The following is a 288,358-nucleotide window of genomic DNA, read 5'->3' as shown; positions in this document are numbered from 1 at the left end:
GAAGGCCACCAGAACAGACGTGAAACAGCCCAGGACAGCTGATTCTTTCCAGGATGCCCCGCGGTCTTGGAGTTATGGTAGGTTCGCAACAACCGAGTGCGCAACTCCTCAGGCACAAAACATCTGCCGTTGGGTCTCCCAGAGGGAGCACCAGATTGAGCCGCCAAAATCTGCTCACCCAGGGGAGAGGTCAGGCTGGTGCGAATGGCGGCCAGGATCTGATTCGGAGGTATGACCGAAGTCGGAATTGACTGCTCCCTGGACAGCTCGGAGTACTGCCGTGATAAGGCATCCGCCCTGATGTTCTTGGAACCGGGTAGGTAGGAGACCACGTAATTAAAACGTGACAAGAACAGAGCCCATCTGGCCTGACGTGGTGTCAATCTCTTGGCCTCAGAAAGGTAGGTCAGATTCTTGTGGCCCGTCAGGATGAGAACCGGAACCACCGAACCCTCGAGCAAGTGCCTCCATTCTTTAAGGGCCTGCACGATGGCCAATAACTCCCTGTCACCAATCTGATAGTTGCACTCCGCGGAAGACAGTTTCCGGGAGTAAAACCCACAAGGAAGCAGAGGACCCTCTGGTGTTCTACGCTGAGACAGAAGGGCGCCTACTCCCGTCTCAGACGCGTCCACCTCGAGGACAAAGGGCAACCCAGGGTTGGGATGCGACAGAATCGGAGCCGACACAAAGGCGGACTTTAGGGCCTCAAAAGCTCGGATGGCCTCGAGCGGCCAGACCTGGGAATTACTGCCCTTCCTGGTCAGATCCGTGAGAGGCTTGGCCAGCATGGAAAAGTCCCTGATGAACTTCCGATAATAATTGGCGAAGCCCAAAAAGCGCTGCAGGGAACGAAGACCACTGGGCTGGGGCCACTGTAAGACAGCCGAAACCTTCTCAGGATCCATGGAGAACCCCTCAGCGGAAATGATGTAACCTAAGAAGGTTACCTGGGATCGGTGAAATTCGCATTTCTCAAGCTTACCGAACAGCTTGTTCTCTCGTAACCGTTGCAACACTCGTCTGACATCCAGAATGTGGGCCTCCATGGATTCAGAATATACCAAGATGTCATCCAAATAGACTACCACACACTGCTGCAACAGGTCACGGAAAACATCGTTGATGAATTCCTGAAAGACTGCGGGCGCATTGCACAACCCAAACGGCATAACCAAGGATTCGTAATGACCGGTCCTGGTGTTAAACGCGGTCTTCCACTCATCGCCCGCCTTGATCCTTACCAGGTTATATGCCGCCCTCAGGTCGAGTTTGGTAAAGACCGTGGCCCCTTTAAGGCGATCGAACAGCTCGGAAATCAAGGGTATCGGGTAAGCGTTCTTGATCGTGATGCGATTGAGACCCCTGTAATCAATGCAAGGCCTCAACTCACCGCCCTTCTTTTTCACAAAGAAAAATCCAGCCCCTGCCGGGGACGAAGACTTGCGAATGTGTCCGCGTGAAAGCGCCTCCCTCACGTACTCCTCCATGGCCTCATTCTCCGCTACCGACAGTGGATAGACTTTGCCACGAGGAGAAACGGCACCAGATTGTAACTCTATGGCACAATCGTATGGGCGGTGCGGAGGTAGGGCAACCGCGCGCACCTTATCGAATACATCCCGGTACTCCTCGTATTCAGGAGGCAACAGAGAGTCCGAGGAAGTACACAGCAACTTGACAGACCCATGGATGCAACTAGCCCCACACTGCGGTGACCACGAGAGGATCTCGACCGATCTCCAATCGAAAGTCGGATTATGCTTCTGGAGCCAGGGGTACCCCAAGACCACCGAGTAGTGTGGAGACGAAATAACCTGGAGGCAAACCGACTCTCTGTGAACGGCACCAATGGCTATCCCCACTGGAAGGGTCTCATGAGTCACGTGTGGCGGCAGAAGGGGTCTGCCGTCTATCGCCTCAAGAGCCAGTGGGGAACCTCGAGCCTGCAGAGGAATGGAATTGGCGGCAGCGAACACACTATCAATGAACAAACCACCAGCACCAGAGTCCACCAACGCCTGGGTCGTCACCGAGCCCCCGACCCAGGAGAGGACAACAGTGATCAGTGGTTTGTCAACACGGGAAACCGGGGACGAGGAGACTCCACCCAAGATCTGCCCCCGACAGGATCTCAGGGTACGAGCGTTTCCCGGACGGTTCGGACATGCCAACCGAAAATGCCCACCGAGACCACAGTACATGCATCGGCCCTCGCGTCTCCGGAGTGCCCTCTCCCCCTCGGACAGGCGAGCAAACCCCAGCTGCATGGGTTCACCCCCAGACAAGTCATCCCCAGGAGGCGTGGGAGGAGAGGGAGGCACGGGTGGGACAGCAAACGTAGGCACCAATCTGTTAGAAGACCTCCGCAGGTTCTCCTTAAAGGAAGGTCTCTCCCTGAGTCTGGTGTCAATCAAAATCAGGAAAGAAATAAGAGACTCGAGCTCAACTGGTAGGTCCTTAGCTGCAACCTCATCCTTCAAGGCATCCGAGAGACCATGAGAGAAAGCAGCGACCAGAGCCTCATTATTCCAGCCCACCTCTGCTGCCAGGGTACGAAACTCAATGGCGTATTCAGCTACGGATCGTGAACCCTGTCTGATGGACATAAGGAGCTTCGCAGCAGAGGCAGCACGAGCCGGCACATCGAATACCTTCCGAAGAGAAGCAACAAAACCGGAAAACTCGGCAACCACCGGATTGTTGTTCTCCCATAAAGGGCTGGCCCAGGCCAAGGCCTTGTCCGAGAGCAGCGAGATCAAGAAGCCCACCTTTGATCTCTCAGTGGGAAAGGCATGTGGCAGCAACTCGAAATAAATGCCCACCTGGTTAAGGAAACCTCGGCACTGAGTTGGCTCTCCCCCAAAGCGCTGTGGAAGAGGGGCAGAACCGGTCATACCCCGAAACACCGCAGGCGCAACAACAGGTGTCGGGGTAGACTCTGGCGCAACAACCGGAGCGGCAGTAGGAGCGAGCCCAGGAGCGACAACCGACCCATCGGCAACGGGAGCGAAATGAGCCGTGCGTTCAAGCAGGGTTTGCAACGCCACAGCGAACCGACCCAACAGGTGATCCTGCTGATCAAGTCTGGCAACCAGCGTGGGTAGCGAGGATGGCCCTGTACCGTCAGAATTCATGGCTTGGTCCTAATGTCACGGAACCATGAACCAGACGTACAACAAGAGATAAGTGAAAATAAGAAGGCTTTATTGAAAATAAAGCTGTAAAGCAAAAGTCCAAACGGATGGTGAAACCGAGCAGAGTCTTTGCGAAGCCAGAGGTCAGGAACCAGAAGGGTAGTCAGACAAAGCCAGGATCAGGAACCAGCAGGGTAGTCAGACGAAGCCAGGATCAGGAACCAGCAGGGTAGTCAGACGAAGCCAGGATCAGGAACCAGCAGGGTAGTCAGACAAAGCCAGGATCAGGAACCAGAAGCAGCAGCAGTCTAGAAGCATGTGAACACAGGAGGACCAAGCAAGGAACTGAAGCCACAGACCTCCTATATATATGAGCTAGGCATCCAGCTCCTCCCAGGGGAAGGAGGAGCCGCAGGGTGGAAGGCTACAAGAAACCCAGAACCCAAGATGGCCGCCAGCACATGTCAAACGAAGGAGAGCAGCAAGCAGGTAAGACCATGACAGTGGGGCCTTTTTGGGTTAAGGATGGAGTCAAGCTCAACTCCCAGTCCTACTGCCAGTTTCTGGAAGACACCTTCTTCAAGCAGTGGTACAGGAAGAAGTCTGCATCCTTCAAGAAAAACATGATTTTCATGCAGGACAATGCTCCATCACACGCGTCCAAGTACTCTACAGCGTGGCTGGCAAGAAAGGGTATAAAAGAAGAAAATCTAATGACATGGCCTCCTTGTTCACCTGATCTGAACCCCATTGAGAACCTGTGGTCCATCATCAAATGTGAGATTTACAAGGAGGGAAAACAGTACACCTCTCTGAACAGTGTCTGGGAGGCTGTGGTTGCTGCTGCACGCAATGTTGATGGTGAACAGATCAAAACACTGACAGAATCCATGGATGGCAGGCTTTTGAGTGTCCTTGCAAAGAAAGGTGGCTATATTGGTCACTGATTTGTTTTTGTTTTGTTTTTGAATGTCAGAAATGTATATTTGTGAATGTTGAGATGTTATATTGGTTTCACTGGTAAAAATAAATAATTGAAATGGGTATATATTTGTTTTTTGTTAAGTTGCCTAATAATTATGCACAGTAATAGTCACCTGCACACACAGATATCCCCCTAAAATAGCTAAAACTAAAAACAAACTAAAAACTACTTCCAAAAATATTCAGCTTTGATATTAATGAGTTTTTTGGGTTCATTGAGAACATGGTTGTTGTTCAATAATAAAATTAATCCTCAAAAATACAACTTGCCTAATAATTCTGCACTCCCTGTACAGCGGCATAAAAAGCCTTTTTTTGTCAGATGAACGCCTAATTTTTGGGGCCTCTACTCCAGTGGCCTACAGTAACATTTTTATCCAGTGACCGCCTAATGTACCTCCAGACACATAATCACTAGTTCTTTTCTGTCAGGTGAATACCTAATTTTGGGGGCCTGTACTGACCTATGGTAAAACTGCTATTCAGTGAATGCCTAATGTACCTCTAGCCACATAATCACTTGTTCTTTTCAGTCCGGTGAATGCCTAATGTTTGGGGCCTATACTCCACTGGCCTACAGTAAAAGTGTTATCCACTGACCGTCTAATAGATGGCAGGTCTCCATAGGAATATAGTGTAAGTCACATAGACCCCAATGCTAATGCATTGGGGTCTATGTGAGAAGCAGTTTAATGAATGCCTATTTAAGTTCCCTAGGGGATCTATAAAAAAGTGTAAAAATAAATAAAAATAAACATTTTAAATCAATTTTTTTTCAAATATATAAAAATTCAAATTACCCCCCTTTCAAAAAAATAAAAATAGGTAAGCAAAAATATAAATAAACATGGGCATTGCCGAGTGTGAAAATGCCTGTGCTATTAAAATTAAAAAATACTTATCTCATACAGCAAACGGCAGATTCCTTCTTTTTTTCCTAAGAAGCTGCAACAAAACCCCATGTGCTATGGAAGATACTCAATGTAGTCTATCTGTTGATGACTTGTGTGAGAACAGTAAGCTTTTGGACTGCCATGAGGAGGAGCCTTGTGTTGTTCGTGGTTTTAGTAGTGGCGCTTGTAGCCACAGTGTTGACGGTAGGGGCAGTGGCAGCGACGGAGGCTATACAGAGCTCTGTGTGAGTGTCTCCCGTCTGTCAGTTTTTCTCCATAGTGCCAGAAGACAAAAGCATTACTATGTGTAGAATTAAAATAAGCCATGGACATTTAAACACAGTGGGAAAACAGAACTGGCTGCTATTTAGCGGTACAAGAGTGTCCTCCTTCTCCCGGTTTCTTTTGCGGCAGCCAGGCCGCATTTACATGCAGTGCAGTTCCCTTGTCAATATAATAAGTTACTGCGAGAGAAGCCACACAGCCAATCACTTGCCATAGTGCATCAAGCAGCATTCCACTGGCTGTCTTTTCCCAACTCCAACTGGGCAAGGGGATCAGCAACAACGGCAGGAACATCATGGCCACACTTCATTTGGCAGAAATAACACATGTTCCCTGCATGACGCACCTGATAAGTTTAGTTGTGCAATGCTTTTTGAAAAATTATTGTGGCTTGTAGAGGGTGCTTGCAATGTCCACAAAACTGTCCTGGCATTTCAGCCATTCTTATGTGGCAAGGAACGCTCTTCTGGACTTGCAGTGACAGAACGGTCTGCCATTGCAAACCTTGATCCATGACTTTTCAACTTGCTGGAATTCCACCTTGCATATGCTACAGTGTCTGTATGAGCAGTGTAAAGTGGTGACTGATTTTCTCATGCATAAGGCCACCTGAGCAGGGAGCATGTTTTGTCTCAAGTTCAGGTAGTGGCAGGTCTTCAAACCTGTGCATTGCGTACTCAGGCCCTTCCAAGAGGCCACCAGATTTGTCAGTAGGGACAACTACGGCATGAACAATGTCATCCCTCTGATAATTACCTTAGAGCAAATGTTCATGCTGATGCAACAAGGGAGGGCAAAAGAAGAACAGCTTCCGCATCTTGCTGGCCACTCTGTAGCTGTTGGGAACCCACATGGAGAAAGTCCCATGGAGGATGATGTGGAGGATGAGGAGTTACCTCTGAAAGAGTAGTCGCTTGTGCAGGACAAGGCTGATGATGATGAAAATGATGGCACTGGCAATAACTGGACCCTAGGGCACGCTGGGGAGCATGACAACCTATATGCTTACTTGCTTACTTACTGACAGGTGTATCATTCACATCAAGCAGTCTGATGATTACCGGATAGCCATGCTTCCAGAACTTCGCAAAGTCACCCACCTCCCGATATCTCCATGGCAACAAGCAGCAGAAGCCACAGTAGCAGCCAGTCCTATACATGATGGAACAGTTTTTCCATGTGCTATGCCAGGCTGAGGCAAATCACCAACCAGAGTCAAAATGCCCAGGTTCAGTCCTCAGTGGACTCTGACCTTTCCCCGGCGCATACCCTGTTCCATGAATCCATGGACTTCTGGGCATTCAGACTGGAACACTGGCCCAAACTGGCCCAAACACTACCTCAACACAGCTGCACACACATCTACTTACTGCCTTGTCTGTTCCATGGTCTGCTGATACTGCTAGCACTACTATTGCTGGCACTATTACCCCTACATACCTTACTCTCTCCACATCCACACTGTACTACTGATGCTCCTAAACAAAAGGCAACATTTTTCCAGGCTTGTTCAATGTCAGAACAACTCACTTCTGACAATTAACACTTGTGTTGTATAAATACAGGCAGGCATTCTGTCCCTGTTGACATACCATTTTTTAATTCTTATTTAGAACAAGCCGCTGTTTCTTATGCCAGTAAGGCTAAGGGTGGGTTCACACTAGCGTTAGGGATTCCGTTATGGCTTTCCGTTATAACTTGGTTATAACGGAAAATAACGGAATGCCCAGACAGAATGCAAAATGGAAGCCTTTAAAAGGATAAGTGCAAAATAATGCACCTGGGGCGTAAAAACCCAGGAGCAGAATATAAAATCAGTGATACAGTCCTATCCTCAGTATCTGAGGAAAGGGATTTAGGGGTCATTATTTCAGAAGACTTAAAGGTAGGCAGACAATGTCATAGAGCAGCAGGAAATGCTAGCAGAATGCTTGGGTGTATAGGGAGAGGCATTACCAGTAGAAAGAGGGAGGTGCTCATGCCGCTCTACAGAGCACTAGTGAGACCTCATTTGGAGTATTGTGCGCAGTACTGGAGACCATATCTCCAGAAGGATATTGATACTTTGGAGAGAGTTCAGAGAAGAGCTACTAAACTGGTACATGGATTGCAGGATAAAACTTACCAGGAAAGATTAAAGGACCTTAACATGTATAGCCTGGAAGAAAGACGAGACAGAGGGGATATGATAGAAACTTTTAAATACATAAAGGGAATCAACAAGGTAAAAGAGGAGAGAATATTTAAAAGAAGAAAAACTGCTACAAGAGGACATAGTTTTAAATTAGAGGGGCAAAGGTTTAAAAGTAATATCAGGAAGTATTACTTTACTGAGAGAGTAGTGGATGCATGGAATAGTCTTCCTGCAGAAGTGGTAGCTGCAAATACAGTGAAGGAGTTTAAGCATGCATGGGATAGGCATAAGGCCATCCTTCATATAAGATAGGGCCGGGGGCTATCCATAGTATTTAGTATATTGGGCAGACTAGATGGGCCAAATGTTTCTTATCTGCCGACACATTCTATGTTTCTATGTTTTCTTTCCGTCCTAATAGAAGTCTATGGGAAAGCATAACAGATCTGTCCGGGTCCCGTTATGCAAGACGGAAAACAAAGTCCTGTCAACAGGACTTTGCTTTCTGTCTTGCATAACAGGACCCAGACGGATCCTTTTGATTCCCATAGACTTTTATTAGGACTGAAATGCAAATGGGATGCATTTTAAAGGCTTCCATTTTACATTCCGTCATAATACAAGTCTATGGGCAGAAGAATGGATCCGTCCTTCCGTCTTATGGATTCCATTATTTTACGTTATAACCATGTTATAACGGAAAGCCATAACGGAATCCCTAACGCTAGTGTGAACCCACCTAAAGTTCACATTTCAGTTATTTGGTCAATTATTATCAGTTATTATGAGCCAAAACCAGGTGTAGGTCAAAAACACAGAACAAGTACAGACCTTTAACATTACACCTGTGTAGGCTTCACTACTATTCTTGGCTCACAATAATTGATGGAAATAACTGACAAACAACTGAAGTGTGAACTTGGCCTAACGTGTGTATGTGTGTTTGTGTGTGTGTGTGTGTGTATAAACATGGGCAGAGGTCTGCCCTTGTTAACGCATAGCTTTTGGACACTTGGTCCCAACAAGCCATACGCCATGTGTGTTTAAACGCCATCTGCCCTATTGGAACGTTTCTAATAATAAAAAGTGGGTTTTTAAACATGCTATTCATACTATCAATCATGCATTTATCCATAGCTACGGTATATGTCAGTGTCACTTTGAAATTATTTTCTATTGCCATCATAGCGTTAAAGAGCTTAAAGGTATGAGGGAAAGATAAAGCAAGAATTCATAAAAAATAAAAATAATATTCAGAAGGGGGTAATCCTAAAACATAACATTTATTAATAATGCAGATAAAATATATAATGTCCAAAATATAGTGTGCAAAGACAAACATTGGGATAGAGGGTAGTGGACCCCCAATTAGTACAATCATTAATATCCCAAATGAAAAAAATACAATAAATAAAGTGCACGGCGGCACTAGTAACCAGCAAGTCCTACCGGTACCAAGGGACGGTCACCAGATCCTTCACCAAAAGCTGAATTCGAATTGTACCCATCTAAAGATGATGTCCAGTCGACAAAAAGATGGCAGTGATACACAACTATGTAGGGTCCCTGTTCAAGCCCTATGGCTAGCTAGCCATTCAGCCCTGATACTAGATGATGAGTAGCAGCCTGACCACAGGGCACTCGTCCTAACAAGGACGACCCCGTCCGGAACCTGTCCCTTGGTCTAAAAATCTATATGTCCCTAAATATACATGAAACAGTGTTGCATGAAAATAAAAATAAATTAACAAAAAAAACTGAGTTTTAGGAGATCTCAGTGTCATATACCAATTTCCAGGCCAATTAGAGCATATTTGATTTGTGTAGGATTGATTTGGACATAAATTGAATTCTCTAAAAATGTGACGAATTAGACACAATTAGAGTTGAGCGAGTTCGGGTACCCGAACTTTTCACTGAAGTTTGGGTTTGGCCTCTTTCACACGACCGTTGTGTGCACCCGTGGCCGTTGTGCCGTTTTCCGTTTTTTTTCGCGGACCCCATGACTTTCAATGGGTCCGTGGAAAAAACGGAAAATGCACCGTTTTGCAGCCGCATCCGAGATCCGTGTTTCCTGGCCGTGAAAAAAATATGACCTGTCCTATTTTTTTCACGGCCAACGGTTCACGGACCCATTCAAGTCAATGGGTCCGTGAAAGAACAGGGATGCACACAAGATTGCATCCGTGTCCGTGATCCGTGGCCGTAGGTTACTTTTTATACAGACGGATCCGAAGATCCGTCTGCATAAAAGCTTTTTCATAGCTGAGTTTTCACTTCGTGAAAACTCAGAACCGACAGTATATTCTAACACAGAAGCGTTCCCATGGTGATGGGGACGCTTCTAGTTAGAATACACTACAAACTGTGTACAAGACTGCCCCCTGCTGCCTGGCAGCACCCGATCTCTTACAGGGGGCCGTGATCAGCACAATTAACCCCTTCAGGTGCGGCACCTGAATGGGTTAATTGTACTATCATATCCCCCTGTAAGAGATCAGGGCTGCCAGGCAGCAGGGGGCAGACCCTCCCCCCCTCCCCAGTTGGAATATCATTGGTGGCCAGTGCGGCCCCCCCCCCCTCTATTGTAATAATAGGTTGGTGGCCAGTGCGGCCCCCCCCCTCCCTCTATTGTAATTATTTGTTGGTGGCACAGTGTGCGCCCCCCATCGGCCCCCCCTCCCTCTATAGCATTAACAACATTGGTGGCCAGTGTGCGGCCTCCCATCTCCCCCCCCCCCCCATCATTGGTGGCAGCGGAGTTCCGATCGGAGTCCCAGTTTAGGACGCTACTACAGTCCTTGTTGCCATGGTTACTTAGCAATAGTACAATAGTAGAAGATTCATACTTACCTGCTGCTGGCTGCTGCTGCGATGTTCGTGTCCGGCCGGGAGCTCCACCTACTGGTAAGTGACAGGGTCTGTGCGGCGCATTGCTAAATGAACTGTCACTTACCAGTAGGAGGAGCTCCCGGCCGGACACGAACATCGCAGCTCCCAGGTAAGTATGAATCTTTTACTATTGTACTATTGCTAGTAACCCGCTGCCACCAATGATCGGGGGGGGGGGTTAGATGGGAGGCCGCACACTGGCCACCAATGTTGTTAATGCTATAGAGGGAGGGGGGGCCGATGGGGGGCGCACACTGTGCCACCAACGATTTATTACAATAGAGGGAGGAAGGGGGGGGGGCGCACACTGTGCCACCAACGAATTATTACAATAGAGGGAGGGGGGGGGGGGCCGCACTGGCCACCAATGATATTCAAACTGGGGAGGGGGGGGGGTCTGCCCCCTGCTGCCTGGCAGCCCTGATCTCTTACAGGGGGATATGATAGTACAATTAACCCCTTCAGGTGCGGCACCTGAGGGGTTAATTGTGCTCATCACGGCCCCCTGTAAGAGATCGGATGCTGCTAGGCAGCAGGGGGCAGTCATGTACACAGTTTGTAGTATATTCTAACTAGAAGCGTCCCCATCACCATGGGAACGCCTCTGTGTTAGAATATACTGTCGGAAATGAGGTTTCACGATCTAACTCATATCCGACAGTATATTCTAACATAGAGGCGTTCCCATGGTGATGGGGACGCTTCAAGTTAATATACCATCGGATTGGAGAAAACTCCGATCCCATGGTATAAAAGGGACTCCAGACTTTACATTGAAAGTCAATGGGGACGGATCCGTTTGAAATGGCACCATATTGTGTCAACGTCAAACGGATCCGTCCCCATTGACTTGCATTGTAATTCAGGACGGATCCGTTTGGCTCCGCACGGCCAGGCGGACACCAAAACGACTTTTTTTTCATGTCCGAGGATCCTCCAAAAATCAAGGAAGACCCACGGACGAAAAAACGGTCACGGATCACGGAAAAACGGGACCCTGTTTTGCGGACCGTGAAAATATACTGTCGTGTGCAATAAGCCTTTGGTGTTCAGGTGATTTTATCATTTTCCGCTATAACATGGTTATAACGGAAAGTAACAGCATTTTTAAAACGTGGTAAGTGCGGTGACGTCACCGCAGGTCCTTCTATCTTCATTCAGCAGGAGCTGCGGTGACGTCACTACAGGTCCTTTTGCAGGTCCTGAAAAAAAGATGTGAGTTTTTTTTTATTTTTAACCCCTCAGTAGACATTTTATTTAGCATTCTGTTTAAAGAATGCTATTACTTTCCGTTATAACATGGTTATATAATAACACGGAAAATAATAAAGTGAAGTTCGGGTCCCCATTGACTTAAATGAGGTCCAGGTTCGGGGTAAAGTTCGGGTGAAGTTCGGGTCCCGAACCCGAACTTTGACCTGAAGTTCGGCTGAATCCGGTGAACCCGAACTTCCGCGGGTTCGCTCAACCCTAGACACAATACGAATTTCAAGAAGTTTGCTAATCTCTAATTAGAATGTCTCTTGAAAACTGTACTTTCAGCATCACAAAAGTATCTCGAAACCTGGAGGCTGGAGCCATGAGTTGGACAGATAAATCATATATGTACAATCTAAAGCACATACAGTAAATAAATGACTACCTACAATGGTTAGCACTGTTGCCTTGCAGCGCTGCGGTCCTTGTTTCAAATATGACAAAAGATAACATATGCTTGAAGTATGAAGTTCTGGGTATTTGAATTTCATCCCTCACTACACAAAATACTGATAGGTTTAGTGTCTACCTGCGAAATTGACTCTAATTTTTGTTTGTATGAAATAAGGAATTTAGATTGTGAGCTCCTTTGGAAACAGGGGCTGATAAGAGTGCTGGCAATATCTGTGTGGCACTGCTGAATATGTTGATGCTATATGGGTGAGTATGGCTTCTTTTGTTATTTTACCACATTTACAAGGGCCGCCCCAGTTTCTTTCACATTTTATACAGTGCTATTTTCAATAGGGAGTTGGTGAGGCTAAACAGACAAGAATGTATTCTTTTTACACACCAAAATTAATGTTTTATGTTAGAATGTAGCTTTGTTAAAAACTTTAATTTTTTTACAATGCTTTCCCAAAGAGTGTACAAGATTGAGTTAACAAAAATGCATTAAAAAACACAATGGGGGGAATTTATCATGAGGGGCAGAGGTCGCAATAACGCCTGTACAAGCGTCATAGACACCTGTTCAGGCCATTTTACTCCCTGGAAAAAGTCTAAGGTGTACCATTTATAAGTGCCGTGAATGCTGTGAACGGCACGGGCAGCGTAGCGATGCTACTGCTGCTGCCTGAAACAACCAATCACAAAGCTCCTTACAGTAAGGAGCTTTGTGATTGGTCAGTTTGAGCCGCCGGCCGGAGCTTATGACACACCGCTCTGAAGGGAGGAAGGAGGCGAGCGATCCTCACTGGCCTTGCTGTGTAGTGAGGGTCTCGGACCTGAGCGCCTTGTTTTTCCCTATAATGATGAGTCTGAAGCGCTCAGCCGAGCGCTCTCTCTCCTCCCTGCTGAGTGCGGTAGTGAAGACGGCCTCAATAGAAGGTGAGAAAAAGTGGCTGAGCGCTTCAGACTCCTGCTTATAGAAGTCAGTGAGGCTTCATGCACAAGGGCGCGTTACGGCTCCATACAACCTCCATAACGGACAGACCTGTCACCCGTGGACCTCTACCTATGTCACTTGTCAGCTTTCCTATGAATCCATCAAGGATAATTCATTGCAGCATGTTCCATCAGACGCTGAACTAGACATATTGCGTGCTATAAGGATTTCTTCTGTAATATGGCGGCACATGGTGCTACAAGGACTGCATGTGGCCATTTACAGCCTCCAGGACATAGTCCCTCTGCCAAGTGCATGAAGTCTTCGCTGTAAGACTGTGTAATCCAATAACCACAGCGATGGTGGCAATTTTGTGGCATCATCTGGTGGCATGAGATAGGGCAACCTGGTCATGGAATACAAACTCCCCTTTATAGCAAGATCAAGCACAACGCAAAATGACAGCCTCTAGATCAGGGATCAGCAACCTCAGGCACTCCAGCTTTTCTGAAACTACAACTCCCAGTATCCTCCTTTTACTTCTTTAGGAGGTATACGAACAGCTGAGCAAGTGTGCATGCTGGGTGTTGTAGTTTCACAGCAGCTGGAGTGCCAAAGGTTGCTGCACCCTAGATCTACAGGCGAGCCTGGTGGTTATCACTGTGTGGTGACGTCATCCAGATCCACAACAAGTGACTGTGGCGGTGCGAGCACCTGGCACCAGAGGTATGTGCCTAGGTCTTTTGCTTGTGCCCTTGACACCAGCATGCACCACCATCCATTGTGCCTGTGTCCTGCTCTGCCAGTGCCTCAGGTCTCTTCAAAGTCTACCAACATCCGGAATGCCGGATCCTGCATTTTTTCCCATTGAAAAGCAATAATGCCGGATCCAGCCCCGAGTGTTCCGGCAAAACGGATCCGGCATTGCGGTCTGCGCATGCTCAGACCGCAAAAAATGTGAAAAAAAAATTAAAAATGCCGGATCCGTTTTTTCGGATGACACCGTCTGACAATTGCCATCAGTTTGCATACGTATTGACGGATCCGGCAGGCAGTTCCAGCGACGGAACTGCCTGCCGGAATCCTCTGCCGCAAGTGTGAAGGCACCCTAACACTTCTGTCTAGAGAAGCTACTCCAGTTTTCCTATTACACTTTTCTCCTGGAGTGCGACTTCCCAGTGATAAATCTGGAGTGAAACTCATTAACATCGCTAACCACACCCACTTTTCCACCCAAACTAGAATGAGAGGTGAAAAAAAAGCAAAAAGTCGCAAGATTTTGAGCAAGCGCTTAAATGTTGTGCAAGTGAGTGCAAAAAAGGTCACAAAATCCCTATTTTGCTACTTTTTGACATCTGAATTCTGGAGTGAAGGTATGATAAATCAGGGTCAACTTATGCAGCAACACTGTTAGCAAGGGTTAAAACTACAAATGTAACACAAAAATTGTATCATAGTCTAAAAATATAAAAGGAATTAAAACAGAAACTTATACTTCACCAAGTAAAGCCTTGTAACTAGATACCTCAGATGTTTTCAGATTGGGATGCTCGAGGGGATCGAGGGCAGAAAATATGAGATACACACACATTCGAGTGCATCCACAGAAAAATAAAAATGTGAATTTCTTTCCTGACTTTTTTTTTATACTCAATTCTTTTTTAATCTTCTGAAAAGTTCCAGACCTCTAGCAAGCCTATTGTGGTGTGTCCTGAGTCTTGACAGTCAATTTTCACTTTGCCTTAGCTATTGAATGGTTTTATAACCTAGGGTTCGCAGACAGGGATTATTTTACTGTAAATTTAATCACATAGATAGCAGTATTTAGAAACTTTTTGATTTGGATTTGCATATCCCATGCTATGGCTTCTTTTTAAATAGGAAAAACCAGAATAATAAAGATCCAAAAAGTTTATTTTTATTTTTTCATGGACACTTTTCTATTATCTGGAAACCCATAAAATGTAATTAAATAGAATATGTTTTATTAAATGAAATACACCTAAAGTATGGCAGTTATTTACATCTGAACTTTCAGGTATACAGCCTGCTTGATCTCTAAGCTAGGTCCACACCTGTGTTGGAGGCTCCGTAAGGCTCCTTTCACACGAGCGAGTTTTCCGCGCGGGTGCAATGGATGATGTGAACACATAGCACCCGGACTGAATCCTGACTCATTCAATTTAATGGGTCTGTGTATATGAGCATTTTTTTCACGCATCAGTTCTGCGTTGCGTGAAAAACGCAGCATGTTCTATATTCTGCGTTTTTCACGCAGCCCTGGCCCCATAGAAGTGAATGGGGCTTTATTGAAAAACACATTGCATCCGGAAGCAAGTGCGGGTGCGATGTGTTTTTCACTGATGGTTGCTAAGAGATGTTGTTTGTAAACCTTCAGTTTTTTATCACGTGTGTGAAAACGCATCAAAACACATTGCACTCACACGGAAAAAACTGAACAACTGAACGCAATTGCAGACAAAACTGACTGAACTTGCTTGCAAAATGGTGCGAGTTTCACTGAACGCATCCGGACCTAATCCGTCATGCTCGTGTGAAAGAGGCCTAAGGCCCCTTTCACACAGGCGAGTTTTCCGCGCGGGTGCAATGCGTGAGGTGAACACATTGCACCCGCACTGAATCCGGACCCATTCATTTCTATGGGGCTGTGCACATGAGTGGTGATTTTCACGCATCACTTGTGCAGTGCGTGAAAATCGCAGCATGCTCTATATTGTGCATTTTCCACTCAACGCAGGCCCCATAGAAGTGAATGGGGCTGCGTGAAAATCGCAAGCATCCGCAAGCAAGTGCGGATGCGGTATGATTTTCACGCATGGTTGCTAAGATGACAGTCTATTCACTGTATTATTTTCCCTTATAACATGGTTATAAGGAAAAATAATAGCATTCTTTAATACAGAATGCTTAGTAGAAGGTCAATTGAGAGTTAAAAAAAATAAAATAAACTATCCTCCTCCTCTTGATCGCGTAGCAGCTGGTCTCTTCTTACTTCTTTAATTATGAACTGCCGGCTAAAGGACCTGTGGTGACGTCACATCACATGGTCAATCACCGTGGTGAAGGACCATGTGATTGGACCATGTGATGAGCTCAGCGACATCACCACAGGTCCTTTGACAGGTCCTTAAGAAAGAACAGGAGACCGGCAGCTACGCGATCAATTGGAGGAGGTGAGTTAATTTTTATTTATTTTTTAACCCTCAATTGACCTTGTACTAAGCATTCTGTATTAAGAATGCTATTATTTTCCCTTATAACCATGTTATAAGGGAAAATAATTACATCTACACAACACCGAACCCAGTGAAGAAGTTCGGGTCTGGGTACCACATTCAGTTTTTTATCACGTGCGCGTGCAAAACGCATTGCACCCGCGCGATAAAAACTGAACAACGGAACGCAATCGCAGTCAAAACTGACTACAATTGCGAACCTACTCGCGCAGGTTTTCCGCAATGCAACTGGGACGCATCCGGACCTAATCCGGACAAGCTCGTCTGCAAGGGGCCTAAGGGTCATCTTTCACAGAGTCCATTAAAAAATCTGACAAAATAAAAATAAACTATCAATTGCAAACATGATGGGGTCCTATTTGTTTTGCATTATAATTTTGTGGGTGCTATCTTTCAGGTTGTAGTGCTTTCAAGAAAGTTGTCTGTGTGGCATTTTATGGGGGATTTGATAACTATTACAGCATTATATTTGAAGTATAATATATGGGGGCAATATAAAATGCAGCAGATACAATAATAGCGTAATAAGCACAGAAATTGGGGTAACAGTAGGATTTGGAGTTTCGGTAGAAGGTGGGTCAAGGTGGGGACTGTGCTGCAAAAAACTAGGAGTCAAAGATGTCTTTGTTCCAAATTCTGAATAGACGAGTAGTGGCTGGAAGAATTTGTCATGGTGGTTTAGGGCGAGTGGAAAAGACGGGAAAAGTGAATGACTCCAATCAGAGGTGTCAACTGTAAGACCCCTTTCACATGAGCGAGTTTTCCGTGCGGGTGAAATGCCTGATGCGAACGCATTGCGCCCACACTGAATCCAGACCTATTCATTTCAATGGGTCTGTTTACTTGAGCGTTGTTTTTCACGCATCACTTGTCCGTTGAATGAAAATCGCATCATGTTCTATATTCTGCGTTTTTCACACAACGCTGGCCCCAAAGAGGTGAATGGGGCTGCGTGAAAAACGCATTGAATCCGGATGCACTGTGTTGCGTTGTGTTTTAAACACAAGCAACTTAGCAACAGTGAAGGGATTTATAAGACAGTAAGTTCCGTTTCTCTATGTGTGGCTCCAGGCAGTGCATGGGAGAGGAGAGTTTCTGCCATTGCGGAGATATTTGCACAATGAGGAAGGCAACAAAAGCGATAGATGTGGAGAGGTTGATTGTTCTGGTGGAGGAGAGGCCATGTATTTGGGACAGCAGGTCAGGGGAGTACCACGACCGGTACAAAAAGGACGCCGCATGGCTAGAAATAGCCCAAGAGCTGTTTGGTCTAATATCGGAGAAAAGTCAAGGCCAGAGTCGCCAGAGGTTGGGTAAGTGGCCAATCTATACATGTTTGATCCTAGCTGTCCTGCCTAGCATAGCACATGTCATACGCTGTCCTGCCTAGCATAGCACATGTCATACGCTGTCCTCCCTAGCATAGCACATGTCATACGTTGTCCTCTGTAATATTGTCATGTTTGGTAAATGTTTGCTTGTTGTATTTTTATTTAAAGTGGATGAAGTGAAGAATCGGTGGCGGAGCTGCAGGGACCAGTTCCGCAAGGAAATCCACCAGCAAGGCCGCAGTGGGTCCGGGAGTACAAAAAAAAAAGGCCCTATCTGTTCCAGAACGAACTGATGTTCCTGCGCCCATTAATGGAGCTGCGTCCGTAAGTTAATTATAAACAATGACCACTACATGTTTATCAATGCACACTGTATGTTGACTATGTGGGTAATTTGTACCAATGTGTAACTTAGAAATGTCATAGTTGACTATAGCAACCAATTCGATTCCTCCTCGCATTTGCATAAGTAGTTGAACAACATTACAAGTGGAATAGGATTATTTGCTAATGGCAGCTATGCCGTTTCTAATTTTCCTAATGTTGCTACATGACCACATATGTAATATGTTGGTTAGTTCCACAGGACCTAGCACCGCTCCTGAGATGCCTGTTTGAATAGCTTCATACATTCCCCATGTAATAACAATTCAGGAGAATCTCTTCTTATGAATCTATGTAGTGGCCTCCCTTTATTATTCCTGCTAGAAGTTTTAATTGAATTGCTATTAGCCTTCAATAAAGGGTACAGAGGAGTGGTTTGGGTTGTGATACATAGTACATAAGGCCGAATAAAAGACATTTGAACATCCAATCCGGCCTGTGTACCTGCACAGACTCATTATATCTAATCAAGTAATTAATGAACACATGTCAGGAGTGGTTAACGGTCCTATTTAAACTAGTATTATGTTCAAACTGTATTTTGCTGATGATAGTAATTATTATTATTTTTTAAAATATTGGTGTGGTCATATATTAAGTTACATGTTATGTTTGTTTACATTTTGTAGAACGGAGGACAACCTTGAGGAGGAAGCTGAAGAGAGTGCGCTACAACACTCCAGCACCTGTGATAATGATCCTGCTGTGTCACAAGGTCCTCCAGAGAGTGCTGAAGGGCCCAGCACATCTGCCGCCTCTCGGCCCCCAGCCTTAGGAGTGGACACCCCCCCACTTTGTCCTTACCCGCCCGCCGCCGCAACCAATGCTTCCTGCCGAGGCTATGATAAATAGTCAGGTCCTGGACTATTTGTCTAGAGCCCGGCAGGAGGACTAGTTTGATCTGTATGCGCGCAGTCTGGCACCTTATTTGCGGAGTCTGCCTTGAGAACGAGTACTGAGAAACAAAGCGGCTCTTGGTATCGTTCTGGAGGCAGCCACTCCACCAAACAATCCCACAGACAATTTTCTGGCCCTGGAGAATTGGCGCTGCCATGGGCACATGTCTGGCCCCCGGCCATCGCCAATTCCCCAGGTTTGCCAAGGGCCACCACAATTCCCTCCCACAAGGGAACATTATGGGCAACAAAGTCGCTTATACAGTATGCCCCACATTACAACACGTCATATGGCCAGCCTGGCCCCTCCACATCCCAAGCTGCCCCATCTCACCACTCTGGCCCCCCTTCTCAACCCTCCTACCCTGGGGCTCAGTTTCAGGGTCCAACTGGGTCGCCTAGGCGTTTTCTTAATTTGTAAATTTAGCTTTAACATTGTTTATTTTATTTTTTTACTTAAAAAAAGGAAATATGAGGAATTGTTGAAATAAATAGAGTTTTATTTTCACACATTCCATTGTTTTCTGTCTTTATTATATACATGGAATTATTATATTTATGTAGCACAAACACATAGAATACATTAATAATTGTAAATGTTTATTATACATTTATATAACCTACATACACGTAACTATATAAACATGATTTGTAGATCATTCACACAAATAAATATTAATTTAGTTATAAACAATATCAACCAATTAAAAAACATGACACATGTAATGATAGTTATTAGTAATTGATAATGAGGCTAACTACAACTTTATTAATTATTATAGTGATACAGGCATACATTTAATAGTGCTTACATTTTATCTTTATAATAATGAGGTATTACAACATATTTCACATACCTATTTTAGGCTAGTTTCACACTAGCGGCAGGGACTCTGGCAGGCTGTTCCGGCGGGTGAACAGCCTGTCGGATCCACCCTGCCGCTAGTTCACGTGTGCCGCCGGACTGCCGCTCAGTCCCCATTGACTATAATTGACTATAATAGGGGTGGGGGTGGAGTTCCGGTGGGGGCACGGCAGCGCATGCCGAGAGGCGGCCGGACTAAAAGTGCTGCATGCAGTACTTTTAGTCCGGTTGCATGCAGTACTTTTAGTCCGCCTGACTCTTGGTGTGCGCTGTCGTACTGCCGCCGGAACTCCGCCCCTATTATATTCAATGGGGATGGAGTGGCAGTCCGGGGACACACGTGAACTAGCGGCAGGACGGATCCGACAGGCTGTTAACCCGCCAGAATGGCCTGCAGGAGTCCCCTGGCAGTAGTGTGAAAGTACCCTTAGGCTGGGTTCACACGAGCGTTGCGGGTGACGGGCGGGAAAAGATGCGGGTGCGTTGCGGAAAAATGCGCGATTTTGCCCCGCGAGTGCAAAGAGTTTTAATGCGTTTTGCATGCAGTACTTTTAGTCCGGTTGCATGCAGTACTTTTAGTCCGGCTGACTCTTGGCGTGCGCTGTTGTGCTGCTGCCGGAACTCCGCCCCCGCTCTCATTATATTCAATGGGGACGGAGTGGCAGTCCGGGGACACACGTGAACTAGCGGCAGGACGGATCCGACAGGCTGTTAACCCGCCAGAACACCCTGCCGGAGGACCCTGCCACTAGTGTGAAAGTACCCTTAGGCTGGGTTCACACGAGCGTTGCGGGTGACGTGCGGGAAAAGATGGTTATAAGGGAAAATAATAGCATTCTTAATACAGAATGCTTAGTAAGATAAGGATGGAGGGGTTAAAAAAAAAATAATAATAATTTAACTCACCTCATCCGACTTGTTCACCTCACGCATTGCACCCGCGTGGAAATCTCGCCCGTGTGAAAGAGGCCTTAGACACATAGAATGGTTCAGTTTTTTTGCATGCGCGTTAAAAACGCATGCAGTCTGCATGTCATTCGCACAGAAAAAATGCATCAATGCAATGCAATCGCATACAAAATGGACGCCACACCCAAGCAAAATCTTGCGATTATCACTGAACGCACCCGGAATGCATCCAGATCTAATCCGTCACGCTTGTGTGCAAGAGGCCTAAGTCACTGAATTTAATTGTATTGTAATCACTTAGGCCTCTTTCACACGAGCGTGAGGGATTGGCTCCGGATGCATTCAGGGTGCGTTCAGTGAAACTCGTACCATTTTTCAAGCAAGTTCAGACAGTTTTGTCTGTGATTGCGTTCAGTTGTTCAGTTTTTTCTGCGCAGGTGCAATGCGTTTTTCACGCGCGTGATAAAAACCTAAGGCCTCTTTCACACGGGCGTGTCTGGATTAGGTCCGGATGCGTCCCGATGCATTGCGGCAAACCCGCGCGAATAGGAACGCAATTGCAGTCAGTTTTGACTGCGATTGCGTTCCGATGTTCAGTTTTTATCGCGCGGGTGCAATGTGTTTTGCACGCGCGTGATAAAAAACCGACTGGGGTACCAGACGCGAACTTCTTTACAGAAGTTCAGGTTTGGGTTAGTTGTAGTGTAGATTGTATTATTTCCCCTTATAACATGGTTATAATGGAAAATACTAGCATTCTGAATACAGAATGCATAGTACAATAGGGCTGGAGGGGTTAAAAAATTTTTTTTAAACTCACCTTAATCCACTTGTTCACGCAGCCCGCATCTCTTCTGTCTTAATCTGGGAGCAATAGGACCTTTGATGACGTCACTGCGTTCATCACATCCCATCACATGATCCATCACCATGGTGATGGATCATGTGATGAGCGTAGTGACGTCATCAAAGGTCCTATTGCTCACAGATAAAGACAGAAGAGATGCCGGCTGTGCGAACAAGTGGATTAAGGTGAATTACATTTTTTTATTTATTTTTTAACCCCTCCAGCCCTATTGTACTATGCATTCTGTATTCAGAATGCTAATATTTTCCCTTATAACCATGTTATAAGGGGAAATAATAATGATGGGGTCCCCATCCCGATCGTCACCTAGCAACCGTGCGTGAAAATCGCACCGCATCCGCACTTGCTTGCGGATGCTTGCGATTTTCACGCAACCCCATTCATTTCTATGGGGCCTGCGTTACGTGAAAAACGCACAAAGAGGAGCATGCTGCGATTTTCACGCAATGCACAAGTGATGCGTTAAAATCACAGCTCGTGTGCACAGCCCCATAGAAATGAATTGGTCAGGATTCAGTGCGGGTGCAATGCGTTCAACTCACGCATCGCATCCGCGCGGAATACTCGCCCGTGTGAAAGGGGCCTAAAGGTTTACAAACAACATCTCTTAGCAACCATCAGTGAAAAACGCACTGCATCCGGATGCAATGCAATTTTCACTGGAGCCCCATTCACTTCTATCGGACAAGGGCTATGTGAAGAACGTAGAATATAGAACATGCTTCGTTTTTCACGCAACGCAGAACTGATGCGTGAAAAAAAAGCTCATGTACACAGACCCATTGAAATGAATAGGTCAGGATTCAGTGAGGGTGCTATGTGTTCACGTCACGCATTGCACCCTCGCGGAAAACTCGGTTCTGTGAAAGGGGCCTTATTGTAATCAAGGTTTGGAGAGTATAGATTTACCACTATATGGTCACAGTATGATGGTAATTAAAGATGAGCAATCGACTTCGGATGAAATATCCAAAGTCAATTCACATAAAACTTCGTTCCAATACTGTACGGTGCAGGAGCTCCGTACAGTATTAGAATGTATTCGCTCGAATGAGCCGAAGTTATTGCTTCGCGAAGTCTCGCGATACTTTGGGTAATAACTTCATAAATTAATTTGTACTGTAGAAAACCATTTCCCGAACTCAGGTTCGGTTACAAGTGGTACCTGTATGCCTTCATGTCCAACCGCATATAATCTTGTATCCAGGATAGAGGCAGTTTAACAAGGTACTGGACTCCTTTCAGTTTTCCCCAATAAACTTATTCTTTCACTCTAATATTGTAATCACTTAAAAATATCATTACATTCAAACATAGAAAGTTTCATTCAATTCCAACATCATCTTTTTGGTGCGTTTTTTTTTTTTTTTGTCAATGAGTGTATTTGTTGGTGGTATAGTAATATTATTAGTGATATTGGTTATTATATAGTGGTTTTTATTCAGTAACAGAATGGTGGTATTATTTAGTCACAATGCAGGGATAATGGTAGTGGTTATGGTGTGGTGGTATTTTTGGGGCTTTGTATAGTGGTATAATTGGTAATACTGTTATATAGTAAGCTTGGTTTAGGAACTGTATGGAAGTAATATTTAATCACTGTATAGTAATATTTTGCAGTGGTAAAATTTAACCCCTTCCCGACATATGACGTAATAGTACGTCATGGCGGCAAGTGACTTGCCGCATTTTGACGTACTATTACGTCATGGGGATCGGGCGGGCACCAGAGTGGTGTACCCGATCACTGCAAGGGCTGGCAGTCTCTGATAACCTGGCCCCTGTTGTATGCGCCGGCATCACTGTAAAAGCCAATGCCGGCTGATTAGCCCCTTCTATGCTGCGATCAGCAAAGACTGCGGCATAGAAGGTACATGCGGCGGGTGCCATGCACAGGCTGCCCAATGCCTTGCATGGCATTGGGACCTGCCTTCTACGGGGGCCAAGGAGATCCAGCCCCAGGCTGGGTCTCCTAGGCAACCTGTTAGGCCCCTTTCACACGAGCGTGGCGGATTAGGTCCGGATGCGTCAGGGTGCATTCAGTGAAACTCGCACCATTTTGCAAGAAAGTTCAGTCAGTTTTGTCTGCAATTGCATTCAGTTGTTCAGTTTTTTCTGCGCGAGTGCAATGCGTTTTGATGCGTTTTTCACGCAAAAAACTGAAGGTTTACAAACAACATCTCATAGTAACTATAAGTGCAAAACACATTGCATCCGAACTTGCTTCCGGATGCAATGCGTTTTTCACTGAAGCCCCATTCACTTCTATGGGGCCAGGGCTGCGTGAAAAACGCAGAATATAGAACATGCTGCGTTTTTCACGCAACGCAGAACTGATGCGTAAAAAAACGGGTCAGGATTCAGTGCGTGTGCTATGCATTCACGTCACACATTCAACCCACGCGGAAAACTCGCTCGTGAGAAATTACTCAGTGTAATACACTAAGGCCTCTTTCACACGGGCGTCACGTGTGAGGGCCGGATAGGATGTGGGTGCGTTGTGGGAAAATGCAGGATTTTACCACGTAAGTGCAAAGCGTTTTAATGCGTTTTGCACGCGTGTGAGAAAAATCTGCATGTTTGGTACCCAGACCCAAACCCGGACTTCTTCACAGAAGTTCGGGTTTGGGATCGGTGTTGTGTACATTTTTTTATTTTCCCTTATAACATGGTTATAAGGGAAAATAATAGCATTTTTAATACAGAATGCAAAGTAAGTTAGGGATGGAGGGGTTAAAAAAATAAATAAATGAATGCAACTCACCTCATCCACTTGTTCGCGCAGCCCGACTTCTCTTCTTTCTTCTTCTTTGAGGACCTGGGAGAAAAGACCTTTGGTGACGTCACTGCGCTCATCACATGTACCATCACATGGTCCATAACCATGATGTATTGTAATGCAATGCAGAAGGGATCAGACCCTCAAAAGTTGAAGTCCCAAAATGAGACAGAAATAACGTTCTTAAAAAAAGCAAAAAAAAGTGTTTTTAATAAAAAAATTAAGTTTCAAGTAAAAAAAATTAAAAAACGCCCCTTTCCCCTGATCCAAATGGAGTATGTCCCACAAAATAATACCAATAAAACAGTCACCTCATCCCGCAAAAAATGAGCCCCTACATTAAAACATCATATTTTTGTTTCAAATATGCTATTATTGTGTTAAAGTGAGATAAATAAACAAAAGTATACATATTAGATATCGCCGCGTCCGTAACAATCAGCTCTATAAAAATATCACATGACCTAACCCCTCAGCTGAACACCGTAACATCACAAAAATTGTAACACCAAGCGATCAAAAAGCCATATGCCCCCCAAAATAGTACCATTCAAACTGTCACCTCATCCCGCAAAACATGAGACCCTATCTAAGATAATCAGTCAAAAAAAAAAAAAAAACTATGAGTCTCACACAATAGAGACACTAAAAGGGTGCATCAGGGGGCTTAAAACGGGACATGGCATCTAAAAACTAGTCCAGCTAAATCTTTCTTCCAAAAACTATATGGCGCTTCTTTTCTGTAAACCGCAGAATCAGGGTAATAAAAATTTAGTTTTGTTTGGCTGTTAACCCTCGATGTGTTAAAGAAAAAAATTGATTAAAGTGGAAAATCTGCCAAAAAAGTGAAATTTTGACATTTTATCTCCATTTTCCTTTAATTCTTGTGGAACACCTAAAAGGTTAACAAACTTTGTAAAATCAGTTTTGAGTAACTCGAGGGGTGTAGTTTCTACAATGGGGTCATTTATGTGGGGTTTCCACTATGTAAACCCCACAAAGTGACTTCAGACCTGAACTGGTCCTTAAAAAGTGGGTTTTGGAAATTTTCTTAACAACCTTCTAACGTCCTAAAAGAATAAAATGACATTTACAAAATGATGCCAACATAAAGTAGACATATAGGGAATGTTAAGTAATAAATATTTTATGATGTATCACTTTCTGTTCCAGAAGCAGAGAAATAAAAATTTAGAAAATTGCGCATTTTTTTACATTTTGGGTCAATTTGGGATTTTTCATAAATAAAGGTCAAATATATTGACTCAAATTTATGACTATCATGAAGAACAATGTGTCACGAGAGAACAATCTCAGAATGGCTTAAATAAAGTTTCATTTTGACCTACCGTAAATTCTCTTTCCTTTAGTCCAAAGCAGCAGCCTGATCCTCCTTAAAGAAATGACAGGAGATGTCAATTAACTTGATTACACTTTGTCCTATAAGAACCTGTGGCGTAACCCTGCTCATTGTGTAATTAGAACCACTAATAAAGAATCACACTTCAAGGTCTGTTTCCAAGCAAAACTATTTTATTGGGAGGGAGATATGTGCTGCTGCTTTGGACTAAAGAAAAGAGAATTTAGGGTAGGTTAAAATGACACTTTCCTTGTAGTCCTACAGCAGCAGCAGCCCAAATGTGGATTTAGCCATTAATCCGCTCTGGGAGGGTACTTATTACGGACTGTATTACCACCCTGCCAAAGGTCGCCTCCCTGACGCATGTCAAGCCTATAGTGTTGCACAAACGTGTTTGAGTTCCAGGATGCCGTCCTGCAGATTTGGCCTATTGGGATGAAACTCTTTTCAGCTCATGATGTGGACATGGCCCGGGTTGAATGTGCCTTTATGGGGCTTGGTACCTCCAGACCCCTCTGCTCATAAGAGTAGGTAATCGCCTCTCTTATACATCTGGATAAAGAAGCTTTAGCTAACTTCTTCCTCTTGGCTCTACCAGAATACGACACAAACAGATGGTCTGTTTTCCTGAACTGCCTGGTGCGTTCGATATAAACTTTCAAGGCTCTACCGACATCCAAGGAATGGAGTTTCTTTTCATCCTCAGAGGATGAGTCTGGGTAGAAAACCGGTAGCTCAATCTGCTGATTTAAATTGGTGATTTAAATTGGTGAATGAAGGCACCTTGGGCTGAAAATAAGGTAATGTTCTAAGAACCACCTTGTCTTGTAGAAAAATAACGTAAGGTTCAACGCATGCTAGAGCTTGTATCTCGCTAATGCGTTTCGCTGAGGTAATAGCAACCAGGAAACAGACCTTGAGGGAAACATATTTAATGGCCACATCCTCTAATGGTTCGAAAGGGTTAATACATAGCTGGTCCAGTACAATCGAGAGGTCCTATTTCGGAACAGGGTCAATAACCTGTAGCCTGACTTTCTAAATTGCTTTCACAAATCTCTGTACCAGAGGCTCACGTGACCATCTAATACCCAGTATAGCAGCTAGGGCTGAAATCTGCACCTTAATTGTCCCAGGCTTTAGGCCCTTATCAAAGCCTTACTGCAGAAAATTCAAAATATTCTGAACCGAAGGGTGATCCGCAGATACATCATTAGGGTTACACCATGTGAAAAATACTTTTTTAACTCTAAAGGTACACCTTATTTGTTGTCTGTGCCCTGGATTGTAATAAAGTGTTCTTTACCGCTTCAGAAAGGCCTTCTTCATTTAGAATGGAGCGGTCAATCTCCAGGCTGTCAATTGTAACTGCCTCAGATGTGGGCAACATCTGCTACCCTGGGTCACCAGGTGTGGAATTTCCGGAGGTTTCCAGAATGTGTTGCGACTCATTAATAGCAGAGATGTGAACCATGCCCGTTTGGGCCAATATGGGCATACCAGAGTCGTCGAGACCTGGTCCAGTTTGATCTTCTGTAAGACCTTTGGGATCATGGGAATAGGCGGGAACACATAGGTCAGCTTGAAGTGCCTTGGAAATGATAGGGCATCCAGCGCCCAAGGATTGTCTTCTTTGAACAGGGAACAAAATCAGGCTACCTTGGCATTGGTCCTCGTAGCCATCAGGTCTATTTGGGGGGATCCCATAACCTGGTGAGGTGGATAAAGACTTCCTGGTCTAGAGACCATTCTCCTGGGAGGGGCAGATTGCCAGGATGTTGTCCTTCCCTTTGATATGTATCACTGTCATCTGTGGTACACTGTGTTCCGCCCATGCAAAAATCCATCCCACCTCTATGAGGAGAGTTAAGGATCTGGTGCCTCCCTGTCGATTTATGTACGAGACTGTGGTGACATTGTCCGACTTTATCCTCACTGCCCGTCCCAGTAGACAGGAGTGAAACTGCCGAAGCGCCTTGTATACAGCCCTCATCTCTCTGAGGTTGGAGGGTAAGGAGCGTTCCTCCAGTGATCACCTGCCTTCCGCCATCTGGCCCTGCATGTGGGCACCCCATCCTGACATTGAGGCGTCTGTCGTTATCTCAGCAAATGTCAAAAGGGTGAATGACCTGCCATTCTTCAATGTCAGCCACCACCTCAAGGAGTCCTTTGTCTCTTGAGATATTATTGTAGTCTCGTCCAGGGAGTTGAGGTCTCGATTCCATTTCTGCAGCATTTCCCACTGCAGAGTTCTCATATGCCACTTCGCCCATGGTACCGCTTGACTGGCGGCTGTCATGAGACCTAAAGTCTTCATCATCTCACGAAGTGAAACAGGCCTTGTTTGCCTCAAGACCTGTATGTTCTGCTACAATACTTCCACCCTCTGAGGAGGAAGAGATATAGACATGATCATTGTGTTTAGCACAAAACCTAGAAACTGTTTTTGTTAAGTTGGCTTTATGTTGGATTTTTGCCAATTTATAATCCATCCTAACGATTGCAGCCTCTGAAATACAATCTGTAAATGGAATGTGAGTTTCTCTTCAGTGTATGCCCTCAGTAGCCAGTCATCCAGATACGGTATTATGGATACATCCAGCTCTCTCAGCTACTGCTACGAACACCTTCGTCAACGTAAACGGGGCAGAAGAGATTCCGAAGGATAGTGATATAAATTGAAGATGATGGAGCTGCCATCCTATAAATACTGCTATCCGCAAGAATTTCCTGTGTTTCTCGTGTATAGGGATATGTAGATATGCATCTTTTAAGTCGATAGTGGCTAGGTAATCTCCAGGTTCTAATATGTTCAGCACGGACTGTACTGTCTCCATGCAGAACTTCTTTTTCCTTATGTATTTGTTTAGGAATCTCAGGTCTACAATGCTTCTCCACTGGAGTAAACACCTCGTTTTATTTATGAATAGGGAACCATCTCTAGGACTTTCATGTGAATGAATTCTTTTACTGCCCGTTCTAATAGGAGCTGTTTCTTTATAGCCAACCTGGATGTTATGATGTACCTGTCTGGGGGATGAGCAATCAGCTCTATACGATAACCACCTTTTATCAAGTCCAACACCCACAGATCTTTTACTACTTTTTCCCATTGTGGGTAGAAAAACCGTAGTCTTCCCCCTACAGGTATACCTCTGGCGTCAGAACTCTAGTCTACGACTGTTGGCTGGATTCCTTCTTCTGCGCCCTCTTCTCTGCTGGGTTGGCCTTCTTGGCAGCGCTCCACCTCTTGGTGTAGATGGTTCACCTCTATCTGATCTCCTCCGCTCCGATCTGTAAGATGAACGAAAGGAAGAGGACCATTTTCTCCTTTTAGGATAAGGGAGACATTTGCCCTTCTTGTCTGATAGGTTCTCCATCAGGGAATCTGATTCAGGACCAAACAGCCTGTTAGGGCGTAATTCCATCGAATTTTTGGAGTGGGCATCAGCCCCCCATGGTTTAATCCATAATGAACTTCTGCCTGCTGTAGATAGAGACATGGATCTCAATGCAAATCTGGCCTGTTGAACAGACGTATCACATAGAAAATCCGAGGCTAGTGCGATCTTCTTAAATGAACAGAGAATGTCATCTCTAGGTACTCCTCTCCAGTAAGGTAACACACAGATTGCAGCAACGCTCTAACTGCAAGTGCATTACATCCTTAACAACAATCACTAGAAGAGTACCGGATACCACAGCAATCTCTTACCGTAAGAGAGGGGCAGTAGCATGTGGCAGAGAGGCGCCACACAAGGGCGCTGCCATGTTTATATAGCACCTCCCTTCCCCCTGCATAGCTGCGCATGCTCAGAAGATCACGCGCACCCTAGGCTCGCAGGGAGAAGGTGGAAACCTCCAGAGGTAACAGGTAGACTACAGAAAGGACAAACCTTCGCCCCAAACCACACAAACTCCCCTATATATATATCTATAAAGTAACTTCCCAGCATCTCCTGTGGTCTTTTTGATCCAGGGAGACCTTCTTCCAAAGGACAGGAAAAAAAAAACACAATGAGCAGGGTTACGCTGCAGGTTCTTATAGGACAAAGTGTAATCGAGTTAATTGACATCTCCTGTCATTTCTTTCAGGAGGATCAGGAATACCCATTTGTGCTGCTGCTGCTGTAGGACGACAAGGAAATAAAAGTGTTCCAAAGCTATTACCACAAAAAGTGACACATGTCAGATTTGGAAAAAATGGCATGGGCAGAAGGGCAAAAACTGACCCGCGGTAGAAGGGGTTAATAACAATATATGCAAATGAAAAAAGATACTGGGCACTCTCTGGAATAAAAGGAACCTCACAATTTATTATCAATAGGACATATAAACATATAGACAATTCATTTAATACCATTAAAACACCATAACATAAAATCCGGATAAATATAATAAAATATGAAATATAAAACTAAATTCCTATTAATCTAAAAAATATTTAGGAATAAGACCGCCTCTGATTATTCGGGGATAAAAAGTCTTTTAAATAAATGTTCCTCCAACTTTGAGTTTGGGTATACTGTAGAAATATTCTTTAGGGTATTGATAGCCCAAATATAACTTCTCCTCCGCAAATGAAATTAAATCTCAGATTTTCAATACAGTGATTTAGTTATGCGGCGTCCCGCTTTACTCACTGTTCAGTTGAAATGCTTTATTCCGCTGCTGTGCCGGTACTTTGAGTTCAGGGATATCACATATGAGTTTCGTTCCCCTCTCTGTCTCGTAGGCGCCGCTCTATCAGTAGAAGAGCCGGCGCTCGATGGTTAATGCAGGCTCCTTTTTTCTGCGCTGGACTTGATTTGTAGATGAGGGTGTGATACTCCTCAGAGAAATCCTTTTGGAGTGCGCATAAGGTCTGCAGTGAGACACAGTAGATCCGGGTATCTATGATACTTTAGCACGGAAAGTCAATGTCCATCAGGGGGGATCCTAGCACCACTCAGTGACCTTATGCGCACTCCAAAAGGATTTCTCTGAGGAGTATCACACCCTCATCTACAAATCAAGTCCAGCGCAGAAAAAAGGAGCCTGCATTAACCATCGAGCGCCGGCTCTTCTACTGATAGAGCGGCGCCTACGAGACAGAGAGGGGAACGAAACTCATATGTGATATCCCTGAACTCAAAGTACCGGCCACTGAGTGGTGCTAGGATCCCCCCTGATGGACATTGACTTTCCGTGCTAAAGTATCATAGATACCCGGATCTACTGTGTCTCACTGCAGACCTTATGCGCACTCCAAAAGGATTTCTCTGAGGAGTATCACACTCTCATCTACAAATCAAGTCCAGCGCAGAAAAAAGGAGCCTGCATTAACCATCCACCGCCGACTCTTCTACTGATAGAGCGGCGCCTACGAGACAGAGAGGGGAACAAAACTCATATGTGATATCCCTGAACTCAAAGTACCGGCACAGCAGCGGAATAAAGCATTTCAACTGAACAGTGAGTAAAGCGGGACGCCGCATAACTAAATCACTGTATTGAAAATCTGAGATTTCATTTCATTTGCGGAGGAGAAGTTATATTTGGGCTATCAATACCCTAAAGAATATTTCTACAGTATACCCAAACTCAAAGTTGGAGGAACATTTATTTAAAAGACTTTTTATCCCCGAATAATCAGAGGCGGTCTTATTCCTAAATATTTTTTAGATTAATAGGAATTTAGTTTTATATTTCATATTTTATTATATTTATCCGGATTTTATGTTATGGTGTTTTAATGGTATTAAATGAATTGTCTATATGTTTATATGTCCTATTGATAATAAATTGTGAGGTTCCTTTTATTCCAGAGAGTGCCCAGTATCTTTTTTCATTTGCACATTTTATCAAAGGAAGGGTGATTCCTTTTTACTGAGAGCACCTCTACCATAATCTGCTTTGAATCCAGTGCGTCACCTCTCTTTATCTCTAATAACAATATATGTATATACATTTTTTTTGTGTGCGCTCAGGTAGGGAAGCTGTTCTTAAAAAATCTAATCCCAGCCATGCCAGCGGGGACCAGGTAAGCATCAGAATGGAAGTGGCAAGAGAGTGGGCAGTGAGTATTGATTCTATTATATTTTTAGCTTAAATGGGTTGTCTCACCTGAGCAAATGACAAATGCTATTATGTAGATAAAGTTAATACAAGCCACTTACGAATGTATTGTGATTGTCCATATTGCCTCCTTTGCTGGCTTGATTCATTTTTCCATCACATTATAAACTGCTTATATCCAGGAGTTACGGTCGACCACCCTGCAATCCTGTAGCGGTGACCATGCTTGCATACTACTTGCACACCAGCCTATGCACACTCACACGGTCTTGGCCACCAGAGAGGCCAGCGCTTTTTCCTCTAGTGTGCAAGCATGGTAACCTTGTCGTATTTGTATTGTTTTGCAGCCTGGGTTCAAATCTGACCAAGCTCAACATCTGCATGCAGTTTGTATGTTCTCCCTGGGTTTGCATGGGTTTCCTCAAGGTATTCTGGTTTCCTCCCACACTCCAAAGACATACTGTAAGCCCCACTGGGGACTGTAGGAGTGATAATATCTGTAAAGCACTGCAGGAGCAAGAGAAGTAAGTACTACAGGTTCAGTGCAAGTTCAGTGCAGCATTGTGTGCATATAACAACCCTGGATATGCTTTAGAAATATGGCTATCTGTCATGATATCTAAAATTTGATATCTAAAATTTGAGATTTGTGTTCTCTAAAAAGGAAAGTTTTTCCTACACCATTATTGCATTTCCTGATTGTATATAAATAAACAACTTAGGCTGGGTTCACATCATGTTTTTGCCATCTGTTTAAGGTACACAAAAAAAGTATACGTTAACAGATGCCATACAGTGGCATCCATTCACCATAGAGTTCCATTGTAAAAAAACGTATACCTTAAAGGGGTTATCCGAGTTATGGGAAAAAAAATAAAACCTAACAAAATTAATCAGGATATACATATACATTAGTCAAGCTTGATTTAAAAAAAAAAAAAAAAACGATCTTTACACCTTTTCTAGGTTCTGTTATTGCTGTGTTTACATGCAGCAGTAACAACAATGACTCATCTCTCCCTCATGAATATTTGTGGGAGGGGATCTGTGGATGGCACTGTTTAGGGGGGAGATCTGTGTGGATGGCACTGTTTAGGGGAGGGGGGATCTGAGGATGGCACTGTAGGGGGATCTGTGGATGGCACTGCCTGACATCCACAGACCACAGATCCCCCTACAGTGCCATCCACAGATCCCCCTCCCCGACGCTCACAGCAGCAGTACTAATCAGTCACTTCATTTCTCAATGCAGAGCTATTTTCTTATTATTTTGAAATCTCTGAGTCTCTGACTCTTACTTTGGCTGAGCTCTGGTAACAACAGCAGGCAGTGCAGGCAGCGTTCATTCACTGACGTCACGCGCCTGCTCCGCCTAGTGGGAGGAGCAGGCGCGTGACGTCAGTGACAGTGAGTGAGCGCCGCCCCCCGAACTGCCTGCTCTGCTATTACCGGAGTACAGAGCTAAGAATGCAAGTAAAGAGCTCACTACAGCGCCCTGTATATTCTAACCCCCAGGCAAGCGTCCCTGTCACCATGGGAACGCTTGGGGGTTAGAATATACCATCGGATTTGAGTTTTTTTACGATCTCACTGAGCTCGAAAAACTCAGATCCGATGGTATATTCTAACCAGGCAAGCGTCCCCGTCACCATGGGAACGCCTGGGGGATAGAATATTTTATACCATTGGATCTTCTGACTTTTACTCTGCTTGGCCAGCTCGGGGCCCCAACTAGTTCGGGGCCCCAAGCTATTGCTGGTTTTGCCTGGCCTGATGATCGCGCATATGCGATCACCTATTAGCCGCAGGGAGGAACTTTGAGGTAGCCGCGGCACAAGTGAGGATCGCGCATGCGCGATCAACTCACAGCCGCACGGACTGTAATCCAGAGAGGTGGGGGCGTGGCCAAGGCTGATGACGTTCCGTTTACATGGCTTAGTCACTCCGACAAGCAGAGAGCTCCATGTAAACGGAACGTCACAGCTGATGACGTGGGCAGTCACATGACTGTTTAGTGTAGCAGAGAAACGGCACAAGATAGGTACTGCAAGTTATTTAGGAAAACTAATGTATAGGGGAAATAAAGCCATAGAGAGAAATTAAGTTAACTCGGATAACCCCTTTAATATATATATTTTTTTTTACTGGACTCCGCAGGATAGAAAAGCATGGTGTGCTACGCTTTTGTGTCTTTTTTGTTCTCCAATGTATACTTTAAACGGATGGCTAAAATATGATATGAACCCACCTGAGACTTGTGTATGTGAAATTCATTAGACAATGAGACAAAATCTTTCATTTCTTCAACCCTGAAAAATTTACCAATCTTTTTAACCCCCTACTAATCCACCCCCTATAGTTTTTAAAAAAAATGTAATTCTGATAAAAAAAATTGTTTCCACATAACAGTGTACATTCCAAATATCCCTTTATCTCTGCACCATTTTTTTTTTACTCAATCCACACTTTATTCGTCAAATATGTCAACTTATTTTTACAGTGGTTATCAATTTCTACAAATTGAAAAATCTTCTAGTGAGCCATATCAGTCACATGAATTTTCAATACATACTTCAACAATTTATACATCATCCCTCTAGTGACGAGCTTGTGTCTGAAAGAGACGAACGTTCCTCCTTTACTGGTAATTGCAATACTTTTTATTTTATTCTAGATACCCCATTTCGCCAGATAAACCTGAATATAACTTTCCAGCTTATTAAAAGTTTTTTTTCTGGATTGATACGAGAATTTTGCAATATAAAAAGTATTTGTGGTACAATCGCCATGTTACTAGATTGATGCAACCAATCAATGATAAATGTAAGCCCTGCAATGCTTTCTCCCTATCTTTTATCCAGCCCAACAGTGGTCTTGCAGTAAACAATTTATAATCCTTAAATGGAATCTGTCACCCTAATTTTTGTGCGTATGCACGGCAGTCCAAACAATGCACTGAGTGCTGACAATAGGGGAAAGTGGTGCAGTAGTAAGAAAAAAAACTAGTCATCTTGACTGCATATCTGCAGTACTACTTATGTATAACTGTAGATAATGGTTCTAAATCGGGGTGACAGATTCCCTTTAATAGAGTGAGAATTACTAACCCCCAAATATCTTGGTGTCTAGAGCTATAGCTCAGTGGTAAGACACTTGCTTTGCATGTAGTATTCATGGGTTCAAAACCCCATATAGGCTATATAGATCAGAGACAAATTCAAGTGGTGAGTGATGTAAGTAGTCCTTTATAGATACTCTAGAGAGAGTTCAGAGAAGAGCTACTAAACTAGTACATGGATTGCAGGATAAAACTTACCAGGAAAGGTTAAAGGACCTTAATATGTATAGCTTGGAAGAAAGACGAGACAGAGGGGATATGATAGAAACTTTTAAATACATAAAGGGAATCAACTCGGTAAAGGAGGAGAGCATATTTAAAAGAAGAAAAACTACCACAAGAGGACACAGTTTTAAATTAGAGGGGCAAAGGTTTAAAAGTAATATAAGGAAGTATTACTTTACTGAGAGAGTAGTGGATGCATGGAATAGCCTTCCTGCAGAAGTGGTAGCTGCAAATACAGTGAAGGGGTTTAAGCATGCATGGGATAGGCATAAGGCTATCCTTCATATAAGATAGGGCCAGGGACTATTCATAGGATTCAGATATATTGGGCAGACTAGATGGGCCAAATGGTTCTTATCTGCCGACACATTCTATGTTTCTATGTTTCTATGTTTCTATATCTTATTTTTATGTATACAATATAATAATTAATATAATATTACTTTATACAAATATAATATAATTAATATTTAGGTCCAGCTCTAATGATAACATTTGGGTTTTTTCTAAATTAATTTTTAACCCCTTCCAGCAAAAGCCAGTTTGGACCAAATGCCGAAGCCCCATTTATCAAATCTGACAATAATGATCCAAGCGATTCTAAGATTGTTTTCTTATGACACATTGTACTTCGTGTTAGTGGTGAATTATCCCAAATTTATAGAAAATTGGAAAACAGCAATTTAAAAAATTTGAATTTCTCTCATTTTAAGACAAATAGTGATTCCTTGCAAAATCATTAATTAACATTCCCCATATGTCTACTTTATGTTGGCATCATTTTGTAAATTTAATTTTATTTTTTTAGGATGTTAGAAGAGAAGGCTTAGACTTTTGGAAGCATTTTTTTAAATTTTCAAGAAAAAATTCAAAACCATGTTTTTAAGGACCAATTCAGTTCTGAGGTGACTTTAAGAGGCTTACATAATAGAAACTACAAAAAAATTACCGCATTTTAGAAACTACACCCCCAACTGAATTCAAATTAGATTTTTACAAACTTTGTTAACCCTATAGGTGCTCCAAAGGAATTAAAGCAAAATGGAGCTGCTTTTGTGCAGATTTTCATTCCATGTTTCCTGTAACACAGCAAGGGTTAACAGCAAAGCAAACATTAATATGTATTGACCTGATTCTGCAGTTTACAGAAACATCCCATATGTGGTCGCAAATCTCTTCATGGGCACACGGAAGGGCTCAGAAGAAAAGGAGTGCAATATTGTTTTTGGAGGGCCGATTTTGCTAGAATGGTTTTCGGGTGCCATGTCACATTTGAAGAGACCCTGACATAACCCTAGAAAGGAAACTCAACCCCTTAAGGAGTTGAGCAAGGGGTGCAGTAAGTTCTTTGACCAAACAAACGTTTCATAGAATTTAGAAACACTTGGCTGTGAAAATGAGGGGTTAAATGGCCATGAGCGGTGCCAGCACTGTTTTCGGCTGTTTATGTAGAGTATCAGCTGTATGTTTATAGCTGACTCTCGCTGCTGAAGGCAACGGCTCGGTTCCTGAGCTGCTGTCATTACAGCCGCATGGGGGCTAGGGGGGAGCCCCAAACATTGGACAGAAGATCTTGGACATATTTAGTAGCACAGGGCACATCAGGGGCACAGTGGGCATTGGGGGCACAAGGGAGGCCATGCCTGATTTCAGGCTCTGATCTCCAGAGTATCTCCAGGAAGTATTTTTACACTGCCGCTCTCCGATTGGTTAGTCTGTACAGACTAACCAATCAGAGCGATCGCTGGCAAGGGACCGCTCTGATTGGTCCCTTGCCAGCTTCTCCCATGTCTCTGCTCTTAAAAACTGAACTTCTTATCTTTCCTCCATCTACTTACCCAATTTTGGTCTGTGGTACTATCACAAATCCTGATCAGCACACCCACTGTGTTGGGGTTATGTTTGACTCAGATGTTTCTTTTGTTCCCCACATTCAATCACTTGCATGCTCTTGTCGTCTGCACCTCAAGAACATATCCAGATCTGCCCTTTTTTCATGGTGTAAACTGCCAAAGCTCTTGTTGCTTTGATTCATCCTGGCAGCCCTCTGGTATACACCCTTTAACCCCTGTACAGGGATCTGGACTTCGCTGCAGAGGACCAACCAAGTCACTACCTCCTGGAGTAGTCTCTGAGTGTTTAATTACTCACAGGAGTCAAAGACATCGGTGCAGGGCAGCGAGAGGTGAGGTAGAATCATAGTCAGGGACAGGACAAGGTCAGGGCTGGCAAAGTATGTGCAATACAGGAATAAGTCTGAGGTCAAGAAAGGAAATGTAGAAACAATACAGGTAAGAGGCACAGGTCAGGTCAGGCAGCAGAAAGTCATAGAACAGGTAGAACTGACAAAAGTTGGCACAACTACAGACAACAGGACAGCACACTTTGGCAGGGAAATTCCCTTCCTACTTGCATGGCCACCCTAGGCAGTGATACCACAATTGGACGACAGTCCCTATACTGCAACACGTGAAGGGGCAACACACGACAAACAAATGGACAAACACTAAAAGAGTAGTCATACGTAAAAAGGGTCAGTTGGACAATGAAGTACAAGATACGCCAGAGGCAAGCAAAAAAAACAAAGACGCCAAAAAAATCTGAACTAGGAGATCAATACAATATAAAATTGGCCTTTTAAACTGAAGAAAAGAAGCTCATGCCAGCGTGCCTGCATGACGGGTGAAGCTGCCAGCCATGCAACCTGACGCATGGGAGCCCCAGTGAACCTCCTCATTGGCCCGGGGCTCCGACGACACAGGGTGCACAGCAGCCTTGGTTTATCCGGCAACCAGACGCTGCTGCCACATAAAGGCAGCAGTACCTGGGGGAACTGTGACAGAACTTAGCAAGCTAAGGAACCTTATTGCTCAGGCACCTTACCACAGGGGAAGATGTCTTAAGTACTAGTAATAAGCGGCATAGGCAATATTAGTTTTTGCGATATTTCACAAATTTTTCGCATAATATTCGCAATAAATTCCCGAATTTCTAGAATTCACGATCTCCAGTCATTATTTTGGCGATTGCGCAAATCAGCACTAATGATGCACATTTTTTGCGCAATACATGCAACTTCACATTTTATCAGGTTTGAGTAGATATTACTGATTGGTGCACTAAGTATTGTTGTGACATCATAGCACTATGTCTGTACCATGTATGTATGGACAGCAGAGAAACAGTAATTCCTATCACACTAACTAACACCCGGAACTGGAACCTATCAGCTAGACTATATCACTATCTAACCTACACTATCTCCCACTAACTATCTGTATTATATATATGAGCTAACTATCTATCTAATGTAATTAATTAAGGATCCAGATGAGTCTGCAAAGCAGAGAACAGAGCAATGTCTCTCTCTCTCAGAACTGCAAAAAACAGCAGAAAATGGCTGCTGGGGAGGTTCTTATATAGTAAGGGGTAGGCAACTTTCCTATTGGTTGCTAGGGATGTTCCTAAGCTCTGACAAAGATATTGCAGCCTTCTCATTGGCCCACAAGCAAGAAGCAGTAGTACTGATGGAAAAAAAAACTAGAATATTCGCGATTACAAATATATAGCACTATATTCTAAATTTTCGCAAATTTTCGAAGTGCCGATATTCACGATAAAAATTTGTGATTAGAATTTAGTACCCCAGCCAGCCAATGGCTGGTGAAGATTAGGGAGCTCCCTACGGGCACAGGAGAAGGGCCCAAGCCAGCAAACAGACCACAGCCTGCAAGGAAGGACAAAGTGGATCCAGAAGCCGGTCCTTCCTAGAAAAGGATAGCAGGAGGAAGGCCAGGACAGCTGGGCAAGGTGAGTGGAGACAGGGTGGCTCACAACCACCACTGCAACACTAGATAACTTTGTTTCCTAGGTGAATTTGGTTAAATCAATAACTCTGTGAATACACATCACACACATTTATATTGGCATGGTGGTGGGGCCTATTGCTAGACAGCTGCTCAAACTCTATAACTATAAAGAACTAATAAAGAAATGCAGTGGAAGACTTCAGGTAAGGAATAACTCAATTCTGCAATATCAATTGACGTGACTAAAATCTGTGACTATTGGTATCCCGTCCATAATAAACATACTCCTTCACTACCCTTCACCACACACTTAAATACTCATACCATTTATTGATAGAGTTTATGGGAAAAATCTGGGTTACATTATAAAAATAGTATATTTTGTGGAAGCTTTGGCTTTTACCAATCTAGTGAGACAGAAATCAGACTGGAATGAAACTCAGTTCTATACAAAATCTTGATAAATTAAGACTAAACAATATTACATATCACAAACAACATCAGGGTAACCTCTAAGGATCTGCAGGCCTTTTGTACACTGGCTATCTGTATTCATGAGCCCTTCAAACACTCAACATGAATACTGTGAATGGGAGGATAGAAAGGAGAAAATAACCTTTTACTGGTCCAGAACGCTTACTGACCTTGCTAAAGAATCTCGTCTCTACTTGCCATCATAGTATCAAGGGTTAGGTGCTTTCAGTCCCAGAGATCTAAGCACCATCCACAGATGGCACAAACCTCACATGTGAATTATAATCAGTGCTCAATAAGTGTTCTCTATCCTTTAGACGAAGTGGCAATGACAAATTCATCAGGGATGTTTTCTCCTGCAACTGAGGCTGCAATAAAACTACTAGGGTGAATTCACATGCAAGAGAGATTGATCAGCAAGACTGAGTATGAATTTTTATTACCTAAATTCCCTGTTCTGGCTACACTCTACAGCTTGCCTAAGCTACATAAACAGGGTCTTCCTTTAAAGGGCAGACCCATTGTCTCGGGCATGGGCAGCCTCACTGCAAATATAAGTACGTATGTGGACACTATTCTGCGTTCATTTGTAGTGAGTCTGCCCTCGTATGCCCGCGACACTATGGACGTGCTACAGACACTGGATGGCATTTATTGTGATCAGGGCATATGGTTGGCCAGTTTGGATGTCGAAGCCCTTTACACCTCTATATTACATGATTTGGGGTGTAAAGCGGTAGAGACGTTCCTCCGACAGAGAGGGGATCAGTGTCGCCGCCATAATGCTTTCATTATGCAACTTCTGGACTTTATCTTGACACGCAACATCTTCCTCTTCGACCAACGTATCTACCACCAGCTCAGGGGGGTTGCGATGGGCAGTCCCTGTGCCCCTACCTTCGCAAACCTCTTCCTGGGCTGGTGGGAGAAGGAGGTGGTGTTTGCGGATTCTATGGACTAATACACATCCTGTATCCAGTTATGGATTAGATATCTGGATGATGTACTGATATTGTGAAATGGCACCAGGGATGGTTTTCTGGATTTCGTGGAGATCTTAAACACCAATGAAGTTGGCCTCTTTTTTACATCAGAGATACAGGAGAGCCAAATTACGTTTTTAGACCTTACCATCTCAATAGGCGTTGATAGGCGCATTACTACCAAGCTGTTTAGGAAACAAACTGCGACTAATAGTCTCCTACATTGGGAGAGTGGACATCCCCTGGCCCTGAGAAGGGGGATCCCTAAGGGACAGTATCTCAGGGCCAGGAGAAATTGTTCGGAGCTTGGGGAGTTTAAGGCCGCAGCCTTGGACTTGAAACATAGGTTTAAAAATAGAGGATACCCAGAATATACCCTTAAAAAGGCGTACCATCATGCCATGAGTACAAACCGCAGCCAACTATTGAGCCCAAGAAATAGGGACAATGCTGAATTGGCACCACGTATTCTGGCTAACTTTGACAAGGCGCACCGCCAAGTTCATCAAATTCTGCAGAACCATTGGCCCATTCTTCAATCGGACCCTGACATTGGATCCTCCCTATCTGATCGCCCATTGGTCACGTATAGACGTGGTTCTAATTTACGTGACCGACTGGTGCATAGCCTCTATACTCGGCCCACTCCTGAAACATGGCTTAAAAATTCAGCTAAAGGTAACTTCCCCTGTGGTTCGTGCAAATTCATCACTAAAGGAGATTCTTTCACTAGTTCCACTAGTAGTGGAATAAGATATAAGATTCGGTCCTTTATTAGATGTACCTCAGTGGGTTTGATATACCTTATTACCTGCAAATGTGGACTACAGTACGTGGGCAAGACCAAGCGAGAATTGAGGCGCAGGATAGGAGAACATCTATCAGACATCCGGAACTCAAGGGACACTACGGTGTCTCGTCATGTGCGTGAAGTACACGCCGGGAATCCGGATGTATTAAAAGTTCAGGGTATTGTCATGCTTAAAAGATCCATACGCGGTGGAGATATTGACACACCATTACTTCAAAAAGAGGCGATGTGGATCTTCAGATTGCAAACCATCCAGCCTAATGGGTTAAATGAAGCAATCTCGTACTCATGCTTCATTTGAGTCATAGGCATCCAATAATGTGGATGCTTCCTTTGTTCTTGCGTGCATATTTATGTGGATTGGAATGTGCATTTTATAAGCTATAACGCTTCTTGCAATTCTATGATTTTTCCTTTGGCATGAATTGTTTGGTAAACTGAAAAGGGCTATTTTAGGGTAACATTTTGTCCAATTTTTCTGAACTATGATTTTGCCCCTTTGCCCATGTCACTATATGTGCCACTGTTTGCTGTCTATGTTTCCCTTATGTACGGTTCTTATATGGATGCACACATTTACCGTTATGTCACCAACTTTGGATCCTTGCTTATGCTGACATCAGAGCGAGGCGTTTAGGTGGCATATTACAAGCCGCGATCTTCGATTCCCCCGTTCACACAAGCACTTGTTGTGCTATTATGGAGGCGTGTGCTATGACGAGAGAGCTGGGCGGATCAGGGTTGAACGTCAGATGACGTGGTTCCCTCTGATTGGGCCGAGTGCTAACACACGCCCCCACTGTAGGCGGGGTCAACCTGATATCTTTTCGGCGTTCAAGCGGCCGCGTACGGCCATCACAGCGCCGAATGCCTCGACACGCACAAGTAAGGCTGTTCTGCTTTACAGGAAAACAAGTTAAATAGAGATTCTCGCTCCTGATGAATTGTGGCTCATATGCCATAGCGAAACGCGTTATAGAGATTCTCGCTCCTGATGAATTGTGGCTCATATGCCATAGCGAAACGCGTGATCTTGTGTTTGGACACGGCTCTCCAGGCAGGGTGTTACTATATACTAAGCAGCGCAACAGCTGACTTGGTGGTTTACATATGGTCTGTGATCCTGGCCTATACCTAAAGGTTAAGGCAGGCTGATGGAGATAGCTGAGTGAGCATCCACATTTTGGCATCTGGTGGATGCTTTACCCTTATACAGGGATTTAATTTCACTCGCCAGCTACCTTACATTGCCCAGCCAGGCAGGTCCACATATGATGCACCTGTGTGTGGTTTAATTACATGAACCGTGTCCTGTTTCCCTTGCCAGCATATATTAGCAACTACATGCTAGCTGGATAGGGATCTAGTCCGGACTCTTAGGTTGTGGTGTGGATTTAATCCCACTCCTACACCACTTCACCTGAGTCTGGAAGCCTGATAGTCACAGATGTGATATTCAGTTTCCCGTTTTATTATATGAATCAATAAACTATTTATAATTTTCTCCCATACGTCTATTCAGGCAGATAGTTGGATTCACATGTGCCAGATTTATGACCTTTTTCTTGTTTGCAAAAATGCTGCTATTTTTCTAAACTGCTACTTTTTAGCCATGCTTTTGCAAAACACAGCAACAAAAGATAATTAAATCAGTAGTAAAAAATTGTAGAAAAATATCTTTATTATCTAAAGTTAAAGGTTTATTCCCATCTTATAAAGTGATGGCATATCACCATCACTTTTTGATTGTGGATATTTAACGCCTGGGAAACCCACCATCCCTGAGAATGAAGAGGCTGCAGCACTTATGTAGTGCAGTTTCCATTTTTAAGTTTTCTCACAGCTGCACCATGGTCCCATTCTTTTGCCACATACTATCAAATTGTTTCAATAATTTAAATTGTAAATAGCGATGTAGAAAATAATTTGTAATAAAAATTAGTATATAAAACAGCTTTGATAGTTTGTCTTTATGATGAAGTACTTATCTTTGAATTGTTTTTTTTTCCATTAACCAATAGTGTAAACAAACACAATAAACACCGTAATACATTTTGTTAAAGGGGTTGTCTAAGATAAATAAATATCCTCGATAAGCCTTGCTATGGCCTAAAATAAAAATTAATCTTACATACTCACCCCTTACTCCAGTGCTGTTCTCCGTGGCACTGGTCTGGTCCTCCTGTCACTACTTGTTTACATACAGCAGTGGTGACGGGCCGGTAAACATGTGACTGCTGTAGCCAATCCTCACTGTTGTAGTTTGTACATAAGCAGCAGCTGGAGGACCAGTCCAGCACTATTCAGTGAATGGAGCTGGAGAATGGGGTGAATATAAGATGATTTTTTTTTTTATTTTAGGCTTTTGCAAGAGTTCTCTGAGATTTTTAATTGTTTCGAACAACCCCTTTAAAGATTAATGCTTCTTTCTCCACTTATCAGAGGCAGCTTTCTCCCTATAATTGGCTATTGCACTGTAACTGTTCACAATCTTTGCACTTATTGAGAAACCATTGCAATAAATGCTGTTAGAGTGTTATGGCAGTGAGTATGGAACCACTATGTCAACTAACAGATTTTACTTACGACTAATCCTAAGGGAATTATCATGGCTGTCCCTGGTTTTCCCCCTTTAACCCTTGTGCAGGGATCTGGATGAAGGGAACAACCAGCTACCTCCTGGGGTAGTCTCTGTGCGATTAACAGCTAACCCCCCCGATGCAGTGTCACCGAAGAAGACAGAGAATGGTCAATATGGAGGTCAGGCACAGGTCAGGCAGGGAGTGTCAGAATACAGTAAACGGGCAGAAAGTTGGTAAACGTATAGAAAACTGAATAGACACCTTTGCAGGATACTGTCACACTAGAACACCTATTGTTCAGGCACCCTCTCACAGGAGAAGGTGCCTTATGAACCCCTAAGGTTGCCAACTATTGGCTGGTGAAGATTAGGTTGCGTGCTTGCCTTTAAAGAGCTGGAGGGGGCACGCATGGAGGAGAGGAGGAGAGTCCTTTCTGGCAAGCAGAAAGTAACCTGCAAGGAGGGGCAGATGCACCAAGAAGAAGACAGCTTTCTAGCTGTCTTGCATTACGACCGTTTTCTACGCCTAGAATAGGCATAGAAAACGGTAAATGAGACGGGCCTATTGGCCCATCCCCTTCCCTGCCCACTTTTTTACACCTGGCGTGAACGGGGAGAAGTTGCAGTTGACTGAAATACGCCTAATTTAGCCATATTTCAGCTTGATAAATGACCCCCATAATGTGTGTGACACTGTGTTCAGACATACTGTAAATACTCAACTACATACTTAACAGTTTATTCTGAAAAAAATTACATGGAACGATACATGCATTTTAATCCCTTACTGCCACAGCCAGTTTTGACATTTATATCATGACAAATTTCTTCATTTTCGTTCCCGCCTTCAAAGAGCGATAATTAATCTTTTTTTTTTCAACACCATTGCTGTATATAGGCTTTTTCCAGTGCAAATTGAATTTTGGGGTGTGTATACTGTATTGATAAAATATTATTAACTTTTTCTGGGAAGGAATGATTATGGTATTTAATGTAATGTATAAATGACTTTTGATAACTTTTATTCTGTTTTTGAGAGGTGAATAACAAAAAATAGCAATTTTGTCTTTGTATTTATAGTTTTATTTTCCATGTGAGTTAAATAAGGTTTTGAGCTTTTTATTTTTTTAACATTTTAACTTTTTAAAAACGTTTTCCCATTTTTATTTTAGTCCCACTTGACTTGAATTTCATTAACAATGCTCACTCATATGATACATTGCAATATTTCTGTATTGCAGTGTGTTATATACGGTATGTCAATTTTACGCTGACAGACTTTCTATCAGAAGGCTTCTGCCATTGGCAGACCACTGTTAGGTCTCCAGTTGTCAACAGGGAGGAGGCAATTGGCTGACGGAGGGAACCCTTTCATGTGTAAACCACTTAAGGGCTATAAAACTCAGTTCTATACAAAATCTTGATAAATTAAGACTAAACAATATTACATATCACAAACAACATCAGGGTAACCTCTAAGGATCTGCAGGCCTTTTGTACACTGGCTATCTGTATTCATGAGCCCTTCAAACACTCAACATGAATACTGTGAATGGGAGGATAGAAAGGAGAAAATAACCTTTTACTGGTCCAGAACGCTTACTGACCTTGCTAAAGAATCTCGTCTCTACTTGCCATCATAGTATCAAGGGTTAGGTGCTTGGCAGTCCCAGAGATCTAAGCACCATCCACAGATGGCACAAACCTCACATGTGAATTATAATCAGTGCTCAATAGGTGTTCTCTATCCTTTAGACGAAGTGGCAATGACAAATTCATCAGGGATGTTTTCTCCTGCAACAGAGGCTGCAATAAAACTACTAGGGTGAATTCACATGCAAGAGAGATTGATCAGCAAGACTGAGTATGAATTTTTATTACCTAAATTCCCTGTTCTGGCTACACTCTACAGCTTGCCTAAGCTACATAAACAGGGTCTTCCTTTAAAGGGCAGACCCATTGTCTCGGGCATGGGCAGCCTCACTGCAAATATAAGTACGTATGTGGACACTATTCTGCGTTCATTTGTAGTGAGTCTGCCCTCGTATGCCCGCGACACTATGGACGTGCTACAGACACTGGATGGCATTTATTGTGATCAGGGCATATGGTTGGCCAGTTTGGATGTTGAAGCCCTTTACACCTCTATATTACATGATTTGGGGTGTAAAGCGGTAGAGACGTTCCTCCGACAGAGAGGGGATCAGTGTCGCCGCCATAATGCTTTCATTATGCAACTTCTGGACTTTATCTTGACACGCAACATCTTCCTCTTTGACCAACGTATCTACCACCAGCTCAGGGGGGTTGCGATGGGCAGTCCCTGTGCCCCTACCTTCGCAAACCTCTTCCTGGGCTGGTGAGAGAAGGAGGTGGTGTTTGCGGATTCTATGGACTAATACACATCCTGTATCCAGTTATGGATTAGATATCTGGATGATGTACTGATATTGTGAAATGGCACCAGGGATGGTTTTCTGGATTTCGTGGAGATCTTAAACACCAATGAAGTTGGCCTCTTTTTTACATCAGAGATACAGGAGAGCCAAATTACGTTTTTAGACCTTACCATCTCAATAGGCGTTGATAGGCGCATTACTACCAAGCTGTTTAGGAAACAAACTGCGACTAATAGTCTCCTACATTGGGAGAGTGGACATCCCCTGGCCCTGAGAAGGGGGATCCCTAAGGGACAGTATCTCAGGGCCAGGAGAAATTGTTCGGAGCTTGGGGAGTTTAAGGCCGCAGCCTTGGACTTGAAACATAGGTTTAAAAATAGAGGATACCCAGAATATACCCTTAAAAAGGCGTACCATCATGCCATGAGTACAAACCGCAGCCAACTATTGAGCCCAAGAAATAGGGACAATGCTGAATTGGCACCACGTATTCTGGCTAACTTTGACAAGGCGCACCGCCAAGTTCATCAAATTCTGCAGAACCATTGGCCCATTCTTCAATCGGACCCTGACATTGGATCCTCCCTATCTGATCGCCCATTGGTCACGTATAGACGTGGTTCTAATTTACGTGACCGACTGGTGCATAGCCTCTATACTCGGCCCACTCCTGAAACATGGCTTAAAAATTCAGCTAAAGGTAACTTCCCCTGTGGTTCGTGCAAATTCATCACTAAAGGAGATTCTTTCACTAGTTCCACTAGTAGTGGAATAAGATATAAGATTCGGTCCTTTATTAGATGTACCTCAGTGGGTTTGATATACCTTATTACCTGCAAATGTGGACTACAGTACGTGGGCAAGACCAAGCGAGAATTGAGGCGCAGGATAGGAGAACATCTATCAGACATCCGGAACTCAAGGGACACTACGGTGTCTCGTCATGTGCGTGAAGTACACGCCGGGAATCCGGATGTATTAAAAGTTCAGGGTATTGTCATGCTTAAAAGATCCATACGCGGTGGAGATATTGACACACCATTACTTCAAAAAGAGGCGATGTGGATCTTCAGATTGCAAACCATCCAGCCTAATGGGTTAAATGAAGCAATCTCGTACTCATGCTTCATTTGAGTCATAGGCATCCAATAATGTGGATGCTTCCTTTGTTCTTGCGTGCATATTTATGTGGATTGGAATGGGCATTTTATAAGCTATAACGCTTCTTGCAATTCTATGATTTTTCCTTTGGCATGAATTGTTTGGTAAACTGAAAAGGGCTATTTTAGGGTAACATTTTGTCCAATTTTTCTGAACTATGATTTTGCCCCTTTGCCCATGTCACTATATGTGCCACTGTTTGCTGTCTATGTTTCCCTTATGTACGGTTCTTATATGGATGCACACATTTACCGTTATGTCACCAACTTTGGATCCTTGCTTATGCTGACATCAGAGCGAGGCGTTTAGGTGGCATATTACAAGCCGCGATCTTCGATTCCCCCGTTCACACAAGCACTTGTTGTGCTATTATGGAGGCGTGTGCTATGACGAGAGAGCTGGGCGGATCAGGGTTGAACGTCAGATGACGTGGTTCCCTCTGATTGGGCCGAGTGCTAACACACGCCCCCACTGTAGGCGGGGTCAACCTGATATCTTTTCGGCATTCAAGCGGCCGCGTACGGCCATCACAGCGCCGAATGCCTCGACACGCACAAGTAAGGCTGTTCTGCTTTACAGGAAAACAAGTTAAATAGAGATTCTCGCTCCTGATGAATTGTGGCTCATATGCCATAGCGAAACGCGTTATAGAGATTCTCGCTCCTGATGAATTGTGGCTCATATGCCATAGCGAAACGCGTGATCTTGTGTTTGGACACGGCTCTCCAGGCAGGGTGTTACTATATACTAAGCAGCGCAACAGCTGACTTGGTGGTTTACATATGGTCTGTGATCCTGGCCTATACCTAAAGGTTAAGGCAGGCTGATGGAGATGCTTTACCCTTACAGGGATTTAATTTCACTCGCCAGCTACCTTACATGGCCCAGCCAGGCAGGTCCACATATGATGCACCTGTGTGTGGTTTAATTACATGAACCGTGTCCTGTTCCCCTTGCCAGCATATATTAGCAACTACATGCTAGCTGGATAGGGATCTAGTCCGGACTCTTAGGTTGTGGTGTGGATTTAATCCCACTCCTACACCACTTCACCTGAGTCTGGAAGCCTGATAGTCACAGATGTGATATTCAGTTTCCCGTTTTATTATATGAATCAATAAACTATTTATAATTTTCTCCCATACGTCTATTCAGGCAGATAGTTGGATTCACATGTGCCAGATTTATGACCTTTTTCTTGTTTGCAAAAATGCTGCTATTTTTCTAAACTGCTACTTTTTAGCCATGCTTTTGCAAAACACAGCAACAAAAGATAATTAAATCAGTAGTAAAAAATTGTAGAAAAATATCTTTATTATCTAAAGTTAAAGGTTTATTCCCATCTTATAAAGTGATGGCATATCACCATCACTTTTTGATTGTGGATATTTAACGCCTGGGAAACCCACCATCCCTGAGAATGAAGAGGCTGCAGCACTTATGTAGTGCAGTTTCCATTTTTAAGTTTTCTCACAGCTGCACCATGGTCCCATTCTTTTGCAAAATACTATCAAATTGTTTCAATAATTTAAAATGTAAATAGCGATGTAGAAAATTAGTATATAAAATTAGTATATAAAACAGCTTTGATAGTTTGTCTTTATGATGAAGTACTTATCTTTGAATTGTTTTTTTTTTTCATTAACCAATAGTGTAAACAAACACAATAAACACCGTAATACATTTTGTTAAAGGGGTTGTCTAAGATAAATAAATATCCTCGATAAGCCTTGCTATGGCCTAAAATAAAAATTAATCTTACATACTCACCCCTTACTCCAGTGCTGTTCTCCGTGGCACTGGTCTGGTCCTCCTGTCACTACTTGTTTACAGACAGCAGTGGTGACGGGCCGGTAAACATGTGACTGCTGTAGCCAATCCTCACTGTTGTAGTTTGTACATAAGAAGCAGCTGGAGGACCAGTCCAGCACTATTCAGAGAATGGAGCTGGAGAATGGGGTGAATATAAGATGATTTTTTTTTATTTTAGGCTTTTGCAAAAGTTCTCTGAGATTTTTAATTGTTTCGAACAACCCCTTTAAAGATTAATGCTTCTTTCTCCACTTATCAGAGGCAGCTTTCTCCCTATAATTGGCTATTGCACTGTAACTGTTCACAATCTTTGCACTTATTGAGAAACCATTGCAATAAATGCTGTTAGAGTGTTATGGCAGTGAGTATGGAACCACTATGTCAACTAACAGATTTTACTTACGACTAATCCTAAGGGAATTATCATGGCTGTCCCTGGTTTTCCCCCTTTAACCCTTGTGCAGGGATCTGGATGAAGGGAACAACCAGCTACCTCCTGGGGTAGTCTCTGTGCGATTAACAGCTAACCCCCCCGATGCAGTGTCACCGAAGAAGACAGAGAATGGTCAATATGGAGGTCAGGCACAGGTCAGGCAGGGAGTGTCAGAATACAGTAAACGGGCAGAAAGTTGGTAAACGTATAGAAAACTGAATAGACACCTTTGCAGGATACTGTCACACTAGAACACCTATTGTTCAGGCACCCTCTCACAGGAGAAGGTGCCTTATGAACCCCTAAGGTTGCCAACTATTAGCTGGTGAAGATTAGGTTGCGTGCTTGCCTTTAAAGAGCTGGAGGGGGCACGCATGGAGGAGAGGAGGAGAGTCCTTGCTGGCAAGCAGAAAGTAACCTGCAAGGAGGGGCAGATCCACCAAGAAGAAGACAGCTTTCTAGCTGTCTTGCATTACGACCGTTTTCTACGCCTAGAATAGGCATAGAAAAAGGTAAATGAGACGGGCCTATTGGCCCATCCCCTTCCCTGCCCACTTTTTTACACCTGGCGTGAACGGGGAGAAGTTGCAGTTGACTGAAATACGCCTAATTTAGGCATATTTCAGCTTGATAAATGACCCCCATAATGTGTGTGACACTGTGTTCAGACATACTGTAAATACTCAACTACATACTTAACAGTTTATTCTGAAAAAAATTACATGGAACGATACATGCATTTTAATCCCTTACTGCCACAGCCAGTTTTGACATTTATATCATGACAAATTTCTTCATTTTCGTTCCCGCCTTCAAAGAGCGATAATTAATCTTTTTTTTTTCAACACCATTGCTGTATATAGGCTTTTTCCAGTGCAAATTGAATTTTGGGGTGTGTATACTGTATTGATAAAATATTATTAACTTTTTCTGGGAAGGAATGATTATGGTATTTAATGTAATGTATAAATGACTTTTGATAACTTTTATTCTGTTTTTGAGAGGTGAATAACAAAAAATAGCAATTTTGTCTTTGTATTTATAGTTTTATTTTCCATGTGAGTTAAATAAGGTTTTGAGCTTTTTATTTTTTTAACATTTTAACTTTTTAAAAACGTTTTCCCATTTTTATTTTAGTCCCACTTGACTTGAATTTCATTAACAATGCTCACTCATATGATACATTGCAATATTTCTGTATTGCAGTGTGTTATATACGGTATGTCAATTTTACGCTGACAGACTTTCTATCAGAAGGCTTCTGCCATTGGCAGACCACTGTTAGGTCTCCAGTTGTCAACAGGGAGGAGGCAATTGGCTGACGGAGGGAACCTTTTCATGTGTAAACCACTTAAGGGCTCTAGCACACAACCGTGATCAGCCTAGGAAACATGGTCCGTTGTATCTGATCGTAAAGCTATTACAGTGTACTTATATCATGTGAGTATACTGCAATAGCCCTGTGATCAAATAGAGACTGACTATATCATAAAAAACTATTATACAGTCAGTTTGACCTGGAAAATGCCATCAACACATGGACTGTGTTTCCTGGTCTGATCACGGTCATATGCATAAGATCTAAATGTCTTAGTCAGCATTGACCATGGCATTTAAGGAGTTGAATGACCAGGATCCGATCAGATTCCAGGCATTACAGCAGGAGCCAACTGACATACAGACCTGGGCTTCTGCCATGATTGCATGTGCACAGCTTATGTGACTGTGCAATCACCTTGATGTACACATATGATGTACAGTCATCATTTTCACATTGTTGTCTTCTGGGTATTTGGTACACTGAAATATTTAAAGGCTATGTACACCTTCAGATGCAATTTTTTTTAATGACTGCATTTTACTCATTTTAGGTTAAAAAATTTTTTTTATTGGTCTTTATTAAAAATATTGAGCTGTTCTGTTCAAAGGGTTAACTGTTTGTCTAGCTACGTGAATAGTCCATTTTACTTTCACTTTGCGCAGGCCATGTAACAACCCTTATCTCTAATTTACTAAGAGGTCATAAACACTTATTTAAGCCACATTATTATCAGTAAGATAAGAACTATAATGAGCTATAATGAGTGTTTATAATGTCAGAGAGCAGAGATAAGGAGCCCGTCAGGTGAGCTGGCTGAGGGAGTAGAGAGAAAATTCAGATCTCTCTATTAGAGCATCTCAGCCCTGTACTGTTATGGTGGGGAGTGGAGGGAAACTCCACACTGTACAATGTAGGTTGGCGGGATATTCCACTAGGCCTGGAAAGAGGAATAAAGGGAGCAGGTCACCTTCTAACACATCCCTAAATCCTAGTCCTGACCTCCTAACTGTATGAGCGAACCCTAATGGTGGGAGGGCTCATACCTTGAACCTCCTGCCCTAATAACCCTAGAGATCCTTGGCAATAATGTCAGGGCTAGGAGACGACCTGTTCATCCATGACACGGATGAACAGGAGTCTCCAGCAGGCCTAGCAGCAAGGAAAGGGACAGACAGTAGCATAAACCAGATTGGCAGGTAAGCACCCAGCCCAAACAACACACACTGGAACAACAGCACTTACCTGCCACAACAACTGGATGAAACAACAACTGCTACTGACTAGTGGTTCCCCCTCTGGGAAACCCTGGAGCCCACTTCTGCAGGCAGGTGGTCAATGCGGTTCCCCCTCCGAGTAACCCAGGAGCCCTCTCACCGGAGGCACAACACACAGGGAAATGCCTTGCGCACATGCTGTATGAACAACACCAAAAGACCAGACATGAAACAACAACAAAATGTACACCATACCCTGAACATAAACCCACACCAAACATCAAAACAGGTAAGGTAGGGAAAATGGAGGATACATAAGGGATGACAATCTATGTCCAACAAGGTGGCCTTCAAACTAGACAGATGGTAAGGTCCAGGATGGCAGCATAACTCCAGCTCCACAAGAAGCTTAAGTCCCACTAACCTCAGGCTCCAATCCCAAGTACTATAAGAGCACAGACCCAGCTCCACCTTGCTCACACTTTAACCCCATACCTACCAGAATGGGAAGGGACAACAACCTTAAAGGGGAAGTGTGTAAACATGCTAAAAACTACACATTGCCACCAGCAACAAGCATGCACGGCTAAAGTGTCACAGTCCACTACCACCAGACCATGACACAGCCGTGACATGTACAGTAAAAAGGTTCCATATTTGTAATAAAGACCCATTTAAAAAAAGATTTTACCTCAAAATGAGTACAATGGAAAAAATTGCCATCATAGTCTTTAAAGTGTATCTGTCACTTCAGTGGGGTGCTCAGACCGGTTTGACCACTGCATTAAAAGGGCAGAAGAGCTCATCTAAACATTGCCTTTCCAAGAAAGTAGATCAGAGCCGAAGGGCACAGAGTCAGTGTTGTACAGACTTATAGACCTTCTAAAATGTTCCCAGGAATCACCACAGTGCCAATTACAGCCAAAAAGACATGCTCATGATTGCTTTTACTGTGTCAGTTTCGGCATTTGGTGGTGTTCTCAGCACCTGATCGAAACTTCTGAATATTACTTCTCTGACGTGTCAAAGTTTTCTGAAAGGAAGTTACACTATAATACTGTAAGTGCAAATTCCCTCTATGTAATGCATCAATGCATTGCCAATGTATTAAGATTCTTAAATTATGGAAGTTAGCAGTAATATGCTAATGATCCTTGTTGGTAAGAAAGAATTACATTGTCTCAGTCTGTACTCGGAAAATCAAGTAAACCTTTTGCCGAGCGTCAAACGTATTGTGTTGGCTTAAGCCACAGAAGCGCTGTTACAGTCATACGATGGCACTTTTCCTTTTTAATTCATGTTTAAAAAAGTTCCTTTCCCTTACTGAGTAGTGCCAAACAGATCAAATGGTTTGAAGGCACTCTGTTTTTATATAACAAGGACCCTGGAGGAAGGCTGACATAGAGAAGGGCCAAATGGAGAAATGGAAATCTGACATAAGAGGGAACAGAGAAAGATGAAGGAGAGCTAAGAAAATTCCTAGGAACATATAAAGGTAAAAACTGATGAATAACAGCAGGAGATAGAACTTTAGTGATTGTCATGACAGAGCTGGGAGATAAAAAAGTAATCAAAGTGAGAACAATTGACAAGAAAAGAGAAATGGTTATAAAAAAGGAGAATAGCAGGTTCCAGAGATGTTGGCACATTTTTTTAAAGATTTTGTTTTACATGAATGCTCATAATTTAATATCTTAAGAAATGTCAAATATTTGGGAAAGTAAAATCAGTTGTATCCAGACACAATAGTTTAAGGACAGTTTTAGTAACCTTGGTAGATTTTTCTGTGATATTGTGTGTCCATTGTGTTAGCTCTCGTCACTATGAAGCCTTAACACAAGGCAGCTGAATACACTGTGTAACGTATGTAGGTATAGGATTAGCTTTATGGATGTGTCTAAGCACCACAGAGGTGTTAGCACCGTGAGTGTGAACACATATAGGGTTTCTAAGGATTTGATATACACTAGTAAGTTTCAAAATTGTGACCAAAAGTATGCCTCACACTCTGTGGCGTAGCTAGAACTGACTTAGCTCCACAGCAAAGTTTGTTCGGGCCCTCCCACACACACACTTCTTTGCAAACCCCTCCTTGAATGCGAACCGCCGTCATGTGGCTATTTTGTGACCTATTTTAAAATTATTTTACTGTCATTTTTAGCATGAATTAGGGCTCTTTCACACTTGCGGCAGGAAGGATCCGACATGCTGTTCACCATGTCGGATCCGTCCTGCCGCTATTTCGCTGTGCCGCCGGACCGCCGCTCCGTCCCCATTGACTATAATGGGGACGGGGCGGAGCTCCGGCGCAGCACGGCGAAAGCCGCCGGACTAAAAAGTCGGACATGCAGGACATTTTAGTTACAGCTACTGACAGAGCTTTTATTTACATTTGAGCAAAAAGTGTCCAGTCCAAAATTATTCATACCCTTCACAAACTGTCACAGTCTGTGGGAAAATCAAAAGTTCTATACCATTCCAAATAGTCCAAGCTGTTCTAAAGCATCCTAACTACCCTGATTAATTGGGAACAGCTGTTTTAATCAACTCAACAGGTGAAAAACAGCAGCCCCGATCTTTGGGTCCGCAGCTCCGCAAAAAGATAGAGCATGTCCAATTCTTGTCCGCAGCTTGCGGACAAGAATAGGCATTTCTATGGGGGTGCCGGGCTGGTGTGTTGCGGACCCGCAAATTGTGGGTCCGCAACACAGCACGGACGTGTGAATGCAGCCTTAGACAAAGGAGCTCAGTGAGGACCTGTGGCTGCGCATTGTGGCTGCTCACAACTCAGGAAAGGGCTACAAGGCCATTTCTAAATATTTTCAAGTTCCAGTGGCTACAGTGCAAAGTATTATTAAAAAATACAAGATGTTCCGCACTGTGGAAAATCTCAGAGGACGTGGTCAGAAGCCAAAAGTGACACCTGTGCTGGCCAGGAGGATAGTTAGAGAGGTGAAAAAGAATCCAAGGATCACTACCAAGGCAATCCTGGTGAATCTGGGCTCTGCTGATGGCAATGTCTCAAGGCAGACAATCCAACGGACACTGCACACTGCTGGGTTCCACGGATGCAGACCAAGGAGGACGCCACTTCTCCAGATAAGGCACACAAAAGCTTGCTTGGCCTTTGCAAAAGCTTATCTGGACAAGAAGAAGACTTCTGGTCTTCTATGTTATGGTCAGATGAAACAAAAAATGTATTGTTTGGTCACAATGATGTTTCATTCATTTGGTGTAAAAAAGGAGAAGCCTTCAACACAAAGAACACCATCCCCACTGTCAAACATGGTGGTGGGAACCTAATGCTTTGTGGGTGATTTTCAGCCAATGGACCAGGGAACCTAATCACAGTAAACGGCACAATGAAAAAAGAGCAATACATGAGGATTCTCAACGACAACATCAGGCAGTCTGCAGAGAAACTTGGCCTTGGGCACCAGTGGACATTTCAGCATGACAATGACCCAAAACACACAGCAAAAGTGGTGAAGAAATGGTTAGCAGACAACAACATTAACGTTTTGGAGTGGCCCAGCCAGAGTCCAGACTTGAATCCAATTGAGAATCTGTGGAGGGAGCTAAAGATCAGGGTGATGGCAAGAAGACCCTCCAACCTTAAAGATTTGGAGCTCATTGCTAAAGATGAATGGGCAAAAATACCTGTGGAGACATGCAAAAAGCTGGTCTGCAATTATAGGAAGCGTTTGATTGCTCTAATAGCCAATAAAGGCTTTTCTAGTTATTATTGAGAAGGGTATGAATAATTTTGGACTGGACACTTTTTGCTTGTTTTTTTCCCACAATGATGCCTCTTGTACATCGTCTTATTATCTTTTGGGAGACACCTACTGTATGTCATTTCCCGTCAAAAAATTACTTGCTGGCTGAATAAAAGTAACTTTAAGTCAAAATTTGCCAGGGGTATGAATAATTATGGGCAGCACTGTACATGGACATGCTCATACACACAATCACAACATACATGGATGCACTCATACACACAGTCACAAAATACATGGACGCGCTCATATATACACAGTCACCACATACATGGACGCGCTCATATACACCGTCAGCACATACATGGACGCGCTCATATACACCGTCAGCACATACATGGACACGCTCATACATACAGTCACCACATGCATGGATGCACTCATACACACATGGAGGTGCTCATACACACATCCCATAATGGAGCAGTATTAACAGTCACAGTCATAACACATTAACTTGTTGTGATAACTCACCAAATCTGCGTGTTAACTCTTCTAAAGCTACATCGACAGAGTTATATACAATACACTTATATAGACACCTATACCCTGTTTGGAAAAGCTGAATATAGGGCCCTGTAAGGGGGGTAGGGCCCTGTAATCTATGAGCAAGTACAGGACTTGGGACCTGACTAGGTGCAGGAAAAGGCAGCTGCTCTGACAGGGGCCCGGCATGATGAAGTACATAGACTATACTGGGCCCCAGCACCAAAGGATTACTGCAAGTATTGGCGGCCCTGCTGCCCCCGGACCCCTTCTGAGCTTGGGCCCCAAAGCAGCAGCTTCCTCTGCTTCCCTACTAGCTACGCCACTGCTCAGGGTTATGCAACTGCATGCTTATACAGATGTCTGCTATTTACTGCCATTTTAAAACAGATGCCTATGAAACACCTGTCTTTATACATTTTGCGCTTAGTTTTTTCCTAGAAAACGTATCTAATTGGTTATCTTTGTTCAGTCTTCTGCTAGTGGTTTTGTGAAAATCCACATATAAATTGAAGGTGCAGGAATTAAGTGCCGAATCTGAATGATTGGATGCCAAATTACACTATTAGATGCAGCGGGCGCCATAGCCGGCGGCCTCTAATGTCAGCGAATGGCAATAATGCCAATTGTGGTCATTACAGTCTTTAGATGCCGCGTTCAAGTGTGATCATGGCATCTAAATATCGAGAAACCCGGAAGCGCGCTTCAGGGTTAAGACGGCATCACCGTGCAGCGATTGAGGATGCCGGTCATTAATTCTAATACGCTGAGTCTCTCTGAAGAGTCCCAGTGTATTAGAGCTACAGTTCCTATATTGGCCAGCAGGTGGCAGGCCAACATAGGAGATCACCAGTTACAGATTTTACTATACTTCTATGGGAGTATAGTAACAATCTTAAAAAACCAAACTAGTGAACATTGTAGTCTCCTTGAAGGGCTACAAAAAAAATAAAAATAAAAAATAAAAAAAATTTAAATCACCCCGTTTCCTTAGAATACAAAAATAAATACATAAATAATAAAAAATATTAACTTTGTGGGCATCACATCTGAAAACGCCCGTACTATTAAAATATTAAAATATTTTTCCAATGCGGCGAATGGTATGACGGAAAAAAGTATCAAATTGGCCGATTCTCTATTTTTTCATCGCTTCTCGTACCCCCAAAAATGGAATAAAATATGATCAAAAAGACACATATTTTTTCAGTATTTAAACATATAAAACCTATACATATGTGGTATCGTAATCGTACTGACGCAGAGAATGAAGGGCACAGGTCAGTTTTGCCACGTAGGGAACGCCATAGGGACAAAACCTAATTCCACCGCATTTGGAATTTTTTTTCTTCTTCCCACTACATTGTATGCCATATTAAATGATGTAATTAGAAAGTACAACTTGTCCCGCAAAAAACAAGCCGTCATATGGATATGTGAACTGAAAAATAAAAAAGTTATGGCTCTAGGAAGACAGGGAAGAAAATGAAAATGCAAAAACGAAAAACCTCTGGTATCCTAAGGGTTAAATGCACAACTTACCTGAGGTTACTTACCAGTTGAATAACAAATTGTGGTGTGCATCAAAGTGCCAACCAGCCAGAGGAGTACAATATAGTCCTAGCTACCTTGTCCAGTTGGTGGTTGCTGAGACGGAACTTTGTATTACTGTGAAGGAACCAGATGACATGTCAGCAGATCATGTCACAGGCTACTTCTGCTGTGATGATGAAGATGTAGCATGTTTATGGACCAGCACTCACCTCTGTGTAATTCATATGTGAGAATGTGCTGATTAAGAAAATTTTATTTACATTCCAATCTATGGAAAAATCCTATTGCATACATTATAATGCCACACTGCTAGTATATTAAAATGTACAGGAAGTAAGAATAGATCGATGCACGATGTATAATGTGCTTTCAAATAATGTCAAGTATTACATAGATTACAAAACACATTTTATTAAATAAATACAACTGAAATAAAAAGTAAGTGTGTGCCTAGCAATTAGGCTACTTTCACACTGGCGTATCTGGGTCCGATTGTGAGATCCGTTTCAGGGCTCTGACAAACGGCCCAAAACGGATCAGTTCAGCCCCAATGCATTCTGAATGGATAAGTATCCGTTCAGAATGCATCAATTTGGCTGCATTTGGTAACGGTTGTGTTTTTTTAAGTGGTCACTAAAACGCAGCTTGCAGCGTTTTGGTGTCCGCCTCACAATGCTGAGCCAAACGGATCCGTCCTGACTTACAATGTAAGTCAATGGGGACGGATCTGTTTTTCACTGACACAATATGGTGCTATTGAAAACGGATCCGTCCCCCATTGACTTTGAATGTACGGATACAAGCGTTTGCATTATCGGTGCGGATCTGTCTGTGCAGATACAAGACGGATCCGCACCAAACGCCAGTGTGAAAATAGCCTTACCTGGATATTTGCATTGATTACTAATAAAATGTATTATTAAAAAAAAACACAATAGACACACACAATATAACTAATATGCACAGTTATACCATTTATGTCTTTTATTAAGCAAACATCCATAGTGCAGTAAGTGAACCCTTAAATTTGATAACCCAAGATCCCCCTTTAACAGCAGTCACCTCCATCAAACAATTCCTGTAGCTGAAAATAAGCACAACTCTGAGGAGTAATTTTGGACCATTCCTCTCTGGAAATGTGTTCAGTTCATCAATATCTCTGGGATACCTTGCATGCACAGCCCTCTTCAGGTCACACAACAGCATTTTGATAGGGTTAACATCAGAACTCTGAAAAAGATTTGTTACCAATGCAGCAATCCAGATCATTCCAAAGGGTTCACTTACTTTTTCTTGCAAATGTGTAACAAATAAAACTATTTAAAGTAAAGAAGCATATAATACAATCAGTATAGATGAAATGAAAGCACTGTATGGAATTTCATTTATTCATCTAGATATATACTTAGGGTACTGTCACACTTGCGGCAGAGGATTCTGGCAGGCATTCCCGTCGCCGAAACTGCCTGCCGGATCCGTCAACACGTATGCCAACTGATGGCATTTGTAAGACTGATTAGGATCCTGATCCATCTTACAAATGTATTGAAATGCTGAATCCGTCTTTCCGGTGTCATCCGGAAAAACGGATCTGGCATTAATTTTTTTCATATTTTATTTCACTCTGCGCATGCGCAGACCGGAAGGGCGGATCCGGCATTCCTATGGAAAAAAATGCCGGATCCGGCATTCAGGCAAGTGTTCCGTTTTTTTGGCCGTAGATAAAACTGCAGCATGCTGCGGTATTATCTCCGTCCTGATCAGTCAAAAAGACTGAACTGAAGACATCCTGAACGGATTGCTCTCTATTCAGAATGCATTAGGATAAAACTGATCAGTTCTTTTCCGGTATAGAGCCCCTAGGACGGAACTCTATGCCGGAAAAGAAAAACGCTAGTGTGAAAGTACCTTTACATAGGTAGAATTTAGGTAAATCTGTATTTTGGGCCTAAAGATGTAGTGCTGTTCTTTTCTGTCTGAATTTTCATTGATATTATGTTTTATAGCTCTAAATTTATGGTGGACTCACACATCTGAGCTATAAAAAATACATTCCTGGTCCCTTTCTTAGTTTGTTCCCTCTTATCTGTAAGAAACAGCCACAGATAGCAGGAGAGTTGGGAACGGTTGAAAGAATTCAAGTATACCCATCGCCTAAAAATTATGTTTAAAATATTCCACAGCATGGTTAATTTCTACATTGTTATGCCTTCACAACTGTATAACATTAAACATGATTATTATCTAATAACCCCCTGTGATTTACTGGACAGTTCAACCATGCTTGTAACACACCTTTGCATATATCAGAATGTATTACAATTTGCCTGCAGGGGGCAAAATATTACAGTATACACACAGCCCTATAAGTAGATGTGATCCTATTTATCATTTGTCTCCAAAGAAATTTTACAATCACCAAAGTTCATCATCACCAGTTTGCTCTAATCTCTAATTGTCAGTTTTCCATGAACTAGTGAGTGGAGACTAGCTGCAATGCTAGAACCAGCAGAAGTGTCTCTGTATGTGCCTCTGTCTCCCTCCAGCAGCTCACCTCTCCATAGAATTCTATGGACAACATGTAACGTGGTTTCTCAGTGAGCTGATCGTTCAGCTCGTCTCTCAAGAAGGATTCTAGCTGTGAATTAAGGATGATTGAGGGGTCGGGGAGAAGTAGCTCATAAGCGGAAAAAGAGACATTTTTCTCTAATAAGATATATTACATAGTTTGTTATATTCATATGTCCTATTTATTTTATAAAACGTTTGGTGACTGACCATTTAAATAACAGCAAAAGATATTTGAAACAATTGGTGACACCTGCAGTTGGTCCCCCCTTTCCTACTAATACAGCCTCCACCACTCCAACTACATTTTGGAACATAAAAATATATATATATATAATAGCCCCATCTTCATTACATCGATGTACAAATTATATCTGTAGAAAAGAAAAAGTCCATCTGTTAGAAGTAACAATATAACTATAAATAAGATTATGATGACTAAGAAGACATTGATTTGTCACATGATTACATCACTTTATATTTTTATAATGACAAGATTAAGTCTATTTATTTATATTTTTTCATATTTTTTCATTATTGACACTTTATTTTTATATAATTTATTTTGTAAATATAGAGAAGTTTACCACCACATATTGGGTATTTCTGTAAACTGCAGAATTAACGTTTATTTTGCTGTTAAGCCTTGCTGTGTTGCAAGAAAAAATTGATTAACATAAAAAATCTACCAAATAGTGAAATTTTTAAATTTCACCTCCATTTTCCATTAATTCTTGTGGAACACCTCAAGGGTTAACAAAGTTTATAACATCAGTTTTGAATAATTTGAGGGGTGTAGTTTCTAAAATGGGGTCATTTATGGGTGGTTTCCATTACGTAAGCCCCCTCAAAATCACTTTATAACTGAATTGGTGCTTAAAAAAATGGTTTTGGAAATGTTGAAAATGTTAAAAATGGCTTCTAAACTTCTAAGCCTTCTAACGTCCTAAAAAAATAGAATGACATTTACATAATGATGCCAACATAAAGCAGAAATATGGGGAATGTTGATTGATAACAATTTTATGAGGAATTACTATCTGTTTTAAAAGTTGAAAATTCTCATTTAGAAAATTTTGAACTTTTCCAAATTTTGGGTAATTTTTTTTATTATTTTATAAATAAAGGTGGAATATATCGACTCAAATTTACAACTGTCATGAAGTACAATGCTTCACGAGAAAATAATCTCAGAATGGCTTGCATAAGGAAAAGCGTTCCAGAGTTATTACCACATAAAGTGACACATGTCAGATTTGCAAATATCGGCCTGGGATTTATGATGAAAAGTGGCTCGGTACTGAAGGGGTTAAGGGGTTGTTCCAGGACTAAAACATGAATGACCTAATCTTAGGATAAGCCATTGTATGGTAGGTGCTAGTCTGACTATCGAGACCACCACCAACTGTCAAAATGAAGGCACAGTGGTGCTATGTCACAGCGTGGTGTGGGTAGATAACTCCACATCGACCACGAGAGGGAAGGGAAAAGGTACTAGGCCTGGAAACTAGGGAAAAGGTAAAAAGGTCACCACCTAGTGAATCCCTAAATCGAGCCCTGACTACTATAAGTATGAACAGATCTTTTATGGTAGGAATGTTCATACGCTGGAACCTAGGACTATATCTGACCCTAAAGGGCCCTTGAAATAGATGACCTGTTCCTTCCCAAGAGATGATCTGTTCCTTCCCAGCTGAAGTAACAGGAGACTCCCTCAGGTCTAATACCAAAAGGTAGGAGAATACAACGAACAAGAAATAGGGGAAAGGCACTTAACTCAAAGGTACACAGATGCGCAGGAACTCAGAGGAGAACCAGACACCAGCTCTTCACAACCAGAAAGTAGCTATCAACCGCATAGCATGATGGGTGAGGCCAGACTAAATAGAGGATTTGGAATGACCACTTAAGCTACACCTGAGACCAGAGGTTGGTCATACCCAGCAACAACACAGTAAAAAGTGAAACCAGAGAGGCTGTCAGATCACATCACGTACAGCCAGTCTCTTAGATCTTCTGACCCGTCACAGGAGAGACTGTGGCATGCTCTTCATTGTCTATCCTGGCACACATCTAGTGTGTTTGTGTCTGCGCCTTGTATTGCAGCTCAGCTCCATTCACTTGAGGGCCACTTCCCTTTTGTTGTTTGGCAGGGTTACTGGTGTTCAGCCTCCAATGTTCAAATTCAACTTTAAGAAATATGGCCAGGTTATATACAGATCCATCATACCTAATGAAAGAATAAGCCAGTTATACAGTAGGTGAACTGTGTAACACCCTCCCCAAGGTACTTAGCTAGCCCCAGTACAAAAGCTGGTCTGGTGGTTGATTCCTTGGATAGCATCTAGCGACAGTGAAACCAGATACAATGGGAGTAGTTGAAGGTATGGCTTCTATGGACAACGACGACAGGAGTGGTTAAACGTACCAGGGAAAGTAGAATGTTGAGGTGAGAATTTAGGAGCTTCACTGCAGTACATTAATTAAATCTACATTAAAAGCTGTATGCCATTTACACCATTTTCTCAATGCACCTAAAAACAAGCCACCTACATCATTACTGATAAACCTTGTTCATTGATTTTGTATGTTACTAAGGGCTCATGCACACAAACGTATTTTTTTTCTGTGTCCATTCCGGGGTTTTTTGCAGACCGTATACGGAACTATTCATTTCAATGGGTCCGCAAAAAAAACGGAAGGTACTCCGTGTGCATCTCGTATGTCCGTTTTTCCGTTCCGCAAAAAAATAGATCATGTCCTATTATTGTCCGCATAACAGACAAGGATAGTACTGTTTTATTAGGGGCCAGCTTTTCTGTTCCGTAAAATACGAAATGCACACAGACATAATCCCTATTATTTGCGGATCCACTTCTTGCAGACCACAAAATACATACGGTCGTGTGCATGAGGCCTAATAGTTTCCTTGTGATAAACATTCACTAAGAATGGTGGGTGTACCTTAACATGGTTGGTACGTGTGGCGAGAAAGAGAGTCGTTTTGTGCAAAGAAGGTACCCCATCTGTACTGAATCTAGTACATATCCCCCCACTGAAACTTAACATGGTTGAAAACTACAGAAACTGAATTTACAATTGCTGTAAACACATTAAATCTCACACAATGTAAGTAATATTGTGGAATTTAGATTTTTGTCAAATGTCCTAGTGCAGTACACTTTGGGGAATTAAGTGTTAATTAAGCTTATAAGATGAGAAAACTTCATCTTAAAATGATACAAATTAGAGGCACAGGTTAAATTCTTAATGCAGGCATTTTGCAACTTCCTTCCTAATCACTTCCAGGCCCAGTCCCACTAGTTGTCGATTACCTTAGCACACATCATTCTGAAATTCTGGAGCGCTTGTAAATGGAACAGCCCTTTGTTTGGGTCCGCTTGTTTCATTCTCAGCAGGTGCTACATGTGGCTGGATTTATACCTTGTCAAAACCCATAGACCATGGCTGTACAGTGCAATGACTGCTCAGCCGGCGTGCCCTGTCACCGTGCTCTCATTAAATAAAATAGCTTTTCCAGTTTATTTTTATCAGGTGACTCAATCTATTTTCACCCTTTCAAATCCAAAGGAAATTCTTGGTGGCTTCATATATTCAGATCAAATACAATAAGGACAGTGTTCCAAAATCACTTTTTTATGTCTATTTTCAATTAAAATGTCCTATTACGACTTTCAAAGGCTTTGTCACCTAACCTCTCCACTCATGCAGCATTACAGAAGCATAGGACGAATAACCAGCTACAATCGCTATGAATCAAGATAAGCTGGGTGACCACCATTGCCGGAGGAGTGATGGCATATTGTCAGTTTGGTTTGACAGGATATTAAAGCGTCACGCAGAAGAACATATATTTACAGGGCATGTTCTGTGAAAGAGTATTCCCATTATTTAACGCTATGGCATATTGCTAGGATATGCCTTAAAGGGGTTCAGCTCTGAACCCGGACATACCTCCATTTTCACCCAGGCAGCCCCCCTGACTTGAGCATCGGAGCAGTTCATGGTCCGATGCTCTCCTTTGCCCTGCGCTAAATCGCGCAGGGCAAAGGCATTTTCAAGAGTTCCGGTGATGTATTGGGCTCTCCATGGGGCTGCCAGGAAGCGATCTAGCGCAGTGCAAGGGAGCGCATCGGAGCATGAGATGCTCCGATGCCAACATCAGGGATGCTGCCTGGGTGAAAATAAGGGTATGTCCGGGTTCAGCTCTGAACCCGGACAACCCCTTTAACATCATGGTTGGTGGAGGCCCAATGTCTGGAAACCCTCTGGCCTCTGATCTGAAGACTAAGGCCTATTGCACACGACCGTATGGCTTTTTCAGTATTTTGCAGTCAGCAAAAAACGGATCCGCAAAAAATACGGATGATGCCAGTGTGCATTCCGTTTTTTGCGGAATGGAACAGCTGGCCCCTGATAGAACAGTACTATCCTTGTCCATTATGCGGACAATAATAGAACATGTTCTATCTTTGAATGGAACAGAAAAACAGAAATACGGAAACGGAAGGCATAAGGAGTACCTTCCTTTTTTTGAAGAGCCATTGAAATATATATACGGAACGCAAAAAAACTGAACATAAACGGACAAAAAAATGTTCGTGTGCAAAAGGACTTTCACACTTGCATTTTTCTTTTCCGGCACTGAGTCCCGTCAAAAGGGCTCAATGCCGGAAAAGAACTGATCAGTTATATCCCCATGCATTCTGAATGGAGAGTAATACGTTTAGGATGCATCAGGATGTCTTCAGTTCAGTCATTTTGACTGATCAGGCAAAAGATAAAACCGCAGCATGCTACGGTTTTATCTCCGGACAAAAAAACGGAAGATTTGCCTGAATGCCGGATACGGCATTTTTTTCCATAGGAATGTATTAATGCCGGATCCGGCATTCAAAATACCGGAATGCCGGATCAGCAAGCGCAGACCGAAAAAAAGGTGAACAAAATAAATGCCGGATCCGTTTTCCCGGATGACACCGGAAAGACGGATAGGGCATTTCAATGCATTTTTCTGACTGATCAGGCATTTTTAAGACTGATCAGGATCCTGATCAGTCTTACAAATGCAATCGGTTGGCATACGTTTTGCCGGATCCGGCAGGCAGTTCCGGCGACGGAACTGCTTGCCGGATCACTCTGCCGCAAGTGTGAAAGTAGTCTAAAGGCTACATGCACATGACAGTGAAAAAAAAACTGATGTCTTTCTGGGAAATGAATGTTAAAAATGGATCCATTCAATTGTATGGGGGCTGTCGATCAGTTAAAAACGGACAAGATAGAACATGATCTATTTTTGGACGTCCATTATTCACTGGCCGTAAAAAAAAAAAATGGGTGTGAAAACCCCCATAGACGACCATTGGTCTTAAAACAGACATGTGATGGCCATTAAAAAAACATCCATCACACATCCGTTTTTCACTGTCTTGTGCATGTAGCCTAAAGGGACCGCATCAAAAATAGATTAAAAAAAATTGGAGTATGAGTAGAAGGGGTAGAAAGAGAGAAGGTCAGAGAATGGGAAGAGCGGGAAAGAAGGGCGACGAGGAGGGGGAGAGGGAAAGGAAAGAGGGGGGGTGATGAAAAAGTCAGGTGGAAGAATAGGAAAGGAGAATAGAATGGAAGGGTAAAAGAAAGGGGCGCCAATAGGACACAAACAATTGGTGTGGTAGATGCAGGCGATAAGGACATACGCTGCAACCCACTCGACTAAAAAGTCAGGCGGAACCCACTAAAGAGCGGGGGACCGCGTTCAATAGTAAAGAAAAAGAAATAAAAGTGTGGGGCGCCAATAAAAGTCAGAGAACTCTTGCCAGGGATAATATGTGTGCATATCACATATACTTTAACACATTAGTAGAGTATTATATTAGTAGATTTAAGATACAGGATAATAAACTGGACGTTACTGACATATAGAACGAATCTTGTGGATTCACTGTAATATCAATGGCAGAACCATCCTATGCCAGTAGTCAAAATTGCAGAAACATGTGCCTAAAAAAACAACTATTTTTAAAGTATATGTGATATACACACATATTATCCACCGCAAGAGTTCTCTGACTTTTATTGGCGCCCCACACTTTTATTTATTTTTACTTTTCTCCAGCATGGCAATGTTCCTTGCCACCCACTGTGTAGGGAACGGCACCAGACCTCGAAAAAAGTTCGCTTCACCATGGTTGGCTGGGACTGCTACTGCATAAAAATCTACAAAGGGGTCACAGTTAGGGGCGGACTGGCCATAGACCCTACAGGGAAATTTCCTGGTGGGCCAATGTCCAGGGGGCCACCAGAGCCCTCCTCATGGTTGCTGTCTAGCTACATAAAGATCTTATGCTCTCAGCATTAATTAATGCTTAGGAGCATTAGGTACATATGTACCTGGCCAGGCACCCTCCTGAATTCAACTGTATCACTATCCTCAGTATAGTGATAGGGCAGTATGTTATGCTGCACTATGGTATGTGGTATTTGGTTCTACTGGGGTGGTATTTTGTGCTGCACTAAGGTATTTCTTGGCCCTGCCTACTTCTGTTGTCCCTGCCTATTTGTCGTTTGTGTTGTCCCTGCCTACTTGTGTTGCTCTGCCTTATGTCAATTTGGACCCTACAACATAGGGCCACTTTTAGGTTTTATTCCAGGGCCACTTTAGCAGTTCGCACCTGGCCACAGCTACTTTTAGGGCCTGTTCCCAATGCAGTTTTTGGTGCTGTTTTTAACTAGTTTTCCCCAAGTGGAATCCACGCCAAAATGCCTCTAAAAAGCCTATCAATAATTTCAATGTAAAGCAGAACAGCATAGATAAAAGATGCTGTATGCCCTATCTTGGAGCAGAGAGATTCTCTCATTGAAATTAATGGGAAGCTGAAAGAAAACTCGCCAAAAACCGCACAGAAAATCAAGGTGGATTCTGCACAGATTTTTCAGCGCATTTTCTAAATCAGTCATGAATTTTCTAAATCAGTTAGAATTCGATAGGGATCTGATGAGTATATTATACCCTAGTGAAATGTCATAACTTACTTTAATACCGCCATTTAGTATTATCCATGTGTATAAAAATGGAACCATTACCAATAACTGGTATCCTAATTTCTGAGGCTCCACAAACAATTTATACACTCTGTGACGAATACCGTACCCCGACTGACGTTGGATGTCAACTACGTAGATCCAGCGAGATACGGTATGGTCACCGGTTACCAAGGCGTGACGTTACTCCCTCCTGGAGGAGCAGGTAAGGTCACCTTGATACAGTTTACACAGACACCTCCTGTCCACGCGGGCACAGAGAGGCAACAAGCTGAGAGCCTTTTCACTGCCCCAGTGAAACAGCGCTTTCTCAGCCCGGGTATACTGCCACCAGTTTCTTGTTTTATATAAGCCCGGTCTGCTAACGGGATTATATAGGGTAAGAAACCAATCCGCGGTAGCGTATTACTAGACCGAAACATGGACGTGGGGATTCATAATCGAGGTACTAGACAGCACAGGATTAAATTATATATTTAATCGCCTCAAGGGCTCACTAGAAATAACACTATACACACAAAGAATATATACAGTGGTCTGAGGTTACAAGTACAGATGGCAAGGTACAAACAGGGATAAGCAGAAAAAAAGTCAGTTTACCAGGTATAGGAGGCCTTTGAGTTGTGACGAGTTCTTAGCTTAGGTCACATGGGAAGCAGTGATGTCAGCTGGTTGCAGGTCCCTCTAAACACATGGCACGATGTGACCTCCCTTCAGAGAAAGACACGCCCGCTTGATGGCACAGACCTTTTAACCTGTAGCCGGCCCCTCCTCTCCCGGCCTCTGGGAAGGGGCCACTCTCCCTCTGCTGGGCTGGCAGCACATGAGCCACAAAAGCTCATGGCTCCAGAACAGAATCTTGCAGGGAGGTGGTTCTGGGACCAATGGATCCGCCTGGGTTCCGGCTACCAGTAGAGTCCAAGCATGGTACCGTTAGGGTCCATTCACACGTCCGTTGTTTCTTTCCTGATCTGTTCCGTTTTTTGCGGAACAGATCTGGACCAGTTCTGTACCCATTCATTTTCAATGGGTCCTTAAAAAAAAAATCGGACAGCTCAATGTCTGATTTTTTTTCAGGACCCATTGAAAATGAATGGGTACAGAACTGGTCCAGATCTGTTTCGCAAAAAATGGAACAGATCAGGAAAGAAACAACGGACGTGTGAATGGACCCTTATTTGGTTTCTGTGGGGAGAAATGTATACCTCCCCTTCCTGGCATCCCACCACCAAACTATGACCATGGGCCTGTTCATCATGGCCACAGGGACACAAATATGCATCTGGTTTATGTCTGTGATGGATGGGCGATTCATAATTTCTTATGAATCGCCGGTTCCATGATGTCTGATAATGTTCATTGAACTGGGGAATGGCCTAGACCCCCTGCAGAAAAGTTTTTCCTGTTCCTTTAGCTGTGTTCCTGGCTGGCTGAATGGAGGTGAGTAATTGTAAACAAAGGTGGCCTGCAAGAAGTTCGTTGCCGGTGGAGTTCACTACCTCTGCTATCTGACAGCTGATGGCTGGTGTGGGAAAATGGCTGACATAAAATAATAATCCATAGTCCTCACACACTCCTCAACAATGAAAATGCAACATCAAGATGGGAAAGTTATGGAAATATGGAAATCACAGAATTCATAGCCATGTTAATGATGCAATACAAATGATAAAAATAGACACAAATATATTCAAAACATCTTGATTTATTCAGTATCGAGTATGAGCGTCACGCACAGAGGTACATGCACTCATATTAGCATGCTATCAGTGAAAGCACTTGGGCACACATATCATCAAGATCTTCTGCTGGCAGCTTCCTCTTGCTGGACATCTGAAAACTGGTAGCTGGATGTCTGGCTTGTAGCCCAATGTCATCCAAATGCCATCTGATAGTTTGTACAGACAATGTTTGTTGTCCTAGGAGTGACGTCCAATTTCACTTACAGTACAGAATGGATCGCTACGTGCCATTCTTCTAATTTATTAATCTGTACGTACAGAAATTCACCTATGTGAACCTTGTTGCTGGTAATCCAGGACACATAATGCTGAGTAGTGCAGACACAGCTTTTGATGCGATAAAATGCAAGGGTGCTGCCCTCGTTGCACCAAAGAGCTAATTTGCATATCAGAATACAAGTGATTTCTCTGAAACATAGGCACAGACCTGGAAGGGGGCAGACATGCTTGAATCAGCAGAACAGTAGGAATCTGACAGACCCTTTGTTTAAGGGTGAACGCACATTCATTTTCCAGACTGCAAACCATCGATCTGCAAAACACGGACACCTGCAGTGTGCACCCCGAATCGCAAATCCATGGACCTCCGGGTCTGTGCAGCTGCACTGCAAAAGATAGGACAAGGCCTACCTTTGACTGCAACATGCGGATCACGGACTCATTAAAGTCAATGGGTCTGCACTGCACTTTGCCGTCTATAAAATGTACAAAGTAGTGGGAATGCACCATAATACTGAGATATGTGCTAACAGATTCCCTTTAAGAGGAGGCAAAGGCAGTGTTACAGAATGATATGCCTCTGTAGGCTGTGACAGATACAGAGAGAGAGCAGCAGCAGCAGAAAGGACACCACCCTGAGCTGCAAGCTTTAACAGAGTTGTCCAGAGTTGCAGCACCAGGGTTTCAGGTTCAAATCTGACCATGGGCAACATCAGCATGGAGTTTGTATGATCTCCTCATGTTTGTGTGCGTTTCCTCTAAGGCTACTTTCACATATGAGGTTTTTTGGCATTCTGCTTTTGAGATCCGGGAGAGGATGTCCCCATGCATTCTGAATGGAAAGGGATCTGTTCATGATTCATCAAGATGCATTCTGTTTTGTGATAGGATACAAAACTGCATCGAAGTGAAATAAATTGGATCCGTCACTAAAAACAATGTAAGTCTATTGTGGCAGTTTCGTCACCCATAGACTTTCAATGTATTTTATGACGGATCTGGTTTGTTCCATTTCGATTTCACACAACTGCCTCCCTAACGGAACAGATGCATCCTGATGTGTAATCACAATGGAACCGTTTTGGTCTGGCTTTTAAATCCTCTGCAGGATCTCAAAACCTGAAACCAAAACGTATATGTGAAAGTAGCGTAAGTACTCCGACACTCCTAAGTCATACTGATAAGGAACTTATCGGAATATGTCAGCGTTATATGAGTGAGGCAAATAAATGAAAAAAAGTAAGCAAGGAACCAAAGCACCGATCGGCGTGGGGCAGGAAAACATGCTTACAATTACCTTCCTCTGGATAGTGATGGGGGGTTGTTCCACAAAAGTGGCTCAACTGAGGGCAACCCCTTTAAAGGGAATCTGTCACCTATTTTGAGCCTATAATACTGTTAGCATAGCAATGTGCAATAAAGTACCTTCATTCCTGCATGTGTCCTCTTTCTTTTATTCAACTTTTCATTCAGATGAAAAAGCAATTTTTCTGATATGCAAATTAAGTCTCAAGGTGCCCAGAGGGGCGTTATTACTCTTCTCTAGTGCCCAGTAACGCCCCCCCTGCAGTGCCCAGCCCGCCATTCTTCCAAGCCCAGCACGCCTCCTAAGAAATAAATGTACTCCTACATCCTTGCCGAACGGCGTCACCCCCTCCACTACGTCATTTAATTTATTCACTGCACCGTCCTTGCTTCCTCCTCTCTTGGCCTCCGAAATCCCGCGCAGGCGCAGTATCGCTGAGTGCCTGTACGATACTCCTGCTCCAGAGGGCAACAGCGCTCTGATTACGTCACTGGGCTCAGCGCATGCCCAGTGACACTATTGAGGCTGTTGCCCTCAGGAGCAGGAGTATCGTACAGGCGCAGGCACTCAGCGATACTGCGCCTGCGCGGGATTTCAGAGGCCAAGAGAGGAGGAAGCAAGGACGGTGCAGTGAGTAAATTAAATGACGTAGTGGAGGGGGCTGCGCCGTTCCGCAAGGATGTAGGAGTACATTTATTTCTTAGGAGGCGTGCTGGGCTTGGAAGAAAGCCGGGCTAGGCACTGCAGGGGGGAGTTACTGGGCACTAGAGCAGAGTAATAACGCCCCTCTGGGCACCTTGAGACTTCATTTGCATATCAGAAAAATTGCTTTTTCATCTGAATGAAAAGTTGAATAAAAGAAAGAGGACACATGCTGGAATGAAGGTACTTTATTGCACATTGCTATGTTAAGAGTATTATAGGCTCAAAATAGGTGACAGATTCCCTTTAAGAAGATCTAGTAGAGCATCTGAAGCAATAAGTAGGTGGATCTACTGTATGTGAGAGAAAGGAATTATTCTGGCTTTCTCAAGTACTACATATACTGTTTTATGTCTGGTTTTCATTTTTACAATACATACTTTGTAAGGCTGAAAAAGGACATCCGTCCGTCCAGTTCGGCCTGTTATCCTGTGGAAGGCAAAAAACCCTCATGAGGTAGAAGCCAATTTTCCTCATTTTAGGGGAAAAAAATTCCAATCAACAATCAGAAGAATGGCCTGGATCTTTGACCCTTCTCCAAAATTCTGGTAACTAAAAGGCTACTTTCACACTAGCGTTTTTGCTGGATCCGGCAGGGTTCAGCAAAAACGTTTCCGTTACTGATAATACAACCATCTAGTGGCGTCGGTACGGGGGCGAGCAATTGCCCCCCCTATGTTATTCTTTGCCCCCCCAGGTGCCCCCCCCGCTGATTCCCCCCAAAGCAGGCCGGTGAATACTAATGAGCGCTTCCATTACGGAAGCGCTCATTAGTACCGAAGGACCAGGAAGCGGTAAACGCTCTGTACTTACCACTTCCTGGTCCTCGGCTGTCGGCTGTGCAGGGCTGCGCACAGCGTGAGGGCGCTCTGTGGCCTCACGCTGTGCGTGCCAGTTCAGAGAACAGTCGACTGAGGAGAGAGAAAATTGCAGGCGGCGTCCAGGAGCAGGAGAGGTAAGTGGTTTTTTATTTTATAAAAAATGTGGCTGCTGGGGGCATAATAGGGGCTAATCATGAGAGGCATAATGGGGGCTAATTGGAGGCATATGGGGGTTAATTAGAGGCATATGGTGGCTAATTAGAGGCATATGGGGGCTAATGAGGCATATGGGGGATAATGAGGCATAATGGGGGCTAATGAGGCATATGGGGGCTAATGATGCATAATAGGGGCTAATGAGAGGCATCATGGGGGCTAATTTGAGACACAATGGGGGCTAATTAGACTATTAGAGGCATATGGGGGCTAATGAGGCATATGGGGCTAATGGGGCATATGGGTGCTAATAAGAGGCATATGGGCGCTAATAAGAGGCATAATGGGGGCTAATTAGAGACATAATGGGGGCTAATTAGGCATATGGGAGCTAATTAGGCATATGGGGGCTAATAAGAGGCATAATGTGGGCTAATGAGGCATAACGGCTTATAATGGGGGCTAATGAGGCATATGGGAGCTGATTAGGAATATGGGGGCTAATGAGGCATATGGGGGCTAATAAGAGGTTTAATGGCTTATAATGGGGGCTAATGAGGCATAAGGGCTGATATGGGGGCTAATGAGAGGCATGGGGGCTGATATGGGGGTGATAAGAGGCATAATGGGGGCTAATAAGAGGAATAATGGGGGCTAATGAGGCATAAGGGATTATAATGTGGGCTAATGAGGCATAAGGGCTGATATGGAGGCTAATGAGAGGATGGGGGCTGATATGGGAGTGATGAGAGGCATAATGAGGGCTAATGAGAGGCATAATAACAGTGTCATCCACAGATGCCCCCATAACAGTGTGTCTTCCACAGATCCACCATAACAGTGCACCTGCGCACTGACGAGAGACAGAAAGAAGGGGAAAGAATCCGCGGAAGCAAGCAGAGGACGACACAGCAGACGACTGAATAGCTTCTTTTGTAAGTAAATTGTTTTATTATAAATGTATCCCTGCATACCGCAATTCTCTCGTATTTTGTAATCTTATTTATATATACTTATTTTGTTTTTGCCCCCCCCCCCATTTTTGACTGTGGTATCTTTGTGCCCCCCCTATATATTGTTCCTATAGTCGCCACTGCAACCATCTGCATCCGTTATGAACGGATCCGGTTGTATTATTTTTAACATAGCCAAGACGGATCCGTCATGAACTCCATTGAAAGTCAATGGGGACGGATCCGTTTTCTATTGTGTCAGAGAAAATGGATCCGTCCCCATTGACTTGCTGCATTGTGGGTCATGCCGGATCCGTTTTGCTCCGCATCCCATGACAGAAAGAAAACCGCAGAATGCTGCGGTTTGCTCTGCGGTATGGGAATGCAACCAAAGGGAATTGAATGCATTTTGGAGCATTCCATTCTGTTCAGTTCAGTTTTGTCCCCATTGACGATAAATGGGGTCAAAACATAATCGTTTTTCTCCGGTATTGAGACCCTATGACGGATGTCAATACCGGAAAATGTAAACGCTAGTGTGAAAGTAGTGGTAGGTTGTGGTGGCTCACTAGCAAGTAGTTAAGGTATGGTGCTGCAAGCTCATATAGAGGGAATCACCCCACCCTCTCTTAAAGGCAAATGTAGTAATAGAGTAATGAGCGAGCACTCATACACTTGGCAACCAAATTGACATGTGCAGAAAATATTTATTATATCCCCATAAAATACAAGTAATAAAATTTATAAGAACAATGTAGCAATAATATACAACATTACAATCACATATATTGTGGTAGATATGATCAACACTATATTCATATGACTCAATAGTGTCGATAAATTCAATAATATATATCACACCAAGAAACTTCAAGTATATGCTGTTATTTGGGAAGAGGGGGTATTATCTTCTAGCGCTCTATCCCAATTTGGGAAACTGAATGTCACTGAAAATGTTGTAGGTGTATTCACTGGGAGCGCAATATGTTCATAAAGTGTCCACAGGAATCCTGATAATGTGAAAAGTCTCTTATAGCATATCCTTTTAAGCTCGATATGAGCTTTGGATTGGAGAAAACTTTAAATCGATGTTTGGCTTACCGTCTAGCGTCTGCTGTCTCCCTATTGCTTCAATGGAGCTTTAAATATTTGCCGGCTTATTCAGTCGCTCCATACAGCAAGCTGGTTTAAATTTCGCAGGAGTTCCAAAGATCGCAGGAGTTGCCACTCTGTTCCGCAATTTCCTTTGGTGCAGCTTTCGACGATAAGAATAGTTAATCCTTTACTGTAGAAATTTTCTTCTGTATGGCCATACAGTATTATCGGAGGCTTTTCAATGCAGGTACATCACTTGTTTCACCATACGCGTTACGGGTAGATTCACTCTCCCTCCACTGAGGAAGGGAGAGTGAATCTACCCGTAACGCGTATGGTGAAACAAGTGATGTACCTGCATTGAAAAGCCTCCGATAATACTGTATGGCCATACAGAAGAAAATTTCTACAGTAAAGGATTAACTATTCTTATCGTCGAAAGCTGCACCAAAGGAAATTGCGGAACAGAGTGGCAACTCCTGCGATCTTTGGAACTCCTGCGAAATTTAAACCAGCTTGCTGTATGGAGCGACTGAATAAGCCGGCAAATATTTAAAGCTCCATTGAAGCAATAGGGAGACAGCAGACGCTAGACGGTAAGCCAAACATCGATTTAAAGTTTTCTCCAATCCAAAGCTCATATCGACCTTAAAAGGATATGCTATAAGAGACTTTTCACATTATCAGGATTCCTGTGGACACTTTATGAACATATTGCGCTCCCAGTGAATACACCTACAACATTTTCAGTGACATTCAGTTTCCCAAATTGGGATAGAGCGCTAGAAGATAATACCCCCTCTTCCCAAATAACAGCATATACTTGAAGTTTCTTGGTGTGATATATATTATTGAATTTATCGACACTATTGAGTCATATGAATATAGTGTCGATCATATCTACCACAATATATGTGACTGTAATGTTGTATATTATTGCTACATTGTTCTTATAAATTTTATTACTTGTATTTTATGGGGATATAATAAATATTTTCTGCACATGTCAATTTGGTTGCCAAGTGTATGAGTGCTCGCTCATTACTCTATTACTAGTGTGAAAGTAGCCTTACATGCAATATTGAAGATTATATTATATTGAAGAATTAATCAAGGGATAAACCCTTTCATTTCAAAACTCGAATTCCCCTTTAAGGCCTCTTTCACACGAAACATGTGCGCTCCGTGGCCGTATTGCGGGCGCCGTTCCGTGGGCATTCCGCATGACGGATGCGGACCCATTCACTTGAATGGGTCCGCAAATCCGAAGTTGCGGAACGGAAGCACGGAACGGAACCCTACGGGAGCACTATGGGTTTTCGTCCCGTACTTCCGTTCCGCAAAAAGATAGAACATGTCCTATGTTTTTGCAGAATGGCTGGATCACGGACCCATTAAAGTGAATGGGTCCGCGATCCGCTGCGGCTGCCCAACGGACGATGTTTGTGCATTGCGGGTCGCAGCACGACCACCGGGCGCACATGTTCGTGTGCAAGAGGCCTAAGTTATCATCAAATTATAACAAAACTCTGCAAAGTAGTCAGCTGCCAGCCAAAGAACAAAACATAACTGGCATTCATTGTGGAGGGGAAGAGACGAGATGTTTTAGAGGAAAAGTCTGCCATGTGTCCTCAAATTGGAATGTGCATTAGCTGACCCATCCTTGCCACGGTCAGATTATTGCTATTATGTTTCCTGGGTGACTAATTTTCTGCTCCAGGTCAGTGCACAGAGTGTATGTCTATCACTGGAAAGGCAGATCCAGTTCTTTTTACAGAGTGCAGCCCGTAAAGGAAGGCTATTCACATTTAGTCATCATGCCCGCTTGCTTCATAATTTCTTGAGGGCATAGGCATGTTTTGGTGCCTGCACAAATATGCAGTATGAAAAAAACAATGATGATAAGAACATTAAAAGAAAATGAAATCTTATATTTCACTCTCTATGAGCGGCTACAAATGTGATAGTACTGTAATTCAAATGAACTGAAGCCGTTAGGGATACAGCAAGACACTGGTTCCAAATGCAGAAAAAATATCAGAATGGCTTAAAGGGGTTGTCCTTGGTATACATGAAAAAAAGTCAACCAGTACTCACCCATTTAATGCAGTCTCTGTATACCTCCACGCACCTGATCACGTGTGGTCTACAGAGATGCCCACTGCAGCCAAATGTTGGTCTCTGTGGTCTTGTCTAAATCTACAACACTAGACTGCTGAGGCCAGTGATTGGCTGCAGCAGTAACATAATTAGAAGGCATATTATGAGCTACATAGAAGTATACAGGGTCTAGTGGGGACTATTCTATTGGCCGTCAATGTAGCGGAGGAGAATAAATGGGTAAACATTGTTTTCCTGAAGAAACCTTTTATACCCAGGACAACACCCTTGCTAGTATTTAAAGGGGGTCTTGCATTATTATCAATGCTCCGGAGTTCGGATCAGGTGCAACTTTCACACTCGCGTTTGGTGCAGATCCATCATGGATCTGCACAGACGGATCCGTTCAGATAATACAACCGTCTGCATCCGTTCAGAAGGGATCCGTTTGTATTATCTTTAACATAGCCAAAACGGATCCGTCTTGAACACCATTGAAAGTCAGGGGAGGATGGATCCGTTTTCTATTGTGCCATATTGTGTCAGTGAAAACGGATCCGTGCCCATTGACTTACATTGTGTGCCGGGACGGATCCGTTTGGCTCAGTTTCGTCAGACGGACATCAAAACGCTGCAAGCAGCGTTTTGGTGTCCGCCTCTAAAGCGGAATGGAGATGGAACGGAGGCAAACTGATGCATTCTGAGCGGATCCTTATCAATTCAGAACGCATTAGGGCAAAACTGATCCGCTTTGTACCGAACGGATCTCACAAACGGAAACCAAAACGCCAAGTAGCCTCATGGTTCTGACAACAAAGCCACACTGTGAATGCAAATCCTATATATACAGTACAGACCAAAAGTTTGGACACACCTTCTCATTCAAAGAGTTTTCTTTATTTTCATGACTATGAAAATTGTAGATTCACACTGAAGACATCAAAACTATGAATTAACACATGTGGAATTATATACATAACAAACAAGTGTGAAACAACTGAAAATATGTCATATTCTAGGTTCTTCAAAGTAGCCACCTTTTACTTTGATTACTGCTTTGCACACTCTTGGCATTCTCTTGATGAGCTTCAAGAGGTAGTCCCCTGAAATGGTTTTCACTTCACAGGTGTGCCCTGTCAGGTTTAATAAGTGGGATTTCTTGCCTTATGAATGGGGTTGGGACCATCAGTTGTGTTGAGGAGAAGTCAGGTGGATACACAGCTGATAGTCCTACTGAATAGACTGTTAGAATTGGTATTATGGCAAGAAAAAAGCAGCTAAGTAAAGAAAAACGAGTGGCCATCATTACTTTAAGAAATGAGGTCAGTCTGTCAGCCGAAAAATTGGGAAAACTTTGAAAGTAAGGGCTATTTGACCATGAAGGAGAGTGATGAGGTGCTGCGCCAGATGACCTGGCCTCCACAGTCACCGGACCTGAACCCAATCGAGATGGTTTTTGGTTAGCTGGACCGCAGAGTGAAGGCAAAAGGGCCAACAAGTGCTAAGCATCTCTGGGAACTCCTTCAAGACTGTTGGAAGACCATTTCAGGGGACTACCTCTTGAAGCTCATCAAGAGAATGCCAAGAGTGTGCAAAGCAGTAATCAAAGCAAAAGGTGGCTACTTTGAAGAACCTAGAATATTACATATTTTCAGTTGTTTCACACTTGTTTGTTATGTATATAATTCCACATGTGTTAATTCATAGTTTTGATGCCTTCATAGTCATGAAAATAAAGAAAACTCTTTGAATGAGAAGGTGTGTCCAAACTTTTGGTCTGTACTGTATATATATATAAAGAAGGATGTGTATATATATGTGTATGTATGTTCCACAATCACTCAAAAACGCAACCATTGATTTCAACGAGACTTGGTATACACATCCCTTGCTACCTGGAAATAAATCTTGTGGGGGTCACAGCTCTCTAGGACGTACCGTTTCTGAGCAGTGATGGTCAGTTTGCAGTGTTCTCTAGTGAACACATGCGGGCTGCCATCTTTAGTAAGGTAGACTCACCCGTCCGGCGATACACAGGTAAGCCCTTACCTGTGCCGGTCTGAAATCAAATGCGGTCACCGGGAGCAGGCAGTTCCGAGAACAGCCGCCGGGGTCCTTTATCGGGCTGTTCTCGGAACTGCCTGCATTTGATTTCAGACCGGCTCCCGGCACAGGTAAGGGATAACCTGTGCATCGCCGGACGGGTGAGTCTACCTTACTAAAGATGGCAGCCCGCATGTGTTCGCTGGCGAACACTGCAAACTGACCATCACTGTTCCTGAGATATTTCCAAAAAATGACCTGCATTAGCCAATAGAAGCCTGCAAGTATTTCACTCATATCCCAACTGCCATACACAAGGTCACATGTCCCTTATCAGCCAATAGAAGCTCGCAGGCCCTTAGTCTCCACATACACACAGTTTTACTCCAGGTTTCCATAACAACCCAGGCAATTTTTCTTCACTGCTGTAGGTCAGCTTTAGGCTAGGGCTACACGACGACATGTGTCGCACGACACATAGGGCACAACTACACTGCTACATGTTGCGCAAAATTGATGACCCACAAATGTCGCGCAACAATTTTTATAATGATAGTCTATGGTGTCGCACTGTTACATGTGGCGACTGTGACAGTCGCAGAAAAAGTCCATCTTGTAGCAGCATGTCACATGTCGCAGTGCGACACCATAGCCTATCATTATAAAAATTGAGACAAAATGTTGCGCGACACGTCGTCGTGCAGCCCTAGTATTAAAGGCGCAGGGCGCTGTGGTGGTCACTGTTTAACCACTTGCCATCTGGGCCATTTGCCCCCTTCCTGACCAGGCCTAATTTTGCAAAACTGACATATCTCAATTTATGTGGTAATAACTTTGGAACGCCTTTATTTATCCAAGTCATTCAGAGATTGTTTTCTCGTGACACATTGTACTTCATGATAATCATAAATTTGAGTCAAAATATTTCACCTTTATTTATGAAAAAATCCCAAATTTACCCAAAAATGTGAAAAATTCGCAATTTTCTAAATTTCAATTTCTCTGCTTTTAAAACAGAAAGTGATACCTCATAAAATATTTATTACTTAACATTCCCCATATGTCTACTTTATGTTGGCATCATTTTGGAAATGTCATTTTATTTTTTTAGGACGTTAGAAGGCTTAGAAGTTTAGAAGCAATTCTTCCAATTTAGGCTACTTTCACACTAGCGTTCGGGTGTCCGCTCGTGCGCACCGTTTGAAGGGGCTCACGAGCGGCCCCGAACGCATCCGTCTGGCCCCAATGCATTCTCAGTGGAGGCGGATCCACTGAGAATGCATCCGCCTGCCAGCGTTCAGCCTCCGCTCCGCTCACTTAGCGGACACCTGAACGCTGCTTGCAGCGTTCGGGTGTCCGTCTGGCCGTGCGGAGGCGAGCGGATCCGTCCACACTTACAATGTAAGTCAATGGGGATGGATCCGCTTGAAGATGACACTATATGGCTCAATCTTCAAGCGGATCCGTTCCCCATTGACTTTCAATGTAAAGTCTGAACGGATCCGCTCAGGCTACTTTCAGACTTAGAAAATTTTCTAAGTAATAATGCAGACGGATCCGTTCTGAACGGATGCAAACGTCTGCATTATCGGAGCAGATCCGTCTGATGAAACATCAGACGGATCTGCTCCGAACGCTAGTGTGAAAGTAGCCTTATAAGAAAATTGCCAAAACCCACTTTTTAAGGACCAGTTCAGGTTTGAAGTCACTTTGTGGGGCCTACATAGTGGATACCCCCATAAATGACCCCATTGTAGAAACTACACCCCTCAAGGTATTCAAAACCGATTTTCCAAACTTTGTTAACCCTTTAGGCGTTCCACAAGAATTAAAGGAAAATGGAGATCAAATTTTTAAATTTCACTTTTTTGGCAGATTTTCCATTTTAATCCAATTTTTTCTTTAACACATCGATGGTTAACAGCCAAACAAAACTCAATATTTATTACCCAGATTCTGCGGTTTACAGAAACACCCCACATGTGGTCATAAACTGCTGTATGGGCACACGGCAGGGCGCAGAAGAAAAGGAACTCCACATGGTTTTTAGATGCCATGTCCCATTTGAAGCCCCCTGATGCACCCTTACAGTAAAAACTCCCAAGAAGTGATCCCATTTTGGAAACTAGGGGATAAGGTGCCAGTTTTATTAGTACTATTTTTGGGTACATATGATTTTTTGATCATTCATTATAACACTTTATGGGGCAAGGTGACCAAAAAATTGGTTATTTTAGCACAGTTTCTATTTATTTATTTTTACAGCGTTCACCTGAGGGGTTCAGTCAAGTGACATTTTTATAGAGCAGATTGTTACGGACGTGGCGATACCTAATATGTATACTTTTTCTCATTTATTAAAGTTTTACACAATAATAGCATTTTTGAAACAAATAAATTATGTTTTAATGTGTCCATGTTCTGAGAGCTATATTTTTTTTATTTTTTGAGAGATTTTCTTATGTAGGGGCTCATTTTTTGCGGGATGAGGTGACGGTTTTATTGGTACCATTTTGTGGGACAAACGCGTTTTTGATCACTTGGTGTTGCACCTTTTGTGATGCAAGGTGACAAAAATAGCTTGTTTTGACACCGTTTTATTTTTTTTACGGTGTTCACCTGAGGGGTTAGCTCATGTGATATTTTTATAGAGCTGGTTTTTACGGACGCGGCAATACCTAATATGTATACTTTTTTTTATTTGTTTCACTTTAACACAATAATAGCATTTTTGAACCCAAAAAATGATGTTTTAGTGTCTCTATGTTCTAAGAGCTATAGTTTTTTTTATTTTTTGAGAGATTTTATTATGTAGGGGCTCATTTTTTGCGGGATGAGGTGACGGTTTTATTGGTACCATTTTGTGGGACATACGCGTTTTTGATCACTTGGTGTTGCACCTTTTGTGATGTAAGGTGACAAAAATTGCTTGTTTTGACAGTTTTATTTTTTGTTTTTTTTTACGGTGTTCACCCGAGGGGTTAGGTCATGTGATATTTTTATAGAGCTGGTTTTTACGGACGCGGCAATACCAAATATGTCTATTTTATTTTATTTTTTACATTTTTTTTTTATTCAAACTTGGGGACTTTTTTTTTTTTTTATATGTGAAACTTTTTTTTATTTTTTCAACCCTTTATTTTTTATTTTACACTTTTCGTCCACCATAAGGTCATACAAGACCTCTGGGGGACATTTGCTTCACTTTTTCTTTTTACTGTTGATTTCTCCTGTAACTGGGGCTGACATAGTAGCCCCAGTTACAGAAGAAATGCACCCCCAGAGAGGCTGTACAGCATAATACTGTGCTGTACAGCCTCAGTGCAGGGCTGATCGAGGTCTGTGGATGACCTCACACAGCCCCTGCACTCTCCGGTCCCGGCGGTCACATGACCGCCGGGCCGGAACAGGAAGCGCACAGCGCTTCCTGCTCTGCATACACAGCGCTCGGTGAGCGCTGTGTATGCAGCGACCCAGAAGGCAGGGACACCTGGGCACTGTCCCTGCCTTCTCTCTGGGTTGCCCTGCTGTCACTGACAGCGGGCAACCCGATCAGCAGCTGCACGATTAGCGTGCAGCTGCGAATTCTGAAAGGACGTTTTAAAACGTGCTTTCAGAAATAGAGGTCCACCCATAGGACGTTTATATCCTATGGGCGGACGGGAGGAGGTTAAGGGGCGGGCACTGGGAGGTCACTGTTAAAGAGGTGTTTACTGTGGATGTTACTGTTAAAGGGTTTCTATCACTTCGTTTCACATATTTAGCTGTCAGACACTAGCGATCCGCTAGTGTCTGCTCTGCCAAACCATCCTAATAGAATTGCTTTTGGGGCAGCCGTTTTGCTAAAAAAAGAACTTTTATTAATATGCTAATGAGCCTCTAGGTGCTATGGGGGCGTCATTAGCACCTAGAGGCTCCGTCTACCTTCAGAAACTGCCGCCGCCCAGCGCGTCCCTCCAGCCCGCCCATCTCCTCCTGAATGCGATCCTTCCATGTGAGCGCCTGTATTCGGCGCATGTGCAGTGAATGTCTGACCGCTTCCCTGCTCAGACATCTCCACCGTCATAGTGCTCCGAGGAACAGGCGCAGTGGAGATGTCTGTGCAGAAAGCGGTCAGACATTCACTGCGCATGCGCCGAATACAGGCGCTCACATGGAAGGATCGCATTCAGGAGGAGATGGGCGGGCTGGAGGGACGCGCTGGGCGGCGGCAGTTTCTGAAGGTAGGCCGAGCCTCTAGGTGCTAATGACGCCCCCATAGCACCTAGAGGCTCATTAGCATATTAATAAAAGTTCTTTTTTTAGCAAAACGGCTGCCCCAAAAGCAATTCTATTAGGATGGTTTGGCAGAGCAGACACTAGCGGATCGCTAGTGTCTGACAGCTAAATATGTAAAACGAAGTGATAGAAACCCTTTAAGGGGGCAGGCTGCTGTGGAGGTCACTGTTAAAGGGGCGGACACTGTGGAGGTCACTGTCAAGGGGGCCGGGGCCCCTATTAAAGGGGCAACTGCTGTGGAGGTCACTGTAAAGGCAGCAGGGTACTGTGGAGGTCACTGTTTAGGCAGCGGGGTACTGTGGAGGTCACTGTTTAGGCAGCGGGGTACTGTGGAGGTCACTGTTAAGGAGGCGGGCCCCTGAGTCGGTCACTGTCAAGGGAGTGGGGTGCTGTGAAACTCACTGTTAAAGGGGCGGGCTGCTATGAAGGTCAAAGTTAAGGGGATGGGCTGCTGTGGAGGTCCCGTTTTAAAGTGGCTGGGCACTTTGGGGGGGTCAGTGTTAAGGGGTGGGGGACTGTGGAGTTCACTGTTAAAGGGGCGGGGTGCTGTAGAGGTCACTGTTATGGGGGATATCTTTTAACGACACACAGACACATTAAATGAAATAGATGAAATATACCCGTGCGAGGCCGGGTCCTTCTGCTAGTATATATATATATACTGCACCATTTTTGTCTATAGCCGCCCTATCTCTGGCATGGGATCATGTTATATGAGGCGTCACCTCAGAAAGGGACATAAATGAACTATAAATAAATAAATGTGACGTCTTCCAGTTCTCAGTGATGATATCAATGCAATGGAGGGCGATTTCTGTCAGTCCCAAGCGATGATATCTGACCGAGATGTGACAGTTCTTGTTAGCCATCATGGTTATGGGGTGAATGGGGTGAGTTCTCTGGAGGGTCGGTGTAGCCATGAGCCCACCGCAAGGCTCAGCCTGTCACCCTATATGTGTGTGGTGAGGAGCACATATGGAAGGCTGCAGCCTCCTGAAGGAAACACCTCACACCTCGGGGAGAAAGGAAAGGGAGGTCACATGAAATTTCTTGTCACCACAGGAGGAGAAGGATGCTGCTGAAAAGCGTGAAGTTTATTATCCCCCTTCCTCGCCTTCTAAGCCGCCGTCCCCCCGCAGGACGAGCCAGTGTCACTCCCCTCACACCGACCCCCAGACAATAATAATAATAATGGCAGCCGTGTCCCTGCGGGGGGAGCAGGAGAGAGGAGACGTGGCCGCCGCTCTGGAGCTGAGCTGGGGATTTGCTCCTCTGTGGAGGGGGGTGTAATAGGAGGAGGAGGAGGAGGGAGGGAAGACTAGAGAGAGCAGTGCCCGTGTGTGCGCCTCTGATTCCCGGTGTAATTTGCAGCCAATCATCAGTAGGTGTCCACATCCCTGCATCCTCCTCACCTCGGCGCCAATAACTCTCCACCTCTCCTCCTGCCTCCCTCCCTCTCCTCTCCCCCATCCCCCTCCTGCTTCCTCACCCCCTCACCTCCTCCTCCTCCTCCTCCCCTCCTCGCAGCCCCCCCATGCCTCTCAGCCACACGCAGAGAAAGAGAGAGAGACTGACTGACTCCCAGGCTGCCTGCCTCCCGCCCTCCCTCCTCACACACATCGACTGGAAACTGACTGGAGAGCAGCGCACAGGGAGAGCCAGCCATAGACACGCACTGAGGGGAGAGCAGGGACCACCGAGAGACACACACACTAGTCCCAGCCTTGTCCCTCAGAGCTCTTCTTCTCTCGCCCCAGGCTAATAAAGTGTCCATGCCCTGGAGCTGCCAGGGCACCTGGAGTGTGTCCCTCCTGCCCAAGGGGCAATGTGTGGGGGCAAGTAAATGCAGAGAGCAGCAGCAGAATCCCTGTGCTAGCCTCCATCCTGTGGTAAGTACACAGATTTTGTTGTTCCACCTTGTCACCCTGTCCCCTCCTCCCCCTTCCCTCCCCTGCCATCACTGAATGTGGCTGTGCCTTTGCCCTTTGCTGTAATGTGACTAATGGTGAGTGCTGCTGGCTTCATTTATTAATTAATCTGCCCCTCCCCCATGGATGTTAAACGTGACCCCTGATCTCCCGAGCAGACCTGGCATATTAACCATCCCCTGGCAGTGGGCTCAGTGTGCACATAGAGGGCACCAACTTTGTGTATGCCATAACCTGCTTTCTCTTGGTGTTACTTTTCTCCACACTTCACAAACACTAGATATGTAGAATTGTGATTTGTTGGCGGGCCGCTCGGGGGGGGCAGCACGATTGTTGGCATAAGTTTGCACGTTGCCCCTTGCATGCGTTATACATCCCCCCCCCACCCCCCACCCCTGGAGCCTTTTGGGGCAGCCTTTGTACTGCCAGTGTCAGAGGCTCGGCTTTCCTTGATAGAGGGCACAGACAGTGGCGCTTCCTCTTGGCAGAAAGAGCAAGGTCTTTCTGGGATTTCAGATCCCTATCAGTATTCCCGCAGGATACGCGGCGGCGTGGGGGGGGGGGGGGGATAATGCCGCGTTCTAGTAAGTAAATGCTTCATTAATCTAATTATAGGTTTAATTAGTGGAACTGATAACCGTTCCGAACTTTGAGAGCGCCTGAGCAATTTCCAGATTATTAGGGAAACGGGGGCTGACGTGGTCCAGGGAGAGGTCGACCTGCCAATATCAGCCTCCCGGTGGGGATATGAATGAGGAGGATTGCTGCGCAGGAAAAGTTGTGGGCAGACAATGAAGCCGGTGGTCCTGGTGTGTGCAGGTGCCTTCATTGTGCCCGTGCGCTGTCATTCTGCCTCCGTACAGCTGCCGGCTCTTAGATAACACCACAAGAATATGAAATTGCCTGACTTATTTTTATCTGGCCCCTTTCTCCTGTCTTCCTCTCCTTGCCTGGCGGCCGCTCTCCCTCCTTCACGTTGCAGGGGCCCACCTCCCCACTCCCCATCATTTAAATGGCTGCTCCAATTGAGACCTGTCCTTGGTACATTGAATTAAGACCCTAGCAGAGCCAGCTGTGCTGGGATTCCAACTAATGACCGTCGGACGCAGAAGGACACTGTGGCAGCTGGTAGTGCCTATTTGCCTGCCTTTTTAGCGGAGATTGCGTACAGGCGGCCTCTCGCTGGCATTGTGCTTATACTCTGATGCATTGTCGACTTTCCCAGCACTTAATTTGCTAATTTCCTCTTCGTTTTTTGCTGTCCGAGCCCATTTTGCGTGCAGCCTTTCAGCGTTTCCGCGCCTTGACAAGACTTTGTTTCACGCATTTCATAACGTTCAATGCCCATCACCCTTTCCATCTCTGATTTACATGTCTTTTGATCTCTACTTTCTGTCTCCCTTGGCATTTGTCAACACCCCCAATTTCGCTCTCCTCCCCTCCCCCCCTCTGTCAGGTATTCCATCCAGCTATTAATGCTATTATGCAATTCAATTATGGTCGGGGGGGGGGGGGGGGGGGGTTGATATTTATTAATGATTTTTGACGGTGTGTTTTATTTCTTTCCCGTGCTCCTTTTTGGAATGATTCTCTTTGTTTTACTTGGAACAGTTGGCGCCTGAGATAATGCACAAGAAGATGCTCCGTGACAAACTGCTGTCTGCCGAAAGATCACCTACAGAGAAATAAAAGGCACTTCTCCCGCTGTCACCAGCCCTGCCGAATCGCCATCAAATCAGTTGCTTATTGAGGGTCTCACCCAAAAATAAAGGTGACTGAATTAAGCAGTTTCGGTGGTTTCCCCCCTCTCTCCCCTCCTACCCCCTTCCACCTACCCTCCTCAGAGATGTCCAATATGAACACTAATGTCTGCGTGGAGAATGGACAGAACCCCGAGGCTGCCGTGCTCCCCAAGGATAACCTGGTGGAGGGGGCTTTGAACAGCCTCATGGATTACAATTCGGAAATGGAGAGGTATAGGTCCTTTGCTACCTTTTACAAAACCAACGGTGCGTTCCCTCAGGCTGCTAAGATTGCCAGGATCACCACTCCTATCTTCCCCAGTGCCCGGATTGGCATGTCTCCTTGGAACTGTGATAATGCAATGCTTTGGGGAAGGAAATCAGCAGCTATCAACCCTAATAGGACCAGCATGCACAGAAACGACTCCCAAAGGCTGGGGAAGCCTGGCGGAGCGCCAGAGTCGTTGCAAATGGCAAATAATAATTTCCTTTCCACCTTATCCCCTGAACACTGCAGACCTTTGGCAGGGGAATGCATGAACAAGCTCAAATGCGGCGCCGCTGAAGCAGAGATAATGAATCTCCCTGATCGCGTTGGAACTTTTTCCGCTATTCCGGCTCTAGGGGGCATCTCATTACCTCCAGGGGTCATCGTCATGACAGCCCTTCACTCCCCCGCAGCAGCCTCGGCAGCCGTCACAGACAGTGCGTTTCAAATTGCCAATCTGGCAGACTGCCCGCAGAATAATTCTTCGGGAGCCGGCGGGAACCCTGCCAAGAAGAAGAGGAAAAGGTGTGGGGTCTGTGTGCCCTGCAAGAGGCTCATCAACTGTGGAGTCTGCAGCAGTTGCAGGAACCGCAAAACAGGACACCAGATCTGCAAATTTAGGAAATGTGAAGAGCTTAAGAAAAAACCTGGCACTTCACTAGAGGTCAGAGGAGATGATTCTTTCTTTCCCTGCCTTCCCAGCTCCCTGCTTCCCCCCATCCCTCCACCCCTCCAGTGCTTCTTGTCTGGCTTCAAGACGCACCATCCCTTTTCTGATACCTCCATTGGGTTGTGAGGTTATGTACAGCCAGATGTGAACAGATTGGTGTGTATGTGTGCGTGTCCATGCAGCCTGACAACTTTTTCCTCACACATAGAGAGTATTCACCCAGCCCTGTGTGTGTGCGCTCGGTCATCTCGACTAACTGGAGATCGCGGAATTTCTTCTCAGTGTCACAAGATTGTCTTGTACGAGCTGCTGTATCTGTACCCAGTCCTATTAAATTATACAGAAAACGTTTGTAAAATGTTATTTTTGGTCCTGTAAAGTCCTAACCACTAAACTAATGATGAGTGAAATCCGCAATAAACTTTATCTTCCACTCCAAACATTCATGTGCGTGTGTGTATGTGCGAATGTGACGCTGTGGAGCAGTTTTCGGTGCACTGACTGCTGTAATACCAAATATTCAAGTGCAATAATAACGCCTGCTGTATTTCTGCAGATAGAGGTGTGTTTTTTTTTGTCTGGTCCATAGCCTGTATCTTACCTTGCATTGGGGTTCGGTCTACAGTAAGAATGTAAAAACTGGTACAGGTATGCACAGGGGGCGTGTAGAGGCTTAAAGGGACACGGCACCAAAGAGTATCTCCCGCTTCTTCCCCCATTTGGTGGAGAAAGCCTCTGAGGGACACTTCTAATGGTGGCTTGTGTCCTGGGAGAACAAAAGGAGCAGGGGAAATGTTTATTCCGCCTGATCATTCTCTCCCTCGACATCCTCTGTCAGGGAGAGTCGGGAGCTCCCCATATACATTAGATTGTCCTCCGACCTTGCCGACAACGGCGGGTTCAGCGAACGACACCCTAATGTGTATGGGGAGCTTTAGTCTCTGCTCGCATCACCACTTTGGATGCACATCAGCTTTGGATCAACCCAAAAGTTGGCTGCATGTTTCCCAATCTCATAGAAAGAGGTCCTTTCACCTCACCTGACTAGTCTGTTTAGTACATACTTGTATTCCCCCATGAAATAGCTATTCTGGAGCTTATTGTCTTAGAACTCTGCCTTGTGCTGTCCCTCTGTTATTTCTCCTAGAAATGTATGAATAAATTGACAATTGGGTGCTACCATTTTTCTTGTCAAAGGGGTGTTTTCAAACCGTCAGCATAGATTGGCTTGGCCATTGTCATACTGTGCAGGGACACCCTCCCCCAGCTGGTAACCACCCAGCGTTTATAAATTCTAGGAGGAATAACAGAAGAAAGGTACAACACAGATGCTTCAGAATAATATCATGAGGAATGTAAGTATTCACTAAAGCGGACTTGTCAGGAGTAGTGGTCGGTCCTCTTCAATCCTATCTAATCCAATATTAAAGGGGTTATCCAAGACTAATACACACCTCCCAGAGTGGCCGACCCATGATGGTGATCATACTTACCTGGTCCCCGTTGCTGGGTTGGATCTCTGTCGCTCCTGAACCGGCTCTTCCTCTCCCTGCTGTGCTGAAATCCACATCCGTCAATGGGGGGGACGTGACCTGTGATTGGCTGCAGCGGTGATCTGAATCATGACATCCTATCACCGCCTGCAGTGGTTCTGTCCCCTCCCCCCAACAGATGTTGATTTCAGCTCTGCAGGGAGAGGAAGAGCTGGCCCGGGAGGGACAGAGACCAAACTCATCAGCGGGGACCAGGTAAGTATGATCTCCTTCTCTGGTCAGCCACTCTAGGAGTGTCTTGGTTTAGTTTTGGATAAAAAACTAAACAAAAATTGCTATGTAACCTGTGAATGTAATCTGTGTGTAAGCGGCGGGAGCCTGACTGTAGTCTTCTTCTATGGGACTGCTAAGAGGAAGAAATATGTCTGCCCCCAATATCTCCAGGGCTGAGAACCTGCAGAGATATCTACATATCTCTCAATGACTGATATGAGCAGCTCTTCTTATGGACTATTTGAAACTTTTTGCTCTAGGTGGAGTGTCCCTTTAACCCTATGCGTAACATTTTTTAAAAACTTTTGGAATATTGACCATGCAGGCAGTGCTGAGATGATGAGGCTGATTAATGTAACTTACTTGCTATTTTGGTTGAAGAAGAGCCGCAGAAGGTCCCTCCTTTCATTCATAAATGATCAGCCTCGGCCTCATTCAGTAATGAGCTTTGTTGTACGTCTAGTATCACACGCTCCCTGCAATGAGAGCGCTGCGGCTGGAAGACGAGCAATTAGGAGCGTGGCCTGCGTGGGGCACCATCTTAGTCTGTCGCCTGCTTGTAGAGCCCAGGGCACCTAAAGATTTTTCTATACGTCTCTGCATTTAATGCTGGAAACGAAGCAAAGTGGTAATTGTTTTATTGATATTAATAAAGCCATTGAACTGCTGGAAAATTCATCTTTTCCCCACCCCACCAAATCAATATCCAGTTGACAGCATGATTTATTGCGTGTAGCCCGGAGTTTCTGTAGGATTTTATTCTAGTTTATGCCTTGTTTCCATGCAATAGTCGGTGCTGGTGTTGGATTATAAAGTGCTATCTTCTGAAATGCGCTGGAGTCTGATGAGCTTTATTTTCCCCATTTGACATGGGGGTAATTGTTATATTTGTAGGACGTGGAAGGTGTTTGTACTTTGGGAATATGTATCCATATTTCAGAACTTGCGCTTGTTACTTCTGCTGTGATTTTATAAGTAGTGAGTTATGATATGTAATGCAACTGGAAATGATAGTTGTGACATCAGTCTTAAAGGGCATCTGTCAACAGTTTAGTACCTATGAAACTGGCTGACCTGTTGCAGCTGAATGTTGGTCCCATGTTCATATGTGCTCACATTTTTGAGAAAAATGATGTTTTATTATGTGCAAATGAGCCTTTAGGAGCAATGGGGGCGTTGCCATTACACCTAGAGTCTCTGCTCTCTCTGCAGCTTCCTAGCCCTCTCCACGTTGATTGACAGGGCCAGCCAGGTGTGATGATGTTTTCATTTCCTGGTCCTGTCCAGAGTGGAGGGGATGCGGCAGTTGCAGAGAGAGCTGAGTGTCTAGGTGTAACGGCAACGCCCCCATTGCTCTTAGTGGCTCATTTGCATATACTAAAACTTCTTCTTTTTTCTCAGCAATGCCGGCACATATGAACATAGGACCAACACAGATGCCTTCAGCTGCCAAGTGCACATGGAACAGGTCAGCCAGTCTCATAGATACAAATCTGCTGACAGATGGCCCACAATCGACATCTGTGGCCTAGCCACACATTTGGTAATTCAATCAATGATCACTTGAATGAGGGTGATGAGGCCCCCACTGCACAAGTGGAAAGGAAAGGTAGTTGTCAAAACTGGCATACAGTAGAACTGGCTTAGCTGCCCACAGCAACCAATCAGATTCCACGTTTCATTTTAGAAAGGAGCTCTAAAAAATGAAAGGTGGAATCCGATTGGTTGCTATGGGCAAATAAGCCAGTTTTCCTTTCCACTAAGCTTTGATAAATCGCCCCCAAAGACTTTTAGGCAGCAGCATGCCACCTGCTCCACTGCCGCTGTATTCAGACAGGTGTGCAGGGAAGAGAAATGGGGGCTCAGTGGAAGCCCCAGTGATCAGACATGTATCACCTATCCTGTGGGTAGATGATAAGTTGTCAAATATGGCAATACCCCATTAATCGCTGTATGAGGAAGTTTCTGACATACTTTGCATATTGTATCCTCTTTGCTTACTGTCAGTAAATGGAAACACTTACTTACATCCAGTGGCTGAAAATATTCCCCAACTACAGTAACTACTCTGATACTGTTAGATTTGGGTAAGATCACTTTTTAACCTTTGGATTTAAAAAAACAAAAAAACTCCACTTTACTGACTGTCAGCAGAGCTACTGAAAATGGTGAGAAATTGACACTGATGAAGCCCAGGCAATAGTGACGGTTGTTTGGGCGCTGTAATGATAGTTCTCTGACTGATCCAGTTGACAAGCTAGTCTTGGTCGCTTTGAGCAGGCTGCTGGAGAATTTGCCGCACCGCTTTGAAGATGTGGAGGGGAGGATCCTGCAGTGGCGTGGGATTTTCACCCATAGGCGCCCGGCAGGGTAAGCGGCCTTGCTGGGCAGAGGGTCTTAGCGGGGTCCCAGCTCTAACACCCCCGCTGATCTCTATTATGAGCAGAGCGCTGCTTCTCCTCACTGCTGAGCGCGGTAGTGAAGACCGTCTCAATATAAAGTCTATGGGACATCTTCACCATCCTGCTGGAAGCAGCGCTCTGCTGAGTGCTTCAGAGCGCTCCTTATAGAGATCATCGGGAGCCCCACTATCAACAGTGTCAAAAAAGTGTAGTAAATGGATAATATTGGATAGGGGGCCTGCCTGGGGGTTCTGTGCCCCAGGGGGGTGTCTGGATTGAATGTAGGCCGGCTATTCTAGGTAAATGATAAAGTACATGGAAGATATACTGTACTGGACTGTAGTATTCAGGTGAAATTACCTTGTTGGCACTTTAGGTTATGGCTTGCAGCTTGGGCACTCAGTCTCTAAAAGGTTCACCATCACTGATATAGAAAATCCTTTTTATTGCTGCACATATCCTCCCAATTCCATCCTTTATTGGTTTTATCTAGTTTTGATCAATATCAGATTGATTATCATGGTTAATCAAAATCAGCATGTCGATGGCCATCTAAAAACTGTGAGTCAAGGATGGACTCCTAGAACAGCAGGATGTGTCATATACACGCTCTGATTGGGGAAACCTTTATAAATGCCTTAGTTTAATGCCCCTATGACAACACTTCTTGTGTCTGCCTTTTTATACTGACATCGTAATGCTCACAGCTGCCACTGGTCCTGACGCTTAGGGTTCGTTCACAGATCCGGCAGGCTGTTCTGGCACAGAGCAATGCAATGAGGTCCGGCGGTGATCTGGCCAATTTCCGGCATAGATGGCGGTCTTTTGTCCGGCTGACAGCTGCCATTGGAGATGTGAACACAGCCTTATTCTGTGATTATTGGTGGGAAGGTGATTTAGTCTTGGTATTGCCAGAACATAGGAAAGGCGTCTTATCATGAGGACATAGAAGTAGAAGATGAGAAGAAAATGTGCTTGTCATATTATATTCCATGATTGGTGATGGTGTAGGATTTTGTTATGTGATGCAGTCAAGCAGGATTTCTTCTTATTCAGTCTAGGCCTAGCTTTTTTGCATTTGTCTTTAAGCATCCGTCTGTGGAATATGCTGGTACTTAGCAAATAACGCCAAATCCCAAAGGCCACTTTTACGTAAATATGACATACCTTACGGTAACTGATGGCCCATTAACTTCTAAGTAAATTGGGAGCAGTGAAGCTAGCCACTGCAGTAAAAGAATGAATCAGGCTCTGTTCTGTGGCCGGCCGTCCAGGCTGTAAATCCTCATCCAGATGTTAGAGATGCCAGCATGGTGGTCCTCAGCAGTACAAGCCTTGCTCTAATAACACTGCTGCTGCTTTGGAGGGATGTGGCGTTCAGCACCAGAGTGCAGCTTTAAGAACTCTAAGTAGATCTTAATTTGCTGTTGCAGTCATCCTAAAAAATCACGTCAGTGGAATTTCAGCCTGTAAGTATTTAGTATTTCCAGGACCGCCAGAATTCTTTGTGCTTGCGTGCCACAGTCATGGTTTAAGGGGATGAATCCCAGTGATGACTAGAACTGGGATCCCCTCTGTGGCTAGAACCGTAGTGAGCAAGAGTGACCACCGCTGCATTCATTGTCTGTGGAACTGCTCAGTAAAGTACTTGGCTATTTCTGGACCGGTGGTCACACATTCGCTCTACCACCCCCTTTACACAGGGGACCTCTCATGAATGGTGAGGGTCTCAGCAGTTAGGCCCCCAGCAAACATTTATCATCTGCCATGAGTGCATAAGTGATACATGTTTTTAATGGGACAGCCACTTTGAAGAGGACCCGTTATCACAAAGTGCGGTGCAATCTGAAGGCAGCAGGTTATAGAGCAGGAGGAGCTGAGCAGATGGATATAGAGTTTTGTGGGAAAAGGTTCAGCATAACCTGTATGTTAAAAGCTTTCTAGGAGTTGTCCTAGATTTTGATATTGAATGCCTATCTTATGATAGGTCATCAATATCAGATCAGTGGGGGTCCTACTGTTGGCACCCCCAACAATCAGCTGGTTGAAGTGGCTAAGGCTCTTCAGTGAGTGATACAGCCTTTCACTAGGCCAATGATGTCCCATTCATCAGTCATATGGCCTAGTTGCGGCTCACTCCCATTAAAGTGAAGGGGCTGAGCTGCAATACCAAGCACAGCTGCTATCCAATGGATGGCGCTGTGCTTTCTAAGCTGCGAGGAAGCTGTGGCGCTAATTGGAGTGCCATGGCTTTCTCAAACAGCTGATTGGGGGTAGTGCTGGGTGTCGGACCCCCGCCAATCTGATATTGAGGACCTATCCTGAAAACCCCTTTAGGATCCCTTGCACAATTATCAGTGACAGCTATCTCTGTACACCCCTCCCCCCTTCCCAGTGTACAACTGAGCTCAGAAATAGCCGAGATATTAATGTAGAAATGACAAGTATTACTGAATGTTTTTCCTTAAAACTATATATCAATCGGCTCTGTAACCTGCTGTTTGCAGATTGCACTGCATTTTGTGGTGATGGGTCCTCTTTAAAGGCATTGTGCAAGAATGGGGGGGGGGGGGGGGGTTGAGCTTTGGTAAACCCCCTCCTCCCTTCATTCTGCTGGGCCTGCAAAAGGAAGATGACTTAGGCTACTTTCACACTTGCGGCAGAGTGATCCGGCAAGCAGTTCCTGCCTGCCAGATCCGGCAAAACGTATGCCAACTGATGGCATTAGTAAGACTGATCAGGATCCTGATCACTCTTAAAAATGCCTGATCAGTCCAAAAAAATGCATTGTAATGCCGGATACGTCTTTCCGGTGTCATCCGGCAAAATGAATCCGGCATTTATTTTTTTCACCTTTTTTTCGGTCTGCCCATGCGCAGACCAGAAGGACGGATCCGGCATTCCGGAATCTTGAATGTGGGATCTGGCACTAATACATTCCTATGGGAAAAAAATGCCGGATCCGGTATTCAGGCAAGTCTTCAGTTTGTTTCGCCGGAGATAAAACCGTAGCATGCTGCAGTTTTCTCTTTTGCCTGATCAGTCAAAATGACTGAACTGAAGACATCCTGATGCATCCTGAACGGATTGCTCTCCATTCACAATGCATGGGGATATGCCTGATCAGTTCTTTTCCGGTATAGAGCCCCTGGGACGGAACTCAGTGCCGGAAAAGAAAAACGCTAGTGTGAAAGTACCCTTACCTGTTTCCCGGCACCGACTCCCCGCTCCTTCTCCAGGCCTACGATGCTCCGCTAGGCTACATCGATCCGGTTTGACATCACCGCATACAATCACAGGCCGTGACGCTGTCCCACTCCCCTTGCATTATGACACATGGTCACATGATACACGGGGAGCCAGACACCGCTGCAGCCTGTAATTGGCTGTGGCGATGTCAAACCGGATGTTGACATCGATGGAGCCCAGGCCTGCAGGAGAAGGAGCAGGAAGCAAGTAAGTTATCTTCTCTTTCCAGGTCTGGCAGAATGGGGGGGGTTTGTCAAAAAAGGAATTGCTACTTATGCAGTTCTCTTTTATCAGTGGCAATTTCACAGCTGAGATGTTAGACTTGGTCTGTAAAGCGTCTTTCATGATTTGGTTGGATGGGGAAGCATAAGTGATAAAGTTGTTAGATTAAAGATCAGTTTTCCTGTAAAACCATAGGAAATTTAACACGTGACTGATTTATTGCCGACATTTCTTCAAATTAATTTGATATATCTGAAGAATAATTTTTTTCTTCAGTAGCAGTGCCCGTCTTGTCCATTGCTTGTCTGGTATTAAAACTCAGCAATATTTCAGTGACTGTAACTGATCTGAACAACCCATGGACAAGACTGGACCAGTTTCAGGAAAAAAATGATTTTTTTTTTTTATATCTGGCTCAATGGAATTGTAATTTGTTTCCAGAAAGGTTGGTCACTTTATTGCCTCCATTAAAACTCCTGCAGTAATTGTCACTAGGATTTGCTATGATATGGCAGAGGGGATTTATCAGTGCCAAATTTTGACATATTTACCACTCAAACTGATACCGCTGGGTATCAACTGTCATGTGTGTACATGAAAAATAAAAAACACTATATTGGACCATTATATGACTTGTTTTCTAGCAGTTTTCGCCGTTGCATGCTCCAACTCTCATTCTCAGTTCTCCTGCTGGTATGCTGGTGGTGGTAGCTGTAATAATGTCTGCCCATAGCCTGCACATGGAGAAAACAGGAGATTGTATGTAGACTGCGGGTAATCTGATCAGTCAGTGAGCTGACAGTCTTCTGAGATTAACAGGGATTTAGCAGAGAATTTAGAGTTAGGATAAGGCTTCCTGCACACGGCCGGTTTTTTTTCCCATTTACTGGCCGTTTTTTGCATTCCGTATACGGTCCGTATACAGAACCATTCATTTCAATGGTTCCGCCAAAAAAACGGAATGTACTCTGTATGCATTCCGTATTTCCGTTTCCGTTTTAACATAGAACATGTCCTATTATTGCCCGCAAATCACGTTCCGTGGCTCCATTCAAGTCAATGGGTCCGCAAAAAAAAACGGAACACATATGGAAATGCATCCGTATGTCTTCCGTTTCCGTTCCGTTTTTTGCTGAACCATCTATTGAAAATGTTATGCCCAGCCCACTTTCATCTATGTAATTACTGTATACTGTATATGCCATACGGAAAAATGGAAACACAACGGAAACAAAAAACGGAACAACGGATCCGTTAAAAACGGACCGCAAAACACTGAAAAAGCCATACGGTCGTGTGCAATAGGCCTAAGGGTAGGTTCTGATAAGTGGAGAAATAAGATTTTTTTCCCCCCATGAAAATATATATTACCAAGGTTCCTAAATTTGCCTATTCTGTTGAATTATGCAAAGTTTATTGAAAGTGTAGAGGTTGTGCGAACATTAAATGTTATTTCAGTATAATTCTGCTTGAACAACTAGTAACTTTTGCAATTGACTTGGTGTTAAAAAAATGCTCCAGATGTGAGATATTCTCTTTACTTCATTATAATGCTGCCCCCTGGTGTTTAATCTGTATAATAATGTGCACGTCCACTTACTGAGATGGGCACACATAGTCAATTCTATCCTTCATCAGCTTGATCTTTTGTTAGAAGCTATGGCTGTTACAGGGAAAGAGCTGCAGTAGCAAGGACATCCTCCTGAGCTATAATAGGAAGAGAGCTGCAGTAGCAAGGACACCCTCCTGAGCTATAATAGGAAGAGAGCTGCAGTAGCAAGGACACCCTCCTGAGCTATAATAGGAAGAGAGCTGCAGTAGCAAGGACATCCTCCTGAGCTATAATAGGAAGAGAGCTGCAGTAGCAAGGACACCCTCCTGAGCTATAATAGGAAGAGAGCTGCAGTAGCAAGGACACCCTCCTGAGCTATAATAGGAAGAGAGCTGCAGCAGCAAGGACACCCTCCTGAGCTATAATAGGAAGAGAGCTGCAGCAGCAAGGACACCCTCCTGAGCTATAATAGGAAGAGAGCTGCAGCAGCAAGGACACCCTCCTGAGCTATAATAGGAAGAGAGCTGCAGTAGCAAGGACACCCTCCTGAGCTATAATAGGAAGAGAGCTGCAGTAGCAAGGACACCCTCCTGAGCTATAATAGGAAGAGAGCTGCAGTAGCAAGGACACCCTCCTGAGCTATAATAGGAAGAGAGCTGCAGTAGCAAGGACACCCTCCTGAGCTATAATAGGAAGAGAGCTGCAGTAGCAAGGACACCCTCCTGAGCTATAATAGGAAGAGAGCTGCAGTAGCAAGGACACCCTCCTGAGCTATAATGGGAAGAGAGCTGCAGTAGCAAGGACATCCTCCTGAGCTATAATAGGAAGAGAGCTGCAGTAGCAAGGACACCCTCCTGAGCTATAATAGGAAGAGAGCTGCAGTAGCAAGGACACCCTCCTGAGCTATAATAGGAAGAGAGCTGCAGTAGCAAGGACACCCTCCTGAGCTATAATAGGAAGAGAGCGGCAGTAGCAAGGACACCCTCCTGAGCTATAATGGGAAGAGAGCTGCAGTAGCAAGGACATCCTCCTGAGCTATAATAGGAAGAGAGCTGCAGTAGCAAGGACATCCTCCTGAGCTATAATAGGAAGAGAGCTGCAGTAGCAAGGACACCCTCCTGAGCTATAATAGGAAGAGAGCTGCAGTAGCAAGGACACCCTCCTGAGCTATAATAGGAAGAGAGCTGCAGTAGAAAGAACACAGCTCCTGAGCTATAATAGGAAGAGAGCTGCAGTAGCAAGGACACCCTCCTGAGCTATAATAGGAAGAGAGCTGCAGTAGAAAGAACACAGCTCCTGAGCTATAATAGGAAGAGAGCTTCAGTAGCAAGGACACCCTCCTGAGCTATAATAGGAAGAGAGCTGCAGTAGCAAGGACATCCTCCTGAGCTATAATAGGAAGAGAGCTGCAGTAGCAAGGACACCCTCCTGAGCTATAATAGGAAGAGAGCTGCAGTAGAAAGAACACAGCTCCTGAGCTGTGACAGGGAGAGAGCTGCAGCATAAAATACACACCCCTAAGATAGGAAACAATTGGGGGAGCTCTGGTTCCATGAGAGGAGCAGAGCTGATTTTAGCTGTGTTATAAAGACCTTGTTAGGCTACATACACACAAACGTTGTTTGTTTCCGTGTCCATTCCGTTTTTTTTTGCGGATAGGATGCGGACCCATTCATTTCAATGGGTCTGCAAAAAAATGCGGACAGCACACCGTGTGCTGTCCGCATCAGTATGTCCGTTCCGTTGCTCCGCCAAGAAATTGTGCATGTCCTATTTTTGTCCGTTTTAGGCATTGTTACAATGGATCCACAAAAAAAACCAGATGGCATACAAATGTCATCCCTTTTTTTTGTGGATCCGCAATTTGCGGACCGCAAAACGCATACGGTCGTGTGCATGTAGCCTTATGAAGTGTATGATGTCTGCTTTTCATTTTTTTATATAAATAATGGGATAACCCCGTGAAGGTTTTTTTTTTTTTTTCCTAGGATATACCTCCAATTTTGATGCAGTTTTTTTTATTTTTTTTTAAACAAAAGCCAAAAGTGGGTCCAACTGGAAGCCTTTCTTTTATATTTCCCATTCCTTTTGGACCGGCTTCTGGATTTCATAAAAAACTAAAAACTGAAGTGGTGTTTTTCTAAATAACACCGGGGTACATTTACTAACCCTATAGATGGCCTAGATGCGCACATATTTATGCCAGAATCAAGGTGCACTCTCATTAGTAAATGTGGGCCTCTGAGAGTGAAGCAACCCTAAAGGGTGTTCCGTATACATAATGGAAAATAAGGCACTCTTCTGATTTACTTTATTGATTTCTTAAAGTTTCCAAGATCTCTGGTAACTGACAGTGAATGAGGATTTTAATGACCTTCCTGAGGATTAACCTGTTTTTCCTGTGATATCACACAGGTGAAATTCCTCTGGGAGTAGGCTTTCCATTCAATGGCAGCAAGCAGAGATTGTGAAAAAAGAGTATATATCGGAAACCAGCCTAAGTTTATTTTACATGGTGATGAAACCGGAATAGCAAGCGTATTCCCATTTAGAATTGTTGGGGCCCGACCTCTGGGACCCCTGTGGCCCCTTCAGAGTCTTTTCAGTACAGAAGCCTCTCCTTGAAGAGAATGGGGCTGGTTGCACAGCCGAGTGGCCCGGAGCACCGGAGACAGGGATATGCCTTTAAGTAGCACTGTCTAGTATTCTCTGGCAATCTCGAAATATAATTTCAGCATATAACGCTGTCGTTCTCCTGCCCTTGAAATTGTCCCCACTTCCCAAAACCCGATGCGGTGGAGCTATGAATGATAGGCCATAGCATCTGTGTAGTAAAACTCATCTAATAGCTGATTACATAATTCTTTCCGTAAAGCACCTGGTAGAAGGGAAGCATAAATTCTCCTCTGCGTTATTAGATCAGGCAGAGACAGCATACCAATTTCAGCTGCCAGACAGATTACTCGTAAAGCTGAGGCATGTAAGGGGGAATTATCCATAAACTTTAGGGACCATATTGTACCTGTACAGGAGGGGGCTAGAATAGTCTTATCCCTCTGCGTCGCTCCATTTCAGGGCGCAGATATAGACTGGGGTGTGAAGGGGATTAATTAGGCTTGGACTATGGAAGGCTGCCTCCTTTATGAATGAATGTGATCACCACCCATGGATGTGTCTGACACTGATTCAGTCACGGGACTGTTCTCTCAGCCGCTTGCTGAGCTGACGACTAATTATTCCATGGCCTGTCATCACTATATTCTGGAATTATTTCTCTAATGCATCCTATGGAAGGTACAATAAATCAGTGTATTGTGTAGATGGTTTCTTTGCTTTTTGCTTTTTTTTTTTTCTCTTTGGGTTATCATCATTTTGTCCATAGATTGGTTTATGTGGTCTGAACTTGCAGGGGAAGGTTGTTGATGGCGCTTACAAGGACCTTCATAAATTCTTTTTACCATAATTGTGGAATTCCTAAATAATGAATGCTTGGGGGGATCAGCAGTAATTGGCGTTCTCATCCTGTGTCTGCCCTTGATGTCAGTGTGGTGGAGAGAAGCAGCGGCGGACAGGAAGGACGTACCGAAAGGGAAGTTCTCTACAAGTCAGGCCACTTGGCTCTCACCCAGTCAGTTTATTGTAGGAGTCTCTATCTGACGATATTGGTTTGGGGGGGGGGGGGGGGGGGGGGGGGAGGGGGGGCTAGCTCGGCAGTTTATAACATTATAAGATAAAATCCTCCCATTCCCCATAATGTAGAGGATTGGCCCACCCATTGACCTCATTCATGTACATTCTGTGCACATGCAAAAAGTAATATTACTATAAAGTGCTTATAACATATATTCATCTCATTCATTCTGTCTACTAATATGTAGAATTTGCTCACTTACCTGTACAGTAGTTTCCAGAATATATTTGAAGTTCAATTTGGCTGCTTGGCAAGTGTGCTGACTGCCGATCAGACCGGTGATTCTGAATTCAGGGGCTCTCGGGAATTTTGATGGCTTATCCTCAGGTTAGGTTTTAAATATCTGATCATTAGGAGTCTGACAACTGGCATCCTGCCAATCAGCTGTACGAAGAGACCCCCGCTCTTCCTAGACCATGTGACTTCACGTTCATGAGTCTCATGGCCTAGAAATATAAAAAGACTCCCAGCATGCTCCATTCATTTCTAGCAGCCAAGCCTGAGCACATCTTGGGAGTCTTAGTTTTACCACAGCTGGAGTGACGGAGGTTAGCCATCACAGGTAGATGCCGCACATTCCCATTCAAGTGAATGGGGCTGAGCTGCAATACCAATGGACGGCACTGTGCTTGGTAAGCTGTGAGAGGCAGCGGGGCTTACCAGAGCTCCGGTGAACACCACAGCTTCTTCAAGAAGCTGATCAGTAGAGTTGCGGGTAGTTGGACTTTTGAGGATAGGCCATCAATATGAAAATCGCGTTCAATCCCTTTAAACAACTGTTGTATGCGCTGTGTGTCAAACTTGTTTGTACAATATGTTTGTGGAATCTGAAAACGGATATTTCGTAATCTGAATGTCTCAGAATACTGTAGTGTTTTAGACTCTATTTAGCCTCACTAGTGTCGAAAAGAGTCTAAAAAACGTAGTTGTAAAGTGCGTCCAATTGTTATTTTGGCCCAAAATATTGGTGTAAAGTAAGCCAGCCAAGAGATGGTCTGACATGTCTAGCAAGAGGCACCAAATCTTTCAGCGGTGTGAGCCTCCGTGGTAACTTTGGCACAGTTTCTGTCTCTCTTACAGTTGTAACCTTTTTTTACGTTAGGACAGTACTCAATCTACCCCATGGGGTCTTCAGCACTGCGAATGGTACTTGTTACTCATACATTTGAACATGCAGTATTCTCTCATTGTAGACCCAGGGTTTTCTGACTTGCCGTCCACAGCCTCAGTACAGTATATGTTGCCATGCACCTTTTTATTATTTTTGGAAAAGTACATGTCATGGGTACGATTTTGACTTCTTGTATTCAAGTGCTCGAGCCGAAACATATTGTTCACGTTGAACTTCCCTCTGTATTAGGCGTTGTTCACTCGTGCATTATGATTTCCATTTATAATGGTAGGAACCAATGGGGTAATTTATTAAACTGGTGTAAAGTAGAATTGCCTTAGTTGCCCAGAGCAACTAATCAGATTCCACCTTTCATTTTCCAATGGAGCTGTGAAAAATGAAAGATGGAATCTAATCGGTTGCTATGGGCAACTACACCAGTTCTCCTTTACACCAGTTTGATAAATGACGTACAATGGGTGTCATCAGGTTCCACCATATTTCCATGCTTTTGATGGGAACAATCTCTTTGCAGGCAGTACTTTTCCTCTTGTCCTCTGATGCTAGTGGATCACAGGGTGAGGTTAGGGTGCCCAGTGACGAGAAGTACTCAGTAGAGAAAACTGGCAGCACGTGTTAAATTTTCCTCTAGTGCCAAATAGAAATGAAGAATTACACAGTTTCCATTGAAGTCAATGAGCTGTTTGTGCCCTGAAGAGTGAGACACTCCCCGTCACTGCTTTGTGGGGTCATCCCACCAGTAAGTTGTATATTTATTGTACAGATCATGGAAAATTAACAGCATTTGCCATTCATGTGGAGTAAAATAATATTCCCTCTGTCCCTTTCTCTCCCTCTTGAATGGTAAGATAAAACTTGTGCATGGTAGGCATTAATATTGTATTTGTACATTGTATGCGGTTATTCTGTTTTTGTATTTTCTGCTCAATTAGCTATGAATCTGGAACCTGTGACTGGGGACGGAAGCTTTTTTCCTTCCTCCTGTAGTTTGCAGGCAGCTGCTAATTGCTATGTTGTGACAATCTGCAGTCTTCATTAGGTATTTTTAACTATGTAAGCTGTGACTTAAAGGAACTTTTGTGCATAGGACTGGAATTTCACGATCCAGTGAAGAGTATTATGTTATATAACACTATATATAGCTGGTCACAGGGGCGTAGCTAAAGGCTCATGGGCCCTAGTGCAGCCCTAGTGAGTTCAGCTTGGGGCCCCCCCTTCACTCAGTGCTGGTGCACCTAGCTTTTCTGCTGCCCAAGGTAAATATTGACCCCTTTAAAGACATACTTGGAAAACATTACATACAGCGCTACAGAACATACAGGGTAATACAGCGCCACATATGTACCTCTTACATCCAGTGACTTCTCTTCTCTGATGTAGATATTCTCTTTCCTCTTCTTCTCCTCTCAGACCAGACCGCCATGGTGACTTCTTTCAGCCACGCCTCGTCTCTGCAGAGTTTAACAAACAGACATCTTACTTTCCTACTTTTCCATCATCCTCCTCACCTTCTCAACACCCCATTGTGCCACCCCCAATACTGTGCCCCCAAAGTTATCCTGCAGAAACAGTCCCCCTGAAAATTTTGGTACCACACAGATAGTGCGTCAGTACAAAAACACCCCTTTATATTGTGCGCTAGTACAAAAAAATCCTCCCTTCCTTTCAGATCAGACCCCCATATAAAACCCTAAATGAGATCCCCCCCATCTCAGACCAAACCCCCTTTAGACCTTTATGTCAGACCCCATATAAGACCCCATTTTAGACCTCAGATCAGACTCCCATTAGACTTCCAGACCCCCATTAGACTTCCAGACCCCCATTAGACTTCCAGACCCCCATTAGACCTCCAGCCCCCATATCAGACCTCCAGACCCCCATATCAGACCTCTAGAGCCCCATTAGACCTCCAGACTCCCAGTAGACCTCCAGACCCCCATATTTGACCCCCATTAGACCTCCAGACCCCCATATCTGACCATTATGGAAGCGCTTGCTAGCATTCCCTTTATAAGATGCACTGCATCTTATAAAGGGAAAAGTACAGGGACCCGGTTGCAACCGCGACCGCTGCAATCCCTATAGTTACGCCAGTGGCTGGTCAATATAATATCTACCGTGTTTCCCCGAAAATAAGACATCCCCCGAAAATAAGACCTACTTCCAGTTTTGCCTCTCGCTGTAATATAAGGCATCCCCCCGAAAATAAGACCTCCCCGATAATAAGGCCTCCCCGATAATAAGGCCCCGCCAGAATATAAGGCCCCTGACTCTACCGTAGGGCGTCTGAATCCTCTGGACTGTAGCGGCGGCTGCCGCCGCGCAGCTCACTGATTGGCCACAGCGCATCCAGAGCTGTTCAGGCAGTGCGAGGTCTCTTTAAATCAGAGAGCCTGCGCTGCCGCCTGCTGCTCGCTCTGCCCTGATGGAAGCTGGCTGACTCGCGATTAGACAGTGAGTCGCGCGGGGCAGGAGCTGGGCACATTGTGTGGAATCTGGCTGGCACGGACACACAGGGGTGACTACGGTGGTGGTGGTGGGGGGGAAATGTTTGATAAAGTAGTGGGGGATGTCTGGTGAAGGTGGGTGGGGGAGAGAGACTAAATAATCCACTGTCCACTGGCACAGGGTAGTGGGATCACTTAAAATGACACAGGGGGATCAGAGGTGGGAATCAAAATGACACAGGAGGATCAGAAGGGGGTACTAAAATGGTAATCCCCCTCCCCTCTGATTCTCTTGTGCCATTTTGATTCCCCCCTCTGATCCCCATGGAAAATAAGACATCCCCTGAAAATAAGACCTAGCGCATTTTTGGGAGCAAAAATTAATATAAGACACTGTCTTATTTTCGGGGAAACAGGGTAGCACTGTTGTAATTGCACGTTTACTTTCCTTGCTGTTGTAAAGTATTTGTCATTTTATGTTTTCTCCGCACAGAACATGAAAAAAACTATTTGAACTTGTATACACCTACAGTATCGAGAGGATAGTCCCTCAACAGCCAGTCCCCTACCATGAGGTCACTGTCAGGACCAGATGGGGCATCCTATTTGTATGACAGTAATGGGTCCTTTATAGGTCATTACTGTCCCCTGTGGACATAAAAGTACTAAATAGAAAAACAGGCCATAATTATAATAAAGATAAAGGCTTATAAGATCTATAAACCACATAGGTCTGGCCAACCACATTAGATAGCTATTCTCTGAACACCTGTTTGTATGATTGCAATTACGCTTGACCCCTTGAGTCAATCAGGCATGTTTGAAATCCAGCATCCCAAGCCTTCTTTCCTCCAGAATCTGTGGGCAAGTCAGAGCACCCCCACATGGTGGACATTAATCTATCGTGTATGAGATGTTCACAATAGGCTAGAACTTGCTTCCATCATCCTAAACTGGGTGATGGTGCTGTGCCAAGCCAGGTACTTCACATTAGTGTTGTCTTCCATATTTCTGTTTTGTTTGGGGCATTGGTTATGCTCGGGTTGCATCAATTTATGTCTGTTCCATCAGGTTTCAGTTATTTTTGGCGGCAGGCAGTGGATTTTCCTTAAAAAACACTGAAACCTGGCGAAACTGGCACAAACTATGAAAACTAAGCACAGCTAAAATGACCCATTGAAACAAAAGATGATTAAAACAGATAATTTTTTCCCCATTTTTCTGTTCCTCTCATGGAATAGAAATATGGAAATCGCAACGTTAATGGGAACTTAAGCTAAACTTAAACGGGTTATGCCACTAATATAAGTGTATCCAGACAGACAGATATTACTGTTATATCACTTTCCCCAAATACAGCCATATTTTAGAATTGCCTTATTCTAAAGTTTGCAAAGGTAAATCAGTTTTGATACGCCAGATGCTGTAGGTTACGTCTTGCATTGGAGCCTTGTAATCTAAGATGTAGGAAGTGTCATTGGTAAGAACAAGGGTCGGGGTTAGCGCCATATGATCTGCTGATATTAGGACAAATCTCACTGCCCTAAAGCTGGCCATACACACCAGTCTTTTGTCAGCCACACCCACCAGGGACGGTGGGTTCAGCTGACACATTAATGTGTATGGGCAGCTCAATACTCTCCCCCGACAGATGACGTTGGGGGAGACAAGGATGGGGCAAAAATATTTGTGCCCTATCCTTTTTTTTTCTATGGAGATAAGCCACAATCAGAAGTATCTGGCAACGGCCAAGCCAAACATGTACAGTGCTACCCATAATTATTCATACCCCAGGCAAATTTTGACTTAGTTACTTTTATTCAACCAGCAAGTAATTTTTTTACGGGAAATGACATAGGTGTCTCCCAAAAGATAATAAAACTATGTACAAGAGGCATTATTGTGGAAAAAAAAACATTTCTCAGCTTTTATTTACATTTGAGCAAAAAGTGTCCAGTCCAAAATTATTCATACCCTTCTCAATAATCAATAGAAAAGCCTTTATTGGCTATTACAGCAATCAAACGCTTCCTATAATTGCAGACCAGCTTTTTGCATGTCTCCACAGGTAATTTTGCCCATTCATCTTTAGCAATGAGCTCCAAATCTTTCAGGTTGGAGGGTCTTCTTGCTGCCATCACCCTGATCTTTAGCTCCCTCCACAGATTCTCAATTGGATTCAAGTCTGGACTCTGGCTGGGCCACTCCAAAACGTTAAGGTTGTTGTCTGCTAACCATTTCTTCACCACTTTTGCTGTGTGTTTTGGGTCATTGTCATGCTGAAATGTCCACTGGTGCCCAAGTCAAAGTTTCTCTGCAGACTGCCTGATGTTGTCGTCTTTTTTCATGGTGCCGTTTACTGTGATTAGGTTCCCTGGTCCATTGGCTGAAAAACACCCCCAAAGCATTAGGTTCCCACCACCGTGTTTGACAGTGGGGATGGTGTTCTTTGGGTTGAAGGCTTCTCTTTTTTTATGCCAAATGAAGGAAACATCATTGTGACCAAACAATTCAATTTTTGTTTCAACTGACCATAACACCAGTTATGAGCTTTTGCAAAGGCCAAGCAAGCTTTTGTGTGCCTTATCTGGAGAAGTGGCGTCCTCCTTGGTCTGCATCTGTGGAACCCAGCAGTGTGCAGTGTCCTTTGGATTGTCTGCCTTGAGACATTGCCACCAGCAGAGCCCAGATTCACCAGGATGGCCTTGGTGGTGATCCTTGGATTCTTTTTCACCTCTCTAACTATCCTCCTGGCCAGCACAAGTGGCTTCTGACCACGTCCTCTGAGATTTTCCACAGTGCTGACCATCTTGTATTTTTTAATAATACTTTGCACTGTAGCCACTGGAATTTGAAAACATTTAGAAATGGCCTTGTAGCCCTTTCCTGACTTGTGAGCAGCCACAATGCGTAGCCGCGGGTCCTCACTGAGCTCCTTTGTCTTAGCCATGACTGTCCAAAAACCAACTGCAGAGAGCTGCTGTTTTTCACCTGTTGAGTTGATTAAAACAGCTGTTCCCAATTAATCAGGGTAGTTAGGATGCTTTAGAACAGCTTGGACTATTTGGAATGGTATAGAACTTTTGATTTTCCCACAGACTGTGACAGTTTGTGAAGGGTATGAATAATTTTGGACTGGACACTTTTTGCTCAAATGTAAATAAAAGCTGAGAAATGTTTTTTTTCCACAATAACATTGTCTTACTATCTTTTGGGAGACACCCATGTCATTTCCCGTCAAAAAGTTACTTGCTGGTTGAATAAAAGTAACTTTAAGTCAAAATTTGCCTGGGGTATAAATAATTATGGGCAGCACTGTATATGTATGGGGAAACCGGGAGGGATTTGAGAGAGATAGCTGTCGGCCGAACGAGCGTTTGGGTGAAAGCTATTGAATGTGTTCAGCAAAGTCATGATGGGACAGCAGACATATTACAAAACAGGTAGTAGGATTAAATCACTGGGGATAAGAGAAAACCGCAAATCAAATGAGGTAAATTTGGTAAAAAAAAAACAAGGAGGAATGGGAGCTAGGAGTAACTGATGAAAATACACTCTTAGAGTGAAAAGTAATTTATGGCACAATCCCTTTAAAGGGGCTGTCCAGTTTTCTGTATTGATGTCTTATCCTTAGTATAGATCAATAATATAAGATCGGCGGGGGTCCTTCTTTAGCACCCCCGCCGATCAGCTGTTTGAAGAGAATGCAGTGCTTGAATGCAGACTAATCTTCCTATGGAAGTAAATGGGATGGAGGAGCCGCAATTACACCTGCCCACTGCTGCAATGTCGATGGTAAACAGTAAAGAGAAGGCAGTGCTACCACAAGCGATGTGTTCTCTACAAACAGCAGATCTGCAGGGTGCCTGAAATCGGACCACCTCCGGTCTGATATTGATGACCTATTCTGAGGATAGGTCATCAATATAGAAAACTGGACAACCCCTGTAAGGTGAGCTGTCTGTCACCGGTCCCCTTATCAGCATCTTAGTACTTTCACCAGTGCAAAATGATGGCAGAGTTCTCTCCACCTCCAAAAAATTTGGTTATCTAGTCCACACCAAAATGAAATACTAATCTTACAGATTGTATTTCCAGATTTTAAGAAATGATCTGGTTGCATCCTATTGCACAATTAATAACTGACAATCTGTCTGTGAAAATGAAGGTACCCATATATTATAGGCTACTTTCACATTAGCGTTTTTTGAGGATCCGTCATGGATCTGCAAAAACGCTTCCGTTACAATAATACAACCGCATGCATCCGTCATGAACGGATCCAGTTGTATTATGTCTTCTATAGCCATGAACACCATTGAAAGTCAATGGGGGACGGATCCGTTTTCTATTGTGTCAGAGAAAACTGATCCGTCCCCATTGACTTACATTGTGTGTCAGGATGGATCTGTCTTGCTCCGCACCGCATAGCGGACAGAAAAACGCAGCGATGGGGACGCAACCAAACAGAACGGAGTGCATTACGTTTCATTCAGTTCAGTTTTGTCCCCATTGGCAATGAATGAGGGCAAAACTGAAGCGTTTTCTTCCGCTATTGAGATCCTATGACTGATCTCAATAGCGGAATTGAAAACGCTAATGTGAAAGTAGCCTTATAGATGTAATTTTAATGCAGAGAAGGGAGTAAGCCACTGCAGGATTCTTCTGGCAGATGAACAAGTTCTTTTTTACTTTGACATCTGCCACCCGTATGCACAATAGATAGTGGGCCAGTCCTGATGAAATTGTTGGGTTCAGCCAACTGTCATCTAATGGTATGGGTACCTTACAACCAACCATACACATACTCATTGTTTAACCAAAAAATGAGCAATTTAGACTCTATTGGATTTGTCACCATCCCCCACCTGGCAGTACTTATCTCTGAGGCAAGCAAGAGGAAACGTACATGTCTGAGAGCAGACGATGTCAGGGAGGCCCCCATCCACTAGATCATCTCAGAACCTTTGAAGATGGTGAGGTAGCTTTTGTGAGATTTAGACTGTTTTATTTTACGTTTTACCTTTTACTTTCCGGTTTTATCTTTTTACATTGGTGAAGGTTAGGTTTTCTTTTGGTGGTATGGTGAAATAACTATAGAGAGAAAGAAGGAGACCGTGTTGGAAAGGAATTCTCGTTCATGACTCCTTCTGTAGATGCAGACTGGAACCTCCCACTGCTGTTTTATTGGCTTGGTTTTCCATCAAAGAGATTTTGCTTGCATGTTACTAGATCTTTTTTTAAATCTAATGTTTTCTGTGACGTCAACTGCTTCCTATAAATGTCTATGGTGGATGTAAAGGGAAATAAGGCAGGTTACAGGTGTAAAACATTGTAAATGGATACATTCAGTCTGCGGGATAGTTATTCTCATTTCTTTTTATGAATGATTGATATAGAAATATGATCCCAGAAGAATTATCTTGCCTTTTCTCTGGATCAATACAGCATATAATAGATTAAGCGTTACTGCACTATAGAGCTGCAGTTCACAGATATGCTCTGTTTTTTGGTTTTAGTGGCTTGAGTTTCATAATTCTTTAAAGGGAATCTATCACCAGTAACCTCTGTATCCAACTTTTACCGTAGACTCATAGCTGTGGTTCTCCTGATAAAAACGCTGTTTTTCTTTTGTTGATCTAAGGCTCTCTTCCCGAGTTATGATACTTTGTGCATATTAGATAGTTGGTGCCCCCAAGCTCCACTCCTTTTTGTGGCAAGCCCCTCCCTCACTGCCCTGTCAATCAAAGCAACCAAGGAGGAGCTGCCCACAGAAAATAGCAGAGCGTGGGTGCAACAAGAGCAATTGTGAAGTCCTCTGTGTACCAAAGGACTAATCTGCATATTAAGAAAAAGTATCATAACTCAAGAACCTCAGATCGACAAAAGAAAACCAGCATTTGAATCAAGTGAAATACAGCTATGTGTCTATGGAAACAGTTGGACAGGGAGTCATTGGTGACAGATTAACTTTAAACCACCCATCTCTTTTCGATTACAGAGCTTGCACATACAGTGAGGAACAGAAGTATTTGAACACCCTGCGATTTTGCAAGTTCTCCCACTTAGAAATCATGGAGGGGTCTGAAATTCACATTGTAGGTGCATTCCCACTCTGAGAATTCTGTAAAACACATTGTATGATTTTGAAAGAATTTATTTGTCTTGCACTGCAGAAGATAAGTATTTGAACGCCTGAGAAAATCAGTGTTAATATTTGGTACAGAAGCTTTTGTTTGCAATTACAGAGGTAAAACGTTTCCTGTAGTTCTTGACCAGGTTTGCACACACTGCAACAGGGATTTTGGCCCACTCCTCCACACAGATCTCCTCTAGATCTGTCAGGTTTCGGGGCTGTCACTGAGCAAGACTGAGTTTCAGCTCCCTCCAAAGATGTTCTATTGGATTTATGTCTGGAGACTGGCTAGGCCACTCCAGAACCTTGATATGGTTCTTACGGAACCACGCCTTGGTTATCCTGGCTGTGTGCTTTGGGTCGTTGTCATGTTGGAAGACCCTGCCACGACCCATCTTCAATACTCTGACTGAGGGAAGGAGGTTGTTGCTCAAAATCTCACAATAAATGGCCCCATTCATCCTCTCTTTAATACAGTGCAGTCATCCTGTCCCCTTTGCAAAAAAGCACCCCCTAAGCATCATGTTACCACCCCCATGCTTCACAGTAGGGATGGTGTTCTTGGGATGCAGCTCATCCTTTTTTTTCCTCCAAACACGACGAGTGAAGTTTAGACCAAAAAGTTCTACTTTGGTCTCATCTGACCACATGACTTTCTCCCATGCCTCCTCTGTATCATCCAGATAGTCATTGGCAAACTTCAGACGGGCCTGGACATGTGATGACTTGAGCAGGGGAACCTTCCGTGCAATGCATGATTTGAAACCATGACAGCATAGTGTTCTACCGACAGTGACCTTTGAAACTGTGGTCCCAGCTCTCTTCATGTCATTGACCAGCTCCTCCCTTGTAGTTCTGGGCTGATTCCTCACCTTTGTTATCATCAGTGATACCCCACGAGGTGAGATCTTGCATGGAGCCTCAGTCCGAGGGAGACTGACAGTCGTCTTTAGCCTCTTCCATTTTCTAACAATTGCTTCAACAGTTATTTTCTCCAAGCTGCTTGGCAATTGCCCCGTAGCACTTTCCAGCCTTGTGGAGGTCCTCAATTTTTGTCTCTGGTGTCTTTTGACAGCTCTTTGGTCTTGCCTTGAAATAGAGGTGGACTTTTTAAAGGCACAGTAACAGGAATTTTTGCTGTTTCTCAGGTGTTCAAATACTTATGTTCAGCCGTGCAAGACAAATAAATTCTTTAAAAATCATAAAATGTAATTTAAATTTTTTTTTTTTTATTCTGTCTCTCAGAGTGGGAATGCACCTACAATGTGAATTTCAGACCCCTCTATGATTTCTAAGTGGGAGAGAACTTGTAAAATCGCAGGATGTTCAAATACTTCTGTTCCTCACTGTAGTTAGTTTGAGATAGTCTGGTTGGAAGAGAAGAAGATTTAAAGGTGTTGCTCCATCTCAACATTTATGGCATATTGCCAGGATATGTCAAATAAGTGCAGGCCCTAGAATAGGACCCCCAAAGTGAAGGAAGACCTAGTACCCAAACATGGCCACCTGTCATTCACTGCTATTTAACTTTTAAAAATACCCAAGCCAGTGCTTGTTCAGGAATTTATATTTCTGTACTTTGGGGGCCCCATTCTGGAGGTAGGAGCGGGTCCCACGTCAGGGAAATATTCATCTGCGTAATGTACTATACTGTATTTGTGTTATAAGCTTGGTTCTGGTGCTGTATTTGTAGAATGAGCTTGGTTCTTGTGCTGTATTTATAGTATGAGCCTGGTTCTTGTGCTGTATTTATAGTATGAGCCTGGTTCTTGTGCTGTATTTATAGTATGAGCCTGGTTCTTGTGCTGTATTTATAGTATGAGCCTGGTTCTTGTGCTGTATTTATAGTATGAGCCTGGTTCTGGGTCTGTATTTATAGTATGAGCCTGGTTCTGGGTCTGTAATTATAGTATGAGCCTGGTTCTCGGTCTGTAGCCACAGGTGAAACTCAAAAAATTAGAATATCGTGCAAACGTTCATTTTTTTCAGTAATGCAACTTAAAAGGTGAAACTAACATATGAGATAGACTCATTACATACAAAGCAAGATATTTCAAGCCTTTTTTTTTTATAATTTGGAAGATTAGGGTTTACAGCTTATGAAAACCCCAAATTCCCAATCTCAGAATATTAGAATATTACATGAAATCAATAAAAAAGGATGTTAAATAGAAAAATGTAGGACCTCTGAAAATTATGATCATGCATATGTACTCAGTACTTGGTTTGAACCCCTTTTACATCAATTACTGCCTCAATGCGGCGTGGCATGGATGCTATCAGCCTATGGCACTGCTGAGGTGTTATGGAAGACCAGGATGCTTTAATAGCAGCCTTCAGCTCTTCTGCAGTCTCATGTCTCTCATCTTTCTCTTGGAAATGCCCCTTAGATTTTCTATAGGGTTCAGGTCAGGCGAGTTTGCTGGCCAATCAAACACAGTAATCCCATGGTCATTGAACCAGGTTTTGGTACTTTTGGCAGTGTGGTTCAGGTGCCAATTCCTGCTGGAAAATGAAGTCACCATGTCCATAAAGCTCGTCTGCGGAAGTAAGCATGAAGTGCTCCACAAATCAACACAGACTGTGGAAAATTCACACTGGACTTGAAGCATCTTGCATTGTGTGCCTCTCCATTCTTCCTCCAGGCTCTGGGTCATTGGTTTCCAAATGAGATGCAACAGTTGCTCTGCTCAGAAAAGAGGACTTTGGACCACTGAGCAACAGACCAGTTCTTTTGTTCTTTAGCCCAGCCAGGTAAGACGCTTCTGACGTTGTTTGTTGTTCAGGAGAGGCTTGACGAGAGGAATACGACATTTGAAGCCCATGTCCAGGATCTGTTTTTGTGTGGTGGCTCTTGATGCACTAACTCCAGCCTCAGTCCACTCCTTGTGAAAGTCCCCAACACTTTTGAATGGCCTTTTCCTGACAATCCTCTCCAGGCTGCGGTTATCCCTGCTGCTTGTGCACCTTTTTCTTCCACTCTTGTCCCTTCCACATAACTTTCTATTAATGTGCTTTGATGCAGCACTTTGGGAACATCCAACTTCTTTGCTATTACCTTTTGAGGCTTTCCCTCCTTATGGCGAGTGTCAATGATGGTTTTCTGCACAACTGTCAGGTCAGTCGTTTTTCCCATGATTGTGATTCCTACTGAACCAGACAATTTAAAGGCTCAGGAACCCCTTGCAGGTGTTATGGATTAATTAGCTGACTAGAGTGTAACACTTTGAGCCTAGGAATAATTGAACCTTTTCACAAATTTTCTGAGATTGGGAATTTGGAGTTTTATAAGCTGTAAGCCATAATCATCCAAATTATAACAAATAAAGGCTTGAAATATCTCGCTTTGCATGTAATGAGTCTATCTCATATATTAGTTTCACCTTTTAAGTTGCATTACTGAAATAAATGAACTTTTGCACAATATTCAAATTTTTCGAGTTTCACCTGTATAGTATGAGCCTGGTTCTCAGTCTGTATCTATAGTATGAGCCTGGTTCTCGGTCTGTATTTATAGTATGAGCCTGGTTCTCAGTCTGTATTTATAGTATGAGCCTGGTTCTCAGTCTGTATTTATAGTATGAGCCTGGTTCTCAGTCTGTATTTATAGTACGAGCCTGGTTCTCAGTCTGTATTTATAGTATGAGCCTGGTTCTCAGTCTGTATCTACAGGGAGTGCAGAATTATTAGGCAAGTTGTATTTTTGAGGATTCATTTTATTATTGAACAACAACCATGTTCTCAATGAACCCAAAAAACTCATTAATATCAAAGCTGAATATTTTTGGAAGTAGTTTTTAGTTTGTTTTTAGTTTTAGCTATTTTAGGGGGATATCTGTGTGTGCAGGTGACTATTACTGTGCATAATTATTAGGCAACTTAACAAAAAACAAATATATACCCATTTCAATTATTTATTTTTACCAGTGAAACCAATATAACATCTCAACATTCACAAATATACATTTCTGACATTCAAAAACAAAACAAAAACAAATCAGTGACCAATATAGCCACCTTTCTTTGCAAGGACACTCAAAAGCCTGCCATCCATGGATTCTGTCAGTGTTTTGATCTGTTCACCATCAACATTGCGTGCAGCAGCAACCACAGCCTCCCAGACACTGTTCAGAGAGGTGTACTGTTTTCCCTCCTTGTAAATCTCACATTTGATGATGGACCACAGGTTCTCAATGGGGTTCAGATCAGGTGAACAAGGAGGCCATGTCATTAGATTTTCTTCTTTTATACCCTTTCTTGCCAGCCACGCTGTGCAGTACTTGGACGCGTGTGATGGAGCATTGTCCTGCATGAAAATCATGTTTTTCTTGAAGGATGCAGACTTCTTCCTGTACCACTGCTTGAAGAAGGTGTCTTCCAGAAACTGGCAGTAGGACTGGGAGTTGAGCTTGACTCCATCCTCAACCCGAAAAGGCCCCACAAGCTCATCTTTGATGATACCAGCCCAAACCAGTACTCCACCTCCACCTTGCTGGCGTCTGAGTCGGACTGGAGCTCTCTGCCCTTTACCAATCCAGCCACGGGCCCATCCATCTGGCCCATCAAGACTCACTCTCATTTAATCAGTCCATAAAACCTTAGAAAAATCAGTCTTGAGATATTTCTTGGCCCAGTCTTGACGTTTCAGCTTGTGTGTCTTGTTCAGTGGTGGTCGTCTTTCAGCCTTTCTTACCTTGGCCATGTCTCTGAGTATTGCACACCTTGTGCTTTTGGGCACTCCAGTGATGTTGCAGCTCTGAAATATGGCCAAACTGGTGGCAAGTGGCATCTTGGCAGCTGCACGCTTGACTTTTCTCAGTTCATGGGCAGTTATTTTGCGCCTTGGTTTTTCCACACGCTTCTTGCGACCCTGTTGACTATTTTGAATGAAACGCTTGATTGTTCGATGATCACGCTTCAGAAGCTTTGCAATTTTAAGAGTGCTGCATCCCTCTGCAAGATATCTCACTATTTTTGACTTTTCTGAGCCTGTCAAGTCCTTCTTTTGACCCATTTTGCCAAAGGAAAGGAAGTTGCCTAATAATTATGCACACCTGATATAGGGTGTTGATGTCATTAGACCACACCCCTTCTCATTACAGAGATGCACATCACCTAATATGCTTAATTGGTAGTAGGCTTTCGAGCCTATACAGCTTGGAGTAAGACAACATGCATAAAGAGGATGATGTGGTCAAAATACTCATTTGCCTAATAATTCTGCACGCAGTGTATAGTATGAGCCTGGTTCTCAGTCTTTATTTATAGTATGAGCCTGGTTCTCAGTCTTTATTTATAGTATGAGCCTGGTTCTCAGTCTGTATTTATAGTATGAGTCTGGTTCTCAGTCTGTATTTATAGTATGAGCCTGGTTCTCAGTCTTTATTTATAGTATGAGCCTGGTTCTCAGTCTGTATTTATAGTATGAGCCTGGTTCTCAGTCTGTATTTATAGTATGAGCCTGGTTCTCAGTCTGTATTTATAGTATGAGCCTGGTTCTCAGTCTGTATTTATAGTATGAGCCTGGTTCTCAGTCTGTATTTATAGTATGAGCCTGGTTCTCAGTCTGTATTTATAGTATGAGCCTGGTTCTCAGTCTGTATTTATAGTATGAGCCTGGTTCTCAGTCTGTATTTATAGTATGAGCCTGGTTCTCAGTCTGTATCTATATTATCAGCCTGGTTCTCAGTCTGTATTTATAGAACATTGTCCTTCATGAAAATCATGTTTTTCTTGAAGGATGCAGACTTCTTCCTGTACCACTGCTTGAAGAAGGTGTCTTCCAGAAACTGGCAGTAGGACTGGGAGTTGAGCTTGACTCCATCCTCAACTCGAAAAGGCCCCACAAGCTCATCTTTGATGATACCAGCCCAAACCAGTACTCCACCTCCACCTTGCTGGCGTCTGAGTCGGACTGGAGCTCTCTGCCCTTTACCAATCCAGCCACGGGCCCATCCATCTGGCCCATCAAGACTCACTCTCATCAGTCCATAAAACCTTAGAAAAATCAGTCTTGAGAAATTTCTTGGCCCAGCCTTGACGTTTCAGCTTGTGTGTCTTGTTCAGTGGTGGTCGTCTTTCAGCCTTTCTTACCTTGGCCATGTCTCTGAGTATTGCACACCTTGTGCTTTTGGGCACTCCAGTGATGTTGCAGCTCTGAAATATGGCCAAACTGGTGGCAAGTGGCATCTTGGCAGCTGCACGCTTGACTTTTCTCAGTTCATGGGCAGTTATTTTGCGCCTTGGTTTTTCCACACGCTTCTTGCGACCCTGTTGACTATTTTGAATGAAACGCTTGATTGTTCGATGGTCACGCTTCAGAAGCTTTGCAATTTTAAGAGTGCTGCATCCCTCTTCAAGATATCTCACTATTTTTGACTTTTCTGAGCCTGTCAAGTCCTTCTTTTGACCCCTTTTGCCAAAGGAAAGGAAGTTGCCTAATAATTATGCACACCTAATATAGGGTGTTGATGTCATTAGACCACACCCCTTCTCATTACAGAGATGCACATCACCTAATATGCTTAATTGGTAGTAGGCTTTCGAGCCTATACAGCTTGGAGTAAGACAACATGCATAAAGAGGATGATGTGGTCAAAATACTCATTTGCCTAATAATTCTGCATGCAGTGTAGTATGAGCCTGGTTCTCAGTCTGTATTTATAGTATGAGTCTGGTTCTCAGTCTGTATCCATAGTATGAGCCTGGTTCTCAGTCTGTATCCATAGTATGAGCCTGGTTCTCAGTCTGTATCTATAGTATGAGCCTGGTTCTCAGTCTGTATTTATAGTATGAGCCTGGTTCTCAGTCTGTATTTATAGTATGAGCCTGGTTCTCAGTTTGTATTTATAGTATGAGCCTGGTTCTCAGTCTGTATCCATATTATGAGCCTGGTTCTCAGTCTGTATTTATAGTATGAGCCTGGTTCTCAGTCTGTATTTATAGTATGAGCCTGGTTCTCAGTCTGTATTTATAGTATGAGCCTGGTTCTCAGTTTGTATTTATAGTATAAGCCTGGTTCTCAGTCTGTATCCATAGTATGAGCCTGGTTCTCAGTCTGTATTTATAGTATGAGCCTGGTTCTCAGTCTGTATTTATAGTATGAGCCTGGTTCTCAGTCTGTATTTATAGTATGAGCCTGGTTCTCAGTCTGTATCTATAGTATGAGCCTGGTTCTCAGTCTGTATTTATAGTATGAGCCTGGTTCTCAGTCTGTATCTATAATATGAGCCTGGTTCTCAGTCTGTATTTATAGTATGAGCCTGGTTCTCAGTCTGTATTTATAGTATGAGCCTGGTTCTCAGTCTGTATTTATAGTATGAGCCTGGTTCTCAGTCTGTATCTATAGTATGAGCCTGGTTCTCAGTCTGTATTTATAGTATGAGCCTGGTTCTCAGTCTGTATTTATAGTATGAGCCTGGTTCTCAGTCTGTATCCATAGTATGAGTCTGGTTCTCAGTCTGTATTTATAGTATGAGCCTGGTTCTCAGTCTGTATCTATAGTATGAGCCTGGTTCTCAGTCTGTATCTATAGTATGAGCCTGGTTCTCAGTCTGTATCTATAGTATGAGCCTGGTTCTCAGTCTGTATTTATAGTATGAGCCTGGTTCTCAGTCTGTATTTATAGTATGAGCCTGGTTCTCAGTCTGTATTTATAGTATGAGCCTGGTTCTCAGTCTGTATTTATAGTATGAGCCTGGTTCCCAGTCTGTATTTATAGTATGAGCCTGGTTCTCAGTCTGTATCCATAGTATGAGCCTGGTTCTCAGTCTGTATTTATAGTATGAGCCTGGTTCTCAGTCTGTATCTATAGTATGAGCCTGGTTCTCAGTCTGTATTTATAGTATGAGCCTGGTTCTCAGTCTGTATTTATAGTATGAGCCTGGTTCTCAGTCTGTATTTATAGTATGAGCCTGGTTCTCAGTCTGTATTTATAGTATGAGCCTGGTTCTCAGTCTTTATTTATAGTATAAGTCTGGTTCTCAGTCTGTATTTATAGTATGAGCCTGGTTCTCAGTCTGTATTTATAGTATGAGCCTGGTTCTCAGTCTGTATTTATAGTATGAGCCTGGTTTTCAGTCTGTATCCATAGTATGAGCCTGGTTCTCAGTCTGTATCTATAGTATGAGCCTAGTTCTCAGTCTGTATCCATAGTATGAGCCTGGTTCTCAGTCTGTATCCATAGTATGAGTCTGGTTCTCAGTCTGTATCCATAGTATGAGCCTGGTTCTCAGTCTGTATCCATAGTATGAGCCTGGTTTTCAGTCTGTATTTATAGTATGAGCCTGGTTCTCAGTCTGTATCTATAGTATGAGCCTAGTTCTCAGTCTGTATCCATAGTATGAGCCTGGTTCTCAGTCTGTATTTATAGTATGAGCCTGGTTCTCAGTCTGTATCCATAGTATGAGCCTGGTTCTCAGTCTGTATCTATAGTATGAGCCTAGTTCTCAGTCTGTATTTATAGTATGAGCCTGGTTCTCAGTCTGTATCCATAGTATGAGCCTGGTTCTCAGTCTGTATCTATAGTATGAGCCTAGTTCTCAGTCTGTATTTATAGTATGAGTCTGGTTCTCAGTCTGTATATATAATCCTGGTTCTGGGTCTGTCTGTCATAAACATGGTTCTGTTGCTTTTTATATAAGCTTGGTTCTGGTGCTGTAGTTATGTTTTGGGTCTGTATTTATATGCTATGCTTAGTTCCAGTGTTGTATTTATGTAGCGATCCTGGTTCTAGCACTGTATTTGTGTTACACTTGGATCTGATACTACATTTCTATGCTTAACAGTAAATCTGTATTTAAAGGGTGTAAAATGTGCAGAAAACTTTGATGTGGATGCCTTACATCTCTTTCCCCATTCTTGCAGTGCAGGACTGTCTACGCCTATGATGCACATATAGGTTTATAAGTCAGTAATGGTGAGTGTTTGTGAGTATGTATGTAGATGTTATTATATCTATAGTAAATACTTTCCAACTCTCCTGAAACATCCGGAAAGCTTACGGAAAAAGGAGAGACCTCCCAGACTGCAATCTCCCACACAGCGCATGGAAAAACCAGCTCTCCATGAGCGCTAATGTGATGCTGGAATGCTTCTTCAACCTTGGTTACCCGTATGTGCCGTGAAAGGGAGTGTCACATCAAGAAAATTAGTGAGTCATGAAAGGGGTGGAGTATATGCAGAAGGGACAGAGTCTAGGCAAAAAGGCATGCCCTCATCTGTAATAAAAACAAAATATGGCAATATGGCACTACAATCACCACCTACATGTTGGGAAGTATGCTATAAGTATTATTCCAGGTAGTGTGCAAGTCTTACTAAATATCCTCCAGGATGTGGTGGTGGAGGGCCTCATTTTACTTTGGGGCCGACAATGAATGGACTGCTCTGTACTCTTGGAACCCTTAATCTGCAGAGGAGATACCTGAGAGTAAATGTGTGTCACTAATATACTAATACTGTATATCTACTATATGTTTTATTGGTGGACAAAATAGCCCAAAATTCTGTACAATATTAGAGGCTCTCAAGGCTGATCATACATGTAGCAATAATATAAAATAGTATGCATATACTATATGTATGTATGTATATGTGTGTGTGTGTGTGTGTGTGTGTATATATGTATATATATATATATATATATATATATATATATATATATATCTGCACCAATGTAATTAGAGGTATTCCCATCTGGACATTTATGGCATAGGTGATGGGTCCACCTCTGAGATTTACTCCTATCTCGAGGCCCATCGTGAATGCGGAGCAAGTCTTTAAAATGCTGCTTACTCATAGAAACATAGAAACATAGAATGTGTCGGCAGATAAGAACCATTTGGCCCATCTAGTCTGCCCAATATACTGAATACTATGGATAGCCCCCGGCCCTATCTTATATGAAGGATGGCCTTATGCCTATCCCATGCATGCTTAAACCCCTTCACTGTATTTGCAGCTACCACTTCTGCAGGAAGGCTATTCCATGCATCCACTACTCTCTCAGTAAAGTAATACTTCCTTATATTACTTTTAAACCTTTGCCCCTCTAATTTAAAACTGTGTCCTCTTGTGGTAGTTTTTCTTCTTTTAAATATGCTCGCCTCCTTTACCGAGTTGATTCCCTTTATGTATTTAAAAGTTTCTATCATATCCCCTCTGTCTCGTCTTTCTTCCAAGCTATACATGTTAAGGTCCTTTAACCTTTCCTGGTAAGTTTTATCCTGCAATCCATGTACTAGTTTAGTAGCTCTTCTCTGAACTCTCTCTAGAGTATCTATATCCTTCTGGAGATATGGTCTCCAGTACTGCGCACTGGAGACCACTGGAGGTCTCACCAGTGTTCTGTACAGCGGCATAAGCACTTCACTCTTTCTACTGCTTATACCTCTCCCTATACATCCAAGCATTCTGCTGGCATTTCGTGCTGCTCTATTACATTGTCTTCCCACCTTTAAGTCTTCTGAAATAATTACTCCATTCACTGCTATAAGACTTGGCTGTTTTCGGAAGTCCCATAGCGGTGGATGTATGGGTGGCCGCTCATTCATGGTGTCCTCTCCATTCACTGCTGTGGGATTTATGAAAATAATGCAACATGAATGTAGAGGATGCAGTAAATGGAGGGGACACAGAGCATGTGCAGTGTGGTCCCCTTCTTGAGTTAGGAGAAGGGCCCAGAGGTGCACTTATTGGACATTTATGGATATCCTATATGTCCTATATGCTATAACTGTTCTCATGGGGCAACTGGTTTAAGAATCTGGTTTGCAGAACCAAGACGGGCTATAAAACTGGAAAAAAAAACTTAGCTTGAGGGCGATCTAATTACAATTTACAAATAGTATAGTACACAGATTTATCTAATGATCTCTTTATATCTTGGCCTGAGAAGAGGGCACACTGGGTGAGGATTTATCAAGGCTGTTACTGTAAGAGCAGTGAGACTTGGATTCTCAGCCACAGGATGGACGATCCATTGAACAAGAGGAACCCAGATGCCCTTCTTGAACATTAGAATATTATAAATTATGGGATCTAGATTTCTGAAGATGACTTGTTGATCCAGGGATTTCCCTCTGCTGATATTTCAGAATGTTTTCAGGTCACCATGTTATGTCTATATTGTGGCCACAATGTCTGGACCTCTTGTGGTTCTAATAGACTGGACACTGATCTCCATATAATACCATGGTGATCTGAGTGCTGCCAAATGAACGACCTGAGGTCTGAGCATTGCGTCCGGACAACGGATGCTAAAATGCACCCATATTATAGCCATCTGTGACCAGCCTTATCAGTAGCCTTGACGTTTATATTAGCGCCATGGTCGTATCGTCTTTATAGAGGCATGTGGACACCATTGTCTTCTGGCCTTCTGCCAGAGATTTGCTGATGTCATTTGTGTTGTCACTGAAGTGTGGGGTCAGGCATTTTTAATATCCAGTTGACAACAGATGGCCGTGCTGCTGATTTGCCACACTATGTCAAGATGAAGCCAGAAGGAAAGTAGTCTGCACTTGGAAATGTGAATGACGTGAACAAATTAAGCAGGGCTTTCACAGCATGCAGATGTAGCAGTGCCGAGTTTGTCAATTAAAGGCATATTCCTGCGTTAAAATCAGGAGGTACACTATAAAGGGGTAAGAGCGGATTAGTTGTCTCTGGGTTTCTGGTATGGTATGTCTGCAGACGTCTCCAAGTTACATGCTTGCTCGTCAACCTCAGACTGATTAAAAAATGTGTAGGCAGTATAGCATGCCCAGCAGTTACACAGTGATTGCTGGCACCGTGCCACTCGTTTCCCAGACTGTATTAGAACTGTGGAATAATAGCTGGTGGTGTGAAATAATGAATGCAAACTAATGATCCTGGTGCAGTCGAAATCTATCCAGGTTTACCGTCCTCTAAATAGTTAATGCACTGCAAATTTTCTAAATAAATATACATAATGAAGAAGATTGTATGCTACAGATATAGCAGAGCTGCTGTTTTTGGCAATAAGCATGCACTTCTCACAGTGACTTTTACAGTGGTGTGAATGCAGCTTTACTTGTGGCTCATCCAACCCCCCAATGTCCTCTTCTTGTGAGGCGGTAATATAATGTCTTTCTTCTGTACGTTTTTGTGGCGCTCCTGTATAGATTTCCATTCAAGTATTTTAGGAAAACCTGTGGAGGTGTGTTCATGTCATTTTCCTTAGCGCTCATGCACACAAAGTAAATCGCGGATCTGCAAAAAAAACAGGAAAAAAAAAACGGATGACCTCCGTGTAAGGCTACTTTCACACTTGCGGCAGAGAGATCCGGCAAGCAGTTCCGTCGCCGGAACTGCCTGCTGGATCAGGCAAAATGTATGCAAACTGATGGCATTAGTAAGACTGATCAGGATCCTTCTCCGTCTTAAAAATGCCTGATCAGTTGAAAAAATGCATTGAAATGCCGGATCCGTCTTTCCAGTGTCATCCGGCAAAACGGATCCGGCATTTATTTTTTTCACCTTTTTTTCGATCTGGGCATGCGCATACCGGAAGGACGGATCCGGCATTCCGGTATTCGGAATGCCGGATCCGGCACTAATAAATTCCTATGGGAAAAAATGCCAAATCCAGCATTCAGGCAAGTCTTCTGTTTTTTTCGCCGGAGATAAAACCATAGCATGCTGCGGTTTTATCTTTTGCCTGATCAGTCAAAACTACTAAACTGAAGACATCCTGATGCATCCTGAACAGATTGCTCTCCATACAGAATGCATGGGGATAAAACTGATCAGTTCTTTTCCGGTATAGAGCCCCTGTGACGGAACTCTATGCCGGAAAAGAAAAACGCAAGTGTGAAACTACACTTACATCCGTTTTTTTGCGATTCCATTGTAGAAATGCCTGTCCTTGTCGGACAAAAATAGGATATGTTCTATTTTTTTGTTTGTTTTGTAGAACGGACTTGCGGGCATATGGATACGGAATGCACATGGAGTAAGTTCTGTTTTTTAAGGCCCCATTGAAATGAATGGTTCCGCATATGGGCTGCAAAAAGAAACAGAAAAAAAATTGCATTACCAGGGGAATGAACAAACCATTTACCTGGTGCCCTCCTTTTCAACTGGAGATCCGCTATTTCTGGCCTCCTCTTTTGTCATGCAAGATAGGCACACCGCTCCTCAGACTACCTAATGCACACATTGCATTTCATAATCCAAGACACTCCCTTCTGCCCTCCGATTGACCAGCACCATTCATGTGAGCAGTGCTGGCCAATCCAAGAGCAGGGCTAGACAAGTAGGGAGTGTCTTGGAAAGTGTGTATCTGGTGCTCTGAGAAGCAAGGCGGCCATGTTAGATGAGAGAAAAGAAGCCTGAGAGTGGATTGATAAGCAGCTGTAAAGATGAAAAGAAGGTCCTGTTTGTTCCCCAGTTAAAGGGGTTGTGTCATCTCACACATTGGTTGCATATCGCTAGACTATTTTACCATGATCCTACCTCTGGGATCCACACCTATGTTTAGAACGGAGCCCCCAAAGTGAAGGAGAGCACACTGCATATGTACAGCGTTCTCTCCATTCACTCAGCTCAGCTTTTAACAGAACTCCCATAGAGATGAATGGAGAGTGCACAGCGCAAGTGCAGGTATGGGAGATCTGGAAATAGCCAGGCCAGTGTTCCTGATGACATATTCTGACCGAGGAAAAACATGGCAAAAGAAGGACTCCCACCTGTAGGGCAGGAGAGCGCTGGGGTTGGAGATGTAGGTATGGCAGCATATTGTGCCCCCACCTAACCAGCCAAACCCCATAACAGCAACAGCCCCTGTTTAAAGGTGCTGCACGGCCATTAATAATGAAGACCGACTATACAGTGTGGTCTTCATGAAATGAAAGGCAATTGGTTCTTCACCACAGCATGGCCACAACCCGCCCTTACCACGGCCGCTCCCGTGCTACCCTAAGGCAGACTGGGCTGGGTATACCTGATTTATAGAAATTTGTGACTAATCAATTTGGAACAAATCAAATTGCTTTGCGAAATTCAGCGAAGTAGCCAAATCCAATTTTTCAAAACTTCGCTCATCTCTAGTCAAGACTTTAGCCATATAGAGTGGTGTTTGAAAGTTTGTGATCCTTTCAGAATTTTCTATATTTCTGCATAAATTTGACCTTAAACAATGTTAGATTTTCACAGAAGTCCTAAAAGTAGATAGAGATAATGAAATCAAATAAATGAGTCAGATATTTTAGATTTTAGTAATTTATTTATTGAGGAAAATGACCCAATATCACGCCTATGGTTGGCAAACGTATGTGAACCTTTAGGATTAGCAGATAATAATCAGTGGGATGACAATCAGGTGAGAGTGGGTGACCTGTTTCATTTAAAGAACAGGGATCTATGAAAGTCTGATCTTCACAACACGTTTTGTATTGTATATATATTGTATTGTATTGTGGTGTATCATGGCACGAACAAAGGAGATTTCTGGGGACTTCAGAAGAAGAGTTGTTAATGCTCGTCAGGCTGGAAGAGGTTACTAAAGGCCTTTCTCACATTAGCTGTAGTGAGTCCATCATCAGAAAGACGCTGAACAACAATTATGTGCATGGTAGGATAGCAAGGAGAAATTCTGCTACTTTTCAAAACTAACATAACTACCTTTCTGCAGTTAGCTAAAGATCACATGGACAAGCCAGAAGGGTATTGTAGAGATGTTTGTGTACAGATGAGACCAAAATATACGGTAACTTTTTGGTTAAATGAGAAGCATTATATTTGAAGAAAGGAAAACACTGCATTCCCGCATAAAAACCGGATCCCATTTGTAAAATATGGTGCGAGTATTATCATGGTTTGGGCCTGTTATGCAGCACCTTGGCCAGGACGGAACAATGAATTCTGAATTATATCTGCAGTCGTAAGGGAAAATGTAGGACATCTGTCTGTGAGCTGAATCTCAAGAGAGGCCTGTTTCACATGGTCAGTTTTTGGTCAGTATTTTGCATCAGTATTTGGTCAGTATTTGTAAGGCAAAACCAGAAGTGGAACCTCCAAAGAAAAGGTAGTGTGGTCAGACTTGATACTGAAAGCAGAGGTTCACGTAGTTTTGTCAATCACAGACATGTAATATTTCATCATTGTCCTCACTAAATAAATGACCAAGTCTAATATTTTTGACTCATTTGTTTGATTTGGTTTTCTTTATCTACTTTTAGGACTTATGTGAAAATTTGGTGTAGTTTTAGTTCAAATTTATGCAGAAATCTGAAGGATTCCCAAACTTCCAAGCACCTCTGTATGTAGCATTCATGTAAAGCCATAATGCAGCCACATGAATGCAGCCTTTGTGTGTTTTTTTCCCCTTTATTAGTTATGTCATATGGGTCACCAGTCCATCTCAGATTACTTTGAACTTCTGCTCAAGACTAAATAGTCACATAGCTCAGCAAAAACGGGGACAGGGTAGTTTGGCAGCGCTTAAACTTTGCATTTCTCCATGAGAGCATTGAATGTTATACTAATTAGATGCCCTGATTGAAACTAGACAGTGGGTGCTACTGCACCTATTTAGTAAATGGAGCCAGCAAAGCCCTGGAGGGAACAACATACATGCGCAGACGCCCTCCATTCATTTCTGTGGGGCAGCGGAAAATAGCCGAGTGCTGGCTTGGCTATTTTCATCGGCCCCATAAAAATAAATGGGAGCGGTGGCTGCGCAAGCCTGGTGCGTTCCCATTCATTTCTGTGGGGATTCTGAAAATAGCAGAGTGTACTGCTCAGCTATTTTTCGGCAGGCCAAATAGGAAGGCTTGGTGGTGGCCGGACCCGGCACCACTGGCCACCACTTTAGCAACCATCTCTGGGCCCACGCACCTATCAGACAAAGGGGGCATATCCTAGCGATATGCCCCCATTGCCTGAGATGGGAATACCCCTTTAAGTCGATAGGCTCCTGGCATTTTGCCTAAATAAAAAAACTAATTGGACAACCACTTTAATGCTTATCGGGCTCTTATTTAAAGTGCTGTTGCCTTTGTAAGAGAACCCTTTTCCTCATTCATCCTGACTTTTTTTAAATGCCATTTTTAGTGTTTTTACATGTAGTTTTGGTGCAATTATAAATTTTACGTTTATTTTGATGTCTGCAGTTCTAATGAAAAACCTAAGTAGGAAAACGCCAAAAAAATGCCATACATACATAGTGCATGCTAAGTTTAGATAAAAAAAAGCCAACTGCAAAAACTCTTAAATGTCTGTATAGATTTTACAATATTTTATTATAGAATTAAAACTGACATCTGGCCACTGAAACTGCAGGTAAACAATCTTTAAGGGCAGCATGTATGGAGACAGATCTGCATAAAATCGTGTGTCTTTTGCCTTGTAGCAGGTACTGGGTAATACAACGGACTCAAATTTATCCAGAAAGGCATTACAATATGATGGAAAATGCTGAGGAACTGACTACACATCAACATTTGGCCAGTCACGAGTCTGCAGTAATTACTATGAGGGATAAGACTGCAGGACAATTCTTTTTACTTTCTAACAAAACATTACAGTAAATCTTTATAATGAATAAAATGGAGCTATTAGGGTGATATGACGTACTACTCTTTCACTCTGACCCCTCAGATGCAGCTTTCCACGATTCTCTGTACAGTACAGTATGTTAAAGAGGATCTTTGAGACCAAGAACCCATGGTTGGAGGTCAGCCAGGTTGCAAAATGAGAATGAAAAGACTCCTTTGTCTAGTGCTGAGGTCCTGTCTCCGCCGCTTCCAGCCCCCCTCTCATCGGAAGTCTTACATCCACATCACCACTGCCAGCCTATCGGTGGCCTCAGCATTGACATGTGCAGGAAGAGCACATGACCGAGTGGTTGTCACAGGTCCATTTTTGCACTCTGCCCAGTCCACTAACTATGGGTCCTCTGTCTCCTATTACCCCTTTAGCACGCATGTTACTGGGCTTTACCGGAGTGCAAAAACAATGCCCCTTCTCTGACATCACTTCCTGCTCTGTAGCTACTGGCCGAAGCTTCACCTCCCAGACTTCCTGTTCAGCCAGCCTCCTACATGCACACTGATGATATGTAGAGCTCCTTGCTCCATTGTTTCTCTGCATTTGGACCAGAAAGCAAAAAGAATTATGTGATATGGAGCAGAGAGCCCTCAGTATTGCCAGCATTATCCAAGGGGTGGGCAGAGCAGGAAGTCTGTGAGGTGCAGCTTCAGCCAATAGCTGAGGAGCTCATAGTGATGTCAGAGACTTCTGCTGTACAGCCCAATAACATGCAGCCATTTTGTTATTTCCTGCGGTAATAAAGATCGGTGGTATACAGAACTTCTTGGAAACATGCATTTGGTTGCCCAGAGTGAAGCAATTAATGTCTTTGGTTTGTTAAGCGAGCCCAGGAGCTCCAGGTTATTAATTAAAGTTGCACGTGAATTTTAATGAGACGTGATGCCCCTTCAGGAGGTCTCCGCAGAGCCCTAGCCTGATGCATAGCAGGAAGGCTAAGGCCAGGTTCACACAGGGCAGCACGAGGCATTATTTAAAGCATATACAAATACCTTTGCATCACGGACTGTGTGAAGCGGGCCTCGCCAGTAGTAACCTGGATGCCATTTCTGTATTTCTGCTAGGTATATTTATATTATGTACTGCGTTGACTGAAACCTTTGTATAATGCCTTGCTAAATACTATCTACCGGCGGCAGGTTGCTGTGGCAACCGCCGAATATTCTATTTCTAAGCAAAAGTTACCTTATCGTTTACCTGTCTGGAAGCATGCTGGCCATTAAAAGGGAAGAAATAATTTACAGCCCTGCAATGTGTATATCACAATGCAGGTATAAAGCTAGTGAGCGTAAGAAATCCTAGAAGACAAGGCTAGTCCCTTACTGGTCTCCCCAGTACGGTTCATTCATCCATACTGGTGACCACTTTTGTATAGCATTAATGGAAAATGTATCCCTCTTGGTGCTGTCAATCTTTGATGCTGGAGGTGGGCTTCAGATAGAGTCCTTCTCCTTACTCCTCTGGCACCTGACACCATAGTTCCTCCTTAGTTCCCCGCTTGCTTCTCAGTTCTACTGGCTCTGCGCCTTCCTTGACAAGCTGGGCAAAAAGTTATTTCTGCTATAGAGTGGATCACTGTAGGGAGAGTGACTGAGCATGCGTGCCCACCAGCTCATTAGGTGGTGCACTACAACTCTTCACTAGATAATTTATTCAAGGGGTTGTCTCACTTCAGCAAGTTAATACAAGCCACTTACTAATATATTGTGATTGTCCATATTGCTTCCTTTAATGGCTGGATACATTTTTCCATTACATTATACACTGCTCGTTTCCATGGTTACTACCACCCTGTACTCCAGCAGTAGTGGTCATGGTTGCACAATATAGGAAAAATCGCAGGACTCTCTGGTGGCTGGGACCACAGGAGTGCACATACTGTAGGCCAGTACATTATTCTATAGTGTGAAAGCACAGCCACCGCTGCTGGATTTCAAGGTGGTCGTAACCATGGAAACAAACAGTGTATAATGTGATGGAAAAATGTATCCAGCCATTAACCCCTTCCTGACATATGACGTAATAGTACGTCATGGCGGCAGGTGCATTCCCGCATTTTGGCGTACTATTACGTCATGGTAATCGGGTGGGCACCTGAGCGGTGCATGCCCGATCACTGCAGGGGCCTGGCAGTCCCTGGTAGCCGGGCCCCTGCTGTATCTGCCAGCATCACTGTACAAGCAGATGTCGGCGGATTAGCCCCTTCTATGCCGCGATCAGCGCTAACTGTGGCGGGGACCAAATGGGTGAGAAGGCAGCCCGATGCCGTGCAGAGGCTGCCCAATGCCTTGCATGGCATCGGGACCTGCCTTCTACGGGTGCCCAGGAGATTCGGCCTAAGTCTCCTAGGCAACCTGTTAGTATATTACACAGAGTAATACACTAACAGGCAATGCATTACAATACAGATGTATTGTAATGCATTGCAGAGGGGATCAGACCCCCAAAAGTAAAGTCCCAGAGTGGGACAGAAATCAAGTTTAAAAAAAAAGTTAAAAAAAAGAGTTTTTAATTAAAAAAATTACGTTTCAAGTAAAAAAAGAAAAAAACGCCCCTTTCCCCTGAATTTTATATAAAAAAATAGAAGAAAAAAAAGAAAACACACACATATTAGATATTGCCGCGTCAGCTCTATAAATATATTACATGATCCACCCTGTCCGATAAACACCTAAAAAAATAAAAACTGTTTAATAAAAAAGCTATTTTTGTCATCTTACATTACAAAAAGTGCAACAGCAAGCGATCAAAAAGGCGTATGCCCACCAAAATGGTGCCAATAAAACCGTAACTTCATCCTGCAAAAAAAGAGCCCCTACATTAGACAATCCCCCCAAAAATATAAAAACTATAGCTCTCAGAACATGGAGACACTAAAACATAATTTTTTTGGTTTCAAAAATGCAATTATTGTGTTAAAGTGAAATAAATAAAAAAAAAGTATACATATTAGGTATTGCCGCGTCCAAAACAACCAGCTCTATAAAAATATCACATGACCTAACTTCTCAGGTGAACACCGTAAAAAAAATAATAATGCAAACAGTGCCAAAAAAGCTACTTTTTGTCACCTAACATCATTTAAACTGCAACACCAAGCGATCAAAAAGGCGTATGCCCCCCAAAATAGAACAAATCAAACCATCATTTCAACCCGCAAAAAATGAGCCCCTACCTAAGACAATCGGTCAAAAAATATAAAAACTTTAGCTCTCAGACTATGGAGACACTAAAACACAATTTCTTTTGTTTCAAAAATGCTATTATTGTGTAAAACTTAAATAAATAAGAAAAAGTATACATATTAGGTATTACCACGTCCGTAACGACCTGCTCTATAAAATATCATGTGACCTAACCCCTCAGATGAACTCTGTAAAAATAAATAAATAAAAACTGTGCCAAAACAACCAATTTTTTGGGTCACCTTGCCTCATATAGTGTAATAATGAATGATCAAAAAATCCTATGTACCCAAAAATGGTACCAATAAAAACGTCAACTCTTCCTGCAAAAAATGAGCCCCTGCACAAGACGAATGGCAGAAAAATAAAAAAAATGGCGTTCAGAAAATGGAGACACAAAAACATAATTTTTTTTTTAAATGCTTTATTATATCAAACTGAAACAAACAAAGTAGACATATTTGATATCACCGCATCTGTAACAACCTGCTCTATAAAAATAGCGCATGATCTAACCTGTCAGATGAACGTCGTAAAAAATAAAAACAGTGCCAAAACAGCCATTTTTTGGTTACCTTGCCTCTCAAAAAACGTAAATGTAAAATCATATGTACCCAAAATAGTATCCATAAAACTGTCACCTTATCCCCTAGTTTCCAAAGTGGGGTCACTTTTGGGAGTTTCTACTGTAGGGGTGCATCAGGGGGGCTTAAAATGGGACATGGTGTCTAAAAACCAGTCCAGCAAAATCTGCCTTCCAAAAACCATATGGCGTTCCTTTCCTTCTGCGCCCTGCCGTGTGCCCTTACATCAGTTTGCGACCACATGTGGGGTGTTTCTGTAAACCTCAGAATCAGGGTAATGTTGAGTTTTGTTTGGCTGTTAACCCTCGATGTGTTAAACAAAAAAATTGATTAAAATGGAAAATCTGCCCAAAAAGTGAAATTTAGGAATTTTATCTCCATTTTCCTTTATTTCTTGTGGAACACCTAAAGGGTTAACAAAGTTTGTAAAATCAGTTTTGAGTAACTTGAGGGGTGTAGTTTCTACAATGGGGTCATTTGTGGGGGTTTCTATTATATAAGCCCCACAAAGTGACTTCAGACCTGAACTGGTCCTTAAAAAATGGGTTTTGGAAATTTTCTTAATTTTTTTTAGAATTGCTTCTAAAATTGTAAGCCTTCTAACGTCCCCAAAAAATAAAATGTTATTTACAAAATAATGCAAACATAAAGTAGACATATGGGGAAAGTTAAGTAATAAATATTTTATGAGGTATTAAGGCTGTGCTTCATCTCTTACCATGGAACCTTGGGCACTTCTTTAATGTAGATTTGCTTAGCAATGGCTTTGGACAGTCACACTGCTGCTCAGCGGTTCTGGTGAATAACAAGCAGTACTGTGGAAAATGATCACATTAATCCATGCAGTTGTCCTGCAGATCTGTCTTCCTTGGACACAACCTGTAGTCTGTCAATTGACTGCAGGTCTTTGTAAATTAGGGTATGTACAGGATGACCCAGGTTGCCTTGCAGATAATCTTATAAACAATGTTATGTAATTGCTATGTCGAGTACTCTCCATATACAGTCCATGTTAAAACTTTAAGGGTACTTTCACACTAGCGTTTTTCTTTACCGGTATAGAGTTCCATCCTAGGGGCTCTATACCAGAAAAGAACTTATCAGTTTTATCCCCATGCATTGTGAATGGAGAGCATTCCGTTCAGGATGCATCAGGATGTCTTCAGTTCAGTCTTTTTGACTGTTCAGGACGGAGATAATACCGCAGCATGCTGCAGTTTTATCTCTGGCCAAAAAAACTGAACACTTGCCTTAGGAATGTATTAGTGCCGCATCCGGCATTAAAAATGACGGATCCGTCCTTCCGGTCTGCGCATGCCCAGACCAGTAAAAATGTGATAAAAAATTGAAATGGATCAGTTTGTCCGTATGACAAACGGGCAGACGGATCCGTTCTTGCAATGCATTTGTGAGTCGGATCTGCATCTGGATCCGTCTACAAATGTTGTCCGTTTGCATGCAGATTGCCGGATCTGCTTACCGGATCACTCTGCCGCAAGTGTGAAAGTACCCTAAGAATGTTATTCTACAAAACTTTGAAAGGTCTCTAACTTTTCACACAACTTTGCATAAATCAACCAACCATAAGAAAATTTGTAATGTATCTTACCAGAGAGAAATGTCTCCTTTTATCAGCTGTTTACCCCTCCCACTTACTAAATGATTCTCTTTGAGAACTCTCTTTAACCACCTCAACCCCTATAGCTTAAACACCCTGAAAGACCAGGCCACTTTTTACACTTCTGACCTACACTACTTTCACCGTTTATTGCTCGGTCATGCAACTTACCACCCAAATGAATTTTACCTCCTTTTCTTCTCACTAATAGAGCTTTCATTTGGTGGTATTTCATTGCTGCTGACATTTTTACTTTTTTTGTTATTAATCGAAATTTAACGATTTTTTTGCAAAAAAATGACATTTTTCACTTTCAGTTGTAAAATTTTGCAAAAAAAAACGAGATCCATATATAAATTTTGCTCTAAATTTATTGTTCTACATGTCTTTGATAAAAAAAAAATGTTTGGGTAAAAAAAAAATGGTTTGGGTAAAAGTTATAGCGTTTACAAACTATGGTACAAAAATGTGAATTTCCGCTTTTTGAAGCAGCTCTGACTTTCTGAGCACCTGTCATGTTTCCTGAGGTTCTACAATGCCCAGACAGTACAAACACCCCACAAATGACCCCATTTCGGAAAGTACACACCCTAAGGTTTTCGCTGATGGGCATAGTGAGTTCATAGAACTTTTTATTTTTTGTCACAAGTTAGCGGAAAATGATGATTTTTTTTTTTTTTCTTACAAAGTCTCATATTCCACTAACTTGTGACAAAAAATAAAAAGTTCTATGAACTCACTATGCCCATCACGAAATACCTTGGGGTCTCTTCTTTCCAAAATGGGGTCACTTGTGGGGTAGTTATACTGCCCTGGCATTCTAGGGGCCCAAATGTGTGGTAAGGAGTTTGAAATCAAATTCTGTAAAAAATGACCAGTGAAATCCGAAAAGTGCTCTTTGGAATATGGGCCCCTTTGCCCACCTAGGCTGCAAAAAAAGTGTCACACATCTGGTATCTCTGTATTCAGGAGAAGTTGAGGAATGTGTTTTGGGGTGTCTTTTTACATATACCCATGCTGGGTGAGATAAATATCTTGGTCAAATGCCAACTTTGTATAAAAAAATGGGAAAAGTTGTCTTTTGCCAAGATATTTCTCTCACCCAGCATGGGTATATGTAAAATGACACCCCAAAACACATTCCCCAACTTCTCCTGAGTACGGAGATACCAGATGTGTGACACTTTTTTGCAGCCTAGGTGGGCAAAGGGGCCCATATTCCAAAGAGCACCTTTCGGATTTCACTGGTCATTTTTTACAGAATTTGATTTCAAACTCCTTACCACACATTTGGGCCCCTAGAATGCCAGGGCAGTATAACTACCCCACAAGTGACCCCATTTTGGAAAGAAGACACCCCAAGGTATTCGCTGATGGGCATAGTGAGTTCATGGAAGTTTTTATTTTTTGTCACAAGTTAGTGGAATATGAGACTTTGTAAGAAAAAAATAAATAAAAAAAAAATAATCATTTTCCACTAACTTGTGACAAAAAATAAAAAAATTCTAGGAACTCGCCATGCCCCTCACGGAATACCTTGGGGTGTCTTCTTTCCAAAATGGGGTCACTTGTGGGGTAGTTATACTGCCCTGGCATTTTCCAGGGGCCCTAATGTGTGGTAAGTAGGTAAATGACCTGTGAAATCCGAAAGGTGCTCTTTGGAATGTGGGCCCCTTTGCCCACCTAGGCTGCAAAAAAGTGCCACACATGTGGTATCTCCGTACTCGGGAGAAGTTGGGGAATGTGTTTTGGGGTGTCATTTTACATATACCCATGCTGGGTGAGATAAATATCTTGGTCAAATGCCAACTTTGTATAAAAAAATGGGAAAAGTTGTCTTTTGCCAAGATATTTCTCTCACCCAGCATGGGTATATGTAAAATGACACCCCAAAACACATTCCCCAACTTCTCCTGAGTACGGCGATACCAGATGTGTGACACTTTTTTGCAGCCTAAATGCGCAAAGGGGCCCACATTCCTTTTATGAGGGCATTTTTAGACATTTGGATCCCAGACTTCTTTTCACGCTTTAGGGCCCCTAGAATGCCAGGGCAGTATAAATACCCCACATGTGACCCCATTTTGGAAAGAAGACACCCCAAGGTATTCAATGAGGGGCATGGCGAGTTCATAGAAATTTTTTTTTTTTGGCACAAGTTAGCGGAAATTGATTTTATTTATTTTTTTCTCACAAAGTCTCCCTTTCCGCTAACTTGGGACAAAAATTTCAATCTTTCATGGACTCAATATGCCCCTCACGGAATACCTGGGGGTGTCTTCTTTCCGAAATGGGGTCACATGTGGGGTATTTATACTGCCCTGGCATTCTAGGGGCCCTAAAGCGTGAGAAGAAGTCTGGAATATAAATGTCTAAAAATTTTTACGCATTTGGATTCCGTGAGGGGTATGGTGAGTTCATGTGAGATTTAATTTTTTGACGCAAGTTAGTGGAATATGAGACTTTGTAAGAAAAAAAAAAAAAATTCCGCTAACTTGGGCCAAAAAAATGTCTGAATGGAGCCTTACAGAGGGGTGATCAATGACAGGGGGGGTGATCAATGACAGGGGTGTGATCAATGACAGGGGGGTGATCAATGACAGGGGGGTGATCAGAGAGTTTATATGGGGTGATCACCAGTCATTGATCACGCCCCTGTAAGGCTCCATTCAGACGTCCGTGTGCGTTTTGCGGATCCGATCCATCTATCAGTGGATCCATAAAAATCATGCGGACATCTGAATGGAGCTTTACAGGGGGGTGATCAATGACAGGGGGGTAATCAATGACAGGGGGGTGATCAGGGAGTCTATATGGGGTGATCACCACAGTCATTGATCATGCCCCTGTAAGGCTCCATTCAGACGTCCGTGTGCGTTTTGCGGATCCGATCCATCTATCAGTGGATCCGTAAAAATCATGCGGACGTCTGAATGGAGCTTTACAGGGGTGTGATCAATGACAGGGGGGTAATCAATGACAGGGGGGTGATCAGGGAGTCTATATGGGGTGATCACCACAGTCATTGATCATGCCCCTGTAAGGCTCCATTCAGACGTCCGTGTGCGTTTTGCGGATCCGATCCATCTATCAGTGGATCCGTAAAAATCATGCGGACGTCTGAATGGAGCTTTACAGGGGGGTGATCAATGACAGGGGGGTGATCAGGGAGTCTATATGGGGTGATCACCACAGTCATTGATCATGCCCCTGTAAGGCTCCATTCAGACGTCCGTGTGCGTTTTGCGGATCCGATCCATCTATCAGTGGATCCGTAAAAATCATGTGGACGTCTGAATGGAGCTTTACAGGTGTGTGATCAATGACAGGGGGGTAATCAATGACAGGGGGGTGATCAGGGAGTCTATATGGGGTGATCAGGGGTGATCAAGGGTGAATAAGGGGTTAATAAGTGACGGGGGGGGTGTAGTGTAGTGTGGTGCTTGGTGCAACATATTACTGAGCTACCTGTGTCCTCTGGTGGTCGATCCAAACAAAGGGGACCACCAGAGGACCAGGTAGCAGGTATATTAGACGCTGTTATCAAAACAGCGTCTAATATACCTGTTAGGGGTTAAAAAAAATCACATCTCCAGCCTGCCAGCGAACGATCGCCGCTGGCAGGCTGGAGATCCACTTTCTTACCTTCCGTTCCTGTGAGCGCGCGCGCCTGTGTGCGCGCGTTCACAGGAAATCTCGGCCATCGCGACCACCTGCAGGACGCATCTGTGCGTACAGCGGTCCGGAGGTGGTTAAAGGAAACCTGGAGTCACCGGGATTTGGGGTATAGAGCTGAGGACATGGGTTGCTAGATGGCCGCTAGCACATCAGAAATACCCAGTCCCCATAGCTCTGTGTGCTTTTATTGGGTAAAAAAAACGATTTGATATATATGCAAATTACCCTGAGATGAGTCCTGTACGTGAAATGAGTCAGGGACAGGACACATCTCAGGTTAATTTGCATATGTTTCTTATACTGTACTTATCTATTGATTAACCTTTAGTACCTTAATTCTTTCTGGTGCTGAATGCAAAAAACTTTTTTTATTTTTCTTAGTGGATATCTGTCCCCAGAAAGGTCACTGTTAAAGGGGTGGTCCCCATGAGTACAACCCCTATAGAGTTGAACGGAGAGTCGGACACAAATGCATATTGACAGTCCAGTCAAACGGGGAACCCGATCCCAATTCTAGTGGGGCCCCCACCGATCAGACACTTGGGGATGGGGACAAAGTGTTGGGACTACCCCTTTAAATCAGGAATAAAACCTTGTAGTCCTAGCTCAGCTAAATGCAATTTCACTTACCGATCCCTTGCTTCATTCTGGAGAAAACTTAAAGGGAACCTGTCATGTGGATATTTGATTATAATCTAACTAATTATATACAATCATTAACTACTAATAAGTACCTTAGCTGTATTCACTTGCTGGTGTGACAGATGGTTACCTCACAATATACACACAAAGATGCCACATGCCGCATGCTAATGAGCTGATTGGAGTCCGGCGTGATGTCATTGAGTCCAGCGTATATTTAATTCAGAGCTATAGCCACTCCCCTGCCCACCTGCTGCTGATTCATATGGAAAATAACTGTCATTCAGCAGCAGGTAGGCGGGGAGAGTCAGGAGCTCATGAATATTCAGGAATCATCATTATCAGCTGGACTTTTCAATACAAGATGTTGGCAGATTGACTGGGTCAATTAAAGAAAGTGACCCAGCATTTTGCTAAGAGAATCAGTCACTTATTTATGTTGCTCTTAGTTAGGTCCCCATAAAACTGGTGACAGATTACACATGTTAGTACAAGTCTATGGAGAAGGTTGGGGTGAGCAGGAGCTCGGAGACAGTTTATCTCACAGCCCAAGGGCTAATATCACATTTGTACAGGTCAATACCTCTCTGTAATGTACTCCATGATCCTTGGGCTGTTTCTGAGTGAGTAAGAGAAGGTTAGGAAGTGTATTCTCCTCTGTTTTGTGTGCAGTTGGAGGGGCACTGGTCTCTACCCACCAGATCTAGGAGAACTGCAAACTAAAGACAGACCCTGCAGAGGGAAAAACTGCTAAACAGTGCCAGATAAAAACAATAGCCAGAAATAGTGTTATTCCTCATGTATGCACACTGTACTATTGATTAATGCAAGCTTTGTTGAAAGATTAGGTACGCTTTATACATTACACTGCAGTTTTAGTTCTATTGTAAATTTGAAAGTACGTTGAAACCATTGGCAGCTATGCTGCAGGCGACTGGTACTGTAGCTGTCTTTGGTTTCTCGGTCACTCTCCTGCCTACAGGTATGCATGACTACCTCCTAGTACTTTGCTCTTTTAGTCCCTCTTTCAGTCTTGAACAGTGACTTGTACCCTAGAAGCTGGTGATTTTTCCTCTCGGAATGTCTTTCACTGGCGGTCAGAGCCTATATATGAAGACACATAACAAGAACAATAAATCATACAAAATAGAAGCATGCAGTTTTAATCAACATTTAATAAATGTACAAAAAGTGAACGAAGCAAAACTGGAAATACAGTATATGTTGGGTGGTTTTGTAATCTCTTTAAAGTGGTTCCAAAGGTGAATCTTCACCTCTCGTCAGTACATTAAATGATCAATCCACCTTTGTTTACTTGGCAAATACACTGTAGTTCCTTTCCGTTATCTATCCGAGCGTCCCTAGCATCTGTGAGACTGAAGCATGCAGCCCTCGGTACACTCAGTCCCACCCACCATCTGCTGGATGTTAGTAGTTTAAACCTATTATCATATTAAAATTGTTAAAGAGGCCTCCCTGTTGGTTCAGTAGGATTTTTTTTGCCATCGTTTGTCTGCATAAAACTCATAAATTCATTTACAGGAGACAGACTAAGTGCAGTTATAGAGAAAAATGGGATGGTGTCAACAGGTGCATACATTTGCATCATATCCAGTGCGCTGGTTTGCCCTTTTTTTATGCCCCATTGCCAACATGTAATATATTTAATGCTTAGTGTGTGTTTTTCAAGGAATATCTTCACATTGTTATTAGCATGCAGATAAGTGCACTTGCCAAAGGACTTGCACACAATCCCCCTTGGGTCTAACCTCACCCTATTCTCATTTCTATTATGATTTCAGTGAGACCCAAGTATGACTATGACAGCTGTAAAGTGGACTGGAGCATGTCAACAGCTTGAAAATGGCACTTCTACTTTCAGTCCTCTCTATATTTTGCCAGTGGTAAATTAACTGACATCTTATTGGTGTTAAATGTGTGACTAAAAGGGGGTCCGACTGCTAGGACCACTACAAATCACAAGAACATGGGTCCCATGTCCCAAGTTTGAAAGAAGCAATGGTCAAGGATGCACACTGGCGCCCTGTTCAAACTATATGAGACTGCTGAGTATGGCAAAGTGCAGACTTGGCTAACTCCATAAACCCCGTAGAGTTTGTACCACTCCATGGAAATGAGGGCCATGGGACCCTTTGGATAGGTGATAAGTTGTCATTCTAGGACAACCTGTTCAACGCTGTGCCAGAAGTAATTCATACAGTGCCTTGCAAAAGTATTCATCCCCTTGACTTTTTTCGTATTTTGGTGCCTCACAGCCTGGAATTAACATGGATTGATTGAGGATTTGCATCATGTAATTTACAGAACATGCCGACAACTTTGAAGATGTGTTTTTTTATTTATTTATTTATTTATTGTAAAGCAAACAACAAATAGGACAAAATAACAGAAAAGGTCAATGTGCATAACTATTCACCCCCTAAAGTCAATACTTTGTAGAGCCAACTTTTGCGGCAATCACAGCTCCAAGTCGCTTTGGATAAGTCTCTATGAGCTTGCCACATCTTACCACTGGGATTTTTGCCAATTCCTCCTGGCAAAACTGCTCCAGCTCCTTCAAGTTGGATGGTTTGCGCTTGTGAACAGCAATCTTTAAGTCTGACCACAGATTTTCTATTGGATCGAGATCTGGGCTTTGTCTAGGCCATTCCAACACATTTACATGTTTCCCCTTAAACCACTCAAGGGTTGCTTTAGCAGTGTGTTTGGGGTCATTGTCCTGCTGGAAGGTGAACCTCCGTCCTAGCCTCAGATCACGCACAGAGTGGTACAGGTTTTGCTCAAGAATATGCCTGTATTTAGCACCATCCATCTTTTCCTCAACTCTGACCGGTTTCCCAGTCCCGGCTGCTAAAAAACATCCCCACAGCATGAAGCTGCCACCACCATGTTTCATGGGGGGATGGTGTTTTTTGGGTGATGTGATGTGTTGGGTTTGCCTTAGACATAGCATTTTCTTTGATGGCGGAAAAGTTCAATTTAAGTCTCATCAGACCAGAGCACCTTCCTCCATTTTGGGAGTCTCTCACATGCTTTTTCACAAACTCACAACGTGCCTTTTTAGCTGAAAGTAATGGCTTTCTTCTGGCCACTCTGCCATAAAGTCCAATTCTATGGAGCATATGGCTTATTGTCGTCCTATGTACAGCTACTCTAGTTTCTGCTGTGGAACTCTGCAGCTCCTCCAGGGTTACCTTAGGTCTCTGTGCTGCCTCTCTGATTAATGCCCTCTTTGCCCGATCCTTGAGTTTTGGTGGGCGGCCGTCTCTTGGCAGGTTTGCTGTTGGGCCATGTTCTTTCCATTTGGTTATGATACATTTGATGGTGCTCCTGGGGATCATCAAAGATTTGGATTTTTTTTATAACCTAACCCTGACTTGTACTTCTCAACAACATTGTCCCTTACTTGTTTGGAGAGTTCCTTGGTCTTTGTGGCAGTGTTTAGTTAGTGATGCCTCTTGCTTACGTGTTGCAACCTTTTGGGGCCTTTCAAAAAAGGTGTGTATATGTAATGACGGATCACGTGACACTTAGATTGCACATAGGTGGACATCATTTCACTAATTATGTGACTTCTGAAGCTTAATTGGTTGCACCAGAGCTTTTTATGGGCTTTCTAACAAAGGGGGTGAATACATACACACATGCCAATTTTCTGTTTTCTATTTCTAAACAATAGTTTTATTTATATATTTTTCTCATTTCACTTCACCAACTTACACTATTGTGTTCTGATCCATCACATAAAATTCAGATTAACAAAACATTGAACTTAAGGCTGTAATGTAACAAAATATGAAAAAAGTCAAGGGGGTGAACATTTTTGCAAGGCACTGTATGTCAGGAAATATACCTGAAGTATCCCTCTGATGGAAGAAAAAGTGAGATGTGAACAGAGCTTAACTACTTTTAGTTTGCATTGTGCAGTTGCCATTTTAAATAGACTACAAATTTTTTTTGTAGCCTATTAAAAAAAACATTCCAGATCTGTTTTTTACTCTTTAAAAAAAAGTTTCATACGTATTCCTACGCATGAGACTTTCTCTGGTCTGGATCACTGTATTTGAGCAGGCTGTATAGTCTGTTCAGTCCCTGCTGCCCAAACTTAAATTTTGGCTCCGGAGGCAGAAATTGAACAGGACTTTTCCTGGCCTGTAATATCCTTAATTTCATCTCAGAGACAGCAATTGTCTGGTCTTTTTGTAACAGGATGAGAAGGTGGTGGTGGCAGTAGTCACTAGGTGTGGAGTCTAGACTGTAAGTGGTACAGTAGCACAACGCGGAAGCCCAGTTACATCCTGCCTGATAGGAAACAGTGAGAAACATCAGAGAGGAGCACTCTGGTGTCACTGTTGGCACAGGGGCCCTGTGGCTGTCACTGTTGGAGGAACATTGGCTGTCACTGTTTGGGGGCAATCTGCTGTCATAGTTGGAGAACACCAGCGGTCACTGGTTGGGGAGCACTCTAGTGTCACTATTAGGGGAGCACTAACTGTCACTGGTGGGCAGGGTTTCACCTAGCCTCTCTGCTGCCTGAGGCGAAAACAGAAATAGCGCCCCTCAGTTTAAAGCCATGGACGCATTGACAAGGGACTTGTCTGTTCCCCCTTCCCTGCCCCTTCGCTATTACTGATCGCACTTATGCCCGACAGCCGGCTGTCAGTCACAGGTGAAGGGGCAGGGAAGGGGTTACCTTGACTTGAAGCAAGGAGGCTGCTGCCCCCTTGACTTCAAGCCTGACTGGAAAATAGTGCGGACGGAGGTTAAAATAACTTTTTCATACTTCTGCCTCATCTGAATGCAGTAAGAAAATCATCATTAGAAACTCACTGCCGGCTACTTGAAGGTACTGCTGGCGGTTTGGGATGGGTTTTGCCGCTGACAGGTTCCCTTTAACTTTCCTGCAGGCAGATGAAGTCTGTCAGAAAGGAAGTCCAGGTAGAAAAGCTCTGTTTTAGCTTCTGGAGCCTCACCTCCCCCTCATGTTCCTTCTGACTTGATTAATAGTGAGCAAAGCTTTCTGCAGGAAGCAGGAGATGTTGGCAGGCCCTCCATCTGCCCTCCCTGAACACTCAGCAGAACGGCCATGGCAGGTGGGAGGGGCTTCAGCTTCCTGCTCTGCTAGAGCAGACAGGAAAGCTGTATTTCAGTGGGGAGGAGAGAACACTGAAGAATCCTCTGGGACCCCCTTCAGATATGGAGAGGAATGTGCTGCGTGCACTCGCACAGGCCCCTTAATACAGTTATGTGATATAACTGTATTCCGGGCTGTGAAGTGCAGGGCAGGAGGCAAACTTGCCGCCCTCTTGCAGTTTTGCAGAACACCGCCTGAGGCCACCGCCTCACTTTGCCTCATGAGCGGTGCGCCCCTGCTGGTGGGTTCACTCGGTACTCTGTTGGTGTTGAAGGGTTCTCTGCTGTTATTGTTGGGGGTGCTCTGCTGTCATTGTGGGGGGGGGGCACTTCGGTTGTCACTTTTGGGAGCACTCTGGTCATGTAATGCTCTTCATCGGAGTTAACTCCAATGCTGACCACTTAACTCCCTAGATGCTATGGCAAAAAGAGACCATGGCATCTAGGCAATTAGAGAGTTAGAGGGAGAGGGCTTCCTCTGCCACCATGGGCCATGGCAAGCAAAGGCCCCTAGAACTGCCATGACTGTATGTTTATGGACCGTGCAGCAGACATAGCCTAATAGACTGCCTGTCAGTGGTATGCCTATAATGCATTGGTATACAAGGTATACCAGTGCATTATAAAATCCATGTTCTCTTGTGAGAGTAAAAGAAAATAGTTAAGCGTTAATAAAGTTTATTAAAAAAAATGCACAGTGAACATCGGAAATTTAAGGTGCAAAAAATGATGGCTGAGCAGCTTTTTTCCCATTACCACCCCAATAAAGTAATACAAGTTAATAAGTTATATGTACCCCAAAATGGTGACACTAAAAATACAGTTCTTCCCACAAAATACAACATCAACAGAAAAATAAAAAAAAAAGGTTATGGCTTATTTTGTACTCCTCCATGTCTGAAAATACTCAATAATGCTACAAGGAGTACTCTTCCTGGAAAAAATTTAGTACGACCTCTGATTGCAAGTATCTTAGAGACCATAGAAAAGTTAATTTCCTGAGCCTTGTTGAGGATAAGAGCTGGGGACTGCTTAGAAATAGGGAAGAGCTTATCATAAGGAGCATAGTGCAAGGTTTATAACCGGTGAATACCAATTCTATAAAGACATGAAGCATGTTAAGTACGGCATACAGCAAGGTCAGTGTATTTCCTAGAGGAATATACTGTATGTATTTTTCCTTAAAAACAAAAACCCTAAAATAATTCACAGGTAAATACAGATCCTTGCATTTTCCTGGCCTGCCAAGTTGTAGATATTTCCCCTCAGACATTTTGCACACAATGGAGTCTGGTCCAGGAAAAATGATCCGAGTGATGGCCACATTTTCCAGACCAAACGTGGCTTGGCTGACCATAGATCACGATGATGCAGTGAGTTCCAGCCCAACCATGTCTTCTGTCCTGTACTCACAGCATAAAGACTACAGGTTAGCCGTGTTGCAGACTGTGCGAAAAATGCAGACATTGCGTACCATTTTTCTTGGACCCCGCTCACCTGTCTGAAATGTATCTGTACAACACAGATCTGTATTATACCCATGTGCACAAACTCTTAAATTGTGAAGACTTTTTTTTGTACAGTAGTATGCAATATCTTTTAAAGTAAATTAGTAAACCTGATTATCTGTGAATGTATACTGCATTTTATCTGTCTATACATTGCCTGAAAACACAAGGCACCTGACAATTTTATGAATGTCCTTCAGGGCTGCTCCACGTTTATGTGGGCCCTTGGGTGAAGCAGTCTCAGTGGGCCCCTTTGTGGTGTGTAACAAGTGGCACATATTAGACATTAGTTGTACACGTTAGATGAATGCTGAAAGAAGCCACCAATTCTGCCAGGACTGCGGCCCATCTAATGTGTAGTGGGCAGTCCTGACTCATTCCCGACCGCAAATGTTGTGCAAAGAAGGGATAAGCATGTTGGATTTCAACTTGCCTGACCTGTCCTAACGGGAGATATGTTTTTCACCCTGCCCAAGTAAATGAAGAAACAACAGTTATAACATATGACATATAATCAGCATTTTTCAGCCTACAAATGATTTGCCTCTTCAAAATCATACTCTGTGTATTATAGTATTCCTCTAAATATTACAGACATAACACATCTAAATATCACCATACACATTACCATCATACTGATTAAAATATACCAAGAACTAGTTAAGACTATAAAATGGCAAAATAATGCCATCAGACCATGGCCATATACTACCACCACATAATGACTGAATACCACCATATTTTTAGTGAATAAAGCACATTATACAAATACCAATATTACCAGCATACAGTGACCATATAGCATTAGATACCAGTGCTACACAGCAGTCTAATAACAACATAAGAGATTAAAGTACAGTTACATCCTGTGACTTACAGGTGATGTTCTCTGTTGTGGACTTTTCTTTTCCATGTGGCCAATGCCACCATGCTGACAATTTGACACACAGACACCTTTGGCATCCTGCATTTTCAGCATATTTGCTACCACTACACCACCCAACTCCCTATATGTAGTGTCTCAAATGGTAATAATGCTACCCTTGGTACTTCCCTTTTGTGAGATTTATAGTTGCCCTGTGAAGATTAATAGCGTCCTATTAAGACCCACAAATAAATAGTGCTTCTAAGCTCTTAGTGCCCAAAACTGTAGCAGTTGCCCCTTTGAGCCCCTACAAAGTAGTAATGCCCCCTTCTATGTCCCAGTTCAGTAATTATTTCCCCTATCATGCAGAATGTAGAAGCCCCCTGTTATGCCACCACTTATAATGCCACCAGTAATAATGCCCCATTTATTGCCCCTCTCAGTAATAATGCCCACTTTATTCTCCCAATAAATAATAGGGCCCCTTCTGCTCCCTCAGTAATAATGCCTGCTTGTATGCCCCTCTAAGTAATAATGCCTTTTATGCCCCTTTCAGTAATAGTGCCTCTTTTAAGCACCCACTCAGTAATAGTGCCCTGCCTGCCCTGTGTGCTGACGTCATCAGCATGAGTCTGGTGTCTCATAAGCTGCTGGTGACCTACAAGATGTATAGATGGTGAGTCAGGGAGCCAATGGCTGTCTACTCCACCATAGTTTTAATGATAGGACAAGGCCTCACTACGCCTGACCGGTGGCTTGCCCCCCAAAGTAAACCGGGCCACAGCACTTGCCTGGGCTTGCTGGGTGCTGACACCAACCCTGATCTCCACTTCATTAGGGCAAAGCAGTGATCTGTGACTAGGGTTCAGCTACATTGCCTACAGGGAGTCTGTGATAGTCTGAGACACTCCTCCTGTCTCATCGATGGTTCAGACTGCTGCTGTCACAAGCTCACCAGGAAGTCACTGCATGGAGGGATGATTTCTATTACGGCAAATATACCATCATGATAAAGTACCGATTCCTAAACCACCAATGAGGAGAAACTCGCGCAACTGATGCACATGTGCAAGGGTAAAATAACTTTAGGTAAGGGGAAGCCTGGGGAGTTACTTTCAAGGAAAAAAAGCAATGCCATTATGCAGGATGTCAAACCTGGAATATCATATAAGAAGAAATACTGCCTGAAATGTTGTAAAATCCTATCTGAAATGATCTGATCTTATTATATGCTGATTCACAAAATATCATGTTCAGACTCTGCTGGACCGTGTACAGATGACCAGAAACATGTATTGTACAGTGCAGACAGGCAGAATTTCTTGCCCTCTGATCCATCCATTATTATTTAGGCAGTTTCACTTTAAGACTCAGTCAGACACAGTGGAAGCAGATGTCAGCCTCCTGTGACACAGTTTTTCAAGTAATCTCGATAGATCATAAGCCGCCTCTTTCTAATGTAAGTGATGTGCATGAAGAAACTTTGTGAAGTCACGAGAGATTATTGATCATTAGATGAAACACTTTTTTATTGTTGACACAGAAGCTTTAGGGAAGGTGCACGGGAGAACATTCATTAATTCTGCAGATCATCTTCACAAAAGACCCAAATTATGTCTATATAACTGTATAGAATAAGTGGGCATTAGGCCACGTTCACATCAGCGTTGGCAATTTCCACTGTTGTGCTCCGTTAGAGGGACAATGAAAATAACAGAAGTGCCTGATTCGTCATATTACTGAAACGAACAGTGCTGAACAGAACACATTATCTGTAATGGGGTTTTTTCAGTTTCTGTTTGGGCGTCCCCTGCATCCTGCATCCCCTCTTCTTGGCCTAATGTGTGATGACAGCCCAAGCGAAGCCTCCGATGCAGATGTGAACAAACCCTTAGACATTAGTGGTTATCAGCTGATGTGAATTACATTGGTCCCATGATGGCCAATCCCAAGAGGAAAGCTATTCAGAATGTTATCCACTCCTGATTATGGCTTCCAAAGCTGCATCAGGAAACCTAACTGTGTGGCCATACCCAAATGGGGCAGAACTGCAATACTTGACACAACTCATAGCCACCACATCTCTCTTTCTAATGCTGGGCAAACCTTCTAATTTTTGCTAAATATCTTTCTCTTCCTGAATCCGTTCATGCTTTTGCTTAAGCATTTGGTGTGTCCTGCCTGACTGACATGTCTGATTGCGGAGATTCCTGAACCATCAGAATCTTGCATCTGATCAAAAGGAGCATAATGTATTCTGAGATTATAAGGGAAAGGGACTTATAAGGAAGTCTTCACTTGGAATAAAGTTTATTTAGATGGTAAAGGCCAACAGGGCATTGTAACTACTACTAAAACTCAAAGGCATGTTTTTTTATAACGTTAATTCTGAGTTAAGTTTCATAATCACAAAAATGAAGCTACTAGAGTCATATAGCATACCGTGGCTGTTACTTCTTAACCCTTTAAGGATCTCCGCCGGACATTTACGGCGGAAGTCCGGTCCCCAAACATGGCGCCCGCTCGCACGTGCAGCAGGCGCCATAGCCGCCGGGTTTCTGCTATTTTAAATAGCAGAGACCTGCGGAACATGTATGCGACCAGCCATGAGGCTAATCGCATACATTTTTCCCTTTCAGATGCCATGGTCAAATGTGACCACGGCATCTGCGCACTTCCGCTCCGGTAACAGCGTTCCCCGGCTGAGATCGGGGAACCTGTTACATTGATCTAAGAGACTGAAGCCTCAAGCAGTCTTTGGTGTCTATTAGATGACTATACCAATACAGGCCACTAGGTGGCAGCATTGTATTGGTATAGTGCAAATGAAGTGTTCAATAGTGTCTATATAGACATTGATGAACACAATGGTATGCAACCGCAAATGGTGCCATTAGAAAGTACAACTTGTCCCGCAAAAAATAAAAAAGTTAGGACTATGGGAAGGCGGGGAGTGAAAAACAAAAACGCAAAAATGGAAAATCCCAGGGTTCTTAAGGGGTTAATGGCCGGTCCCTCAAATGCAAGTTTCCAAGCTGCTCTGTACACTATAGTTCCTTAACACTACAGAAAATAACTATATGGCTACATGTGACTGGGCTGGACAGAAGAAGGTGCTAAAATGGTGCCCATTTCTGACATTGCTCAATTGTTAGCACTGTTACCTGGCAGATCTGGGCTCCTGGGTCCAACCAAGGACAACATCTTCATCGAGGTTGTATGTTCTCTCCTTGTTTGTGTGGTTTTCTCCCACACTGCAAAACATACTGACAGGTTAATTTAGAATTTAGATAGTGAGCTCTAGAAAAGAGTAGAACTGATGTGAGTGATGGCAGACTCTGTACAGAGCTACGGAATATGTAAGCTCTAAATAAATTCTAAAAGTGCTCTGGATCTATTGGCTGCAAGTTCGCCTCACAGATGTCTTGTTCTTGTACATTTCAGGTAATTCTCTCTGCTTTTCAGTCCAAATAAATGAGGAAACAGTTGCAATAGAGCAGAGGGCCCTCAGTAGTACTAGTATAAGGGTATCCGTACATCTGAACCATTGGAGCAGTGGAGATCTTGGAGTGGTCGTCCCCGCTCTGAGATCTTCACTCCATCAGCACATATGCAGAATTTTAGAGTCAGGCATCGGAGCAGTAAGGATGCCTCTTCCTGTCAATTTCATTGGGAGGAGGAGTGGCGACAGGGAGAGGCAGAGGTGAAGCGGTGCTCCAAGTGGCTAGGCCAGCCCCTTGATGCTCTAAACACCTGATTTAGATATAACAAAAATTAAGAATTTCTCTGCATTAGTAATACTGATTGCAGAGAGAAAGGGCTTATTTTAGTCTGCATGATGAACCCTACCAGGCAGTATGCCCTGTTTAATGTGGATCATAGTGACAGATACCCTTCTTTAGTGTACAGAGCACCTTGTAAACTTGCATTTGAGGGACCAGAGTGAAAGAATAAATGTCCCTGGTATGTTCCATGACCCTAATCGCTCAATTTTACTAATTATGAAAATTTGCTTGGACTTTCACATTAGGGACAAGTAACATACAATATTTGCAATAGTTTTTTTTGTACTGTATTTTCTTCAGTAAGCAAAGATATGCAACTACAACAGCAATCCAATGTATGGGCAGTGCAGTAAGCCTTTTGCCAGCTTGAGTGATTGAGAACATTGCTTATCAATTACCTAGAAAAAAGTTGTTAATATGTCAAAGCCAGTGAATGCTTATAGTACATAAAGATGAGGCCCACGTCATATTTACGGGAGGCTTAGGGTGGCATCTCCAGTGCACCGCATCATGTTACCCAGCCTCAGGGTATCGTGAGATGCTTCTCCAAGGTTAATTAGTAAGTGGTATCATTTCCACATTGATAATTGTCATGGAGATGCATGAACATGGTGGTGTACACTAGCTTATTATAACATGTGCTCTCTGACTACATCAGTATGTGTCTCCTAGTATGAAGGCTCTGTCTTATGTGTATGCTTGGGTATACACCTGGAAAATATTCCAATGTATATGCCGGGCATATCCATAGATTTCTATGTACTGATGGTGTGTATTTTTAGCACATATGACTTCTGACTACCCAAAGTTTGAGATTAATCAAAACTGTTTATCAGAAAAACTGGTCTTGTTGCCCATAGCAACCAATGAGAATGCAGGTTTCTGTTTGTTGAGCAGGTACAGGGGTTGTCTTATGAAAACAACCAATTTCTATATGCCGTGTTACAATATACAGTATTTATAGACCGCCTTTAATCGACGGTTCAATGGTTTATATTCTGCAGTTTTGATAAATGAGGCTCCTATGTCCAGTGCTGGTGAACATAAGCTACCTTAAGTGCACTGGTCTGTACAATAGTAAGAATCACCTTGCCACAAGGTTCTAGATGGTGGAACTGAGCTACTTGTCACATTAGGTAGACATTCTAAGGGAGAATCAAAAGAACACCAGGTGGCACCATAGCAAGTATATAACAGCAGTACATAGACCAGGGGCGTTGCTAGAGTCTGAAGAGATCCAGGGCACGAGCCCACGTGAAGCCACACACCCACCCTATGTAGCCACGCCCCCATCATCGGGGGGGGGGGGGGCCTTCACAGTAGTTATTAACCCCTTTCAACAGTCCCCCCTTCTGTGAAGGGGGACTGCTGAATGGGGTTAATAACTACAGTGAAGGGCCTAGCCATCTGGGCAACCCCACAGATCATCCATAACAGTGTCATCCACAGATCCCCCATCAGTGTCATTCATAGATCCCCCATCAGTGTCATCCACAGATCCCCCATCAGTGTCATCCACAGATCCCCCATCAGTGTCATCCACAGATCCCCCATCAGTGTCATCCACAGATCCCCCATCAGTGTCATCCACAGATCCCCCATCAGTGTCATCCACCACAGATCCCCATAAATTTCATCCACAGATCCCCCTAAGTGTCATCCATAGATCCCTTCCCCGCCCAGCGACGCCTCCTAGCTAATTTATTCACTTCACTTGCCTCTGTGTAATTGCAGAGAAGCGCCTTAATTTCGCACAGGCGCACTGGCAGAGGCATCGTCGAACGAGGTGCTCTGGAAGACGGCGCATGCGCACTTCGCTCGACGATGCCTCTGCCAGTGCGCATGTGGGAGATTACACAGAGGCAAGTGAAGTGAATAAATTAGCTAGGAGGCGGCGCCGGGGGCCCCTGCCGGCCCTGCATTCGGGGCACTGGACAAAACATCCGGGGCTCCAGCCCCGAATGTTTGACCTAATGACGCCCCTGACATAGAAACACCCATGTCACCCCTGTCATGGACATCACATCACATGAATTAAGAAAGAGCTGTATGGACATGTTCATGTGACCATGGCCCAGAACAGAAGATAAGAGCAATAAGAGGGAAAAGAAATATATTACAAAATTACAGCTACCTTCATAAATGATTGTCCAACCCTGGCCTAAAGGGGTTTAAAATAAAGAACTGTAGATTTTAGGAGCCATGTTCAGCATACCACGACAAATTTTTTAATTTGATAAAAGTTACTGTAAGCTTGGAATGGAAATAAAATTTGAATCATTTCTACGTAGCTGCTTGGTAACCAGAATGTAAATTATTGGCTGAATTCAAGATGTGTTTAAAGCCAGCCAAAGGTTCTTATTTAAAGTGAAGCCCAAATCAAGAAGCTGTTGACATTTTTCTGAGATATTCTGCTTGGCTACTCTTCAGCTGCAAGACGCCAAGTGTTTAAAGCATTTGGAAATTGTCACTAATGTCTACTGTATTGATTGCCGAAAGACAAGTATTATATATTGTGTTCTTTGTGGAAACTCATCTGTATATGTGCATTTATTTTTTTCTAAATCATGATAAATGTTCCAGTAATCGCTCCTTCCCTAACCTTAGCTCAGTGCCAGTTCTGTCTTTTTTTAAGGCCAGGTCCAGGCGTGACGGATATTTTTTGCCCCTGATTTGTACTTTGTGTAATGAAAGTGAAATAATACAGTGTTCAGTGTTTTTCAACGGAGGAGGCTGATATACATATCTGGTCAAGTGCCCCTCTGTCAGCAGCCATATGAAACACTACAAGGGGCCATAGCTTCACAATGCAATAGATTGGCACTTGTAATAGGTTTTTATTAATATGTTGCTTATACTGCTGTTTCCAACATGTTCGATAAAGTAAACATAAAGCGACCAACCCCTTTATTTTTAATTGTAAGCTTGCAAACATAGTAAAAGTTCTCGTTTACAAGACCGAGCCAGTGTTCGGAGACATATGTCAGCCAAACCAGAGACTCTTTTTAAAAAGGAATAAGAATTAGTACACCCCCTCCCCTCAGGCTCTGTAAGGTATCTCATCCAGTAGTTTGCTTTAGGCTACATGCACACGACCGTTGTGTGTTTTGCGGTCGGCAAATTGCGGATCCACAAAACACGGATGGCGTCCGTTTGCGTTCCGCAATTTGCGGTACGGCACGGATAGCCATTGATATAACTGCTTATTCTTGTCCGCAAAACGGACAAGAATAGGACAGGTTATATTTTTTTGCGGACCACGGAACGGAGCAACGGATGCGGACAGCACACATCTTTTGCGGCGCATTGAAGTGAATGGGTCTGCATCCAAACCGCAAAAACTGCGGCTCGGATGCGGACCAAAACAACGGTCATGTGCATGAGGCCTTATACTGACGAGTAGTGTTGAGTGAAGCGAGCATTGGATGCTTCATCCGAAGTTGCTTTGTTCAAAACTTCAGAATAATACTGTACAGAGATTTGTCTCCATACAGTATTAGAATGTATGGGCTTCGCGTGACTTCATTGAATAACTTTGGTACCGTAATTGATATTTAAAGTGGAAAACCACTTTAAAACTTGAATCCGAACTAGTCATTTAGAAGAGTCTCTGGTCTACAATTGGTTTTAATACAATGGTGTAAAATGATGCTGAGAAATGATAGTAAGAATGTTCAAGCCACTTCTCAGCAACAACAGCTGATTGCGGGATGTGCCACCAGCAGGCTCCAGTGTGAATCCAGCAGGATTAGCTAGTCCGGATGGTATGGGTGACTTTTCCCCAAAAAAAAATTTGGGCTGCATTTTCCTTATAAGCAATAATAAAAAATAAAAAAAATTATTGTACTTTGTGTAATTTCAAAAGGAATTAATTTGGGGAATTTATCAAGACTGATGTTTCCAGCAGTAATCTTGATTTATTTTTCTCTGAAGAGGCTCAAGTCTCTTAATGAAGTGCATCTCTGTCCCTCTATGCCCCAGAAAGTCAAATCTATGACAGCTCATAGCTGTAATATTGTGACAATCCCTGCTCCTCCCGCTAAGCAGTGCCCATACTACTTTGCAGAAAAGTGCAGAGTGTGGCGTAACAACACAAAAAGTTGTTAATTTGTATTTGCACAAAAAATATCAGACTTTTTGATGTTGCATGATGCTTAATAACCCCCCCCCCCCCCCCATAAATTTTTCCCTGCACTGAGTTTGTTTACCAGTTTTGGTCAGCTGAAAGACCTCTAAGAAGCACGTTTTATCGCCTTACCTTCTTCTAGTAAATCAGTGTATGCCATTTGGTTTGGCTGCTCCAGGTTCACAGATACAACTCATGCAATGTTGTTGAAATCACAACCTACGTACATTTCCTGTTTCGATTCTCCTTACTGGATATGATTCCCAGATGTTCAGAAATGTAAAGCAGAACTCAATTCGTATATTTTACTGATACACATTGCAATACGTCAGCCTTGCCTCTCACCAAAATATGTTTCTGTGGCATGAACCAGTAAGGCAGACACATTGTAATGCATAGTCTGTCGTTTTGGTATTGAAAGGGTTGAGAACGCTTCTCAGATGTCACCATCTGTGATGGCTAGATATGTTGATGTGCTCCAGTTTAACACGTTATTATAAGGAGCACACAGCTCTTCTTCTGTACAGTCGTATCTTGTTCTGTCACACCTGTTCTGAATCTGAATTATTCTGCAGGGTAATCTAAAGCCTCCCCTCCACCACCATCAGATGCTTTCCGTTGTTTATTGAGTTATGTTTCACCATACTTCAGATGCGACAGACATTTAATAATGTTGAAGTCTAAGCTCTGCAGGGGCTAAAAAGATCCCAGCAGGCTTGTTAACTTCTACTCTCGAATATTATGGGAATACTTTTTCCCCCTCTTCCTAGACTTCAACTTAATTTATTTCATGGCTGTAAAAAGCGCCGCTATGGTCTCAGTGTTTTGCATTTTTGCAATTTGTTCAGTACCGTATTTCTCAAATGAATGACACACAAGGTACCACTTGGAATCCATTCCAAGCTATTAATGTTGAGCCAGACTCAACAGTATCTATCTATCTATCTATCTATCTATCTCATATCTATCATCTATATATCTATATATTATTTAAATTTATAAATATTTAATATATTAAATGTTTATATTGAGTTATCACATAGCACATTATTCCTCAATAAGAGATTGTTCATGGTTTCCATTAATGACTATATATATATATATATATATATATATATATATATATATACTGTACAGTGAGAGGTTTGGACTGGGAAAACAGGTATTTTCCTCTCAGCATGTGCTGCTGGGCTGATTTACAGCCAGGTGAGGTCAAATACTGGACCGGATTTTAAATGCCGGTCCGGGTTTTGGCAGCACCTGCCTGTCCTTAAATAGGCAGCTGGGCTCAGAAGCGATGTCTTTGTGTTGGGATCCTTGTGTCTGGATGGAGGCTTGCTACCTGTTTGGCATGAAAACAGGTTGGTGCTGCTATCAGCAAGGACTCTTTGAGGCAGAATTGCCGCATGGTGTGAATTACCACCAACACCGCAAGGTGACTTTTTGTTTGAATATGACTGCTGTTTGTCACTTGCCTAAAGTGTGAATAAAACACTGAACTGTTTGATCCAAAGAACTTGTTGTTGCCTCTATACTGCATCCGCTAATCCTGTCTACCAGAGCGAGTCCCCACAATATATATATTTATTTATATTTATATATATATATATATATATATATATATATATATACACACATACCATAGTTATACCATTATCCTATCTAGGCAACCTCTTCTCTGACTCTCCTTTACACAGCCTGGTGTGGGGCCAACAAAATAATCAGCAATATAACGAGTCAATCATCCAAAGAACACAGACTGAAGCAAACCGCATGGGGGGTGAACTATTGTAAGTACTACTGTTCATCGTCCTTACAGTTTGCATATTGTTGGCAGCACATCCCCTGTTTATACTGGAAATCACAGTAATGATCAGCCATTAGACAGCACAATATTAGGAGACCATGGAAGTCTGTAATTTTTATCGTTTTTAATGTCGAGACATCCATATGAAACATAACCTTTATAATTGTCATTTAGGGTTCATTCACACGTCCATATGAATGGTCCGGATCCGTTCCGCAATTATGCAGAGTGGGTGCGGACCCATTCATTTTCAATGGGGACGGAAAAAATGCAGACAGCACACAGTGTTGTTCCGAACGTCCGTGTCTCCGCAAGAAAATAGAACGTGTCCTATTATTGTCCGCAGCTGTGTACAAGAATAGGCATTTCTATTGGGGTGCCGGCCCGTGTATTGCGGATCCGCAAAACACTGCGGATGTGTGAATGGAGCCTTAAGGTTGCAACACCCTAAAAGTAAAAAATAAAGGTTATAGACAGAATAAGAAGATGGGGACAAAGAGAAAAACTTACCTTACGTTGACCCTAGACACATCCTTCCTACAGAGCAATAGCAGGTCTGATAAGGGCGATCATGCAGGGGCGGACTGCATGGGAAACTTCCCGGTGGGCCCATGCCCAGGGGGCCATCTGAGCCCTCTTTATGGCCGCCAAGTAATGCCCAAGAGCTGGGAGCGTCAAGTACCTTTGTACCTGGTTGTTATACAGGTGCCCTTATGGGTTCCTGAATTCAACTTTATTGCCATCCTGAGGCAACTGGAGTAGGGGAACAGAACGTGGTGCTGGACACCGCAGTAGGGCATATACTGGGGAGGTATTTTGTGCTGCTGGAGCATTATGTTGTGGTGCACTGTGGTGTTTAGTTCTGTGGAGGCTTTATATTAAGCTGCACTGTGATATTTGGCTCTGCAGGGGTGGTATTTTGTGCCGCTAAATCAGGGGTGCACAACGTTTCCTGGTTGGGGGCGACATTGCCAGACTGAACCAATGACGAGGGCCGAAATTAAAATTTAAAGGTGTAATAACAACTGAAATATTGTACTTATGGCATATTGAACACACATTATATACCATTAATGTCTAGTTACACTTCCAGGACTCCCATCTAATGGGAGAAATACATGAAAAATACATGTGAGCAGCCACAAGACATAGGCATACATGTCTGTTACCAGATGGTTGGGGGCCGCAGAGAATGGTATCAGTGGCCGCCGGGCCACAGGTTGTGCACCCCTGCGCTAAATGGTATTGCTGGCTCTGCCTACTTGTGTTGGCCCCACTTAGTTTTGATGGCTCTTCCTTCTGTCAGTTTGGGCCCATCTACAACATGGGGCCACTTTTAATTTTTTCCAGGGCAACTTTAAGTTCCCAGTCTGCCCCTGCAATCAGGTACAGGAACTTAAAGGGCTTATGCCATGATTAATGTAAAAATATTTGAGACATCATATAGTACATGACAATCTCTTTCTAACAAAACTACAACCAGCCCTCGAGCTGACATGAGATCTCCCTATTCATTGCTTTAATTGCACTGCTAGATTTATGTCAAGCTGCCAGCTCGGAGTGTGTCCTTTCCCAGGGGGTGTGTCCTGTCTGCTAAAGCTCTCTTCCTATCACAGTTCAGGGGTGTGTCTTCCTGTTACAGTTCAGGGGAATAAGCACACATTGGCACTATCTTTTGAAGGAGAATATCCACAATACAGTACTACATAAGTCCCTTCTCAATAATACAAATCTCCTGAGGATTTCCCTGTGTGGGGGCCGCAGTTCCTCAGGAGTCAAATCATAGTTAGGGCTCATTCTTATCACCATATAAATTTTGGCAGAACGCAAATTGCAAATCTGTATACACACTTATTTCTGTATACATGCTTACACAGAGAATGCTATCAATCACTGATATCACCTCTCCTGTCTACAGCTATTAGTGACTGACATCTATCTTTGTATACACACTTATGCAGAGAATGGTATCAGTCACTGATAACACTTCAACCGTGTACAACTATCAGTGACCAACTGCTACCTAGGTATACACACGCAGAGAATGGTACCAGTCACTGATAACACCTCTACCGTGTACAACTATTAGTGACCAACAGCTACCTATGTATACGCGCTTTCACAGAGAATGCTATCAATCACTGATAACACCTCCCCTTTGTATAGCTATTAGTGACTGACAGCTATCTCTGTATACACACTTACACAGATAATGCTATCAATCACGGATAACACCTCTCTGTGTACAGCTATCAGTGACTGACAGTATCTCTGTATACACACACAGAGAATATCCGTCACAGATAACACCTCTCCCATGTACAACTATCAGTGACTGACAGCTATCTATGTATACACACATGCACAGAAAATGCTATTACTGATAACACCTCCTCTGTGTACAGCTATCAGTGACTGACAGCTATCTCTGTATACACACTTACACAGAATGCTATCAATCACTGATATCACCTCCCCTGTGTACAGCTATCAGTGACTGACAGCTATCTCTGTATACACATTTACACAGAAAATGTTATTACTGATATCACCTCCCCTGTGTACAGCTATCATTGACTGACAGCTATCTCTGTATACACAGACTCTCTATCTCCCAAGTATATTCTGCACAGCTCCTCCTGCTCTATAACATGCTGCCTGCAGATTGCACTGAATTTTGCTGTCACAGGTCTTTGTTGAGTGAGGACATGCTACCACTAGGGAAAGTAGCAGATTGTGGTACATTTCAACTGCAGCAGTGGTTGCTGGGGGAAATGTGGCATTACATGGTACTCATTTAAATGAAAAAGCAACCATGTAATAAATGGCTGAGCTGTGTGCTCCATTAATCAGCCATGTTCTCTGGCTGTTAGAGGGCGGTCACTTTTGAGACAACCCCTTTAATTACTTTTGCTGGCTTTGGGTATTTCTGATTTATTTGGTAGGTTGGTACTTCATAATTATGATAATGAATCTGTTTTGCAGAATTGATTAGGGGTTTGTCTAGTAGTATTTCACAAACCATAGATTGCTCATATAAGAATAATTGTAGTTTTTCGTTGCTTATAAGCTTTGTCCTTTTTTTTTGTTAAATGTGTAGTGCTGTCCTGCATCTCGCGGCAGCTCATTAGTCAGCGCGCCAGGCATACAGATCGCATGGACACTTTCAGTGATCACTGTATACCGATGTCAGACAGGGCAGTATATATATATGGCCAGTTATTTGTGAGGGCAGGGTAGTGAGCGAGGAACGTATGAACGGCTGAACAGTATAGACGGGTATAGCTCTCTGCCAAAAGCCATATTCGGTGACAGTTTGTACATTGATGAATGCAAAATTAATAAATAAATTATATTGATATCCTCACTTGCCCTACACATTTAACATTTAGAACCTGCATCACATGTAGACATTTGGATGGTCTCCCAACATATACCTCTGATGGAAGGCTGCAACATATCCTGCTGTATAGTCTCATCACGAATTGGAACCCTTTGTAAAGAAAAAAAAAAAAAGCATACACCACATAGTATGCGGTTTTTTAAGCCCTGTAGGGAAAATGTATTAAGGCTGGCATTCCTTGCATTAGCGTTCATAGCAAACCCAACTAGTGTACAATCCGACAGAACAGGAGTTCCATCCACCAGAAAAAGAAATCTACGTCAGCAAGCAGATCTACGCCTAAGCCCACTCACTTTTTCTAAATGTAAAAGGGAGGCAGAAAAGGGCAAAAAAAATAATTTTTGGTGCAAAACTGTAACACAAATTCTGACTTTTGTATGTTGCTTGGTGTACAATGTTGTACATTGGAATGATGGCCACACATGCTCAGTTTCATCCTTCAACTGCCTCCTGAGCTGTTATATGAGGAGAGCTGCAGTGGAATGGACACGCCCCCTTAGCTGTAATAGGGAGAGCTGAGACACGCCCCCTTAGCTGCAGCAGAAAAGACACTCCCCTTGAGCTGTCAGCTTGATATAAATGTAGCAGAGCAATGAATGGGGAGATCTCTGGATCAATGTGAGGTACAGGGCTGGTTCTAGCTTTGTTAGGCTACTTTCACACTTGCGTTCAGAGCGGATCCGTCTGGTGTCTGCACAGACGGATCCGCTCCTATAATGCAGACGTTTGGATCCGTTCAGAACGGATCCGTCTGCATTATAGTTTAGAAAAAATTCTAAGTCTGAAAGTTGTTCAGACGGATCCGTCCAGACTTTACATTGAAAGTCAATGGGGGACGGATCCGTTTGAAAATTGAGCCATATTGTGTCAACTTCAAACGGATCCGTCCCCATTGACTTACATTGTAAGTCTGGACGGATCCGTTTGCCTCCGCACGGCCAGGCGGACACCCGAACGCTGCAAGCAGCGTTCATGTGTCCGCTTGCTGAGCGGAGCGGAGACTGAACGCTGCCAGACTGATGCATTCTGAGCGGATCCGCATCCACTCAGAATGCATTGGGGCAGTACGGATACGTTCGGGGCCGCTTGTGAGACCCTTCAAACGGAGCTCACGAGCGGAGCCCCGAACGCTAGTGTGAAAGTAGCCTTAGAAAGAGGTTGGCATGTACTATATTCTGAGGTCTGATTTAGATTTTTTTTTACATTAGTCATGGGAAAACCCTTTAAGCCACAGGTGTAGTTCAAGGCAGTAAATTGACTTGTATGCAATCTTGTGCCGCAGCTGTCACTCAATAGCTAAAATCAATCAAAAGTCATACAAAACATCTAGGTGTAGCTTCAGCGGTATATTACCAGCACCTGCACCAAGCGAAGTGCAATATACCTTTAGTACAAGCAATCATTAATTATTCCAGGCACTTGTAAATGTGTGGGGATGTGATAGGGCGTTCATTATTAATCGTGTGACACTAGTCTGCTGGAGCTGACACGCTCTCTGTGCATGTGTAGCCGCTGCTGTTTGCACAGTTCTGGTGGCCCACACACAGCTGCTCAGCCCTTTACAGCTCCAGCTATGTAGGAGGTCTAGCCTCTGTGTAGCCACAGGCCATGCTTCAGAAACCAAAGTGCAAATCCTTCTGGATGATTCCCTCTCCCACTGACACAAAGCGAGCAGCTGCATTTCCATAACCGTGTGAAATCTACCCACCGGATTCGGAGGTGATATCCACAAACATGGTTTTACGGGGTAGTTGCGTCCCTGTGCAGCACCATATCACCAGCAGTGCATTACCGCAGCTCCGTTTTCCCCGTTCAACAATTAAACACACATGTGAAAAAATCGTTTATCTTGTGATTGCAGCACATATAGATTATTTTATGGAAGGAGTCTTACGCGTTATCAACATATCAAACTAGGCCTTGATGTATCGGAGTATGTATGTTATGGCATCTCATTGTAGCACCCAGGTGGCCAGGAGCTTCACTGTGTAGGGAAATACGGAGGATCGGTGGGGGTCCCAGCCGGAGTTAAGAGATAGCTAGTGATCAGTAAGTGATGTCATATCCCATAGAACCCTGTGACAAAGCTTAGTTTTAAATATTGAGTAGATGTGGCATAAAACTAATTCATATTATACAGTATAATACATTATTGTATAATCTTTTAGAACGCTCTCTTGTATAATTAGCATATAGCAGCAGGTAAAATCAAGTACAAATTACTGTATACTAAATGAATGTTTTTCCCACTAAGAATCCATGCCTAGGATACGTGGGAATCAGAAAATGAATGTTCATCTTTTAACACTGTCATATTAGGTCTAACATACTGTGCCGATTTATTTCTTAGTATGTCTTTTATGTCTGTATCGGTGCATTTTTGTATGGTATAAAAAAGCTACAAAACCCCTGCCAAGACATAATCAGTCTTTTATAATCAGTTTATTATTGAGTATGCTTCTAGTAGATTTTTAACTACAGTATATGTCTATGCTATGAAGGGGTCTTCCCATCTCAATATTTGTGACAAATGTGAGATAGGTGCGGGTCCTACCTCTGGAACCCACTTCTATCTCCAGTACGTGGCCCCCGAAGTGATAGAGGGCATACTACACATGTGATGCTTGCTCTCTTGTTAATTTCTTTGGGACTCCTGAAAATAGCCCAGCAAGCGCACTCAGCTATCTTCGAAATTCTCATCCCTCTCCATTCATTGCTGTGGGACTGACAGAATTTGCGAATAGTGGTGAATGGAGAGTAGCCGCGCTTACGCAGCTGCTCACCCTTCACTTCGGGCCCCCCGTTCTGTAGGTGGGAGCGGGTCTCAGAGTTGGGACCCGCACCTATCTGACATTTGTGGCATATTAGCAGTATGCCACAAATCTTGTGATGGGAATACATCTTTAAGTTTAAGATATATTGAAGGGGATTTCTGTGACCCCAGACTATTAGGTAAAGGCAGAGAGTGTTATAAAATAAGAAAAGAATGCTTACCTGTCCGATCCCCCACCAGTTCAGTGCCCTTCCTCTTTGTTTCTGGCGCTGCATCAATGACGTCCTTGACTACCCCATGTGACCACTGCGCCCAGTGATTGACTGTAGAGGTCATATGTGGTAGCGTGGGATGTCAGTGCCGCAGGACTAGAACCAGCACAAAGAGCTATGGCACTGAAATGGCAGGGGATGGGAGAGGTGAGTAAGACTTTTATTTGTTATTTTATAACACCCGCTGCCTTTGCATCCTTTTTGGGGGTTTATTATAAGATATATGCCAGTTTTCTGGTGTATATCTGTCGTAGATTGTGACGGAGAGAAAATGGTCTAAATTTAAGCCAGCAAGGAAACAGGCTTACATTTAGACCAGCAGTGGATGCGCCGAAGTTATGCTGGCATCTCTCTCACGGGGTTATTAAGACTGACCATCTAAAACGCCAGTCTTAATAAATGACCTTAAGACTCTGTTCATACTTCTATAAGTATAAATTCCATATAAGTTCTTAAAAGCAAAAAATTATGACATTGCTTTCTGTGTTATGAAGTTATTGTGGCCTAAAAGTTTTGCTTCTAAGGGGAGAATACCTCCCACATATGTCACTTAAGTGGGGTTAGGCGAGGCTGAAAATGCCCCACATACGCCTGGGCCCCTTACACTGATTCTACTTACCTGGCTCCTCACGCTGCTCCTGGTCCCCGCACGGCTGCAGGTGCTTCTCCCAATGCACGGATGAAAATATCTGGTGTCAGGGGGAGCAGTCAATGGCAGGCGGTGATGGGGAAGAGCCTCCCTAGTGTCACCCTCGATGCTAGGGAGGCTCGTTCCCGTCACCGCCTGCCATTGGTTGCTCCCCCCGACACCGGATGTTTTCATCCATGCATGGGGAGAAGCAGCTGCAGCCGTGCGGGGACCAGGAGCGACGCGGGGAGCCAGGTAAGTAGAATCAGTGTGAGGGGCCCGGGCGTATGATTACATTAATTTTAGAATAACCGCTTTAAAGGGGTTATTCTATAATTAAAGAAGTTCTGCACTTTGTTTAAACTGATGATCTATCCTCTGGATAGATCATCAGCATCTGATCAGTGGGGGGAGCGATCAGCTGTTTAAGAAGGCAGCAGCGTTCCAGGAGCGCCGCGGCCTTCTCACTGTTTACCGCAGACCCAGTGATGTCACGACTAGTATCAACTGGCCTGGGCGGGGCTAAGCTCTGTTCACTTGAATGGAGCTTAGCCCCGCCCAGGCTAGTTGATACTAGTCGTGACGTTACTGGGACAGCGGTAAACAGCTAGAAGGCCGTGGCGCTCCTCTAGCTCCGCTGCCTTCTCAAACAGCTGATCGCTTGGGGTCCCGGGTGTCGGACCCCCACCGATCAGATGCTGATGATCTATCCAGAGGATAGATTATCAGTTTAAAATAACTGTAGAACCCCTTTAATGTAAACAATTATAATCAAACATCATGATAACCTCTTTCTAACAAATCTAGAACCAGCCCTGTATCTCACATGGATCCAGAGATCTCCCCATTCATTGCTCCAATTGCTGTGCTAGAGTTATTTCAAGCCGGCAGCTTAGGGGGCGTGCACTTTCTCAGGGCATGTCCTTTCTATTGCAGCTGGTGGCAGTTGAAGGATAGTACTGAGCATATGCTTCCATCTCAGTGAGCAGGACAGTGAATTTAGAAAAAGAGCAAACAGCAGGTGGCGCTATACAGATAGATTTCAGTGAATAACTCAGTAGCTGTACTACATGTTTAATTACGTGCAATTCCAAAAGTATTCAGTACTAGGTGCTTGTCTGAAAACTGTAGAATATTGTTCGTGGGATAAACCCACATCTCACTGCTGACTGCGGTGAGGTCCGGTGGTAATCCGGCTGATTTCTAGCATAAATGCCAGGTTTTGGCCGGACAAAAACCACTGCACACTATGTTTTTTTGCGCCAGAGATGTGAACACAGCCTAACGGAGAACCGCATAGCAGCATGTGTAGTCCCTGCTGGGAAATCTGCATGCACCTGTGCCATGTGCATGAGGCCCAACCCAACCTAAAATGACTGTGGAAGCTGTAGTGTGCCAGATATTCTTAGACCACAGGCTGTGGTGTATTGACGGCTAAAGGCCTGATCATGAAACACTGCAAGGTTTGGATATCTCTCTGGTTGTCAGCTGCCGTGCTATACTCAGCGATACAAGACTGTCTGCGATATGTCATTTCCAGGTTATAAATCTAATCGCCATATTGCATTTATTGCTTTTAGCAGAAATGACTTGTGTGTAAATAATGCAGCAGACTGTAGACAGATGTTTATGCGCATCATCACGTTCATCATCTTCATCATCAGCTTCTGCCGTTCGTAGTGAGCACGCCAGCCTCTGCTTCCTTTGTCTGGTCTTGTGCAGCATCTTCTCTTTGGAGGCGGTATCAGGCCAAAGGGGAGAGAGATAATTTCTCCAACGTATTCTGCTTCTGCCCTGGGGCCTCCTCCGCCTGGGATACGTCTGGAACAGCTCCAGCGGGAGCCTCCTAATGGGCATCATTAGAATATTGTGAGCAGTTCTGGATCATTCTCTTTTTATTAGGTGTCTGTGTATTTGAGTAACATTACCTATGTTCACATAGATGCAGCAGGAGAATGTCCTGTTTGGAGATGGGAATTCTTTTCATGTCACTTTCGATTGCTAGAAATCATTCCTCACGTGGGCTTTTATTATGACCTGTCACACATTTTTGGGGAATCACATTGAATAGTTGGGAACTATAAGGCCCCTTTCACACGAGCGAGTTTTCCGCGCAGGTGCAATGCGTGACGTGAACGCATAGCACCCGCACTGAATCCTGACCCATTCATTTCAATGGGTCTGTGTACATGAGCGTTGTTTTTCACGCATCAGTTCTGCGTTGCGTGAAAATCGCAGCATGTTCTATATTCTGCGTTTTTCACGCAGCCCTGGCCCCATAGAAGTGAATGGGGCTGCGTGAAAAACGCATTGCATCCGCAAGCAAGTGCGGGTGCGATGCGTTTTTCACTGATGGTTGCTAAGAGATGTTGTTTGTAAACATTCCGTTTTTTTATCACGCGCGTGAAAAACGCATCAAAACGCATTGCACCCGCGCGGAAAAAACTGAACAACTAAACGCAACCGCAGACAAAACTGACTGAACTTGCTTGCAAAATAGTGTGAGTTTCACTGAACGCACCCTGAACGCATCCGGCCCCAATCCGTAACGCTCGTGTGAAAGAGGCCTAAGGCCTCTTTCACACGGGCGTTGTGGAAAAATGTGCGGGTGCGTTGCGGGAACACCCGCGTTTTTTCCGCGCGAGTGCAAAACATTGTAATGCGTTTTGCACACGCGTGAGAAAAATCGCGCATGTTTGGTACCCAAACCTGAACTTCTTCACAGAAGTTCAGGCTTGGGATCGGTGTTCTGTAAATAGTATTATTTTCCCTTATAACATGGTTATAAGGGAAAATAATAGCATTCTGAATACAGAATGCAAAGTAAAATAGCGCTGGAGGGGTTAAAAAAAAAAAATTTAACTCACCTTAATCCACTTGCTCGCGTAGCCCGGCATCTCCTTGTGTCTCCTTTGTTGAAGGACCTACGGTGAGCATTAAATACAGTTACAGGACCTTTGATGACGTCACTCCGGTCATCACATGGTACGTCACATGATCTTTTACCATGGTGATTCACCATGGTAAAAGATCATGTGACGTACCATGTGATGACCGGAGTGACGTCATCAAAGGTCCTGTAACTGTATTTAATGCTCACCGTAGGTCCTTCAACAAAGGAGACACAAGGAGATGCCGGGCTACGCGAGCAAGTGGATTAAGGTGAGTTAAATTATTATTATTATTTTTTTAACCCCTCCAGCGCTATTTTACTTTGCATTCTGTATTCAGAATGCTATTATTTTCCCTTATAACCATGTTATAAGGGAAAATAATAATGATCGGGTCTCCATCCCGATCGTCTCCTAGCAACCGTGCGTGAAAATCACACCGCATCCGCACTTGCTTGCGGATGCTTGCGATTTTCACGCAACCCCATTCACTTTTATGGGGCCTGCGTTGCGTGAAAAACGCAGAATATAGAGCATGCTGTGATTTTCACACAACGCATAAGTGATGCGTGAAAATCACCGCTCATCTGAACAGCCCCATAGAAATGAATGGGTCGGTATTCAGTGCGGGTGCAATGCGTTCAACTCACGCATCGCATCCGCGCGGAATACTCGCCGTGTGAAAGGGGCCTAAAGGTTCTGAACCGCTCAGGACCCCCAGGGTAGCTGTAAAGGTAGTATGTTCATCTATAGATTTGCTTAGGAGTTGCTTAGTTTTTATACCTATGCATGAAATATATTGTGCCGTTACCAACATGTGGGGGATATTGCTTGTCTCGGTATGACTGCTTCCATTGTCTCCTGAGAGTAATAGCATATTCTGCAGCATATGCGTTGACATGTATAGAAACTTATTCTGGCTCTTAGTTTACAGACCCTAAAACGGCACATATAAAAGCTTCTGAGGTCCTACTCTACATCAATTTATCTTCTGAGACATACAGAACCGCTTTTACGCTGAAAAAAATGGTTAAAGGGAACCTGTCGCCGGGATTTTGGGTATAGAGCTGAGGACATGGGCTGCTAGATGGCCGCTAGCACATCCGCAATACCCAGTCCCCATAGCTCTGTGTGCTTTTATTGTGTGAAAAAAACGATTTGATACATATGCAAATTAACCTGAGATGAGTCCTGTCCCTGACTCATCTCACGTATAGGACTCATCTCAGGGTAATTTGCATATGTATCAAATCAGTTTTTTTACACAATAAAAGCACACAGAGCTATGGGGACTGGGTATTGCGGATGTGCTAGCGGCCATCTAGCAACCCATGGCCTCAGCTCTATACACAAAATTCTGGTGACAGGTTCCCTTTAAAATCTATTTAAATCTCACCCACGTTTTTTTGTGTGCAAAAACTGCATTGTATAGGACAGGTGTGGCCATACCCCTACAGTGCTCCAAAGGTTTGAAGACCCTAAAAGACTGCAGTCAACCCTGCACTAAACACAGATGCTCTCCAGTTGTTGCAATGGGAAATAAACTTATTTTTCATATAATTGTGTTACCATAAACGAGGCTCAAAGCTTTGCTTTAGCAAATTATTAGAAGATGGAACCCACAATTGTCTGGATGAAGCGGCCCATATTGTCCTACTAAGCAATTTGCTCCATCACCTCTGAGATTTCCATTTCCCTGAAGCTCCTTTCAGCTAGGTTGCACTGACATATATATCTCAATGACAGGACAGGAGAAGCAAATGAATGGAAGATGGAACCCCCACAATTATCTGAATGAAGCAGCCCATGCTGCCCTACTAAGCACTTTACTCCATCACCTCTGAGATTTCCATTTTCCTGAAGCTCCTTTCATCTAGGTTGCTCTGACATATATATTTCAATGACAGGAGAGAAGCTCCACTTCTAATTTTAGTTATCCATTCCATTCCATATGTTCATACATATGGATTTTGCAGTACTGCTATGGAAAAAAAACAAAAAAAAGCAGTATTTGCGGACAAATCTTTAGGGCATATTTACATTAATAGTTTTTGTTGCTTTTTTATGTTTTATTTTTTATTTTAACAAAAATTGTATTTTGTCACAATAAAAAAAAGGCATACAAACGACTCATATAAATATCCTACAGTTTTGGAGGTCTGCGCACACATTATTTTTTTTGGGGGGGGGGGATGGGATTGCAGAGACTTGCACAACTGCTTGGTTTACGGTCACTACATGGACTGTACCCAAAAGTGGCTTTTATGAAGGTATGTGTCCTTGGGAGCACCTGACCTACCGATTGGCTGTTTTAAGAAACTGTGGCACCAGAACCAGTCCTTGGAATTACATAAAAGGTCACTTCATGCACTTGGAAAGTGAAGTCTAATCTACAGAACAGCTACTGTAGGAAAATTTGCTGTAAAAAGTAGAAGACTGTCAGCAGTTTTCACTGTGCTAAACTGGTGATATCATTAGGTAAGGGCTATACTATTTGTGGAGAATTTCTCATCAGGAGTAGAGTGAATGTGGAGTTTTAGTCTGCTAGATTGTGCTCCTGCACTCGGACAGGATGGAGCCTTGCTGTACACTGCTCTGTTTTCTGCATTGACTGGTCACATAGCATGCCTAGGAAACTCTCCCATATAACTCAGTGGGATCAGCTCCTATCTGTGTCTACGGCCCATGGTGGCTGCTGTAAAGCATATATAAATGCTGTTAAGAACAGCTCAGACATAATGGCAGCCCCCATAATCATGTTCACGAAATAGACAAAAAAATCTACAATCATAAAATAAAAACAGATTAGAAAAAAAGGTTGTGTGTCATTATCTGGTTTTTAACTGGCAGAAAAAAATTATAGGTGACACATTCGCTTTAAGGCTGGCTATGGTTCATCACTTTTCTATTCATCATGAACTTAAAGAGTTCAAGACTTGGTTCCCAGATTCCCCAATCGAGCGTCTGTGAGATGTGCTGGAAAGGCAACTATGATCCATGGAGGCCCCAAGCACTTAAAGCATCTGATAACATTATGGTGCCAGATACCACGAGAAATCTTCAAAGTCCTCGTGGAGTCAGTGTGGTTTGCGGTACGTGACAGATCTACAGAATGTTTGGCACGTGGTTTTAAAAGTTTTCTTTCTGATCGTTTTATGCCTCCAATCTTCAAAACATTATGCATGTGTTTTAAGAGCTGTTTCTCTTTTTTATGGGTCATCATTAGAAATCTGGAGTAGTGGTCTGCAGTCCACTTCTCTCCAGCTATTTTGGCACTAGAAATCCTAGGATGCCGTGGCAGCTTTTGTTGCATGCTGAGACTACTAGTTGGTTCGCTTTACCCAGAGAGTCACAGGTAGCAGACCATGCTGTAAATGGATAAAGCATAGATTTCTTCATGGTAGCTTGCATTGGTACACACTTTGGTGATTATCAGGGATTATATGGAATTTTTAGAAACCCCAAAGGTTCATGCATAAATTTATATCTCTCTACTGTGTATATGTTGATAAGAGGAATCCGGGGGGAGGGGAGAATGGCTACAAACCTTTTCTCACTCTGGAGGACCCCAATACAGACATCGGACAGCTATAGGTTACTACATTGTTTTGGGCAGCGGGACACCCTGTGGTCATCTTATCGTCAAAGAACCCTTCTAATATCACATACCAGGGCTATTAATTCTGTCACTGTGGTACTTAAATGCAAGTTTACAAGGTGCTCTATACACAATTTAATACCACAAGAAATGACAAAATACTCACTGTTACTGGGCCATACAGGAGAACTTGCTAAATGACGCCCCCTTCTCTGACATCACTTCCTGCTCTGCAGCTATTGGCGGAAGCTATACCTTCCAGACTTCCTGCTCTGCCTGCCCCCTGCATCTGGTAATACTAAGAGCTGTTTTCTCCATTTTAACTGCTTCATTTGGGCCAAAAAGCAGGCAGAATGGAAGTATAGTACGCTCAGTATTAAAGGGGTTGTCCGGTTTTCTCATATTGATGACCCTTTCTTAGGAAAGGTCATCAATATATTGGCGGGGGTCTGACTCCTAGCATCCCCACACTTGTGCAAGCGTTGCATTCTCTTCACTGTTTACCTGCCTGTCGACGACATTGCTGTGGCAGAGCAGAGTAATTACAGCTGCTGTGTCCCATTGTCCCAATTTCGATGGGGAGCAGGTAAACAGTGGATGGAATGCGGCGCTTACACAAGCACTTTGGTGTCTTCAAACAGCTGATTGACGGGTGTGCTGGGAGTAGGACCCCTGCTGATCTGATATTGGTAACATATCCTGAGGCTAGGTCATCAATATGAGCAAACTGGAATACCCCTTTAAGGCCTCATGAACACGACCGTATTCTGCATCTGTGTCCGATCCGCGCTTTTTTTTGCGGATAGCACGCAGACCCATTCTTTTCTATGGGTCCACAAAAAAAAAGGACAGCACATGGATGTTATCCGTGTGCTGTATGTCTATTCCGCAAATTATAGAACACATCCTATTCTCGTCCTTATTGAGGACAAGAGTAATTGTTTCTAGTCATTTCTAGTGAGAAAAATGTGGACTCCGCATGAAAGGTGTCCTTATTTTGCAGGTCCATGGTTTGCGGACCAAAATATGGACATGGTCGCATGCATGAGGCTTTATCAGCATCATGAGTGCATGCAGAAAAGGTGTTGTTCTGGCAACTTCTGTACAAAGCAGTAACATTTTTTTTCTTTCCTAAGGGTCTATATTGTACAGAGCACCTTGGAACCCTGCATCTGAGGGACCAGCCCTGGTATGTTAAATGACCCTAACAGCTCCATATTCCTAATTATTAAAATATGTCTGTCTGTTGTATTTATTGTATTATTATCTAAACTTTCAGTAGTTCCAAAATTGTAGTAATCTGGGAGTTCAGTGATCTTGAGCATTCTAAGGATTGTCATGATTGTATCTTATTGTTTTTGGCCAAAAGTGGAAGTTTCTCTTTAATTCATTGAAGCCTTGCAAATCTATAAATATGCTTTCTAGAAGTAAGAAATCAGTTGCATTGCTGTTGGAAATCAGTGTATCCTTGTATATTTTTACCATAGGTTTATGCAAGCATAGGGGTTTTCATCAGCTTCACTTTCACAAGTTGATTGTAATTACATAGAAGTGATGATCTCCACTGACATGAGACGGCTATAGGGTTCTGCATTGTTTTGACAAGTAATAGCATCCTATTAGTGACTGTGTAAAGATCGTGACTACATTTAACAGGCATTACATCATTGACAGCAAGGAACTATCTGAGATATCACCTCAAATGGATGTTTCCTTAATTATTTTTTTCATAATTAGCATGAGCTGAGTGGAAAATAGCAGTGTCCATGCACATACAGTATATCTGAATATATAGTGTAGTTCACCACATGAATTCCACTCTACATAGCTACATGATGTGTTCTGGGAAAAGCTTCCCATTTTTACGTTTTCTGTGAATAGCTTAGAACTTAGAATACCTACATGATGGTATTTGATATGGATTATATATAGCACATTTTGTGGCACAATTTTTAGAACTGTACTAAATTTGTTTTATGGTGTAAGACGTCTAGATTCAACAAGATGGAAACAAACAGGGTCATTTACTATCAGAAATCCGCCTACATTAGGTTATTTGCACTGCAACCTGTAACTTTTCCCCGCTCACGCCAGATCTAAAAAACTCAATGTGGCGGGGAAGGGGACAGCAGGCCCATCTCATTCATCATTTTCTACAGCTATTTTAGGCTTAGAAAATGCTCTAAATGTAAGCCAGCAAGGAAGCTGGTTTACATTTAGACCGGTGCTGGATGCGTCGAAGTTATGAAGAGGCGCATCTACATAACTTTGGCGGGTCTACTGCCAGCGCAGGGGCTTATTAAGACCGGCGTTTTTGACCCCCAAAGGTTATGTTTGGGAAGATATGCAGATTAGTTGCCATCCTAGAGCAACAAAGTTGTCTCTACCTAGTAGGGGTAGCTACCTTGTAGTCATTATCCGTCTTTTTAACAGGCCTTGCAACGTGGACAGGAACCTTCTCCTGCAGGCAGCTGGATCAGGAGTTTCGCCCCACGGCAGTACGGAGCAGGTGCTTAATTGGCTAGGTGAGAGGTCTTTAAGGGATCATTAAACATGATTTATAACTGGAAAGCTCATTTTTTAAAAGAGGTTATCACAGTTCATTAAAAGTGGTAGCCTAAACCTAGAATAGGCCGTGTATTGGATCATGTAGGTCCGACTCTCGGCACCCCTGCTGATCATCTGTTTGAAGCAAGCAGGACTGTGGCAAGTGTTGTATCTCCTTTATTGTTTTATTGGTGGCTGTGTTTGCTTCCACAGTTTACTACATCGTTGTCTCTTGAAAATGTTGATACTAAAACTATGAATTTGTGCCACCTGGTAAACAATGAAAGGGCATCCTTTACTAGTTTTCTGGCTTGGGCTAAAGACAGAATGTCACTTCCACTGTGGACAGGGCCAGAACTGTACCTCTCCCTGGTGCATTTGCAAACTCCCGAATCCACCTCATCTGTGCATACACGAGGCAGAATAATAACTCTGACCCTGTCCACAGTGGAAGTAATGACCCAGAGATCACTCCTTTAATATAAACATACCTATATGACCCATGCCATTCTATCCTTTCCTTAGTGATTTGACTTTGGATATCCTATAAATGATGGCTACAGATCCATTACAAAGCACTATAGAATGCTATGGGACAATACAGTACAATTATTTAGTTGGAAAAAAAACCTGTTCCGGACTCTGTGACGTCCATATGTCATAATTGGGCATATGAATAGGGGTAACATTTGTGCGATATCCCCTTAAACCTATAGTCAACGGTGATGCTGAATTAGTATAGCCAGATTGAAAGAAATGTTTTTTAGCCACATGAAACCTTCATGAAAAATCTGATCAAGTCATGTGGGATGATTGGTGATGCCTGGTGTTTGTTCACATACCAGTTATTGCCACTTGGGACAGGGACAGAATCCTTGAACTGAGAGACCTTGGTTTATCACTTGGTAGATCACTATGTGCCTAGGCCAAGATGTCACCATCGTTCAACGTTGTGTCCCCCAGTGGTTGGGAGAGCAAATACAAACTGAAATGATAGCAAGAGGTGCACAAAGGTGAACCTCTGCATGGACATATCGTCTAATTAGAGGAATGGTGCACAGCGTACTGCAAATGAAATTGGACGTTACATCACAAACCTAGGGTGGCAAACAATGACTATGCAAACCATCAGAAGGTGTTTTCACCTTGCTATAAGTAAGACGTCCAGCTGTCAGAGGCTATCATGGTGCACAGCAAGATGGCAATGGAGGCTGTAATGGAAGTCTACCCTCTTCAGTGATGAGTCCTGCTTTTGTCTTGGACAGAATGATAGCTGGGAATTGGTCTGGAGACCACATGGGTAACGCCATGAAGAGGCCTTCAAAAGGGAACATTACACCGTGCATTCTTCCAGGATTATGGTATAAGGTGGCATAATGTACTGGTGTTATAATGGTTCGGTTGTGGAACCAGTGGAACAGCCATTTCTTGATAGTGTGCCAGGAGCCATTTTTGAACAGGACAATGCCAGGCCACATGTTGCCTGTGCTACTGTGAGCAGACTCCACGGCCTAAACGTACTACCATGGCTTGCAGCATCTGCAGACTTTTCTCCCATTGAGCGGATCTTGGACGTTATTGGGTGGTAATTGCAAAGGGAGCTGTGAGCAGTTGATCTATATGATTTTCATGCCCAAGTGCGTTCAGTGTGACAGAACATTCCTTAGAAAATTCATGTATTCCTGCACAAGGCGTTTATACTCAATACTTGATATTTTGTTTTGATTTTTTTTATCATTTGAATATCACTAACATGTCTATCAATCCTGTGATTTCCATAATTCCACGACTTTTCCTTTTTGATATTGCAGATTCAATGTTAAGTGTATAAAGGCTATTTTTTTACACAAAATTTGAGAAATAAAATATATAGAAAATAACATTTGCTAGATTTTATTAGCTTTTTCCGAGGGACTGGTTATATCCTCTATTGGTGCTCTTTTGTGGCACACATAGGAATTTTAATTTCTCTTCATATAATAAGAAGAAATTGAGATAATCCTAATAATTTGTATATACAGTATGAACATTGCAGAAAAAAAGTGTGACATGCTGCATTGCATTCTGGATAGGTATTCTTCCTGGAAGGAATTTGGGAAGACTGTGGTGTGTAAAAGAGGCACCACACATAGCACATGGACCCATAGGGATTCTTTGTTACATGTAATAGGTATATTTTAATACACAATCCACCATTCTTATTTATAGAAAAATGTAATTCTTTTCTGAAATATTCATATCTGAGCTGCTGAGCTTAGCTGCCATGTGCTTCACATTTACTTCTCTATCCCAAAGGTGTATGAATGAATGAGAGGTTCCAGCATTACTCACGACACAAAAACAGCACTAGCTGTGCCCTCATAATTTTGTAACCACCATATTAAGCCATAAATAACAATCATATTACTGTCACATGGGATCTTATTGGTCACCGTGGGCAAATTTTTCACCTAATGTTTTCGATTTTTAGACAACAGCAGACCTGTTTTTTATCCTGTCCTCAGCAGGATCTTGAATATCCAAATCATGACATCATAGATGTCCATAGCGTTTATAAGAGATGATGTCAGTATTATTTCTTGGCTTGTGAGATTTGTACAGCCAGACTCTAGAGTTTGTATATTTAATTCAATAGTTGCACTTTATGTCGCAGTAAGCTAATTGGTTTAATAGAGTACAGGTATAATGCAATAGTCGGCCTATAGGAACACATGAAATAAATAGGACAATCAGAAGTTACATAAATAGTAGTCTGTTAATATAAAGTTCTATCAGATCCCTTTAGTTAGAGCATTAGCATAATAACACACAGGGTTGAGGGTATTTCATAACTGTCAGTGGTTGGAATTTTTAGGTTGTTATTGGAATGGTTTCAGGGCTAAAAGGGAGCTGGTTTACTACAACCTATACAAAAAGCACCTAACTTGGTATATACCCCTGACGGATGAACGGATGCAATTCCAACAGTCCAAGAATCCTTAGGCTATGTTCACATATGCGGCATAAACCCTGATACTCTGTTCTGGCAGAGGAACAGAGTATTGGAGTTTCCCATATCCAACAGAGCAGGACACGGCCACGCACCTCTGAATCCCCATAGACTATAATGGCATATATGAGGGCTTTCGGCCAGACAAAAAGTCAGTGAGAATCCTTCAGTGTAAAGCCTTGCCGGAACAGAGTAATCTGAGTTTATGCCGCATATGTGAACCTATCCTTAATGGACATCAGATACCAACATGATAGGAGTCACAGCATCAACTTAGTGGTAGTCAAAATGAAGTAGTCTTTATTTCGCCAACATATACTGTGACATTTTGACCCACCCCCTATAGTCTGAACAGATATGGAGAATGAACAGGCAGACCTTCACCCAACAACATATGAGCTAAATATCTTGTATACCACGCTACATATATATTTCCATGCGTATTGGTCTTAAAGCGGACCTGTTATGTTCCTCAGAAAGTAAAACTGGAGCATACTTATGATTGTGGTCCACGGATTGCAGATCACTTTTGCTTTCTATTGGCCAACCTGTTCCCCGGCAATCGGTACCATTATTTATGGTGTGTGAAAGGCTAATTAATAAATACATTGACAACAGGGGGTCTCCAGCACCCATATACAAAGGGGTGTGAACCTCAGCCGCTGTGACACTGTCCAGAGTAGTTCTAGCAGCTGGATCTTGTGACACTTACATTATCTCACAGGATCACATTGTCAGTGTATTCATTAACCACCTCAGCCCCCAGTGCTTAAACACCCTGAAAGACCAGGCCACTTTTTACACTTCTGACCTACACTACTTTCACCGTTTATTGCTCGGTCATGCAACTTACCACCCAAATGAATTTTACCTCCTTTAATAGAGCTTTCATTTTTACTTTTTTTGTTATTAATCGAAATTTAACGCCAACTTTGTATAAAAAAATAAAAAAATGGGAAAAGTTGTCTTTTGCCAAGATATTTCTCTCACCCAGCATGGGTATATGTAAAAAGACACCCCAAAACACATTCCCCACCTTCTCCTGAGTACGGAGATACCAGATGTGTGACACTTTTTTGCAGCCTAGGTGGGCAAAGGGGCCCATATTCCAAAGAGCACCTTTCGGATTTCACTCGTCATTTTTTACAGAATTTGATTTCAAACTCCTTACCACACATTTGGGCCCCTAGAATGCCAGGGCAGTATAACTACCCCACAAGTGACCCCATTTTGGAAAGAAGAGACCCCAAGGTATTCGCTGATGGGCATAGTGAGTTCATGGAAGTTTTTTTTTTTTGTCACAAGTTAGTGGAATATGAGACTTTGTATGAAAAAAAAAAAAAAAAAAAAATCATCATTTTCCACTAACTTGTGACAAAAAATAAAAAATTCTAGGAACTCGCCATGCCCCTCACGGAATACCTTGGGGTGTCTTCTTTCCAAAATGGGGTCACTTGTGGGGTAGTTATACTGCCCTGGCATTTTCCAGGGGCCCTAATGTGTGGTAAGTAGGTAAATGACCTGTGAAATCCTAAAGGTGCTCTTTGGAATATGGGCCCCTTTGCCCACCTAGGCTGCAAAAAAGTGTCACACATCTGGTATCTCCGTACTCAGGAGAAGTTGGGGAATGTGTTTTGTGGTGTCATTTTACATATACCCATGCTGGGTGAGATAAATATCTTGGCAAAAGACAACTTTTCCCATTTTTTTATACAAAGTTGGCATTTGACCAAGATATTTCTCTCACCCAGCATGGGTATATGTAAAATGACACCCCAAAACACATTCCCCAACTTCTCATGAGTACGGCGATACCAGATGTGTGACACTTTTTTGCAGCCTAGATGCGCAAAGGTGCCCAAATTCCTTTTAGGAGGGCATTTTTAGACATTTGGATACCAGACTTCTTCTCACGCTTTGGGGCCCCTAGAATGCCAGGGCAGTATAAATACCCCACATGTGACCCCATTTTGGAAATAAGACACCCCAAGGTATTCAATGAGGGGCATGGCGAGTTCATAGAAATTTTTTTTTTTTGGCACAAGTTAGCGGAAATTGATATTTTTAATTTTTTTCTCACAAAGTCTCCCGTTCCGCTAACTTGGGACAAAAATTTCAATCTTTCATGGACTCAATATGCCCCTCACGGAATACCTGGGGGTGTCTTCTTTCCGAAATGGGGTCACATGTGGGGTATTTATACTGCCCTGGCATTCTAGGGGCCCTAAAGCGTGAGAAGAAGTCTGGAATATAAATGTCTAAAAAGATTTACGCATTTGGATTCCGTGAGGGGTATGGTGAGTTCATGTGAGATTTTATTTTTTGACACAAGTTAGTGGAATATGAGACTTTGTAAGAAAAAAAAAAAAAAATTCCGCTAACTTGGGCCAAAAAAATGTCTGAATGGAGCCTTACAGAGGGGTGATCAATGACAGGGGGGTGATCAATGACAGGGGTGGTGATCAATGACAGGGGGGGTGATCAATGACAGGGGGGTGATCAGGGAGTCTATATGGGGTGATCACCACAGTCATTGATCATGCCCCTGTAAGGCTTCATTCAGACGTCCGGATGCGTTTTGCGGATCGGATCCATCTATCAGTGCATCCGTAAAAATCATGCGGACATCTGAATGGAGCTTTACAGGGGGGTGATCAGGGAGTCTATATGGGGTGATCACCACAGTCATTGATCATGCCCCTGTAAGGCTTCATTCAGACGTCCGGATGCGTTTTGCGGATCCGATCCATCTATCAGTGCATCCGTAAAAATCATGCGGACATCTGAATGGAGCTTTACAGGGGGGTAATCAATGACAGGGGGGTGATCACCACAGTCATTGATCATGCCCCTGTAAGGCTTCATTCAGACGTCCGGATGCGTTTTGCGGATCCGATCCATCTATCAGTGCATCCGTAAAAATCATGCGGACATCTGAATGGAGCTTTACAGGGGGGTGATCAGGGAGTCTATATGGGGTGATCACCACAGTCATTGATCATGCCCCTGTAAGGCTTCATTCAGACGTCCGGATGCGTTTTGCGGATCGGATCCATCTATCAGTGCATCCGTAAAAATCATGCGGACATCTGAATGGAGCTTTACAGGGGGGTGATCAGGGAGTCTATATGGGGTGATCACCACAGTCATTGATCATGCCCCTGTAAGGCTTCATTCAGACGTCCGGATGCGTTTTGCGGATCCGATCCATCTATCAGTGCATCCGTAAAAATCATGCGGACATCTGAATGGAGCTTTATAGGGGGGTAATCAATGACAGGGGGGTAATCAATGACAGGGGGGTGATCAGGGAGTCTATATGGGGTGATCAACACAGTCATTGATCACGCCCCTGTAAGGCTTCATTCAGACGTCCGGATGCGTTTTGCGGATCCGATCCATCTATCAGTGGATCCGTAAAAATCATGCGGACGTCTGAATGGAGCTTTACAGGGGGTTGATTAATGACAGGGGGGTAATCAATGACAGGGGGGTGATCAGGGAGTCTATATGGGGTGATCAGGGGTGATCAGGGGCTAATAAGGGGTTAATAAGTGACGGGGGGGGGGGGTGTAGTGTAGTGTAGTGGTGCTTGGTGCTACTTTACTGAGCTACCTGTGTCCTCTGGTGGTCGATCCAAACAAAGGGGACCACCAGAGGACAAGGTAGCAGGTATATTAGACGCTGTTATCAAAACAGCGTCTAATATACCTGTTAGGGGTTAAAAAAAACACATCTCCAGCCTGCCAGCGAACGATCGCCGCTGGCAGGCTGGAGATCAACTCTCTTACCTTCCGTTCCTGTGAGCGCGCGCGCCTGTGTGCGCGCGTTCACAGGAAATCTCGGCCATCGCAAGATGACGCATATATGCGTGACTCTGCGCAGGGCTGCCACCTCCGGAACGCGATCCTGCGTTAGGCGGTCCGGAGGTGGTTAATTAGCATATTGGACCCTGAACATAAGATCTTATTCACACAACGGCCTTTTTTTAACTGCCATCACATAGCCATTTTCAGAATGATGACAGTCTATGGGTGCATTCACCGTAAATATTATCAAAAAAATTAGGACCTGGCTTATTTTGTCTGTTTTCACGGCCCAACAGCACACATAATTCAAGGGGGGGGGGGGGGGGGGGATGGGGGCATTTTTTAATGCCCATTTTTCAAAAAGAAGTCCATAAAAAAAAAAAATTTTGAAAATTGGACTGTTTTTTGTCACTATCATGTGAATGAGGCCTAACAGCGCTGATTGCTGGGGGCCAATAGAGAGCCGATAACAAAAAAGATTTTCAATCACAGGACCACAATCGGTTAAAGGTACATGATGTCAGTTTTGAACATATATGTCAGTTTTACTTTTGTGGTTTGTTTCAGGTCCTCTTTAAAACCCATTGATTCCCAAGCAGTACTTCCTGAAACCAGATCAGGGGTTTCTCTGAAGAAAGCAGAAGTAAGACCTTAAGGCCCCTTTCACACGGACGAGATTTCCGCGCGGGTGCAATGTGTGAGGTGAATCCGGACCCATTCATTTCAATGGGGCAGTACACATGAGCGGTGATTTTCACGCATTACTTGTGCGTTGCGTGAAAATCGCAGCATGCTCTATTTTGTGCGTTTTTCACGCAACGCAGGCCCCATAGAAGTGAATGGGGCTGCGTGAAAATCACAAACATCCGCAAGCAAGTGCGGATGCGGTGCGATTTTCACGCTTGGTTGCTAGGAGACGATCGGGATGGGGACCCGATCATTATTATTTTCTATTATAACATGGTTATAAGGGAAAATAATAGCATTCTGAATACAGAATGCTTAGTAAAATAGGGCTGGAGTGGTTAAAAAAAACTTTTTTAACTCACCTTAATCCACTTGTTCGCACAGCCCGGCTTCTCTTCTTTCTTCTTTTTTGCTGTGCAGGAGGAAAAGGACCCGTGGTGACGTCACTGCGCTCATCACATGGTCAGTCACATGACTTATTACCATGATGATGGATCATGTGATGGACCATCTGATGAGCGCAGTGATGTCATCAAAGGTCCTTTACCCAGGTCCTGAAGAAATAGGAAAGAAGAGAAGCCGGCCTGCGCCAACAAGTGGATTAAGGTGAGTAAAATTATTATTTTTTATTTTTTTATATTTTTTTTTTAACCCCTCCAGCCCTATTGTACTAAGCATTCTGTATTAAGAATGCTATTATTTTCCCTTATAACCAGGGAAAATAATACAGTCTATACAACACCCAACCCAAAGCTGAACTTCTGTGAAGAAGTTCGGGTTTGGGTACAAAATATGCAGATTTTTCTCACGCCCGTGCAAAACGCATTCAAATGTTTTGCACTCGCGCAGAAAAATCGCGCATTTTCCCGCAACGCACCCGCATCTTATCCGGTCCAAATCCATGACGCCCGTGTGAAAGAGGCCTAAAGCTCAAAGATGCTTGACATGGGTACAAGCAAAGCTGTCAAAAAATATAAAATGCTTTACCCACCCCAGCACTTAGAGGTACCAAAGTAGGGATTCCTCAGGAACGAAAACATTTCCCTGTAATATGGGAAATCACCGGTTTAGCTCATTAAAACCCAGATTAAGTAGAGTCTGTTGTTTACTCCAATATTGTTTTTTGATTATTCATGTCAGCCAAATGTTACAATTTTTCTGTGCTAAAAGGGATATGCTCCTGTAGCTTTATTTATATATATAATATATATATGTATATATATATATATATATATATATATACCCCGTATCTGCACTTTCTCCCTTCATCCTCCCTGTCATATGTCTGGCTGTAAGGCTACGTCTACACGAAGACATTTGTCGCGCGACAGATAGGGCACAACTACACTGCAACATTTGTAGCGCAACATTTTGTTGCACCAATGTCGCGCAACAATTTTTATAATGGCAGTCTATGGTGTCGCACTGCAACATGCAACATGCTGCGACTGCGACGCAACAGTCGCAGAAAAATCTATCTCGAATGGATTTTCTGCGACTGTTGCGTCGCAGTCGCAGCATGTTGCATGTTGCAGTGCGACACCATAGACTGCCATTATAAAAATTGTCGTGCGACATTAATGCAACATAATGTCGTCGTGTAGACGTAGCTTTAGACAGCTGGCTGGAGCAGGAACTTCCCTGCTGTGCCCTGTCTCCTGCAGAACAATAACTGCTGTTAAAGTGTAATCTTTAGTTTCTTCACATAGCACTGTTTTCCTTGAATTTTTCCCTTAGTTACGGCTGTTTTAACCTCTACAATATGAGGATCTTCTCAAGATGGCTCCTCCACAAGTTTTCTGAGGCCAAAACTGCCTTCCCTCACTTCACATACACACTTGCTGTAGCGAGCAGCTTCCTGACAGCCAGTCAGATTGAATTACTGAGAGACACACTTCCTCACTCTGAAGCCTAATGCAGGCATGCAGAGTGAAGGACCGCCCCTCCGTCTTCTGTGTACAATTAGCCGGAGACAGACATGCCATAGCAACGTTCTTTTAAGGGAGCAGTGGAAAGAGACAGGGGACATTTATGGCATACTGGTTTGATATAAATATCTGATTGATGTGGGCACAAGCTTAGGCCTCTTGCACACGACTGTATGGATTTTTCAGTATTTTTCAGATCCGCAAAAAATACGGATGACATCTGTATTCATTCAGTTTTTTGCGAAAAGGAAAGCTGGCCCCTGATAGAACAGTACTATCCTTGTAATAGGACATGTTCTATCTTTGAACGAAAAAACGGAAATACGTTTTTTTGCGGATCCATTGAAATGAATGGTTCCGTATACAGTCCGTATACGGAACGCAAAAAACGAAAAAAAAAACGTTAGTGTGCAAGAGGCCTTACCCAGATTTTCCAAGCAAATCCACCTCTGTGCAGCAGTATGGAGACCTGTTTTAAATGTTCAGAGAAAGCTGCTTTTCAGATATAGCTAAGGCTAGTTTCACACTTGCGGCAGGACGGATCCGACATGCTGTTCACCATGTCGGATCCGTCCTGCGGCTATTTCGCCGTGCCCCCGGGCCGCCGCTCCGTCGCCATTGACTATAATGGGGACGGGGGCGGAGCTCCGGCGCAGCACGGCGAAAGCCGCTGGACTAAAAAACCTGACATGCAGTAATTTTAGTCCGGCGGCCTTTCGCCGTGCTGCGCCGGAGCTCCGCCCCCGTGAAAGTACCCTAAGAAAGTACCCTAAGAAACAGATAAATTATCTTTTAGGAACTCTACGAAACTGGACAATTGAAGCAAATTATCCCCAGGGTGCGGGCATATGGCTGACATATTGATTGTGAAAGTTTTGTGACCATTAATAATCGATTTGAAAACCACATCAACCACATGTCAGCGTGGTTTTCATCCACCGCTATGCTTATTTGTCTCCTAAAGCAAGCTTTTTTTCTGGTTTAGGCCTCATGCACACGACCGTTCCGTTTTTTGCGGTCCACAAACTGCGGATCCGCAAAAAACTAAAGCCGCCCGTGTGCCTTCCGCAATTTGCAGAACGGAACGGGCAGCCTATTGTAGAAATGCCTATTCTTGTATGCAAAACGGATAAGAATAGGACATGTTCTATTTTTTTGGCGGGGCCACGGAACGGAGCAACGGGTGCGGACAGCACATGGAGTGTTGTCCGCATCTTTCGCGGCCCCATTGAAGTGAATGGGTCCGCATCTGACCCGCCAAAATGCGGACCCGCTCGGATGCGGACCCAATCAACGGCCGTGTGCATGAGGCCTTATGCTGATCAGATTTTCACTGCAGGTCTGGATTGAGAAATTCTATTGGTCATCTGACATCACTGGGGGAAGCTGTTTCCAACTGTACACTTCAGTGGTCGACCATATATTACATGGACAGGCTGTGTTCCCCAGAGTGAGTTGCTCTTTGTTAATGGGGGACTAATTTCAATATAACCTAACAGGACATATGGACAGGGGTTATTTTAGTGAGACAACCCCCGTCCCCTTTAATATTCTTTGGTCAGGAAATTGTGCAATGTTCTTATGGCTGCCTTAAAGAGGTTGTTTAGGATAAGGAAAACCTGTCTGCTTTCTTCTAAAAACAGTACCATTCCTGTCCATGGTTTGTACACTGCTCAAAAAAATAAAGGGAACACAAAAATAACACATCCTAGATCTGAATTAATTAAATATTCTTCTGAAATACTTTGTTCTTTACATAGTTGAATGTGCTGACAACAAAATCACACAAAAATTTAAAAATGGAAATCAAATTTTTCAACCCATGGAGGTCTGGATTTGGAGTCACACTCAAAATTAAAGTGGAAAAACACACTACAGGCTGATCTAACTTTGATGTAATGTCCTTAAAACAAGTCAAAATGAGGCTCAGTAGTGTGTGTGTGGCCTCCACGTGCCTGTATGACCTCCCTACAACGCCTGTGCATGCTCCTGATGAGGTGGCGGACGGTCTCCTGAGGGATCTCCTCCCAGACCTGGACTAAAGCATCTGCCAACTCCTGGACAGTCTGTGGTGCAACGTGACGTCTGTGGATAGAGCGAGACATGATGTCCCAGATGTGCTCAATTGGATTCAGGTCTGGGGAACGAGCGGGCCAGTCCATAGCATTAATGCCTTCGTCTTGCAGGAACTGCTGACACACTCCAGCCACATGAGGTCTAGCATTGTCTTGCATTAGGAGGAACCCAGGGCCAACCGCACCAGCATATGGTCTCACAAGGGGTCTGGGGATCTCATCTCGGTACCTAATGGCAGTCAGGCTACCTCTGGCGAGCACATGGAGGGCTGTGCGGCCCTCCAAAGAAATGCCACCCCACACCATTACTGACCCAATGCCAAACCGGTCATGCTGGAGGATGTTGCAGGCAGCAGAACGTTCTCCACGGCGTCTCCAGACTCTGTCACGTCTGTCACATGTGCTCAGTGTGAACCTGCTTTCATCTGTGAAGAGCACAGGGCGCCAGTGGCAAATTTGCCAATCTTGGTGTTCTCTGGCAAATGCCAAACGTCCTGCACGGTGTTGGGCTGTAAGCACAACCCCCACCTGTGGACGTTGGGCCCTCATATCACCCTCATGGAGTCTGTTTCTGACCGTTTGAGCAGACACATGCACATTTGTGGCCTGCTGGAGGTCATTTTGCAGGGCTCTGGCAGTGCTCCTCCTGTTCCTCCTTGCACAAAGGCGGAGGTAGCGGTCCTGCTGCTGGGTTGTTGCCCTCCTACGGCCTCCTCCACGTCTCCTGATGTACTGGCCTGTCTCCTGGTAGCGCCTCCATGCTCTGGACACTACGCTGACAGACACAGCAAACCTTCTTGCCACAGCTCGCATTGATGTGCCATCCTGGATAAGCTGCACTACCTGAGCCACTTGTGTGGGTTGTAGACTCCGTCTCATGCTACCACTAGAGTGAAAGCACCGCCAGCATTCAAAAGTGACCAAAACATCAGCCAGGAAGCATAGGAACTGAGAAGTGGTCTGTGGTCACCACCTGCAGAACCACTCCTTTATTGGGGGAGTCTTGCTAATTGCCTATAATTTGCACCTGTCGTCTATCCCATTTGCACAATAGCATGTGAAATTGATTGTCACTCAGTGTTGCTTCCTAAGTGGACAGTTTGATTTCACAGAAGTGTGATTGACTTGGAGTTACATTGTGATGTTTAAGTGTTCCCTTTATTTTTTTGAGCAGTGTATTTGGTATTGCAGCTAGGCTCCTTTGGAGTCAATGGGGCAGAGTTGCAATACCTCACACAACCTGTGAACAGGGGTGGTGCTGTTTTTAAAAGACGGCAGCCATGCTTATCTAATCTTGGACAACGCCTTTAAAGGGGTTCTGTGAGATCAAAGACATATGGTTTCTTTGTTCCAGAAATCTAGCCACACTCGTCTGTGGGGTTGAGCCTGCTGAGCACTCTTGTCTGTGACTTTCCTTCTTTCTGAAATAAAGCAGTCATGTTTCTTTAAATTCAGGAGAAATAGGCCCCACCCCAGGAATGCCTCCAAACCCTGTGGGGCCTCCTATTTATGGGTGGGGTATACATAAGCCTTGCTCATTTTCTGCCTGGGACAGCCAGTCTCTCAAAATTAGGGAAAGTCACTGCAAATTCAAGACTGTTTGCATCTATGTAACCCCTTCAAAAATACTTAAAAATAATTATGAACTGATAGATAAACTGTTTTTGTTATCCATAGCAGTCAATGACAAAACAGCTGTCATTTTTCATAGTAATCTGAAAACTGCACTGTGATTGGTTGGTATGGATTTTTTAGACAGTATTCATAAATATACTGTTTTGTCCTTAAAATATAGGGGATAGTAAGCAAAAAGGGGCACATTTATTTAGACCGGTGTGTTTGACGCTGGTCTTAATAAAGCCCCATAGCTGGCGCTGGCCTCTCCATAACTTCAGCACATCCAGCACCAGTTCCAAATGTAAGACGGCTTCCCAGCTGTCTTACATATAGGCTATTTTCTACACCTAAAACTGGCGTAGAAAATGGTAAATGAGACTTGCCTGCCTGCCCGGCCTCCTCCCCGCCCATAACGGCCCAACTAACCACCAACTGCGCCGTACGTTTAGGTCGCGTCTTTAAAGATGGAACCCAGGTGCTAATGTCCGCCATTGGCGATAACGGCATTTAACCCCTCAGATGCATTGGTGAAGGCTGTGAGCACCGGGGCCCGAATGGCTCCCCCGCATGGTGATTGGGAGATCCACTCATTCATTGTGGTAGCCTCGGTCTGTCTTAGGCTAGGTTCACACCTGAGCATTTTACATCGCGTTCCTACGCGCTGTAAAACGCTCAACAGGCAAAAACCAATGTTTCCCTATGGGCATGGTTCTCACCTGAGCGTTTTACAGCGCGTACGAACACGCTGTAAAACGCCCCTACGCCCCAAGAAGTACAGGAGTTTCTTTGGGGCGTATTGTCGCGCATAACACCTCTGTTTTTCATCGTACGCCTCTGTGGTCAATAGCAAGAACGCGCAAACGACGCGCGTTTCCAAAATACCAAAACGCCCCAAAATACGCCTCAAAAACGCCCGATAAAAACGCCTGTAAATAGCGCTGTGAATAGGTGTGAACCCAGCCTGAAGGATTTGAGGATACCACAGCGATAGTCTGTGGCAGGGCTCCATATGAATGAGTGTACTGAATGTCTCATAGACTGCAATGGTAATTCATTGCAGTCTATAGGAGAAGCAATCTAAAATAGCATGTTCAAGTCCCCTAAGGGAACTTAAATATAAATTTTTTAAAAAGTACAAAAGTAAAAAAAAAAAATTACCCCCTTTCCCCATAAAAAATTTAAAAAAAATAAGCAATAAAAAACAAAGATCATTTGCACCCCGGCATCCCAAAATGCCTGTAGTATTAAAATATAAACCTATTTATCCTATACAGTGAATGCAGTCACTTCATCTCCCCAAATTTTTTTTATAAAAAGTGACCAAAAAGGCACACTCCAAAATGGTATCACAAAAATTGAGCTCTATAGACGTAAAGAAAAAAAAAAGTTATGGGGGTCAGAATATGGCAATGCAAAGCAAAAATCTGCCTTAAAACCCGAAAAAATATATGGTATCGCTGTAACTGACCTGGAGAATGAAAGGAACAGGTCAGTTTTACTGCCTAGGGAAGACTGTAAAAATGAAATCCACAAAACTATGGCAGAATTGCAAATTCCATTTTGGATTTTTTTTTATAGCTTCCCACTACATCGTATGCAATATTAAATGGTGTCATCAGAAAGTGCAACTTAACTCATACGGCTGTATGAATGGAAAAATAAAAAAAGTTATGTCTCCGGGAAGGCGGGGAGTAAAAAATTAAAAAAATTAAAAAACATACTATCCCACAGGATCATGAAAGGGTTAACGTATCTCTAAACTATATGTGTTTCCAAGAAATGTGCAGTCCCTTTTTCTTTATCTGTATATCTGATCCTGGGGACTAGAGCAGGTACATAAATGCAATCAAGCAGCGGCTCCTGGGAGACAAGAGCGTGTGACATAAATATTGCTGATGGGGGCAGAGCATGTCACATAAATCGAACCATACAGCCGTTAAGGTGGCATAGTGGAGCCCTAGCTGTCTATAAGGGTGCAGCATGCTCCACCGTGGTAAATCCAGCCAGCCAGGGACCTGACATAACAGCACAGCCCACACTCAGCTGGAAGCCTCTTAAATCAAATTCTGCCAGTGCAGGCGTCACCTCTGACCCTTTTAATGCCAGTAGCTGAATTGAAAATCAACCCTACCCCCCAGTCCGCTTCCTACCTTGCAGTCTGCGAGCAGAAGCAAATAATGGCATGCTTGTAATGAGCTGCCTAGGAAGGGGTGACAATCTGCAAGGAGGGGGGTTGCATAGGTTAGAATGAATTTGGGAGGCCATATTGAGGATATATTTTTTATTTTTATTTTTTTATTAATAGTATTTATATGACATTAGTGATTATTTTATGCATTAGCTTTTAAAAATAGAATGATATTCTTAATGGAGGTTTTTAGAAAACAGAAGGAAATGATGTTACATAGTAGCATAATACACGAAGAGGAGAGGAGATATATATATATACTTTAAAATGCAGGATTTAAGGTCCTTGAAAAACACTGCCCTCTCATCAAATTCATGATCAATATCGCCGGAGTAATATGCAATCCGTTGGTGGCGTGCAAGGTTTTTAATTTTGGAGAAAAGCTGGTTATGTCTGTCAAGCCTGTGAAGGTCAATTCCGCTCAGGTTTTTCAGCGCATAATATATTCATTGACCCTGCTTCACTGCATTGCCTCTTAGTGGGAGTCATGGCTGCAGGTTTCATGTGTTATCTCTCAAGGGAGCAGAGCTGCTGTAGCCTGTATTTGCACCTGCGTGAGCAGCGGAGGCAGCCTCAGACAATGGCGATCTGCCAGGATCCCCTAACGCCCCCCTCCCCCGCTTTCATTTCCCAGGGAATCTGTCTTCCCTGTCACTCAGGATAATGATTCCCTGCAAGCATAACTGAGATCCAGAAATTCGCCGTAATCTCATCAATAGCTTGATTCCCCAGCTGGGTCTCTTGAATTTATACCGCTTGAAAGGAAATGGCCAACGCGTAGCAGCTAATGTGCTAGTGCTCAGGCTGGCAGCAAGATTTCCTATACGGATAACCTCTTCCATTTTAGCAAGAAAATACGAGAAATATTGGTCAGCGCATTGTTACCCTCGTCCTCCACGTTCCTCGTTCCAAGGTTCTTATTTTATTGAAAAGAAGCAAAATCAATAAAATGCAATTTTCAGCTATCTGTTTCATCACATTAAGGAAGAAGAGAAATAATGTCATATTAGCCCAGTCTTTACCCCAGAGGGACAAAGACCCTCACGGTAATTTGGAAAAGTCTTACTTAGCCGCGTTCTAAATGTACTGCTTTTGTATCCTAAAAGCTGCCTTTATTTCTATGTGATAGGAACCTTTGTGTTTTATTCGAAAGGCTACACAGTATACTTCCAGCTTTAAAGGGGTGGTCTCACCTCGAAGATTGTTGACATATCACTCGGATATGCCACCAATGTCATATAGGTGCGGGTCCCAGCATCTGCAACTATCTCTAGAACAGAGCGCCCAAAGCTTGAGAGAGCGCGCCTAGCATGGTCAGCCACCGTCTATTTGCTTTGCTATTTCCCATAGAAACTAATGGAGAGCACACCGCGAAAGCGCCGCCACTGCTGCATGCACTTCTATGGAACCGCCGGAAAAAGCTGAGACAGCGCTCTGCTATTTTCGACTCTCCCATAAAAATGCATGGAGGGCGGCCGCGCATGTTCAGTGTGGTGTTTTAGAGATGAGGTGGGACCATCACCTGACATTGGTGACATATTCTAGCCATATGCCACCATTCTTCGAGGTGCGACAACCCCTTTAAATATCAAAATCCGCATGCAAATCCGCTCCAATTGATGCGGATTGACCGCACAGATTTGCCTGCGAACACCTGCGGATTTCAGTGCAGGAATCCTGAACGTGTGCATGTACCCTGAGGGTGTCTTCACATGCGGCAGATTTTGTTGCAGACATTTCTGCGACTGAAAATCTGTTCCATTCATCTGATTTTGGAACTGATTTTCAGTCGCAGAAATTTCTTCAACAAAATATGCTGGGTGTAAAGGCATCCTTAATCTTTGGAACCTACAGCAAGCACTCTCTCTTCTGACAATGTTATACTTAAAGAGGACCTTTCACTTGTAAAAACAATGTGAACTAAGTATGCTGCCATGTAGAGCGGCGCCCGGGGATCTCACTGCACTTACTATTATCCCCGGGCGCCGCTCCGTTCTCCCGTTATGCCCTCCGGTACCTTTGCTCCTTAAGTTATAGTAGGCGGGTCTTCCCTTGTCCTGTGGGCGTCTCCTTCTCCTAGGCTGTAGCGCTGGCCAATCGCAGCGCACAGCTCACAGCCTGGGAGAAAAAAACCTCCCAGCCTGTGAGCTGTGCGCTGCGATTGGCCAGCGCTACAGCCTAGGAGAAGGAGACGCCCACAGGACAAGGGAAGACCCGCCTACTATAACTTACAGAGCAAAGGTACCGGAGGGCATAACGGGAGAACGGAGCGGCGCCTGGGGATAATAGTAAGTGCAGTGAGATCCCCGGGCTCCGCTCTACATGGCAGCATACTTAGTTCACATAGTTTTTACAAGTGAAAGGTCCTCTTCAAGCTGGATAATTCCTGCTGTTAGGGTATGTTCACACTGCAGATTTGAATGCTATCAAAGTCCACTGCATATTACCGTAGCAGAAACCGTTCCCAGTTTCTCCTGCAGTTGTTCACTTTAGATGCCACAGACTAGCTCACGGCATAGCGCCACTCACCAGAACTAAAGCGCGAGTGGATGCCTACCATGGCCTCAGGCGTATGTCCGCAGACTCCGCACACTGCACCAAGAAGGTACATCTAAACCACCAGCCATGCAAACTGCAGCAATGCTTCCCAATGGTAGGAATCCACCACTCAGTCGACATCAGAATTTTGGTGCAGAGTCCATGCCAAAATAGCGTTGACATAAGCCACCATATGAACATTAAAGTAGATATGTCAAGTCTCCTGTGCTACATTATGTACATTATGGACGCTAAGCTCAGGGATATGTAGTTTTCTATGATTTATTTCAGTATTGTCAGGTAAAAAACTCAGTCAGCAGTGAGTGCGCATGAAAAGCAGAACTCGTAGGTTTTCTTCAGGAGTCCTGGCAACATTTATACAACTTTTACCATGAAAATGCTGAATAAAATCCTAGAAAACGCCTAAACTCAGCAACTCCTGCTCTGAGGTATACTAAGGGGGTATAGGATACATGACAGAGCCAATTAATGGATTAGCACTGAGTAACTAAAGATAATGTCACATAGCTCCAATTTATGAAGGTGACCTTGTCTGGATAATTATATTTGAGGATGCTCAGCAGCATGATATAGTTCCTATATAATTCTTTTCATAGATGGATAAAAATATATAGTTATGTTTTCTCTTTTTATTGGCACTTACTATAGAATGTGTTCTACCCTTTCTTTCTGTTGCATTATAGGAGACCTATAATTATAAATGACAGTGTTGTTGTTTTTTACACAATGAGATCCACACGGTTTTTTGTGGAAAATTTAATTTTTTTTTTCCCATAAACATCTGCCTGAGTTAAAGGAGTTATATAGAAGGAGTAACTGAGCACCTCACATAACGAAATCTGTGTCCTGGAATAATATAATTATTGGAATTGTGTAAAGGGGGTCTACTAGCTAAAAAAAAAAAGGAAATTTGCTGATTGGTGTCTGAATGATCATCAGATGATCCGATCATAGCTCAGTAGTAGTTTTTATTTTTTTTATTTTTTTATTATCTTGCCCAGGTCTGTGCATCACCTTTGTTTTGATGCTGCCAGAGCTTTCAAATAATAGACTTGCAGACCCGCAAAGTGTTCCCAGTAACCAAGTGATGTTTTTGGCAGCCTGTTATCTGAGAAAATTGTGATCAGAGATATTACTAGAATGCATTTTTTGTTTCCATTGGAATTTCCATTTCCATTGGCCATTGTTTGTCCAGGCAGCTATGAACATATGGGCAAATTGTGCAATTTTCCTTTTTATAAAAATGCTGTTGTTTATCACTGCATAAAAAGTATAAGCCACATCCTTAAAAGTATGTTGAAAATGCAACTTTTCTACACCCCCTCTTACCTATTCTTGTTTGCTTTTACTGAAAGACTGAAGAAAAATTCCTTTCTTCTCTATGTACCGCCTCCCCTATTATCCACCTCGGCTTACACTTTCAATTTCATGATTATTACCATTCCAGCCTTCCCTGAAAATAGATATTGTTCTGCTACATTTTATTACCATAACCCTTCAATCCATATTTTACCACGTTCTCTTGTGACAGGCTGGCACCAGGCATTCTCACTTTTCCATAAATTTACTAACGAGTAAAATAAATACCACAATGGTTGCATTATTTTATATTGAAATGAGAATTGAATAATGATCCTACATTTGTCATTTTTTGCTTGTTAATATGTAAAAACCTTAATTAAAACCCACCCAAGAGGCGCACATTATTTTAATATCCTGCTTCTGCCACTATAGTCTGTGGGTGATATGAGAGCATCCAAGAGAAATTAGCCGCTACTGTATCTTTCATTTGCTGCAACACAAAGGGTGACCTTACATGTGGGGAGGACACAAGACCTGTGTTGTCAAGAATGGTAGGTTAGCGGTCCCATTAGCCAGAGTCTCACTAATGAAACATTTATGGTAAAAAAATCGAACAACTTGAAGCACAGGACCTCTTTTGTCAAGAATGATAAGTTAGGAGTCCCATTAGCCAGAGTCTCACTGATGAAACATTTATGACAAAAATACTGAGGATTTGGGGCACAGGACTAGAGATGTTTTAAAAAAATTTATTCTGACGCTAAGCTGAATTTTTCCCAAAAATTTGGTTTGTTCCGAATTAATTTGTCACAAAGTGCATTAAATCAAATGTATAGCTAGTCCTTTCTGGTAGTGAAACAATTGCTATGTGTCAACATGACAGGCAGGTGACAGGCGTCACTCTTAGGCCTCATGCACACGGCCGTCCCCAATGCACGTGCAACATCCGTGCAGCGGGCCGGACCCATTCAACCATTTCCGTAGTGCTTCCGGTGTTCCGTTCCGTGACTCCTTTCCGGGTCCATATGGGTCCATATCCGTGATGCAGGGTGCACACGGCCGGCGGCCATGGATTGCCGACCCGCCGTTTGTGGGCCACAATACGGCCACGGCCTCCCAATGGCCGTGTGCATGAGGCCTTAGTCTCAGTTTACACTTCACTTATTTGGTCAGTTACGGGTCAAAAACACAGAGCAAGTGCAGATCTTTTTATGATACCTTATCTGAGAGTAGGATTGGCTCCTGATTTCGGCTCACCATACGGGAACCTCTGGAACTAATTGACCAAATATCTATAGCGTGAACTCCTTACAGGTCAATGTTAGCATCAAGTATAATGTACATAACCATGCAGTGGCCCAAGATTCTACTATACAGTGAAAGGGGCCCTCCTTTTACAATGTCTGCTGCTTCCACAAATATTGATAGATGACCTATTTTGTTAGCCACTGATACATGTTGTGGCCCCATGACAGAGTGGGGAGGGTGTCAGCAGTAAGTTTATATGGATGTCACTGTTTATTTTTCCCTTCTTATGATCCATCAGAAGAACAACGCAAAAAAAAAATATGAATCCTGTCTTTGGTGCATCCACCTTCACACGGTCAGTGTTTAGTCAGTAATTGATCAGTATTGGTAAGGCAAAAACAGGAGTGGGTCCAAAACAGAGATGGCATGTGATGGAAATATTTGCTTGTTATCTGTTTTGGACCCACTTCTGCTTTAAGCTTCCAAATGATGATCAAATCCTGATGCAAAATACTGACCATGTGATAGAGGCCGCATGCTCAATTTGCATAAGTTTTGGCCATTTGCCTCTGAAATCGATTTTATTTAGATGAAAATGAAATCCTGCATGCAGGACGTTAATGGCATTTATCACACGGTCAGTATTTGGTCAGTTATTTGTATCAGTATTTGATCAGTATTGGTTAGACAAAAACAGGAGTGCGTCCAAAAAAGAGATGGCACATGATGGAAATATTTGCACGTCTTCTGTGTTTTGGACCCAGGCCTGCTTTTTGGCTTCCAAATCATGATCAAATCCCAATGCAAAATATTGACTGTGTGATAGAGGCTTAATGGATGCTCCAAAGACAGGATCAGTTGTGTTTTTCATTTTTCGGTTCTTCAGACAGATCAGAAGGTTAAAATAAAAAGTGATGTCAACAAAGCCAAACAGTGACACTAGTGGCCCTCTCATAGAGTGGTGAGGGTAGCAACAGCAAGAGAAGTCAACATAGTTGCCCAGTCACAGAGTGGGGAGGGTGGCAACAGCAAGAGGAGTCAACATAGTGGCCCAGTCACAGAGTAGAGAGGCAGCAGGTGTGTGGCGAGAAGTAACGGGCCATTTTTTACAATGTTCTGGTAGCACACTGCAGTCAGAACATTACTGCCAGACTGATCTAGTCTGATGCATTAGGCAATTGTGTGTGGAAATCCTGACTGATCCACGCCTGATTTATCTTTATAAAGGTTAATCCCTCTACATTTTGTGTTGAAAGGCAAGTTCTCTTTGGGGTAACTATGCCCCATGAGTTTATCATCTTTCTCAGCAGGTGAAAAAAAGGTCCCCGATTTGTCCCGATAGCGAGGGTCTAACATTGTGGAGAGCCAGTAGTCATCCCTCTGCCGAATGGTGATAATGCAGCTGTCACTACGCAAGCAAGTCAGCATGCATCTGGAAATTTGCACAAGGGAATTGGAGGGACTCCATACCTCCATCTTTGCTGCATACTTCCATGGTCTGTCGGGGTCATCTGCCTGGCCTTTGCCAGCACCCTCATGCTCCTCCTGGTCCTCTCCTGTCGCTTGGGAGATAAACCACCTACAGTATTTCTGTATACAATTCCTGGGCATTAATGTTTTCATCCTCCTCCTCCCCCAGCTCAGCCCCCACAGGACTCAGGTGCCCGTGAATTATAGGTGCCACTTCTCCTGTCCCCTGGCCAGCCAGATTTATCAGTATCTGCTCCAGGACGTGCAGGAGTGGAATAACATCATTCATTCAGTAGTCCTGGCGACTGCTCCGGTCCTTTGAAGAGTCCACCTTATTTGTCAGACAGCATGAGCTGCCACTGGCTAACTTCAAAGTTACATAGGGGAGTACCCTTGTACACCTGCATTATTAAGAAATCATTCACAGCCTTCCTCTGCTCATATAGTCGGTCCAACATGTGGAGAGTGGAGTTCCAATTGGTGGATACTTCAAGTATAAGGTGATGTTGGGGAACACTGTTCTGCCTTTTCAGCTCAAGGAGGACGTGTTTTGCACGGTAAGAGTGGCTGAAGTGCATGCACAGTTTCTTGGCCATTTTCAAGACGTCTTGCAGTTGGGTGGAAAACTTTAGGAACCAGGTTACAACCAGATTAAAGGCTTGTGCCTGCAGGGCACATGGGTCAGCTCTCCGTGAAGCAGCGCTGACAGAATGTTCTTCCCATTATTGGTGACCATGGTTCCGATCTTCAGGATTCACGCAGAGACAGCCAGGATTCGATTTATTGGTTGATGTCGCAGAGCAGTTCACCCAGATTGGCCGTGCTGTGCATAGACGGTTTGTTGGAGGACCACTCTGAACTGTGCCTACAGTGGAGGTTGAGGACAAGGTGGAGGATGAGGGGGCAGAGGAGGATATTGGTGCCAGAATCACAGCATGAGAACGGGGAGGCAGCATTGCCATCACCTGGACAAGTTGTGGGTGTGGCTGGTCATGAACCACATTTGACCATAGTTACATATCCACACATCGGCGCTGCCATGAACAGTACCAGACACCAACAGACTCAAGGCCTGGCCCACCTTCTGCTGTGTGTACGTATGCAGGGCTGGTACAGCTTTTTTAGAGTAGTGATGGCTTGGGACTCTACACCTTGGCTCGGCAAGTCATCAATTCTCTGAAATGTGCAGATTCAACCACATGGAAAGGGAGGGAGTCTAGTACCAGCAACTTGGCCATGAGCAGGTTCAGCTTCTGTGTTGTTGGATGAGTGCACGCATACTGTTGTCCTTTTGCAATCGCCTCGGTGATCGATTGCTGGAGAAACACGTGACTAGGAGGCGGAGGAGGAACATCAGGACCAGTAGACGAACACAGCTCCCTTCTGCTGAGGTGGAGGAGCCCTGACTGCTGGAGAAGGGGTGCGGGCGGCTAGGAGATTTGTCAGGCTGTACCACTACATTAGTGCCACGATTTTCCCAAGCCACTTTATTTTAATTATCCATGTGTTGATGCAGGGGTGTGGTGCCAACATTGGTACCCTGGCCGTGCTTCATCTTCTACCCACAGATTCTACATATGACCACGCTAATGTCCTCCGGGGACTTCATGAAAAATTCCCACACCAGCGATTATGGCATTTTACACCCACTACTGCGTGGTGACTGCCTGCCACTGCCTCTATGAAGCCGTGCACCGCTAGTTGTTTCAAGACAGGTAGGCTCCTATTTAGTAGACGTCTGCCCCAGGCACGTTTGGCTCCAGATTTCACACTACTGCCACCCTGCTGCCTCACGGGCAAGTTGACATCTTCACCCCCTAATGATGATAATGAAGCCCCCTCTTCACCCGCCTTCCATGTGCAATCGGCTACATCATCATCCACCACTATCTGCTTGTCACTTATGTCACCGTCACTAGTCTTATGGCCGTGTCCCTGACCGCTTGCAACACCTGCTACCATGCGACTGTCATTGTCACTACTTGTACGCCTACAGGAGTAAGCAGCAGACCTCTCGTCCATATCTGGGCTAGGCAGTAGCTGCTGACTGTCCTCAATAATATCTTCCTCACTGAAAAGAGGAGCAGAGCCAGCAGCATACATCACTTGCCTGGCAGAAGGAGCAGCAAAGGAAATAGGCAGGTTCAAGACAGGTGAGGGCACAGAGCTTGTTCCTGGGCCATGCCAACTAAGTGTGGTGTCAGAGGAACCCACTGACTCCTGTCTGTGGGTGTCTGATGTCAGTTGAGATCATGTTGAAGACCAAGTCAACTATTCCAGGACAGCGGGATTGGTGGTCAAAACATAACCACTGGATGGCAGTGGCAGCTCTGGCCTGTTGCTGCGGCTGCTGCTACCACCCTAACCCCCCTCCCCCTCCTTCGGTTACTTCTGCCGTCTCCAGCAACATTTTTGCAACTGCCCATTCCTTTGGCCCTGGCACCTCTTTGTTGGACATATTGTACAATAACAGTAGCTGTATATGTAAAATCATTTATTGAATGTCAATGTGGACACCTCAATAACAGTAGTATTAGACAGCTTATTCACCCCAGTTTGAGAAAAAAGGTGTGATTGAATTTCTTATCTATTAAACAAGGTGGGCACCCCAATAATAGTATTATTAAGCAGCTTATTCAACCCACTTTGAGAATCAAGGCGTAATAGAATTGTTTATCTATTAAACAAGGTGGACACCACAATAACACTTAAATTACACAGCTTATCCATCCCAATATAAGAATCAAGGCCTTATGGAATTGCTTCTCTATTAAACAAGGTGGGCACCCCAATAACAGTAGTATTAGACAGCTTATTCACCCCAATTTCTGAATCAAGACATAATAGAATTGCTTATCTATTTAACAAGATGGACTCCTTAATAACAGTTAAATTATACAACCTTTTTGCCCAAATTTCTGAATCAAGGCCTAATGGAATTGCTTATCTATTTAAGAAGGTCACCACTGTTCAATTAGATAGCACAGGGATTGATGCAAAGTGGGTTGTCTCCTATTGATCCTTTCAGATTCAGATTACAGAGCCTGCACTGTCCCTGCAGTCTCACTATGCTCACGGACAGTGTGTAAGAACTCTCCTTCCGATCTCCCTACACTGTCCCTGCACTCTCCCTATCCAGTATTCCACAATTAAAGGCTTCTTGAACACTTTCCCAAGCACTTGTCACATCTCTCCCTATGCTCAGCTCATAGTGAAATGCCTGACACTGAACGGATTGAGGCTTTTATAGGGCTGTAACACCACAGGGGCTGGCTAGCTCCTGATTGGCTGTCTGCATAGCATTATGGGTGATTTCATGTTCCCGGGCTTTCACTGTGTAACACATGTAGCTGCCATTTTAGGAAAAAGGCGATTCGTTACCACTTAGCGTGAGGAAATTCGGATTCATTGCGAATCAAATTTTTTTTAAACCACGGATCAAATTCTACTTCAGATGCTTTGATTCGCTCAATGCTACACAGAACCTCTTGTCAAGAATGAAAGGTTCGGTTCCCATTAGCCAGAGTCGCACCAATGAAACATTTATGACAAAAACTGATCACTTGGGGCACAGGATTTCTGTTGTTAAGAATGGTAGGTTAGGGGTCCCATTAGCCAGAGTTGCACCAGTCAAACATTTATGTCAATAACTCTGAGAACTTGGAGCACAGGACCTCTGTTGTCAGGACTGGCAGGTTTCGGTCCCATTAGCCAGAGTCACACCAATTTATCACAGTAACTTTGAGAACTTGGGGCACAGGACCTCTGGTGTTAAAAATGGTAGGTCAGAGGTCCCATTAGCCAGAGTCACACCAATCAAACATATATGACAAAACTCAGAGAACTTGGGGCCACATTCCATTCACTTGGGGCACAGGTCCTCTTTTGTCAAGAGTGGTAAGTTCGGGGTCCCATTAGCCAGAGTCGCACCAATTAAACATTTATGACAAAAACTCTGAGGACTTGGGGCAAAGGACCTTTGTTGTCAAGAATGGAAGGTTAGGGGTTGCACCAGTCAAATATTTATGACTATAACTCTGAGAACTTGGGGCACAGGACCTATATTGTTAAGAATGGTAAGTTAAGGGTCCCAATAGTCAGAGTCACACCAATCAAACATTTATGACAAAAACGCTGAGAACTTGGGGCCACATTTCATTCATGTTGGTAGCAATCTTTCTTTTCTTTTTTTTTAATCAAATTGCTTCCTTCTTTTTAGATAATGGCTATAGTGATGCAAACTTTTCAACAATATCCTTTGTGTGTATGTCATTGAAGATACACATACAGTGTTCACAGCCACAATTATTCCACATAATACCGTTATAGATTGCTGATATTCCATTTGAACTGCAAGCTTTTCTGTAGAGATAATAATAAATATACATACAAAGTACACATTTACTGCTAGAATATAATCTCAACTTCTTAGAATAATGGAAACTTCTTAGAATAATGGCAATTAAAACTTATGGTAAAGTGTATGTATAATAACAGGGTTATATGAAAAAAATACTTTTTTCTTTTCTTTGGTCAAAAATGTCTGCCGTGTTTTATTCTAAATTGTGTGATGTTTTGTTCCTGTGCTTCCTGCATGAGTGAGAGCAAGCTAATGGAGGCTTGTGTAACCGAACTGCAGTGTGTTACATAGCAGAAAGAACTTCCTAGAACGTCTGTTCATGTTACCAAAGAGTAGATATGTCACAAATATGATGCACATAAAGGCATTGCCTATTCACATCATTCAAGACAGTTGCCTTCAAATATTGCTCTCTAAAGGCACAGTACGTGGCTTTTCCTCTCCGTCTTCATGCCTATGTGACCTTCCGAGATACCTGAAAATATGTTCATTAGAATATGCCCTCATAGCGTGTGTATTTCCTAGATCTAATAGAAATCTAGAACTACTGAAACCATAATGGTTTCAAATGGTTTTACAAAAGTCAGACTTTGGACCAACATCTATCCCTAACTCTATCTATCTATCTATTATCTATCTATATCATATCTGGTGATCTCATATCTATTTATCTAGCCATCTGCCTCATGTCTGCCTCTCTATCTTATATATGTCTGTCTTTTATCTATCTATCTATCTATCTATCTATCTATCTATCTATATCTGCCTATCTCATATACAGTATGTCTGTTATCTATCTATCTATTAATCATCTGTCTTTTATCTATCTATCTATCTATCTATCTATCTATCATCTATCTGTCTTTTATCTATCTATCTATCTGTCTTTTATCTATCTATCTATCTATCTATCTATCTATCTATCATCTATCTGTCTTTTATCTATCTATCTATCTATCTATCTATCTATCGTTGACACGTTTTGTACTGTATTAAGTTGTCACTGCCCTTTCCATAATGTGCTGTCCCGTTGTCAAGAATTTAGTGCTTTCTTCAGATCGTCCATTGTATTTTGCAGTGATCCAAAACAAAGAAAGTGATAAAAGCATACACATGCATTCAAGCACTGGAGTGCGTACAGTGGGGGAGGTTGGCACTTTTGACGTTTAAATATTAATAATCCCTTTGCTGCTGGAAGGCTCTCAGACTAATCTTAGAGTAGTATGTTTTCTCTCACCATTAAAGGCATACTGCCACATGGGAATCATCAGTACACTGCTCAGAAACGTATAATGACGTAAAAGATGTACCTAAGCACAGAATAATATTGGATCGACACTCTTATAAGTCTATCTGTAAGAAAATAAATGAATATTTTGCCCAGATTTCTACAGGTTCTCTATACATATCTCCTGAGTAAGAACGTGCAGATGCCTTTCTAAGCTTCCCTACATATGCCAATATCAAATAAAGAATTGGTAGCTTCTTTGAACAGATGCTTTAAATTCCAGCATCTTTGAACAAAAATTAATTCCTGACATTTTATAAATGTTACCTAAAAGCAACGAGTAGAAAGATGCCTCAGAGTTTAATAAAACCAGGATCAGTTTATTAAAATTGGATATTACCTCTTTAGAGGAGAACATTTGGTAAGACACCTGCATTCCTAGCACATAATGCTTCGCCAATTAAATAAGTTCAGCTCAAAGTCTTCTCACCAACTTATCATTAAAGGAGTTCTCTGGGATTATACACACTGAACAAAAATATAAACGCAACACTTTCGGTTTTGCTCACATTGTGCATGAGCTGGACTCAAAGATCTGAAACATTTTCTACATACACAAAAGACCCATTACTCTCAAATATTGTTCACAAATCTGTCTAAATCTGTGTTAGTGAGCACCTCTCCTTTGTCGAGACAATCCATCCCACCTCATAGGTGTGGCATATCAAGGTGCTGATTAGACAGCATGAATATTGCACAGGTGTGCCTTAGACTTCCCACAATAAAATCCCACTCTGAAATGTGCACAGTTTTGCCTTACTTGGGGGGGCGGGGTCAGAAAACCAGTCAGTACCGGGTGTGGCCACCATTTTCCTCACGCAGTGCAACACATCTCCGTCGCATAGAGTTGATCAGGTTGTTGATTGTGGCCTGTGGAATGTTGGTCCACTCCTCTTCAATAGCTGTGTAAAGTTGCAGAATATTGGAAGGAACTGGAACACACTGTCGTATACGCCGATCCAGAGAATCCCAAATATGCTCAATGGGTTACATGTTCGGTGAGTATGCTGGCCATGCAAGAACTGGGATGTTTTCAGCTTCCAGGAATTGTGTACAGATCCTTGCAATATGGGGCCGTGCATTATCATGCTGCAACATGAGGTGATGGTTGTGGGTGAATGGCACAACAATGGGCCTCAGGATCTCGTCACAGTATTTCTGTGCATTCAAAATGCCATCAATAAAATGCACCTGTGTTCGTTGTCCATAATATACGCCTGCCCATACCATAACCCCACCGCCACGATGGGCCACTCGATCCATAAAGTTGACATCAGCAAACCGCTCACACACACGTTGTCTGCCACCTGCCCTGAACAGTGAAAACCGGGACTCATCCGTGAACAGAACGCCTCTCCAACGTGCCAGATGCCATTGAATGTGAGCATTTGCCCACTCAAGTCGGTTATGACGACGAACTGCAGTCAGGTCCAGACCCCGATGAGGACGACGAGCATGCAGATGAGCTTCCCTGAGACGGTTTCTGACAGTTTGTGCAGAAATTCTTTAGTTATGCAAACCGATTGTTGCTGCAGCTGTCCGGATGGCTGGTCTCAGACGATCATGGAGGTGAACATGCTGGATGTGGAGGTCCTGGGCTGGTGTGGTTACACGTGGTCTGCGGTTGTGAGGCCGGTTGGATCTACTGCCAAATTCTCTGAAATGCCTTTGGAGACGGCTTATGGTAGAGAAATGAACATTCATTGCACGGGCAACAGCACTGATAGACATTCCTGCAGTCAGCATGCCAATTGCACGCTCCCTCAAACGTTGCGACATCTGTAGCATTGTGCTGTGTGATCAAACTGCAAATTTCAGAGTGGTCTTTTATTGTGGGCAGTCTAAGGCACACCTGTGCAATATTCATGCTGTCTAATCAGCACCTTGATATTCCACACCTGTGAGGTGGGATGGATTATCTCGGCAAAGGAGAAGTGCTCACTAACACAGATTAGGACAGGTTTGTGAACAATATTTGAGAGTAATGGGTCTTTTGTGTATGTAGAAAATGTTTCAGATCTTTGAGTTAAGCTCATGCAAAATGGGAGCAAAACCAAAAGTGTTGTGTTTATATTTTTGTTCCGTGTAAATGGAGGCTGAAGAAGCAAGTGCACTAGCTTTTTCAGCTTATATACTATGTCTTCACTAAAGATTTACCCTAATGCCTCTCTTGGAGGGTACTGATGCTGAGGCTTTTTTTGCTTGAGTAGTGTTAAGTTTCGCAAGGCTACTTTTCCTATTACACTGTAGTAACACCAAACAATATACAGTACAGTATTTGTGGTTGGTATCTGTATCTTTTTGTTTGCTATACCTCCCCACGTTGTATAAGGGTATATTCACTCATGGCAAACATTTCTGCAGCTTTAAATCCTATCAATACATCAGAATATAATTGTTTATACATCAAGTGTATGGATTTTTTTAATCCCCATTTAGATGAATGGGACAGTCATAGAAATTTCTGCAACAAATCAGCCACATGTTAATATATCTTAAATACATAGACAAACTATAGTTAATTAGATTACTTTTGTGTTTCCACACCCTGTTCGACACCTCCAGAGTTTTGTGCAATGCTGCGTCATTTGGGTGGTTGAAGAGGATCTGTCACCTCTCCTGACATGTCAGTTTTAGGCTACTTTCACACTTGCGCTTGATCGGATCCGTTCTGAACGGATCCGATCATATTAATGCAGACGGAGGCTCCGTTCAGTACGGATCCATCTGCATTAATAACTTAGAAAAATTTCTAAGTGCGAAAGTAGCCTGAGCGGATCCGTTCAGACTTTCAATGTAAAGTCAATGGGGGACGGATCCGCTTGAAGATTGAGCCATATGGTGTCATCTTCAAGCGGATCCGTTCCCATTGACTAAAACATTGTAAGCCTGGACGGATCCGCACGCCTCCGCACGGCCAGGCGGACACCCGAACGCTGCAAGCAGCGTTCAGCTGTCCGCCTGGCCGTGCGGAGGCGAGCGGAGCGGAGGCTGAACGCCGCCAGACTGATGCAGTCTGAGCGGATCCGCATCCATTCAGACTGCATCAGGGCTGGACGGAAGCGTTCTGCTCCGCTCGTGAGCCCCTTCAAACGGAGCTCACGAGCGGACAGCAGAACGCTAGTGTGAAAGTAACCTAAGTAGCTACTTGCATTCTCCATGTAATAACAATTCTGGGGCATCTTTTCTTATGGCTCTATGTTGTGCCATTCATGTATTTACAAAAAAATTGCCAGCAGTCTGCAGTAAAGGTACTGCTAGATGTTACCAGTAGCCGGGTATGTCAGACTCTGTCCAATCAGTGCTGCTGGTGTCAGACTGTGCAGGGACACAACCACAACTGGTAACACCCATCTGTACCTTTACTGCAAGCTGCTGGTAATTCATTCATAACTTCTAGCAGAAATAAGAAAGGATTGTCACAAAATTGATTCATAAGAATATGGTTCTGTGAAAAAGTATTTGCCCCCTTACAGATTTATTTTGTTTTTGCAAATTCTTCTCACTTAAATGTTTCAGATTAGCAATTTGAATATCAGAAAAGACAACCTGAGTAAATGCAAAAATATGTTTTTTAAATGATTATTTCATTTATTAAGGGAAAAAGATATCCCAAACAACCTGGCTCTATGTGAAAAAATAATTGCCCCCCATGAATTAACTGATTAACCGCAGTTTTTGGAAAGCTGAGTTTAATTTCACTAGCCACACCTAGGCCTGAATACTGCTAGACCTGTAGACCTGTGTGCTCCAGAATCATTATTACATGGGGAATGCGAGGAGAGATGACAGGTCCTCTTTAAAGGTGCCATACACTTTAGCATATTGTCAGCTGAACCCACTGAGAACGGCAAGTCTGCCTAGCAGTCTAGTGTGTACGGGGAGCTCCTGACTCTTCACCCCAACAAAAGTTTGGGGGGAGAAGTATAAGACAACGTTAATATTTTTGCCCAATCCTTTTGTTCTCTTGGAGATAAGCTGCAACCAGAAGTGTCTAGCAGTGGCTTTCGTTGCTTTCCCAATTAAAAAACATATCGAAGATGTATGTGTATGCGGGAGCCAGTAGGGACTTGGGAGAGGTTGGACCAACAGCTATAGAATATGTATGGTCTCCTGGTGAGAATCCCTTCTCAACCTCATCTAGATCTCCACCAGATTTCACATGAGTTGCATGTGGATTTGTCATAGATTTTGCTGTGGATTGATTGTGGACATCAGCGTATGCATTGCAAACGGTGAAAACCGCAGCAAAAATCTCATCCACTCTGGTAGTGTTGTAATGCGCTCTGCAATTCAGCATCTTGTAGTGATGTGTGTATATATACAGTATATATATATATATATATATATTTTAAGATAGACATTTTGTAATAATTTAGCAGCACACTAGATTTTAGTGAAATTCCATTAAAGGAGATGTTCGACCTGTTAAATAATTTTACTGCTTTGAGCATCCTAATTAAAACATAGAGGATTTGTTGCAGAATAGAATTTTACGTTCTTGTAAAATTTGCTTGTCCTGCAGTTTGTGTGGAAATGATGGTAGATGAATGTGTTTTGTTCCTTTTTTAGCTCTGTGTTAATCTATACTTTCTTTTTTGTTTTCAGAATAACAGACAGTTACTATAGCATGCAATGTACAAGGTTAGCATGAATTTACTTTTACTCTTCTAACACCATAAACTTTCAGAGAGGGCATAGGGCGCTATTTAGGAACTACTTTAGAACTGTTGTCCTTGCTAAGCTATGAATGTATAAAAATCTAGAAATTCTTATGTTGAATGTTTGTTAAAGAGTTCATGTTTCTCCCAACTATTACAGCTTTTAAAAGAAATGAAAATCTCTCCACACCACAAGATCTACTCTTTCCATATCTTCATTATATTTTATTTTTGTAAACTCTTCAATTATAGATTGGAATAATTACTAATTGTACAGAAAAAATGACTAAGTATAAAAAGTATAATTCACATCTGTAAGCCAAGGGCTGAGAATATGTATGTTTATGATGGTGGTTCTTTCCACTTTTTCCATCCCCTATCATGGGACAGGATAATCTAGCTCTTGGTTACCTGTTTTGCACTCATTTGGGCAGATTTACTTATCTTATACTTGGCACAAACTTTGGGACACGTTCACATGATGGTTTTTGCAGGCTGAATTCAGGGTGGATTCCACACCAAAAAGCCATACTTGGTGTGGATACAGCCATAAACCACGGCATCCCATTTAAAACAATGGGAAGTGGTTTCCACGTGGTAGCCCAGCAAGTTTTGGGCATGGAATTTGGGCTAAATTCAACTGAAAAGACTGTATGATAGGCCTGTTAGACAAGCTGTCTAGACATGCACCAAATTTATTACAGGGGTTCATGGAGATATACTTTTCTCTAATGTTATACCAACTTTTTTCTAACATTCTACCAACTATTGGTTGACTTACTTTGAGACAGAATTTTACACCTGAATTTTGGTGCAAATTAAGTCACACCCATTCTTCAGACTAGGTGTAGAAACATTCTCTAAACCTATATGTACCAACTTGAACCACTTTTTGGCACAATTTATGCCAAAATCTAGATGCACTCACATTACTAAATGTGGGCCATGTGAGGAAAAATGAACACGTTATCCTTCAGCGGCATCCTTACTGTTTTTTTTTATTTTATACATGACCCTCACTGTCTACATTGTAATGAAATAAGACCATCTGTCTTCTAGCAGCCATTTCTTTAAATCAATTGTAGTTTTTTTAAGGTTTTGCTTATTAAATAAAACTATTGTCAAATGTCCCTTTTTCAAAGGAGGAAGTTGTGATCTCCAAATGGGTTTTCCAAGATGTTAAAGTCCTTAAAGGGATACCGACCTGACAATCAGTCTGATATCTGTGCAGTTTCATGCAATTCATTGTCTGTAAGCAGACATTTTAAGTTGGGGAAAGTTTGACTGTAGTGTTAACCAATGGGATGACAGACATAATGTCCAGAATAAGTATGATGACCCTCTTCATTGTCTCATATCTTTTTAGAGAACATCTACATTGTATTTTTGAAACAGTCAGGCCTCATCCACATGGTAGACTCCATTACATTCTAAAATACAAAGAGACAATACTAGAGGACAATATATCAATACTATGACAAGTTATAGTGCTCCAAAAGCAAAAACCTTTGTAGGCTTCCAGTTTGAAACAAAGGTCTCCCAATTACTTCTATGAATGGCACATTACAGTTCCATTCAGCTGAGAACTAGTACGGAGCCATAATATGGCCATGTACAGGAGGCCTTGCTGTCCTTAGAGTTTTAGGTTTAGTGCTCCTCAGGAGCTTTAGGTTTAGTGCTTCTCTTCATCTAGGACAACAGACAGCACTTCTCTTCTGATGTAGATGCATTTTAAAGCTATGAGTTTTTACAATTGGTATTCATAAATTATTGTAGTGATTTAATTGAAAACACTTTACTGTAGTTTAAGATCTGGAGGCAATTTACCAAAATATCCGTATTTAAATTAATTTTAAATGTGCCTAAAGTGCGATAGAAATTATTAGAATTATATTGAAGTAGAAATGTTTACAGAGTAGTAACCTATCTTTTTCTCTTATTATTTGCAGAGAACACCGGTCCCCAGCGCCGAAGCATTCCGATGGTTCTTTTAGGCAGATGTATATCATATTTTCAAGGCACTCTGAAGTGATTGACAAGCACTGGTCTTATTTTGGGAACTGCTAAGTCCATGACTGAAGAATATGCTGAGACACTATTTTCATTTTGTGTACAGGGGTTTCCTCAAAAGAAAACAATGAATAATGTTAAAAAAAAAAAGGAGGAAAAAAAATAAAAGCAAAAGACAAAAAAAAAAAAAAAACACATCACTAGAGCCTGGCTGGTTTACTTACTTTTAGTACACAGGTTCTTTCTTTAATGTACTTTAGCTATAATTAACAGTGAAATTGTTGTCTACTTTAAAGTGACTACAAACAGAGATTTGGGTAAACCCCTGCTGTAATATGATGTATCTTTGAGAAATTAACATATCTATACTTCATTTCCAAATATGTGTTTCAGTACTGTAAACTGTACAGATAGCAGCTTGTATTTTGTGTGTTTAGACACAAGGAGACAATCACGTCTGAGCATCTATATGAAGATTAACAGTTCGTAAGCAGCAGCGTGGTTCTGCAACTTAAATCCGGAGCAATAAATTCTAGCTTTAAACATTATTTCGCCAGCTGGATAGTCACAGAAGCAACAGCACTGTTTTTTTTATTTTTGTAGTTTTTACCTTACTTATTTTTTGTCCTTTTTTTTGCCATTTTTAAATTTTCATTTGACATACATACTGTACATTCCCAGGAAATAAACCTGCAATTGCAAAATGTAAAAAAGGAAAATTGTCATCCACACATTGACTATTGTCAAAAAGTCAACTGTGAGTGTCTTCTATCCGTCCTGGCAATATTTCCATGTTCCTGAGCCCCATCTCCTTTTTATGTATCCAAGGAGCAATTCATCCATTCTGACCTCGTTATGGGTGTTACTAAGAGGATATCCCCAGCAGCACTTACCACAGATGACCCACTTTTCACTGCTTTGTAGACCAGAGTAAAAGCAGCATATGGTATTGTAGTTTGTCCAATCGGACCAGTCTTTTGAATTATTTGTTCAGGGAAACAGAAGTGTCCTGTGACCATGTAACTGAGTACATGCCTTCTGGTTAGGTTTTTCTATAGTAACTGTAAACACTGTAAAATATAAATGCATTCTCACTGTAATGACAAGAGAAAAACATGCATATAGATATATAAATATATATATATAAATATATTTCTGTATATATAGGTCATGTCCAATACAGCCAGGCAACTCCAGACTTGAAGATTTTTCTGAAGGATCTAAATATAAAACTTTATTCATTGCAGGGGTGGATTGAGCCATCAGGCTAATGGGCAGGGCCTGACGCCTCTGCAGCTGAGAATATGGCCCTTAGGCCCATATTCCCCTGTACACAGAAGATAAGTCCAGCAATGGTTCCTGCTTAAAGCTGTTAATGAATTACTTTGTGCTCCACCTTATCACTTGCTGTGTATAGCACATTACGCGATATCATTAGTCTAGGGCGTAGACCTCAGTCTGCTCGTGATCTAATACATAGCGGTATTTTGTTCCTCAATACCAAATAAAAGCTTCTATACTTAGCTTTGTATTGAAAGTCCCAAAAATATCTGCCAGAGGATGCCTTGTCAGTTGTATAACTCCAAATCTGGAATTGCCTACCCCATTTTGTTATACTCTATTCCATGATAAAAACCGTTGCATTACCTTGTGTCATTTTCATACTTGTGTAGCAATTTATGGTACTTTTTTATGTTATAGTCCTACTGAACAGCACCAATCTAAAAGCCCCTCCAGCAGATAAATATTTTTACCTAATGTTTTAGCTATGTATGTATCTTATAAGTGAGTCTTGAATGTTTTAATTTTGTGGGTTTTTTGTAATAAATGTTTAAAAATTCCATTGAGTAGATCTAAAATACCTAGGTAGCTTTAAAGACTCATACGAAATGACTTCATCCGGTTAGCCACCTTTACCAACTTGAACAGGATTTTTTTTTTGTGACTGTTTATCCAATACAAGAGGGAGTATCATTCTGCTAATAGTGATCAGACACAAGTAAAGCCTTGTTTGCACTTTGACGAGTACATTTTCTTAGCCTTCTAAAAGGTTGTCATTTCTCTATCCGAGATGTAAAATTATTCAGTTCAAGGTACAATAGCTACAGTTCTTTTTACCAGTGTGCACACTGTCTGATACCCTAATGTTGCATGTCTTTGTGTGCTTTCTTTTTTAAAGAGCTGGTTTATCTATATATTGTAACTGTGCTGCTTACATGTCCAATCCATTCAAAGCTATACATTACAGAGAATGAAGAAAGAAGGTTTACTGTAGTGCTAATGCCGTAATTCTTCTACATAAATTTGTGTTATCAACCTAGAAGATATGTTGTGTCAGAATTATATTTTAGTGTTTGTTTGTTTTTGTCATTTCAGTTTTTATAGCTTTTTTTTATGAGTAAGTGAAGTGTAAAGTGAAATTCCACTCCTTTTGAAGTTACACTAGGTTATATTCTACATAGCATAGCTTCTATGAGTTATGTACAGTATAATCCGCTAGAAGAAATGGTTGCATAGGGCCTATTCCACAAGGGGTTGGATGATTGTCCAGAATTACCAAATGAAGCCCATAAGCAAGAATGAAGCTGTTTCTAGGCAAAAACCATACCCTTTTTCTCTAATCTCATGCAACCTCTTTAAGAGCTCATGCACACAAATGTACAATGATATAAAGCTGTTTGGAGCCTTAAAGGGGTTTTCCGCTTTTTACTATTGATCACTTATACTCAGGATAGTTCATCAATATCAGATCGGTGGGGGGCCGGCACCCAGCACCTCCGACGATCAGCTGTTTGAAGAGAAGGTAGCGCTCGTATGTACAATTGCAGTGGTGAGCAGATGTAATCACAAGTATGGTGTTCCCATTCACTTCTATTGGACCGCTCCATCCTATTCTCTTGAATAGACAGAGCCGTCCCATAGAAGCGAATGGGAAAGCTATACTTGTAATTACACTTGCTCACCACTTCAATTGCTGCAGCGAGCAGATAAACAGAGCAGAGATGGCAGCGCTCGTATGATCGGTGGGGGTGCCGGGTGTTGGACCCCTGCCTATCTGATATTGATGACTTATCCTGAGAATAGGTCATCAATAGTAAAAAGCAGACAACCCCTTTAATATGACACTCCTATAGACTTCTATGGAGTTACGCCTCCAAATACCCTGAACTTCCTAGATAGGCATGTTCTACTTGATGTTGTATATCTTTATTATACGGCACCATATGAATTACCAAATAGTGGCACACAGAGTTCCTACCACTTCTGTATGCCTTAGGTTCCAGTACATGTGGCAAAGCAAACAAAGGGTAGACAGAACGGAGCAATCTGACCTTCTGGTTTTAGTAGTACATGCTAGCAAATGGATTTAAAGGATAGTTTTTTTTTTTTATCCTTTCTACTAGGCTAACAGATGTTCTCTGCTGTTAGCCTCATGGTCCAACCGGGGAAAATGTGCCTTACAGCAGAACCATGAGCTGTTTGGTAATACATATTATGTATTTTTAACCTCCTCCATACTATGACAAACATTGTTCAACTAATGGATGTTCACTTTAAGTTTCAGTTATGGTGTTCTTCAAAATAGGGTACAGACAGTACTAAATTCTTCATTTTGCATCATGAATTAGAAAAAAAAGCTTAAGAATCTTGGCATGTAACTCTTACAATTAATTCAGAAGAATAGCAATATTTATATTGGTTACATCTGTAATCGGATAATGAGGAAAGAAATGTGTTAAATGAACATACCATTTAGGGTCGAATACCTTCAGCAAAATAACAGTAGTAGGTCTTTGATCATGGCTAGATGCACAGTGATTTCAAACAGTTGGTTCCATGTAGCAACTAAATGTTCCAGATTTTGTTTGTCATTAAATTTGGCAGTTTCACACTGAGATCTACTATGTTCCTAGTGAATAAAAGACAGCTCCTACTGGATGATAGAATGATTACACTATATTAAAAAAGGGAACTGCATTTTATTCTTTTTTTTTCCCTTTTAATTTAATTTGGCCCACTGATATGTACAACTTTCACGATGTTCCCCTATTTCTGAACTGTGCTGTAATCTATGACATTTTCTAACAGATATATGTGTAAGGTGTATGTATGCTTGTGCAGTTATGGAAAAAGCAGTTTTGGAAAACAGTGTATTTATGAGAAAAAAAATCACCTATGGGGCATGTAAAAAACTGTAAAAAAATACACATTAATTTGCCCGGTAAAGTTGTTTTTGTGACATTTCTGTGTTGTTAAATAAAGGACTTTAGTATTCAAAGTATCAGCATTTTCTATAAAAATTTGATGTGCTTTTTCCCGTTTACTACAAAACACACCCACTTCTACACATTTGCATAATACATTGAGATGATGATCTAGTTTAGTTTGGCAATGTATAATACAATCTGTTGTGCTTAAAAAAGTTTTGTTTTCATAGTGTTTGTGCATACAATATTATTTACAAATTTTGGATTTTTTTTTTCGTAGTTCCCCTACGAAAATGTAACATGCAATAGTTCAATATCATGCTTGTGATGGTTTCCTATTAAGCCCTGCCACAGGCACGGATTAATAGGCAGACATGGGAGTCATTACAGTTCCCCAGACTGCCATGACAACCAACCCACACCACACGACTTTGTCACTGGAAGCAGATTGTTGGTTACTCCCTCTGACTAATTGCTCACTATTGACCACACCGTCTGAGGTGTTAGGTGTTCACGATGGGAGTTATCTGTTTAACACAGTCTTTACCTGTCAACTATGGCGCCGGCTTTAAACTCTTGACATCTGTAGTACTGGGTGTTAAAGAACTACTCCACTTAAAATTACTTAAAAGCATCTCTGCTGTCAGAAAGAGAGCCAAACTGACCTTGATCTAAAGTTGGTTCAGAAAACTCAAAGTGAAAAATCTTCAGCACTGTGTAAAAACATCACTTCTTTATTGTAAAACCCTTGAAACTATCTTGTACAATGATTAAAACCAGATCTATGCATTTCAGACACACCATATCCTGTCCTTAATCATGGTACCATGGTTAAGAGCAGGACATACTATGTCTGAAACGCGTAGGCAGGGGCAGACTGAGAACTTAAAGTGGCCCTGGGAAAAAACCTAAAAGTAGCTACATTTTGTAGGTAGGTCCAAATAGAAGGCGGGGCAACACAAGTAGGCAGGAACAACAGAAGTAGGCGGGCCAGTAATACCATAGTGCTGAATAATATACCGCCCCAGCAGAACCAAATATAATAGTGCAGCAGAAAATACTGACGCCTGCACAACAGTATTCAATTGTATCTCCATCCTGAGGACGCGATACAGTTGAATTCAGGAGGACACCTACAGCTGCTGGCCAGGTGTAAAGGAGAGAATCAGATCCTTATGTACTTGGCTGGTGGCCGTAAGGAGGCTTGGATGGCCCCCCAAGGTATCGGCCCACCATGAAATTTCCCTGTAGGGTCTATGGCCAATCCGCCCTTGCGAGTAGGTATGGTTTATAATTGTTTACAAGATGTTTTTAAGGATTTTTCTTCTGTTGTTTCAAAAAACTGATTGTTAGAGATACACAAAGGAATTTTACTACAAAGAGTTAAAGAGGTTCTGTGGTTTTGAAAAACATGAACAGAAACAAATCTTCTTTCTACCAGAAACAGCACCAAACCTGTCCATAGCTGAGTTTCATATCACAGCTCCGCTCCATAGAAATGAATGACACTGAGCTGCACTACTGACACACAAACTGTGGAAATATCTTCCTTTGTAGAAACTAATTGTACAGCTTACATAGAGGTGTAAGGCTGCGTTCACACGAGCGTGTCCGGATTAGTTCCGGATGCGTCCCGGTGTGTTGCGGCAAACCCGCGCGAGTAGGAATGCAATTGCAGTCAGTTTTGACTGCGATTTGCGTTCCGATGTTCAGTTTTTATCGCGCGGGTGCAATGTGTTTTGCACGCGCGTGATAAAAAAACGACTGTGGTACCCAGACCCGAACTTCTTCACTGAAGTTCAGGTTTGGGTTCGGTGTTGTGTAGATGTTATTATTTTCCCTTATAACATGGTTATAAGGGAAAATAATAGCATTCTGAAAACAGAATGCTTAGTAGGTGATCAGTTGAGGGTTAAAAAAAAATAAAAAAAATTAACTCACCTTCTCCGTTTGTTCGCGTAAGTCCCGGTCTCTTCTTTACTTCTCAAAAGATGAACTATGGGCTAAAGGACCTTTGGTGACGTCAGATCACATGCTCCAATCACATGGTCCATCCCCGCGGTGATGGACCCTGTGATTGGAGCATGTGATCTGACGTCACCAAAGGTCCTTTAGCCCATAGTTCATCTTTTTAAAGAACTAAAGACCGGGAGAACTACGCGAACAAGAGGACAAGGTGAGTTAATTTTTTTTATTTTTTAACCCTCAATTGATCACCTACTAAGCATTCTGTATTCAGAATGCTATTATTTTCCCTTATAACCATGTTATAAGGGAAAATAATACAGTGTATAGACAGTCACCTAGCAACCGTGCGTGAAAATCGCACCGCATCCGCACTTGCTTGCGGATGCATGCGATTTTCACGCAACCCCATTCACTTCTATGGGGCCTGCGTTGCGTGAAAAACGCAGAATATAGAGCATGCTGCGATTTTCACGCAACGCATAAGTGATGCGTGAAAATCATCGCTCATCTGAACAGCCCCATTGAAATGAATGGGTCCAGATTCAGTGCGGGTGCAATGCGTTCACCTACCGCATTGCACCCGCGCGGAAATCTCGCCCGTGTGAACGCAGCCTAAGAGCATGACTGCTGCAGAGAGAACAATGTAGCAGAATAACCAAGGCCTGTGAGAGTGGGCTGTGTTACAGAGCAAAGCATGCTGGGAAACCCAAGCAGGAAGCTAATGAAAACAGGAAGTTCTGCATGTAAACATCCTGCCCAGATGAAGTGATGGAGAAAAAAAGGGAAGGAAAATTTTGACATGAAGAACAGGTAAGTGGGAGAAAATATGCAATGTTTTGGGTACTCTTGGCAGATAAAAGAAATTGCATTATCAAACCAGAGAACTACTAATGAATTGGTTTGAATGGATATTTTGGAAATTTATGGCAAAAATAATTTGATAATTTCTCTCAGCTCAGCCAAGACATGAATAATCTAAATGTAACAGTTTTTAAGTTTACCTTACATGGAATATTTTTTTTAAAAGTTGTAGCTGTTAAAAATGTTTTTTCTTTCATAATAATGCACGCTTGAGGTAGCCAATATGAATGACTAAATGCATGTTTTTCAGACATTTTATGAAACTGCTTTATTATTTTCTAGCTAGCACTGATTCTTTACTGTCCATTGTCTTTAGCTCAGACCTGCTTGCCCCTTACCTGGCTGTGCATGCACTGAGCGCACTGTATTCTCACAGTGGTTAGTCACAATGTTTACTGTATTTAACAGTGCATGCGCAGAGCAGATTCTGCTGCATGCCTAAGCACTAGCGCACAGCACCATGCTACTACATTTTTATTCTATGTATGCTAGTCAGTGCTACTGATATGACATGGAAGTCGTATGTAAGCTTGTGCATGGACTGTTTAAGGATATATTCACGCTAACATCAGATCTGGCTAAAGGAGAATAGAAATATAAGTATGGAAGTACTGCAGGGTGCCACTTAAAAGCTCTGTCTGGTGATGAATGACCTTTAAACTATGTATGTATATATACTGTATATATACAGTGTATATATATATATATATATATATACAGTACACTCTTGGCATTCTCTTGATGAGCTTCAAGTGGTAGTCCCCTGAAATGGTCTTCCAACAGTCTTGAAGGAGTTCCCAGAGATGCTTAGCACTTATTGGCCCTTTTGCCTTCACTCTGCGGTCCAGCTCACCCCAAACCATCTCGATTGGGTTCAGGTCCGGTGACTGTGGAGGCCAGGTCATCTGGCGCAGCACCCCATCACTCTCCTTCATGGTCAAATAGCCCTTACTTTCAAAGTTTTCCCAATTTTTCGGCTGACTGACTGACCTTCATTTCTTAAAGTAATGATGGCCACTCGTTTTTCTTTACTTAGCTGCTTTTTTCTTGCCATAATACAAATTCTAACAGTCTATTCAGTAGGACTATCAGCTGTGTATCCACCTGACTTCTCCTCAAGGCAAATTATGGTCCCAACCCCATTTATAAGGCAAGAAATCCCACTTAATAAACCTGACAGGGCACACCTGTGAAGTGAAAACCATTTCAGGGGACTACCTCTTGAAGCTCATCAAGAGAATGCCAAGAGTGTGCAAAGCAGTAATCAAAGCAAAAGGTGGCTACTTTGAAGAACCTAGAATATGACATATGTTCAGTTGTTTCACACTTGTTTGTTATGTATATAATTACACATGTGTTAATTCATAGTTTTCATGCCTTCAGTGTGAATCTACAATTTTCATAGTCATGAAAATAAAGAAAACTGTTTGAATGAAAAGGTGTGTCCAAACTTTTGGTCTGTACTGTATATATATATATATATATATAGTGTGTATGTGTGTGTGTGTATATATATATATATATATATATATATATACACACACTCACCTAAAGAATTATTAGGAACACCATACTAATACGGTGTTGGACCCCCTTTTGCCTTCAGAACTGCCTTAATTCTACGTGGCATTGATTCAACAAGGTGCTGATAGCATTCTTTAGAAATGTTGGCCCATATTGATAGGATAGCATCTTGCAGTTGATGGAGATTTGAGGGATGCACATCCAGGGCACGAAGCTCCCGTTCCACCACATCCCAAAGATGCTCTATTGGGTTGAGATCTGGTGACTGTGGGGGCCATTTTAGTACAGTGAACTCATTGTCATGTTCAAGAAACCAATTTGAAATTATTTGAGCTTTGTGACATGGTGCATTATCCTGCTGGAAGTAGCCATCAGAGGATGGATACATGTTCTCATTCTGTTTACGCCACATTCGGACTCTCCCATTTGAATGTCTCAACAGAAATCGAGACTCATCAGACCAGGCAACATTTTTCCAGTCTTCAACAGTCCAATTTTGGTGAGCTCGTGCAAATTGTAGCCTCTTTTTCCTATTTGTAGTGGAGATGAGTGGTACCCGGTGGGGTCTTCTGCTGTTGTAGCCCATCCGCCTCAAGGTTGTACGTGTTGTGGCTTCACAAATGCTTTGCTGCATACCTCGGTTGTAATGAGTGGTTATTTCAGTCAACGTTGCTCTTCTATCAGCTTGAATCAGTCGGCCCATTCTCCTCTGATCTCTAGCATCCACAAGGCATTTTTGCCCACAGGACTGCCGCATACTGGATGTTTTTCCCTTTTCACACCATTCTTTGTAAACCCTAGAAATGGTTGTGCGTGAAAATCCCAGTAACTGAGCAGATTGTGAAATACTCAGACCAGCCTGTCTGGCACCAACAGCCATGCCACGCTCAAAATTGCTTAAATCACCTTTCTTTCCCTTTCTGACATTCAGTTTGGAGTTCATGAGATTGTCTTGACCAGGACCACACCCCTAAATGCATTGAAGCAACTGCCATGTGATTGGTTGACTAGATAATTGCATTAATGAGAAATAGAACAGGTGTTCCTAATAATTCTTTAGGCGAGTGTATATATATATATATGCAGTCTATGTATTGTAGGAAGGCGCAAGGAGCCGTCATTGACGGTCGGTATGTGTCACCAAGGTTCCTGGCCTCGGTGAGGTAAGAGCCGATAATTTCAAGGGTCAGCGGCAGCTAGTGCTGATTGACACTGTTTGCTGTTAGTATAGCTGCAAAGCCGATCCGGGCCGGCTCTTACTGGGAGTAGCCAAAGTGCTGGGTGGGTGGCTGCTCCCCACGTTCCAGGCCAGGTGTTTACTGGCCTATATCAAACCCGGCCAGCAGTCTCAGCTGTATGTGGATTACTCCTCTCTGACAGTGGAGCGCTGTCAGTCTCTGTGTGTTTGGGAACTGAGAACTTGTGCCGTGCTAAAGGGCTGAGAGACGCCTGATGGGAAACAGGCCCTAAATCCTGCTGTGGACTGTGGGTGGAAAAACTGATGACCAGGTGAAGGTATTTGTTCAGTGGACTTTTTATGGTGTGAACAAACACCAAGACTGCAAACCGTTACTGTTTGTTTTCCCTTATGTGTAAATAAAGCACTGAACTGTTTAATTCAAAGACTTTGTGGCTGCCTCTGTACTGCATCCGCTAGCCTGTCTACCAGAGCAAATGCCCACCATATATATATACAGTGTGTATATATATATATATTCACTGAATGTATTTCAATATTTTGTTATGAAGCATTAGACTCGCTGCTGGCTGATCTATTATCAAAGCTTTTGAGTTCTCACAGGTGAAAATATGCATACAATTGTGAAATATTTCACAACGTTGGCAAACCCCGTTGTGACAGTGCAGTATTCTCCTTTTATGATGAGCATATTATCACCAGACCAAACTGGTGGTTTTTGAACCCCGAGATGTCTCTCTCAACCTAGATTTTGCTGCATATGACCAGTTTTAATCTTCATAACTTAAATTATTTTTAAATGGTAGTAAGATACTCAATCACTCAGCACCTGATCCTTACCCTGTGACCTAGCCGTATGAAGCATTAAACCTAATTTATATCCAGTCAATTTTAGTTTTTTAGTAATACAGTTGAAATTAAAAGGTTTTTTCCAAGACTTTTATACTGATGACCTATCCTCTGGATCACCTGATCAGTGGGGGTCCGATACCCAGGACCACTGCCAATCAGTCCCGCGACCTTGTCCGTGCTTACCAAGCACAGAGCCGTACATTGTATAGCAGCTGTGCTTGGTATTGTGCCCATTCGCTTCTAAAGGGCTGAGCTGCTCCTAGGCCATGTGACCAATGAACGTGTCATCACTGGCCTAGTGAAAGCTATTGCTAATGCGTAAAAAAAAACCACGTGTAAATACACCCATAGACTGTCATTGTTCTGAAAGTGGCTGTGTGAGGGGGGCGTCGCTTTACACTTTAACTCTTTTGTTGCTGTTTTGCAAAAAAGTCTAATTTCTATCCCTAAACTACAAATTACATATCTACGATGAAGACTTCTGTGTGGGTTTTCATTTGAATGTAAAGTGCTTATGAGAATACCTTAATCTTCAGAATCCTTTAATTATACGTATGCCTTTTTCCCAAGGAGCTTATTCAATTTCACTTCCGACTCTTTTAATGAATTTGTCAACATTGCTTCCCTCTGCATCAAGTACCAGACTCTGATTAAATGGCGTTTTTGGTTGCCTATGTGATATTCTCAAAAAATGTGCTTGTTAAGTGTAGTGATATGCCATGAGTGACGGTCACGGTGCAGATGCAAATATTACTGCCAAGTTCCTTCTCATAGATTTCACTTTTTGTAGCCTTATAGTCTACAGTGATGTGAAAGGATACCGTAAATCCAGGCAGTTGTGGAAGTCTTCTCACAAACATGCTTAGTCGTGTAAAATGTATTGATTCGCATGTGGTTATGTTCCGTGTCAGTGAAGCTAAACCTTAAAAGGGTTTTCCGAATTATTTCAAAAGGGGCCCAAAGCAACTGTGATGAAATAAAAAACAAAAACAAAGCTATACTCACCAGTCAAACCTTCCAAGGCCATGACTCTGATCTTCCCTGTCCCAGCAGTTGCATGCTGTATAGCACTGAGGCCCGGCATTGGCTGCAGCACTGACATAGATTTATGACCTCATCATTTCATCATATACGTGAAGTGAATTGAGCAGTGACATTGAAAATGGCAGGGGATTAACTGATGATGATAACTTATTTTTCTAATAACCTGTCACAATGAAATGCAGTACAGTCTTTAGGCAGCCTCTTATAGAGCAGGAGGAGCTGAGCAGAATGATCAGGGACGGATTTGTCATAGACCTTACAGGAAAATTTCCTGGTGGGCAGATGCCCAGGGGGCCGCCCAAGACCTCCTCTCTGCCACTGGCGGGGAACATAATGAGCTCTCAGTGGTAATTAACGCTGTGAGAATCAGGTACTCCTGTATCCAGCCAGTGACCACACATGTCCTATGTCCCGCATCAAACCTCCTAAGCCCCCTTCTCCATATCTTAAACAGAGACAACCAGATGAGGAGAACAGAAAATTGCAGCTACAGATACTGACGGTTAACACAGAGGGACAGCTTTTGGTGCAATATATTGTGCCGCACTATGGTATATACTTATGTTGCCCTACCTCTTGTCAATTTAGACACTCCAACAACATGAGTCCCCTTTTAGATTTTTTTTCCAGGGCCACTTTAACCACCTCAGCCCCCAGTGCTTAAACACCCTGAAAGACCAGGCCACTTTTTACACTTCTGACCTACACTACTTTCACCGTTTATTGCTCGGTCATGCAACTTACCACCCAAATTAATTTTACCTCCTTTTCTTCTCACTAATAGAGCTTTCATTTGGTGGTATTTCATTGCTGCTGACATTTTTACTTTTTTTGTTATTAATTGAAATTTAACGATTTTTTTGCAAAAAAATGACATTTTTCACTTTCAGTTGTAAAATTTTGCAAAAAAAACAAGATCCATATATAAATTTTGCTCTAAATTTATTGTTCTACATGTCTTTGATAAAAAAAAAATGTTTGGGTAAAAAAAAAAAATGCTTTGGGTAAAAGTTATAGCGTTTACAAACTATGGTACAAAAATGTGAATTTCCGCTTTTTGAAGCAGCTCTGACTTTCTGAGCACCTGTCATGTTTCCTGAGTTTCTACAATGGCCAGACAGTACAAACACCCCACAAATGACCCCATTTCGGAAAGTACACACCCTAAGGTATTCGCTGATGGGCATAGTGAGTTCATAGAACTTTTTATTTTTTGTCACAAGTTAGCGGAAAATGATGATTTTATTATTTTTTTTTCTTACAAAGTCTCATATTCCACTAACTTGTGACAAAAAATAAAAACTTCTATGAACTCACTATGCCCATCACGAAATACCTTGGGGTCTCTTCTTTCCAAAATGGGGTCACTTGTGGGGTAGTTATACTGCCCTGGCATTCTAGGGGCCAAAATGTGTGGTAAGGAGTTTGAAATCAAATTCTGTAAAAAATGACCTGTGAAATCCGAAAGGTGCTCTTTGGAATATGGGCCCCTTTGCCCACCTAGGCTGCAAAAAAGTGTCACACATCTGGTATCTCTGTATTCAGGAGAAGTTGAGGAATGTGTTTTGGGGTGTCTTTTTACATATACCCATGCTGGGTGAGATAAATATCTTGGTCAAATGCCAACTTTGTATAAAAAAAATGGGAAAAGTTGTCTTTTGCCAAGATATTTCTCTCACCCAGCATGGGTATATGTAAAATGACACCCCAAAACACATTCCCCAACTTCTCCTGAGTACGGAGATACCAGATGTGTGACACTTTTTTGCAGCCTAGGTGGGCAAAGGGGCCCATATTCCAAAGAGCACCTTTCGGATTTCACTGGTCATTTTTTACAGAATTTGATTTCAAACTCCTTACCACACATTTGGGCCCCTAGAATGCCAGGGCAGTATAACTACTCCACAAGTGACCCCATTTTGGAAAGAAGAGACCCCAAGGTATTCGCTGATGGGCATAGTGAGTTCATGGAAGTTTTTATTTTTTGTCACAAGTTAGTGGAATATGAGACTTTGTATGAAAAAATAAAATAAAAAAAAAATCAGCATTTTCCACTAACTTGTGACAAAAAATAAAAAATTCTAGGAACTCGCCATGCCCCTCACAGAATACCTTGGGGTGTCTTCTTTCCAAAATGGGGTCACTTGTGGGGCAGTTATACTGCCCTAGCATTTTCCAGGGGCCCTAATGTGTGGTAAGTAGGTAAATGACCTGTGAAATCCTAAAGGTGCTCTTTGGAATATGGGCCCCTTTGCCCACCTAGGCTGCAAAAAAGTGTCACACATGTGGTATCGCCGTATTCAGGAGAAGTTGGGGAATGTGTTTTGGGGTGTCATTTTACATATACCCTTGCTGGGTGAGAGAAATATCTTGGCAAAAGACAACTTTTCCCATTTTTTTATACAAAGTTGGCATTTGACCAAGATATTTCTCTCACCCAGCATGGGTATATGTAAAATGACACCCCAAAACACATTCCCCAACTTCTCCTGAGTACGGCGATACCAGATGTGTGACACTTTTTTGCAGCCTAGATGCGCAAAGGTGCCCAAAGTCCTTTTAGGAGGGCATTTTTAGACATTTGGATACCAGACTTCTTCTCACGCTTTGGGGCACCTAGAATGCCAGGGCAGTATAAATACCCCACATGTGACCCCATTTTGGAAAGAAGACACCCCAAGGTATTCAATGAGGGGCATGGCGAGTTCATAGAAATTTTTTTTTTTTGGCACAAGTTAGCGGAAATTGATATTTTTAATTTTTTTCTCACAAAGTCTCCCGTTCCGCTAACTTGGGACAAAATTTTTTATCTTTCATGGACTCAATATGCCCCTCACGGAATACCTGGGGGTGTCTTCTTTCCGAAATGGGGTCACATGTGGGGTATTTATACTACCCTGGCATTCTAGGGGCCCTAAAGCGTGAGAAGAAGTCTGGAATATAAATGTCTAAAAAATTTTACGCATTTGGATTCCGTGAGGGGTATGGTGAGTTCATGTGAGATTTTATTTTTTGACACAAGTTAGTGGAATATGAGACTTTGTAAGAAAAAAAAAAATAACTTGGGCCAAAAAAATGTCTGAATGGAGCCTTACAGAGGGGTGATCAATGACAGGGGGGGTGATCAATGACAGGGGTGGTGATCAATGACAGGGGGGTGATCAGGGTGTCTATATGGGGTGATCACCACAGTCATTGATCACCCCCCCTGGAAGGCTCCAGGGAGACGCCTGTATGTGTTTTGCGGATCCGATCCATCTATCAGTGGATCCGTAAAAATCATGCGGACATCTGAATGGAGCTTTACAGGGGGTTGATCAATGACAGGGGTGTAATCAATGACAGGGGGGTGATCAGGGAGTCTATATGGGGTGATAACCACAGTCATTGATCACGCCCATGTAAGGCTTCATTCAGACGTCCGTATGCGTTTTGCGGATCCGATCCATCTATCAGTGCATCCGTAAAAATCATGCGGACATCTGAATGGAGCTTTACAGGGGGGTAATCAATGACAGGGGGGTGATCAGGGAGTCTATATGGGGTGATAACCACAGTCATTGATCATGCCCCTGTAAGGCTTCATTCAGACGTCCGGATGCGTTTTGCGGATCCGATCCATCTATCAGTGGATCCGTAAAAATCATGCGGACATCTGAATGGAGCTTTACAGGGGGTTGATCAATGACAGGGGTGTAATCAATGACAGGGGGGTGATCAGGGAGTCTATATGGGGTGATAACCACAGTCATTGATCATGCCCCTGTAAGGCTTCATTCAGACGTCCGGATGCGTTTTGCGGATCCGATCCATCTATCAGTGGATCCGTAAAAATCGTGCGGACGTCTGAATGGAGCTTTACAGGGGGGTAATCAATGACAGGGGGGTAATCAATGACAGGGGGGTGATCAGGGAGTCTATATGGGGTGATCACCACAGTCATTGATCACGCCCCTGTAAGGCTTCATTCAGACGTCCGGATGCGTTTTGCGGATCCGATCCATCTATCAGTGGATCCATAAAAATCATGCGGACGTCTGAATGGAGCTTTACAGGGGGTTGATCAATGACAGGGGGGTGATCAGGGAGTCTATATGGGGTGATCAGGGGCTAATAAGGGGTTAATAAGTGACGGAGGGGGGTGTAGTGTAGTGTAGTGGTGCTTGGTGCTACTTTACTGAGCTACCTGTGTCCTCTGGTGGTCGATCCAAACAAAGGGGACCACCAGAGGACCAGGTAGCAGGTATATTAGATGCTGTTATCAAAACAGCGTCTAATATACCTGTTAGGGGTTAAAAAAAACACATCTCCAGCCTGCCAGCGAACGATCGCCGCTGGCAGGCTGGAGATCAACTCTCTTACCTTCCGTTCCTGTGAGCGCGCGCGCCTGTGTGCGCGCGTTCACAGGAAGTCTCGGCTCGCGCGAGATGACGCGTATATGCGTGACTCTGCGCAGGGCTGCCACCTCCGGAACGCGAATCTGCGTTAGGCGGTCCGGAGGTGGTTAAGTTCCCAGTCCGCCACGAGAATGATTTATAGTTTTGTGGGGAAAAATACTGTAAAACTTGTAATTTATCCATTTAAATCTCTGCTCTTTCTGAATTGTACACTGGGGCTTAATATTTGCTAAAACTTAGGCTCATGATTTTGACACAAAGTAAGCCAACTAATAGGTGGTAAAATTTTAGACAAGACAACCTAAAACTGCACCAGATTTATTATCCAGCTGCAGCCCCGATGATAAATCTGTCATATTTCTAGACTGGCTAGTGTAAGTTTGCATTTAGACACTGTAGGTACATTTCTACAGCATAGTGTGGCAAAATAGTGAACGAGTTGAGTTCGTCTATACAAAGAGCCAGGGCCGTCTTTAATATCTATTGGACCCTGAGCAAGAATTTACTTGGGCCCCCTGGATCCCGCCTTCACACACAATCACGCCCTCCAACACAGCACACACAAAAAAATAATAATCCACACACCTCGTAGAGTAAACCGCGGATCCGCAAAAAACGGCCCTGGCTCAAAAAACGGCCCATTGTAGACATGCCTATTCTTGTCCGCAAAGCGGATAAGAATAGGACATGTTCTATTTTTTTGGCGGGGCCACGGAACGGAGCAACGGATGCGGACCCAAACAACGGCCGTGTGCATGAGGCCTAAGCACATGCAGTCTCAGGAGTGGTCCACACCACACCCCTGCCTTGCAGCCTCACAGGAGTACAGGACCAGTATCTGCACATGTTTGTATGGCATAAATGGGATGCACATCACACATGACATGACACAGGCCTTTACCAGGCTGCAGGCCAGCAGACACATTATTATTGACACGTGTCACATGCCACTACTGACGCATGTTTGGTACCCAAACCCGAACTTCTTCACAGAAGTTCGGGCTTGGGTTAGGTGTTGTGTAGATGTTATTATTTTCCCTTATAACATGGTTATAAGGGAAAATAATAGCATTCTGAATACAGAATGCTTAGTAGGTGATCAATTGAGGGTTAAAAAAAAAAATAAAAATTAACTCACCTTCTCCTCTTGTTCACGTAGTTCCCGGTCTCTTCTTTACTTCTTTAATGATGAGCTGTGGGCTAAAGGACCTGTGGTGACGTCAGATCACATGCTCCAATCACATGGTCCATCACCGTGGTGATGGACCATGTGATTGGAGCATGTGATCTGACGTCACCACAGGTCCTAGCCGGTAGTTCATCATTAAAGAAGTAACGAAGAGACCGGGAACTACGCGAACAAGAGGAGAAGGTGAGTTAATTTTTTTATTTTTTTTAACCCCTCCAGCGCTATTGTACTATGCATTCTGTATTCAGAATGCTATTATTTTCCCTTATAACCATGTTACAAGGGAAAATAATACAGTGAATAGACTGTCACCTAGCAACCATGCGTGAAAATCGCACCGCATGCGCACTTGCTTGCGGATGCTTGCGATTTTCACGCAACCCCATTTATTTCTATGGGGCCTGCGTTACGTGAAAAACGCATGCTGCGCAAATAGCGCAAAATGCAAATAGCACATGCTGCGATTTTCACGCAACGCACAAGTGATGCGTGAAAATCACCGCTCATGTGAACAGCCCCATAGAAATGAATGGGTCGGTATTCAGTGCGGGTGCAATGCGTTCACCTCACGCATCGCATCCGCGCGGAATACTCGCCCGTGTGAAAGGGGCCGAACTGTGGCCTGGAGCCACCACCGGCCACCTCTTTTTTTCTCTTTTGCACATAGATGATTAAACTATATTCCTTAGTGAAAATGACCAGTCCAGTCCACACCATGAGGGCCCCCCCTCTGAGCAAAGATTAGTAAATGTGGCTGGTGGTGGGCCCCAGGCCACAGTTCAGCAGCAGACCGAGAGAAGAACCCAACCCAACCCCTTATGTCTCTATAATAATCCCCCACTAATTTATGAATGGCAATTATTAATTCGGATTCGGTGACCTGACCGGTTTCTAATATAAAATAAAGTCAATATATATGCAGGGCCACTGCTTTTTGCTTTATCTTACCTCCTCCCCTCCTGGCGCGGCAGTGGCAGCTCTGGCTGTGTAACTTAAGGTACTATTAGGTGAGTGAGTCACTGGTCTGGTTGTCTGTTCACGTGAGGCTGTGACTCACCACCCAATCCCTTTAGCTCCGGACCGGAGGCGGGGACTTAGTCAGTCACCAGGCTGCAGTGAGTCACACACCCCCTTTTACCACGTGACGGGCGCCGACGTGCTTGCTAAGCAGGCAGCAGCGCTTGTAAGTTCAAGTTGTTCTGAAGACTGCTGCGCTGCGCTGCTGCATAGACAGTCAGTGAATGGGAGTCGCGAGTCGGAACTCTGGAAACGGAGCTCCCTTGTGCCCCCAGGAGCAACTGGGCCCGGGGCAGCTGCCCCTTTTGCCCTGCGGCAAAGACGGCTCTGCAAAGAGCATGAAGCTATATGTCTACAGATCCAGAAAGCAGAAATAGCTACTTTACCTCTAAAAAATATTTTTTTATGTACAGTAATTTCAGGACCATGCTCTTGGTCCAGGGTTTATGAGAAACATATTACTAGGCTCGGTTCACTTCCAACATAACAAGGGATAGCAATAGTTTTGTCCCTGACAAATAACGATAACATAAGCAGAAAGGATTGTAATAAAACCAGCATATGCAAAGAAAATAGGCATCTTCACTGTTATAGTTGCGTTTCAGTTGACCCAATAGTTTTATTTTTGAATTGTCTGTTGGTTCTGTTTTAAGTCCTAAATCCAAATGTGGTGTAGACAATTTTAGAATATAATAAATTATATGATCCTCAAAGCCATTGAGGGTGTTGTGCGTAGACTCAAGAGCCAATGACTCCTCCAAGCAAGTGGCAGAGATTCTAAAAATAAAGGTCATTAAGTTTTACAAAGCAGGAGAAGGCTAAATCACTTCCTCCATCCAGTATACACTGTACGACACGCCATTATGAAATGGAAGTTTAAAAGGTGGAATAAAGGGTCGTCTTTTTCCTGAAACAGTGCCACTCTTGTCCTTGGATTTTGGATTATGATCTTGCAGCCTATTCCCATCAATGGCATTCCAGAAGAAAAAAAAAACATGAACAAGAGTGACACTGTTTTTGAAAAAAAACGCAGACCATTTTTTCAAATCCCAGAAAACCACATTAGAAGGAATAAATCTCTGCTCCACTACCAAGGTCTAGTTGAAACATTTGTCTATCACAGGAGTACTGGAGTAGCAATGCTTTCAAATAAAAGAAAAAAGTTGCTCATCATATGGTAATAATGTTCAGGCTCACAATCTGAATGTTGGGCAGTGCACAGAATTACCAGTAAATCCCTCATTGACAGCAGGTAGAAGCCAAGTGAGTAAAAAAGCTGTATCCAGCACATATCCATAGTCACATATAAAACCATCAAAGTTTTTTAAGGCATGTTACAACCAAGACACCCTGAGATAATACTTACATAAACATCTATAATGCAAGAGTCACCCAAAGAAAACCTAAAAAATAAATTTCTCAAGTATGCCGCTCAACACTTAACACAACAATAAGCCACAGGTAGAGATGAATGAATTGATTCTGCCCTAATTGAATTCATTAAAAATTTCTCAAAAACTACTATGATTTTTACCAAATCCAAAGTTTTTATTATTTATCCTGCACAAATTATTCAAAATAGCATCTGCCATTTTACCCATAATGCCTTGCAGTTATTCTCAGCCAGTCATGAGGGTCAGTGGACGTATTATAGGCATTATATAACATCACAGCCAAAACCTGGAATGATTATACTTTAGGATAGGACATCTGATAGAGGAAATATCTTAAAACACAAAGTACAGTTGGTTTAGTGTGAGAGGGGTTCTTTCACAGTGAGGAGAAGACAATAGCTAGATAGATTAATTGTTTCACCGAGAAATACCATATTTTTCACCCCATAAGTCCCAGTTTTTTCCCCCCAACGTGGGGGGAAATGCCCCTGCGTCTTATGGGGTGAATACTAATGAGTACTTCCATTATGGCAGCGCTCATTAGTATCGGAGAACCGGGAAGCGGTGAAGGCCCTGTACTCACCGCTTCCTGGTCCTCGGCTGTGAAGGCTATGCACAGCGTGAGGGCGCTCTGTGACCTCATGCTGTGCGCGCAGGTTCACAGCACAGCCAGATGAAGAGGTTCACGATGTAGATGAGACGTGGCAGCGTCCGGGAGCAGGAGAGGTGGGTTTTTTATTTTGTCATCTGAGGCAATGGGGGCTGATAAAAAGGCAATGGGGGCTGATCAAGAGGCAATGGGGGCTGATCAAGAGGCAATTGGGGCTGATAAAGAGGCAATGGGGCTAATATGAGACTGGGGGCTGATCAAATGAGGCATGAGGGGCTGATTTGAGACTGGGGGTCTGATCTGAGGTCTGAATGGGGTCTTATTTATTTTGGGGCTCATATTTGAGGTCTGATTGGCAGTCATTCACTTTTGGGTCTGATCTGAGGTCTTATTGGGGTTTTATTAGCATTGGAGATCTGATTGGAGCTGTGATCTGAGGTCTGATTAACATTGGGGGTCTCATTGCTCTGACCTGAGGTCTAATAAAAAATATTTTTTTCTTATTGTCCTCCTCTAAAAACTAGGGGCGTCTAGTTGGTGCCATTTTGTGGAACACATAACTTACTGATTAACTTTTATAATTTTTTTGGCATAAATAACACTATAACTTTATTCTCGGTCAGTATGATTACAGCGATACCAAATACATATAGTTTTTTTATGTTTTACTAATTATGCACATTGCACAATAAAAGCCCTTTTTTTAAAAGAAGAAAGAGGGTAATTTATTAAACAGGCGTAAAAAAGATGAATGAGACGGGCCTACCAGCCTGTCCCCTTCCCCACCCACGCCATGCCTACTTTTTTAGACCTGGCGTGAGCGTGGAAAAGTCGCAGATTGTGGCGCAAATAACCTTTGTGCTGCAATCTGTGCCAGAAATACGCTTAATATAGGCGTATTTCTGATTGTAAATGACCCCAAAAATGTTTTTGTATTACCACATCCCAAGACCCATAACCTTTTTTTTTTCTTTCTACAGAGCTATGTGAGAGCTTGAGTGCTGCAGGAGGACTTGTAGTTTTATTGGTATCATTTCATTTTGGGTTAAAAAAAGAAGTAATTGTTGCATTTTTTTTTTTTTGCTGCTGGGAAATGCTGGAGGCTGGCCTGGAGCCTACTCAAGGCCCCCGGCCTGCCTGCATTGGCAATGAAACCCCATGATCTCATTTGCGGGGTGCTAATGGGAGACAGAAGTCCACTACCTCTGTAACAGCTTACCGTACATGCAGGGGCGCCATTTGCCAAGAGCATGTAAGGGGTTAAATAGCCCGGATTGGCGCTCCTGACTGTCTGGGCTGTTAGATCAGAGCCAAGCTCCAGCTCCAGACATAAAAAGGCTGCGGCCCAGCCTAAGGCCCGTTAGTGACTGCTGTAAAAAGAGTTATTGGTGGTCACTAAGAGGTTAATCAAAGATTAGTGTACCTGACGTAGTAGTGTGCATCACAGTTACCAACTGTATACTGTAGGGAACTATGTATTGTTCTGTGCCACAGTTATACAGCAATTATACTGGACTCTGTCCAAGTGAGATTTTTTCTTCCAAAAAATTGTTAAAATGAAATAAATAAATAATTATCTTGCTCAGCAATCTGAGGTATTGTGCTGCATCAATATTAAACAGTGTAAAGTAATTAACACTGAAGAGGACAGTATACTACTACAGAGGGATCTGGATAGATTGGAGGCTTGGGCAGATAAGTGGCAGATGAGGTTTAACACTGACAAATGTAAGGTTATGCACATTGGATGGGAAAATATGCCACCAGTACATATGAAGGCCGTTTCACATCACATTTTTTGTCTTACATTTACTAGATACAAAAACCATATTATTTAAACAGATGCCTAAGGCCTCTTTCACACTTGCGTTGTCCGGATCCGGCGTGTACTCCACTTGCCGGAATTACACGCCGGATCCGGAAAAACGCAAGTGTACTGAAAGCATTTGAAGACGGAACCGTCTTCCAAATGCGTTCAGTGTTACTATGGCACCCAGGACGCTATTAAAGTCCTGGTTGCCATAGTAGGAGCGGGGGAGCGGTATACTTACAGTCCGTGCGGCTCCCGGGGCGCTCCAGAATGACGTCAGAGCGCCCCATGCGCATGGATGACGTGATCCATGTGATCACATGATCCATGCGCTTGGGGCGCCCTGACGTCACTCTGGAGCGCCCCGGGAGCCGCACGGACTGTAAGTATACCGCTCCCCCGCTCCCCACTACACTTTACCATGGCTGCCAGGACTTTAGCGTCCCGGCAGCCATGGTAACCACTCTGAAAAAGCTAAATGTCGGCTCCGGCAATGCGCCGAAACGACGTTTAGCTTAAGGCCGGATCCGGATCAATGCCTTTCAATGGGCATTAATTCCGGATCCGGCCTTGCGGCAAGTGTTCCGGATTTTTGGCCGGAGCAAAAAGCGCAGCATGCTGCGGTATTTTCTCCGGCCAAAAAACGTTCCGTTCCGGAACTGAAGACATCCTGATGCATCCTGATGCATCCTGAACGGATTTCTCTCCATTCAGAATGCATTAGGATAATCCTGATCAGGATTCTTCCGGCATAGAGCCCCGACGACGGAACTCTATGCCGGAAGACAAGAACGCAGGTGTGAAAGAGCACTTAGACAGATGTATCCTTCACCATTGATTTCCATAGTAATAAAAAGTATACATTAACATATACTTTTTTGCCTGACTCTGCAGGATGAAAAAGTGTAGTGTATCCTTTTTTTCTCCAACATATATATTCTAAGTCGGGCAAAAATGTGATGTGAACGCAGTAAAACTGATATGGAAAAGGACTTAGGAATTTTAGTTAACTTAAAGGGGTTCTCCGGGCTTTTAATATTGATGAACTATCCTTAGGATAGGTCATCAATATCAGATCGGTGGGGGTCCGACACCCGGCACCCCCGCCGATCAGCTGTTTGAAGAGGAGGCGCGCGCCGTGCCAGCGCTGCCTCCTCTTCACTATTTACACCTAACCATCCCATTCATTTCAATGGGACGGATCGTTCCCATACACTTGTATGGGAGCGATCCGTCCCATTGAAATGAATGGGACGGTTAGGTGTAATTACACCTGCTCACCACTGCAGAGGCGACGGCTAGAAGGTAAACAGTCTCCTCTTCAAACAGCTGATCAGCGGGGATCACGGGCAATATTAAAAGCCCAGAGAACCCCTTTAACTGTAGCAACCAGTGTCAGGCAGCTGCTGCCAAGGCCAATAAAATTATGGGGTACATCAAAAGGGGCATAGATGCACGGGACAAGAACATAGTTCTGATATATCATTAGTGAGACAACACATGTAGTTTTCTGTACACTTTTGGGCACCAGTTCACTAGCACAGACATAGCAGGGCTAGAGAGGTTCAGAGGAGGATAACTAAGGTATTAAATTAAATGGGTTGACTACAGTACCACTTAAAGATTGCCAAAATTAGGGTTATTCACTTTAGAAAAAAGACGACTGAGGGGAGATCTAATAACTATGTATAAATATATCAGAGCACAGTACAGAGATCTCTCCCATAATATATTTATACCCAGGACTGCAGGGGCGGACCGGGAACTTAAAGTGGCCCTGGAAAAAATTGCTAAAAGTGGCCCCAGGTTGTAGACGGATCCAAGCTGACAGAAGGCATGGCCAACACAAGTAGGGCGGGCTAGCAATACTACATACCAAATACCACCGTGCAGTACAAAATAATGCTCCAGGAGCACACATTAACTTCCCAGAAGCTGCACCTCTGTGGTGGCTACAGCTGGTGTGTCCTGCACTCCTCTTCCAATTGTCTCTAAGATATAAAGAAGGGGGCTGGAGGGTGAGACAGAGGCCACAGCAGCGGCATACTGCCTGCCATACAGAAGATTACAGCACTACATACCTGTTTCATCCAGTGATTTCTCCTCCATTCCGTCAAGAGCATCATGATGACATCTCATCTCTGCAGAGTTTAAATCACAGAAATCTTAGATTCCTCAATTTTCTATCATCCGCCCCACCTTTTAAACACTAACACCCCATCCTTGTGTCCCAACAGTATCATCCCGCTGATATCCCCAATACTGCCCCTGATGCCTCAATGTACTGCAGTAAAAATAGTGCCCCCACTAATAATACTGCAGCTAACATGCCCGCTTTAACCGCCTCCGGACCGCCTAACGCAGGATCGCGTTCCGGAGGGGGCAGCCTGGCGCAGAGTCACGCATATATGCGTCATCTCGCGAGACGCGAGATTTCCTGTGAACGCGCGCACACAGGCGCGCGCGTTCACAGGATCGGAAGGTAAGAGAGTGGATCTCCAGCCTGCCAGCGGCGATCGTTCGCTGGCAGGCTGGAGATGCGATTTTTTTAACCTCTAACAGGTATATTAGACGCTGTTTTGATAACAGCGTCTAATATACCTGCTACCTGGTCCTCTGGTGGTCCCTTTTGCTTGGATCGACCACCAGAGGACACAGGTAGCTCAGTAAAGTAGCACCAAACACCACTACACCCCCCTGTCACTTATTAACCCCTTATGAACCACTGATCACCCCTGATCACCCCATATAGACTCCCTGATCACCCCCCTGTCATTGATCACCCCCCTTTCATTGATCACTCCCCTGTAAGGCTCCATTCAGACGTCCGCATGATTTTTACGGATCCACTGATACATGGATCGGATCCGTAAAAATCATGCGGACGTCTGAATGGAGCCTTACAGGGAGGTGATCAATGACGGGGGTGATCACCCCATATAGACTCCCTGATCACCCCCCTGTCATTGATCACCCCCCTGTCATTGATCACTCCCCTGTAAGGCTCTATTCAGACGTCCGCATGATTTTTACGGATCCACTGATACATGGATCGGATCCGTAAAAATCATGCGGACGTCTGAATGGAGCCTTAAAGGGGGGTGATCACCCCATATAGACTCCCTGATCACCCCCCTGTCATTGATCACCCCCCTGTCATTGATCACTCCCCTGTAAGGCTCCATTCAGACGTCCGCATGATTTTTACAGATCTACTGATACATGGATCGGATCCGTAAAAATCATGCGGACGTCTGAATGGAGCCTTACAGGGGGGTGATCAATGACGGGGGTGATCACCCCATATAGACTCCCTGATCACCCCCCTGTCATTGATCACCCCCCTGTCATTGATCACTCCCCTGTAAGCCTCCATTCAGACATTTTTTTGGCCCAAGTTAGCGGAAATATTTTTTTTTTTCTTACAAAGTCTCATATTCCACTAACTTGTGTCAAAAAATAAAATCTCACATGAACTCACCATACCCCTCACGGAATCCAAATGCGTAAAATTTTTGGACATTTATATTCCAGACTTCTTCTCACGCTTTAGGGCCCCTAGAATGCCAGGGCAGTATAAATACCCCACATGTGATCCCATTTCGGAAAGAAGACACCCCCAGGTATTCCGTGAGGGGCATATTGAGTCCATGAAAGATTGAAATTTGTGTCCCAAGTTAGCGGAAAGGGAGACTTTGTGAGAAAAAAAAATAATATATCAATTTCCGCTAACTTGTGCTAAAAAAAAATAAATTCTATGAACTCGCCATGCCCCTCATTGAATACCTTGGGGTGTCTTCTTTCCAAAATGGGGTCACATGTGGGGTATTTATACTGCCCTGGCATTTTAGGGGCCCTAAAGCGTGAGAAGAAGTCTGGGATCCAAATGTCTAAAAATGCCCTCATAAAAGGAATGTGGGCCCCTTTGCGCATCTAGGCTGCAAAAAAGTGTCACACATCTGGTATTGCCGTACTCAGGAGAAGTTGGGCAATGTGTTTTGGGGTGTCATTTTACATATACCCATGCTGGGTGAGATAAATATCTTGGTCAAATGCCAACTTTGTATAAAAATGGGAAAAGTTGTCTTTTGCCGAGATATTTCTCTCACCCAGCATGAGTATATGTAAAAAGACACCCCAAAACACATTGCCCAACTTCTCCTGAATACGGCGATACCACATGTGTGACACTTTTTTGCAGCCTAGGTGGGCAAAGGGGCCCACATTCCAAAAAACACCTTTAGGATTTCACAGGTCATTTACCTACTTACCACACATTAGGGCCCCTGGAAAATGCCAGGGCAGTATAACTACCCCACAAGTGACCCCATTTTGGAAAGAAGACACCCCAAGGTATTCCGTGAGGGGCATGGAGAGTTCCTAGAATTTTATATTTTTTGTCACAAGTTAGCGGAAAATTATGATTTTTTTCTTTTTTTATTTTTTTCTTACAAAGTCTCATATTCCACTAACTTGTGACAAAAAATAAAAACTTCTATGAACTCACTATGCCCATCAGCGAATACCTTGGGGTGTCTTCTTTCCAAAATTGGGTCACTTGTTGGGTAGTTATACTGCCCTGGCATTCGAAGGGCCCAAATGTGTGGTAAGTAGTTTGAAATCAAAATCTGTAAAAAATGGCCGGTGAAATCCGAAAGGTGCTCTTTGGAATGTGGGCCCCTTTGCCCACCTAGGCTGCAAAAAAGTGTCACACATCTGGTATCTCCGTACTCAGGAGAAGTTGGGCAATGTGTTTTGGGGTGTCATTTTACATATACCCATGCTGGGTGAGATAAATATCTTGGTCAAATGCCAACTTTGTATAAAAAAAATGGGAAAAGTTGTCTTTTGCCAAGATATTTCTCTCACCCAGCATGGGTATATGTAAAATGACACCCCAAAACACATTGCCCAACTTCTCCTGAGTACAGCGATACCACATGTGTGACACTTTTTTGCAGCCTAGGTGGGCAAAGGGGCCCACATTCCAAAGAGCACCTTTCGGATTTAGCCGGCCATTTTTTACAGATTTTGATTTCAAACTACTTACCACACATTTGGGCCCCTAGAATGCCACGGCAGTATAACTACCCCACAAGTGACCCCATTTTGAAAAGAAGACACCCCAAGGTATTCGCTGATGGGCATAGTGAGTTCATAGAAGTTTTTATTTTTTGTCACAAGTTACTGGAATATGAGACTTTGTAACAAAAAAAAAATAATAAAAAAATCATCATTTTCTGCTAACTTGTGACAAAAAATATAAAATTCTAGGAACTCTCCATGCCCCTCACGGAATACCTTGGGGTGTCTTCTTTCCAAAATGGGGTCACTTGTTGGGTAGTTATACTGCCCTGGCATTCTAGGGGCCCAAATGTGTGGTAACTAGTTTGAAATCAAAATCTGTAAAAAATGGCCGGTGAAATCCGAAAGGTGCTCTTTGGAATGTGGGCCCCTTTGCCCACCTAGGCTGCAAAAAAGTGTCACACATCTGGTATCTCCGTACTCAGGAGAAGTTGGGCAATGTGTTTTGGGGTGTCATTTTACATATACCCATGCTGGGTGAGAGAAATATCTTGGCAAAAGACAACTTTTCCCATTTTTTTTATACAAAGTTGGCATTTGACCAAGATATTTCTCTCACCCAGCATGGGTATATGTAAAATGACACCCCAAAACACATTGCCCAACTTCTCCTGAGTACGGAGATACCAGATGTGTGACACTTTTTTGCAGCCTAGGTGGGCAAAGGGGCCCACATTCCAAAGAGCACCTTTTGGATTTCACCGGTCATTTTTTACACATTTTGATTTCAAACTATTTACCACACATTTGGGCCCCTAGAATGCCACGGCAGTATAACTACCCCACAAGTGACCCCATTTTGGAAAGAAGCCACCCCAAGGTATTCGCTGATGGGCATAGTGAGTTCATAGAAGTTTTTATTTTTTGTCACAAGTTAGTGGAATATGAGACTTTGTAAGAAAAAAATAAAAATAAAAAAAAATCATCATTTTCCACTAACTTGTGACAAAAAATAAAAAGTTCTATGAACTCACTATGCCCAAGCGAATACCTTAGGGTGTCTACTTTCCAAAATGGGGTCATTTGTGGGGTGTTTGTACTGTCTGGGCATTGTAGAACCTCAGGAAACATGACAGGTGCTCAGAAAGTCAGAGCTGCTTCAAAAAGCGGAAATTCACATTTTTGTACCATAGTTTGTAAACGCTATAACTTTTACCCAAACCATTTTTTTTTTACCCAAACATTTTTTTTTTATCAAAGACATGTAGAACAATAAATTTAGAGAAAAATTTATATATGAATATCGTTTTTTTTTTAAAGCAAAATTTTACAACTGAAAGGGAAAAATGTCATTTTTTTGCAAAAAAATTGTTAAATTTCGATTAATAACAAAAAAAGTAAAAATGTCAGCAGCAATGAAATACCACCAAATGAAAGCTCTGTTAGTGAGAAGAAGAGGAGGTAAAATTCATTTGGGTGGTAAGTTGCATGACCGAGCAATAAACGGTGAAAGTAGTGTAGGTCAGAAGTGTAAAAAGTGGCCTGGTCATTAAGGGTGTTTAAGCTATAGGGGCTGAGGTGGTTAATATTGCCTCTATAATGAACTCAGTAATAATACTGCCCCGTAGTGGCTCCAGTATTAATAATGCCCTCTATAGTGCCTCCTGCAATAAAAATGCCCCTGGATTGTGCTCCCAGTAATAATTATGTCCATATTGTGCCCCCAGTAATAATACTGCCCCCACTAAAAATGCCCTGATGCTGCCCCCTATAATGCCAGCATCAAACATGTCCCCACAGTGCCTTCTGTAATGCTCCTATAGTGTCCTCAGTAATTCACCCAGTATATATATGCCCCATAGTGTCCGCAGACAGTCGTGTCTTATTAGGATTAGCAGCGTCCTGTACTGGACCCAGTCTGTGTTACCTATAGGGTCTAACAATATAACAAAACAATAACAAACACAAGTGCACTCTGCAGTCTCACTAAACCCTCAAACTGATTTTAAAATTGAGAGATTAGTCAACATGTCCTACGGTGTAGAACATGTCTAAGCCCGGGCACCACGCCAAGGTTTCTCAAGTAGCCCGGGACCTAACACTCTCCTACCTGAGCCGTATGGGCAATACCAGGAGCCAGTGGGCAAATTACAGGAGCATAAGGCCGACTCACAAACAGCTCACCAGTTACCTCCAGCATGTAGCCATGCTTTCAATGGGAGGAGGGAGGAGTCTGCGAGTCCCACTCAAGACTGGCTGATATGTCCCAGGCCTCACAGGTGCACCTAAATGTGGCCTGTAGATGGAAAGCAGGCACATTTAAATTGGAGTTTATACACCTCCAGGAATCTATATATACAAGCTAAGAAGACAGGTTGGCATTAGCCGGAGGTGCTCAAACCCACATGCAGTTGTGCATATATATAGGGGAGCAAATCCTGCACTTGTGGCCCATTGCTAATGGCAATCCCCAGCAAAATGCATACGGTGGAGGATGCCCGCGGCGAACCACAAGTACCACAATAGACATCCTACACAAGGTAACAAGTGTGGATGTCATAATTAATATAACAATATAACAAAACAATAACAAACACAGGTGCACTCTGCAGTCTGACTAAACCCTCAAACTGATTTTAAAATTGAGAGATTAGTCAACATGTCCTACGGTGTAGAACATGTCTAAGCCCGGGCACCACGCCAAGGTTTCTCAAGTAGCCCGGGACCTAACACTCTCCTACCTGAGCCGTATGGGCAATACCAGGAGCCAGTGTGCAAATTACAGGAGCATAAGGCCGACTCACAAACAGCTCACCAGTTACCTCCAGCATGTAGCCATGCTTGCAATGGGAGGAGGGAGGAGTCTGCGAGTCCCACTCAAGACTGGCTGATATGTCCCAGGCCTCACAGGTGCACCTAAATGTGGCCTGTAGATGGAAAGCAGGCACATTTAAATTGGAGTTTATACACCTCCAGGAATCTATATATACAAACTAAGAAGACATGTTGGCATTAGCAGGAGGTGCTCAAACCCACATGCAGCTGTGCATATATATAGGGGAGCAAATCCTGCACTTGGTATTGCCCATACGGCTCAGGTAGGAGAGTGTTAGGTCCCGGGCTACTTGAGAAACCTTGGCGTGGTGCCCGGGCTTAGACATGTTCTACACCGTAGGACATGTTGACTAATCTCTCAATTTTAAAATCAGTTTGAGGGTTTAGTCAGACTGCAGAGTGCACCTGTGTTTGTTATTGTTTTGTTATATTGTTATATTAATTATGACATCCGCACTTGTTACCTTGTGTAGGATGTCTATTGTGGTACTTGTGGTTCGTCGCGGGCATCCTCCACCGTATGCATTTTGCTGGGGATTGCCATTAGCAACGGGCCACAAGTGCAGGATTTGCTCCCCTATATATATGCACAACTGCATGTGGGTTTGAGCACCTCCTGCTAATGCCAACCTGTCTTCTTAGTTTGTACCTATAGGGTCTGCATATAAATATATAGTCGCTTCTATACATAGAAAACTGGGATTACTGCTTTCCTCTACATGTTTTGTTTACTAGCCTCCTATACTGTGATCAAACTACTAAGGATCACTCAGGAGTCCCCACTAGTTCCTGCCCTGTCTTACCCAGGTCTCTATTTCCCAGTCCCATATCTGGATGCACGTGTCTCTGTAACCAACTCCCTTCCTCTGTTTCTAATGCCATGCAGTCTCGCTACTCGCCTGGCATTCCAGTGAATTGCAGATTCTCTCCATCCCGCTCCGTCCAGTAGTGCTGGATTAGAAGGCCTGGTGAGAGTTTAGAGTACACTGTAGACTTTCATCACAACTCGGATGGGCTGCTGTGCCTGACCTCACTTATTATAATGACAGTGCAGCAGAGCCTCTGTATTGCAAGCTCTGCTGTGCTGTCATTATCATGTGTATGATAATGACAGCACAGCAGGGCCACCAGCAGCCTGCAATGTAGGGTCCTTGTGCTTTAATTATAATGCGCAGCCACAATGTGTTATGGCGGCGGCCCACCGTGAATATTCCCGGTGGGTTACATTGCCTATCTGCCCCTGCAGGACTGTGACCATGATGAGGAGACATCCTCTGCATCTGGAGGAAAAAAGGTTTGTACACAAACATAGAAGTGGATTCTTTACGATAAGAGCAGTGAGACTATGGAACTTTCTGCCTGAGGAGGTGGTGATGGTGAATTCACTAAAAGAGTTTAAGAGGGGCCTGGATGTATGCAGCATGCCGGGGCTCCCTATGGAGGATGCGCTCGTGAGCATACTAGTGATAAGGTGCCGAGGATAGTAGTACTCACAGTTTAGTTGTCCCTTGGGGCCGGCAGTGCAGTGGATGGGAAGACAGCACGAAATCCTCCGGGGCACTCTCGGTTGCAGAGAACACCAGCCGGGTGTTGGTTGAGGTGCCCTTGATAGTAATTGGTGTAAGGTGCTTTTGCGGCTGGGCCCCTGGTTCGCGACGCCAGCACCATTAGGTGCAAATGGTGGTAGTAGTTGAAATGATGATATAGAATATGGGAGACTAGAGCTTTTAACAAACTCCCAATACTTTGCTGAAGCTGTTCCACAGATCATCAAGGTATGCAACAATAATTTACATAAAGGCAGCTTTCACAGTGATTCATATTAGTTCCCAGAAGTTGCATAAGGAATCGTCCTCAATGACAATCAGTCTTTCCCCCTCTTATTTCTCCAGGTTGGAGGGATGAACTACCTCTGTTGTACTGTATAATGCTGTACTTCTGTATCCTATTCTAGGAATACCATACTCAGACAAATGGCCCTTTTGTCTTTAAAGGGGTTCTGCACTTTGTTTAAACTGATAATCTATCCTCTGCGATTTTCACGCAACGCACAAGTGATGCCTGAAAATCACCGCTTATGTGAACAGCCCCATAGAAATTAATGGGTCCGGATTCAGTGCGGGTGCAATGCGTTCACCTCACGCATTGCACCCGCGTGGAAAACTCGCCCGTGTGAAAGGGGCCTTAGACTGACATGAGGAGTAGGTTCAGGTGGAGTTGGAGTACATAAAATGTATAGCTGTGGTGGTGGTAGAAGTCGCACTTGTAGCCATGGTGGTAGTGGCTGTTGGCGAACATATAGAGATGGAATTCATGGGGGGCAAGAAGTCTATGGCATATCACAGTCTGAGAAAAGTGTCAGGGTTTATGATGATGAATGTGTTTTGGACAGGAACTGGGAACCGGATTAGGGTGACGAGGAGATGATGACATCAGAGGAGGAGGGTGTATAGTCAAAGCATAGAGAAAAATCCTGTTAGGGCATTTTTATTATGGACAACTTGGGAGCAGGTGATGCTGATAGGGATGTGCGGACCGCTGGATGTCTGGGCTGGAGTGGTTCAGTCGAACTTCGTTTCAAAGTTCGATTCGGGTGCCGAACTTGACCCCGAACAACGAACCCCTATTGAAGTCAATGGGGACCCGAACTTTGGGGTACTAAAATGGCTGTACAAATGTCATAGAAAGGGATAGAGGGCTGCAAAAGGCTCCAAAGTGGGCATAAAAGCAGGGCCATGGAGTGACATATTAGTGCTTGTATGTCCTGGGTTAAAACTAGGTAAAAATTTTTGTCTCAGTTATAAATCTCACACGTCCCATCTGGGGACTATATATTAAAATAATTTTTCCCTTACTACAGTAAGACGGATGCCAAAAGGGTGTTCTAAATTTAAAACAATTGCCAGAGTGTCACAGACACACTCCACAGATGAATTTCCTCTCCAACATTAGTTGACGGATGAAGGGGGTGTTCCTAATTTTTTTAATTAATGCCTTTCATGCACACACTCCACAGAAGAATCTCCTCTCCTACAACAGTTAAGACGGATGAAGGTGGCGTTCCTAATTTTATTTTTTTAATTCATGACTTTTCACAAAAACGCTACACAGGAGAAATTCCTCTCCTACAACAGTTAAGACTAGGGTTGAGCGAACCCAAACTGTAACCCGAACTTTAGGATTTTTGGACCCCGGACCCGAACCCAAACTTTTCAGAGCAGCCAATCAACAAGCGTTTAACTCGTGTGTCCTTAGAAGCCATCACAGCCATGCCTACTAATGGCATGGCTGTGGTTGGCCAGTGCAGCATGTGACCCAGCCTCTATATAAGCTGGAGTCACGTAACGCTGCACATCACTCTGCTCTGATTAGTGTAGGGATAGGATGCTGCTGCTGTGATGGAGAGAATAGGAAAGAATCTTTAATCAGAAGTGCTTTTTAACTCAGCGATCTACATAGATTTTGTTTTGTGGGTGCAGTGCACAATCTTTTTACGCTGCCCTGAGCCCAGTGACATATAAAACTAACTTTTATCCGTCTGTTAGTGAGGTGGGCGTCGGCAGCCATTTTATGCACCAGCACAGCATGTGTGCATTTGTGACAAGCTTGAAATACTGCAATTATATTCTGGGTTTAAAAAAATCACCCATTTTTTGCAAGACCTTACATCTGGGGCCTTTGCAGCATTTGTCAGTGTGAAATATAAGCTTAAAATACTGCAATCATTTTCTGGGTTTAAAAAAAACACCCATTTCTGGCAATATCCTACATCTGGTACCTTTGCAGCATTTTTCAGTGTGAAATACAAGCTTGAAATATTGCAATAATTTTCTGGGTTTTAATTTTCTGGGTTTAATAATTTTCTGGGTTTGCTGCATCTTTCAGTGTTAAATACAAGCTTGAAATACTGCAATAATATTCTGTTATTAAAAAACACAAATTTTTGGCAATACCCTACATCTGGGGCCTATGCTGCATTTATTAGTGTGAAATACAAGCTTGAAAGGGTTTCTATCACTTGGGATCACATAATTTGATGTCAGACACTAGCGATTTGCTAGTGTCTGCTCTTGCCAACCATCCTAATATAACAGCTTTTGGCCCTGCGGTTTTGATAGAAAACGAACTTTTATAAATATGCTAATGAGCCTCTAGGTGCTATGTGGGCGTCATTAGCACCTAGAGGCTCCGTCTACCTTCATACACAGCCGCCGCCCAGCTCGTCCCTCCAGCCCGCCCATGTCCTCCTCCGTGTGACGCAGCGGCCGAATTCTCGCGCATGCGCCGTGCGCGGCTGTATTCGGCGCATTTGAGATGTCTGAGCTCTGAGCGGTCAGACATTCAATGCGCATGCGCCGAATACAGCCGCGCACGGCGCATGCGCGGGAATTCGTACGCCGCGTCACACGGAGGATCGCATTCAGGAAGACATGGGCGGGCTGGAGGGACGCGCTGGGCGGTGGCTGTGTATGAAGGTAGACGGAGCCTCTAGGTGCTAATGACGCCCACATAGCACCTAGAGGCTCATTAGCATATTTATAAAAGTTCGTTTTCTATCAAAACCGCAGGGCCAAAAGCTGTTATATTAGGATGGTTGGCAAGAGCAGACACTAGCAAATCGCTAGTGTCTGACATCAAATTATGTGATCCCAAGTGATAGAAACCCTTTGAAATACTGCAATAATATTCTGTTATTAAAAAAACACCCATTTTGGGCAAAATACTAAATTTGCGGCCTTTGCTGCATCTGTCAGTGTGAAATACAAGCGTTAGATACTGCTGTTATATTCTGTTATTTAAAAAACACCCATTTTGGGCAAAATACTAAATTTGCGGCCTTTGCTGCATCTGTCAGTGTGAAATACTGCAATAATATTCTTGGTTTAAAAAGACACCCAATATTTGGCAATACCCTACATCAGGGGCCTTTTCAGCATTTGTTAGTGTGAAATACAAGCTTGAAATACTGCAATAATATTCTGTGTTTTAAAAAACACCCATTTTTGGCAATACCCTACATCTGGGGCCTTTGCAGCATTTGTTAGTGTGAAATACAAGCTTGAAATACTGCAATAATATTCTGGGTTTTAAAAAACACCTATTTTTGGCAATACCCTCCTGGGGCCTTTGCTGCATCTGTCAGTGTGAAATACAAGCTTGAAATACTGCAATAATATTCTGTTATTAAAAAAACACCCATTTTGGGCAAAATACTAATTTTGCAGCGTTTGATGTATCTGTCAGTGTGAAATAGAAGCGTTAGATACTGCTGTTATATTCTGTTATTTAAAAAAACACCCATTTTGGGCAAAATACTAAATTTGCGGCGTTTGCTGCATCTGTCAGTGTGAAATACAAGCTTGAAATACTGCAATAATATTCTGTGTTTTAAAAAACACCCATTTTTGGCAATACCCTACATCAGGGGTCTTTTCAGCATTTGTCAGTGTGAAATACAAACTTGAAATACTGCCATAATATTCTGTTATTAAAAAATAAATAAACATTTTTGCCAATACCCTACATCAGGGCCTTTTCCGCATTTGTCAGTGTGAAATACAAGCTTGAAATACTGCAAAGATATTCTGTTATTAAGAAAAAACACCCATTTTTGGCAATATCCTACATCTGGGGCCTATGCTGCATTTGCTAGAGTGAAATACAAGCTTGAAATGCTGCAATAATATTCTGGGTTTAAAAAAACAAAAAATTTTTGGCAAAATACTAAATTTGCAGCCTTTGCTGCATCTGTCCGTGTGAAATACACGCGTTAGATACTGCTGTTATATTCTGTTATTAAAAAAACACCCAAATTTGCGGAGAATGAGGAGAGCATCAAATAAGGGACGTGGCCACGGTCGTGGTGCTGCTGGTGGAGCTCCTGTTGCAGGGAGAGGACGTGGTTGATCTGTGCCAGCTACACGCACAAGTGAAACACCTTCCTCAGGTGCGAGTAGGCGACAGAACCTTCAGCGTTATTTGGTCGGGCCTAATGCGGCTCTACGAATGGTGAGGCCAGAACAAGTACAGGCAATAGTAGATTGGGTTGCTGACAGTGCCTCCAGTTCCTTCACATTGTCTCCCACCCAGTCTACTGCAGAAAGATCAGAGTTGGCACCTGCAGCCGATGTCCATCAGTCTTTCACCTCACCACCTTGCAAATCAGCCAAGCAGTCTGAGCCCCAAGTCATGCAGCAGTCTCTTCTGCTTTTTAAAGACTCTGCTAGCAGGGTTTCCCAGGGCCATCCACATGAACAGAACTGGAAGAGATTGAGTGCACCGATGCCCAACCACTTATGTTTCAGGATGAGTACATGGGAGGACCACCGCAGAACATCTCGGATGAAGACGAAACACAGGTGCCAACTGCTGGGGCTTTCTGCAGTGTGCAGACCAAAAAGGAGGGCAGGGGTGAAGACTGGGTGGAAGATGATGTGGAGGACGATGAGGTCCTCGACCCCACATGGAATCAAGGTCATGCGAGTGACCTGTGTAGGAAGAGGCGGTGGTCGCACAGAGCCACCAGCACAGCAGCAGAAAAAGCTACTGCCCAACGCAGCAAGGTACCGAGCACACCAAAGCCAGCTCCAAGGAGTTCGCTGACTTGGCAGTTCTTCAGACAATGTGCTGACGACAAGAGACGAGTGGCTTACACGCTGTGCAATCAGAGCCTGAAGCAAGGCATAAACGTTCTCAACCTGAGAACAACCTGCATGACCAGGCATCTAAGTGCAAAGGATGAGCTGCAGTGGAGTAGACACCTCAAAAACCAAGAAAGGTCTCTGGCTCCTCCTGGTTCCTCTTCTGCTGCAGTCTCCGCCTCTGCATCCACGTCTGGAGTGACAGTGGCACCTGCCACCCCGCAAACAGAGGATCTGCCAGCAACACCATCACCTGGGTCACCAAGCATCTCCACAATGTCCCATGGAATCGTTCAGCTCTCTATCTCCCAAACACTGGAGCGGAAGAGGAAGTTACCCCCTACCCACCCGCGATCCCTGGCCCTGAATGCCAGCATTTCAAAATTGCTGGCCTTTGAAATGCTGTCATTCCGTCTGGTGGAGATGGAGAGTTTTAAAAGCCTTATGGCGGTGGCTGTCCCACAGTACGTCGTGCCCAGCCACCACTACTTTTCCAGGCAAGCCATCCCTTCCCTGCACAACCAAGTTAGGGACAACCCAGTGCCGATGACGCCATTCTCAGCGTTACTATCCCACTTCTATGTCTCCTTGAAAAAACGCTTTGGGCGATGATGGAAGAGGATGTGGCACAGGAGGAGGAGGAGGAAGAGGGATCATTTCATAGGGTTTCAGGCCAGTCATTCACAAGTGGCTCGGAGGGTGGGTTCCTGCACCCACAAACGCCAGGTACACAATTGTCCAGCCAGGGCACAGTTCTGGAGGAAGAGGAGGTGGAGGATGAGGAGATGGAGGAGGAGGAACCGTGTTCACAGCAGGGTGGCACTCAAACCAGCTCATGGCCATCACTGGTGCGTAGCTGGGGGGATACAGAGGACACAGACGATACACCTCCCACAGAGGACAGCTCTTCGTTGCCTCTGGGCAGTGTCTCCGCAACGACCGACGAGTTGCCCACATTTTAACTTGTGCTGATTACTGGGTGTCCACGCTGCTGGATCCCGTTACAAGGACAACATACCACCCTTAATTCCGTCACTGGAGTGTGATTGTAAGATGCGCGAGTACCAGCGCACGCTGGTACACGCTCTGCTGTTGGCATTCCCACCTGACAGCGGGGGCACAGTGGAAGCACAAGGCGAAGGCAGAGGAGGAGGAAGAGGTCGCCAATGCAGCTTAGCATGGCTGAAATGTGGAAAAGCTTTGTCAGCACGCCACAACAACCAGTACCACCAGCTGATATGGAACGTCTTAGCAGGAGGCAGCATTTCACCAACATGGTGGAGCAGTATGTGTGCACACGCCTACACGTACGGAATGATGGGTCTGCCCTTTTCAACTTCTGGGTCTCCAAATTGGGCACATGGCCTGAGCTTGCCCTTTACGCCTTGGAGGTGCTGGCCTGCCCTGCAGCAAATGTATTGTCTGAATGTGTGTTTAGCACGGCAGGGGGCGTTATCACAGACAAGCGCAGCCGCCTGTCCGCAGCCAATGTGGACTAGCTCACGTTCATTAAAATGAACCAGGCATGGATCCCACTGGACTTCTCCGTACCTTGTGCAGAATAGACATATATACCGGCCTTACCCAGCCATTGTTATACTACAGCGCAATTGCTCATTGTTGTATTTTTGATATTTCCCACTCTTTTGGGGTGTACCCTAATTAAAAAATAAAATAAACAATTGAAACCAAAAACCAGTGTTGGCTACCTCGTCCTTCTCCACCGCCGCTTCCACCTACACCGCTACGTCCACCGCCTCCTCAACCTCCTACTCCATATGAACCTCCACCTCATATATCAAGATTATTTTTTGTTAATTTTTACGTATTTTATTTTATTTTAATTCATTTCACTCATTTGTCTGATACATTGTTGGGTTACATATCCCAATTTTTGGGCTTTGATATACCCCTGCTCTACCTAGTGGACAGGTTAATAAATTTCACTAATTTGTCTGTTACATTGTCGGGTGACATTCACCAATTTTTGGCTGTCATATACCCCTGCTCTACCTAGTGGACAGGTTAATAAATTTCACAAATTTGTCTCTTACATTGTCGGGTGAAATTCACCAATTTTTGGCTGTGATTTACCCCTGCTCTACCTAGTAGAATGGTTAATAAATTTCACAAATTTTTTGTTACATATTAGGGTGACATTCAACTATTTTTGGCTGTGATATACCCCTGCTCTACCTAGTGGACAGGTTAATAAATTTCACTAATTTGTCTGTTACATAGTTGGGTGACATTCACCAATTTTTGGCTGTGATATATCCCTGCTCTACCTAGTGGACAGGTTAATAAATTTCACTAATTTGTCTGTTACACTGTCGGGTGACATTTACCAATTTTTGGCTGTGATATACCCCTGCTCTACCTAGTGGACAGGTTAATAAATTTCACAAATTTGTCTGTTACACTGTCGGGTGAAATTCACAATTTTTTGGCTGTGATATACCCCTGCTCTACCTAGTGGACAAGGAAATACATTTCACTAATTTGTCTGTTACATTTTTGGGTGACATTTTACCATTTTTGCCGTGAATAAACCCCTGCTCTGCATAGGTGACAGGGACCTAAATTGCAAAAAATCGTCTGTTACATTGTCAGGTGACATTTTACCAATTTTGCCGTATACAAACCCCTGCTCTGCATTGGTGACTGAGACCTTATTTTTTGTAAAATTGTCTGTTCAATTGGTGGATGACATTAACCCATTTTTGCCGATGAAAAACGCCTGCTCTGCATAGGTGACAGGGACTTACATTTCTAAAATTCGTCCTTTCATTCGATCCTTCAGCTTTAATAAATTGTCCCACATTTCAGCTCGATCACAGTGCAGCCATTGACCTCCCTTGGATGTGGTATCCCTTTCTCACGCTCCCTCTCCGGTGTGGAACCCTGATTCGCTGCTAACCGTGATTAACATGGTAGGCGCAGAAAAGAACATTGAAAGTTGATAGAGAAGATATCCAATTGGATCGTGGACGTCACGGGGACATGCGACATGGTGGAGCAGTATGTGTGCACATGCCTACACGTACTGACTGATGGGTCATGCGAGCGCTGGTAACCATGTCTCCTCACAGACAAAAGGAGGATGAGAGAGCCACTGCTAAACCCTGCCAGTCCTGCTGCCCTCTAGCTTGAAGGAATCAGCACACAGCGTGGAAGGCTCCGTTACCGCAGTGTTCTTCTCCAGACTCGATAACGTCATCAATAAATAAATACATAGATAAATTAATGAATAAATAAATACAAAAATAAATTCATCAATACAGAAATATATATAAAAAAAGTCATCAATAAATAAATACATAAATAAATTCATCAATACAGAAATATATAAATGAAGTCATCGATAAATAAATATATAAAAAAATTAATTAATTCAACCAGAAATATGTACAGAAGTTAAAAAACAATGATGTTTGGGAGGGAGAGCCAAGGAGAGGGATTTACAAGGGACCCTTCAGCGGCCTGAACCGACGGCGGGGGCCAAGAAGTTGCTGCTGATCCAGGACTCATTCATTTTGATAAATATCAGTCTGTCCACGGAGTCTGTGGACAGACGGGTCCGCTTGTCGGTGACCACCCCACCTGCCGAGCTGAATGTCTGTTCAGACAGTACGCAAAGAAATGGTGGCTGGGGTCCGCCATCTGGGTTGGGTCTGCTCCAACTTCTGCCGGAATTGATTGCAGTCCACAATATTGAAGGGCAGCAGATGTTGGGCGATAACCCTTGCCAGGAGTCCATTGAATGAACACACCCGTCGGTCCCCGGGGGCGTAGGGCGCGGTGTGTTCAAATGCATCGGTAACCGACGGCTGGTGCCGGATGGCAGTGGAGGCGATAGAGGAGGGTGCAGAGGAGGCAGAGGTCTGGCTGCCGGTACCAGTACCTCTAGGAGAGGGAGTGGGAATGCATTGTTGGAAGGAGGTGGGGGTGGCTGCAGGACAGTGGCAGGAGCTGCTGTCCCCTGCGCACTGCTGCTGGCGCTGCTGCGACCACCCTGCATCTGGTCCCACTCCCGCCAGTGGTTGAATCTCAGGTGCTGGGTAAGGACAGTGGTACCAAGCCGAGCAACAGACCTCCCTCTCCTCACCCTGGCAGGGCACAGCTTACAGATGGCAATTGTCTGATCGTCTGCTGCCAGTGTGAAGTAGGCCCAAACAGGCGACTTATGCACCGACCTCCTGTCAGATGGGGTGGTGCTGGCTTGTGCCTGTTCGGGCTCGGTGTGCACAGGTGGAGCCAGCACCTGATGCTGCTGCCGCCTCCTGCTGCTATTACCAGTGAAGCCCTTGCCACTGGGCTCCCTGTTGACCTGGCGCACCCTTTGCCTTGGGTGCCTACCTTCCTCATCAGTGCTGCTGTCACCTGACAAGGGAGGTGGCACCCATTCTAAGTCACCCTCCTCTTCATTGCCTGTAATGTCAAACCCAAGGTCGACCAGTGGTTGACTGAGGGGAACAGCAGACGTGGAGCCCCTGACCTGGCTCCGCTGTCCCCTTGCTGATGCCTGGGTCTGACTAGGTGTGGGGGTTCTGTGGCTGAAACCACCCGCACCAGATGGAAGGGATGTCACTGGGGTACTGACGGGTGGTATGGTACCCCCTCCTCCATCCCTTCCAAAATGTCCTGAGCATCCAGACCAAGCTCTAGCTCACTCTCCTGCATTACCACCCCCAAGATGTCCCTCTCATTGTCGCTGTCAAACAGCATCAGGGACGAGTCTTGAGGGCTGGGTGTTGGTCCTGCAGGAGGCTGAGAGCTGCTGCTGCTCAAAGCGGGGGCAGAGGACTCCATGCCACTGGCTTGTGTCACGAATGACACATCTGCTTCGGCGTCCTGAGATGAAATGGGGAAAAAAATCACAGATGAGGCGGACGCCTTTGCCACCTGCGCCCGCCCCTCCGTGGGTAGAGGAGCAGCCCCATGCTGGCAGTGGTCCAGCACTCGAACCACCTGCCCTACCACGACCACGGCTGCCGGCGCGAGCACGTCCACTCATGATTTGACCAAATGATCACAACAGAAAAAAATATAGAAAGAAAATGAGGGAGTTTGGGTAAACTTTATTGGGTTGGGGACAATGGGGCAAAAATGAAATAGAATAGAAATGAAACCCTAAGAGAATGACAGAAAAACAGACAGGAAAATACTTTTTTTTTTGTTTTGTTTTTCACAGACAAAAGACGCTGACAATCATCCCTCCCTAGCACACAAAACCCTAAAACAGTAACACTAGAACACAGCCAAAGACTTTTTTTTAAGTTTTTTTCACAGACAAAAGACGCTGACAATAATCTCTCCCTAGCACACGAAACCCTAAAACAGTAAGGCCCCTTTCACACGGGCGAGAATTCCGCGCAAGTGCAATGTGTGAGATGAACTCATTGCACCCGCACTGAATCCGGACCCATTCACTCCAATGGCACTGTGCACATGAGCTGTGATTTTCACGCATCACTTGTGCATTGCGTGAAAATCGCATTCAAGCTCTATATTGTGTGTTTTTCACGCAACACAGGCCCCATAGAAGTGAATGGGGCTGCGTAAAAATCGCGAGCATTCGCAAGCAAGTGCGGATGCGGTGCGATTTTCACGCATGGTTGCTAGGAAACGATCGGGATGGGGACCCGATCTTTATTATTTTCCCTATAACATGGTTACAAGGGAAAATAATATAGGGATGGAGGGGTTAAAAAAAAAAATAAAAAAAATAAACTCACCTCATCCACTTGTCTTCTTTCTTCTACTTTGAGGACCTGGGAGGAAAAGGACCTTTGGTGACGTCACTGCACTCATCACATGGTCCATCACCATGGTGATGGACCATGTGACGGACCATGTGATGAGCAGTGATGGCCAGTTCGCCAGCGAACACATGCAAGCTGCCTTCTTGACTCACAAGTCCGGTGATGCACAGGTAAGCCCTTACCTATGCCTGTGTGCAAGCCGGTCTGAAACAAATGCGGTCACCGGGAGCAGGCAGTTCCAAGAACAGCCGCCGGCAGGCTTCATCGGACTGTTCTCGGAACTGCCTGCTCCCGGTGACCGCATTTGTTTCAGACCGGCTCCCGCCACAGGCACAGGTAAGGACTTACCTGTGCATCGCCGGACTTGTGAGTTAATATGGCAGCCCGCATGTGTTTGCTGGCGAACACTGCGAACTGGCCATCACTGGTGATGAGCTCAGTGACGTCACCAAAGGTCCTTTTCCTCCCAGGTCCTTAAAGAAGAAGAAAGAAGACAAGCCGGGCTGCGCGAACAAGTGGATGAGGTGAGTTAAATTTTATTTTTATTTTTTTAACCCCTCCATCCCTAATTTACTTAGCATTCTGTATAAAGAATGCTATTATTTTCCCTTACAACCATGTTATAATGGAAAAAAAGAAAATCTACCCAACGCATTAAAACGCTTTGCACTCGCGCAGAAAAATCGTGCATTTTCCCCCAACACACCCGCATCTTGTCCGGCCTAAGGCTACTTTCACACTTGCGTTTTGTGCGGATCCATCATGGACGGATCCGTTCAGATAATACAACCATCTGCATCCTTTCAGAACGGATCCGTTTGTATTATCTTTAACATAGCCAAGACGGATCCATCTTGAACACCATTGAAAGTCAATGGAGGATGGATCCGTTTTCTATTGTACCAGATTGTGTCAGTGAAAACAGATCCATCCCCATTGACTTACATTGTGTGCCAGGATGGATCCGTTTGGCTCAGTTTCATCAGACGGACACCAAAACGCTGCAAGCAATGTTTTGGTGTCCGTCTCCGAAGCGGAATAGAGACTGAACTGATGCAAACTGATGCATTATGAGCGGATCCTTTTCCATTCAGAATGTATTAGAATGCAAACTGATTCGTTTTGGACCGCTTGTGAGAGCCCTGAACGGACCTCACAAACGGAAAGCCAAAATGTGAGTATGAAAGTAGACTAACACTAAAACACAGCAAAATACTTTTTTTTTTTCGAAGACAAAAGACGCTGACAATAATCCTAGCACACGAAACCCTAAAACACAGCAACAGACTACAGACAGCAAAAGGCTACACTATACTATGGGCCAGATTTATCATTACACTTGCATCTTACTCCACTTTTACATATGTCCAAAGTCAGATTTATTATTAATGGTCCTTTAATACTGTGATAAATGTGGTTTGACGGTCGCAGTTTATCCTTCAGTAAGCGGCTTTACAAAAGTTGCACGTCTTTACGAAAAAGTTGCATGTTCTATTAAAAAGTCGCATAAGATAAGCATGGTCCTCACTGGAGTGAAATTGCGCAATTTTTAGCGACTTTTTAAATTGTCGCAACAGTAAATTTGTCTAGAGATTCATTTACATAAGAAAACACACCCACTTTCAGAAAATTGGTGAGCATAGCGCAGAGCCAATAAAAGTCATACATTATTGCGCAGTTTTAGCGATTGCGCAAAGATTTGCGACTTTTCACTCCATTATTTTGACTTGAGCTAATGATAAATCTGGCCCTATATCTCTATCTAACCTACACTACACCCTGCACTGGACCCTATCAGCTACACTATTCACTAACTAACCTACACTATCTCACACTAACTATCTGGATTATATATATGACTGAGCAAACTAACTAATGTACCTAACACCCTACACTGAAACCTATCAGCTAACCTATTCACTAACTAACCTATACTATCTACCACTAACTATCTGGATTATATATATGAGGTATCAGATGTAATATGTGTGGTAAGGTGCAGGGTATCGTAATTGATGGCCTCGGTGAGGTAAGAGCCGGATTTTATGTGTTAACAGCAGAAGCTGTTGACACCTTTAATACTTAGTATGGCTGCAAAGCCAAATCCGGGCCGGCTTTTATTGGGAGTAGGTAAAGAGTTGGGCGGGTGCCTACTCCCCACATTCCAGGACCAGGTTTTGGAGCTGGGATTTAAATTTTCAGGCAGCAACCTCACCTGGGAGGAGAAGGAAGGAAGCTACTGTGAGCCTGGGTAGCTTTTGCAGTGTGTGGAGCTGAGGCCTGGACCCCGACACATGCATACAGAGCGCCCAGCATCCTGGGGGAAATCTTTATGTGGCTGTGCGATCGGCCAGGACAGGACTCATTCCAATAAAGGAGCCAGGTGAAGCTCGCTGTTATTTTGTGTGTGAATTAACACAAGAGACTGTTCTGTTTTTTCTGTTTGAGCAACTGAGAAATAAATGCTCCTTTTTCTTCATTACCTGGACTCCATTTGCCTCTAGAGCAGAACCTAAACCAGCAGGGGGTGGCATACTTGGAGTGTACCCTGCCAGCCATCATTGAAGATCCGCTGAACTACTGGGCAGCCAAACTGGATTTGTGGCCGCAACTGGCTAAGTTTGCCCTGGAAAAGCTGTCCTGCCCGGCCAGTAGTGTGGCATCAGAGCGGGTGTTTAGTGCGGCGGGGGCCATAGTTACCCCAAGAAGAACTCACCTGTCCAGAGACTGACCTTTGTCAAGATGAATCAGGCGTGGATCAGCCAGTATTTCCACCCACCAATTCCTGATGCATCAGACTAGATCATCCATGGTGCCACACCAACACTTTGACAAAAGAGACCGATTTCTTCTGGCTACCTGCCCCAGCTACTATTCTGATGCTGCCACCTGCCTGATGCCACACATCTGATGCCAAGTGATCCTTATTTCACCCACCATCTTCAGCAGGTACTGGTATTGTCACCCACCTCCATGTCAACTTTCCACTCTGTGGCCTCCTGATGCTGCTGCCACCTCCACATTATGTCACTGGGTGACTCTGTGGTCTCCTCATGCTGCTGCTACCTCCACACTATGTCACCTTGCCACTCTGTGGCTTCCTGATGCTGCTGCCACCTCCACACTATGTCACCTTGCCACTCTGTGGTCTCCTAATGCTGCTGCCACCTCGACAATATGTCACCTTGCCACTCTGTTGCCTCCTGATGCTGCCTCCACCTCTACACTATGTCACCTTGCCACTATGTGGTCTCCTCATGCAGCTGCCACCTCCACACTATGTCACCTTGCCACTCTGTGGTCTTCTGATGCTGCCGCCACCTTCACACTCTGTCATTGTGTCACTCTGTGGTCTCCTCATGCTGCTTCCATCTCACCACTATGTCATAGGGCCACTATGTGGACTTCTCATGCTGTTCCCACCCTCCCCACTTCATGACTGGGCCACTATTTAGCCTTTTTGGCTTGGATGACATCATAATTTTTTTGATCCTTCTTCTGATCTGTCAGAAGAAAGGCAAAATGAGAAACACAATGGATCCTCTCTATGTAGCAGCTGTTAGGCCTGTATGGTCCCATCAGAATTGGCTTATGATTTGGCAGCCAAAAGCAGGAGTGGGTACAAAACACAGAAGACTTGCAAATATTCCGTAAACGTGTCATCTCTGTTTTGGATCCACTCCAGTTTTTTGGGGATTGGCAATACTGATGGATTGCTGACCGAGTGAAGGTGGAAACTCCACAGACCGGAACCGTTTTTTGTGGGTTATTGTTCTGACGGATGAGAGGAAGGGCAAAATAATCAGTGACGTCAACACAAACTTACTGCTGACACCCTCTCCACTCTGTCTGGGGGGGCTCTACTTGTATAAGCGTTTACTAGAACAGGTTCTGTAGACATCTATGTGGAATCACCTGACAATGGTGTAAAAGGAGTGCGCTTCTTCTTGGTGCTAACATCGACCTGTAAGGCTGATTTCACACTTGAGTTATTTGGTCAATTTTGGCCCCGTGACTGCCCAAATAAATGAAGTGTACAGTGATTCTAAGGGCGACGCCTGTCATCTGCACGTCATACGCCCTCACAGTATTATTTCACTACCAAATCAGACTGCCTATGCGTGTTACTGCAAGGCACAGTGTTCTACACCACTATAAAGTCTCTCTGCAGCCAGGAAATAGCCGTTTTTTTTTACGAAATTCACAGCGAATATATGCGGATTGAACAGAATTTTTCCCCAAAATTCGGTGAACCGGCTAATCAATTTTTTTTTTTATTCGCTCATCTCTAAATATAATGTTTGAATGTTAATGGCAGTGGTTTTGCCCCCGCATGAACCCACATTTATCCTCATAAATCAACGTTGAGATTACTTTTCTTAATCTGTCCACCAATATCCTTGGTAATAGTATTGGGCCTACTTGAATTCGGTTCCATCTGACTCTTTCTTTGTTTACAATTAGGATTAGGTCTCCATGTTCAGATCTCCCTTCTTGTCAACATAAGCTAATGTCTCTAATAATTCCTTTGCAACAATTTCTTGATTCTTTTGATAAACCTCCATGGAAATACCATCTGGGCTTGGTGATCTATTTTAACAGGATGCTGAAATTGATCATTTAAATTCTGTCAGGGTTAATTGTGCCTCTAATATCTCCCTTTGTTCTGGACTTAGAGTAATAAATAGTGATGGGTAAAGTTTAGAAAAATTGGATTCGTCAGCTTCGCCAAACTTCATCAAGAAATTTGATTCATTATGAATTACTTCATCATGGATCGCTTTTCACTCTATGGAGCAGGCGCAATGACAGGGAACAGCGATAGCACTGCCCCGTCATTTAACTACTCAGATGTTGCGTTCGATCGCGGCATCTGAGACTCACATTCAGGTGCTCAAGGGTTAAAAAAATTATACTTACCTCGTCCATTTGCTCATAGAGAGGCCGTCTGCTTCCATCTTGATTGTGAAAACCTGCCAAAGAACCTGCAGCGAGCATGATGATGTCACCACGTGATCACACTGGCCGCACACAGGTTTCTTCAATCAAGACGGAGCGGATGGCCTCTCTGCGATCAAGTGAATGAGGCAAGTATATATTTTTTTATTTTCAGCCACCATTTTAGGAAAAATTTATTTGTTATCACAAATCAAATTTTTCCCAAACTTCGGATCGAATTCCGCTTCAAATGCTCTGATTCACTCAACAGTAGTATTAAACTCCAAAGAGTTAAAATATTTCCCCAACTCGCCTGTCTCATTCTTTTATTCCGATGTATAAACCATACTAAAATATTTAAAAAAAAAATCCAAAATCACACCATCATGTAATATTTTCCAATTATTTGTTTTTAATTAGAGGTGTCAGTCACTTAATTGATTTTCTTTAGTAGCTTATCTAACATAGAGACAAGGTACTCAGCAGCCATGAAGCACAGGAGGAGAGACTCCCCATATTGTTGTGATGACTCGATAACACTACACAGCCCACAAGTAGGGATGAGCGAATCGACTTCGGATGAAACATCTGAAGTCGATTTGCATAAAACTTCGTTTCAATACTGTACGGGGCGGAAGCTCCATACAGTATTAGAATGTATTGGCTCCGATGAGCCAAAGTTATTATTTTGCAAATGGGAAAGGTTTTTTTACAGTAGAGTTATGGAGTTATTATGCAAAGTCTCGCGAGACTTTGCAGAGTAATAACTTCGGCTCATCAGAGCCAATACATAGTAACATAGTACATAAGGCCGAAAAAAGACATTTGTCCATCCAGTTCGGCCTGTTATCCTGCAAGTTGATCCAGAGGAAGGCAAAAAAACCCTGTGAGGTAGAAGCCAATTTTCCCCACTTTAGGGGAATAAAAAATTTCTTCCCGACTCCAATCAGGCAATCAGATAACTCCCTGGATCAACGACCCCTCTCTAGTAGCTATAGCCTGTAATATTATTACACCCCAGAAACACATCCAGGCCCCTCTTGAATTCCTTTATTGTACTCACCATCACCACCTCCTCAGGCAGAGAGTTCCATAGTCTCACTGCTCTTACCGTAAAGAATCCTCTTCTATGTTTGTGTACAAACCTTCTTTCCTCCAAACGCAGAGGATGTCCCCTCGTCACAGTCACAGTCCTGGGGATAAATAGTTGATGGGAGAGATCTCTGTACTGACTCCTGATATATTTATACATAGTAATTAGATCTCCCCTCAGTCGTCTTTTTTCTAATGTGAATAACCCTAATTTTGATAATCTTTCAGGGTACTGTAGTTGCCCCATTCCAGTTATTACTTTAGTTGCCCTCCTCTGAACCCTCTCCAGCTCTGCTATGTCAGCCTTGTTCACTGGAGCCCAGAACTGTACACAGTACTCCATGTGTGGTCTGACTAGCGATTTGTAAAGTAGTAGGAATATGTTCTCATCACGGGCATCTATTCCCCTTTTGATGCAACCCATTATCTTATTTGCCTTGGCAGCAGCTGCCTGACTAAGGTTTTTGCAGCTTAGTTTGCTCTTTATTAAAATTCCTAGATCCTTTTCCATGTCAGTGTTACCAAGTGTTTTACCATTCAAATAATGTATGGAGCTCCCGCTCCGTACATTATTGAAACAAAGTTTTATGTGAATCGACTTCCGATGTTTCATCCGAAGTCGATTCGCTCATCCCTACCCACAAGGATGATTTTTGTAATTCCAAGGTATGTTGCAATGTGGAAAGAATTGCCAGACTATAGAATATGTGGAACACTGGGCGCCTTAACATAGAATTTTACTTATTTATCTACATACTAGTATAGTATAAGACCAGCATCATTTTTTGATAGTATGAGAAGAAATACAACAAACCATATGTGGATGGACATATTATTATAATCATTCCCTGAAATATGAGTCAGAATAACAGATTTTCAGGACAGCAATTAGAACAGTTTGAAATGGACTCATATCCTGTAGCTGACAGACAGTTATTACGCATTTCTCAAAACTTGGTGTTGGAAATACTTCATTAAAATCTAACGTGAGTACATTAACTTTTTTTTTTACTTGAGACTTGAGTTTTTTTTTTTAAATACTATTAAATTTTCAAATAGTTTGAAAAAATTAATAAAATGAGCAGCTTTATTAGAAAAAACATATGATTCTAAAAAACATGCTATTCCCCTTGTAGTTGGCTGACCAAATAAACATGTAGTTGTCCAAGAAGCTATAGTAATATGTATTTTATTTTCTCCTGTGTTGTTTAGGTGGATGTAATTAATCTGTAACTGTGCACAAGATGATACATTGATTATTCTCCTAGAGCACTCTAATATTGGCAGATTAGCGGGGAAAGTATTGGGAAGATTTGCTCCTACAAACACTCACTCCTGATTATTGCCCAGTGTAAATATACCACCGATTACACACACACACAAAAAAAAAAAACTAAGAAAAATAAGATGGCAGTTGTAGGGCAATCCACCATCTATGCAGCACATGTTTGTTACCAGCATATTGCCCAGCAGGGATGAAAATCTGTATGGGGATAAACTGCAGAGATCGTTCATCCCCATACAGATGCCAAGAGTGTTGCATGTAATTACATCTTAACCCCTTCAGTAGCGGGCCACTTTTCACCTAAAATCCCAGGCCGAATTTTGCAAATCTGACATGTGTCACTTTATGTGGTAATAACTTTGGAACGCTTTTACTTATCCAATCCATTCTGATATTGTTTTCTCGTGACACATTGTACTTCATGATAGTGGTAAATTTCAGTCAATATTTTTCCAAATTTCAATTTCTCTGCTTTAAAACAGATAGTGATACCCCATATAATAGTTATTACTTTACATTTCCCATATGTCTACTTTATGTTTGGATCATTTTGTGAATGCCATTTTATTTTTAGGGGACGTTAGAAGGCTTAGAAGTTTAGAAGCAAATCTTGAAATTTTTCAGAAAATTTCCAAAACCCACTTTTTAAGGACCAGTTCAGGTCTGAAGTCACTTTGTGAGGCTTACATATTAGAAACCACCCAAAAATTACCCCATTTTAGAAACTACGCCCCTCAAGGTATTCAAAACTGATTTTACAAACTTTGTTAACCCTTTAGTTGTTCTACAAGAATTAAAGGAAAATGTAGATGACATTTCAGAATCTCCCTTTTTTGGCAGATTTTCCATTTTAATCCATTTTTTCCAGTAACAAAGCAAGGGATAACAGCCAAACAAAACTCTATATTTATTGCCCTGATTCTTTAGTTTACAGAAACACACCATATGTGGTTGTAAACTGCTGTACAGGCACATGGCATGGCGCAGAAGGAAAGGAACGCCATATGGTTTTTGGAGGGCAGATTTCACTGGGATAATTTTAAGTGGCCATGTCACATTTGAAGACCCCATGATGCACCCCTAGAGTAGAAACTCCAATAAAGTTACCCCATTTTGGAAAATACACCCCTCAAGGTATTCAAATCTCATTTTACAAACTTTGGTAACCCTTTAGGTTTTCCACAAGAATTAAAGAAAAATGGAGATAAAATTTCAGAATTTCACTTTTTTGGCACATTTTCCATCTTAATCCATTTTTTTCAGGAACAAAGCAAGGGTTAACAGCCAAACAAAACTCAATATTTATTACCCTGATTCTGTAGTTGACAGAAACACCCCATATGTGGTCGTAAACTTCTGTACGGGCAGGGCGCAGAAGGAAAGGAATGCCATATATTTTTGGAAGGCAGATTTCACTGGGATAATTCTAAGTTTCCATGTCACATTTGAAGACCCCCTGATGCACCCCTAGAGTAGAAACTCAGACCCATTTTGGAAACTACAGGATAAGGTGGCAGTTTTGTTGGTACTATTTAAGGGTACATATGACTTTTGATCGCTTGGTATTACACTTTTTGTGATGAAAGGTGACAAAAATTGCTTTTTTGAAAAAAATTTTTTTACGGTGTTCATCTGAGGGGTTAGGTCATGTGATATTTTTACACAGCATGTTCTTACGGATGTGGCAATACCTAATATGTATACTTTTTTATTTATTTAAGTTTTACACAATAACAGCATTTTTGAAACAAAAAAAAATCATGTTTTATTGTCTCCATAGTCTGAGAGCCATAGTTTTTTTTTTTTTTAGGCGATTGTCTTAGGTAGGGTCTTATTTTTTGCGGGATGAGATGACGGTTTGATTGGTATGATTTTGGGGTGCGTATGACTCATTGATTACTTGGTATTACACTTTTTGTGATGTAAGGTGACAAAAAATAGATTTTTGTACACCATTTTATTTTTACAGTGTTCACCTGAGGGGTTAGTTCATGTGATATCTTTATACAGCAGGTTCTTACAGATGCAGCGATATCTAATTTGTATACTTTTTTTATTTATTAGTTTTACACAATAATATCATTTTTGAAATAAAAAGAAAATCATGTTTTAGTGTAGCCATAGTCTGAGAGCCATATTTATTTTTAATTTTTTGGGCGATTGTCTTAGGTTATCATTTTTACGGGATGAGATGACGGTTTGATTGGCACTATTTTTTTGGGGGGGAGGTATGACTTTTTGGTCGCTTGCTATTACACTTTTTGTGATGTAAGGTGACAAAATGGCTTTTTTGACACCGCTTTTATTTTTTATGGTGTTCACCTGAGGAGTTAGATCATGGGATATTTTATAGAGCAGGTTGTTATGGACATGGCAATACCTAATATGTATACTTTTATTTATTTATTTATTTAAGTTTTACACAATAATATGATTTTTGAAACAAAAAAAAATCATGTTTTTGTGTCTCCATACTCTGAGAGCCATAGTTTATTTATTTTTTGGGCGATTGTCTTAGGTAGGGTATCATTTTTGCGGGATGAGATGACGGTTTGATTGGCACTATTTTGGGGTGCATATAACTTTTTGATCGCTTGCTATTAGGGTTGAGCGAACCCGAACTGTAAAGTTCAGGTTCGTACCGAACTTTAGGATTTTTGGACCCCCGACCCGAACCCGAACATTTCAGTAAAAGTTTGGGTTCAGTGATTTCTTAGTGCTTTTTGAAAGCCAATCAACAAGCGAACTGTCTGACCTTAGAAGCCATCACAGCCATGCCTACTAATGGCATGGCTGTGATTGGCCAGTGCAGCATGTGACCCAGCCTCTATATAAGCTGGAGTCACGTAGCGCTGCACGTCACTCTGCTGTGCTTAGTGTAGGGAGAGGATGCTGCTGCTGCTGTGAGGGAGAGAATAGGACAAAATCTGTGATCAGAACTCCAATTGAACTCAATGATCTACATAGATATAGTTGTGTGGGTGCAGTGCACAATCTTTTTACCCTGCCCTGAGCCCAGTGCCAGAGCAAAATAACTTTTATCCGTCTGTTAGATAGGTGGGTGGCGGAGGCCATTTTATGCAAGCTCAGTGCACAGCACTTCATCTGTGCTTTTGTGACATTCAAATCCAAGCTTGAAATACTGCAATAATAATATGGCTTTGAAAAAACATATTTAACATCTGGTGCCTTTGCAGGATTAGTCAGCATGCAATTTAAGCTAGCAAAAACAGCTATAATTTTCTGGGTTTTTCAAAACACCCTTTTTGGGCAAAATACACTATTTTACAGCCCTTGCTGCATCCGCACGTGTGAAATTCAAGCGTTATATACAGCTTTCATATTCTGTTATTAAAAAAACACAATTTTTTTTGAAAAATACTTAATATTGCAGCCCTTGCTGCATTTGTGATTGTTAAAAACAAGTTTTAAAAACTTTAATAATTTTCTGGCTTTGAAAAAACACCCATTTTGGCAATATCCAACATCTGGTGCCTTTGCAGGATTAGTCAGTATGCAATTTAAGCTAGAAATACAGCTATAATTTTCTGGGTTTTTAAAAACACCCTTTTTGGGCAAAATACACTATTTTACAGCCCTTGCAGCATCTTCACGTGTGAAATTCAAGGGTTATATACTGTTGTCATATTCTTCTATTAAACAAACACCCATTTTGGGCATATGTCATTGTGAGATACACACTTTAGATACTGTGGTTCTATTCAGTTATTTGAAAAGCAACCATTTTGGGCAAAAAACTTTAATTGCGGCCTAGTCTGTATCTGTACATGTGAGATACACCCTTTACATACTGTGGTTATATTCTGTTATTTGAAAAACAGCCATTTTGGGCAAGAAAATTAAATTGCGGCCTAGTCTGGATCTGTACGTGTGAGATACAGACTTTAGATACTGTGGTTATATTCTTCTATTAATAAAACACACTTTTAGGGCAAAATACACAATTTTACAGCCTTTGCTGCATCAGCACGTATGAAATTCAAAGGTTATATACTGCTGTCATATTCTGTTATTAAATAAACACCCATTTTGGGCAAAAAAAATTAATTGCGGCCTAGTCTGGATCTGTACGTGTGAGATACACCCTTTACATACTGTGGTTCTATTTAGATAATTGTAAAACACCCACTTTGGGGAAAAAACTTTAATTGCGACCTGGTCTGCATCTCAACCATTACATACTGTTGTTCTATTCTGCTATTAATTAAACACCCATTTAGGGCAAGATCCTAAATTTGAGAAATATGAGGAGAGCGTCAAATAAGGGACGTGGCCCAGGTCATGGTGCTGCTCTTGGAGCTCCTTTTGCAGGGAAAGGACGTGGTCGATCTGAGCCAGCTACACGCACAAGTGAAACCCCTTCCTCAGGTGCGAGTAGGCGACAGAACCTGCAGCGGTATTTGGTCAGGCCTAATGCTGCTCTACGCATGGTGAGGCCAGAACAAGTGCAGGCGATAGTAGATTGGGTTGCTGACAGTGCCTCCAGTTCCTTCACATTGTCTCCCACCCAGTCTCCATGCTGAAAGCCCCAAGTCATGCAGCAGTCTCTTCTGCTTTTTGATGACTCTGTCAGCAGGGTTTCACAGGGCCATCCACCTATTCCTGCCCCAGAAGTGGAAGAGATTGAGTGCACCGATGCCCAACCACTTATGTTTCAAGATGAGTACATGGGAGGACCATCGCAGCACCTCTCGGATGATGACGAAACACAGGTGCCAACTGCTGGGGCTTTCTGCAGTGTGCAGACTGACAAGGAGGGCAGGGGTGAAGACTGGGTGGAAGATGATGTGGAGGACGATGAGGTCCTCGACCCCACATGGAATCAAGGTCATGCGAGTGACCTATGTAGTTCGGAGGAAGAGGCGGTGGTCGCATAGAGCCACCAGCACAACAGAATCGGGAGCAGGGTGCAAAAGCGGAGCGGCCGTCCCCTAGACAGTACGCCTGCTACTGCCCACCGCAGAAAGGGACCGAGCACACCAAAGCCAGCTCCAAGGAGTTCCCTGGCGTGGCAGTTCTTCAGACAATGTGCTGACGACAAGACACGAGTGGTTTGCACGCTGTGCAATCAGAGCCTGAAGCGAGGCATAAATGTTATGCATGACCAGGCATTTAAGTGTGAAGCACGAGCTGCAGTGGAGTAGACACCTCAAAAACCAAGAAAGGTCTCTGGCCTCTTCATCCACCTCTGGAGTGACAGTGCCACCTGCCACCCCGCAAACAGAGGATCTATCAGCAACACCACCACCTGGGTCACCAAGCATCTCCACAATGTTACACAAAAACATTCAGCTCTTCATCTCCCAAAAACTGGAGCGGAAGAGGAAGTACCCCCCTACCCACCCACGAACCTTGGCCCTGAATGCCAGCATTTCTAAATTACTGGCCTTTGAAAGGCTGTCATTCCTTCTGGTGGAGACTGAGAGTTTTAAAGGCCTTATGGCGGTGGCTGTCCCACAGTAGGTCGTGCCCAGCCGCCACTACTTTTCCAGGTGAGCCATCCCTTCCCTGCAGAACCAAGTGGGGGAAAAAATCAGGTGTGCACTGCGCAATGCCATCTGTGGCAAGGTGCACCTCACTACGGATACGTGGACCAGTAAGCACGGTCAGGGACGTTATATCTCCATAACAGCACACTGGGTAAATGCAGTGGCGGCTGGGCCTGAGGAGGATAGCAGTTTGTTGCATGTCCTTTCACCACCGAGGATTGCAGGGCGCTTCAGTTTGCCTTCTGTTGCTTCCTCCTCCTACTCCGCTTTCTCATCCTCTTCCGGCTCCTCATCCGGTCAGCGTAACACCTTCACCACCAACTTCAGCACAGCCAGGGGTAAACGACAGGAGGCAGTTTTAAAACTTATCTGTTTGGGGGTGCAGAGGTTCCTTAAAAATTACCCCGAAATGTCAGAGCTGCTGCATAAAGTGCGGACCATCTGTGTGCGTTTTCGGCGTTCTCACCCTGCTGCTGCTCGCCTGTCAGCGCTGCAGAGTAACTTCGGCCTTCCCGCATACCGCCTCATATGCGACGTGCCCAGAAGGTGGAGCTCCACCTTGCACATGCTGGCCAGACTGTGCGAGCAGCAGCAGGCGATAGTGGAGTTTCAGCTGCAGCACGCACAGGTGAGTCGCTCTGCGGAACAGCACCACTTCACAACCAATGACTGGGCCTCCATGCGAGACCTGTGTTCCTTGTTGCGCTGTTTCGAGTACTCCACCAACATGGCCAGTGCCGATAATGGCGTTCTCAGCGTTACTATCCCACTTCTATTCCTCCTTGAAAAAACGCTTCTGGTAATGATGGAAGTGGATGTGGCACAGGAGGAGGAGGAAGAGGGATCATTTCATAGTGTTTCATTCATTCACAAGTGGCTCTGAGGGTGGGTTCGTGCACCCACAAACGCCAGCTACACAATTGTCCAGCCAGGGCACAGTTCTGGAGGATGATGAGGTGGAGGATGAGGAGATGGAGGAGGAGGAACCTTGTTCACAGCAGGGTGGCACCCAGACCAGCTCATGCCATCATCCTACTCCATATGGACCTCCACCTCATAAATCAATTTCTTTTTTATTTGTAGGTATTTTATTTTATGTCATTTCACTACTTTGTTGGTTACATTTTCAGGTGAGATTCACCAATTTTTGGTTGTAATGTACCACTGCTATACTTAGTAGACAGGTTAAAAAAATTAACAAATTTGTCTGTTAGATTTTCAGTTGAGATTCATCAATTTTTGGGTGTGATGTACCATTGCTATACCTAGTAGACAGGTTAAAAAAATTCACAAATTTGTCTGTTACATTTTCGGGTGAAATTCACCAATTTTTGGGTGTGATGTACCACTGCTATACCTAGTAGACAGGTTAAAAAAATTCACAAATTTGTCTGTTACATTTTCGGGTGAAATTCACAAATTTTTGGGTGTGATGTACCACTGCTATAGCTAGTAGACAGTTTAAAAAAATCACTAATTTGTCTGTTACATTTTTGGGTGAAATTTACCAATTTTTGCATGTAATATACCCCTCCTCTACCTAGTTGACAGCTTAATAAATTTTACTAATTTTTCTTTTACATTTTCGGGTGACATTAAACAATTATTTTTTTGTCATAGACCCCTGCTCTACCAAGTACTGTAGACAGGTTAATAAATTTCACAAATTTTTCTGTTACATTCTTGGGTTGACATTTTACAATTTTGGACGTGAATAAACCCCTGCTCTGCATAGGTGAGAGGTAATAAAATTTCAGAGATTCTTCTATAATTGATGCGCACCACCTCCTTTTATTCAATGCTTAAACTTTAACAAGATGTCCCATATTTGCACTTCAATAATTTGTCCCACATTTGCGCTTTAATAATTTGTCCCACATTTGCGCTTCAATAATTTGTCCCACATTTGCGCTTCAATAATATGTCCAACAATATGTCCAACATTTGCGCTTCAATAACTTTTCCCACATTTGAGCTTCAATAATTTGTCCCACATTTGTGCTTCAATAATTTGTCCCACATTTGTGCTTCAATAACTTTCCTCATATTTCCGTTCGATCAAAATAAAATTTCATCCATTTATCTCCCTTGGATGTGGTCTCTCCTTCTCACGCTCCCTTTCCGGCGTGGAACCCTGATTCCCAATAAAAGTGATCAACATGGTAGGCTCAGAAAAGAACATCGAAAGTTGATAGAGAAGATATCCAAATGGACGTCACAGGGACCTGCGATCAGGCAGAAGTTATCTAGAGTCAACAAAGCGGCAGCAGGGCCACTCCTGGCTAACGTTTCCAAATCCAAAATACCACAGTGACATTCCCTATAATTTTTTATTAATTATTCCAATAACAAGGCATCTTAAGAGTCCTGTATTGTTATTTATCGTCACTACCTCCCCGAGTCGGGAGTGGGTAATTGCCGCGCACGCCTTTCTTAACTTGGAAGCTTATGCTTCAATACTTTGTCCCACATTTCCGCTTGCTTACATTTAATTTCATCCATTGAACTCCCTTGCATGTGGTATCCTTTTCTCAGGCTCCCTCTCCAGCCTGGAACCCTGATTCCCCGCCACCTGTGACATGGTGGGGCAGTATGTGTGCACGCACCTACACGATCTGACTGACAGGGATCAGCCTCTGCAACTTCTGGGTCTCCAAATTGGGCACATAACCTGATCTTGCCCTTTACCCCTTGGAGGTGCTGGCCTGCCCTGCAGCAGGTGTATTGTCTGAACGTGTGTTTAGCACAACTGGAGGGGGTTATCACAGGTTATATTTCCCAATGTTTTGGGGTGTAACCTAATTTAAAAAAATAAAAATGTATTTAAAACCAAAAAGCAGTGTAGGCTATCTCCTCCTCCACCGCCGCTTCCACCTACACCGCCACATCCACCGCCTCCTCAACCTCCTACTCCATATGGACCTCGTCCTCCTAGATCAATATTATAATTTTTTATTTTTACGTATTTTATGTTATTTAAAGTCATTTCCCTATCCACATTTGTTTGCAGAGCACTTGCCATGTTCTTTACCACATTTTGATGCCATTTGAAGCCCTCTAGCAATTTCCATGACATTTTTACAGCCATTTTAGTGCTCAAAAGTTCGGGTCCCCATTGACTTCAATGGGGTTTGGAATCTGGGTCAAGTTCGGTTCAGGTTCGGGTCCCGAACTCGAATTTTTTTGTGAAGTTTGGCCGAACCCGTCAAACCCGAACATCCAGGTGTCCGCTCAACTCTACTTGCTATTATACTTTTTGTGATGTAAGGTGACAAAAAAAAAAGGCTTTTTTGACACCATTTTTATTAATTTTTTTACGGTGTTCACCTGAGGGGTTAGGTCATGTGATATTTTTATACAGCAGGTTGTTACGGATGCGGCGATACCTAAAATGCCTAATTTAATTATTTTTTATTACATTTAACACAATAAAAGCATTTTTGAAACAAAAAAAATTTGATGTTTTAGTGTCTCCATAGTCTGAGAGCCATAGCTTTTAATTTTTGGGGCGATTGTCTTAGGTAGGGGCTCTTTTTTTGCGGGATGAGGTGACGGTTAGATTGGTATTATTTTGGGGGGCATAAGCTTTTTTGATCGCTTGGTGTTGCATTTTTAGTGATGTAAGGTGACAAAAAAAAGTAATTTTTTAGCACAGTTTTTATTTAATTTTTTTGATTGTGTTCACCTGAGGGGTTAGGTCATGTGATATTTTTATAGAGATGGTCTATACGGACGCGGCGATACCTAATATGTCTACTTTTCTTTTTCCCCTATTTTTTACAATTTTTTTAACTTTATTTTGGGAAAAGGATGCTTTTATTTACTTGAAACTATTAATTATTTATTTTTTTTTTACTTTTTTTAACTTTCTTTTTTAACTTCTTATTGTAATGCATTGGCTGTAAGTGTATTACACACTGTAATACACTTACAGCCTTCCTGCCTGCGAGATCCAGGGGGGGTCACAGCAGCGCGGGGATCTGATGGCCACCCCGCACCCGGCAGGATCCCGCATGTGCTGTGGTTAGCGAAAGACCGCGGCAGTGCAAGGGTTAATGCGCTGGCATTGGTGTTTTCACAGATCCCGGCGCATACAGCAGGGGTCCGGCTATCAGTGACTGCCGGACCCCTGCCACTGATCGATCGATGCAGCTCCTGCACCTGCCAGATCAGCCTGCCGTACATATACGGAGCTGGGATTTCAGACCCGCTTTCCCGCACCGTACATGTATGGCGCTGGTATCCTACGGGTTAAAGTTAAGGCCATACATTCAGGTTTCTTGATGCAGATTTGGAAGCCACAACTAGGAGCGATTTCAAGAAAGAGCAGAAGTGGTATCTGTCCTTTTATATGTTTATATGATTGGCTTCAAAAACTGCACCAGGAAACCTGATCTCATGGCCGTCCCTTAGAGGTCCAGAATGTGGAGCTAATACAGTAAGTTCTAACAATCAGTTATCATGCCAGATCACACATTCTTAGCCCTTCTTAGGCTGGGTTCACACGGGCGTTGTGGGAAAATGTGCGGGTGCGTTGCGGGAACACCCGCGATTTTTCCACGCGAGTGCAAAACATTGTAATGCGTTTTGCACTCGTGTGAGAAAAATCACGCATGTTTGGTACCCAAACCCGAACTTCCTCACAGAAGTTCGGGCTTGGGATCGGTGTTCTGTAGATTGCATTATTTCCCCTTATATCATAGTTATAAGGGAAAATAATAGCATTCTGAATACAGAATGCATAGTAAACTAGCGCTGGAGGGGTTAAAAATTTTTTTTTTTTTAAATTAACTTACCTTAGTCCACTTGATCGCGATGCCCGGCATCTCCTTCTGTCTCCTTTGCTGAACAGGACCTGTGGTGAGCATTAATTACAGGTAAAGGACCTTTGGTGACGTCACTCCGGTCATCACATGATCCATCACCATGGCAAAAGATCATGTGATGGATCATGTGATGACAGGAGTGATGTCACCAAAGGTCCTTAACCTGTAATTAATGCTCACCACAGGTCCTGTTCAGCAAAGGAGACAGAAGGAGATGCCAGGCCGCGATCAAGTGGACTAAGGTGAGTTAAATTATATATATTTTTTTTTTAACCCCTCCAGCGCTGTTTTACTATGCATATTGTATTCAGAATGCTATTATTTTCCCTTATAACCATGTTATAAGGGAAAATAATAATGATCGGGTCTCCATCCCGATCGTCTCCTAGCAACCGTGCACGAAAATCGCACCGCATCTGCACTTGCTTGCGGATGCTTGCGATTTTCACGCAGTCCCATTCACTTCTATGGGGCCTGCGTTGCGTGAAAAACGCAGAATATAGAGCATGCTGCGGTTTTCACACAACGCACAAGTGATGCGTGAAAATCACCGCTCATGTGAACAGCCCCATAGAAATGAATGGGTCGGTATTCAGTGCGGGTGCAATGCGTTCAACTCACGCATCGCATCCGCGCGGAATACTCGCCCGTGTGAAAGGGGCCTTAGGGTGGGTTCACATCGGGTTTTATGCCTCCGTCTTACATATGTTAGAGAAAAAAGAATACAAAAATGCAGCACGCCAGGTTCTTGTATCCGGTAAGAAAAACGCATACCTTTTTTTACAATATTAAAAATGGAACTCTATTGTAAACGGATGCCACTGTATGGCATCAGTCGGAGGCATCCGTTTAACATATACGTTTTTTGTATACGTTAAATGTATGGGAAAACGTGATGTGAACCCAGCCTTAGTGCCAAGCCACTCATTGACCCACTTCTGCTTGGCACCAGACATCTCCTTGTATTTATTGGTAAGGGTCATCTTTTGTTAATCAAATGTAAATAAAGAAAAAAAAATGAAAAGAATGAAGACTAGAACATTATGTAATGATTTAATTAGGAATGAATTTGCCCAAAGTCCAGTTTTTCTAGTTTGTCAAACATTCATATGATCCATCACCCACACACATCATTTAATGTCCCTTCACACGCGGCAGATTTTGTTGCAGAGAGGTCATTGAAATGGCGTTGTATTGGCAGCAAAAACGTGGATTTATGAAAACCCTATTCAGATGAAGGGAAGTGATTTTTAGTCACAGACATAGTCAGGTTCTGCAACAAAATCTGGCATGTATAAAGGCACCCTTATACTACTTCTGTGTGACATCCATCGGATATTAAATAAGCCAGCACCTCATCTGCAGACAGCTGTTTTGGGGTGATTACCCCTCATCAGTGCAGAGCAGAGAGCGCAGGATTAACTGGGTGGCTTTAGAGGCAGAGCTTGTTAAGAGCTAACACACTGAATTGCTTTCTAGTATGATTCGAAGTCTGGGAGACCTAGACTGCCATTTCTGGTATGTTGAATTAGGTATCTTTGGGACAGTCTAGGCTTACTTTTTTCCATAAAAAAAGAAACAAAATTAACTGCAGGATCCTAAAAATGGTTTGGTTGAACTAGTCTTCATTTGTTAAGAATATGGGCTCAGTCCTACTGTAAAAGGTATAGCCTCTGCGGAGGTCTTTCTGAAGTTTCAGCAAATATCGCGAGACTTAGGCTACTTTCACACTAGCGTTCGGGGCTCCGCTTGTGAGTTCCGTTTGAAGGCTCTCTGAGTGCATTCTGAGTGGACGCGGATCCGCTCAGAATGCATCAGTCTGGCACCGTTTGTCCTCCGCTCCGCTCAGCAGGCGGACACCCGAACGCATCTTGCATCGTTCGGGTGTCCGCCTGGCCGTGCGGAGGCAAACGGATCCGTCCAGACTTACAATGTAAGTCAATGGGGACGGATCCGTTTGAAGTTGACACAATATGGCTAAATTTTCAAACGGATCCATCCCCCATTGACTTTCAATGTAAAGTCAAAACGGATCCGTTTGCATTATCATAAAAAAAAAAAAGAAAAAAAAATATATATATTTTTTTGTTCATGGTAATGCAAATGGATCCGTTCTGAACGGATCTAGACGTTTGCATATAGGTGCGGATCCGTCTGTGCAGATACCAGACGGATCCGCACCTAAACGCAGGTGTGAAAGTAGCCTGCCTTACTTCGTCTCACCTCTATCACGTTTCACTTCGTTTATTTGCATAAATTACTGTATCAAAATACTAAGCTGAACTCGGCTTCATGCCTCATTAACGGAGCCGAGTTCAGTTTCGTATTTTGACTCGGTCAACCCTTACTGCGAGCATAGTTACAATATACAGGGGTCTCTCGAGTTACAATGACCTCAGGATACAATATTTTCAACATACAATAGTATGTCCTGGGACATTGTAACTTGAACCCAGACTCATCATACAATCCCTCAGACACTGCTGGTCTGTTGCACTTGTGCTTGACTGGGAAACCAAGCAATATGGTTATTTCACTGGTAAAAATAACCCTGTATTTTGTTATAGCAGTGGACGCTGCTTCTCGTCTCCCCGGCCCTGGGTTTCTGTATCCCAGCTGCGGCCTGCTTGTTGACGAGGCCCCTTCACCTCTGCCCGTATGGAGAGCACGTGTGCTCCCTCTGCATCTTAAAGGGGCAGAGCGCATCCTAATCTACTCCAGCCTATGGCTGGATACCTTAGGGTATTTAAGGCACCTTCCCCTGTGGCAGGGTGCCTGAGCAATAGGATCCCTAGCTTGCTAGTATCCTGCGTAAGTGTTCTGTTTCTGTTGTTTTCCCTTGTAATTACATTTCTTGGATTGTGACCATTCGTTGCTGGACTTGATCTGTGCCTGACCTCTGTATTATCCTGCTCTGCCCGCACTGACAACAGACCCTTTACTGTACTGTACGTATTCTAGCTATTCTGACCTAACTATGATTTTGCCTGACTCCTGTTTCTTGACCCCTGTAGATCAGCTGTCAATCATATATAAAATACTTAAGGAGGTAGCGGTCTGGTGGCTCCCCTGCAGTGTCCAGATCCCTGTACAGCAGTTAAATAGTAAAAACCAGGGGACTGCCAGGATAATGCCTTTAGGAGTAGCCCAAGGTCAAACCTGTTGGTTGACACCGTGGTTCCACATGCACTACCATAACATTTTTGCTGTCTAGTAGTGCCTCTCTACAGTACAATGTGAATGCTACATGTTCTTTATTGCTATTTAACTGTGCCAGAAGGAGCCTCTCCTTGGATACCAGGCAAGGACAGTAATTCTTTTACATTTTTCTGGTACATGTGTGTACTGTACAAGACCCTTAAAAAAACTGTTACTAGTTTTTCGTACAGTTGGTCTCAAGTTACAATATTTTCAACTTACAATTGTCGTCCCAGAATCAAATAATATTTGTAACCTGAGGGACAAGTGTATTGTGTGATGTAAGAAAACAGGTGAGAGAAGATTCTCTGCTGTAGAATAGTTTGTGTTTGTTTCTTGAATACTGTCACTTTCAGTAAATTCTATATCTTCTACTACAGTAGGAAAAAAATAAAGGGTTACTATGCTCTGCATAGTACATTACCCTCTTAAAAATGTCGTCAACACTTTTTGTCGTCAATTTGCCAGAAAGCATACTACTTTGGCAAAATAGCTAAAAACACTCCAATTTTCTGGTGCAAAGTATTTCACACATTACCCCCTAGGTTTACACTGTCTACAAATTTGGATTAGTAAATTTTCCCCATTGTATCTAAAAGCACTAGACGTACAACACTTACACTATGCTTAATAAAGTCCCTTTCAACAAACACCATAGCAAAACATATAAATCTATAAGTACCAGAGGTTTGAAGGCACTGTGTCACTAGAAGCATTAACGTCTACATTTTAAATATAAACCTGTCTAGACAGTGGCTCCATTAATGCATTCCTGATGACATTTGGTTTCTTCATTGTAAAGAATGATTAAACTGCTACTGAGACTCAATGCCACAGGTAATTTACTAGATAATGGTAGCCAAGTAATTAGACCCATTTGTGACAAATTTAAACTCAGCCTTTATCTCTCTTATCTGCAATGTCAGTTTTAAATATGTACATAAATATGCATAAGGTAAGGTATCTAAAGATGGTTCCAATTCATGGAGCAATGAACAAAGAAACAGAACAGAAAACACACATCAGAACAACATGGATCCATAGATAAACTCAGATTTCAGTTGTGTGTTTTATTTTAAGGTCTCATGCGCACACAGAGCCTGTAGGGTGGTACTCAGAGAATGCACAGATCCTTAAAGGGGTTGTTTCACTTCAGCAAAAGGCATTGATCATGTAGAGAAAGTTAATACAAGGCACTTACTAATGTACTGTGATTGTCCATACTGCTGCCTTTTATGGCTTGATTCATTTTTCCATCAGATTATACACTGCTCGTTTCCAGGGGTTAGGACCGCCATGCTTGTACACTATAAAGAAAAGTGCTGGTCTCTCTGGTGGTTGGGACAGTGGGAGTGTGCATAGGCCAGAACATTTTCCTATAGTATGCAAGCACGGCCACTACTGCTGGATGAGCAAAGTTTCGAAAAATTTAATTCTGCAACTTCACTGAGGTTCGCCAAGAAACTCGATTTGTTACAAATTAATTTGTCAAAAATCACTGTAAATGAGGTCACTCTGCCTTAGAGAACAGCCACACGGAGTGTGGCCAATTAGCTCGCTGCTGCCTTTCATTTAATAATGAAGACCGCACTGTATAGTTGGTCTCTATTGTTAATGGCCGTGTTGCTGGTATGGGGTTAGGCTGGTTAAGTGGGGGCACAATATGCATATTATTGTTGTTCTTCTTCTAGCAAGGAGCAGATTGCCAATCTCTTGCAGGTTGACAGTAAACACAGAATATTAATCATCTCTGGCATACCCACTTCTCCAACCCTAGCGCTCTTTTGTGGGAGCCCTTCTCCTGCCATCTCCTTTTCCTTCTTTTCCACATCATCTAATATCGATGAGAATATGTCATCAGGAACATCCAGCTCCTCCTCTCTCTGCATCTTGATGACTTTTCTAGGACATGGAGACTTTGAAGGATGATTTGGAAGAAGTAAAGCCAGCAAAAGATGAGGATGGTCATAATTAAGACTGCCCCTCCCTAAGGAGTGCAGACTGGATGGTATTATTTGCCATGCTGGCACTGGAAAAAATAAAGGCTTCCATCTTATTGGTATTGAATTACATATTTTAGTTTACATCCCTGCACTTTCCCTGCACTCTCCCTCTCCAACATTCTTCTATTAATCATTTTCAGCAACACTGTCCCTAGCACATGAGAGCTTGCCAAGTTTCGCCCTATGATCAGCTTACAGGACAGTGGCAGACACTGTCTGGTATGAGGGTTTTATAGGGTTGTGACTAGGATTGAGCGAACCCGACCTGTAAAGTTCAGGTTCGTACTGAACTTTAGGATTTTTGGAACCCGGACCCGAACCCGAACTTTTCTGTAAAAGTTTGGGTTCGAGTTCGGTGTTCGGCGATTTAATGGCGCTTGTTGAAAGGCTGGAGGGTAGCCAATCAACAAGCGTTTAAGGATACTTTCACACTGGTGTTTCTGGGTCCGCTTGTGAGATCCGTTTCAGGGATCTCACAAGCGGCCCAAAACGGATCAGTTCAGCCCCAATGCATTCTGAATGGATAAGGATCCGCTCAGAATGCATCAGTTTAGCTCCGTTCAGCCTCCATTCCGCTCTGGAGGTGGACACCAAAACGCTGCTTGCAGCGATGCGGAGCCAAACGGATCCGTCCTGACTTACAATGTAAGTCAATGGGGACGGATCCATTTTCACTGACACAATATGGTGCAATTGAAAACGGATCCGTCCCCCATTGACTTTCAATGTAAGTGAGGACGGATCTGTTTTGACTTAGACTTTTTTTTTTAAAGAATAATGCAAATGGTTCCGTTCTGAATGGATACAAGCATTTGCATTATCGGTGTGGATCCGTCTGTGTAGATACAAGATGGATCCGCACCGAACGCAGGTGTGAAAGTAGCCTAACTTGTGTGCCCTTAGAAGCCATCACAGCCATGCCTACTAATGGCATGGCTGTGATTGGCCAGTGCAGCATGTGACCCAGCCTCTATATAAGCTGGAGTCACGTAACGCCGCACATCACTCTGCTCTTACTAGTGTAGGGATAGGATGCTGCTGCTGTGAGGGAGAGAATAGGAAAGAAATAATCTATCTGATATCACATCACAACTTATTAACTCTGCGATCTACTGCGATTTTGTTTTGTGGGTGCAGTGCAACATTTTTGTACCCTGCCCTCAGCCCAGTGACACAGAAAAATAAGTTTTATCCATCTGTTAGATAGGTGGGCGTCGGCGGCCATTTTGTGCAAGTTCAGTGCACCAGCACTGCATATGTGCCAGGGTCAATAATTTAACCTTGTTCTTTTAGTTCAGTGGGCAACATATACCAATTTTTTAAGTGCACCTGCACTGCATATGTGCCAGGGGAAGGGAAAATAATATAGTTAATCCGTCTGTGAGTTCAGGGACCCAGGGGGTGACATATTCCCTTTTTTTTCTGTAAAGTACAATCCAAGTAAATCCATCTGTTAGATTCTGTGGGGACAAACAATTTTTGTTTTGCTAAAAAGTTTATTTGCGCCCTGCACTGCATTTGTGATAGTGAAAGAAAATCTGTTAAATCCATCTGTTAAATTGTGGTTGAAAATATCATATATTTTTTTCCATGAAGTACCTTTGCGGCCTTTGCTGCATTTCCGACAGTCCAATACAAGCGTTAAATACCGCTGTTATATTCTGGTTTTAAAAAATCACCAATTTTGTGCAAGACACTACATTTTGGGCCTTTTCTGCATTTCTGACAGTCCAATACAAGCGTTAAATACCATTGTTATATTCTGGTTTTAAAAAAACACCCATTTTGTGCAAGACACTAGATTTGCGGCATTTGCTGCATTTGTGACAGTCCAATACAAGCTATAAATATTGTTGTTATATTCTGGGTTTAAAAAAAACACCCATTTTGTGCAGGACACTACATTTTGGGCCTTTGCTGCCTTTGTGACAGTCCAATAGAACCAGTCAATACTGCTGTTACATTGTTGGTTGACAAATTAAAAAATTTTGTGGCCATGAAGTAATTGCATAAAATTCGCCTGCCACACTGTTGTGTGACCTAAAGAAAATTTTCCCCTTTATGGCACCGGCACTGCCTTACTGACAGTAAACTTAATTGTTGACTATTGGTGGTTACATTGTCGCCTGACATAAACCATCTGTTAGTTTGGTTGGTGAATGCAAAGAATGAGGAAAGCGTCAAATAAGGGATGTGGCCCCGGTCGTGGTGTTGCTGGTGGAGCTCCTGTTGCAGGGAGAGGACGTGGTCGATCTGTGCCAGCTACACGCACAAGTGAAACACCTTCCTCAGGTGCGAGTAGGCGACAGAACCTTCAGCGTTATTTGGTAGGGCCGAATGCGGCTCTACGAATGGTGAGGCCAGAACAAGTACAGGCTATAGTAGATTGGGTGGCTGACAGTGCCTCCAGTTCCTTCACATTGTCTCCCACCCAGCCTCCTGCTGAAAGATCAGAGTTGGCACCTGCAGCCCATGGCCATCAGTCTTTCACCTCACCCCCTTGCAAATCAGCCAAGCAGTCTGAGCCCCAAGTCATGCAGCAGTCTCTTCTGCTCTTTGATGACTCTGCTAGCAGGGTTTCCCAGGGCCATCCACATAGCCATGTCCCAGAAGTGGAAGAGATTAAGTGCACCGATGCCCAACCACTTATGCTTCAGGATGAGTACATGGGAGGACCACCGCAGCACATCTCGGATAATGACAAAACACAGGTGCCAACTGCTGTGGCTTTCTGCAGTGTGCAGACCGACAAGGAGGGTATGGGTGAAGACTGGGTGGAAGATGATGTGGTGGACGATGAGGTCCTCGACCCCACATGGAATCAAGGTCATGCGAGTGACCTGCCTAGTTTGGAGGAAGAGGCTGTAGTCGCACAGAGCCACGAGCACAGCAGAAGAGAGAGCAGGGTGCAAAAGCGGAGCGGCTGTCCTCTAGGCAGTACGCCTGCTACTGCCCACCGCAGCAAGGGACCGAGCACACCAAAGCCAGCTCCAAGGAGTTCCCTGGCTTGGCAGTTCTTCAGACAATGTGCTGACGACAAGACACAAGTGGTTTGCACGCTGTGGAATCAGAGCCTGAAGTTAGGCATAAACGTTCTCAACATAAGCACAACCTGTATGACCAGGCATCTAAGTGCAAAGCACGAGCTGCAGTGGAGTAGACACCTCAAAAACCAAGAAAGGTCTCTGGCTCCTCCTGCTTCCTCTTCTGCTGCAGTCTCGGCCTCTTCATCCACCTCTGGAGTGACAGTGGCACCTGCAACCCCGCAAACAGGGGCTGTGCCAGCAACGCCACCACCTGGGTCACCAAGCATCGCCACAATGTCTCATGGAAGCGTTCAGCTGTCTATCTCCCAAACACTGGAGCGAAAGAGGAAGTACCCCCCTACCCACCCGCGATCCCTGGCCCTGAATGCCAGCATTTCAAAATTATTGGCCTTTGAAATGCTGTCATTCCGTCTGGTGGAGACGGAGAGTTTTAAAAGCCTTATGGTGGTGGCTGTCCCACAGTATGTCGTGCCCAGCCACCACTACTTTTCCAGGCAAGCCATCCCTTCCCTGCACAACCAAGTGGGGGACGAAATCAGGTGTGCACTGCGCAACGCCATCTGTGGCAAGGTCCACCTAACTGCGGATACGTGGACCAGTAAGCACGGTCAGGGACGTTATATCTCCCTAACAGCACACTAGGTAAATGCAGTGGCGGCTGGGCCTGGGGCGGATAGCAGTTTGGCGCATGTCCTTCCACCACCAAGGATTGCATTCTCTTTGCCTCCTGTTGCTTCCTCCTCCTACTCTGCATCCTCATCCTCTACTGCCTCCTCATCTGGTCAGCGTAACACCTTTACCACCAACTTCAGCACAGACAGGGGAAAAGACAGCAGGCAGTTTTAAAACTTATCTGTTTGTTTGGGGGACAATCCCCACACCGCATAGGGGCTGTGGACGGGCATGGAACAACAGACTGATGAGTGGTTGGTGCAAGTGAGCCTCAAGCCCGGCCTGGTGGTGTGTGATAATGGGCGAAATCTCGAAGCAGCTCTGGGGCTAGCCGGTTTGACGCATATCCCTTGCCTGGCGCATGTGCTGAATTCAGTGGTGCAGAGGTTCCTGAACAATTACCCCAATATGTCAGAGCTGCTGCAGAAAGTGCGGGCCGTTTGTGCGCGCTTTTGGCGTTCTCAACCTGCTGCTGCTCGTCTGTCAGAGCTGCAGCGTAACTTTGGCCTTCCCACTCACTGCCTCATATGCGATGTGCCCACAAGGTGGAACTCCACCTTGCACATGCTGGCCAGACTGTGCGAGCAGCAGCAGGTGGTAAGGGAGTTTCAGCTGCAGCACGCACGGGTGAGTCGCTCTGCGGAACAGCACTACTTCACCACCAATGAGTGGGCCTACATGCGAGACCTGTGTGCCTTGTTGCACTGTTTCGAGTACTCCACCAATATGGCCAATGCCGATGACGCCGTTCTCAGAGTTACTATCCCACTTCTATGCCTTCTTGAAAAAGCGCTTCGGCCGATGATGGAAGAGGATGTGGCACAGGAGGAGGAGGAGGAAGAAGGATCATTTACAAGGGTTTCAGGACAGTCATTCACAAGTGGCTCCGAGGGTGGGTTCCTGCACCAACATTCGCCAGGTACACAATTGTCCAGCCAGGGCACAGTTCTGGAGGATGACGAGGTGGAGGAGGAGGAGATGGAGGAGGAGGAACCGTGTTCACAGCAGGGTGGCACCCAACCAGCTCATGGCAATCACTGGTGTGTGGCTGGGGGGATACAGAGGACACAGACGATACACCTCCCACAGAGGACAGCTTGTCGTTGCCTTTGGGCAGCCTGGCACACATGAGGGATTACATGCTGCAGTGTCTCCTCAACGACTGCCGAGTTGGACACATTCTAACTTGTGCAGATTACTGGGTGGCCACGCTGCTGATTCTCTGTTACAAGGACAACGTACCCTCCTTAATTCCGTCACTGGAGCGTGATCGTAGGATGTGCGAGTACAAGCGCACGCTGGTAGACGCGCTGCTGATGGCATTCCAACCTGACAGCGGGGGCACAGTGGAAGCACCAGGAGAAGGCAGAAGAGGAGGAAGAGGTCACCAACGCAGCTGGGGCACTGCCAGAACCTCAGAAGGCAGGGTTAGCATGGCCGAAATGTGGAAAAGCTTTGTCAGCACGCCAAAACAACCAGCACCACCAGCTGATATGGAACGTCTTAGCAGGAGGCAGCATTTCAGCAACATGGTGGAGCAGTATGTGTGCACACGCCTACACATACTGAATGATGGGTCTGCCCCCTTCAACTTCTGGGTCTCCTTATTGGGCATATGGCCTGAGCTTGCCCTTTACGCCTTGGAGGTGCTGGCCTGCCCTGCAGCCAGTGTATTATCTGAACGTGTGTTTAGCATGGCAGGGGACGTTATCACAGACAAGCGCAGCTGCCTGTCCACAGCCAATGTGGACAAGCTCACATTCATTAAAATGAACCAGGCATGGATCCCACAGGACTTGTCCGTACCTTGTGCAGAATAGACATGTATACCGGCCTTACCCAGCCATTGTTATACTCTAGCGCACTTTCTCATTGTTGCATTTTTAATATTCCCCAATGTTTTGGGGTGAACCCTAATTTAAAAAATAAAAATAAAAAATTTAAACCAAAAACCAGTGTTGGCTATCTCCTCCACCGCCACTTCCACCTATTCCACTACGTCCACCGACTCCTCAACCTCCTACTCCATATGGACCTCCACCTCCTAGATTAAGATTATTATTTTTTATTTTTACGTATTTTATGTTCTTTTAAGTCATTTCACTAATTTGTCTGATACATTGTTGGGTGACATATACCAAATTTTTGCCTGTGATATACCCCTGCTCTACATAGTGGCCAGGGAAATACATTTCACTAATTTGTCTGTTACATTGTCGGAGGAAATTCACAAATTTTTGGCTTTATTAAAATAAAATCTTTTAACTGTCAGATGGTGAGTGCCTGTTTTTTAAATTTTAAAATTGTACATTTCACTAATTTGTCTGTTACAATGTCGGGAGAAATTCACCAATTTTTGGCTGTGATATACCCTTGCTCTACATAGTGGACAGGGAAATACATTTCACTAATTTGTCTGTTACATTGTTAGGTGAAATTCCCAAATTTTGGGCTGTGATATACCCCTGCTCTACATAGTTGACAGGGAAATATATTTCACTAATTCATCTGTTACATTGTCGGGTGAAATTCCCAAATTTTGGGCTGTGATATACCCCTGCTCTACATAGTGGACAGGGAAATACATTTCACTAATTCGTCTGTTACATTGTCGGGTGAAATTCCCGTATTTTTGGCTGTGATATACCCCTGCTCTACATAGTGGACAGGGAAATACATTTCACTAATTCGTCTGTTACATTGTCTGGTGAAATTCAGCAATATTTAGCTGTGATATACCCCTGCTCTACATAGTGGAAGGGAAATACATTTCACTAATTTGTCTGTTACATTGTCGGGTGAAATTCACCAATTTTGGGCTGTGATATACCCCTGCTATACATAGTGGACAGGGAAAAATATTTCACTAATTAGTCTGTTACATTGTTGGGTGACATTCACCAATTTTTGGCTGTGATATACCCCTGCTCTACCTAGTGGACAAGGAAATACATTTCACTAATTCGGCTGTTACATTGTTGAGTGACAAATGCTAAACTTTTGCGCTAGAAAGTACATTTGCGGCCTACACTGCATTTAGGACAGTACGAATGGTGGGGCCAGAACAAGTACAGACGATAGTAGATTGGGGTGCTGACAGTGCCTACAATTCCTTCGCAATGTCTCTCACCCAGTCCCCTGCTGAAAGATCAGAGTTGGCACCTACAGCCCATGGCCATTTGTCTTTTAACTCACCCCCATGCAAATCAGACAAGCAGTCTGAGCCCCAAGTTATACAGCAGTCTCTTATGCTTTCTGATGACTCTGCTGGCAGGGTTTCCGTGGGCCATCCACATAGCCCTGCCCCAGAAGTGGAAGTGATTGAGTGCACTGATGCCCAACAAGTTATGTTTCAGGATGAGGACATGGGAAGACCACCGCAGCACGTCTCTGATGATGGCAAAACACAGGTGCCAACTGCTGCAGCTTTCTGCAGTCTGCAGAAAGCCAAAGAAGGGCAGGGGTAAAGAGTGGGTGGAAGATGATGTGGAGGATGATGAGGTACTAGACCCCACATGGAATCAAGGTCATGCAAGTGACCTGTCTAATTCGGAGGAACAGGTGGTGGTCGCACAGAGGCACCAGCACAGCAAAAAAGGGAGCAGGGTGCAAAAGCGTCTGTTACATTCTTGGGTGACATTTTACCATTTTTGCCATGAATAAATCCCTGCACTGCATAGTTGACAGGGACCGAAATTTTTCAAAATCGTCTGTTTCATTGGTGGATGACATTAACCCATTTTTGCCGATGAAAAACCCCTGCTCTGCATAGGTGACAGGGAATTAAATTTCAAAAATTTGTCTTTAATTGAAACGCGCCCCCCTCCTTTCATTCGATCCTTTCGCTTTAATAACTTGTACCACATTTCCGCTCAATCACATTTCAGCCATTGACCTCCCTTGGATGTAGTATCCCTTTCTCACGCTACCTCTCCAGTGTGGAACCCTAATTCCCCGCTACCCGTAATCATCATGTTAGGCGCAGAAAAGAACATCGAAAGTTGATAGAGAAGATATCCAATTGGATCGTGGACGTCACAGTGACGTGCGATCAGGCAGGAGTTATCTAGAGTCAACAAACCAGCAGCAGGGCCTCTCCTGTCTAATGTTTGGAAATCCAAAATACCCCAGTGACATTCCCTGTAATTTTTTTATTAATCATTCCAATAACAGGGCATCTTTAGAGTCCTGTATTGTTATTTATCATCACTACCTCCCCGAGTCGGGAGTGAGTAATTGCCATGCGCCCCCTCGTTTACTTGGAAGCTTCTGCTTCAATAATTTGTCCCTCATTTCCGCTCGATCACATTTAATTTCATCCATTGACCTCCCTTGGATGTGCTATCCCTTTCTCAGTCTCCCTCTCCGGCATGGAACCCTGATTCCCCATTACCCATGATCACCATGGTAGGAGCATAAAAGAACATTCAAATTTGATAGAGAAGATATCCAATTGGATCGTGGATGTCATGGGGACGTGCGATCAGGCAGAAGTTATCTAGAGTCAACAAAGTGGCAGCAGAGCCTCTCCTGTCTAACACTTCCAAATCCAAAATACCCCAGTGACATTCCCTGTAATTTTTTATTAATCATTCCAATAACAGGGCATTTTAAGAGTTCTGTATTGTTATTTATCGTCACTACCTCCCCGAGTCGGGAGTGGGTAATTGCCGCGCGCCCGCTCCTTTACTTGGATCCTTCCGCTTTAACAACTTGTCCCACATTTCCACTTGATCACATTTCACCCATTGACCTCCCTTGGATGTGGTATCCCTTTCTCAGGCTCCCTCTCCGGTATAAAACCCTGATTCTCCATTACCTGTGATCACCATGGTAGGTGCAGAAAAGAACATCGAATGTTGATAGATAAGATATCCAATTGGATCGTGGACATCATGGGGACGTGCGACATGGTGGAGCAGTATGTGTGCACACGCCTACACGTACTGACTGATAGGTCTGCCCTCTTCAACTTCTGGGTCTCCAAATTGGGGGTACATGGCCTGAACTTGCCCTTTACGCCTTGGAGGAGCTGGCCTGCCCTGCAGCCAGTGTATTATCTGAACGTGTGTTTAGCACGGCAGGAGGGGTTATCACAGACAAGCGCAGCTGCCTGTCCACAGCCAAGGTGGACAAGCTCACATTCATTAAAATGAACGAGGCAGGGATCCCACAGGACTTGTCCGTACCTTGTACAGAATAGACATGTATACCGGCCTCACCTAGACATTGTTGTACTCCAGCGCACTTTCTCTTTGTTTTATTTTTTATATTTCCCAATGTTTTGGGGTCTACCCAAATTTAAACAAAAATATATAAAATAAAAAACAAAAACAAAAGCCAGTGTTGGCTATCTCCTCCTCCTCCACCGCTGCTTCCACCTACACCGCCACATCCACCGCTTCCTCAACCTCCTACTCCATATGGACCTCCTTCTCCTAGATCAAGATTATTTTATTTATTTTTTACGTATTTTATGTTATTTGAAGTCATTTCCCTATCCACATTTGTTTGCAGAGCACTTGCCATGCTCTTAACCACATTTTGCTGCCATTTGCAGCCCTCTAGCCCTTTCCATGACTTTTTTAGAGCCATTTTAGTGCTCCAAAGTTCGGGTCCCCATTGACTTCAATGGGGTTCGGGGTCAAGTTCGGGTCAAGTTGGGGTCCCGAACTCGAACTTTTTTGTGAAGTTCAGCCGAACCCGTCGAACCCGAACATCCAGGTGTCCTCTCAACTCTAGTTGTGACATCTCAGGGGATGGCTATCTGTGGATTTGCTGGATGCACAGCATTATGGGCGTTTTTGCATTCCTGGGCTTGTCTCCTCAGCACTTAGTTTCATTTTGTAACATGCGCAGCCGCCATTTTAGGAAAACCTGATTCATTACAACCTGAATCTGTGTTTTACTAAACTTCAGACTGCATTCTGCTTTGATTGCTTCGCATAGCTGTCACGGATGGTGTTTGCAGAAAACTGGAAGTCACAAATAAACAACAGACTGACTTGATCCCAAACTAAGGAACAAATGGGTAAGCCCTATAACAGCCCTAGAGCTCTCCCTTACTGCTCAGCCCATGCAAAGATCTCTATGATAGATAATTGCATGCCCTCGTGCCTCGACTGTATGACACCTGGGAACCCTACAATAGTGACCACCGGCTCCCTGCACTCAATACGGAGGAAGCCAGGGTCACCTAGAATCAAGCCAGCAGAAACACAAATAAAGGAAACAGACTTATCTGAGGAATCAGCAGTTGCAGCTTCTAGCAGTAAGCACAATCCAGGAAGTAGTATAAACCACAAAGTGAGGCAGTATGGGAGGGGATATAAAGGGAGGCAATCAGTGTGAATAGATGACAGCTGAGGGAAGGAAAAGAGATGAGAAAGTGAAACCAAAACAAAAGAACTTCATGCAGGAGGTACAGAAGAACGTCTGTCACAGCTTCTTAAAGCTCTGGCGGAGACAATAGCTCAACACTAGTCATAATAACCCCTGTAAATGAGCAGTGTATAATGTGATGGAAAAACGAATCAAGCCAGCACATTAGTAAGTGCATGTATAAACTTTCTCTACATGATCAATGTCATTTACAGAAATGAAACAACCCCTTTTATGTTGCTGCAACTGTGGAGGAAAGCATATTCACCTTCTCCCCACCAATGGGTCACATGATGAATGAGGTATACGCTACTGCTTTGGCTGCAGTGGCCACATAACCTGTGTCAGCCAGGAGCTGCCTTGGGTGGAATGCGGTGGCGCTGACTTTTGAAGCGGGATCCGGCCCTGGGGGACGACGCTCTGGCCCCTCCATCGGTCGAGGCTATATTCCCTGACGCAGCTGCAAAGTGATGGACCCCGCGATGTACGGCTGAGGTGCCCTGCGATGGACACCGCGATACACGGCTGAGTTACAGTATCCTACCTTGAGTGGGTGTCGGGAGTCGGCGGGACCCGTCTAGAGCCGGAGTGTGCGCCTTGTTTTGCCCTAGCCCTGATGACCCTGTGGTGGAGGACTTGTTTCTCTTTCGTCCTGGCCCTGCTGACCTTGTGGTGGATGCTGGTGAGCCGTGTGCAGACGCCGCTGGGCTTCTCTCTCTCCTGACCATCCGGTGGCTGTGGGTGAGCGGAGGTGTCTGGCTGTGGACGTCGCTGGAGCCTGTTAGTGGGGTCCGTGTTATGCTGGTCTGGAGCGGGGTCCCCCCCCCCTGGACGCAATGTGTAGTATGTCTGTGAGGAGTGGGGACCACGGGTGTAGGCCTGTTGCCACCCGCTGTGCCATCAGCAATCATTAGGCGTACTCTCGGATGTACTTTGCTGGATTGACCCACTGAACAATATATCAGGTGCTGAGAAGACTTTGGCTGAGTGACTGGACAATTTCTTTGGCTTTGTCTCTTGGGTGGACCAGTCCTGTTTGGGGGCCTCAATGGTCGGGCAGGATTGTGGGGTATAAGAAGGCACTCTTCTGATCTACTATAGAGGACCCATGTGTTCAAATTATATTACCCTATTAGACTCTTATGTGACAAGCTGTTTGATTCCACAGTGATTTGGGTTTGTCACTGTTCGTTCCTGGAAGCCAGGCGCAATACTTATGTGTATTTAATTTAAGTGAAGGACATTAATTTGGGGCTGTGAGGCAGGCTCTTTGGATCCAGTAAGTGTCGGCGGGTATTTACTTGTCCCGATCCGGAATAATAGTCGATCCGGTACGGGAAATTCCTGTGTGTACATACCTCTAGGTCTTAATATTGGTTTTCTTCTGTAGGAATTTTCCGTACGAGGTCCTATAAAATGCTACCTAAGTTCCGTAAGTCAGGAGGGATGGCCTCGCCGAAAAGTGGTCAGGGGGTACACAGAGATCTGCCCTACAGGTTGAGCAGGGAGTGGGTATCACGGACCGGCCAGAGTTAGGCACTACAAAGCTTGATATATCTCAGAGCGAAGGATTTGAGAGTATCAATAAAAAACTCTCTGATATTTTAGGAGTAGTAAATGTCACTAACGCCTCGGTTGCAGAGATGGCCTTGTCCCTCTCAGCAGTACAAGGCGATATTGCGATAATTAGAGACGAGATGGCTAAACTAAGAGTGAAGGTGAAGGAGCTGGAATCTGCAGTGGATTTAGCCACTTCAGAGACCAGTCTATTAAAAAAGAGACTGGATGAGGTAGATGCAGACCGATCCTGGCTCAGAGGGAAACTGATAGATTTGGAAGATAGATCTCGTAGAAATAACTTGCGACTAGTAGGATTTCCAGAAGGTATAGAACAGGATAACCCTTCACACTTCATTCAAAAATGGTTGGTGGATAACTTGGGGCCGGATCATGATGCATCTACTTTTTGTGTGGAAAGGGCCAATAGAATCCCCTCTAGAAAGCCCCCACCAGGGGCTCCCCCTAGGGCAGTCCTTGCGAAATTAGTCTGCTCAAAAGATCGGGACTGGGTACTTAGGCGGAAAAGAGAAGTATTAGAGACATACTTAGATGGTAACTTGATATCAATATATCCAGACTTCCCACGAGAGACCCAAATTAAAAGAAGATCCTTTTTTGAGGTCAAAAAAAGATTAGCTGCAGCTAAGGTTAAATATTCAATGATGTACCCAGCCAAGTTGAGGGTAGTGTATAATGATATGGTCTGTTTTTTTCTACACAGGCGGAGGCTGTGCAATGGCTGGACATGGAAGGGCTATAAAGAAAATGTAAAGAAAATGAGGTTGTGGGAGGAGGGAGATCAGGGGGAAAAGTCGTCTGGGGGAGGTTTGGTGGATTAGAAGAGGTTGATGGGTAATGTGATTTTCCTTATCAATCATGAAGGGGGTATTTTGGGGTGGGTATTGGGGAGGGATTGACTGTCGTCACTTGTTCTGCAGTCTTGTGTGTCTCTCTTCTAGATAGGAGACCAGGATTATCAGGCATTAATTGTGTATTGGTATAGTAAGGACCAGCACTCGCTTCAGTAATAATTTCAAATAGATTTAATGGTCATTTAATGGTCATTAAATCTATTTGAAATTATTACTGAAGCGAGTGCTGGTCCTTACTATACCATTATCTGTGGATCTTCCTCCCGGGACGCGCGCACCGCACCGCTGAAAGCAGAAGTGCCGCTTGTATCTTCTCTTGGATTAATTGTGTATGTCAGGTAACATTCCTTTTTGGAATGTGAGGGGGTTGGGAGACAGGGTGAAGAGGACGGTGGTGTTTGATCAGGTGGCCCGCCATTTACCAGCAATCGTTGTATTGTTAGAAACCCATGCAGTAGTGGACAGGCTCTATACATTGAAAAGAAAATGGGCTTCTTTTGAATATCATGCTTATTTCTCCTCTTATTCAAGAGGGGTTAGTGTTTATATCCATGGTAGTATGGAATTTTTACCGGTGGATAGCATGATTGACAAAGAAGGGAGATTTGTCTTCTTGCATGGGTATTGGAAAGGGCAGGAGATTATAATGGCGTTTGTCTATATTCCTCCACCATATAAACCAACTGTTCTCTCTTTATTAGCTAACTATCTGGCCACAAAAAAACCCTGTCCGTTACTAGTAGCCGGAGATTTAAATTCTGTACTTGATCCTGGGTTGGACCGTTTTTCCTCTGCTGGGCAAGGTCGGACTGGATCTACTTTGAGCTCTGTTTGCCAGGAGCTGGCGCTGGTTGATATCTGGCGGCACCTCTATGGCAATAAGATAATTTACTCTTGCTTCAGCCAGTCCTATGGGTCAATGTCCCGTATTGATTTGGCTTTTGCAAGTCGAGATTTGTATCATCAAATTGTGAAAATAAAGTACAAACCTCATGGAATTTCAGATCATTCTCCGGTCCTGATCTCGCTCAGAGAGGTGGATCCTCCAGCCTCAGGCAGAATTTTTAAATTGAATTTGCACTGGCTGGATGTGATAGGAGAGCAGGGTCAGGTAGATTATGAAATACAGGAATTTGGGGGATTCAATGTAGGCTCAACACATATTCATTAAAATTAACCGGTATAGATCTGAACTTCTTCAAAGGGAACAACAGTTGACAGAGACAATTAGGAGATTACAGGGTGTACTGATCGCCAACCATAATGAGCAAAACATAACCCAGTTAAAAGAGGCCAACACATAGTTTAAGATACTTCTATATAGTAAAGCTCAACATAAGCTTCTTTTCCAGGGCCAAAATCGCTTCTGCGAATCGGGTAAAACAGGAAAGTTCTTGGCACGGTTGGTTGATAACCAGAGAGTGGTTACTACTATAAATGAGATCAGGAACGCAAAAGGTAATAGGGTGAGATCCTCAGCGCTGATTAGGAAGGAATTTGGGAAATATTACTCTGGGCTCTATCAGTCGGATATTACGCTTGGACGGGATGATATGGAGCAATATTTACAACAATTAGGGCCTCCCCAGTTAGAACTACAGGATAAGGAAATGCTGTAGCGCCCTATTGACCTGGAGGAGCTGCGATCGATTCTTCCACTACTGAAATATAATTCATCCCCTGGCCCTGATGGTCTGCCGTTTGAACTCTATAGGTACCACGCTAAATCGCTTCTCCCAATTCTTTTGCAGGTCCTGAATGAATCCTGTGTATCTGGCGCTTTGCCCCCATCATTCAGAGAGGCAGTGATTACCTTGGTGTTGAAAAAGGATAAAGATGGATGCGATATGGGTTCATACAGACCCATATCGCTCTTAAATACAGATTATAAGATCTTTGCCAAAATATTGGCGAATCGCCTGAAAAGGGTCATAGCCTCTCTGGTACATAATAACCAGACGGGATTCATTCCGGGCCGACAAATACAGATGAGCCTCTATAGGGCGCACTTGAATCTCTCGGTTGGGGGTAGTATAGACCACTCCATCCTGTCTTTAGATGCCGCAAAGGCGTTTGACAGGATGGAGTGGTCTTTTTTGTGGGCTACTATGTCTCACTTTGCATTGGGGACCATATTTATAGAGATGACTCAAATGTTATATGAACGGCTGTTAGCCCGGTTAAACATCAACGGTACTTGTACCTCCCCCATTCCGATGCGGCGTGGGATGAGGCAGGGATGCCCACTCTCTCCCCTTCTTTTTGCCTTATTTATTGAACCATTGGCCTGTAAGATTAGTTCAGACAATACTATAGACGGCTTTGGGGTGACAGGAGTGAGCGATAAAATAAGCCTGTATGACGATGAGGTCATTTTGTTTTTGGACCGGGGATTGAAAATTCTCCCTTATGTGATGATAGTAGTGGAGGACTTTGGTAGATTCTCGGGCTATCGGGTTAATTGGTCCAAGTCATCGCTCCTCCCGCTTAAACGAAAGGCCGTAGATGAGGGGAGTAGAGTAAAGGTTCTTGCCCCGAATGACACCCTGGAGTACTTGGGGATCAAGATTGGTCTCCCTATAAAGAGGTTTTATGAGCTTAATTTAGCTCCAGTTTTGAACAAAGTAAAATCTAAAATATGTGCTTGGCAGAAATTGATTCTGGCTCAGGTGGATCGAATAGCTCTTATTAAGATGATTGTTCTTCCCATTGTGATGTACCCGATGTGTGCTTCCCCAGTATGGATTGATGATATTTTCTTTCACAGATTGGAGTGTCTCATTAACGATCTAATATGGGGGAGAAAGAGGGTGAGAATAAAACAAAAATATTTATGGTTGTCAGAATTAGATGGTGGACTATCACTCCCTTTCTTTCAGGGATACTATTTATGTGCACAGTTGCAGTGGTGTTGTAGATTCACTGATAGTCTATTAGCACAATATCTGTCGCAGGTTCTGGGGAAACCAATAGAGAATATTTTCTCATGTTTGGAATCTGGCTATTTGGGGGTGAGGAAGTCCTTATTCATTCCTTGGTCTCTACAAATGGTTTGGAATAAGCTTAAGAAGATTTTGAAGGTATCTTACTCTTTTGCTTTTACTCCCGTGTGGGAGAACAGGATTATGTTTATTAGTCACGTAGGGGAGTGGGTAATATGTGTCATCTGTTTGTACGGGAAATCGCTCTCTGATTATAATTTCACGGATAATACACTATTAGATGTGTTTATGTATTCACGTTTAAAACACGCCTATGAGGCCACTAGGAACAAAGGTTGTATTTGCCCACGGGAGAATGTATTTTTTGATTATTGTTATTCCCTGTTAGGTGAGAGGGTTAAGATAGCTAGCCTATATAGTAAATTGCGAACAGCACTGGCAACTGTAACTTTTTATAAAAGCTCATGTAAATGGGAGCAAGAGCTCCATTGCTCACCACTGAAATGGCCTAGTATCTACAGGAATGTAAGAAAGGTTACATTCTCTAATGCCCATAGACTAATTCAATTTAAGATTCTTCACCGGCTGTACTATACACATAGAAACATAGAAACATAGAATGTGTCGGCAGATAAGAACCATTTGGCCCATCTAGTCTGCCCGTTATACTGAGTACTATGGATAGCCCCTGGCCCTATCTTATATGAAGGATGGCCTTATGCCTATCCCATGCATGCTTAAACCCCTTCACTGTATTTGCAGCTACCACTTCTGCAGGAAGGCTATTCCATGCATCCACTACTCTCTCAGTAAAGTAATACTTCCTTATATTACTTTTAAACCTTTGCCCCTCTAATTTAAAACTGTGTCCTCTTGTGGTAGTTTTTCTTCTTTTAAATATGCTCTCCTCCTTTACCGAGTTGATTCCCTTTATGTATTTAAAAGTTTCTATCATATCCCCTCTGTCTCTTCTTTCTTCCAAGCTATACATATTAAGGTCCTTTAACCTTTCCTGGTAAGTTTTATCCTGCAATCCATGTACTAGTTTAGTAGCTCTTCTCTGAACTCTCTCTAGAGTATCTATATCCTTCTGGAGATATGGCCTCCAGTACTGCGCACAATACTCCAAGTGAGGTCTCACCAGTGTTCTGTACAGCGGCATAAGCACTTCACTCTTTCTACTGCTTATACCTCTCCCTATACATCCAAGCATTCTGCTGGCATTTCGTGCTGCTCTATTACATTATCTTCCCACCTTTAAGTCTTCTGAAATAATTACTCCTAAATCCCTTTCCTCAGATACTGAGGTCAGGACTGTGTCAAATATTCTATATTCTGCCCTTGGGTTTTTACGCCCCAGGTGCATTATCTTGCACTTATCCACATTAAATTTCAGTTGCCAGAGTTCTGACCATTCTTCTAGTTTTCCTAAATCCTTTTCCATTTGGCGTTTCTCTCCAGGAACATCAACCCTGTTACCTATCTTTGTGTCATCAGCAAAAAGACAAACCTTACCATCGAGGCCTTTTGCAATATCACTTATGAAGATATTAAACAAAATCGGTCCCAGTACAGATCCCTGTGGAACCCCACTGGTAACATGACCTTGTTTTGAATGTTCTCCATTGACTACCACCCTTTGTTGTCTGTCACTCAGCCACTGCCTAATCCACTCAACAATATTGGAGTCCATGCTCAATGACTGCAGTTTATTGATAAGTCTTCTATGTGGGACAGTGTCAAAAGCCTTACTAAAATCTAGATATGCGATGTCTACTGCACCTCCACCGTCTATTATTTTATTCACCCAGTCAAAAAAATCTATAAGATTTGTTTGACATGATCTCCCTGAAGTAAACCCATGTTGTTTTTCATCTTGCAATCCATGGGATTTTAGATGTTCCACAATCCTATCCTTTAATAGGGTTTCCATTAATTTGCCTACTATTGATGTCAGACTCACTGGTCTATAGTTGCTCGATTCCTCCCTACTACCTTTCTTGTGAATGGGCACGACAAATTCAAGCGAAATTTTCCCGGAATGAAGGCCGAGACTGCTGCTGCCCGAAATGTGGGTATGTGAATGCAGATTTTAGGCATTTACTCTGGGAATGTAGCAAAATAAAAAGGTATTGGGAACAAGTTTTTGAAACCCTACATAAGGAGTCCTCTTCGAGGTACAGCCCTGGGATGGTGACAGTACTGCTGGGAGACTATGCATCAGATATGGAAGTCCCGGCCCGGGTTAGACAGATCTGGATGAGAGGTTTGATGGTGGCAAAAGTTATTTTAGTTAGACATTGGGGCTCTGTCTCTCCACCCGCGATAAATGAATGGATCCTGTGTCTTCAACAAATTAAAGTGTATGAGGATATGGAAAGGAAACGGAAAGCGGCACGCAAGACTGTTCAGACATAACGTTTGATGTAACTATGTTGGGTGTTTCTGCTTTTGTGTTCGAGCTGGTAGTGACGACAGCCAAGAGGGGGGTGGGGGGGAAGAGATGGGTGTTTATAGCTTTATTACATGTATTAAGCATGAATTTGCAGCCTTTTTCATAATCTCTGCTGAAGTCCACTATCCGTTTATAGGATAGCGGTCTATTTTTGTATAGTGTTTTTTTTGTACTGGCTGTTTTTTCTAGTATGATGTATCTTGTGTTTTATTATGATGGAAATAAAAAAATTGTTAAAAAAATAAAAATAAAATGTTGACTTGTTTAGACTAGAGCAAGACGTGGTGAGGGGTTGAAGGAGCCAGAACCCAGCGGTGGACAGTAAGTAAGTATGCTTTCCTCTGTAGGTCCGGTGACATGTGTATGTGTGGATGCAGTCTGGTAGAAAGTCCCCCAAAGATGAACAACTCCTTTAATTCAGCACCTTAGAGTCTCATCGTATTGCTGTTCATGTACTGCTCTGTGCTGTATTGCAATGTGAGACAAATGATGTATAGTAGGTGCCATCGGCACCTCTGGGGAGCCCTATTATAGCTCCTTACAGAACGGAACCTAAACACAGGTGTGTGGATGAGCCTTAAGTTTGCTTATTTTAGCATACACTAATATTTTCCCAATCTTCAGTTGTCCATTTTAGGATAAGCTCATGAACAATGTTTAAAACTTGTGATAAAAACATCTGATCCCAAAAGCCTCTTTTAATGTGTTTTTTGCAATAGAATAATTGCATACTGCATTATATACAGTGTACACAAAAAAGCGCCTCCTGACATAATTAAATGAACATCCAGGGGCTAATCAGCTGTCACTTTTATCTGAAATGCAAACAGCACAACGACACAGCACCATCCTATGCACACATTTAATACTGACATTACTTTACACACTGCATTAGTCCTATATGCATCAAATGTGAGGCTTTTATAAAAATGTGTAAATTGCCACTACAAGGAAACCTCATTCAGATGGGTCCCTAAACAAAATCCACAGGATAGCTGATAAATGTCAGCTTGCTCGGCGTCCCATAGACGGGAATGGAGCGGTGTACTGGCATGCACACAATCATTCCATCAGGGCACTCAGAGACTCCCATTGACTGTATCCTTGGGGTTCCCAGCGATCTGACCCTCAACGATCCAATTATTAATTTATTGGCAATTATCACATAGGTGGCTGCACTTCATAGAGTAATCTCCATTGTAGTTTATGTAAGTTGTGAAAGCAGCTGGGTGGTGCATCTCTCATAAAGTACAATACGAAGAGTTAGGCTACTTTCACATCTGCGTTTTTCTTTTCCGGCATTGAGATCTGGCAGAGGATCTCAATACCGGAGAAAGACACTTCTGTTTTGTCCCCATTCATTGTCAATGGGGACGAAACTGAA

The 288,358-nt window shown here is 43.4% G+C and overlaps 1 protein-coding gene across 3 annotated transcripts; it reads left to right on the top strand.

The window, feature by feature from the left end:
- The first annotated feature begins 84,358 nt into the window (after positions 1-84,358).
- CXXC4 (CXXC finger protein 4) lies at positions 84,359-206,564 on the top strand. 3 transcript variants are annotated; one of them, XM_040418238.1, is made up of 5 exons: positions 84,359-84,709; positions 86,360-87,422; positions 168,254-168,306; positions 169,551-169,642; positions 201,793-201,828. In XM_040418238.1, exons 2-5 carry the CDS (start codon positions 86,595-86,597, stop codon positions 201,795-201,797), a joined length of 978 nt encoding a protein of 325 aa, XP_040274172.1. In that variant the 5' UTR covers positions 84,359-84,709; positions 86,360-86,594; the 3' UTR covers positions 201,798-201,828. The 3 variants fall into 3 exon arrangements, with proteins under 3 accessions (XP_040274172.1, XP_040274174.1, XP_040274173.1); XM_040418240.1 differs by lacking the exons at positions 168,254-168,306; positions 169,551-169,642 and adding an exon at positions 203,795-206,564 and having other exon boundaries at positions 84,361-84,709; XM_040418239.1 differs by lacking the exons at positions 168,254-168,306; positions 169,551-169,642; positions 201,793-201,828 and adding an exon at positions 203,795-206,564 and having other exon boundaries at positions 84,361-84,709.
- The last annotated feature ends 81,794 nt before the right edge of the window (positions 206,565-288,358 follow it).

This window comes from Bufo bufo, chromosome 2 (genome assembly GCF_905171765.1).
Source record: "Bufo bufo chromosome 2, aBufBuf1.1, whole genome shotgun sequence".
Taxonomy (NCBI): domain Eukaryota; kingdom Metazoa; phylum Chordata; class Amphibia; order Anura; family Bufonidae; genus Bufo; species Bufo bufo.
Note: the sequence above shows the minus strand (reverse complement) of the source record. Positions and strands in the feature narration are given on the sequence as shown.

Bases quoted from the DNA above. Each gene is read 5' to 3' on its own strand.
- CXXC4 (XM_040418238.1), top strand. From the start codon at position 86,595: ATGTCCAATATGAACACTAATGTCTGCGTGGAGAATGGACAGAACCCC. The intron at 87,423-168,253 runs GTCAGAGGAGAT...TTCTTTCCTAAG, and splicing joins AACCTGGCACTTCACTAGAG to GGTCTATATTGTACAGAGCA. The intron at 168,307-169,550 runs GTATGTTAAATG...TCTTTTTAACAG, and splicing joins CATCTGAGGGACCAGCCCTG to GCCTTGCAACGTGGACAGGA.